This window comes from Sorex fumeus, unplaced genomic scaffold (assembly GCF_029834395.1).
Source record: "Sorex fumeus unplaced genomic scaffold, SorFum_2.1 ptg000001l, whole genome shotgun sequence".
Classification (NCBI taxonomy): domain Eukaryota; kingdom Metazoa; phylum Chordata; class Mammalia; order Eulipotyphla; family Soricidae; genus Sorex; species Sorex fumeus.
In genome coordinates, this window is record NW_026606058.1 from 2,854,746 (window position 1) to 3,133,540 (window position 278,795).

The 278,795-nt window shown below is 52.7% G+C and overlaps 10 protein-coding genes, 1 non-coding gene and 2 pseudogenes across 18 annotated transcripts; 4 read left to right on the plus strand and 9 right to left on the minus strand.

The window, feature by feature from the left end:
• The first annotated feature begins 302 nt into the window (after window positions 1-302).
• On the plus strand, window positions 303-77,926 carry SNX27 (sorting nexin 27). 3 transcript variants are annotated; one of them, XM_056117768.1, is made up of 12 exons: window positions 303-628; window positions 31,662-31,893; window positions 53,171-53,363; window positions 56,725-56,789; window positions 57,545-57,649; window positions 60,358-60,436; window positions 64,154-64,317; window positions 71,417-71,506; window positions 75,639-75,788; window positions 75,985-76,113; window positions 76,437-76,496; window positions 77,199-77,925. In XM_056117768.1, exons 1-12 carry the CDS (start codon window positions 321-323, stop codon window positions 77,244-77,246), a joined length of 1,623 nt encoding a protein of 540 aa, XP_055973743.1. In that variant the 5' UTR covers window positions 303-320; the 3' UTR covers window positions 77,247-77,925. The 3 variants fall into 3 exon arrangements, with proteins under 3 accessions (XP_055973743.1, XP_055973806.1, XP_055973880.1); XM_056117905.1 differs by having other exon boundaries at window positions 419-557; XM_056117831.1 differs by lacking the exon at window positions 31,662-31,893 and having other exon boundaries at window positions 303-557; window positions 77,199-77,926.
• LOC130035567 (U6atac minor spliceosomal RNA) lies at window positions 29,618-29,734 on the minus strand. The gene has a single exon (XR_008794247.1). It is a non-coding gene; the product is annotated as a U6atac minor spliceosomal RNA (small nuclear RNA).
• An 11,621-nt stretch (window positions 77,927-89,547) lies between the features above and the next one.
• CELF3 (CUGBP Elav-like family member 3) lies at window positions 89,548-101,770 on the minus strand. 5 transcript variants are annotated; one of them, XM_056118376.1, is made up of 13 exons: window positions 101,672-101,770; window positions 100,883-101,021; window positions 99,941-100,023; window positions 94,074-94,122; window positions 93,607-93,735; window positions 93,436-93,515; window positions 92,788-92,931; window positions 91,630-91,771; window positions 91,281-91,430; window positions 91,038-91,103; window positions 90,829-90,939; window positions 90,482-90,625; window positions 89,548-89,675 (listed from the first exon to the last, which is right to left on the minus strand). In XM_056118376.1, exons 4-13 carry the CDS (start codon window positions 94,120-94,122, stop codon window positions 89,548-89,550), a joined length of 1,143 nt encoding a protein of 380 aa, XP_055974351.1. In that variant the 5' UTR covers window positions 99,941-100,023; window positions 100,883-101,021; window positions 101,672-101,770. The 5 variants fall into 5 exon arrangements, with proteins under 5 accessions (XP_055974351.1, XP_055974418.1, XP_055974183.1 ...); XM_056118443.1 differs by having other exon boundaries at window positions 100,883-100,988; window positions 101,672-101,719; XM_056118208.1 differs by lacking the exon at window positions 101,672-101,770 and having other exon boundaries at window positions 93,607-93,732; window positions 100,883-101,027.
• An 8,168-nt stretch (window positions 101,771-109,938) lies between these two features.
• On the plus strand, window positions 109,939-118,972 carry RIIAD1 (regulatory subunit of type II PKA R-subunit domain containing 1). The gene is made up of 4 exons (XM_056118765.1): window positions 109,939-110,033; window positions 110,404-110,480; window positions 118,149-118,195; window positions 118,857-118,972. Exons 1-4 carry the CDS (start codon window positions 109,968-109,970, stop codon window positions 118,925-118,927), a joined length of 261 nt encoding a protein of 86 aa, XP_055974740.1. The 5' UTR covers window positions 109,939-109,967; the 3' UTR covers window positions 118,928-118,972.
• An 11,627-nt stretch (window positions 118,973-130,599) lies between these two features.
• MRPL9 (mitochondrial ribosomal protein L9) lies at window positions 130,600-137,327 on the minus strand. Its single transcript, XM_056118714.1, has 7 exons — window positions 137,193-137,327; window positions 136,953-137,109; window positions 136,528-136,652; window positions 135,598-135,648; window positions 133,139-133,240; window positions 131,302-131,385; window positions 130,600-131,087 (listed from the first exon to the last, which is right to left on the minus strand). Exons 1-7 carry the CDS (start codon window positions 137,310-137,312, stop codon window positions 130,953-130,955), a joined length of 774 nt encoding a protein of 257 aa, XP_055974689.1. The 5' UTR covers window positions 137,313-137,327; the 3' UTR covers window positions 130,600-130,952.
• Window positions 137,311-144,969, plus strand: OAZ3 (ornithine decarboxylase antizyme 3). The gene is given in 6 exon segments (XM_056113569.1): window positions 137,311-137,765; window positions 142,587-142,647; window positions 142,649-142,723; window positions 143,428-143,603; window positions 144,242-144,327; window positions 144,698-144,969. Coding segments are annotated over 6 exon segments (996 nt in total). The 3' UTR covers window positions 144,841-144,969.
• A 2,065-nt stretch (window positions 144,970-147,034) lies between these two features.
• TDRKH (tudor and KH domain containing) lies at window positions 147,035-155,904 on the minus strand. The gene is made up of 13 exons (XM_056119253.1): window positions 155,735-155,904; window positions 154,512-154,618; window positions 153,540-153,729; window positions 152,337-152,476; window positions 151,930-152,236; window positions 149,471-149,631; window positions 149,117-149,289; window positions 148,839-148,903; window positions 148,117-148,268; window positions 147,827-147,919; window positions 147,470-147,566; window positions 147,201-147,283; window positions 147,035-147,053 (listed from the first exon to the last, which is right to left on the minus strand). The coding sequence occupies exons 1-12, from the start codon at window positions 155,856-155,858 to the stop codon at window positions 147,234-147,236; spliced, it is 1,659 nt and encodes a 552-aa protein (XP_055975228.1). The 5' UTR covers window positions 155,859-155,904; the 3' UTR covers window positions 147,035-147,053; window positions 147,201-147,233.
• LOC130035360 (uncharacterized) lies at window positions 150,570-150,670 on the minus strand (annotated as a pseudogene).
• Window positions 155,905-184,441: 28,537 nt separating the features above from the next.
• LINGO4 (leucine rich repeat and Ig domain containing 4) lies at window positions 184,442-188,520 on the minus strand. The gene is made up of 2 exons (XM_056112231.1): window positions 188,366-188,520; window positions 184,442-186,273 (listed from the first exon to the last, which is right to left on the minus strand). Exon 2 carries the CDS (start codon window positions 186,258-186,260, stop codon window positions 184,485-184,487), a length of 1,776 nt encoding a protein of 591 aa, XP_055968206.1. The 5' UTR covers window positions 186,261-186,273; window positions 188,366-188,520; the 3' UTR covers window positions 184,442-184,484.
• A 586-nt stretch (window positions 188,521-189,106) lies between these two features.
• Window positions 189,107-211,929, minus strand: RORC (RAR related orphan receptor C). 2 transcript variants are annotated; one of them, XM_056113217.1, is made up of 11 exons: window positions 211,843-211,929; window positions 209,767-209,796; window positions 200,326-200,411; window positions 199,912-200,053; window positions 198,782-199,231; window positions 198,536-198,657; window positions 197,045-197,177; window positions 196,838-196,945; window positions 196,594-196,704; window positions 194,206-194,315; window positions 189,107-190,825 (listed from the first exon to the last, which is right to left on the minus strand). In XM_056113217.1, exons 1-11 carry the CDS (start codon window positions 211,880-211,882, stop codon window positions 190,664-190,666), a joined length of 1,494 nt encoding a protein of 497 aa, XP_055969192.1. In that variant the 5' UTR covers window positions 211,883-211,929; the 3' UTR covers window positions 189,107-190,663. The 2 variants fall into 2 exon arrangements, with proteins under 2 accessions (XP_055969192.1, XP_055969680.1); XM_056113705.1 differs by lacking the exon at window positions 209,767-209,796 and having other exon boundaries at window positions 211,843-211,916.
• Window positions 211,930-219,773: 7,844 nt separating this feature from the next.
• C2CD4D (C2 calcium dependent domain containing 4D) lies at window positions 219,774-220,721 on the minus strand. Its single transcript, XM_056113601.1, has one exon. It carries the CDS (start codon window positions 220,719-220,721, stop codon window positions 219,774-219,776), a length of 948 nt encoding a protein of 315 aa, XP_055969576.1.
• A 15,495-nt stretch (window positions 220,722-236,216) lies between these two features.
• THEM5 (thioesterase superfamily member 5) lies at window positions 236,217-246,574 on the minus strand. Its single transcript, XM_056114695.1, has 6 exons — window positions 246,452-246,574; window positions 243,232-243,439; window positions 240,911-241,049; window positions 237,103-237,213; window positions 236,724-236,848; window positions 236,217-236,451 (listed from the first exon to the last, which is right to left on the minus strand). Exons 1-6 carry the CDS (start codon window positions 246,572-246,574, stop codon window positions 236,417-236,419), a joined length of 741 nt encoding a protein of 246 aa, XP_055970670.1. The 3' UTR covers window positions 236,217-236,416.
• A 3,673-nt stretch (window positions 246,575-250,247) lies between these two features.
• On the plus strand, window positions 250,248-250,588 carry LOC130022935 (uncharacterized; annotated as a pseudogene).
• The last annotated feature ends 28,207 nt before the right edge of the window (window positions 250,589-278,795 follow it).

The window sequence follows — 278,795 nt, forward strand, 5'->3', positions numbered from 1 at the left end:
GCCCCGGCAGCCCGAGAGCCCCGCTCAGCGCGCGCGGACCAGACAAACTACAACTCCCAGGAGACCTCGGGGCCCGGGCCCGGCCGCCCGCCCCGCCCCCCCGCCGGGACTACAACTCCCAGAAGGCCGCGCGCGCGCGGACTACAACTCCCAGCGGCCCCCGCGCGCCGGCCGCTCGCGGGCCCCGGGCTCCGCGGCGGGCGGCGCGGGAGCGCGCGCGGGGGGTCGCGCGGCGGCGGCGGCGGCGGCGGCGGCGGCGCGCGCGCGGGGTGGGCGTGGAGGCGTCAGGGGGCGGGGGGGACGGCTCGTTTGCTCGCAAGATGGCGGACGAGGACGGGGAAGGGCTTCACCCCGCGGCCCCGCACCGGAACGGCGGCGGCGGGGGGGGCTCCGCGCTGCACTGCGCCGGCAACGGCGGCGGCGGCGGCGGGGGCGGCCCGCGGGTCGTGCGCATCGTCAAGTCCGAGTCCGGCTACGGCTTCAACGTGCGGGGCCAAGTGAGCGAGGGCGGGCAGCTGCGGAGCATCAACGGGGAGCTGTACGCGCCGCTGCAGCATGTGAGCGCCGTGCTGCCCGGGGGGGCGGCCGATCGGGCCGGGGTGCGCAAGGGGGACCGCATTCTGGAGGTGTGAGTATCGGGGCTGCCCCCCGCCCTTCCCCTCCCCGCCCCCACCCCCACCCGGCCCGGCGTCGGCGCCGCGCCCCTGTCGGCTCCCGCGCGCGGCCCGCGCCGCCCCCACCCACCCCCGGCCGGACCCCGGGCCCCCCCCCCGGGGCGGGGGGTGGTCCGCGACCGCCGGGCTTCCGCGCTGCTGCACCCCGACCCCTCGCTGCTGCACCCCGGCCCCGCGCTGTTGCACCCCAACCCCGCGCTGTTGCACCCCAGCCCCGCGCTGCTGCACCCCGACCCCGCGCTGCTGCACCCCGACCCCGCGCTGCTGCACCCCGGCCCCGCGTTGCTGCACCCCAACCCCGCGCTGTTGCACCCCGACCCCGCGCTGCTGCACCCCGGCCCCGCGCTGCTGCACCCCGGCCCCGCGCTGCTGCACCCCGGCCCCGCGCTGCTGCACCCCGGCCCCGCGCTGCTGCACCCCGACCCCGCGCTGCTGCACCCCGACCCCGCGCTGCTGCACCCCGACCCCGCGCTGCTGCACCCCGGCCCCGCGCTGCTGCACCCCGACCCCGCGCTGCTGCACCCCGACCCCGCGCTGCTGCACCCCGACCCCGCGCTGCTGCACCCCGACCCCGCGCTGCTGCACCCCGACCCCGCGCTGCTGCACCCCGGCCCCGCGCTGCTGCACCCCGGCCCCGCGCTGCTGCACCCCGACCCCGCGCTGCTGCACCCCGACCCCGCGCTGCTGCACCCCGACCCCGCGCTGCTGCACCCCGACCCCGCGCTGCTGCACCCCGGCCCCGCGCTGCTGCACCCCGACCCCGCGCTGCTGCACCCCGACCCCGCGCTGCTGCACCCCGGCCCCGCGCTGTTGCACCCCAGCCCCGCGCTGCTGCACCCCGACCCCGCGCTGCTGCACCCCAACCCCGCGCTGCTGCACCCCGACCCCGCGCTGCTGCACCCCGACCCCGCGCTGCTGCACCCCAACCCCGCGCGTACCCCGGCCCCGCGCTGCGCTCTGACCCCGCATCGTGCCCCGGCCCCCCGGCGCGCCCTCACTCTGTTACTCCGCGCGGATGCCCTGTCCCCGCGAAGTCACCTTCCCTCCCCCCTGCTAGCCCACCCCACTCGGACCCCGTGCCCCACGTTGTTTCTCCGGTCCCCCCCTTATTCCCCGCTCCCCCGTGCGCCCCCCATCCCCCGCGCCCCGGTCCCCTGGGCACGTTGCCGTCCCCCTCCGCTGCCCGGTCCAGTTTCAGCCCCTCCCGGGAAGCGTTTGTTGTCCGACCCGCGTGTCCCGCCGCGTTGGTTCTCCCCGGAATCCGGAGCCTGCGCCCCCCACCCCACCCCCAGTCGCCTGCAGCTCCACGCCCGGCCTCTCGGGGTCCCCCCAGACCGAGGGGCAGGGGCTGTGCGCGCGGCCTCGGGGAGCCCCACGCTGCACCCCCGCACCCCCACACCCGGCTCCCTTCCCTGTGTCCATCCCTGCCGCCTGCCCCCAGCCTGCATCCCGAGGCTCGCCCTCGCCCGCCCCCCACCCCGGGACAGCCCCCTTAGGGCCGGTTCCCCGGGTCCAGCCTTCCCCGGTGGCCGCACTCCGCCAGGCGTCCGTGCGCCCCTGTCCCTGCGCGCGGTGATTGCCCCGCATCCTGGCATCCTGCATCCCTGCCGCATTGCTTCTGCCCGGTTCGTTCCCCACCTGGCCCTCCTCCCGCGGCTTTGGCCTGGGCACCTTGACCCTAGCGAAGTCCTCTTGAGGCTTCTGTTCTAAATGCTGCCCTCCTCGGAACGGCTTGGCCAGGGTTTCCCGTGGTTCGCCCCTGCTGAGCGCCTGGCACCTCTGCCCCTTGCTCCTTACGCTTCTCCCACTCAGGCCCCTGAAACTCTGCCTTTGCTCTCTCGACCCCCGAAGCGTTAACCTTTCCCCGTTCCTGCCCTGATTGGTTTCATGCTCTCTTCTGGGATTCTCATTCTTTCGGGCGACTGTTCAGATTTAGAATGCATGCAAGACCTGAGCACCCCGTTTCCATTCCCGTTTAACTCAAAATTTGTTCCTTTTCATATAGAAGCCCTTGGAATTGTCATTTTCTTCTTGGAAAGTTAACTATGAATCCAGATTTTTTTTTTTTTTGGTGGGGATCACACCCGGCAATGCACAGGGATCACCCCTGGCTCTGCACTCAGGAATTACTCCTGGCGGTGCTTAGGGGGGCCCATGTGGGATTCTGGGGATCGAACCCGGGTTGGCCGCCTGCGAGGCAAACGGCCTACCGGCTCCAGCCCCCAGCAGTTTTTTTTTTTTTTAATCCTTGTAAATCTACACGTTTACTTAAATTATAAATTACACTTCCCAATCACTTGGCTATAGCTGCTTTGTGCTACTGTTTCTCATCTGCAAACCCACAGATGTGTGATATATCAGCTAAAATATAGCTGATGTTTAAAACAATTTTAAAATTTTGTGGTCAAGCCTAACTGTAAACCAGGTGCCATCAGGGAGGCCTCAGGTGACCCCCTAGAGCAGGCTGAAGGATTTACTTGAGGCCTGGAGTCTAGTCTAGGCCCGTTCCTCCTAGAATACCTTTGCCTTTTGACTTGTCTTTAGGAAGTGAAGTGATGATTTTGTATCCTTTAGCGGCAGAGTTTGGAAAGACCAGTCTTTGCTTGGGGAATTTTTCTCTGCAGACTCTTCAGACTCCTTGGCATTGGTTTCTTACCTTCTGACTGTATTTTGATGTTCAGAACCTCTGAAGCTTTGCTAGGATGGAGGAACTAGGGGTCACTGGGTGGAGATCAGAGCCGGGCAATAGTTCCCGGGACCTTAGCGCTACCCTCCTCTCCTTCCTTTCTTCCGAAGGCTGCGTCCTCTCTTCGGGAGATCAGTCATCAGCTATGATTCTGGATCAAGGATAGCCGTGACACTGGTTTGGATCTTTTTTAGATTGAGCCTAATTTCCCTAAAATACTCTTCAGGCATTGAGCTTTGGAGCTTCCCTCTGTCTCTCATCCAAATTCTCTGAAAGTTTTTTTTTTGTTGTTGTTGCTTTGCATGTTTATGAAGTGTCCGGGGGCGCCTGCGGTCAGGCATAGGTAGGCAATTACTGTCTGTTTAGATACAGTTTGTATCAGGTCATAGGGGGCTGTCCTGGCCTGGAGACTTGTTATATTTATTCAATACCTTCCCATTTTTAGACTCTTCCTGTCTGTACAGAAATTATTTTATTCAAACGGGGAGGCTGGGCGCACGAAAAGTGCCTTAAGCCCTGTGCTATCTCTCTGGCCTCTTCCTCCAATTTTTCATATTGTAATTGGTTAAGCAACCAAGACGTACAAAGAATGAAGTAACTTCCCCAGCAATGCCGGGGTGTCTCTCCTGGGAGTACTCAGGGTGCCATGTGGTGCCGAATGGTGTGGAGGACCAAACCAGGACCTCTCTGCCTGAAAAGCAGGTGTCCCAACCATTGAGCTCTCTCTCTGGCCCAGAAACTTGGAGGTATAAGGGAATGCAAGCTCGGCCCCATAACAGAGCACTGATTTATTTGTGTTTCTTTTTTTTTTTTTCTTTATGGGTCACACCTGGCGATGCACTGGGGTTCCTCCTGGCTCTGCACTGAGGAGTTACTCCTGGCGGTGCTCAGGGGGCCATATGGGATGCTGGGAATCGAACCCAGGTCAGCTGCGTTTAAGGCAAACGCCCTACCCGCTGTGCTGTCTCTCCAGCCCCTAGTTGTGTTTCTTTTGAAGTCTGTTTACCAAAGTCCTGTCCTCAATCTCGGGATTGCCGTTAACAGCAGAGAGATGGTACAGGGCTTAAGGCATCAGCCTGTGTGTGTGGCTGGCCCGGGTGTGATTTCTGGCACTTCGTGAACCTCTGAGCACTGCTGGGAGTCGCCTATAAGCGTTGCGGGGTGGGGTGTGGCATGAAAAAATGAGTTCGGTTGGTTCAGTTTCTTTCTCCCTTCAAAAGGGACTAGTTTATAACTGGTTTGGGGAAATAATCATGTTACAGGCTTGGCACAGGCCTAGACTAGTAAGTTTTACAGCACGTGGAAAGTTTTCTTGACTAGCAGTTATTAGACCTCTCAGCTTACGAGTTTTCCCAGAGTTCCATAATTCTATCTTCTCTCTGTTGTGCATATGTACACACCAGGACGCCGTGGAGGGAAGGATGTTTCCAGCATAGGACCAACATCAGTACACTTTTGGATATGTCGTACGTGACATTCAAGTACTTTGCTTTTGTCTTGATTTTGGGGCCACCCCTGGCAGTGCTCAGAGGTCACTCCTAGCATTGCGTGTGCCCGGCCAGCACCTTTCTCTGCTGCACTGTCTCCCGGCCCCTGTATTAATACTTTGAGAGACAACCCTAGGATATATATAGTAGTATTTGTGTCTCTGTGGTATTGGCTTGTCTGTTGGCTGGTTTGTTCTCTTTGTGATGCGGGTGGTGTGGTTTTTGCTGGGGCTTGAACTCACGGCCTGATGAACGCTGATCTACATCCCTGGCCCAGGCATGGTCTTCAATAACTATAACCCCCAAGGTGGTCTGCAGGCATTGGAAACCGTGACATCCAGGCGAGGCCAAGAGTGTCGCTGCCCCTCGTGGGTAGACTCAAGGCTGCAGACCCATGAACTTTGTCTCGTTAAAGTTAAAACAGGTAAAATCGAAGTTTTTTTTATGAGCATCTCACGGTGGTTTTCGTCTGTTGCTCAGCCACACCTGGCAGTGCTCAGTGCTTACTCTGCAGTCAGGAATCACTCCGGGTGGGCCCTGGAGGCCCTCTGGCGTACTGGGGATCAAACTTGGGTCTGCCACATGCCAGGCACGCACCTTCCCCGCCGTGCTTTCTCTCCAGCCCCTCAGAGTTTTGTTGTTTTGCTTTTGGGCGACACTTAGCGGTGCTCAGGTGTTACTCTGGCTTTGCATTCGGCAATCACTTCTTCCCTGCTGGTGGGCTTAGGGGACCCTGTGGGATGCAGGGGCTTGAACCCAGCCCAGCTGTGTGTAACGCAAGTTCCTTACTCATTGTACTATCCCTCTGCCTGCCGACCCCTCCTCCCGCCCCTCCCCAGGTATTTTTTCTTTGGTTTTATTTTACGTGAAAGTTTTTTTTTTTTCCTTTTTGGGTCACACCCGGCGATGCTCAGGGGTTCCTCCTGGCTCTGCACTCAGGAATCACTCCTGGCGGTGCTCGGGGGACCATATGGCATGCTGGGAATCGAACCTGGGTCGGCCATGTGCAAGGCAAACGCCTTCCCCGCTGTGCTATTGCTCCAGCCCCTACGTGAAAGTTTAAAAGTCATTGATGGGGGGGAAAGAGGTTTGAATTGAGGGCATCATGTAACACTGTCTGCTTGATGCCTTTTAAGAACTGCATTCTCAGTTGGAGCTGAACTCTACTTGGCTTACATTTTCCTGATCGATACAGGAAGTGGTATTTGAAATGGTTCTGTTTGGGCAGAGTAAAGTTTTAGGGTGGTGACCCTCACACTTAGAGTGGGCATGGTACTCACTGTGTGTGTGTCTGAATCAGAGATGCTTTGGGCTGAGTGATGGTACAGTAGGCAGGGCACTTGCCTTGCATGCCACTGGTCCAGGTTCCGTCCCCAGCCCTGATAGGGTCTCTGGAGCACCTCCAGGAGTGTGACGTTTGAGTACAGGGCCAGGAGTGAGCTCTGAGTCCAACAAACAGAACCGAAGCCAAGCTGCTTGAGCTCAGCCAGTAAGCACCGAGCCCTTGCTTGGGCCTCTGTTTTTGAATTTTCCTGCCCTTTGTGGGAATCCTGTTGTGAACCCATCCACATCTGGAGTGAAATTTCAGATCCGGACCCTGGATTCTCGGGTCATTGTTGTCTTCATCATTGTAAGACAGAAGCTAAAACTATAAATAACGCTTTGTTGGGCTCCTGAATTCTAGGCCACTAGAGAGGCAGTTCGGTAGATCGTGAACCATGAGTATTTCTATTTACCGAGTCTTGTTTCAATGAAGGTGAACGGTTAAGAGGCAGACTAATCGATGACAATAGTGATGATGTGAGTACTTTATAAATTTCGGAGCGTGTTGCGGTCTGTAGGGTTTGGACCTTGACTCTTCACAGCTGCCTTGCGGGATAGGCAAGTAGCTGCTTGAGAACAGGGGCGGCATCTAGTTTACCCCCGTTAAAACATCTTGGGGCACATAGACGGTCTCATTCAATCATTTTAAATAAATAATTGCTAGGATAAGAACACTTGCTGAGTGAACGTGTGCATAGCCTCCCTATTTTGTAAGAGAGGAGGCTGAGCTTACGCTTTTTTGGTTCGATTTTGTTTGGGGGCCACACCTGGTAATACTCCAGGATACTCCCCTGGCTCTGCGGTCAGGGCTTATTCCTTGTGGTGCTTGGGGACCGTATGAGATGCGGGGATCGAACCCGGGTCAGCTGCATGCAAGGCAAGTGTTCTACCTGCTCTGCTGTTTCTCCAGTTCCAATATTCCACTGTAGCACTGTCCTCCTGTTGTTCATCGATGTTCATCGATTTGCTCGAGCGGGCCCAGTAACGTCTCCATCGTGAGACTTGTTGTTACTGTGTCTGGCATATCGAGTACGCCACAGGGAGCTTGCCAGGCTCTGCCGTGCGGGTGAGATACTCTCGGTAGCTTGCCGGGCTCTCTGAGAGGGGAGGAGGAATCGAACCCGGCTCGGCCAGGCCGACCGCCCACAAGGCACACGCCCTACCGCTGAGCTATCGCTCCAGTATTACACAATTGGAGTAATCAAATCCAATTCTTTGGATTCTAAATTCAGTGGGTTTACCATTCCTTTGTTTTCTCAATTGCTGTTGATAGTATCACTGTCATTGTCACTGTCCTCCTGTTGTTCATCGATTTGCTCGAGCGGGCCCAGTAACGTCTCCATTGTGAGACTTGTTGTTACTGTGTTTGGCATATCGAATACGTCACTGGGAGCTTGCCAGGCATTGCCGTGCGGGTGAGATACTCGCGGTAGCTTGTCGGGCTCTCTGAGAGGGGCGGAGGAATCGAACTCGGGTCGGCTTCGTGCAAGGCAAACGCCCTACCCTCTGTGCTATCGCTGCTATACGTAGTCATGCAAAATGCGTAAATGCACTCAAAGCTCTATCAACTTGGATAACAGTTGAGCTTTGGTCCTGTTATTGCCAGATGTAATTGTCTTGTTCACTGTGCTTTTGTTAAATTGGGTAGGAAACAGGACCACAGCAGACATTCATTGTCTTTATTGTTTTTATTCTGTTGGATATCAGTAACAATCATAATTTTACTTTATTTGATTTGGTTTGGGGGCCACACCCGGGGGTGCGCAGAGCTTACTCTTGTCTCTGTGCTCAGGGATTACTTCCTGAAGGCTTAGGGGATAATCTGGGATGCAGGGGGTGGGTCTGGGGGCTCAAACTGACGTTAAAGCTGGGCCAGCCGCATGCAAGCCAAACACCCTCCCCATTGTACTGGTACTCTAGCCCATAATTACAATTTTAATCCCAAGAAATACTTTGTTTCGTTGGTGGATGAGATAGCTAACAAAAATTTGAAAATAACATCACTTCCCTTCAGAAATCACTTCTACCACGTTGCTGTGACCAGGAAAAGGTCTTTGTTTTTTTTTTTTTTGGCTTTTTGGGTCACACCCAGCTATGCTCAGGGATTATTCCTGGCTCTGTACTCAGGAATTACTCCTGGTGGTGCTTGGGGGACCATATGGGATGCCGGGGATCGAACCCAGGTCGGCCGCGTGCAAGGCCAATGCCCTACCCTCTGGCCCCCAGGAAAAGGTCTTTGTTAACGTGGATTTTTCGGGGTCAAACCAGTTATTATGATATGGTAACATTAACTGCAGTGGTTTGTTTCAGGCTAGCATTTATTACCATGCTCTGGAGGATAAGTCCACTCGAGACTTACTGTTTAAGATAGTCTTCCCTTTGGGAATAATCCTTCTGCTCTGGTAGATAAAGCAGTGAGACTCAATTTGACTAGCGGGATCTGTGTTTACTTCATTTGTTAGATTGTAAAGAATATTGTGGGGGCTGAGAATCTGCAAGAGCCCTTCTGTTCTTTGGCTATCTGTGTTGACGGTTTTTGATGTTGCTAGCCCTAGAGGTGCTTGGCCATGTGGTACCAGGGATTTGCCCCAGGGCTTCACATGCGAAGCACGTGATCGCCGGGCTCTGGCCACGACCCTGATCTTGGAGATGTCTTTTGTGCTTCACTGAGGAAGTCCAGTAGACTCTGTGTTTGAGTGGTACAATCCTCGTCCAGCATTTAGAGACTAATATTCAGGTCATCGTCAAATAGGTTTTATTGCAATTAAAAAATGTATTGGGGCTGGAGCGATAGCACAGCGGGTAGGGCGTTTGCCTTGCACGCGGCCGACCCGGGTTCGATTCCCAGCATCCCATATGGTCCCCCGAGCACCGCCAGGAGTGATTCCTGAGTGCAGAGCCAGGAGTGACCCCTGTGCATCGCTGGGTGTGACCCAAAAAGCAAAAATAAATAAATAAAAATTAAAAATGTATTACCCACCCCAAATAAATTTCAACTGAAAGAGAAGCGTTTTATATTCTAGCCCAGTATAAACGCAAAACAACAACAAAAACTTAAAACAGTTTTCCAAAATTGCGTTTGCTAGAATCCCGCACTGTGGTATTTTTTTTAATGTCGGTTTTATTTTGTTTTGGCTTGATTTTTTTTTTTGGGGGGGGGGGTCTCACCTGGCAGTACTGGGAGACTTGTACTGGGGATCAAACCTGGACCTCTTTCTGCTTGCTTTGAACTAATTCTTTGGCCCTTGCTTTGTTTTTTGGTTTTTGTTCTGCTTTTGGCCCACACCCAGCTGTGCTCAGGGCTTACTCCTTCCTGGCTCTGCACCCAGGAATCCCTCCTGACAGTCCCTCCTTAGGGGACTTGTCACTTCGGTGCCAGGATCAAACCAGGCTGATTGTGTGCAAGGCAAGAGCCTTACCTGCTGTGTTCTCAGACTCCCTCATGTGGCGTTTTGAATGCCGATGAGGGTATGCCACATCATTTTCATGACTTGACTCTTTGATTCATTAGGTCATGATCTGCTCTTTGAAAAACGATGATTTAGGGCTGCTTTTTTGACCTTAGTCTGGTTCCATAAGGAAACACAGACGATGGCTGTATCCTCAGGTGAGTCAGAACCCCTTTAGTTCTGCCCTTCAGAAGTTTATACTGAATGGGGAAAGGTAACTATTGACTCTGTGTAAAGCAAAAGGAGACGGTGGCCAGCAAATGAAAAACACAGTGATCCTTTGGGGGTCAGGTAAGTAGGCATGAGGGTTTTGTGGCTTAGGAAGTCAGAAGGCCTTAAACGGGGAGGAAGGCTCTGCCGGTAGAGAAGAGGGAAGGAGTTTATCGGCTAAGGAACCAGCAGCCGTGGATGGAGGAAGAAGTGGAAAGTTCTGGGAAGAACTGGAAAGTAACACCAGTCTGTTAGACACTTGCTTGAAGTTAGCTTGAGGAAGGCTGTGAGTGCCGTGCTCAGAAATTTAGGTCTTGGGGCTGGGGAGGTGCGAGCCCTGCACACGCCAGCCCAGGTCTGATCCTGGGCCCCTCCCTGTGTGGCCCCCTGCATCCCACCGGGAGTGACCCTGAGTGCAGAGCCACTGAACACTGCCAGGTGTAGCCCCCAAACAGTCAAGTTTGGATTTGTGGGCTGGAGAGAAAGTACATGGGAGGATGCTGGCTCTGCACATGGCTGAACCACGTTTGATCCCTGGGTTCAGTCCCTGGCATCCCGCGTGGTCCCCAAGCACCACCAGGACTGATTCCTGAGTGCAGAGCCAGGAGTGACCCCTCAGCATCTCTGGGTGTGGACTCCCTCCCGCAAAACAAAAATTCAAGAGTTTAGATTTCGTTGTTTTCGAGATCGGTATAGTTGTATGTGCACTATGTGCGCTAGACCAGAATGTCCTGTGAAATGAGCTTTTAATTATCCAAAGAGACTGAATAACTTTTCCAGGGCCAAAAAGGAAAATAACTATTAATTGGTACTAGAAGACCTTTAGACTCTCCAGCCTCTCAGGCAGTTTTGCACTTTGCAAAGAAGGAAACTTAGAACAGCTGAACTCTAGCATTGCAGACAGCCTTAAGTTTGTATGTATTTTCACCTCCAAGTATTTTTATCTTTGAGTCCAATTCAACCTCTCAAAAATTTGTTTCTTGGGGCTGGAGCTATAGCACAGCGGGTAGGGCATTTGCCTTGTACGCGGCCAACCTGGGTTCGATTCCCAGCATCCCATATGGTCCCCTGAGCACCGCCAGGAGTAGTTCCTGAGTGCAGAGCCAGGAGTAACCCCTGGGCATCGCCGGGTGTGACCAAAAAAATTGTTTCTTTTTTTTTTCTTTTATGTTTTGAATGACCACAGTCACTATTTACGTTGATGTCTTAGTTGTCTAGGCCGGGTGTGCGTCTCCTGCAGTGGCGTTCTGGTAGGGTTGCTTTGGTCTGGGGCCGTGCCCAGCCCTGTTCAGGCCTTGCTCCTGGCTCAGCACTCTGGGATCAGTCCTGGAGGTGCTCAGGGCGACTGGTAATCAGCCTTGTTCTTCGCCTGCGGAGCTTCTCCTGGAGTGGCTGAGGATGCCTGGGGCTCCCAAGACTTCTAGGAGGGCACCTCCCCGCAGGACACAGGCCCCCTTTCCTCGCTGAGCCAGGAGCTCTGCATGGGCGTCTTGTGAGGGTCTTTCCGATAGAGTGACAGAGGTGGTAATACAGCAGTTAGGTTCTTCCCTGACCTCGCAGTCACCCCGTTCGAGTCCCTGGCACCACAGATGGCCCACTGAGCACCACTAGGGGGTCATTTCTGAGCACAGAGCCAGGAGTGATCCCCGAGCACTGTCCAGTATGGTCTAGAAACAAGAAAGGGAAAAAAAAAGAAATGAAAAGGGGCCCCCCAAAAGCTTAATTCTTTGTGGTAACCACAAAGTGAATCTTGGCTTTCACTGATCAGGGTGCCACTTAGGTTTCTGTTCTGTGATCCTGGCTTGGTCATGTGATAGGTGGTATGTGTGGTTTTTTAAAAATATTTCCTTTTAAGTGCTTTCCGCTAAGTAAACGTCTCCTAAAAAAAACAATATACTCATCTCCAAGGTAGTAAAGTTGCAGAGTAAGGAATTTTAGAGTGCATCCTTAGAAATAAATACTCTTACGTGTATTTCCCCCAGTGAATTTCTGTTATGAGAACATTATTTAAAAATGACTCATTTTGTTCAGCTCTGTAAAGGATTGTGTCAGGTCACAGGGCAAGATGAGGGAGACACCTCCTGCTTGTCTTTGGGCAAGTCACTCATTTCCGTCCCTGGGCAAGTCCAGGGCTGCTGGCAGAGTTGCTGCTTGGGGGTGGTTCTCCACCTGCTGGGTGTCCCGCAGAGAGAGGGAGGAAGGCGTTGTTCTCCTCACCTGAGTGATGCGGAGCTTTCGGGCCTCGATGACTGATGAGTTTTTAGTTCTGTTTATTCAGCATCTTGTAAAAAATCGAGTGATCAAATTATCATTTGACCTGACGTATCTGAAAGTTTCAGAAATGTCCACCTTTGTAGATCAATTTACTCGTGAATAAAGTTTATAATTTATAAAATAGGTCTTTGGAATATACTGCTATGCAGTTGCCTTTTTACCCAGCTCAGGAACCAAGGGAGGACTTGCTGTGTGGGAGGGAGGCATCCCCTTGCCCTCACTAGTGAGCTGGGATGGGCACAGGGCAGCCTGCCAGTGGTCTGGGGGGCCATGCCTGGGGGGTGGGGTGTGGCTAATCCAGCCCTCACACACAGTAGGCTTGTTTTCTTCCTTTGTTTTGGAACCACTCCCACTGGTGCTGCGTGCTTACTCCTCACTCTGCACTCAGGAATTGCTCTTGGTGGGCTTGGAGGACCATATGGTATGCCGAGGTTCTGCTGACCCGGGTTGGCCGCACGCAAGGCAGATGCCCTCCCCACTATATTGTTGCTCCAGTCCCACGATTCTTTCGTCTCTATTGTGACCACTGTTCTTAAATTTTTTTTTAATTTAATTAATTTATTTTTGCTTTTTGGGTCACACCGGCAATGCACAAGGGTTACTCCTGGCTCATGCACTCAGGAATTACTCCTGGCGGTGCCCGGGGGACCATATGGGATGCTGGGAATCGAACCCAGGTCAGCCGCGTGCAAGGCAAACGCCCTACCCGCTGTGCTATCGCTCCAGCCCCTGTTCTTAAATTTTTCCATACCAAGTGTAATGTATTCCATTTTTATTAAGATGAAATTAATATAATAGATTATTTTCAGAATTCAAATGAAATAAAAACATTTTTTCTTCTTTTTGGGTCACACTCAGTGATGCACATGGATTACTCCTGGCTTTGCACTCAGGAATAGCTCCTGGCGGTGCTCCGGGGACCATACGGGATGCTGGGAATCGAACCCGGGTCGGCCACATGCAAGGCAAATGCCCTACCCGCTGTGCTATCGCTCTAGCCCCATAAAAACTTTTAAATGTTTAACATGTTACTGTTATTTCTCCTTTTTGTTTTGTTGTTATTGAGGTTAATGTTTAGTCTTTTTTGTGCGTGTGAGGTGGGAGGACCACACTTGGTAGTGCGCAGGGCTTACTCTGGCACAGCGCACAGGAGTGACTCCTAGCAGGCAGACTGGGGGTGGGGAAGTTGTGCATAGCAAGCGCCCACCCTCTGGAGTAGCCCTCTGGCCCCCGGGAGTCTTTTTATTATTATTATTATTATTAGTGAAACACCATGAGGTACAGTTGTAGACTTACAAATTTTGTGCTTGGGTTTCAGTTATACAATGATCGAATACCCATCCCTCCACCAGTGCCCGTTTTCCACCACCACGGGTCCCAGTATCCCTCCCACCCCCCATTCCCCCATCCCACCCTGCCTCTGTGGCAGGGCATTCCCTTTTGTTCTCTCTCTCCTCTTGGGTGCTGTGGTTTGCAAATGAGGCATTGAGTGGCAATCATGTTCGGTCTATACTCTACTTTCAGCATGCATCTCTCGTCCGGGGAGGGTCCTCCCACCACCCTTTACTTGGTGCTCGCCTCTCTGTCTGAGCTGCCTTCTCCCCCAGCATGTGCCTCTGACCTCCAAGCCGGTGGAGTGAACCTCCTGGTACTTATCTCCGCCATTCTTGGGTGTTAGTCTCCCAATTTGTTACTCTGTATCCCCCAGATGAATGCAGTCTTTCTATGTCTGTCCCTCTCTTTCTGATTCATTTCACCCAGCATGGTACTTTCCATGTTGTACCACTTGTATGTAAATTTCATGACTTCCTCTTTTCTAACAGCTGCATAGTGCTCCATTGTGTAGATGTACCAGTTTCTTTAACCAGACATCTGTACTCGGGCACTCGGGTTTTTCCCAGATTTTGGCTACTGTGAATAGTGCAGCAGTGAACACAGAAGTGCAAATGTCATTTCGACTATGCTTTTTTGCCCCATAGAGTCTTACTTTTACATTGCATATAATTGAATTGCATATTTTCTTTTTTCCTTTTGAGGTTTTTTTTTTTTTTTTTGCCACACCTGGCGGTGCTCAGACCTTACTCCTGGCTCTGCATTCCACCTCATATGTTTCCCCAAGCCCACCAGGAGTGACCCTTGAGTACAGAGGCAAGAGAAGGCCTCAAGAACCCCTGGGTGTAGTCCTAAAATTAAAAAAATAAGTTTTCCCCAACCCATAGAATGGATAGCACCATTCATTAACCCTAAAGTCATCTATGAGTCTGGGAGGCTCTGGGAGTCTGAGACGATAGATTTATCGATGATAATAAATGAATAATATTTTTGGGTAAAGTATAAGGTTTAAGCTTTTATTATTTAAAAATAAATAAAATTAAGGCCAGAATGATAGTACAGTGAGCAGGGTGCTTGCCTTGCAGGTGGTCAACAAGGTACCCCTAAACCTACCTGAAGTGATTCCTGAGCACAGAGCCAGGAGTAAGCCCTGAGCACCACAGGGTGTGATCCCCACCCCACCCTGCTAAAAAATAACCAAGCTCTGTAGAAGAATAGTCTAACAATTATCTGTAAGGCCCGAAGTAGCCATTGGCCTCCACAAATAAAAGTAAATGGGCTGGAGAGATAGCACAGTGGATAGGGAGATTGCCTTGCACACAGACAACTGGGGTTCAATTCCCAGCATCCTGTATGGTCCCCAAACATTACTACCAAAAGTAATTCTTGGGAGCAGAGCCAGGAGTAGCCCCTGAGCACTGCCAGCTGTGGCCCACCCACAAAATAAAGTTTATTTCCCTCTGATTAGAATACAAAATTGCAGTCTTCGTTTTAAAAGCCTCCTGTGTTAAAAGTGTGAAAGCTATAAACCAGTGTTTCAGGTCACTAGAACATACTGCTTATACTAGTTGCCCTGGCATAATTACTGGGAACTCTTCACTTTGAACTCTGTGGTACTTACAGTTTTGTTGCGTTTTGTGTCTGAGATTCCTGTGAAGATGCTGAAAGTTGGGGCCACAGTGGGTAGAGCCTTTGCCTTACATGCGGCTGACCTCTGTTCAATCCTTGGCATCCCCCAAGCACCGTGAAGAGTAAATCCTGAGCCAAGAGTAAATTGTGAGCACAGAACCAAGGAGTAAGCCCTGGGCATCACTGGGTGTGGCCCCAAAACAACCCTCTACCCCCAGAACACGCTCAAAGTCTCCTGCATTTACGAGTGTGCATAGCTGAGGTCAGAAGAGGCAGAGCTGGAAGAACTGGGATTGGAAGACCCCACTAAGGGCAGTGGATCTGACTGGGGAGGGCGACACAGCTCAGTCCCGGACACGGTCCCCCAAGGACAGCTGGGAGCATCGGCCTCCCCAGCCTGGAGGGCCGCGAGCAGGCTCGGTGGCACAGCACTTGCCGCCCTGTGTGAGCTCCAGGCTTGGTGCCCGCGGTTTCTGCTCCTGCCTCCCTGCCCTCTTCACTTGTTTCATCCTATCCCTGGGCTTCCTTCAGGATCGAAATGATCTGGCAATCTGCTGAATTTCTCACCAGGTAAATTTTTCAAAGGGAAAGGACAAAGGGTCACTCAGTTTTCTATCCCCAGACTCCAATCCCATGTTTGTCACACGCGAGCACCCATTAAAATTTTCCCTGAATGTGAAAAACATTAAGGCGAACCCATAAAATGATTTTCCTCCATAATTTCACTCCTTTCCAGCCATCCCCAAGGTGCTCAGGGGGTACTCCTGGTCCCTGTGCCCCCGTAGGGCTTGGGGTACCACGGAGAGCCAGAGATCGAACCTAGACTTGCACACGCAAAGCACATAATCATCCTTGTGGGTTATCCCTCAGACTCTCATTCCTTATTTGTTATTTCTACACTAGTTTCATTATTTAAGAGGAAGTACTAAAGTATTATGCAAGTTCTGCATGTGTCAGACCAGTATTAACGGTGATTTTGCTTTCTGTTAGGGGAGGCAGTAGGTTTAAAACTTAAGAAAAGATGTAGTTCGGGGCTAGAGGGATAGTAGAGTGGAGAGGTAAGACGGTGTGTAATGGGTTTGCCTTGCACACGGCCAACCCGGGTTTGATTCCCAGCACTGCATATGGTCCCCCGAACCATACCAACTCCCCGAGCGCCCGGCTCACTGTACTGTTACTCTGGCCTTAATTGTATTCCTTTCGAAATAATAAAACCTTCAACCTTATGCTTCACCCCAAAATGATATGATCCGTTTATTATCATTGGCAAACCTACCATCGCACCAAACCTGTGTCAGCTTCTTGCATTACAGGCGCCCTACCTGCTGGACTCTCATTCCAATCCTGGACACACTTTGATTTGATTCGTTTTGGGGTCACACCCACCGGTGCTCAGGACTTACTCCTAGCTCTGTGCTCAGAGGTCACTCTTGGTGGGGCTTGGGGGACCCCGTAGAGGATTCCAGGAACCAACCTAGGTTGGCTGTGTGCAAGGCCAGGCCAGTGCCCTCCCTGTTGTACTATTGCTCCAGCCCTTGGACACTTTCTTTTTTTTTTCTTTTTGCATTTTGGGTCTCACCCTGCAATGCTCAGGGGTTTCTCCTGGCTCTGCACTCAGAAATCACTCCTGTCGGTGCTCGGGGGACCATATGGGATGCTGGGAATCGAACCCGGGTCGGCCGTGTGCAGGGCAAACGCCCTACCCGCTGTGCTATTGTTCCAGCCCCTGGACACATTTTTTTGTGACTTGTGTTTGCCTTTGTAGTATCCAGAGTTTTCACTGATAGAGTTGAAATATTACTGATTTCCCCTTTTTTTGTATATGGGGAGGAGGTGCTCCCAAGCAGTGCTCGGGAAGCCTGCCCGGGGGCCCCACCGGCAGTTCTCAGCCAGCCAGCCTGTGGCTGAGTGCAGTGGCCTGAGGATGCAGTGCTCTTGCCCAACAGTGCAGCCCCCTGGGGGTGCCGGCCTGCAGGCTGCACTCCACTGCACTGCTGGACGAGCCTGGCACAGGGGCATGCGGGGCTCCTCCCAGATTCCGCTGGCTCCTGGCCCCGGGCTTCTCTCACCCTGTCACGGCATTTACGCTTCTCTCTGTGACTTTATAGCTTGTGTCTTTGTAGTGCTGAGTAATATTCCACCCTCTGGGTCTGACACAGTGTATTTATTCCTCTACCGAAGAGCAGCTCGTTCGCTTCCCCGGCTTGGCAGTTACGAGCAGAAACTGCTTTGAACATCTGCATCCTGGTTTTTGTGCGAACAGTTTTTACTTCTTGACTGAACACGCAGGAACACAACTGCCACATTAGGTGGTAAGAAACACGTTCTCTTTGTTTGCCATGTCTCACAGCCCGTCGGCAAGAGCTCCTGTTCCCCTCCCCCATTGTCCGCTTCTGGGCTCGTCAGTGTTCTGGGTCTTGAACGATTTTAGTTAAGTTCACAGTGGTACGAAATACTTTGCACTTACAAAATACAAATTTTGTAGAGGTGCAATCAGTACCTCTGTATACCTTAAGCATAAGAGTTTTGTGTGTGTGTGTGTGTGTGTGTGTGTGTGTTAAAATGTGGAGACTGGGGCCGGAGCGATAGCACAGCAGGTAGGGCGTTTGCCTTGCACGCGGCCGACCCGGGTTCGATCCCCGGCATCCCGTATGGTCCCCCCAAGCACCGCCAGGCGTAATTCCTGAGTGCAGAGCCAGGAGCGACCCCTGAGCATTGCTGGGTGTGACCCAAAAGGCGAAAAAAAAAATAAAATAAAAAAATAAAAATAAAATGTGGAGACTAAGGTAAAGGAACAGAATTCACCCATTATCTTCTCATCCTAACATAACTACTTAGAGGGTGTTGCCTGTCTTTATTTTGGGCTGTACCCAGAGGTGCTCAGACTGCCCAGGGATCCTTCCTGGAGGCGTTAGGGGACCAACCTGGTGAGTGGCCTGCTAGGCAAGTGCCTTATCCGCTAGACTCTCTTTCTGGGCCATATTTGTACATTTTTTGAAGTTGAAATTATCCTACTGTTTATACAGTTTATAATCAATTTTTTTTTGGTTTATTTGGGGGCTTTGTTTTGTGTCTTCAGGGGCTCCCCTTGGCTCTGTGCTGGGGGCATTCCTGGTACCGTGCTGAGGGCAGCCTAGTGAAACCAGATGGAGTGCTGGGGATTGAGTCTGGGTGGGCTGCGTGCAAGGCGAGTGGTCTAATGGGTGTTCCACCTCTCCCGCCCCCAGAAGATCCCTTTAGTCTTCATCCATTCCACTCCATCACCTTTCTTCTGTAGTTAGAATCTAAAGGATATACTTAGATTGGACATTTGCTCTGTTCCTTTATATACCTTGTATAAGAGAGTTCATCCAGTAGTTTTGTCTGTTAAATTTTTTTTTTTCAGGCCCCATTCCCCCATTGAATCATTCAAATTAAATTTTTTTCATTTTTATTGAGGACAGGCAGTGAATTTTGTACTTTTAATTAAGATTGTTTACCAGATCTCCTTTCACTCGAAAAAGCTCAAGCAACTTTCAGCTGCTTGCTTTCTCGTGTCCTTTTTCCTTTCCCCCACCGACTTTCGGGGGAACTCTGCAGACCCAGGGTCTCTTCCCATGGTTCTCTGCAGCCAGATGCTGCAGCCCAGCTGAGCGTGCTCAGGGGGCCATGCAGTGACCAGGGTCAAGCCTGGGTTTTGGACATGCCTGACATGAGCTCCAGCTGCTTGAGACCGAGATTGTCCGCATCTTACTCAGACAGTGAATTAGATTGGTGGGGCTGGGGAGGTCCTGCAGCACAGTTGAACCAAGTTTGATCCCCAGCAACCAGTGAGGTCCCCCAGGCTTTCCAAGAGCTGTTCCTGAGTGCAGAGCCAGGAGTCAACCCTGAGCACTGCTCCATGTGGTCCCAAAACAATAAATATTCACATAAATAAGTTAGCTGATGTGCCAGGATGCGCCATATAAAAGATACCTTATTTCTGAAACAAAATCCCCCCAGAGTTTTGATAGTAGTCAAGAGTAGTGATTTTGTGCAGACATGTCCAAGCTTCATTTCCTTATTGCTTCTAAACTGGATCTCATATCTCAGGAGGCCAAAGTCCAGCAGATTGCTAAAACATTTAGTCAATAAGAGTAATCACTGACTTGATTGTTTGCTCTAAGATTAGCAAGAAGGCAGAGCTGGATGAAAAGAGGCCAGCTAGTCTGAGTTGACGGCAGAGTTAGCAGGGACAAGTGTGGTGTGATTTTTTTTTCTACACCCTGTTAGTGTCTAGTATCGCTGGACCAGCACCAGGCCATAAGCTGGTGACACTGGAAGCAGCTCTGCTGATACCCAGGGGTCTGTGTTTCTCCGACTGTGACCCGTCACCCAGTGTCTAAGAAGTTAGATTGTGGACATGGCAGGGAGTTGGTTAGAAAGCTCTGTGGAACACATACAATGACTCTGCCGCTCTTAGAAATATCTAGTATCTGAATTCAGCTGGCTTTGTGCCTTTTTCTTTTTAAATTTTTTTGGGTAACACCCGGCGATGCACAGGGGTTCCTCCTGGCTCTGCACTCAGGAGTTACTCCAGCGGTGCTCAGGGGACCATTTGGGATGCTGGGAATTGAACCCGGGTTGGCCGCGTGCAAGGCAAACGTCCTACCCGCTGTGCTATTGCTCCAGCCCCTGTGTCCTTTTTTATGGGCAAAGATATCTCTAATCTTTCTTAAAACACATTGTGTTTGTTTCTTTGTCTCATGCATCTTTCTTTCTGTGTATCTTCCCTCTATAATCATGACAGTCTTTTCAGTAGGGGCCATACCCACTAGTGCTGGGCCGCCCCCAGTGGTGGTCGGGGTGCTTGGAGGCCAGGCAGAGCTGGGAATGAGACTTTTCCTACTCGCCCTGCTCTGTCTCTGCCTCAGCGCTCTGACAACGCTTTTGTATTTTTGTTGTTTTGGGTTACACCGGCTGTAGCTCATGGCTCTCGCCAGGCAGGCGTGGGTGACCATAGAGGTGCCAGGGATCAAGCCCCGGTCAGCTGTGTGCAAAGCAGGCAAGTACCTTATCCACGGTACTACCCCATGGCCCAAATGTTCTTGTATTTTAAGTGCAAAATTCCTCAAAACATCAAAATTTGTCTTTGCGGTTTATACTCTATATAATATAAAGCTTTTCTTTTTTTTGCCTATAGTCTGTATAGACAAAAAATTTTTTATTGTTATTTTTTTGGGTCAGACCTTGTGGTGTTGAGGGCCTATTCCTGGCTTGACACTCATGGTGGTGCTCCAGGGGATGGAACCCAGGTCAGCCACGTGCAAGGGAAGTGCCCTACCTGCTGCACAATTGCTCCAGACTCATTTGCATCTTTATTTTAAAAATATTGGTTATGGGGCTGGAGAGATAGCACAGCGGGTAGGGCGTTTGCCTTGCACGCGGCCGACCCGGGTTCGATTCCCAGCATCCCATATGGTCCCCTGAGCACCGCCAGGAGAAACTCCTGAGTGCAGAGCCAGGAGTAACCCCTGTGCATCGCCAGGTGTGACACAAAAAGGGAAAAAAATAAAAATATTGGTTAGATGCCATGAAGTAGGTGGCACTGTCTTAACCATAATGTGTGTTGCAGGCTGTGCTCAGGGCTTACTCCTGGCTCTGTGCTCAGAGATCACGTCTGGTGTGGTTCAGGGGACCATACGGGATGCCAGGAATCGCATCTAGGAGACGAGCGCCTTACCTGTTGTTCTGTCTTTTCAGTCCCATAATTCAACATCACGGATATTTAATTTTTATACAGTCAAACGCACACTTTTAAGAAATAGGGTCCCACCCTGTAGGGTGGGGTCTGGGGTGTGGTTTCTCCTTATATGCTTAGTCAGGTGGTATCTGACTGGTGCTACACCAGTGATGCTTAGTTGTGCTTAAGGCTTCATCAGTGAATTGCCCCAGTTCCCCCTCCCAGAGAAGCTCACAGTGCTCTTAGGAGCACCCCTAACCCCCAGAGTTTATCTTTAACCTTTTCTTTGTGCTGTCTAGAAAGCATAAAAGCATGGTCTTGCTGTCAGCTGTTCCGACTGAAGGGACAGGACCCCCGTGGGGAAGGACAAGCTGAAGTGGCCTGAGGACTTAGTCTGGGATTCGCAGTAAAAGGTTTGCTTGCCCTTGGAGCCCAAAGAACTAAGTTTTGGAATCTGTCTCCCTTACTGTGTTTATCAAAATATTTGATAATAACACTTATCAGAAGTGTTAATAGGAAGTAAACGTAATTGTTTCATATGTGCAGCTGAAGGGAAAGAGAAGAACATTATAGATGTCCCTGGGAGACAGCATCTCCTTGAGTTAAACTCCCAGAGAATTTCCTCCACCAAAACACTTTACCTCTGTAAGTGATCAGTCACACCAGCATGTTGTCCTAGACCTCAGGTCCACTCAGACGTTCTGTAAGTATGCTGACAGCCCTGCGTTAAACCGGCCAGTTTGACCACCAGTCTGTGGTCCCCAGTCTCTTTGTTCCTCTGATGGGGGGTTCTGGGGTGGCTGATCTCAGCCACCAAGCACACATCGAGCACCCACCCCTGAACTCACAAGTGCTCAGGGATCACCAGGGTCACCCAGGGCCCCTTGGAGGGCACTCGTGGTGCTGTGGGTGGAACTCGGGGCCTTGAATGCTCTTGCCATGTGCTCTGCCGCCAGAACTATCTCCCTGGAACAAAACACACATTCTAAGTGTAAAGTTGTGACAGAAGTGTAGACCCATTGAATCGCCACCTCAAATCAACTTGTAGAATAATATTCTTATCGTTTAAGAAAGCTATCAGCCCTGGTGCCATAGTACAGCGAGTAGGGAGGGCGTTTGTTTGTACCTGGGTGACCAGATGACCCAGCTTTGATTCCGGCCCTGCCAAGGGTGATCCCTGAACACTGCTGGGGGTGACCTAAGAACGAAAAATTTCAAAAAAGAAAGCTCCCATGTGTTCTTGGTGCTCACATCCCGGTGGACAACTACTGATCTGGTTTCTACCGTTTCAGAACAGCTTCCCCCCTCATCTAGGTCTTCCTGTAAATGGAATCAAATCACCTTTCTGTGTGACTTCTTTCTCCGATGCATTTTTGAGATTCATCTGTGTTGTTATGGGTTCCCCATCTCCACCCACCCCCCTGCCTTCACTGGAGTACTTCATTGCATCCGTGTACCATAATTTATCTACCCACCACTTAACAGATATTGGGGTTCTTTGTACCAGTGAAATACTTTGGACTATGAAATAAAAACTTGAATGATCAGGGGCTGGAGCGATAGCACAGCAGGTAGGACGTTTGCCTTGCACGCGGCTGACCCGGGTTCAATTCCCAGCATCCCATATGGTCCTCTGAGCACTGCCAGGAGTGATTCCTGAGTGCATGAGCCAGGAGCAACCCCTGTGCATCGCCGGGTGTGACCCAAAAAGAAAAAAAAAAAAACCAAAACTTCAGTGATCATCCAGCCCCATTTGTTTGTGTGACTGTGTTTTCATTTCTCGTGGAAGTAGATCGCTGGATCTTGTGAGTGTGTAACACTGGGAAGTGCAGTCAGATTTGTTGTCCTTTGGCTTTTACCCGCTTTCAGATGAGAGTGCTAGTTCTCTCGCATTCTTGGTAACTTGGCTTTTGGCTTTAGCCCTCATTTTAATTTGGACCATCCTGATGAACAGTGTAATATCAGCCCTTGCCTTTTCTTCCTATTGGGACCAGACCTAGTGGCACTGGGAGGCGGGGCGGGGGCGGGGGAGCCCATCTATCGTCAGGAGATCCCAGGGGGAGTCAGGGGTTGAACTCTGGCCCCCTCGTGTGCGAAGATTGTACCTTACCCTTGAGCCGTTTCCCTGACCCCTCTGTATTTTCATCTAAAGAATTGAAGAGTATGTTTTATTGCTCGTTGTCCTAGGAGTTTCCTATCCAAAACGGTACAAAACGTGCAGGCTGTGATTGCTTTCTTGCATGTTACAGGGGCTCAAAGTAATATTCTGCTTACTAGATTGAATGACTACTAGATTGATTGAATTTGTTTGTTTGGGGTTTTAGGCTACACCCAGCAGTGTTGGGGGTCCTCCTGGTAGTCCTCAGGAGACCCTGAGGTGCTCAGGACAGACCCCGGGGCTCTAGCATGCAGAGCATGGACTCTGGCTTTTGCAGTTAACAGCTTGGATTAAAAGTCTTACTTAAATCTGTGGTACCGGAGCCATAGCAAGTGACTTGCACCCAGCATCCCCTGTGTTCCCTGGAGCCCTGCCAGGAGAGATCCCTGAGCACAGAGCCAGGAGTAAGTCCTGAACCCTGCTGAGTATGACCCAAAAACAAACAATAAAAAGTGAAACTGATTAAAATGATCAAGTATATCTTTACATTGATTAGAGCACAAAAAAGATTAGGCGACTTAACTAAGAGAACAAAATTGGTCTGGGTAGGGTTTGGAGTTTTGGGGTGGACTTTCTCCCCTTATTTTATTCTGAAAAAAGCGTACAGAAAGTTGAAAGAATTTTACATGGAGTGCCCACCTACCAACAGCCTAGCGCTGTAACTAATGTTTTCCTGAATTAGTTGAATTGTCACCTGAAAAAACATGGGCTGTCGCTGTTCCTATGACGCGGGCGTGGCAGCTCCAGGAGGTTCCCTCGGGTCTCTGTCGCCATTCTTGGAATGCAGTCATTCACTTTCAGGGAAGTCCAGGTGGTTATGTTGCGAAACAGGAAAAAGGCAAGGGAGAGTGGTGGCAGAAAGGAGGCCTGGCCACCAGCCTGCTGTCCCACCCGATGGAACTGTCGCAGGAGCCCGCTTAACTGAGTGCTCGCCCCCTTCCAGAGTCCCATCTCAAGCTCTGGAAAGTAGAGCCAGGATTAATCCCTTTCTGTTTTTGTATCAGGAATTGAGGGGTAGTGAGATTACCTGTAATCCCATCAGCGGCCAAGACTCAGAGACTATAAAAACCAGCTCCCGGAACCGCGTGGCCGCATTCGTGGCCGCGCAACAACTTATTATAACATCTTATTATCTCATTCCTACTTTGGACAACCTGGCAGGCTACCGAATGCAGCCTGCCCACAGGGCAGAGTCTGGCAAACTCCCCGTGGCGTCCCCAATATGCCAAATACCAGTAACAATGATGGGTCTCATTCTCCTAAAGAGCCTTGAATATCATCTCAGGGCTAGGATGAAGGAGACGTTACTGGGGCCTGCTCGAGGCAATCGACGAATAACAGGATGATTTGTGATTGTGATTTGTGAGATTACCTGATGACCAAGGTCGCATCTGTTACATGGTGTAGACAGTATTCAGACCCTGCCATCTGACTCCAAAGGCCACTCGTTGTAGAGGAAGTGTGTTCTGGTGGAATTTCTCTTGTAGATTTTATGTTTGCATTTACTTGTCTGTATATAAACATTTTCTTTCTGGTTTTGTTTTTTTTTTAGGGGGGGTGGGGGACCACACCCAGTGGTGGTGGTACTCAGAAGCTATTCCAGGGACCGGCCATATATGGTGCCAGGGATTCAGAGTGCCATCAGCAGGTTGAAGGCGAGCGCCTTACGCCCCCTGCATCTCGCTGGTCCCCATAGTAATGTTCTGTGGGGAAAGAGATATGCCGTAGAGATTCCAATCGGAGGCCTCTGGATTTTTTTCTTGCCGGAAATCAAACCAGGAACTTGCACATAAGTGCCTGTGCTCTGATGTCCCACCCGATGGAACTATCTCCATCACCCCCGCCCCAGCCCCGCCCCAATTCTTTTGGAGGGAAGCCCTGCTTGTTTGTTTATTTAGGTTTCTGGGCCACACCTGGCAATGCTCGGGGCTCTACACTCAGGAATTAACCCTTGGCAGTGCTTAGGGGACCATTGGGATGCCAGGGATCAAGCCTGGGTCAGCCATGTGCAAGGCGAGCGCCCTCCTTCCTATGCTCTCTCTCCAACCCCTGGGAAGCCTCTCATAAAGCCGAGCTTTCTGAGGCTTTATTCCACTCATTTAATTTGGGGAAAAAATGAAGGAATACACAGTTTTGTATGAAATTACGGATGTGTAGTATTTCTTCTACAAGAGGCAAGTAAAGACTAGCAAGTTGGTTTAGCAAGTAAAGACTAGCAAGTCTTTCCCGTTTTTTTTTTTTTTGTTGTTGTTGTTTGTTTGTTTTTCAGAAAGGTGTTTTGGGTGGTAGCCAGCTTGCAGGTGGGTCTCAGCAGTGAGGAGGAGGTCAGTCAGGCTCCCCGCCCCGCCACTGCTGCCCCCTAAGGGTCTCTGGACATTGTTAGGGCATATTTCTGAGGATAACTTACGAAGAGTTTATTCTAACTTGGTTTTTTGTTTTTTTTGTTTGTTTTGTTTTTGCTTTTCGGGTCACACCCGGCGACACACAGGAGTTACTCCTGGTTCATGCACTCAGGAATTACTCCTGGCGGTGCTCCGGGGGTCCATATGGGATGCTGGGAATCGAACCTGGGTCGGCTGCGTTCAAGGCAAACGCCCTCCCCGCTGTGCTCCAGCCCCGTTTATTCTAACTTGGAAACTGAAGGGATGAAGGTAGTTCTTGACTTTCCTCGTAACTCATTCCCCTTTTTTTTTTAAAACCAGTGACCTGGTGGGACTTCTTCCTTGGGCGACGGGGATTGGAGAAAGCCTGTGCCCAGAGCAGCAGTTTTCCATGCGAGTTCTCTGTATAGTCACTGACCCCCGAGCCTTAGGAACAGAGTGCCGCAGGTCAAAAATCCTTTCAGGGGGGGCTGGAGCAATAGCACAGCGGGTAGGGCATTTGCCTTGCACGCGGCCAACCCGGGTTCAATTCCCAGCATCCCATATGGCTCCCCGAGCACCGCCAGGGGTAATTCCTGAGTGCAGAGCCAAGGAGGAACCCCTGTGCATTGCTGGGTGTGACCCAAAAAAAAGCAAAAAAAAAAAATCCTTTAAGGGAAAACATCAGAGTGCTGAAAAGTTAGATTTGCACAGCATTTCTTTTTTATTGTGTATTTATTTTGGACCTGACATCTGGTGGTACCCAGGCAATGCCCAGTGTGGTACTTGGGGGTGCCAGTGCTGTTGCTGGGGCAGCATATGGGCTGGGAATCTCCACCGGGTTCCTACGTGGCAGGGCACACCGAGCATCATTCTCAAACTCTTCCACAGATGCACAGTTCGTGGAATGGGTAGCAGTAACGTAAAAGGGATGTTTCATATCCAATATTCCCCCCCCCCCCCCAGTTTCCAAAGGAGGCTTTGTTTGCCCCGCTTGTTTAAAAAGAAGTGGAGTTCATGCCCAATCCAATCAGCTAATCAGTGGCTGAATAAATAGCAGTACTCCTAATTTAATAAATAAATAAATAAAAAGAAGAAGTTAGCAAGACATTCCTAGAGGTGTACAGAAAAAAAATTTTTTGTTTTGCTTTGGGGGTACACCCAGTGATGCTCAGGGGTTACTCCTGGCCCTGCATTAAGGAATCACTCCTGAAAGTGCTGGGGAGTTCATGTAGGATGCTGGGAATTGAACCCAGGTTTGCTGCTTGCAAGGTGAGTGCCCTGCCTTCTGTACCATTGCACTGGCCTGGACGTACAAAAAAATTTTTTTTTATTAAAAAATTTTTTAATAGACATCATGAAGTACAGTTGCAGACTTACACATTTTTGTGCTTGGGTTTCAATTATACAATGATCAAATACCCATCCCTTCACCGGTGCCCATTTCCCACCACCACGGATCCCAGTATCCCTCCCACCCCCCATCCCCCCTATCCCACCCTGCCTCTGTGGCAGGGCATTCCCTTTTGTTCTCTCTCTCTCCTTCTGGGTGTTGTGGTTTGCAAAAGAGGCAATGGGTGACAATCATGTTTGGTCTATTGTCTGCTTTCAGCATGCTTCTCCCATCCTGGGAGGATCCTCCCAACACCTTTATTTGGTGTTCCCTTCTCTATCTGAGCTCCCTTTTCCCCTAGTATGTGTGGTTGGCCTCCAAGCCATGGAGTAAAATTCCTGGTACTAATCTCGGCCATTCTTGGGTGTTGGTCTCCTATTTTGTTATTTTATGTTCCCCAGATGAATGCACTCTTTCTATGTCTGTTCCTCTCTTTCTGACTCATTTCACTTAACATGATACTTTCCATGTAGTACCACTTGTATATAAATTTTATGACTTCATCTTTTCTAATAGCTACATAGTACTCCATTGTGTACATGTACCAAAGCTTCTTTAACCAGTCATCTGTTCTCGGGCACTCAGGTTTTTTCCAGATTCTGGCTATTGTAAAGAGTGCTTCAATGAACAAACAAGTGCAGATGTCACTTCAACTATACTTTTTTGCCTCTCTGGGATATATTCCCAGGAGTGGTATTGCTGGGTCAAATGGGAGCTCAATTTCTAATTTTTTGAGATTCGTCCATACTGTTTTCCAGAAGGGCTGAACCAGTGGACATTCCCACCAACAGTGAAGGAGGGTCCCTTTCTCGCCACATCCACGCCAGCACCGGTTGCTTTTGTTCTTGTGGATATGGGCCAGTCTCTGTGGTGTGAAATGATATCTCATTGTGGTTTTGATCTGCATCTCCCTGATGATTAATGATGTAGAGCATTTTCTCATGTGCTTTTTAGCCATTCGGATTTCTTCTTTGTGAAAGTTTCTATTCATTTCATCTCCCCATTTTTTGATGGGGTTGAATGTTTTTTTTTTGTGGAGTTCAACCAGTACTTTGTATATCCTTGAAATTAACCCCTTATCAGATGTGTAGTTGGCGAATATCCTTTCCCATTCTGTATACTGTCTTTGTATTTTGGTCACTGTTTCTTTTGCGGTGCAGAACCTTCTTAGTTTAAGGTAGTCCCATTTGTCTATCTCTGTTTTCACTTGCTTGGCCAGCGGCGTGACATCTTTGAAGATACCATTAGCTTCTATGTCATGGAGGGTTTTGCCAACCTTGTCTTAAGTGTACCTTATGGATTCCGGTCTGATGTTGAGGTCTTTAATCCATTTTGATCTTACTTTTGTACATGGAGTTAGGCAGAGATCTGAGCCCATTTTTTTGCATGTAGCCGTCCAGTTTTGCCAGCATAATTTGTTAAAGAGGATTTCCCTGCTACACTTCACTTTTCTTGCCCCCTTATCGAAGATTAGATGCTCGTATGCTTGGGGGGAGATGTCAGTATATTCAACCCTGTTCCATTGGTCTGCCGCTCTGCCTTTGTTCCAGTACCATGCTGTTTTAATTATTACTGCTTTGTAGTAGAGCTTGAAGTTAGGGATGTTGATTCCTCCCATTTTCTTTTTCCCAATAATTGCTTTAGCTATTCGTGGGGGCTTATTGTTCCATATGAATTTCAGGAGTGTTTGCTTCACTTCTTTGAAGAATGTCATGGATATCCTAATAGGGATTGCATTGAATTTATACAGTGCTTTGGGAAGTATTGCCATTCTGACAATGTTAATTCTCCCGATCCATGAACAGGGGATATTTTTCCATTTCCTCGTATCCTCTTTTATTTCCTGAACTAGCGTTTTGTAGTTTTCTTTGTAGACGTACAAAAATTTTTATGTTCATTTTGAACCTTCGCTTTTTCAATTGTATCTCTTTTACTATCTAAGTATCAGAACTACTAATCTGACCATAAATTTAGATGAATTCTTTTGCCAACCCCCAGCTCTAGATTTTCAGTTTTTCCTCTAAAATCTTTTCATAGGGGCCAGAGCCATAGCACAATGGGTAAGGCGCTCGCCTTGCATTCCTGCCGACCCTGGTTCAATCCCTGGCACCCTCTATGGTCTCCCGAGCATCGCCAGGAGTAAGCTGTGAGCACAGCAGTGTGGCCTTAAAACAAAACAAAAAATAAAATAAAAAATTCTTCATAGCCACAGGTACATAGTTTGTTTGTTTTTTAATGCTCCTGATCCAAGTGTTCAGGCATTGTTCTGAGCGATCACTTGGATCCTCAGAAGCGCCTGCAAGCTCTCATTCCTGTTCCTGCTTTACAGATGTTGGAAGCAAGACTTGAGAAAGCCTGCTGACTTGATCAAAATCACTTCTAGTTCTAATAGTGCCAGGATTTTAAGTCATGTAGATCTACCCCTGGTGCCCATTTTCTCTATGGTGCTTTGCTCTATGACCAACTTATCATTTTAAAAGTAAAGTAAGTAAAATAAAGGCCCTCCCGTTGATCATCGATTTGCTCGAGCGGGCCCAGTAACGTCTCCATTGGAGACTGTGTTGTTACTGTGTTTGGCATATCGAATACGTCACAGGGAGCTTGACTTTTTGGTCACACCCAGCAGTGCTCAAGGGTAACCTTACTCCTGGCTCTGCACTAAAGAATTAGTCCTGGCGGTGCTTGGGGGACCATATGGTATGCCGGGAATTGAACCCCGGTCGGCCGTCTGCAAGGCAAACGCCCTGCTTGCTGCACTATTGCTCTGGTCCTCCCTAAATTCTTTATTATTTATATTACTCCTAGCTCTATGCTGAAGAATCACTCCTGGCAGGGTTCGGGAGACCATATTGAGATGCCAGGGATTGAACCTGGGTCAGCCACCTGCAAGGCAAGCACCCTGTCTGTTGTACTATTGCTCCAGCCTCATCAGCATCTTTAAAAAGAACGTTGGTTAGATGCCACGAAGTCGATGGTGATGCCTCAACCACATGCTTGTTGCCAGACCCCCTTCCATCTGTCAGGGGGAGTGCAAACCCTCTCTCCTTTCTTGCAACTTTTTTTTTTTTAATCACTAGTCTGACCTGATCCAGATTTTTTTTTTAATCAGTGCAAGAGGCTCTTGATTTTCTTCCATAACTAGTAAATTATGAAATTATTGAAAAATGTTGATATATGAACTAGATGTGGGGTAGTGAAGTATCAATCTGCCGACTTTCCTGGCCGGATGACTAGACTCAGAGTAAGGAGCCGAGCCGGGTGATCTGCCTGCTGTTTACATGAATGGATGTTTCAGATGCCAGACTCTGACGAAGACAGTGCCAGTGACTCAAGCTTGTGGAGGGCGTGTTACTAAACTTAGCCTCGTTTTTAGGAAATGAAAAAAAAAAAAAAAACAGTGGTTTGGAACAGTACCGAAGCAGTTTAACTCTAGAAGGTGGATCAGCTTTTCTCAAACTGACTAAAGGCCAGGTGTGAACTTCCTACACCCTTCGGGCTGGCCCTGGAGGGGACCCCCAGGCCGCTGTTTGCCGGAGTTTTGCTGACACAGTCACTGGTCAGCATTCTGGGAAAGGAGTTGGGTTTGCTAAGTGAATTTCCTGAGAATCAGCATCTTTCTTGACAGGACTTTTGTTCTTTCTAACCTTTTTTCAGTTACAGCCTTTTTATACCCAGTGAAACAAAAAAGGAGAATGAGGAGACTGACTCATTCTGTAACCTTAGATGTATATAATTGGTTAGTAAATATATGTATTTACTATATTTACAACACATGTGTGTGTGTGTGTGTGTGTGTGTGTGTGTGTGTGTTTACTGGAATGGAGGACCATATGTGGTGCCAAATGAACACTGTGATCAGCTGCATTGCACTTTCTCTCTGGATCAATAAATATCATATAACATATATTATACACGCACACACACATATTGGTTTGTACTGGAGATCAAGTCCAGATCCTCACACATGCCAGGCATATGCTCATCCCTCACCCCAAAAGCACCTGTATTTTTTTTAGTTTGAACTAATTACACAAGGATATGAGAGAGAGAGAAAGAGAGAGAGAGAGAGAGAGAGAGCGAGAGAGAGAGAGCACAGAGCAGAAAAGAAGTAGATAGAACCCTGGGAGGTGAATGAAAGTGATTGGGAGAACAGAGGAAGTGGGGTCTCCTTCAGGGATCTTGATAGTAGAGTTTTGGAGAAGTGATTTCCTTTCCTTTAAAAAGATGGTGTGAAATCTATGTGAAGATAAGTACCATTTAACTGACAAAACTTGATAGAAAAGGAAGTTCGACTAATCATGGGTCTCAGGTGAAGTCAGATATGAAAGTAAAGTTAGGGGGCCTGAGCGATAGCACAGCGGGTAGGGCGCTTGCCTTGCACACGGCCGTCCTGGGTTCGATCCCCGGCATCCCATATGGTCCCCCGAGCACCGCCAGGAGTAATTCCTGAGTGCAGAGCCAGCAAGAACCCTTGAGCATCACTTGGTGTGACCCAAAAAGCAGAAAAAAAAAAAAAGAAAGTAAAGTTAAAGCGATTGCCATTTTTCCTCTTGGAGTCTTGTCCGGGAAAGCCTTCTTTAAGGGAATCCCGGCTGGGTGCGGTCCTCAGGCTGGGTGGTCCCGACCCTCGGTTCTGCTGGACGCCTGCTTGCTGCTCTGGCTTCCTCGGACGATCAGCTCTTTGCTTTCAAAGCTTGTTTCCTCCTCGGCTTTACTCTTCCCCCAGAGCTTTCCCCGAGGCCGTGTGTTCGAGCCCAGTGTTCCGCTCCGGGGACCCCTCGCCTGTTTCCATGTCTCCCCCCCCCCCACCGGGTCCTGAGGTCGGTCCCCGCTCTATGATCTGCGAGGACATCAGTAGCCTTTCTGGAACCAACCGGCATTTTCTGGTTCCCGCGATGTGATACCAGATGGGGGCAGGGGGGTGGACAGGAGGGCGTTGGACCCACCGGTTTATGAGATCGTCTTTTTTTTTCCCTTTCCCGCAGGAACGGCGTGAATGTGGAGGGGGCCACCCACAAGCAGGTGGTCGACCTGATCCGCGCAGGCGAGAAGGAACTGATCTTGACGGTGTTATCGGTGCCCCCTCACGAGGCAGATAACCTAGATCCCGGCGACGACTCCCTGGGACAGTCATTCTACGACTACACAGAAAAGCAGGCAGTGCCCATCTCGGTCCCCACGTACAAACACGTGGAGCAGAATGGTGAGAAGTTCGTGGTGAGTGTCAGCCCCACTTGGCCCTCGGACCCTTAGTCCCTGTTCTTCTGGCTGCATCATGGATGTGCCTTCCTAGAGCCCGAGAGGAAGTGGCTGGTTTGAAGTTGCTGGTCTCCCCCAGAAGACGCTGCACCTTGATTTACTGCCCGGGGTGAACTATCAAAATGAAACGGAGCCCCCTATTTTGCCCGTTTTTAATGTCAAATGAATACAGTCATGTGTATTACTTTAAGTGTGACATCGTTTACTTAGTATAGTTCTTCGAGGTGTCCTCACCCTTCAGGCCCTCTCCTACCCCAGGCTTCTCCATTTTCACACATATCTGTGAACTCTCTGCCCAAAAAAGGACTAATTATATTAAGAATGAATTTCAGAGAAACTTCTTTGGACATTTCTAATCTGTTGCTATTTTGGATATTCAGGAAAGCCTGCCTTGAGGTCTGGGTGATGCACACCCAAAGGCCTTTGTTAGTTCTTCAAAACCTAATTGTCACTGATAGCTCGATCTCTCGAATTTTTCTCTTGGTCACAGTATTATCTTATTTGCCTTTCATTGTTTTGGGCGTATTGGGGCATATGAGAAATGTTTGTTATTTGTAAAAAATGCAAAGTAGATTCTGTAGCTACTGGCGGAGAGCCCACGCGTCTTCAGAGCTGCCTGCTGATTCAAGTTGCAGTTCCTGAGACTGGGACTGCCCCAGTAAGGAACCAGCCACTGGACATTTATAGTAAATTTTTTAGTGGAGAGTTTTTTTGTGAGGGTTTTTTTTTTGTTGTTGTTGTTGTTTTTTGGGTCTCACCCGGCAATGCTCAGGAGTTACCCCTGGCTCTGCACTCAGGAATTACTCCTGGCGGTGCTCGGGGGACCATATGGGATGCTGGGGATCGAACCCGGGTTGGCCGCGTGCAAGGCAAACGCCCTCCCCGCTGTGCTATTGCTCCAGCCCCAGCGGAGAGTTTTTTAACAGCCAACAAAGAAGCCAGAAAACTTCCAGAAGGATCCAGTGTTTTAAGGCCAGTGTAACGCAGCTGGAGATAGCACGTAGACTTGTTGGGGGGGTGGTCATTGCAGATTCAGAGCATCTACAGTCTAGAGTTCCGTTTTATTTTATTTTGTTTATTTAGTTTGTCAATTTTATTTTTATAAAGCCGTTCACTTCATGGGGCTGGAGCGATAGCACAGCAGTAGGGCGTTTGCCTTGCGCATGGCCGGCCCTGCCGAGCCGGGTTCGATTCCTCCGCCCCTCTCGGAGAGCCCAGCAAGCTATCGAGAGTATCTCGCCCGAACAGCAAATCCTGGCAAGCTACCTGTGTTGTATTCGATATGTCAAACACAGTTACAAGAAGTCTCACAATGGAGACGTTACTGGGCCCGCTCAAGCAAATTGATGAACAGTGGGAGGACAGTGACAGTGACAGTGATCGATTATATTCAGTATTTCAGCACCAGTCCCACTGCCAGTACACCTTCCCTCCACCATTATTTCAAATTCCCCCACCCCCCCCACCCCCAAAGCTTGCCCCACAGGCAGATGCTGAATAATTTATTTTATACTGCTTGTTACGAATAGTATAGGTTGTTGCGTGACTGGATGGGCGGGGAAATGGGGAGGGACAGCCCATACTGTCTCCATGTGGCCTGGAGTTTTCAGTCACTGGTCCCGTGTTCTGGGTTTTTCTTCTGGAGGTTTGTGGCCGCCGGGGTGAGAGTTCTGTATCTTAATGTGCTGTCGACTTTGAGACTTCAGGCATTTAGTCTTAGCATGGAAGTAGAGAGCAGGTCCTGGAAGGAAGTAGGGCAGATTGTATGTTGAGACCTTTCGGGAATTATCCAAGACCTTGGGGAACCTCTGTAAGACTTGAGAAAAGAAATTAAACTACTTTGAAAAAATACGAACTTTGGGGCTGGAGCAGTAATACAGTAGGCAAGGCACTTGCCTCGCACACGGCCCCCCCAGGTTCCATCCCTAGCATCCCACCTGGTCCTCTGAGCACTGCCAGGAATAAGCCCTGAGCACTGCTGAGTGTGACCCAAAAAAACAAAACAACCAAACTTTATTCTCATGATTTACCTCCATTAACATTTACCCATATTAAATGTTCATTTCCACGAGTTTTGATAAACGTACATAGCTTTGTAATCAACTACCACCACAGTCAAGGAATAGAATCATCTTTTTCCTTCTTTTTGCAGTTTTTGGGCCACACCTGGCAGTACTCCGGGCATATTCCTGGCTCTGCTCCCAGCCGTCATTCCTAGCTGGGCTCAGGGATCCTCATATGTTGTACCAGGGATTAAATCTGGGTCTTACATATCGTCCTTACATACAATTCTTTACTTACAAGTGTCCTACATACGGTTCTAGCTCTCCTACCCCTAGAACATTTTCTTCATTCCAGAAAGTTTTTGGGAATCATCCTTTCCCCTGTCAACTATAGGTTGTCTGTCCTATTTTTGCCCTTTTTTTTTTTTTTTTTTTTTTTTTTTGCTTTTTGGGTCACGCCCAGCGATGCTCCAGGGTTACTCCTGGCTCTGCACTCAGGAATGACTCCTGGCGGTGCTCAGGGGACCATATGGGATGCTGGGAATCGAACCCAGGCCGACCGCGTGCAAGGCAAGCGCCCTACCCGCTGTGCAATCTCTCCAGCCCCTATTTTGCCCGTTTTTAACGTCAAATGAATACAGTCATGTGTATTACTTTAAGTGTGACATCGTTTACTTAGTGTAGTTCTTCGAGGTGTCACACATTTTATTGCATAATCCCTAACTTGTTTTTAATTACTGATAGTCTTCTTTTAGATGGTTTTACTACCAGTTTGGTTTTTTATCCATTCTTCGTTGTATATTTGAAGTCTTTTTTTTGTTTGTTTGCTTTGGGGCCACACTGGTGGTACTCAGGGCTTACTCCTGGCTCTGCACTCAGGGATGACTCTTGGCAGGCTCGGAGACTGACCATATGGGGCGCCAGAGATTGAATCCCAGTCATCCACGTGCAAGGCGGACGTCCTACCTCCTGTACTGTGGCTCCGGCCCTAGAGTCATTTTTCTTTTCTGGTTTAAAATAATGGGTTATATTTTCTTGTTATTTTGTGGCAGAAGTTCTTTATGGATTCTGAACACAAGTCTCTAATCAGATAGTTGTTCCTTGCACGTATTCTCTTCCTTGCTCCTGTTGGTGTCTTGGTTGCGTTTCCTGGAGAAGCCCGTCTTTCTGGAACACGTGCTCCATCTCTTTCCCTGTCCCCACATCTTTCTGAGTTTCAGTAAACTATCTTGCTTCTCTCACACACACATTTTGTAAAGTTTTGTTTTTTTGCTGCCTTTTCATCTTATTTTTATTTTGGGGAGTTTCGAGTCACCCCCTGTAGTCCCAGCATAGCACAGGGTGAGGGGGGTTTGGCTTCCTGGTGTGCAGGGGCCCCATCGGGTATCAGAGCGAGCCTGGGCTCCAGCCTGCAATGCACGCGCCCCAGGTATCGATCTTATTTTATTTACTGGTTTTTGGATCATACCTGGCTATGCTCAGGGCTTGCTCCTGGCTCTGTACTGGGTGTGTGTGGGGGGACCATTTTGGGCTGTGAACGCAAGAGTGGGTGCACAACGCAACGCCTTCGGGTGGCTGAGTACCACCTCCCCAGGGCAAGCTCCCTGTAGCGTATTCGATATGCCAAACACAGTAACAACAAGTCTCACGATGGAGACGTTACTGGGCCCACTCGAGCAAATCGATGAACACTGGGAGGACAGTGCTGCAGTTCTCTTTCCCTAGCTACTAGTAAATATAAAACAATTAAATTTACTTCTTATTAATACTTGCAGTTATTTGGATAAACACAGTAACAGATACAGACTCCGAAACGTAGTTCTCTGGGCTCCGGGGAAGCCTGCAGGGCTTGCCCGAAGTCCAAGGCTAGGTCCTCAGGCTGGCTCAGCGTGTCCTTCCCCACGGGGGTAGGGGGATCCTGTCCCTTAAATCATAGTGGCTTGCATCAAAACTGTGCTTTTATGCTTTCTGGGCTGTCCCATTTTGACACCGGGGCAGCTTTGCCACTCGCCCAGGGTCCGTCCAGGTCCCACGGCGGGACGTCCCTTGTGGGGTGTTGGGAACTACAGCAACTGAAGCCCGAGCCCAGTAATTATGACGGATGCCCAGGAGTAGATATATTCGAGTCAGTCAACTCCCAAATATTAGGCACAGAACATCAACAGTCTTCTCTGTGTTTAAACAAAGAACATTTTTCTATAGTAAAATTTGAAAAGTTACCGGGGAAGTAGAAAAGCAAGAAATTCACTTCAGATACAAAGTCCAGAGTCACTGAGTAACCAAGCCTCTCTTGGGGAATTGTAAAGCACGAAGGAAAGGTTAAAGCTAAACTCAAGGGATTCGGAGTGCTTGTAAGAGCGCTGGGAGCTTCTCGGGGCAGGAGAAGGGGCAGTTCACTGGTGAATCCTAAAACGCTTAGGGTGAATAGCCAGCGGGTGCCCAGGATCAAACCTGGTGTGGCCCTGTACCCTTACCTGCAAGCTCCCTGCCTGTTGTACCATCTCCTGGCCCCTCTTACAGCTTTTTTTAGGTTTCTTTTTGGGTCACACCGAGGCTCTGCTCTCAGCAGTTACTCCCTGCCCTGAGTGCTTATGGGATGTCAAGGGTTGAACGGGGCTTGGCCATGTGCAAGGCAGACGCTCTGCTGTTCACTCTGATCCCTGTTTTTGCTTTTTTGGCTATTATAAGTAATGCTATAATAAACAGGCTTTTATGTGGAGATCTGTTTCTGTTTCCTGGATATGTATTTAGAAGTAGAAAAACTGTGTCAGAAGGTAACCCACATTTAACTGTTGGAGAAAATGCCAATTTTTTTTTTTATACGGACTGCAGCATAAGTTTTACTCTTCCATTTAAGCGTACGGTTTATTTTGAGTGGATTTTTATGTATTGTATGATACAAAGTCATGATCCTTTTTCCCCCACATGACTGTTAGTGGTTTCAACTTTGTTCCAAAAGAATGGCCTTGTTCCCCATTGAAATATCATGGCATCAGTGTGGAAAATCACCTGAAGGTACATTTGTGGTTCTATTTCTGTATTCTGTTCTGTTCCACTAATTATATATGCGTGAACATTTCAGTATTTACATCATTTTGTGGTTGGACTCTGGTTAGTGTATTTTCCTGGAGGGAGGAAGGGTTAGATCCTCTTGGATCTTTGTACATTGAGTATTTTTTTTTAATTGTATTCTTGATTTTTGTTGTGTATTTGTTTGTTTTGTTTGATTCTGGGGGGGCTGGAGCGATAGCACAGCGGGTAAGGCGTTTACCTTGCGCGCAGCCAGCCTGGCCAAGCCGGGTTCGATTCCTCTGTCCTTCTCAGAGAGCCTGGCAAGCTACCAAGAGTATCTCGCCCGCAGGGAAAATCCTGGCAAGCTACCCGTGCCGTATTCGATATGCCAAACACAGTAACAGGTCTCAAAATGGAGACGTTACTGGGCCCCGTCAAGCAAATCGATGAATAACGGGAGGACAGTACAGTATAGTTTGATTCTGGGGCCACAGGGCTTAGTCCCAGCTCTGCACGTGTGTGGTGCTGGGGTCCAACTTGGCTTGGCTGCAGTGCAGACTCTGGGCTTTATGATTCCCCACTGAGGAGTGCAGGGAATTACTGTAGGCTGACCTTGGTCTGGACTCCCCTGAGGAAGAGTCCAGCCTGGGGTGCACACCAGGGGTCAGGCCTGTTCCTCTCCATCTTCTGCCCTGCAGGATTCTTCCTTCCGTCCGGTGGCTCCCGTGGCTGGCCACGTTCTCTCCCTTCCTCCAGCCGGGAAGGACTCAGGGTCTCACTGGCCCCGACGGAAACCTCCGTCTCCCCTCCCTGTGCTGCCCTCTCTGCGGCTGCCGAATGCACACGTTCCCCGAGATGCCCAGCAGGGCGTGTGCCAGCCCCAGTGCTCCCAACACTGCCCTCAGGCCGGGCTGCATGCTTCCATCCTCGGGCCTCGCGCTGGACTGCTCCTGGGCCCCCGCAGTGCCAGGGGCTCGGGACCGGGTGGGATCTGGTCAGTGTGGACACACGGCGTGCTGGCCCATGTGTTCCGGCCCACCCAGCTCTCCCCGCAGCCCCACACAGGCCTGTGTGGCCGAGGTGCTTGTCGGGGGGCCACCCCCTCTGTCCTGGTGTTTGTAGGGCTCGGGTTCACCACGGCTGCAGGGGCCAGGCCGAAGGGGGGCCGGGCTCCGCCGGCAGCGTGGCCGGGGCTGTTGCAGTCGCTGTGACCTGTGGCTCTGCTGTTGTCTCTGCTCTGAACAACTACAGAGATTAGAAATGAGGGGAGTGAGGAGCCAGAGCCGTGACAGCACAGGGCTGAGCTCTGGCCTTGCTGTGGCCAGCCCAGCCCAGCCCCCGAGCACTGCTAGGACTGATCCCTGAGTACTGCCAGGTGTGGCTCACCCTTTCGCCATTCCTCAAAAAAAAAAAAAAAAAAGCATTCTTTTGTATTTTGTCTTTTTTTTTTTACTATACAGATTGTTGTCTTTATTTTTTTTTTTTAATTTTTATTAGTGAGACACCATGAGGTACAGTTGTAGACTTAGAAATTTTTGTGCTTGGGTTTCAGTTATACAGTGATCGAGTACCCATCCCTCCACCAGTGCCCATTTCCCACCACCATGGATCCCAGTATCCCTCCCACCCCCCATCCCCCCCATCCCACCCTGCCTCTGTGGTAGGGCATTCCCTTTTGTTCTCTCTCTCTTATTGGGTGTTGTGGTTTGCAGAAGAGGCATTGAGAGGCAATCATGTTTGGTCTATAGTCTACTTTCAGCTTGCTTCTCCCACCCTGGGAGGATCCTCCCAACACCCTTTATTTGGTGCTCCCTTCTCTATCTGAGCTCCCTTTTCCCCTAGCATGTGTGTCTGGCCTCCAAGCCATGGAGCAAAATTCCTGAAATTTATATACACAAGTGGTCCTACATGGAAAGTATCATGTGAAGTGAAATGACTCAGAAAGAGAGGGACAGACATAGAAAGATCGCATTCATCTGGAGAACATAAAGTATTTTATCATTTTTGGTGCTCTTAATCACTGTGGAAACTGTTCCCATCCAGTGTCTCTTGTGCCTTCTGCCTGAAGAACTTCTGTTAATGTGTGTGTGTGTGTGTGTGTGTGTGTGTGTGTGTGTGTGTATAAAAGCAGCCAGAGGATTCGCTTAGTGTTTGCTGGTCTTGAGTGTGTGTGTGTGTGTGTGTGTGTGTGTGTGTGTGTGTGTGTGTGTGTATTATATTACCCTATGTTGGAAGATTTTGGGGTGGGGGTTGTGATACAAAGATCCCGGTTGAAAGCCAGGGAAATAGTATAGAGAGGAATTTGCCTGACTTACAACTGACCCAGTTTGATCCCCGGTGCCACATGTGGTCCTTAGAGCACTACCAAGAGTGAGTGACCCCTGAGCACTGCCAGGACTGTCCCTAAACCCCCCTCCCCGCAAGAAAATTCCGAGTCGGTATGTTTTTTTCCTTCATTTTTACGAAGATATCATTCCAGGCATAGTAAAAGCAGCCTGCTTAATTTAATTTGTGGTTCTGTATGATATTTATATCATACTTCAGAGCTCTTGGTCTTTTTTTTTTTTAAATTTTTGTTTATTTGTTTTGGGGCCATATTGTCTGTGCTCCGTGCTTCCTCCTGACTCGGCACTCAGGGATCACTCCAGGGGGAGATGGGAGGACCATGTGGCGTGTTGGGATTGAACCTGGGCCAGCCAAGTGTGAAGCAAGGAGCAATAGCACAGCGGTAGGGCGTTTGCCTTGCACGCAGCCAGCATGGCCAATTCGAGTTCGATTCCTCCGCCCCTCTCGGAGAGCCCGGCAAGCTACCGAGAGTATCTCGCCCGCACGGCAGAGCCTGGCAAGCTCCCCGTGACGTATTCGATATGCCAGACACAGTAACAGCAAAGTCTCCAATGGAGACGTTACTGGGCCCCCTCGAGCAAATCCATGATCAACGGGAGGGCCTTTACTTTACTTACTGACTTTCTTTCTGTGTTCCTATTCATCGTTTTTTCCATGAGCTCTTTCATTAGGGTAATCTGTTGTCGGGGCCCTTTAGCAATGCTGGAGGGGCTCATCCAGGCGGAAGCTTCCCGTGCAGTGCTCTGGGGGCTCGGCCCACTCCTGCAGGGGCTTCGCCCTGCTGTGTCGGCTGCAGTGGGGTTCAGGTCCTGTGTGGAGGGGAGTATAGGGGTTCCAGGGCTGAGGCTGGCGATGCTTGGGGGACCGTTCAGTGCGCAGCCGTGTGCTTCAGGCCTTGGGATTCTCTCTCCTGCGCTTCTGTTTGGTCTGGGGCCACGCCCAGCAGTGCTCAGGGCTCCCTCCAGGCTCTGTGCTCAGGGCCTGTCCTGGTGGGGCTCTGGGAACTGTGTGGAGGGACGCAGAGGAGCCCGGATGGGCCGCCTGCAGGATCCCCGCCCGCTGTGCTGTCTTCCCAGCCTCGTTTTTGCGTGGTTTTTCTCTTTGCCTGCTCTGCCTTATCTACGGGCCTTGGGAAAGTCTCTTGTCCCTCCTCAGCTGTGTCCCGTCCACTTGGGACCCTGCCTCTAGGAGTGGTTTTTCTTCATTCTCCCCCCGGGCTCTGCTCAGGCCTCTCTGAGTGGAAGAGAAGGGGCTAGGTCAGCGGCCTGGCGTGGCGTGGCGTGTCCCCTTGCAGGGCCTCAGCTGCCCCTCCCCTGCTGTGTGTCCAGGCCGGGGAGGCTCCCGGGTCCACGTCACTCTGTCCCAGCAGGTCCTAGGCCGAGCGGGAGCAGGGGCAGCCGCGGACTCCTCCGTGCCTTTGTTTCCAATGGGCTGATTCCCCGGCTATAGTTCACATTCCCACTCTGCTTTTCATGGCTAATAAGTTTTGGCTGGCTAGTGTGCGTGTTAGTTGGGAATTGTATTCTATATTTTCACAGGCTTCCTGACATTAAGTTACAGATCGATCGCCTTGCTACCTTTTTCTCCTGCTCCTTTGCTGTTGAGAGGCTGGGAGTCACCCGGGCTGTGGGGCTCCCAGAGATGATCGCTCCAGGCCACCCTTTCCTGTGCGTGTGTCCCCGGGGCTGACGCTCCTTCCTTGTGGTGCTGTCACACGTCCTGGGTGTAGTGCTCACGGATTCCTGGCCGTGGTGCACTGACACGTCCCACATAGTTTTGCCTGTAGGTCGCCCAAATATCAGAGCTGTTGGAGCTGGGACCGTTACAAGAGGGAGACTCGGAGCCTCACTTCGCAAGGCAGGTGGTGGGTTTCTTGTTTGTTTTTGTTGTTTTCTCGGATTTTTGCGGCTTGTTTTGAAGCTCCCCTGGCGTGGAATGTCCTTTCCTCTAGAATTAAGCCAGCCCCACCCCTAAGGCCTAGCTGCTTGGAATTCTCGCTGAGTGGCCTTTCACAGAGTCTCCTGATCAGACAGGGGTCAGTGGTTCCAAACCCTGTGTGGGGGTTGTTTGTTTCAGTGGAAAATGGTCCATTTCAGCCGAAGTTTAAGGGATTCCAGATAGATTTCTGGTGCTCTTTCTGTTTCCATCTCCCTCTGCTTTCTGTGCGGTCCTGCAAATCTTAGCTGCTTTGGCCTCGCTGAACTCCTGACTTCGGTAGGATCCAGGCACAGAGTTAGCCGGGCCGGCTTGTAGCCACTTGCTCTGCCTTGACCTCTCACCTCCGCGTGGGGCCCCCAAAGGATTCCTGAATCCTGTCTGGCTCCCTCTGTGAGGCAGGTCAGGAGGTGCTTGTGGAGGAGACCAGGGCCGATGGGGGAATCTTGGACTTTCCCACACTCAGGGGACACAGTGTTCAGTGCATTTTGGTCCAGTAGCTGAAATACTTGCTTATATGATATTTTGTCCAGTTTCCTACGTGTTCACGGTGGGGAATAGTATGCCCAGATTACCCTCTAAAAACTATTATTTTTTTATTAAGAATAATTCAATTACAACTTGATTTTTAAGTATTCGCTTTTAGCGCGCGCGCACGTGTGTGTGTGTGTGTGGGGGGGGGGGGGTGTCTTTGAGCCACACCCAGCAGTGCTCACAGCTCTGCACTCAGGGATCACTCCTGGCAATGCTCAGGGGACCATCTGAGATGCCGTGAATTGAGTCCAGTCAGCTCTATGCAAGGGAATTGTCCTACCCACTGTACTATCTCTCTGGCCCCAATTTTAAGTATTAACTTTAAATATATACATATATATATATATATCAGTGGTACTTTATATCTGTAGAAAAATTATTCCATATGGAGTATGGACTTAAATGACAAAATATAATTCAAAGTTTGTAAATTCAAGTGAGTGATTTTTTTTTTTTTTTTGGTCCTAGGGGTAGAAAATGTTTTAAGGCATAGCATTGGTTATAAAGAGGTTGATTAAATATTTATTTATTTATTTTTTGCTTTTTGGGTCACACCCGGCGATGCACAAGGGTTACTCCTGGCTCTGCACTCAGGAATCACTCCTGGCAGTGCTCAGGGGACCATATGGGATGCTGGGAATCAGACCCGGGTTGGCCGTGTGCAAGGCAAACGCCCTACCCGCTGTGCTATTGCTCCAGCCCCTGTGGACTTAAAAGTTTTTTCTTAAATCAAGATGTTTTGGATAAATAGACAAATTTAGTAGAAGATATTTATATCCTGTAAAGGAAAGAAATTATGTCTGTATGTCTCAAAAATACATAGGACCAGGGGTGAGCCTTGCATGTGCAAGGCCTGGATTTAATCCCTGGCACCGTATTTTTTTTTTATTTTAATTTTATTTTCTTTTTTAATTTTTATTTGTGAAACACCATGAGGTACAGTTCTAGACTTACAAATTTTTGTGCTTGGGTTTCAGTTATACAATGATCCAGTACCCATCCCTCCACCAGTGCCCATTCTCCATCATTAAAAATTTTTTTTTTTAATTTTTGTTAGTGAAACACCATGAGGTACAGTTGTAGGTTTACAAACTTTTGTGCTTGGGCTTCAGTGATCAAACACCCATCCCTCCACCAGCCTGGCACCGTATTTTCCGCCTTCTAGGTTTCTGGGTACCCTGCTGCCAGCCTCTCCCAGCAGTAATAACAAAATAATATTAGAACATAAAATAAGTGATTTAAGATTGCAATGCTTTTGCGATTTTATCTCCACAAACTAGTTCAAGAAGGCACAAATTCAGTGGGCAAAATAGTCGCATGACTGTTTCACAGATGAGGGCACTTGCAGGCCCACGTCTGGTACACACAAGGCATGCCCCCTCACCCAGGCCCCTGGTGCTGATAGTTTGGCCTTTCTCTCAAGGTTGAATATTCACATGCCTTATATAGTTCACTCAGGTTCGTACCCAGGGCAGTCAACATGCATGTACAACAGGAAACAAGTATACAGTTAGTCATAGGGTTTTGTACAGTTTTTAAATCCCAGAAGCAGTTCAAATGCCCGTCAACTGGAGGACAAATTTTTGGTTTGGAGACCAGACCCAGTCATGCTTAGGGCTTAATTTGGCTCTGTGCTCAGAGACCACACCTGGCAGTGCTGGGCTACCATATGTGGTATCAGGTATCCAACCCAGGCTGGCTGCGTGCAGGGCAAGTGCCTTACCTGGTATACTACCTTTCAAGTCCCAAAGAGACTTTTTGCATGATTGGGGGCAGTTGTGTCAGGGAGATTCACCCAGTGGTGCTTAGGGCTTACTCCTGACTCTGTGCTCGGGGACTACTCCTGGTGGTGTTCAGGGGACTGTTTGTGATGCCAGGGATCGAACCTGGGTTTGCCGCAGACAAGGCACGTGCCCTTCCTGCTGAAATATATATTTGGTTTCAGATAACAGACTTTTATAAATATCACTGTCACTGTGCTCCCGTTGTTCATCGATTTGTTCCAGTGGGCCCAGTAACGTCTCCATTGTGACACTTGTTACTGTGTTTGGCATATCGAATACGTCACGGGGAGCTTGCCAGGCTTTGCCGTGCGGGCGAGATACTCTCGGTAGCTTGCCAGGCTCTCCGAGAGGGGCAGAGGAATCGAACTCAGGTTAGCTATGTTGGCTGCTTGCAAGGCAAATGCCCTACCCGCTGTGCTATCACTCCAGCCCTTTAAAAATATAACAGTATTTTATATATAACAGTATATACCATATAAAAAAAAGTTCATCACTGTAGATTAGATAGACAAGGGGAGAAATGAGTCCCAAAAGGTCTTGGATGACGGAGGTAGTTCAAAGGGTTAGAGTGCATGCTTTGCATGTGGGAGTTCCAGACTTAATCCCTGCCACCATGTGGTCCCCTGAGCACTAAGTTGGGAGTGGCCCGTGAACACTAGCAGATGTAGCCCAACATTTTTTTTTTCCTGAAAAAAATTTAATTTATTAAAAAATTTTTTTTCAGGGTGGGAGGGATATTATCCATGGTGGTGGAAAATGGGCACTGGTGGAGGGATGGGTATTTGATCATTGTATAATCGAAACCCAAGCACAAAAAAATTGTAAATCTACAACTGTACCTCATGGTGTTTCACTAAAAATAATTAAAAAAATAAAAAAATAAATTTTTTTTCAAAAGGTTTTCTGTGAAGATCAGGCACCCTATTACATTCCACCCTATAATTAGATCCCTAAAAAGAGGTAATAGAAGAGGTGGGATGATCCAATAAGAACTAATAGAAGAGGTGGGATGGTAGTGGTATATTACTATAATGGAATCATCTTTCCTTTTTTCTTTTCTTTTTTTTTTAAATGTAGAAGTACTACTGTTTATTCAATCACTGATTAAGCTTGAGAATTGGGCATGAACTCCATGTTACTTTTTCTTTTTTTTTTTACTTTTTGGGTCACACCCAGCTATGCTCAGGGGTTACTCCTGGCTCTGCACTCAGGAATCACTCCTGGCAGTGCTCGGGGGACCATATGGGATGCTGGGAACCGAACCTGGGTTAGCGCGTGCAAGGCAAATGCCCTCCCCGCTGTGCTATCCCTTTAGCCCCCTCTACATTACTTTAAAAAAATTTTTTTAATTGAATATCTGTGAGATAGTCCATTATAAAGCTGGCCATAATTGGGTTTCAGTCATACAATGATCTAGCACCCATCCCTCCACCAGCGTACATTTCCCACCAATATCCCCCGTTTCCCTACCATCACCCCCCCCCCAGACCCCAGTTCCCCAATCCCCAGCCTTCCTCTATGGGAGGCACTTTCCTTCTGGCTCTCTCTCTCCTTCTCCTTTCATGCAGTACGTTTTGCAATACAGATGCTAAGAGGTCATGGTGTTTGTTCAGGGCGTTTGGTATTTTTATCGGGACGGTAAGGCTGGAGAAGCTTTTCAGTTGGGTGGCCGCTTTGGGGTGTGGATGTGACTGCCGGGGCTTCCAGAAGTACAGGGAGGTGGGGGGAGGTAGCCCATCCCGACCCCAAGAAAGCCTGGAGATTTCAGTCACAAAACCCGCACACGAGAATTTGCAGCAGATTATCTCGTGAGATCTGTCCTGAGACGGTGGAGTCAGGCCAAGGGCATGGTGGTGATTTTGGAAGCCAGTGGCTGCTGGGGGCTTTGCTTGGGCAAATCCCCCCCCTCCCCCATTTACCCTGTCTGTTCATCTGTTCAGCCGTGTGTGGGTCCCAAGATTAACTGCGGCTTTTTTTTTTTATCTCTTTTGAGATTGAGGGGTCTCTGAAGCAAGGCTGATACATGAGTTAGTAGAGCTGAGGCGGAGGTGGTTTGTGGGCATGACTCCCACACACCTAATTTTTGGCCATTTAATTTCTTGGGAAACTTGGCCCCAAGTAGTTGGGGTCCGGACGAGGCACAGCGGCAATTTTGGGGTATCAGTCTGAAGGCACCATCAGGCTGCTGATGCACTTGCCCTGCAATTACAGGTTGACCTGCTGGTGGCACCATACCCCCATCCCAACATTTTTTAAAAAGAAGAATGTTTAATGTATTCAATGGTCTCTAATTTTTTAGGGGCCATCTCCTTTGGTGTAAATTATCCCTTGAGCCACAAACCTGCCCCGAAGCATAACTTTATTGTAAAACTAAAAGTCTCTTTAAATCGTTAAAATAGGGCCTGGAGCGATAGCACAGCAGATAGGGCATTTGCCTTGCACACGGCCAACCCGGGTTCGATTCCCAGCATCCCATATGGTCCCCCGAGCACCGCCAGGGGTGACTCCTGAGTGCAAAGCCAGGAGTAACCTCTGAGCATCGCTGGGTGTGACCCAAAAAGCAAAAAAAAAAAAAAAAAAAAGTTAAAATAAAATAAAAATCTCAACCTAACAATTTCATATAAATAATAATTTTTAAAAAAAAGCTAGAGAAAACCATGGGAATGGAGAGTATGGTTGAAAATGATCAGGAAACAGGGAGATGAAACTCTGAAAAAAAATTGCCAAGGTTTTAGCTTTTGGTTCATTTTTATAAGATTTTAAATCAATTAAATGTTCAAATAAAGAACATACCATTATGAGACTGTTAGGAATCAAGGATTATGATTAATTCAGTTCTCTATACCTGAGATATTAACAGAAAAAGTAATTGAGATCATTTATGATCCACTTTAAGGAAAAAAACACAGACACACAATAAACCCAAGTTATTTATTTATTTATTATTTTTTTAAATGTAGGAGTACTGCTGTTTTTTCAGCCACTTATTAAGCTGACTGAAGCAGGCATAAATTCCACATTACCTTTTTTAAATTTTTAAAATTTTACTTTCATAAAGTTGTTCACAATAATTATTTATATTCAACATCTCAACACCAACCCCACCACATTACACCTTCCGACCACTGTTATTTCGAATTTTCCCACACCCAAGCCTGCCCCATAGGCTGATACTAAATAATTTATTCTGCATTGCTTGTTCTGAGTAGTATGAGATGTGCGGCTGTGAAAGCCGCTGAGCTCTCCTGGAATTCTAAAAATTTTTAAATACCTGGGGTCCAGAGGCATCTCTGTGGCATACTGCTCTGAGTCATGGCCATTAATGCCTTTAAATGGCACCCAGAGGTGATTCTTGGGCGTGACTGCCAGGGAACTGGAAAGAAGGGGACTTGGGGGGGAGGTCACCCATCCCGGACTCTCTGAGGCCTGGAATTTTCAGTCACTGATCCCACATACCCGGGGTTTTCAGCAGATTCGTTCTCGTGGGGGGGACTCAGGACAAGCCTGTGAAGGTCGGCCATGAGCGTGGAGGTGATTGGGTTCTGGAGTTTTGCAGCTTCTGGGGTTCGTTTGGGGCAGGAGGAGGGGGACCTGTCCCCTTCTCAGGTGCCCTGGTGAGCTCATCTGGTGCGGAGTGGGGAGACATGTCTGTGGCATGCTGCTGTCCTCCAAGATTCATTTATGATGTCTCGAATCATGGCTATTAATGCCCTTAAGTGGCCTGATTTTGATCTCTATCAAGATTTATTTCTGGGTCTCTGAAGCAAGGCTGATAAAGGAGCTTGTGTAGCTGAGTGGGAGGTGGCTTGCGGGCGTGGCTCCCGCGTACCTAACTTTGGGCCGTTTGATTTTTCGGAAATTTGGTCCCAAGATGTTGGGGTTCAACCAGAGGCACGGCAGCAATTTTGGGGTAGCAGGAAGCCTGAAGGCACCATCAGGCTGCTGATGCACTCGCCTCAGAGGTACAGGCTGACCTGCTGGGCGGCACCGTACCCCTAGCCCAAGTTATTTAAGGGTATGCGGTTGTCTTTGTTACTGTGTCTGGCATATCGAATACGTCACGAGGAGCTTGCCAGGCTTTACTTTTATGGTTGTCTTTAGCCAGCCTGCCTTCCTTGCTTCTTTTCCTCCCTCCATCCATCCTTCCCTTTCTCTCCTTCCTTCCTTCCTTCCCTTTCTCTCCTTCCTTCCTTCCTTCCATCCATCTTTCTTTCCTTCCTTCCTTTTTGGTTTTTGGGCCACACCTGGCAGTGCTCACGGCTCACTCCCGGTTCTGTGCTTAGGGATCACTCCTGGTGGTTCTCATGGCATCATATAGGATGCTGGGAATGGAACCCAGATTGGCCACTTGCAAGGCAACCACCCTACCCATAGCTGTACTATCACTCTGGTCCCTCTTTTTAAGTTTGTTTTTGTTTTAGGACTGCATCCAGCTGTGCTCAGGGCTTACCCCTGACTCTGTACTCAGGGATCACTGCTGGCCATGCTCGGGGACCATATGGGGTGTCAGGGATTGCACCCAAGAGGGCCGTGTGCAAAGCAAACACCATACCCCACTATACTGTCTCTCCAGCCCCTAGGCTTTTTTTTCTTTCTTCTTAGATAAAAATAAAGCATATCACTGTAACTGTCACTGTCCTCCCGATGTTCATCAATTTGCTCGAGCGGGCCCAGTAACATCTCCATTGGAGACTTTGTTGTTACTGTGCTTGGCATATCGAATACATCACAGGTAGCTTGCCAGGCCCTGCCGTGCAGGCGAGATACTCTCGGTAGCTTGCCGGGTTCTCCGAGAGGGGCGGAGGAATCGAACTCGGGTCGGTCATGTTGGCTGCGTGCAAGGCAAACACCCTACCGCTGTGCTATCGCTCCAGCTATCGCTCAAGAAAGAGCATAAGTACTTTAGTTTTTGGATAGAGCGATCAGCTGAGAATGCCCTGTCTCCTTTCGCAGCTTGTGAACAGCAAATAATGGATCTGTTTAAAGAGTAAGTTTTAGGGACACAGAGGTATCACGGGGTGAGATACTTTTCTTGCCCAGTTCAGCACAAAGGTGGGTGCGCCCCAAATCCTCATTGCCCCCCCAAAAGCGATTTTTAACTAAATATTGTAATTGAGTGTACTGCGAAACAATTTTGGGGGTTATAATCTACACTGAAGAACAATCCAGGTTGGTGCCATGAACCTCGTCAGTGCAAAGCATTCAGGAGACATACTTAGAGGCCACTGCTATGGCCAAGAGATCCTGTTGCTGACTTAAAATGTCTTTGCACTAAGCAAAATTTTCAGCTTTTGTTTCTGGGCCACACCCAGTGGTGTTCGGTCGCCCTTCCTGGCTCTGGGCTCAGGAGTGACCCCTGGTGGTGCTGGGGCATGTCGGGCCGTGGCCTCTGCGGCCTGTGCAGCCTTTTCCTCGCAAGAAAAAGTTCTCTCAGGAGAAGTTCCTTTATGTGTCTGTAGCCCAGTTCCCGTCGATGACTGGAGAGTTGAGAAAATGAGAATCTTAATATTTAGAGTATATACAGAATGAGGTATTACCATTTAAAACCTTAAGAGTGGCCCGGAGAGAGTACAGTGGGCAGGGCACTTACCCTGCGCTCGGCTGACACAGGCTCGATCCCTGACACCACAAACGGTTTCTAAGCATCGCCAGCAGTGATCCCTGAGTGCAGAGCCAGGAGGAAGGCCTGAGCAGTCAGGCATAGCCCCAAAAAAGAACAATAAACACTCCGGAAAGTCCGGGCACGTAGCTCAGTGGTAGAGAACTTGCCACTGGGTTTGATCTCTAGGACTCCGAATAAAAAGCTTTCAGAATCTTGGGGGCTGGAGCAATAGCACAGCTGCGGAGCACGCAGCTGACCCGGGTTCGATTCCCAGCATCCCATATGGTCTCCTGAGCACTGCCAGGAGTGATTCCTGAGTGCAAAGCCAGGAGTAACCCCTGAGCACCGCCGGGTGTGACCCGAAAAGCCAAAAAAAAAAAAAAAGCTTTCAGAATCTGTAGGTGGTGGGCACGGAAGATAGTACACTGGGTAGGGCACGCCCCTTGCATGTGACTAAGCCAGGTTTAACCCTCAGCAACCCACATGGTCCCCGAGCCCTGCCAGGAGTGATCCTGAGTGCTGAGCCAGAAGGAAACCCTGAGCACCGCCAGGCTTGTGGCCCCAATCCCCCCCCCCCCACACACACACACATCATCTAAAGAAATTTGTGGTAGAGATTATAAAGAACAAAAAAAAATCAAAAATAACTGTTATTTGGGATTTTCCATTTTTACAATCGAATCCAGAGCCCCAAGTAATACTGGAATTGCTTTGCTTAACAGTGGTTAACTCACTGTCAGAATTTATCAATTATTTTCTGGCCGTCATTCCATAGAGTTTAGGTCATGAAACCAGAGAAAAAAGTGACTTGTCATGGATTTTCAGTATATTGAGAAATTTAGAAGTTACTGGAGGGGAATTTTGTTTCTTTTCTTTTTTTCTTTTTTTTTTTTTTTTTTTTTGGTTTGGGGTCCACTCTTGGCGGTGCTCAGGGCTTGTTCCTGGCTCTGCACTCAGAAATCCTTGCGGTGCTCAGAGGAGCACTGGAAAGTGCCAGGGATTGAACCACGTGCAAGGCAAGGGCCTTCCTTGCCCATCTATTGCTCTCACTGAAGGTGAATTTCAAAACTTTACCTTAAAGAACTCAGAGCTACAAAATTAGACCGTCGATCAGATCAGTATTACTCTTTCCCCATCCATAATTCATCCCTTCTCCTTCATCGTCTAACTCCCTGAAGAGTACGCTAAGTCGAAGAGCAAACCAGTAATCAAGTTCTGCTTGGTTGTTGCATACTGAACTAGTCCATTACAATTTCATACATGAGCTGGCCAGTCTGCGAGGTAAGTGGTCAGCTCACTGCCTGCCTGCCTGCCCGTAGTTCGTACTAGATCGTCTTCCTTTTCAAGTTCAGAGAATGCATTTTCTATGGTCATATTTAAAAACTTGAAATTAATCGAGGTGCTGTGAGTTGCGTTACTGTTAACCTGCTAATGTAGTTTTCCCACGCGTCTAACTCTAAGCCCACTCTCTCACCGGTGTACCAGGACCCTCCCTCTCATCCCCGCACCCGAACTCAGCTGTGTGGCTCTGTGCTACCGTGGTGTCGTCTCTGTTGCTCTCTCTTGTGTGTCTCTCTGAGTCCCACACGTGAGAGCTCATTCTGCGTCTGTCCCTGTCCTCCTGGCTGACGGCACTCTGACACCCTCTGGTTCCACCCACCTCATCCTGTAACATGACATGATTTTGTTCTTTCTTAGAGCTACAGAGAATCCTGTTATCCACAGTCGGGTGATCCATTCATCCATCTTGGGTATTGGGGTCACGTTCATATCTTGTGCCGTGATGAACAGAGGTGTGCATGGATCCTTCTAGATAATGGTTGCGGTTGGGGGATAGATGCCAGTGAGTGTAGTATCACTAGGTCCTTGAGGGACTTCTGTCCCTGTCCTCTTCCTCCCCTCCCTCCTCCCTCCCTCGCTCCCACTCCTGTAGAGTAAATGATGTGCACTCAGCCGCTGAGCCCAGCCCCGAAAGAGTTTCTGTAACAATTCTTGGCTAATAAAAGGCCTACGATATCGGGGCTGGAGCAGTAGCACAGCGGGGAGGGCATTTTCCTTGCATGCAGCCGACCCGGGTTCGATTCCCAGCATCCCATATGGTCCCCCGAGCACCGCCAGGAGTGATTCCTGAATGCAAAGCGAGGAGTAAACCCTGAGCATCGCCAGGTGTGACCCAAAAAGCAAAAAAATCAATCAGTCAATCAATAAAAGTCCTACTATATCTGGGGTCATGTTGATTGACTCATTCATTGATTCAGTGATGATTGAGTTGCCGGGAGTGGACTTGTACCTGTAAATGGTGCACTCTGCCACCCATTCAGCTACGTTCCTAGCCCTAAGTCATTTTTAGCTCTTTTCTTCGGAAGTGACTTAGTTTTCCTTTCGGAAGCATACCTGGTGGCGCTTGGACCTACTTCCGGCTCTTGGCTGTGGCCACCAGCGCGTTGTCTCCAGACGCTGTTGCGCTGACCAGGAAGGCTCATTAGTTCCTTAGTTGGAACTGCCTGTCTGCGGGTAGACCGAGATCAGAGAAAGCGGCTTTAGAGCCACCTGCAAGTAGCAGTCGCATCTTTCCATAATCACCCCTAGATGTTTACAGACTTCTCTAAATTTGCCCGCTTCAATGTATATGCCACATTGACTGAATGAATGACAGCCTCAGTTTCTGAAGATTCAGTGTACCCTGAAGAGCTGATCATCGTGGGCTGGAGTGATAGCACAGTCGGAAGGACGTTTGCCCTGCACGTGGCCAACCTGGGTTCGAGTCCTAGCACCCCATGTGGTCCCAGGAGTAACCACTGTGCATCACCAGGCGTGACCCAAAAAGAAAAAAAAAAAGGCAGATCATTGCCGAAGCCCGAGCAGTAATGCGGCAGGTAGAGTGTGGATGAAGCAGGCATGCCACGAAAGATCGAGAAGAGAGACAACTAAGAGAGAAAAAGCAGGGCCAGAGGGCTTGAGCCTCGTGGATGAGCCTGACTGCCCTCAAGCACAGCCTTTGTTGCTTTAAGCCAGTGATCATCAGGAGATGAACATTCTTTGGTCAGATGCCTGACCATCTTCAGCTATCTGGGCTAACATGTTATAGTTTATCAGGACAAACATCTTTGTAATGGGTTTTCTGGAGGGGAGATTCTTCGAGGAGAAAGAGCAGTTACAGGACCCGGCCAGGTCGCGTTCGCCTTGGCGCCAGGGTTCTGGGTTGAAAAGCCCCACAAGCCCCCCATCCAGCCCCTCTCCTTTATCTAATAGCCCTTAGCTACCAGCAGACCTGGGTTCAGTCCCTGGAATGGGCCCCCATGCCCCGCCAGGAGTGATCCCTGAGCACCACCAGGCGTGACCCCAGAACAAAGCAAAACAACCCTGATAATTGGCTTTAAAAGTATTTCAAACTACATTATGAGTAATTTTATATTTTTAACTGACTTTATTTTTTTTTATAAATGATAACTTTTATTACAGTTTGGGTAAGATGATCACAATGATGTTAATGTTTCTGATTTGGGTGTACAAAGCTTCTTCCACTGCAAGTGTGGCCAAGACCCTTCCCCACTGTCCCCGGCACCTCCAGTCCACCTCGACATCCCTCTTTCTTCAACCAACCGTGCTTGGTCATCTGAGTTTCATAATCAAAGGCCCAAAAAAGACTCATTTCAATAACAAAAATAATATCATTAGCCCCTTGAAAGAGTGACCCGGGCTGGAGTGCTAGCACAGAGGGTAGGGCTTTTGCCTTGCACGTGGCCGGTCCAGGTTCGATTCTCAGCATCCTATATGGTCCGTCAAGCACCGCCAGGAGTAACCTCTGTGTATCGCCGGGTGTGACCCAAAAAGCGAAAGAAAGAAAGAATGTTTTCACATGTAGATTCTGGCAGGTCTTTGCATGCGTGAGCCAGACCGGATTCTCCGCTAAGCGTCAAGTGGAATACAACTCAGCCACCGTGTCAAACTGAGTCTGCTTGGTTTGAGATGGTCATATGATTAAATTTGCAGTAATCAGGCATTTTCTCCTCCTCCAGGTGTACAACGTTTACATGGCAGGCAGGCAGCTGTGTTCTAAGCGGTACCGGGAGTTTGCCATCCTACACCAGAACCTGAAGAGAGAGTTTGCCAACTTTACATTTCCCCGGCTGCCAGGGAAGTGGCCGTTCTCTCTGTCAGAACAGCAGTTGGATGCCCGACGTCGGGGGTTGGAAGAATATCTAGAAAAAGGTAAGCTGGCCTGTTAAGTTTTCCTGACCTCGGTAGGCATAGGTCTGTAGGTGTTCTTTGTCACTCTGGCACTGCGTAAGACGGCTTCCTGTTCTCAAGAGTGGAACGTTAATCAAGCCTCTGCCTACCGGTGTTGAATGCTCCGAGTTTTGAAGCCAGCTCTGAAATGTTCGGTACAGCAATTAGTGGCCTAGTTCATTGGCTTGCTGAGCACTTAATAGCAGCAGCAAATGCATTCCTGGTTTTTGGTGCGTTGGGATCTTTGTGTCTAGGTTGTGTGTTTTGCCAGCAAACACTTACAGACATCAACATGCTGACTTGACTTGGGAGCCAAAAGGGCAGTTTTAAAGACATTTTTAATTAAAACGGCTCTCAGCTCTGACTCAGGAGATGGCTCGGTGGCCTGGAGTAGGTGCTTTGTATGCAGGAGCCCCTGGGGATCCCCTGTATCTCCTCCCCCCCAACCTCTCCTGAAGCAGGGGAAGGGACTGGGAGGGGCAGGGGAGACTAGACTCAGTGACTGCTGGGTGTGACCCAAAGACAGAACTGAAAAATAACTTGAAGGAACATTAAAATAAAATGTATTTTAGCACGCTTACATGTGTTTCTAGAAATTGTTCATTTCAGTTAGTTATGCCTTCATTACTTTCTGAAAATGTTTTCCATGAAAACTTCTTTAAACAAATAGAACATGTTTGTTCACCAAGTACGAGAACAGGATTTCAATCATTCATATTAATTAAAAAGCATTCCGTAAATGAAAAAAAAAAATCAGATCCTGCATGAAAACTTACTTCTTTGGGGCTGAAGTGATAATACAGTGGCTAGGGCATTTGGTTTGCACGTGACCGGCCCAGATTGGATTCCCAGCATTTCTTGGGTGTGACCTCCCTCCCCCCCATTAAAGGAAAAAAAAAAAATAAACTCTTTTACAGAACTCGAGGGGCTTGCTTAGTTCCAGTTGATTTGTAGTTAACTTTTTTTTTTTTTGGCTTTTTGGGGTCACACCCAGCAATGCTCAGGGATTACGCCTGGCTCTGCACTCAGGAATAAGTCCTGGTGGTACACGGGGAGACCATGGATCGAACCCAGGTTGGCTGCATGCATGCAAGGCAAACACCCAACCCATATTACTATCAGGCCCCAGTTAACTTATTCTAAACGAGTTAGAAGCATTGTTGAAATTCACTTGTTATCTCAGAAATTGGGTTGGAGCGATAGCACAGCGGGGTAGGGCGTTGCCTTGCAGCAGCCGACCTGGCTGACCCAGGTTCGATTCCCCGACCCCTCTCGGAGAACCCGGCAAGTTACCGAGAGTATCTCACCCGCACCGCAAAGCCTGGCAAGCTACCATGACGTATTCGATTTGCCAAACACAGTAACAAGAAGTCTCACAATGGAGACGTTACTGGGCCCCCTTAAGCAAATCGAAATCTCAGAAATGACAAATTGTTTATTTTGTGTCTCAGAGCAGATACCCGGCTTTACTACCACTGTGTGATCTTTTTACGTGGCTAGTTTAATAAAATGAGGTTCTTACATGGTATTCGGTAATTCTGTGTTCTTCTACCAGAACTGAGTGACCTGGGACTAAGGACCTGGAGCTGAGTCCGTGTTTTGCATGTGGAGGCCCAGAGTTCATCCCAGGGACCGAGCTCTTGGGTCACCAGAAGAAGCACCAGAGTCACACCCCTACCCCAGCACAGAGCGGGGTATAATCCCTGGCTCCGCTGGGTGTCACCCCAAACAGCACAGAACAAACTTACTGGTCTAGTTTTCAGGGGTTTGGTAAATAAAAAGCCTTCTCTCTGAAGAGAAAAATGTTAAATAAATAAATAAATAAATAAAATAAAGAGAAGATGTTTCTCCCGAAGAAGGTAGTGTAACTTCCGCATTTGTGACCTCCACACGTAGCCCTTGGGAAATGAGGAAGGATATCATTTTTTATAATGAAGTAAAATAAAATCGTCGGTGTAATTTACCATTCTCGTGAGAGTGCCAGGAATTGAACTGTCTTAGACTTAGGCAGTCAGCTACCTAACCTTTTTTTCTTTCTTTGGTTGTTGTTTTGAAGCCAAAATCACTGACTTCAAAAACAAAACAGAACTGAACAACAACTCTGTGCTCAGCTTAATACTTAATTACCTACTCATTTCTTATGAAGTGACTTGTAATGATTTGGGTATTTCTCGGAATAGCCTTCTTAAGCTATTAGCTATTAGGCTTTTGTAGCCTAATTTGGCAATTCCTAGGCCAGGTAGATATTTCTCCCTTCTGTATTTTGCTTCTGTATTTGTTTTTTTGGTTTTTTTTTTGTTTTTTAGATGGCCTACTCTTGCTCTTTTGTTCAGATTATTAACACTTTACCTCAGAAAGTTAGATTTACTTTTATTTCTTGGTTTTTTATTATTTTTTTTTATTTAGGGGGAAGTTGTGTTACTTGTTTTGGTTTGAGGCTCGCACCCAGCCGTGCTCAGGTGTCCCTCCTGGCAGTGCCGGGCATCCAACCCGCGACCCAGGCCCGTGAGAGGAAGGCAGGCGCCCTCCCCACTGTACTGTCTCTCATTTTGGCTGGGTTTTCTTTTTCTTCTTTTGTTGGCTTTTTGTTTTGAGGCCAGGGACCCTGTGGGTTGCCAGGGGTCAAACCCGGGTCTGCCGTGTGCATGGTCACTTAGCCCCTGTGTCTTTCTTTTTTCCTCTCCTCCCTCCTGTGCTGTCTTATTTCTCTTTGGGGGGTGACTTTCTTCGGCTATTTGTTATTATTTCAGGGGGGAGAGAGTGTTTCCCAAGAGACACTTGGAGATGAGGGTGCCCACTGACGATTCTTGCAGTTGGGCTTGTGGATCAGTGCAGGGGTGTGAGGGTTCAGTGCTGGGCGACCCGGGCTACCCCCCCCATGGTCAGAGGACCTTGAGAGACTGGACTGGTCAGTCACATGACCACTGTCGTATCTCCTGGTCCCTGTTTATTTTTTCACAAACTATATTTTTCACTCTTCTCTCCTGGGCCATTTTTATTGCATATTGCTTGTCGTGCCTCAAATATTACAAGTAATACAGGGCTGGAGACGTCATCCAGGGGCTGGGGCACTTCCCTTACCTGTAGCAGATCCCTGTGTCCTCCGCGTGCTCGGTCCCTGGCACTGCATGTTGTTCCTGAGTGCGGAGCCAGGAGTCAGCCCTGCGCACAGCCAGGTCTGTTCCCAGCCTCCCCGCCACCCCCTGCAACGTGCCACGTCAGACGTGGCAAACTCCTCCGAGTCGCCTGCTGCTGCTTCAATGCTTCGACCAGGGTGTGTATTCTTCCCTTTGGATTCTCGATTCCAGATCTCATTCCAGGTTTTCTTTTTTGTTCTCCGCAGTGTGTTCAATCCGCGTTATTGGTGAGAGCGACATCATGCAGGAATTCCTGTCGGAATCAGACGAGGTGGGTGGAGGTCCCCATAATGCCCCTTGGCTCCTCCTGAGGGAAAGTAGAGTCAAGGTAGCCGGTGGGAATTGAATTATAATGAGAGAATTCATTATGAATTGAATTCCCGTAACGTCCCTTTTTGAGGGGGGGAAGGGGGCCACACCCGGCGATGCTCAGGGCTTACTCCTCGCTCTGTACTCAGGAATCACTCCTGACGGTGCTCAGGGGACCATATGGGGTGCTGGGAATCGAACCTGCATCAGTCATGTTGGCTGCGTACAAGGCAAACACCCTACCCGCTGTGCTATCACTCCAGCCCCCCCTACTTATTTTTTTGGGGGGGCAGGTGGGGCTGCCAGTGAGGCTCCAGAGGACCAGGGCCCCCACATCAGCTCTCACCAGTTGGCTCTTGGTCCAGTGCTCAGGGATGCAGTGCTGCTGTGGCCCACGTGGCCAGGACCCCCAGGCTGCCCTAGTCGTGTTGCTGCCACCAGGGCTGCGCCTGGCAGTGTTCAGGGGACAATATGGAGGGCCAGGGAGAGATGCTGGGGATCGAACATGGGTCGTCACATGCCCGGCAAATGCCCCATCCTCTCTGGCCTGCGGAGTGCCAGTGTCGAACCCGCATGGCCCCGTGCTGTTTGCTTTGAAGGTGTCTTCCCCTGTTCGTGTGAGCTTGCTTTCTGTCACTGCAGGTTGCTGTGCAGCTAGTTCATAGTGATAAGGATAAGGGTACCTTGGATCCTAACTTCTTCCTGTCTTTCTCCCAGAACTACAATGGAGTGTCGGACGTTGAGCTGAGAGTAGCATTACCAGACGGAACGACAGTTACAGTCCGGGTTAAAAAGAACAGTACTACAGACCAAGTTTATCAGGTAAATCAAGCAGGAAAAAATAGACTGACATTAAGTGGCTTAAGGCTGTGGGTGATAGGTTGAATTAAAATACTTCAAGTATCTGGCACACCGCAAAGTTACTAGATGTGCACTGCAATTATTGGTGATGTTAATGTGAAAGTACTTTGTCCTTGAAAGAAAGATGGTCTGGATTGTAATGGCCGTGATCAACGTACTCCCCTCTTTTAATTGTGGGAACATTTTTTATTTGATTCGTTGTCGGTGAATCTGTTACCGTGACCAGAGCTGCGCTTGTGCCTGGTCTTGGTGCTTGATCGTTTTTCATCACGGTGCTTGCCAGGGGTCACACGTCAGCTTGTGGTGCTTGTACACTTGGCCGCAGTGCTCTAAGCCCTGTGCTCGCTCACGTGCCCAGCAGGGTCAGGCTCTGCGTGCAGAACACGGACCTGGGTCTGCTGTGTAGAGGCCACAGCCTCTTTGTGGTGCTGTTGTGTACCTGGCTGTGATGTGCCCAGAAGTCACTTGTGGCACTGGGAATCGTAGCTGGCAACGGCCAGGATGGCACTTGATGCATGTGGGGTCTTGGGGATTTGAACCTCCCACCATACACGTAGAAGGCAGGTGCTGAAAGCACCACGTGTTCTCCCAGGCCCGGAAAGAACTTTCCAGTGTCTGCGAGAACAAGAGTACAGTGTCTCCATCTACCCGACTAACGTAGTTAGTAGGTGACAGCATTGTCATTTTATGCAAAATTCTCATTTTCTTTCCCTTTGTTGAAATCGTGTATGTTTATTGATCGATTTTTGTTTAATTTTTTTAAATGTAGGAGTACTGCTGTTTATTCAGCCACTGATTAGGCTGATTGAATTGGGCATGCGCTCCACTTGTTTGAATATTTTTTAAAATTACTCCTGGGCTTACTCCTGGCTCTGTGCTCAGGGATCACTCCTGGCAGGCTCAGGGGACTCTGTGCAGTGCTGGAGATCAAACCCAGGTTGGCTGTGTGAAAAGCAAATGCCCTGCACTGTCCTGTGGCTCTGGCCCCTAGGATTTTTATTAGATTCCAGTTCATATTTGGATAAGAATAAATCGTAATCGGTGCTCTGTTCTTCATATTGCCTCTCATCAGGAGGTGCACAGCGTAAGGCCATCTGCCGTCAGTGGCAGAAGATGGGTCAGTGAGTGCGAATGCTGATGACCTGATCTTCCCGGTGGGAGATTCCCCGTTGATCTTATATCGAATGAGCATATCATCAATGTTTGCTACTTGAGCCAGCGATTTTCTGATTCTTTCAATATTTTGCTTAACTGCAATAAAGAACTTGTCCTTACCAATGAAATATGGGTAAGGTAAAGGTAAAGGCCCTCCCGTTGATCGTCGATTTGCTCGAGCGGGCCCAGTAACGTCTCCATTGGAGACTTTGTTGTTACTGTGTCTGGCATATCCAATACTCTCGGTAGCTTGCCGGGCTCTCCGAGAGGGGTGGTTATCCCGAAATACAGTCTGTCGGAAAGGAAAGATAAATTTTTAGTTTTTTTTCCCTTATTTTCAATTTCAGAGTAACGGTTAGTATGTTAGTACAATCTAATGATAGTCAATGAGATCATTGTTTTGTATTTTATCCCGGGGTGTTTAGGTATTCAGTAACAGTGTAGCTTTGTCCTCCTGTTGTCCATCAGTTTGCTCGAGTGGGCACCAGTAACGTCTCCATTTTGTGGGACTTGTTGTTACTGTGTTTGGCATATCGAATATGCCACGGGGAGCTTGCCGGGCTCTGCTGTGCGGGTGGGACACTCTTGGTAGCTTGCCAGGTGCTCCGAGAAGGACACAGGAATCGAACCTGAGTCTGGTGCGTGTGAGGCGAATGCCCTACCCGCTGTACTATCGCTCCAGACCTAGGTATTCGGTATGATTTATAATAGTAGATATTGCCTCTGGGGGTTCAAATAGTCTATCTTTGACCAGTGGAATTTCCTGTTCTATCTTCTATATCTTTTGATATGACCCATTTGTTTACGATAACATCCTTGCTCTCTTGGTGTTTTCATTTGTTTGGGGGCCACACCTGAACGTGCTCAGGGCTTACCCCTGGCTCTGTACTCAGGGACCACTCTTGGAAGGGGTCAGGAAACCAGACGTGGGGCGAGGGATGAGCCCCAGGTTGGCATGCAAGGCAAGCACCTTCCCAGCTGTACCACCTCTCTGGCTGGCTGCCAGCACATTTAAAAGTAACGTTTCAAAACATCCTAGTGTGACGAAACCGTTTCAGAGAGGAAAGCTGGTATTCAGGAAAAACCATTTTCTCCCAAACTTGAAGGGGAGAAAGTTCTGTTTAGAGATAATATTTGAACCAAATTTAGATGTAGTCCTTTTACCTAATACAGTCAAGGCCCTCCCGTTGATCGTCGATTTGCTCGAGCGGGCCCAGTACTAATACAGAAGCAACCATAGGTGCATATCTGTGTAAAGAGTAGCTTGAACGGTAAATAGTTTCTGTGACACCAGGCTGGCAAAATCGGAATCTTCTCAATTGAAAACAAATATTTTGGGCACTCAGGATTGAACTCTGGGCTTCCATTGGAACGGGGGAGGCTGTGCCGGGTGGGGGGGCCGCATTCCCACCCCCAGGCTCTGCCTCCCTCCCCTTCCGCGTGTGTGCGCGTGTTTTTGTCTTTTCCCTTAGTGTTGTTTGACTTAAAATTAATCTGCCCTGCTCATGCCTTAGGCCATCGCAGCAAAGGTCGGCATGGACAGTACAACGGTGAATTATTTCGCCTTATTCGAAGTGATTAATCATTCCTTTGGTAAGTAACTAACATCACACGCAGTAGCTAATGTTGTGTTGTCTGTTGGACCTTTCATCTTTCATCCTTTTTTTTTTTGCTTTTTGGGTCACACCCGGCGGTGCACAGGGGTTACTCCTGGCTCTGTGCTCAGGAATTATCCCCGGCGGTGCTCAGGGGACCATATGGGATGCTGGGAATCGAACCCGGGTCGGCCGCGTGCAAGGCAAATGCCCTACCTGCTGTGCTATTGCTCCAGCCCCTCATCCTTTTTTTTACAGTGCCAGGGGCCCAGTCCAGGGCGTCAAGCGTGCATCTGCTCTCCACTGAGCTCCTTCCCTGGGCCCCTGGGTATTTTATTTTAATGCTTTCCAACTAAGCCCTCCGAAGCTGTCAGATTGAAAACATTTACCTAGAGAAGAAGTTTCCGACAAGGGCAAGTCCATTTATTAAAACTGTCTCCAACAAGCAGCCTTAAGAGACCCCACGAGACTCACGTCAGGAGTGAATCTAACCGCCGGTTGACTCTGTCTCTCCTTTGCAAATCAGTTAACTGAAGCCTACCACTGAGGCAGCTGCTTTATTAGGTTGTTCTTAATCAAAGGTTTAAAGTCGCATATTTCAGTGGAATGGCCTGAAGAGAACAGCTGTTCCCTTTAGCCGTCACTGATTTCAGACAACTTGGTCTTCTGTAGCTTTTTTTAAAATTCTGTTTTAGTGAAGGGAATATGTTTACTGTGGCACTGACACGTATGCTCTTGGGGTCTGGTCTCTCCTAAACACCGCGAACAAAGTGGTTCGTGATTATTTGTTGCAGGCATGCAATATTTCAGTGCCTGTCCCACAGACCTTGTCCCCTTCCCCCCACCACGATCTCCGTTTTCCCAACCACTCCTCAAGCCTGCCCCCACAGCAGTTTGTTTTATACTGCTTATTGCCACTAAATGGCTAATGTATGTATCAAGGATAAGAAAGGACTTCAATAAAAGAACATTTGTGACAATTGTTGTGTTTGAGCAAGGACATCCTATTATGACATCTTATCATCTCATTCCTACTTTGGACAAACTGGCAGGCTACCGAATGTAGCCTGCCCACACGGCAGAGTCTGGCAAACTCCCCGTGGCGCACCCAATATGCCAAATACCAGGAACAATGATGGGTCTCGTTCTCCTAAAGAGCCTTGAATATCATCTCAGGGCTAGGACGAAGGAGACGTTACTGGGGCCTGCTCAAGGCAATCGACGAATAACAGGATGATTTGTGTGTGTGTGATTGTGTTGTGTTTGAAGGTTTACTAAGCTGTTGTTGCAAGTTGGGCCTTCTGTGTTGATGTTTTTGTTAACCAAGCTTCATTGGCCTCCGTGTTACATTCCCATTCAGTCTAGTGAGCGCCTCTTGGGAAGTTAGAATCGTAGAGTTTGGAGGTGTCGTTCCAGAAAATCCAGAATGTCTAACAGGGCTTTGATCTTACATAATGGAAGGCGGCAGTGGTGGGGCGTGGGTGTGGGGGGCTGCTGGGCTTCTGGAAGTCGGGGGGGGCAGGGGAGGGGCCCACCTCCCACTATGAAAAGGCTCAGAGTTTTCAGCAGAGGAAAAAAAAAAAAACTAATGTACCTGAAATTTTTGGCAGTTTGGCGTCTCTGCAGGGCTCAGTTGTGGGACAGGGGAGTCCAGCCGTAGGCATGATGAACCCTTTCTGTAGATTTTTAAGAATAGCTTTTCCCGAGGCCTGGAGCAGTCGTACAGAAGGCAAGGCTTTCCTTGACGCATCTGGCCTGGGTTCGATCCCCAGCATCCCACATGGACCCCCAAGCCCTGCCAGGAGTGATTCCTGAGCTTAGAACCAGAAATAAGACCTGAACACTGCCCAGAGTGGCCACAATACAAAAAAATAATAATAAATAACTTTCTGTTTTTAGGAGTTAGAAATGATCTAAAATTTTGCTTTAATAATACATAGGTAAGTGTGTATATGCGCACACACACACACACACACACACACAAATGTTTATGAACAGATTACTTCTCGGAAGGTTTATTGCATGATCACGATCACGACCATCCTGTTGTTCGTCGATTGCCTCGAGGAAGCCCCAGTAACGTCTCCTTCGTCCTAGCCCTGAGATTTTTTTTAAAAAGTGCCATATTCAAGGCTCTTTCAGGGTTAGGAGAATGGAACCCTTCATTGTTACTGGTATTTGGCATATTGGGGACACCACGGGGAGTTTGCCAGACTCTGCCGTGTGGGCAGGTTGCATTCGGTCGCCTGCCAGTTTGTCCAAAGTAGGAATGAGACTCTGCATGATAGCAGTAAATAAAAAGTAAATACCTATTTTATTTCATAAAAGCTAAAGATGAGGAACACAGTGGTTGTATTAGGACCACAAAGCGGCTGGAAGTGTGCTCACCGGTAGAACATCCCTAAGGTGTGCCAGGCCTGTTAGTCCAGAGCCTGCCACCTCATATGCCCTCCCCACTCAGAATGTCAGGACGCAAGAGGCAGAAAAGACACCGGCTTCCCCAGAGGGGGGACGGCAGAGGAGGAGAAAAGAAGGATCCTCCCTTCTCGTAAGAGAGAGAACACAGAGAGTCTCCCAAATTCCTTCTCTTTCTGAAAGGAGGAAGGGCCAGTCAGCTAAGGCCAAGGTGAGAGTTCACTTGATTCGTCCTTCCTCGTTCCAGAGGGAAGAACCCAGTAGAACGGTCAGTTTGCTCTCCCAGATCAACACAGACAGCGTCTGATTCTCCCTGAAGCAGCCATTCCCCTCTTCTTTTTCTTCTCAGATTCCTACAGCTTCAGCTGAGGCATAAGAAAGACAGTTTACGGGGCTGGAGCGATAGCACAGCGGGTAGGGCGTTTGCCTTGCACACGGCCGACCCGGGTTCGGTTCCCAGCATCCCATATGGTCCCCTGAGCACTGCCAGGGGTAATTCCTGAGCGCAGAGCCAGGAGGAACCCCTGTACATTGCCAGGTGTGACGCAAAAAGAAAGGAGGGAGGGAGGGAGGGAGGGAGGGGGGGAGGAAGGAAGGAAGGAAGGAAGGAAGGAAGGAAGGAAGGAAGGAAGGAAGGAAGGAAGACAACTTCCAAAGAACTGCAAGGGAGCCAGTACACTGGAACTCAAGTCTCGTCCATTTCTAAGCTGTAGTTTATAATGACAGGGCAAAGAGTAAACTTGTGTTTTTGCAGGATTAAAGGCTCAAGAGAAGGAAACCGAGCTTTCTAGAGAAGTTAGATATCATAAACGCTTTGTCTGCCTTGTGCATTGTTCAGAAGAGGAAACACTGTTACTCAAACGATATTTTTCACGTTGATTAACTTCCTAGGATTGCAGTCATGGAGTGGGGAGAACCATGCAGCTCTGAACAAAACAGAAACAAAAAAAAAAATCCCAATTCATTGAGAATCGGAATAGGAACCACCCAATGCACTGTAACTGAATAAAAAGAGAGACTTCCTCTAAATCTATTCAGTGACATTGCTGGAACTTACGAGGCAACGCGTGGGATGTTTTCATTAAGCTTGAAGTAGGTGCTCTCTGCCAAGTCGGCATGTTAGTCAGACTGTGGCGGTCAGTCAGCTTCAGGCTCAGCTGCCCATGGCGTCATAGAGTTGGTGGCCCCGAGGCGGGGCTCTTTGAGAGATCAGGCGTCATTTGCAGCTCGCTCCTGATTGTCCGATGCAGTCTGTGCTCGACTCATTCTTATGTCTCCTTTCTGTGTTTTGCCCTTTCAGTACGGAAGCTGGCACCCAACGAATTTCCTCATAAACTCTACGTCCAGAATTACACGTCAGCCGTGCCAGGCACCTGCCTGACCATTCGAAAATGGCTTTTTACAACAGAAGAAGAAATCCTCTTAAACGACAATGACCTGGCAGTTACCTATTTCTTTCATCAGGTGAATGAAATGTCTTTCTCCAAAGGCCTCGTTTCTTCTCTGTTATATCTGATGGGTGGTGGGTTCTTTGGAACGTTGGTCTCCTGCTCCAAGTTAAATTGCAAAGTGTTCTATCCCGTTTCACGGAGAACTCTACATTCAAAAAACGAGATATCCTGGAGTTTTAGATATAATTACTATCATTTTAAGCAGAAATGAGCCTAATTAATGACTGTGGTTTCAAAGGTTTTTTTTTTCTTTATCAAAATTACATCAAGAGTTTAAAGCACCAAACTGTTCTAGATGTTGTTATAAAAAAATTCTGTAGTCAGTCTCTACCTGTGACCACTTCTTTCAGCTTGTTTTTGTTGTCAGTTTGTTTCATATTTCTATGTTTCTAGTATATCATAGTCATTCTATTTGCTATGTTAATATGTTGTGTGTGTGTGTGTGTGTGTGTGTGTGTGTGTGTGTGTGTGTGTGTGTGCCCTTTTGGGTCATACCCAGCATTGCTCAGGGGTTCCTCCTGTCTCTGCACTCAGAAATTATTCCTGGTGGTGCTGGGGGTAACCTATGGGATGCCAGGGATTGAACTCGCTTCAGTCACATGCAAGGCAGATGCTCTACCCACTGTTCTGTCGCAAGGTTATATATTTTACAACTTGGTTATATTGCTCTGAATTTATTTTACAGACTCAAGTAGTATCTTAATTTCCCTTTCTTTCTAAGAAGACTGCGATGTGTTAATCCGGTCCGTCCTCCACTCCGACTATATGCCGATCTGTATTTTCGATCTCTCTGTCCTTAATGTAGTTAGATTATTATCATCTTTTCAGATTATATATATTTTTATGATTATGAATTACAACAGTCATACCATGAATATTAACTCTTCTTTTCCTCTAGCATTTTACAGTATGTCATAAAGTGTCCTATGATCATTCTAGCTGGATTTTTGTTAAAGCTGTCAGGGTCTTTATTTGGTGTTGCTTGGGATCAGCACCCAGCAGCTCAGAGGCTGTCCTGGGCCATGCCTGGGGCCTGTGCTGGGGACTGAACGTGGATCTCTTGCATGTGAAGTGTGCACTGAGCCCAGTGAGCGGTTGCTCCGGCTCTAAATTTATAATGTAACTGAAGAAAAATCATCATTTTTATTAAATATGGTAGTAAAGTAAGTAAGTAAGTATGGTATTCCCAGTGAATTTTTTTCATTGTATTCGTCTCATCCGTAGATTAGTTCTGCAATTTAGTTTGACATGTTACATCCTTACATCCCAGGTAGTGTCTGCTATCTTTATGCGAGGATTGTTTTTTGTTTTGTGAAATGGAAGTCACTAACCCCAGGTCAGAGTATCTGGTTCAAGTTCAGCTCTGCATTGGGTGAAAACTTAGAATTTTTTGCTGAGGTCACTTTTCTGACCTGTCATAGAATAATAGTCATGCTCTTCCCTCCTTTTTTTTTTTTTTTAAATGCGTACTAACTTTTTTGTTGCGGGTGGGCCACACCTGGCAGTACTCTGAGCTCTGTGCTCAGAGGTCATCCTGGCACTTCTCAGGATGTCACGTGCCGCGACTCACACTGGGGGTCGGTCACGTGGCAAGGCAGATGCCTCACCCTGCCCCCTCCCTCCAGCACCCCCTGAGAAGTGGCTCACTAAGAAGTGCCTTCGTGTTCGTGTGCAGCTGATTGCCACAGAGATTTCCATCGTTCAAAACTCACACTCTGTATCCACTAAAGATGCTCATTTTCAGAGGCTCATTCTCAGAGAGTAACACGGCAGGTAGAGCACTTTCCTTGCACACAGCCGACCCAGGTTTGATTCTCAGCATTTCACATGGTCTCCCAACACCGCCAGGAGTAACCCACCAGCTCAGGCCCCCAAACAAAACAAAACACCAAGCGAACAAACAACAAACCATGATTTTCCCCCTCCTCACAGCCCCTGCCAGGCACCATTCACCCTTCCAAGGGACTGACTGTCTTAAATAGCTTATCTAGGCAAAATCGTACAGGATTTCTTCGGTTTGACTTATTTCATTTAGCATCTGTCTGTCCCCAAGGTTCATCCATATTATAGTATATGACAGAATTCCCTTCCTTTTTAAGGCAGAAAAATAATAATTGTGTTGTCTATTTAATCACTTCACTTAATCACTTAATCCCCGTTATTCATTGATTTGCTCGAGCGGGTGCCAGTAACGTCTCCATTCATCCTGGTTGCGTGCTAGCGTAGCCCAATGGCATCTGTTCATTCTAGGAACATGCAGAGCCTCAAACCGATCATTCAGGGTCTTGACGAAGAAGTCTGACCATCTTATAGGTGGGCGTCCACGTGATCTTTTGATGTCCCGTGGAATCCAATCAGTAATGGCTCTAGTCCAGCGGTTGTCTGTAAACCTCATTACGTGTCCAGCCCATCTGATTTTTGATGTCTTGGCAAATGAGACAGCGTCCCTGATTCTTGAGCGTTGACGAAGATCAGAACTCCGGATTCTATCTCTCATTTGAGTGAAGCGTGTTACTCCAAGCATAGCTCTTTCGATTCCTCTTTGAGAGACCCGAATAGTGTTCTCATCCTGTTTTCGTAGGGTCCGGGTCTCTGAGGCATATGTTAATGCAGGAAGAATAGTGGAATCAAAGAGATGTGCTCGTAGCTGGAGGTTCTTTGTCCTTTTAGTTATTTCTTCAATGCTCTTGAAGGCATTCCAAGCCGCTCTTTTCCCAGTTGTCTATTTATATCTTATTTTTTTATTCACCTGTGGATGGACTGCTCGATTGCCTTAACTCATGGCTATTATGATGCTATAGACATGGGTGTGCAAAATATTCCTTTAATATGCTGGTTGTGTGGTTTTTTGTTTGTTTTCCTTTGGGTGGTTGGAATGGAGCGTTTGAGCCAGACGCGGCTTACTCAGGGCTTACTCCGGACTCTCCGCTCAGGGAACACTCAAGGATCAGGAACCGTTTGTGGTGCCAGGGATCGAAACTAGTCAGGTGCATGCAAGGCAGGCCCGTTTTTTCCATTTTTGAATTTGATCGTAGTTTTGCTCATGTTTGCAGGAGTTAATGGTGTGGGGGTAGTTACCACTCCTCTCCCGCCTAAGTGCCTAGAACCTGGCTAGTGTCCTTGTTCCAGTCCACCTCTTCATTTAACACCCTCCTACTGGGACTAGTGGATGCAGCAGTGGCTCTAGTCTGATTTTTCTGAGTACCCACCATGCTGGCGTCCATGGAGGGGCAGCATTCTTACATTCCCAGCAGTGTACACAGACAGATAATTTTTGGGGTGGGGATGGGAGAGGGTTCTTTGGGTCACATTCGGCAATGCTCAGGGGTTCCTCCTGGCTTTGCACTCAGGAATTACTTCTGGTGGTGCTCGGGGGACCATATGGGGTGACGGGGATCGAACCTGGGTCGGCCTCGTGCAAGGCAAACACCCTCCCTGCTCTACTGTCATGCTGGCCCCTGATTTTTCTACTAACTAGGGAACTAATGCCTTTAAGAACTAACACTTAAGATAGTATTTTATATACGGCAAAGGAAGAGGGAAAAAGCTGCCATCTAAGCGGACACATCATTGATTGTCTAGTTCCAGATGTGATCAGATGTGGAAAAGGTGTTCCTTAGACTCGATGGAGTATTAGGTAATGGAAATGAACTATTTCCTTTAAAAACAAGTATGACTGGGCCGGAGTGATAGTACCGTGGGTAGGACGTTTACCTTGCCTTTCTATCCGGGTTTGATTCCCAGCATCCCAAATGGTTTCCCAAGCACCACCAGGAATAATTCCTGAGTGCAGAGCTGGGTTTAACCCCTGAGCATCGCCAAGTGTAACCCAAAAAGCCTGTGTGTGTGTGTGTGTGTGTGTGTGTGTGTATCAGTAAATTTGAGGACTCGGGAGGTCATTTCAACAGTGGGGTTCACATTTAGCATGTGTGAGCCCTGAGTTGGAACTCCTACACCAAGTGTCACCCCTGGGGAATAGCCCTGAAAAATCAGGCTAGAATGCATCATGGGAGGCTGGACGGATAGTACAGTGGGTAGGGCATTTGCCTTGCTGTCACTAGCCTGGATTTGATTCCCGGCACTCCGATGTGGCCCCCGAAGCCTGCCAGGAGTGATCCCTGAGCACAGAGCCAGTAGGCCCTGAGCAACGCGGGGTGTGGCCCCAACCAACCCAGATGGTAGGGCTATTAAATGTAGACTGAGCCTGACATACTGAGCACAGATTCAAGCTGTTCCTCCCTGAAAGCCCTGTAAATAGAAGCACAGGATTGGGGTTTGGGCAGGGGCCTCGATTGTCGCTTTAAATTGTTCTTGGAACGGGGCTGGAGCCATAGCACAGCAGGTAGGGCATTTGCCTTGCATGCAGCTGACCTGGGTTCGATTCCCAGCGTCCCATATGGTCCCCTGAGCACCGCCAGGAGTAGTTCCTGAGTGCAGAGCCAGGAGGAACCCCTGAGCATTGCCGGGCGTGACCCCAAAAGCAAATAAATAAATAAATTGTTCTTGGAGCAGCTGAGTCTTTCCGTGACAAATAAACGGTTTGGATTGTCCTGGAGGGTGCGTGGTCGACTCTCCCGAATCTCTCTCCGTGATTGTCTTACCCTGTGCCTTTGAGAGCTCTGGCTGTCTGCCTGGGACTATAAACTCTTCTTACGCAGATGGCCCGCAAGGTGTTAATAACCAAACTGTGTGGGGTTCTTAGAGGAACCGAACAGCTAAAGAATGCTAATAGCAATGATGTAAATAATAATTGTTATACACTTTATGAAATTTAACACCTGCTGTCTCTTTGTTGTATTCCTAGGAGAGCAGTTTTCTTTCTGTTTCACACGTTTTGAGAGTGATTTTGTTTGTTTTGTTTCTTTGGTGGCTATACCTGGTAGTGCTCAAGACTCACTCCCGGCTGTGTGCTCAGGGATCACTCCTGGGGGGACTCAGGGGACCCCCTATGGTCCCCAGTACTGAGCCTAGGTCAGCCCCTACTTGAGGATAATTTAAGACAGTAACACCGCCCCCCTGCCCTTCTACCTACCCCCCCTACACACACACACACACACACACACACACACACACACACACACACACACTGATAGGTGACAGAGAAAGGTGACAGAGCTGACCTTGTCTCTTCAATCCCAAACTCATTCGGTTCTACAAATATTTTCCCTTAAAAGAGTGAGAGGCTGGAGCAATAGCACAGCAGGTAAGGCATTTGCCTTGCACGCAGCCAACATGACCGACACAGGTTCGATTCCCAGCACCCCATATGGTCCCCTGAGCACCGCCAGGAGCAATTCCTGAGTGCATGAGCCAGGAGTAACCCCTGAGCATCGCCCGGTGTGACCCAAAAGCAACAACAACAAAAAAAAAAGACAGAGGGAATGGTAGAACCCGAATTTGTGATTCAGTGTTTGACCTGCACTGGGTCCCCACCCTCACAAAACAAACCCAAAAAAAGACAGATCATTTGTACCTTAAGATAAAGGTTTAGGTGGGCCCCTCCGTACTGACTGCATAGAATTAGCCCTGGCAGTGCTGAGGGTTGTTCCCAGTGATGCTGGCAGGCCCATGTGATGCTGGGGAACAAACCCTGGTTTCCCAAGAAATGGCGCGCCAGCCCTGTGAGCTCTTCCGGCCCGCCTCCCCGTCTTCGCTGCATGAAGGCGCCGACCCTTAGCATCTTAACTGACAGAATTACAGAAAGGCTGAATTTCCACAATTGCTTAATTTTTTTCATCGTTTAGATAACATGGGTACACTAGTGTTAACATTCCAGCACTTTCACCCCACTGGAGTGCCCAGCCCTGCCCACTGCCCCTGCGTCCGCCCCTCCCTCCTGCTCACTGCCCTGCTGCTGGTGGTCTCAGGTTTGTGATCGAGAGCCAGCGGTTTGTTATTGTTACCAAATAACTGGTCCTTTATTTTCTAGAAACATCTACCACGTGTAAGTGATAGGATCTGGTGTTTGTCCTTTCCCCTTAGTATGGGCCAGCAAGTTGTAGCAAATTATAAGAATGCACCTTTTCTGACAGTTCCCTTGTATTCTGTTTGGGTTATTTTTTTCTTTTTAAATATCATTTTAAATATCAATATCATAAATATCATAACTATCATAACTTCTTGGGGCTGGAGCGATAGCACAGCGGGAAGGGCATTTGCCTTGCACGCAGCCGACCCGGGTTCAATTCCCAACATCCCATATGGTCCCCTGAGCACTGCCAGGAGTAATTCCTGAGTGCAGAGCCAGAACTAACCCCTGTGCATCGCTGGGTGTGACCCAAAAAGCAAAAAAAAATAAAAAATAAATATCATAACTTCTTTGCCATTTGTTAAATTTTCTTTTCTTCCTTTCTGATTTTGTTTTTTGTTTTTAAGGGGGGCCCAGACTCAGCCATGCTCTGGGGTTACTCCTGGCTCTGCACTTGGGAATTCCTCCTAATGGTGCTTGAGGGACCATAGGGGGTGTCGGGATCAAATCTGGTCCACCATGTGCAAAGTAAATGCCCTCCCCACTGTGTTCTCTGGCCCCCATTTCCATCTCTGCGTGCTTTTGAGGGTTCATCATAGTCTCGTTTCCTCCTCATTCAGCGCTGTCTCTCATTTCAGCCAGACACATCCGTGACCTGAGTAGGAACTCGGGTTCACTCTTTCCAGACTTCAGCTTCTAGTTTTTCTCTTTAGCCTATCTCAGAATCCCACCAAGGTTTCCCCAAAAACTACACCTGACGACGAGGTGTGTGGAAAACTAGAAAGCTACACCAGCAATTCCGAGGGCTGCTTGGTACTTTTCTGTTGCCCCTTAGTTCATGTTTGTATGTATCTGTCGGCGCCCTCTGATTGTTTCACATGAATAAATTAATCCGGAATTCAGATCTCTCTAACTCCAGCGCCCATATATGGCTCAAGGAGTCATTGAGCTTATGACAAGGCACTTTTAAAACGCTGCTGACTCGGCAAAGACGCCTGTTGAGGCAGAGTTTAGTGGTGGTGATGGTGGTCCAAGTGGATAAGTCATTCTGAAAATGAATCTGTGTCTTTTTTGTTTTTTTCTAGAATGTATCTTGATAATGATTTTGACGTAACTCTCTTCCCCGCCTTTGTTTTGGTGACAGGCTGTTGATGATGTGAAAAAAGGTTACATCAAAGCTGAGGAAAAATCCTACCAACTACAGAAACTGTATGAACAAAGGAAGATGGTCATGGTAGGTCATGTCTTCATCAGCTATTCATGAAACGTCCCTTTTTACCTCGTAAGCGTATTATTCCATCCGTCCACTTTGGGGCAGCCTGGTCAGTGATTTCTTTTAAGAACATAATATTGGGGGCTGGAGCGATAGCACAGCAGGTAGGGCGTTTGCCTTGCACACGGCCGACCTGGGTTCGATCCCCGGCATCCCATATGGTCCCCCAAGCACCGCCAGGAGTAATTCCTGAGTGCAGAGCCAGGAATAACCTGAGCATCGCTGGGTGTGACCCAAAAATTAAGGAAAAAAAAAAAGAGCATAATATTGAAGGGATATAAACCATAAACCTTAATACTAATCATATTCTGCCATCTAGCAAATGAGATTTTTATAGAACTTTCGTTGCTAAGAGTTCTATAACTTCATTATATAGCTTACAAATATAAAACTTTATTATTAATAATGACCAGGTGGTATTAAACCTGATAAAAAATATTTTGTGTGTGTTTGGTTTTGGGGCATACCTGGTGGTGGTCAGGGGTTACTCTTGGCTCTGTGCTCAGGGATCACTCGCGGAACCATATGGGATGAACTCGGGAACACATGGGATGCTGGGGGCTGAAATCACGTTGGTCGCATGCAAGGCAAGAGCCCTCCCCACTGCACTGTCACTGCCGCCCTCGGAGTTTAAACTTTATACAAGATTAGTTTTGTTTATTCGAGCACCTCACTGCAGTGAAGCTGCCCCTTCAGAAGGAGCCCCTAGAAGCCATTACCTGTCCCCCTCACATGGTGGGGAGGCGAAGGTGAGATCCAGTCACTCCGCTTAGACGCCCTCAAGCAGACACGACCACTTCTCTCTTGATTTCTCAGGAGGGTGCTCAGTTCTGCACCAGGTACTGTCTACAAAATCCCCCCCGGTTCCTACCAGGTTGATAAACTTCCTGTAGATTTCCTTGATATTCACTTCAGGGTAGCTCATATTTTGGCCACAGTTCGCAATCAAAATCAGTGTTTGTATTTAAGCATTGTGATTAAAACATGGTTTTATTTTCAACTCATTGTTGAGGGAGGGCATTTTTTTTTCCCCTCTGTCTTTTGGGAGTACCTTGCTGACAGGCTCACTCCTGCTTGTCGGGGATCCAACCAGGGGTCGCTGCATAGAACACAAGCGCCTTAGTTGGGGTCTGGACAGTGATAGAGCAGGTGGAGAGCATGTCTTGCATATGGCTGCCCAGGGCTGGATCCCTGGCACCCTGTATGGCCCCTGAGCCCACCAGGAGTGAGCACTGCCAGGTGTGGACCCAAAAACAAACATTAAGGAAACAGTAGTTGGCGCCAGGGATGTGGCTGAGCCCTAGAGCCCTCAGTGCTCCTGCCCGAGGCCCTCGTTTCAGTTCCCAGCCTTGGTGGGGGAGAAGTGGGGATAGTTCGGGAGTCCTGGGAATGACCCTGAAGGCCAACACGTGTGTTTGAGAGCAGGTTTGATCCCTGGCACCATGTGAAGGGAAGGCAAACATGAGCACCACTGGGTATGACTCAAAACCCAAAATAAATCAATAAAATTACAAATAGCAGCGTCTCTCCCAAAGGATGCCATGTTGCCTGTCAGCATCTCCGGTTGAAGGGCGCAGGCAGAGCGAGGCCCAGCCCCCACCCCCCACCCCCCAACGCTAGAGGCACTGTTTTTTCCTTGTAACATTTTATTGTAGAAAAAATTAAACGTTTAAAGAAATTTTTTAACTAGTACATGCAGCCAACCTGTCCTGTGCGCCCCCCACCCCCCCGGCCCCTTCAGCCATCTGCCCTGGCGGTGCTTTTCCAAAAAGAGGATTTGACATCTGTAACTCCATAGGTATTTTCTGTGTGTCTTTGGGGTCGCGGGGATTGTGGGGGGGGGGTGGGTAATACCTGACAGTGCTCAGTGGCTGCTCGGAGCTCTGTGCTCAGGGCTCGCTTCCGGTGGGGCCCTGGGGACCATGAAGGGATTGGATCTCCAGAAGAAAATGTTCTGTATCGCCTCCTGCCAGTCATGCTGGCCAGGGTCTAGCGGGCGGTGTTGTTGCGGATGACGGGGCTGAACGGGACCCTGACTCACCTTCCACCCTAGAAAGGATGATGGTGAAGGAAGGAGGAAGTGATGCGAAGCCGTACTTGCTTCTCTGTGTGATTTCTTAAAAATGGCTTTTGGGGGCTGGAGCAATAGCACAGCGGGTAGGGCGTTTGCCTTGCACGCGGCCAACCCGGGTTCGATTCCCGGCATCCCATATGGTCCCCTGAGCACAGAGCTAGGAGTAACCCCTGGGCATTGCCAGGTGTGACCCAAAAAGCAAAAAAAAAATATGTATATATATATATTGCTTTTGGGGTCACATCCAACAGTGCTCAGGGCTTACTCCTGGCTCTACTCTCAGAAATTACTCCCGGCGGGCTCGGGGAGCCGTTGATGGGAGCCTGGGGATCAGCCAAGGCCTCCCTGCTGTCCCCTCCCTCTGACCCCTGTGTGTGGGTTTTTCAGCTATAAGGTTGCTGCTGTTTCACTCGAGCAGACGAGTGGCGTGATGCTCCTGCAGTGGTCCAGAGCCCCGCAGGCCCCGGAGGCAGCAGCGAGGTCTGGGGTGCGGCAGTCATTGGTCCCAGCACAATTGGTTGGCCGCAGAGCTGGCACAGAGTGTTCAACTCACGATTTTCTGCCCATGTGTGGCCCCGAGCGCCGTGAGCACTGAGCCCCGAGCAGAGTCAGCAGCGGCCCCGGGTGCGACCTTCCTCCCCTCGGAGGCCGCCTCGTGACCGTCTGTGCGGGCCTGCCTTCCCCTTCTCGGGCAGGCTGGGTCACTTGAGGGCACGCTGGTCTCCGAAGTCTTCTTGGGTTCTTTCCCTCTGATTTCTTCCCTTTTCCTCGTGTGCTCCGCCCACCGGCATGCATCCTGATGGATGAGCAGTTCAGACTCTCTGGCTTGGTTGAGTTTTGTGTGGGGTTGGGTTTTTGTTCCTTCCTTCTGGCTCTGTGTTCAGGGATAACTCAGGGGACCATAAGCGGGCTGATGATAGAACTCTCTGGATTGGTCTTGTAGCATTGGACATGTGAGGGTCATATATGTCATTTGATTTTGGTCAGGTGCTTGTTGTGGTTTGTGGGGGGGCGGGACACCGGTGAGATCCGTGGGTGCCCAAGTGCAACTCGGAAACTCCGGACTCCGGCCTCCACACCTTCCAGCCCGGTCCAGATGCTTTCCAAAACAATTTCCCCAAGATTTGGGAGAATACAGCAGGTGGGCATTTGCTTTGCGTGTGGCCAACCTGGGTTCGATCCTCGGCATCCCATTTTGCCCCAAGCACCGCTAGGAGAAATTCCTGAGCACGGAGCCAGGAGTAAGCCCTGAGCATTGCTGGGTGTGGTCCCTCCTCCAACCTTTTGTTGTTAGTTTTTCTTGGCTGCTTGTCTTGCATGCAGCCGACCTGGGTTCAGTCCTGAGCACCACATATGGTCCCCTGAGTCCACCAGGGATGATCCCTGAGTACAGAGCCTGAAGTAAGCTCCAAACACTGCCAGTCGTGCCCACCTCCATCCAGAAAAAAAAAAAAGTGTCTTGTAGGGGCTGGAAAGCAGGTGTAGGACGCTTGCCTTGCAGGTGACCAGCCTAGATTTGATCCCTGGCATCCCGTTGGTCCCCCAAGCGCTGCCAGGAGTGATTCCTGAATACAGAGCCAGGCTACCCCTGAGCGTCACTGGCTGTGACCCAGAAACGGAAGCCAAAAAAAGTGTCTTACAGTATGAATATTTTACGACTACGAGATACGGAGTAGCTTAATTCTCATCCTTGAGATCTTTGTAACTTGATTGAACAAGAGCTAGGGAAGATCTGAGCTGCCTTTGCTTCTTTAGTCCAGCTGAGCTGTGGTGAGAGTGCGGGGCAGGCTTGGTGGCAGGGGCTTCCCTTTGAGTCCTGCTGCTGCTGGCCTTGCTCCCAGAACGCGAACGGGGCAGCGGACGGGCCAAGTGGGGAGTCTGGAAGCCGGAGTCGGGCGTCGGCTTCGGCGCCAAGAGGGGCTTCTTTCTCCCTGGTCCTCAGTCCGTGCCGCCCCAGCAGCGGTTCCCTGCAGCTGGGCCCCGCAGTGACTCTGCCGTCCCCGTTCTTGGACTTTCTAGTACCTCAACATGCTGCGGACTTGTGAGGGCTACAACGAGATCACCTTCCCGCACTGCGCCTGCGACTCCAGGCGGAAGGGCCATGTGGTCACTGCCATCAGCATCATGCACTTTAAGCTTCATGCGTGCACGGAGGAGGGCCAGCTGGAGGTGAGCGCAGGCCGGGCGGGGACCGGGGAGTGGCAGTGCCTCTGGGAGGGAGAGGGAGGGTGTCACGAGCCAGTGCAGAGCCTTGGCTACACCCAGGGCGCCCTGTCACACCCTGGAGTGTCTCTGCCCTGGGTGGGGGCAGCTCTCCCCTCCTCTCCCGCGTGGCCCGGCTGCTCACGCCGGCGCCCTTGTGTAGAACCAGGTCATCGCGTTCGCCTGGGACGAGATGCAGCGGTGGGACACCGACGAGGAGGGAATGGCCTTCTGCTTCGAGTACGCGCGCGGAGAGAAGAAGCCTCGATGGGTGAAGATCTTCACACCCTATGTGAGTTGTGGACCCGTGCAAGTCGATTGACTGGACCCGCAGGGAGCCCTTGGGTTGTCTGGGAGCCTCTGAACCCCGGGGCTGCCTGGGATCGGGAACTGCACGTCCTGCTGCATCAAGTCGCCGCCAGGAGAAGCCAGAGAAGAGCCAGTGAGCGGCTTCCAGCCCAGAGGCCTGCGCTGGTGCTTTCTGGGCGGGAGATCCCCCGGCTGGGCTGGGCTGGGCTGGGCTGGGCTGGGATGGGCTGGAAGGTGGGGGGCTGCAGCCGGCGCTCCAGGGCTGGGTCTGGAGAAATCAGGGCGCGCCTCTGTTGTGTTTTTCAGTTCAATTACATGCACGAGTGCTTCGAGAGGGTATTCTGCGAGCTCAAGTGGAGAAAAGAGGTAATTTTCCTAAACAGCGTCGGACGAACGAACGTTTGTCGCCGTGGTGTGTTTCAGATGGCCCCAGCCCCATCTCTCGGGGCACATCAGCTTGGAGCTGGGCGCCAGGGCGTTTTGTTCTGTCTTTGTTTGGGTGCCACTCCCAGTGGTGCTCGGGGCTCCTTCCTGGCTCAGTGCTCAGGAATCCCCGGCAGCGCTCGGAGAGCCGTTCAGGGGGAGGGCAAGCCCCCTCCCTGCCGGACCACTCGCCAGCGCCGACCCGGGACATTCTCCCCGAGAGGCCGTTGGCCTCGGGCTGCGCCTTCTGCGGGAAGGTTTGCCACTGCTGTACCGCTGGTGACTGTCGTCCACACCTGCCCGAGCAGAGCATGCGTGGGTCAGAGGAGCGGTCATGGGCCTCTTTCTCCTGGTGTCCCAGGAGGAACTTTGGGGCTTTGGGGGCGGGCTGTGGATTCTCTCTCCTCTTTACATCTCCTGGTGGCTGGGACAAACCTCAGCTTTTGTGTCTGTGCCCAGGAAGGCTGGAGAGCCCCTGCTGTCCCTGCAGGACCCACAGGGCCCCGCCGTGCCGGGAGGCAGCCGGAACAGTGTTCCTGCCCGGAGCCCTCCTGAGGAGAGCCGAGCAGACTGACTGAACGCCCCCTCGCCGTCCGAGGGGGCCCAGAGACGCCCCCAGTGACCTTCTTTCTTTCCTCCTTTCAGAACATCTTCCAGATGGCGCGGTCACAGCAGCGGGACGTGGCCACCTAGCCTCTTTCCCTCCCTCCTCGTCACCTTCATCCTCCCACCCGCGTCTCCCATGTCAGACAGAGTAACCATTAACATAAAAGAAGAGAAAAAGGAAAAAAAAAAAAGCAAGGCATTTTATTCAAAAAGTCCTAAACTAAATATTATTAATAGTCCCTCTGAATATCATGTCGCTGGAATCGAGCTGGTAGAGAACGAGATTGGTCAGCACCTGGAGCCAACTGAGTCACGACAGGCAAAGGAAAAGCCCACCGCCTCGCCAGAGGTAGCTGCCCGCCGGGGCCTCGTACCGACAGACTCTCCTTGTACTATATTTTTAAAACTGGAACTATGAACTCCATCCATTTGCACTGTTGAGACATATATATGTATGTATGTAAAAATTATATATACACAAATTAGCTGCACGTATATACATATATATATTTCTTTTTAAATTTCATATTGATGGCAGTACCTTTTTTAGCTTGTGTTTTTACACACCTTTCACTAGAATTCATGACTTCTCTCTTGCTCTCTTTATTTTGAAACAAACTTTAAAAAGGAAAAAAAAATATTTTACAGGGAAAATACCTCTCCTCATGAAGGACTCGAAAAGTTTACAACCTGATCAGTTTTTTTTTTTTCCCTTCCTTTTTGTATTGAGCACAGATTATGGCTCACGGGTTGCCACAGAGTCTGAGGAGGGAGAAGCTTGTTCCTTGACCTCCCGAGAGGCCTCTGGGCGGGAGGAAGCGTTTCGGTGGGCGGTGAGAGTCTGCGCGCCCGGTGCGGCCCTGTGGTTCCAGACCGTTTTCTCGTCCATCTCTCCCTTCCAGCCACGGCGCTGGCTCGCCCCCTCACCTTCAGCTCCTGACGGCCCCTGGAGTCTGCCCCTTGCTTGGCCTGGACCGAAGGGAGGGTGGGCCAGGGTGCGTTGCCATGGCAACTCGGATGCACCTCACAGTCGTCCTGTCCCGCTTCCCTGTCTGTGGAAGCAGGGATGGCGCCCTTGGGACCAGAGCGGAGGTGGGGGCCTTTCAGGCTCAAGGGGGGCCCTGACAGGGGAGAGAGAAACCGTCTGCGTGTGTAAGCCTTTCCCTGCTCCATCCTGACCTGTTGCAGTCTCTGCGGCTTCCTTGAACAGTGTTGGAGAGAGAGAGAGCGGACGGTGTCCCCAGGCCTCAGGAAATCTTGGCACGGGCCAGGGTCTGTACCAGCCACAGTGGCTACAAAACTTGACCCACCCAAGCTGGCCAAGGACCCAGGAGAGGAGCGCAGTGGGAGTGTGATGGATTTGGGCTGGGTCTCACTCTGAGATACACGGATCCTAGGGTGAATCTTCGGCTCTTCAAAGAATTTCTCATCTGGCCTTGCAGTTCGGCCTGGTGGGACCCAAGAGCTGCTCCCTGGGCTCTGTCCACGCGGCCCCGCTGTCTCATGCCAGGTTCTGATGCAGCTGAAACACAGCCTGAGCCTTTGCTTCTTTGTCTCGCCTGCTTTGTGGCCTGGCAGGTCGGTGTCTGCCACTGATCAGCAGGGGTGGTTCAGAGTTTCCTCTTCCGTAGCTTGTTCTTGTGGATCCTTACAAGGCCATATATCCTCTCTCTCTCCCTCTCCCTCTCTCTCTCGCTCTCACTCTCTCCTTCTCGCTTGCTCCCCCCACCCCTCTCTCTCTCTCTCGCCTGCTTGCCGGACCTCTGGAAGGCCGTCCTTTCTCCCTCCCTCTCTTGGAAGCCAGGAGAAGTCCACGAGCCAGACGCAGGTTGCAGAGGACATCACCGTCGGGCAATAATTCCTGATGTGAAGCTTTGACACAGCTTTTTGGCTTAAATGAACTTGATCATGAGTCAAAGGCCCCTAGAAAGGAGACGATGTGTCGATGTGCCACTCCACTATGCAAGAGGCCTTTGGTGGCAGCTTTTGAAGTGGGCAGGTGGCTACCGTCTGCCCCCACCTCCTAGAGAGTGTGAACAAGTCCTGGAGTACCTGCGGCTGGCCAGGCGCCGACCCTCAAGGGCCGTTCAGGGGAGTGGCCCCGGGAGGCAGCTGTTCGGTTCCTCTCCGAATAGCCCTTGCTTGGTGCCCGGGCATGGCCTCGGCCTGCGCAGGACCAGCCTCTGCTCCAAGTGGGGCCGCAGGGGCAGGAGCGGGCCCGGAGGCCCCGAGACCGACTCCTCCCCGCCAGGGCCTGGGGCTTCGTGGGCTCCGTGGGGTTCTGTGGGTTCAAACTTTTCTTTGCATGAAGCCGTGTTCGTGTTTGGCTCCTTCCTGCTCGCTGCATCTCCTTCCTCCAGCCCCCGCCCCCCCCCCCCCCCTCAGTCCTAGGTTCTGCCCAGGGAGGCTGCCACCCAGTCGTCTCTGGCAGTTTGTCTCTGGGAAATGGGCAGCACAGCCAGCCAGTTCCCAGTTCTTGCCACCCCAGCCGCCCCACCAGTTCTGTCCTGGTCGAAGCTCGAGTTCCCGTGACCCAGGAGGAAGCACTGCCCCATGGGTGCCGGCTCCTGGCAGCGGGGAGGGCCGGCCCCGGCCTCTGCTCTTCCCTTTGTGTTCTGACTTTCTCCTTCCTGCCCTCCCGGGGCCCTGCCCCGTCCAGCACATGGGGCGTGTTCACGCAGGCCTGAGCTCTTGGAGAAGTCTGGGAAATGTCAGCGATGCCCCTGCTGGCCTTCCAGTGACCCAGGCCAGCAGCCGTGGCAGGACGCAGGCAGGCAGTGACCTGTTCTCTCGCGTGCAGCGTCTGCACTTAGGAGCCTGGCTCTTGTGGGCCCTTTCAAAGGGGTCTCCAGCCCTGGGGGACACGGCCCTCTTTTTCCGACACCAACACAGTGCCAGGTTCCTCCTCCAGCCCCTGTGTGTCCTCTTGGCTTCCTCTGCAAAAGCTGGACAGGACTGGAGGACGCTCAGGGCTGAGGCGTGGCTGTGCAGCTCTGGGCCCCCCTCAGCCAACTCCGCCCCCTGCTCTCCTCTCTAAGCCCTGGGCACAGCCCCCCAGGCCTGCCCCGACACCCCGGCTGGGGAGAGCAGAACCCAGGAGGGGAGGGAGCTGGCCAGACGCAGAGACGTGGACATTCCTTTCATCCCATGACCCTGTTTCCGACAGTGAGCTGGGCTTCAGTTTTCCCCAGGCCATGCATACTTTTAATTTATTTGAGAGAAACTCGACTTGTATTTTCACTGCAGTATCTTGTATTTTTTATTTGTGATTTAAGAAATGTGAAGAGAAAATACACAGACACATGATGGCTAACAGTGTTTCTTTTATTCTTGTTCTAGAGCTAACCACTCTAAATTGTTTGGTAATGTCACTTAGTGTAATTAATTGTAACATATTCTTTTAAATAAATTGATTTATTGATGAAACTATTCCTAGGTTCCCTGGATTACAGATCCTTTGGGTTGAGTGGGGGGAAGCAGAGAGGGACCTCTTAAGATTTGCATTCCAGTGGTCAGTCTGGGCTGGCTGGACAGCAAGAGGGCACTTGGCCCTGCATGCGGCCAGCCTGGATTTGATCCCCAGCACCACAGAGTCTCGCGATCTCCACCAGGACTGGCCCGAGCGCTGAGCCAGAAGCAAGCCCAGAGCAGCTGGTGTGACCCAAGAACAAAAACTGGATCAATCTGAAAACGGAAAGGAATGTCTAACAGGACTTTTCGGTAGAGCGAGGCGAGGAGACGGAGATGAGTGGGAGAGAGAAGCCTCTGGCTGGAGGTCTGTCCCCAGCGACCCTCGGAACGCCGCCTTCTCCCCCGACCCTCATGGCACCAGCCTGCCCAGGCCCGCGTGAGACCCACAGGGCTCCCCTGCACATGACGCCAAGTGCCGTGGGACAGGACACTGCAGCAGTCACAGCAGCATGGACTTTCTTTTAAAAAAAAATTATGTATGTGTATATTCAGGCGCACACCCTAGGCTAGTGGCAATCGCCCCAGTGGTCCTGGGGGACCCTGTGAGACTGGGACTGAGCCTGGGCCCCCTGCAGACTCTGGCCCTGCTTCCTCAAGCCTCACGCCACTCAGGAGGGTCTCTGGAATCCCGTCTGAGGTCCGTCTTAGCCACACTGACCCCAGCTCTCTGGCAGTGTGTTCCACTCCTGCTCGTCCCTCAATGCCGGTCTGAGCTGTACTCCTCCTGGACCAGTATTCTAAGAGTACGGACTCAGGATATTTAGTTTGGCATTTTTCAGAAAGATAGTTTGGGGTTTTATACTCAGCCATTAGTATTAAACATTTGGCATCTTACAGAAAAAAAAACTTTTGCTAAAAGTCCATAGAGAAATAGAAAGAATTACAGAGTTAAGAAATCAACATTTCGGAGCTGGAGAGATAGCACAGCGGGTAGGGCTTTTGCCTTGCACGCGGCCGACCTGGGTTCAATTCCCAGCGTCCCATATGGTCATATGGTCCCACTGCCAGGAGTAATTCCTGAGTGCAGAGCCAGGAGTAACCCCTTAGCATCACCGGGTATGACCCAAAAGGGGAAAAAAAAAATTAACATTTCTAGGGGCCGAAGCAATAGTACAGCGGGAAGGCGTTTGCCTTGCAAGTGGCCGATCCAGGTTCGAGCCCCGGCATCCCATATTGTCCCCTGAGCACTGCCAGGAGTGATCGCTGAGTGCAGACCTAGAGCCAGCCCTAAGCATCCCCAGGTGTGACCCAAAAAGAACAACAGAAAAAAAAAAATCAGTCTTTCTTGAATATCTATCTGCTCTGCAGACATTGTTAGATACTGCAACAGATAGAAAAGCAAAGAAAGTTCTAACTTCCAACCTCAGAAAGGAGAGCGGTACAGATGGCCGGCACACAGCACTGGGAGGCGTATCTGCCACAAAACATTGAAAAAAAGTGAGAAAGAGCAGTCGGATGGGGGGAAAAAAGCTTCACGAGGAAAATGGTGTTAAAGAAGAAAAAGGTGTTTAAGAATGAATAGGGTTCCGGCAGACTTGGCTGAGCCAAGATGATTGAGGTACTGGGACTGAGGATTTGAGAGTGAAAAGTCTTGGGGGTAGGGACAGAGTGAGACCTGTCCGATGATCGAGGAATTCTCAAATCTAATTAAACTTACGTGAGGAATAAAACAGAAGAAAAGAGGTGGTTTGCCCCTTTGCCTGGCCCCTTGGAGCCCCTGCTGCCTTGGTAACAGTATGGTGCCCTTCCTGCCACTGCCAGAATCAAGAACGGAGCTTTAGGGGCCAGAAAGAGTAAAGCGAAGCGGTCCCTTGCCTTGTGTGCGACTCACCTGGATTCGATTCCCAGCATCCCATATGGTTCCCTGAGCATCACTAGGTGTGGCCCCAAAACCAATGACGTGCTCTGTATTATATGTGTGTGTGTGTGTGTGTGTGTGTGTGTGTGTGTGTGTGTGTGTGTATGGAGTGATAGCATAGCGGGTAGGGCGTTTGTCTTGCACGCGGCCGACCCGGGTTTGATTCCCAGCATCCCATATGGTCCCTCGGGTACCGCCAGGGGTAATTCCTGAGTGCGTGAGCCAGGAGTAAGCCCTGTGCATTGCTGGGTGTGACCCAAAAAGCAAAAAATAAAATATATATGTTTGTTTTTCAATTAGTTTGAATTTAGATAAAGTTGAGGATCATTTTAAGAAGACTCCCCTGCATAGTTACTAAGTGGATGCAAGATCACTGATCGGAGGGAAGTAGAATTTTGGGATTTGGTAACAATTTATGAGAGGAATGAAAGTCTCCCAAAGTTCCATGAACAGAAATATTTTTAAAAGTTAAAACTGGCCTCTTCGTCCCCAATGCTGTGCTGGTCTTCTTCCCCACCCAGTCATTTAGGACCTCTGCCTTAATATAACATAATATGGTTTTCAATATTTCAAATGCAGACTTTGGAATTGCAAATTTTAAAAAAATCTCTAGTAAGATCTTAAAAAAAAAAAAGTTGAAACTGGAGGAGAAAATACTTCACTTGGGTCTAAAGAATTTAGGCAAGGACCAGAGAGGGAGTACAGTGCATAGGGCTGGCCTTGCACATTGCCAGACGGGGTTTAATCCTCAGCACTGCATATAGTTCACTGAACCCCACCAGGAGTGACTCCTGAGCACCACCAGTGGTGGCCCAAACCTCCCCCACCACCAAAAAAAAAAAGAACTTGGGCAGAGCTTTGAAATAGATGCTCAGCAATTGCTTCTTAACTGTTTGTGGAGCTTGTTCGGGTTACTGTTTAAAAGGATGGGGTTTGGGGCCGGGGCAATAGCACAGCGGGTCGGGCATTTGCCTTGCAAGCGGCCGACCCGGGTTCGATCCCCGGCATCCCATATGGTCCCCCAAGCACCGCCAGGAGTAATTCCTGAGTGCATGAGCCAGGGGTAACCCCTGTGCATCGCCAGGTGTGACCCAAAAGGGCAAAAAATAAAATAAAATAAATAAAAATAAAAGGATGGGGTTCTAGAGGACCGGAGAGCTAGTCAGGGGTGAAGACATTTGCCTTGCATGCAGCCAGTTCCATCCCCAGCACCTTTGGTGGTGTTGAGTCCCCTGAGCACCGCCAGGAGTGATCCCTGAATACAGAACCAGGAGTAAGTCTTGAGCACGGCCAGGTGTGGCCCAAAAAGAAAAAAAAAAACAATGCTATACATCAAAAGGAAACCGTATCGATGGGGAGCAAGAGATAGCTGAGTATTTGGAAATAAACTACAGTCCGAGTTTGGGGTGGACCACTCAGATCTTGGAAAGAGCCTGAGCCTTGGCCCTAAGTGGAGATTCCTGTCCGAGCTCGGAAAAGCTTCGAAGCAGAAGTGACAAAGGAGAAAAGTGATGCCCAACTCCCATCACGGCTGACCCGAGGGCAGTGGTGCCAGCTTGTGCTCCTCCCGTCAGTGCCCCCACTAGCCAGGTGGAGACAGGCTCACCCACGCCTGCCCCGTCCTCTGGGCCTTCTCCCCCTGTGGCGCCCTGAACTCAGGCTGAGTTTCCAGAACGTGTTTCCATTCCTGTTAACGGGAGCCGCCTTAGGACCTCTCCTCTGTCCTCCTGCCTTGAGGAGTGTCGTGTCTGTCTCCTCTTTATGGGGCCACTGGCGCGTGAATGGCTCTTCGTCTGGCCTGATCCCATTAGGGACTCGTCATCCCCTGGCCCATGTTTTCATCTGAGGCCGCTTCTGCGCCAAAGAGCTGCCTTGTGGATCCCAGGACCTGATGACGAGGCCTGGAAAATGCTTGTAAGGATGAAACTCCATTTTGCTTTCGCAGTCAAAGGGTTTGGAGAACCTGCCCCAAAGTTTCCTTTCTCCCGGCAGAGATGCACAGGCAGTGTCGGAAGATGCCGCGGGCCTTGGGACCTCCCGATAAGACGCCCACTGCTGTCCAGCCCACTTTCTGTCTTCCTGGGTCCATCTGGAAATTCCTGAAGGCACAGTCAGGGGCCCAGGGGGAAGGCATCACCCCAAACTCAGGCACCGGCTCCCATGCTGCCCGCCCCACCCCCACCCGTCTCTGCCGAACCGAGACTCCTGACTGGATGCTCTTCCCTGGTCTCTGCAGTGCTCCACGGGTCACTGTTCTTCGTGGGGGCGGGAGGAGACCAGCCGGGAGCCTGGGGCAGGCTGAGAGGCGACTTGGGGATTTGCCCAGAGCCGCCCTGGCCTGAGCCTGAGGTGAAGAAACCTTTCTGAGATCTTGAGGGTCTGCTTTGGAGAACAGGCACCTTCGCCAGGCACGAGCAGCGCGGACCTGAGCCCTGACCCTGCACCCTCTCCCGGACGTTGTGTCCCGCGGGGGGCATGCCCACCAGCACCCCGTTTCCCAGTGCCTTCCTCATGGGGTTACCGGGATTCCATGAGGGGAGGCACATTAGGGCCCAGAGGAGACTCAAACCCATCAAGTGGTGGTGGGAGAGGCGGGTGGGGCCCCTCACTGGGCGGGGAGGGGGCCAGGGAGCCGGGCATCTGCAGGACTGAGTCCCAGCCCCGGGGAGCAGGGCGGGGTGCAGAGGGAGGCCTGCTAACCTTTATTCCCTCTGTGCTCGGTTTTACAGAACATTCTAGAATTCGGCCCAGAATTCAGTCCAGGGCAAAAGTAGACATTCCTAAGCTGTGATCAGCCTGGACCTGCTCCCAAGAATCTTCCAGAATTCCCCCTCCCGAAGCTCCTCCTCCTTTCACACTGCCTCCCCTCCATCCCTCTTCTTTCCACCTTCAAGACGCTTATCTGGCGCTCTTAGACCATTTTTTTCCCCTTTATTTAGACAGAAAAGACCGACTCTTTAAAAGTAAATTGCAACAAATAAATAAGTTCAGCTTAGAGAAGTGTCTGAAACTGACCCGTCTCCCCTCATCACTACCCCACCCCTTCTTTGCACTAAAATCTCTTCCTAAAGAAAATGATCCGATAAGAAATCCCGTTCGCCCTCCCGCCCCCCCTCCTCCCCGTGTACCCAATGACACCCCAAAGCGTAGGGAGAACTTGAGAGAGAAAAATCTGAGGAAACATTGTCTAACTCCCAGAGAGAGATGGCAGCGTCCAGCGGGCCGGCGGATAACGCACTGGCGGTACTGGTGGTATTTACAGGGAGGGGCCGGCAGAGACTGTAAACATTCTTAGGGGTCCAGGGAGGTCACTTCCTCAGAGGAGGAGGGTCTCTGGAGGCAGCCCTCGGGCTCCCCCACACCCTCAGCAGAGGGGGCCCTTGTGGGAGGCAGTGAGTGTTCGGGGTTCGGGGAAATCCCTCGAGCTGCGGGTGTAGGGAGCTGGGCCGGCTTCGGAGAAGCTTCAAGGAGGGGAGAGGCTGGTGGGAGTCTGGGGGGGCCCCATAGGCAGACTCACTCCCTGCAGGGCCGGGGGCAGTGCGGGGCAGGTGCCAAGCACCGAGGCCCCCCTAGAGCCTGCAGAAGGCAGCACCCGCACCCCCAGGCCAACTTCCTGCGCCCTCGAGAAGGCCAGAAGGCGCCTGGGAGAAAACGGGCCGTTCCGAGTGGTGGCGTGGCCGGGGTCCGAGCCCCCCGGGCTGCGAGCAGCTTTGGCCCTGGAGCCCCAGCAGGGCCCAGGCGGATGTGCAGAGAGGCCGGGGCCAGCCGCGGGGAGCAGAGGGAGGCGCCCCTGTCTCTGGTGTCTCCACACCTGCAAAGGAAGATGTGGGGGTCAGGTGAGGCCGGGGGCGGGGGGAGGTTCAGGGGCCCCACAAGCTCCTGCTACCTGAGGAAGGCGGGCGGTCAGGGGGGTCGGCCAGCCGGGCCCCGTCGGGGCGGGGTGACTGGGGAACGGGAGCGGGGCCGGACTGTCCGGGGGACAGACTCGAACATCCTCCCTGAGGGGGCAGGTGGGGATGGGGGGGGATACATGAGTGATGGGGCAGGAGGGTGTGTGGGCAGGCACGGGGCGTCGGGGCACACAGGGGTCCCCCCCGGATGCCACGGATGGGCGGGCTGGGCCAGGCGGGGGCCACCCACCCAGGAGTGCGCCCCTGCCTCTGGGAGAAGGCACGGAGAGAGCGAGAGAGACACACAGGACACAGCAGGTCACCAACCACTGCAGACCACGCACATCCCGCCAGCTGCCCGGCCGTGACCCGGGCGGGTCACACCCCACAGCCCCCTCCCCAAGGAACAAACAACCGGCTCCAAAGACAACACGCTCGTTCCATGCAACTTACAGGGGCCCGGAGCAGGGGTCCGGGGATGGGGGCTTCGGCCGACAATGGACACGGGCCCTGGGCTGGGGGGACCCCCAGGGTGGGGGGAGTTTAGCAGCCAGGATTGGGGGGAGAGGGGGAGAAATAGAAAATGTGGGTATTGTTCTTGGGTTGTTTTCTTTCTTTTTTTTTTTCAGGGGTTTGGTCCGAGGGGAATGAAACAACACAAAAGCCATCCAAGCTCGGAGTTCTGGGAGATGAGGGCAAGGGGGCAGCAGTGGGGTGCAGGGGACCTGTTCGGTGACGGGCACAGGCAGACCGACCTTCCAGCGGCCTCTGCCTGAACCAGCGCTGCTCCCCAGAGGCCTGGGACCCTCATCTGTGCTGCACCCCACCGCTGCTGCGGCCCAGCGTCACCTGGAGTCCAGGGCGGAGAACCCGACGGCTCCACATCTCAGAGCCAGGGACGTGCCGTCGTCTGTCCCCTGGCACCCTAGGCCAGTCCCCCCTTCCCCAAACCCTACGCCCCTCATCTCCTCCAACCCAAAGGAAAACCAGAAGAGACACACGCAGACACACGGACCAGACAGACAGAGCAGGAAGGAGGGAAATCTGGGAGCGGACACAATCTGGCGAGGCTCTGTGTGTATGAGTGTGTGTGTGTGTGTGTGTGTGTGTGTGTGTGTGTGTGTGTGTGTGTGTATCTAAAAGTGTATGTGTGTGAGAGTATGTGTCTGAGAGTGTGTAGTTGAGAGAGAGAGAGTGTGTGTGTGTGTGTGTGAGAGAGAGAGAGAGAGAGAGAGTATAAGAGGACACAGCAGGGCCTGGAGCAGTAGCACAGCGGGTAGGATGTTTGCCTTGCACGCGGCCGACCCGGGTTCGATTCCCAGCATCCCACATGGTCCCCCGAGCACTGCCAGGAGTGATTCCTGAGTGCAGAGCCAGGAGGAGGCACCCCTGAGCATCGCCGGGTGTGACCCAAAAAGCAAAAAAAAAAAAAAAAGAGGACACAGCAGTGAGTCCTAGACAGCACCAGAGATCCCTCCAGGCTCCATTCCAGCCAATCTCACCGGGGCACCCGGGAGGGAGCAAGTGCGCTCTCCCTGCCTACTCCAGATGGAATCCCAGAGGCCAAGAGCTTCCACAAGCAAGGCCCAGGGATGCGGGTTCCAGGACTGAATCTCCAGGCCACCTGGTGGCAGAGGCTCCCCGCCCTCTCAGTGACCTGGCTGTCATCCTCACAAGCTTCCGCCGGGTGCCATCTTGGCGCACCAACAGCCCTGGCCCAGAGACTCTCAACTGAATCCCAAAATGAATTAGCGCCCTACAGAGATGTCTCTGGAACACGACCATTTACAATGTAAGGTTCCAGAAGCACGCGGCCGCAAAGCGGCCGTATGAACTCATGATATTCAAAATGAGCAATGGAAAATAAATTATCTCACGTCTGCCCCTGGCAGGCAGGTTTGAATGGTGGTGGGAAAATTCGGGCCAAACATAATGCCCAAAAAGTAGAGAGTATGGGGGAAATCGTCTGCTGTAGAGGCAGGGTGGGGACTGGGATGGGGGGCGGGAGGATACTGGGGACGTTGGTGGTGGAGAATGTGCACTGGTGGAGGGATGGGTGTTCGATCATTGTATGACTGAAGCTCAAACATGAAAGCTTTTTAACTGCACCTCATGGTGATTCAATTAAAAGAAAGAAAAAGAAAAGAGGGGCTGGAGCAATAGCACAGCGGGTTGGGCGTTTGCCTTGCACGCGGCCGACCCAGGTTCGATTCCCAGCATCCCATATGGTCCCCCTGAGCGCCGCCAGGAGTGATTCCTGAGTGCAGAGCCAGGAGTAACCCCTGTGCATCGCTGGGTGTGACCCAAAAAGTGAAAGAAAAAAAAAAAGAAAAGAAAGTATAAGAGAAAGTATGTGAGTGTTTGAATATGTAAGAGAAGTGTATGTGAGGTGTGTGAGAGAAAGTGTGTGAGGATGTGTGAATATGTGAGCGAAAACGTGTGTGAGAGAGTATGTGTGAGGAGAGAAAATATGTGTGTGTCAGAGAAAGTGTGTGAGAGAAAGTGTGTGAGAATGTGTGAATATGTGAGAGAAAATGTGTGTGAGAGTATGTGTGAGGAGAGAAAATATATGTGAGTGTGTCAGAGGACGTGTGTGAGAGAAAGTATGTGAGAATGTGTGAATATGTGAGAGAAAATGTGTGTGAGAGAGTATATGTGAGGAGAGAAAATATGTGTGAGTGTGTCAGAGAAAGCGTGTGAGAGAAAGTATGTGAGAATGTGTGAATATGTGAGAGAAAATGTGTGTGAGAGAGTATGTGTGAGGAGAGAAAATGTGTGAGTGTGTCAGAGAACGTGTGTGAGAGAAAGTATGTGAGAATGTGTGAATATGTGAGAGAAAATGTGTGTGAGAGAGTATGTGTGAGGAGAGAAAATATGTGAGTGTGTCAGAGAACGTGTGTGAGAGAAAATGTGTGTGTGATATAGTGCGAGTGTATGAGCCTAAATGTGAGTATGTGAGAGAAAATGTGTACATCTGAGAGAGTGTGTGTGAGACAGTGTCTAAGTGACAGAAAGAGAGAGTGTGTGAGTGTGTGTATGTGAGGGGGAGTTGGCTGGGAGCAGCTGAGGGGCTGGTCAGGGAGAGGAGGGCTGAAGGCTGTCCAGGGGAGGCCCTGACTACAGAAGGGGGTGGAATTCACAAGGCGGGAGTCGGACCCACCTGGAGGCCTCAGTAGGGTCTGTTGGCATCCTTCGGCCGTTTTAGCTGGACTTTGAGGCGTTTCATGCCAATCTGAAAACCGTTCATGGCCTGGATAGCAGCCTGGGCACTGGCCGGATTGTCGAAACTCACAAAGCCTGAGGTGAGACGAGCATGAGGCTGGGCCCGGCCCCCCCTCATCCCCTGTGCCTGCTCTTGGGCTTCTGACATCACCCAACTTCCTCCCGGCACTCCGTGGGCCTCCCAGACTTTCGTCCTGAATGGTGGCTGGGAAATGGGGCCACCAACCCCAGTCCAGCCTCTCTCACAGTCTAAGTCAGCATTTCTAGCATTTCCGAAGGGCAGCTGTGGCTTCCGTCAGGACATCTGGGAACACGCCCTTTGAAAATGCCACTTGGAGGGATTGGAGTCGTAGTCCAGCGGGGAGGGCATCTGCCTTGCAAGCAACCAACCTGGGTTCAATGCCCAGCACCCGCTACGGCCCCCAAGCTCAGCCAGGAGTGATTCCCGAGTGCAGAACCAGGATTAACACCTGAGCATTTCCAGGTGTGGCCCCCCAAAAAAATAAATAAAACAAAAAGAAAAGGAAAATGCCACTCTGAATCCTGAATACATTTTTTCCAAGGCAGGGAGAATCCGAACATCCGCTGTGACCCTGAAGCGGCTTTTGAAGACTCAACAGCAACTAAAACCCGTTCCCCTGAGTCTTCTAAGCCTCTCGTGCCTGGGGCACGGACGTGCACAGCCACTGAGGTGCAGAATCGAGGCTGTGGGGCTTGCGGGGAGGCCTGGCCCCAGCAGCGACCGGCTGTGCTAGACTCTGCTTCTCTCGGACCCTCGACAATGCAGACAGCAGACAGGGTCCACGCAGGGCGCATTTCCTGCCCCCTTGTCTCTCACTGGGAATCCATCTGGGGGCTAACGGGCTCAATCGTGGCCTTACCAAAACACTTGCTCTGATTGGTGGCCCGATCCACAAAGACTTTGGCTGAGATGACGTGGCCGAACGGAACAAACATCTGTAGGATCTCAGAGTCCGTGAACTCCTGGGGCAGGTGGTAGATGAAGATGTTGCAGCCATCAGGGCCTGGGGGTGGGGGTTGTGGGGAACAGGAGGAAGAGCTCAGAGGTCAGAAGCGCTGCTGCGGGGTGCAGACCCTGGGAGGACCCGGGCCCCCTCCCTGGGCTAGGCTGCCTCCATCCGCATGCAGGGTGGGGGGGAGGGGAGACCCCCCCCTCTGGGCTAGGCTGCCCCCATCCACATGCGGGGGGCCGGGGGGTGGGAGACACCTTCCCGCTGCTGCTGCTGCTGCTGCTGGGCCGGGGGCGGAGGCTGGTGGGCCACCAGGGCTGGTGGTTGCGGGAAGGCGGGAGCCACCAGGCTGTAGGCCGGGTAGGCCGCTGTCAGGAGGGCGGAGGAGAGAGCAGCTCTGGGTCCTGCTGGCCGGCCGAGGGTGGGCACGGCTGCCCCGCACCCGTGCCCGCGGCCCCGCCCTCACCTGTGTAGTGCTGCACGCCCGCATAGGCCTGCTGCAGGGGGTCCATGGGTGCGGCGGGGCTCTGGGCTGGGGAGAGCAGTGGAGGGGCGTGGGCAGTGAGCGCCGGCGAGGCCGAGCGGGCGGGAGCCGGGACAGGCTCCGGAGCACTGGGCTCCGGCCCGGTGCCGTCCTGGACAAGCGGGGCCCCCCGCCCGGCTCCCCAGGCTGCCGCAGGACGCAGGGCGAGAGGGTCAGGAGCCCCACCTGGGTAGGGGTGAACCCCGTTGGGGTACAGGGCGTCAGGGGCGGGCTGCCCAGCGGGCTGGGCGGGCACCGGGCTGTAGCCGTTGATGCCCAGGGCAGCGGGAATGGCAGAGACAGGCGTGGCGGCGATGGCAGGAGGGGTGCTGGTTCCTGGGCAAAGAAAGCGACAACACGGCCAAGCAGAGACACCCACATGTACACGGACACACACATGCACGCACCCACGCACACGTGTGCACACACACGCAGGGAAGCGGTCAGCGGAGCGAGGGCACAGGCAGGAGGCCGGACCCCTCCAGAGCCACCCGGGTCCTTGTGCACCCCACCTGCCACTCCCCCGGCCGCTCACCTGAGGACGGGGTGATGGGGGTGGCAATGAGGCCGTTGGCGTTGATGGCAGCCATGTGCTGCATCTGCACGGCGGCCATGGCTGCCATGGGGCTGAGGTAGGCACTGTGGGCTGCGACCAGGGCCGCCTGCTGCTGCATCAGCTGCGGGGAGAGCGCAGCGGGGGCGGGCGCTCGGCATGGGGAGCGGGTGGGCTTGGGGTGCGGGCCGGGCACAGGAGGGGGGCTGGGCATGGGGGTGGCCTGGCATGGGGGAGGAGCGGGCCGGGCATGGGGTGACTGGGCATGGGGGTGGCGGGCATCAGGGAGTGGCTGGGCATGGGGGTGGCTGGGCATGGGGGTGGCTGGGCACAGAGGAGCAGGCCGGGCAAAGGTAGCTGGGCATGGGGGTGGCTGGGCATAGGGGAGCGGGCCAGGCACGGGGTGGCTGGGCATGGGGGTGGCCGGGCACAGAGGAGCAGGCCGGGCAAAGGTAGCTGGGCATGGGGGTGGCTGGGCATGGGGGTGGCCGGGCATCAGGGAGTGGGCTGGGCATGGGGTAGCTGGGCATGGGGGTGGCCGGGCACAGAGGAGCAGGCCGGGCAAAGGTAGCTGGGCATGGGGGTGGCTGGGCATGGGGGTGGCCGGGCATCAGGGAGTGGGCTGGGCATGGGGTAGCTGGGCATGGGGGTGGCCTGACACAGGGGAGCGGGCCGGGCACGGGGGTGGCCGGGCATCAGGGAATGGGCCGGGCACGGGGTGGCTGGGCATGGGGGTGGCCGGGCATCAGGGAGTGGGCTGGGCATGGGGTAGCTGGGCATGGGGGTGGCCGGGCACAGAGGAGCAGGCCGGGCACGGGGTGGCTGGGCATCAGGGAGTGGGCTGGGCATGGGGTAGCTGGGCATGGGGGTGGCCTGGCACAGGGGAGCGGGCCGGGCACGGGGGTGGCCGGGCATAGGGGAGCAGGCCGGGCACGGGGTGGCTGGGCATGGGGGTGGCCTGGCACAGGGGAGCGGGCCGGGCATGGGGTGGCTGGGCATGGGGGTGGCGGGCACAGGGGAGCGGGCCGGGCACGGGGTGGCTGATGGGGATGGCCGGGCATCGGGGAGCGGGCCGGGCACGGGCGGGTGGGCCGGGCACGGGCTGGCGGGCAGGGCAGACGCATGCAGGACGGTGCTCACAGCCTGGGTATAGGCGCTGTAGGCTCCGAAGTGGAGGGCGATGGGGCTGAACATGCCCAGCTGAGTGGCCACCTGCTGCATCCGCCTCAGACCTCGCTCCTTCTCCGTGTCGGCAAACTTCACCACCAGGCTGGACGAGGCCCCCTGGGAACAGGCCCCGAAGAGGGCCAGGGCACCTTCCAGCCGGTGACCCGGCCCTGCCTTATGGCTTGTCTTCGGGGGCATGCACGGGACTATGCCGGGAGTCAAGAGGGGATTTCTGTCCCTCCCACTCCCCCAGGGCCAGGAGGTGCTGGGGCCACGGGGGGCAGGGGCGGGCCCCGCAGAGGGGGGATCTGGGGTGGCCGGAGAGTTCCACCTCGGGCTGGGCTCCCGGGTCGCTGTCCCACCCCCAGCCCGAGCCCAAGCCCAACTGAGCGCCAGCCTGGGCTGAGCCGGGGCCAAAGCGGAGACGCTCTTGGGTGGGTCCAGGGGCCCGAGTGTGGAGTGCAGCTCTCCTTGGACCCTTCCAGAACCCCTGGTCACAGTCGGGGGAGCCCTCGCCCTCCACGAGGGTCCCGCTCCAGCAGATCCACTGGGGGCCGGGGTCCAGGAAGGGGCGGGAGAGGGGTCTCTGGGAGCGCCTGGCTGGCGGGTGGGCGGGCTCACCGGCAGGGTCCGGCTGCTGTGGAGGGTGCGAATGGCTGCCTGGGCCTCGGCGTGGGTCTGGAACTTGACGAAGGCGCAACCTGGGTTCGAGGGAGCCAGGGTGAGCGGCCGCCCACCCCCGGGGAGGCTTAGCAGGAGGCCCGGGCGGCGGGCAGGGCAGGGCGGGGCTACCTTTACTGGTACCGTCGGGGCCCCGAAGCACAGTGCACTCGTCTATGGTCCCGAAAGGCTCGAACATCTTCCGCACGTCCTCATCTGTCTGCTGCTTCCCGAGCATGCCCACAAAGAGCTTTCGATCTTCTGGGGGAGCAGGGGCAAGGGCCTGCTCAGGGCACCCTGCCACCCTCGCTCCCTTCCCTACCACGCTCCTGGGGGCAGGGGGGCACACAGTCCCGTTTCCCCGGAGACCAGGGGTTCCTCGGGGTGGGGCACAGGTAACCAAACATTCCAAGGACTGAGCATTTTCAGGCATCATCTCCTCCCCCTTCTGCCATCTCTAGGAAAGGTGGTGCCCAGCCCCAGGGCCACCTCCTTCAGGGAGCCCTCTGGGGTTGCAGACATCCCTCCACCAGAGGCTGCTGTCGCTTGGGACTCCCCAGGTCGGGGTCAGGGACAGAGCCCACAGGTGCAGGACCTACCTCCTCGGCTCTCGCTGTCGGCTGGCTTGACCTGGATTGGCCTGTTCATCTACGGGAGAGAAGAGAAGGCGGCTGTGGGGCCCTCTAAGCCCCAGGAGGGGGCAGGGGTCGAGCCCCCTCCAGTGCTGGTTCCTTGGGGGGCCCTGACTTCCTGCCTGGAGTCTCTTGGGGGGTGGGGGCGCTGGAGGTGAGGGGGTGCTCATGTCCCGCTGGGGCCAGGCTGGGGGCACCCAGACCCGTGGCCAGGGGCAGGTCCTGCTCTCCTTAAGGGGGAAAGGGGGCGGGCGGTCCCCAGGCCGATGCTTTCATGCCACAACTGGGGGCAGCAGGGGCAGACACCCAGAGCAGACCCCAGAAGGGTCCTAGGCTGGAGGCGACCCCGCCGAGGCCTCGGCTTCCTGCTGACCCCTGGACGCGTGTCTGCCTCTCCTCCTGCCCCCTGCACCCCTTGACCCCGGGGAGGATGCACTCTGGAGCACAAAGGGAGCAGATGCCCAGTCTCCGTGGCAACGGGAGAATGCGCTCCATGGCAACCGCCCACTCAGCCCGATTTAGCCGGCCCCGTCGCCCTGGCGACCGCGGTGACGTCACCGCAGCTCCGAGCCCGGCGGGAGGGGTGTGGGAACGGGATGGGGGGGGGGCGGGGGGCGCCCCGCTGGGCTGGGGGAGGGGCCGGCCGGCCGGCGGTCCCCCGCCCCTGCAGCCCCTGCAGCCCTGCAGCCGGCCTCGAACCCGGAGTGCCCCCACCAGGCCGCTCCGGAGGGGGTTCCCGGGTCGCGCGGCCCCTCCCCAGGCTCCGGCCGCCTGCGGGGCTCCTTTGTTCCCTCCCGTGCAAAGGCCACTCCTGCAGGTCGGTTTCCTTAACAGCTGCGGGGTGGGGGTGCCCCGCTATTGTGTCCCAAGCACTTTCCTATTGCTAGGATTTGGACTCCTGGGGTGACATTCCGGGTCCCCGGCTCCTGGGCCCTGCGTAGGGGGGTGCAGCCCTAGATCCAGTGTCTGAAATACCAAAAAAACCAGTGTGTGTGTGTGTGTGTGTGTGTGTGTGTGTGTGTGCACTGTTAGGGTGGGCAGGTGGCCTGGGGGGAGACCTGGCAGGGCTGCCCTGCCCACACTGTGGCCTTGCACAAATCACCTCTCCTGGACCGACCTCTTTTTCGGTGTCTGTGAAATGGGTGCAAAAGGCTGTCCCCAAGCAGGTAGAGGGGGTCTGGGGGGCACAGGAGGAGAAGTTGGTGGAGGCTGAGTGCTTGTGTGGAAGCTTCTGGTAACTGTGTCATGATCAGATGCCCAGGCCTCATGGCACCCCTCCCCTCTTTGCAGCCCCTCAGAACTCCGCACCCTCAATCAAAGCTTAAGGGGCACGGTGGGGAGGGGGCTGGCCTTGCCCGCAGCCCACCCTAGCTGGATCTCTGACATACCAGATGGTCCCCCAAGCCCACCACGGGCGATTCCTGAGCAGAGCCAGGAGTTACCCACCCCCCACTCCCCCAGCATCACTGGGTGTGGCCCAAAAACAAAAAGGAAAAAAATCCAAATAAAAGCTAAATTCTGCTGGTCCCCAGGGAATCTTCCCCTCCTCCTCCTCCTCCTCGCCTCTCTCCCTGTGTGTGTCTCCCTGTCTCTGTCTCTTTCTGTCCTTGTCTCTGTTTCTCTCTCTTCCACCCCCCACCCCACGCCCCCCCCCCAGCCACTCTGGGCCCCAGAGCAGCTGGCGGGAGGGACACACTCACAAATCCCGCAACTAACCCTGCCATCCAGTTGACCAGCCCCCAATCTGGGATTATCCCCTCCGAGTATCTGTCTCCGGGGCTGGGGGCGGGGGCTGGGAGTGTGTGAGCGCATGTGTGAGTGACGTGAGTGTGTTGTGGATGGATGTGAGTCTGTGAGAATATGTGTATGTGTGAGAAGGTGTGTCTGTGTGTGCGAGTCTGGGTGTGTGTGAGTGTGTGTTACGAGTGTGGGGCATGTATGAATGTGTGGGCGTGTGCTATGAGAGAGCATACGATTGCGTGGTACTTGAGCGTAGGGACAGGCATGAATATGTGACTGAGAGTGTGTGTGGGCGTGTGTGAGAGTAAGGGTGTGTGTGTCTCTGTGGGGGGATGGGAGGCTATGAGCGTGTATGTGGCCGGGAGAGCACGCAGTCTGAGTGTGTGTTTGTGAATGTGTGCGACTGCGTGTATGTGACTGTGTGTGTGTGTGTGCGTTTGGCTGGGCGTGTATGTGACTGAGAGAGTGTGTGGATGTATGTTGTGTGTGTGTGTGTGTGTGACTGGGTGTATGTGTGTAGGTATGTGTGTGCAACCGTCAGTGCGTATGTGACTGTGTGCGTGCCCGAGAATGTGAGTGCGAGTGTGAGTGAGAGAAGGTGTGGGTGTGTTTCTCAGGGCCGTGGCCTTTCACCCTCCTTGCTTGTAGTACAACCTGAGCATTCCGGGGGTCCCTGGGGCCCCACAGCCGGCCCCACCTGCTCAGCGGTGATGACAACCGGGTGTGATGTCAGGGAATTCTCCCCAAGCAGGCCTCTGTGGAGTTGCTGTTCGAGCTGGGACAGGGAAGCCAGGACTTGGGGACAGCAGCCCGCCCCTTCCCATCCCGCTCCAGGCCCCCAATTGCCCGTGAGGAAATGCCACAGCCATAGTGGACGAGCCCCTGTGCCTGCATGTCCCCTCACAGAGCCTCCCTGGAGGCCCAGCACCCCCCCAGCCCCCCACCCAGCGGCTCCTCAGCCTGGCACTTCCTGTGGGAAGATCGTCTTTGTTAGCTGAGCCTGGCACACCTGCCCCCTCCCCTGGGTGCAGCCGGGCCTTGTTTACCTGGCAACCACTCCTGGCGCCTGTCCCCTGGCTACTAGCCGCCAGGTGATAAGCCTTCCCCAGGGCCGCCCGAAGAAGAAGGGGCTATTTATACTAAAGTAAACTACAACCAAGTATTAGCACCACCCTGCATCACAGTCACTGGAAGGCCCTGGCCTTGGGCAGGAGCAAAGGCCCCACTGCCCACAAGAGCTCCTCCGTCCCACCAAATCTCACCTCGAGAGGGGACTTGGTGGCAAGACTGGCTCTCATGGGGCCAGAGCGGGGAGGACGTTTGCCTCGCATGTGGCTGACCTGGGTTCGATCCCCGGCATCCCATATGGTCCCCCAAGCACCACCAGGAGTAATTCCTGAGTGCAGAGCCAGGAGTGACCCCTGAGCATCACTGGGTGTGATCCAAAGGGCCAAAAAATTAAAGAAGAAAATAAAGAACAAGACTTGGTCTCATGTCCCAGACCACACATAGGTCCTGCCCAGGGACCAGAGCTCATGAGGTCACAGGGCCACAGCCCCTCTGACAGGCCACGCCCTGCCCTGCTCATGGAGGGCCCAGAACTCGGGAGAGGAAGGACTGCACGATCAGAGGCCAGCAGCCCGCTTTCTCTCCGTCACCTCAGCTCTGCCTGGTGGCACAGCCCCCCAGCGCCGAGGGGAGGACGGGGGAGAGCGAAGAGGGTGAAACACCCCCACTGAAAACGAGCCTCCATGGGCCAGAGGAGTAGTAGTGGGTGGTAGTGGTCGTGGTCATTTGCCTTGCACGCGACTGACCCAGGTTCGATCCCCGGCACCCCATATGGCTCCCTGAGCCCCACTCGGAGTGACCCCTGAGTGCAGAGGCAGAAAGGAGCTGCAATCACCACCAGGGTGGCCCTAAAACAGACAAAAGAGATCCAAAACTCAGCCTCCAGGAGGAAGGCCTGGGGAGGACTTGCAGGAGAAGGTGTCACTCCAAGATTGTATGTGTGACAAGTCACACGTGCCCACGGACCCACATGCACACATGACTGTGGACTAGAACACTGCCAGGGGGAGGGAGGGGCAGGCCACGCTCCCCTCTGTGCCCTGGTCTGCTCCCTCGAGCTCTCCCTCAGTCCCCCCCCCCCCCCGCCCCCGGGTCCTCCAGGAGCCGACAGAACTCCTGGTTTCCTGCCGGGCCCCCTCTGGGGTGTCCCCTGGGACAACAGCCAAAGCAAAGGGGTGGAGCAGGGTCAGACAGTCATTAACTGGGTGTCTTCTCTCTCATCTCCCATCCTGGGCCTTACTTCCTACAAGTCGGGGGCAGTTCCTGAATTTTTTTTTTTTTTTTTGCTTTTTGGGTCACACCTGGCGATGCTCAGGGATTCCTCCTGGCTCTGCACTCAGGAATGACCCCTGGCGGTGCTTGGGGGACCATATGGGATGCAGGGAATCGACCCCGGATCGACCACGTGCAAGGCAAATGCCCTCCCCGCTGTGCTATCGTTCCAGCCCAGTCCCCGAATTCTGAGCACCCCTAGTTCCTAGGCAGCTAGAGAGAGACAGGCGGGAAAGACAGGCGCCAGCTCAAGGGACCGTCTCTCCAAGCCCTGTCCCTTTCCGTTCTCCTGCCCTCTCCTCGTTCCCCTTGCTCCCAACCCCACGCCAGCAAAGAGAAGGCAGGGGTGGGCTAGGGTTTTTTTTTCTTTTTGGGTCACACCCTGCAATGCTCAGGGGTTACTCCTGGCTCTGCACTCAGGAATCACTCCTGGCGGTGCTCAGGGGACCATATGGGATGCTGGGAGTCGAACCCGGGTTGGCCGCGTGCAAGGCAAACGCCCTACCCGCTGTGCTATCGCTCCAGCTCCAGGGGTGGGCTCGGGAGAGAGAGAGCTGGTGTGCAGAAAGGGAGAAAGTGGATGCAGTGAGGACGCGTCAGGGTGAACTTTGGCCGGCTCGGACACATGTGCACTGTACTGGGGGGTCTCCCACCCTCTGCGCCCAGACTGAGGTGCAAGGGGTGTCCAGCAGCTGGGTTTGACTTCCTGCTGGCACTCGGGGTGCAGAGCAATGGGGGATCTATTTATGGAGGATGTGAAGTTGGGGGGTGGTTGAAGCAGTTCTAGTCTCCCTGTCCCCCATCTCTTTTTCAGTTTTGGTTTTGGGGCCACAGTGATGCTCAGGGCCTACTCCTGGCTCTGTGTTCTGGTATCACTCCTGGTGGGTCTTGGGGGACCCTGTGGGGTGCCGGGGATCAAACCCGGGTCAGCTGCCTGTAAAGCAAGTGACCTCCCGGCTGGGCTGTAATTTCTGCCCTCCGACTCTTTCTCTAGGTTTTGTCTCTTCCGTTTCCCAGGAGGCAGAGGGGCAACAGCTCTGTCCAGGGGTGTCCCGGCGCCCAGCTGCTCAGTTTGTGGGAGCCTGAAGGAGCAGCCCTCAGGAGAGCCTTCCAGGGCTCTCGTAGGGAGCAGCAGGGATGCGGGGGAGGCATGTGCTCCCCCCGCTGTGGGGCTGAGCGGCAGGCTGAGACCGTCTCCTGCCCTTCCTCACCAGCCTGGGGTCTGGGACACTGATGAGAAGAGACAAAGGGCCCTGACCTGCGGGAGAGATGGACGGTTGGTGGGCGAGATGCTGAAGTGGCCCGTCCTGGCCCCTGCCCCAGGCCCTGCACCCCGGAGGCCCCCTGGCCTGGCCAGTTTCCCAGGAGACACGAGGCCAGCCTGTTTTGAAGCAGCCCCCACTGCACTGACAGCCCAGGGGCACCTCGCAGCCCACGCCCTCCCCACCCCCACCCGCGCTGTCCCACAGAGGGTCCACAGTTGTCTCTCCGCCTCCTAGTCCAGACTTGGTCAGCAGTGCTGCCCTGTGGCCGGGAGAAAGCGGGAGAAGCCAGCTGCTTGCAAAGATCATGGTCACGCTCTACTCCCTGTCACCCTTTTCTCTAGGGGAGAGAAAAAGCAGGCATGGACCGTCCAACAGGCAGGAAGGGAGCTAGGTAGAGAGAGGGACTTCCTGGGGAGGAGAGGGCTGGAAATCGGTGTGGGCTGTCTGGAGGAGGTGGCCAGCCCGGGCCCCGCCCACCTGGGAACTCACCCCTGGAAGTGTCTTCTGCTCGTGCAGGGCACTCTGGGCCTTCAGGGCTGAATCGCGGGCACAGTATGTCAGGAAGGCACATCCTGAGGGGCCAGGGCAGAGAGACCAGGGGGCTGAGTCCTGGGCTCACCTCCTTGAGAGAAACCCCAGCATGGGATGGGGCAGGGTGGTAGCTTGCCGCTGCCTGGAGGAGGTGGCCCCCAGCGCCAGGAGCCAGAGGAAGCAGGCGGGACGGGAGAGCAGACAGCCTGCGTTCCTGCTCTGCCTCTACCTTGGCCGTCAGCCCCTCTCCACTCACCCGTTTGCTCCGTTCCTGCTCCTCTCCCCACAGCGCCCAGCAGAGGGAAGGAAAGGCCGGGCCAAGCAGGAGTCCCAGGGCCAGTGCCAGGAGCAGGGCCGTGCCCGGTGCTGGCCTGGCGCTGAGGGGCTGCCCAGCCTCGCCACAGCCCCCAGACAGCCTGAGGAGGCAACTTCCTGCACTTCCAGGCCTCTCACTGATCCCACCCTGATTCTGGGGGCCCCACCTGCCTGCCCCGTGTCGCTGCCACTCTGCTCAGGGTTAGCCCCGAGCTCTGTCCCAACTCTTACCTCTTGTCCCCATGGCAGCCATGGCCTGGGATGCTTAAACGCGCACACACACACACACACACACACACGCACGCATGCACCTGCCTGGCCCCTTATCTCCCTGCCCGGCCATCTGGAGCCTCAGCCCCTGCTGGCCTCAGCCCACCGCGTCACCTCCCCTCATCCCCCCTCATCCCGGGGTCCAGCTCTCTGCACCTGCACTGACCACTTCCCCCTCCGAGGCCCTCCTTCTCCCTCCGCCTGGAGCACTCTGGCCAGCCGGGCTGAGTCCTCCAGCTCCCCCGGCGACTCCCCAGCCCCAAGCCAGCCCCCCGCCCCCCCCAGGTGGGTCTCTGGTCCTGGCTGGCCCCTTACCCTTGTGCAGCCCTGTGTACTTGTCCTTAATGACAGTCAGCTCGAAGATCCGGCCGAACTGTTCGAAGATGGGCTTCAGGTCCTTTTCGTCCAGATGCCGGGGGATCTGTCCCACAAACAGCTTGATGGCATCTGGCTCCTTCATTGGGGCGGCCCGGGAGGAGGGGCCGAGAGGGGGGCCGGGGAGGGGCCGGGGGCTTTCCCTGTGGCCCCCAACCCCAGGACTTGGCAGAGGAGTGGTTCAGCACACAAAGGAGGAGGGGGCTGGGGGAGCCAGGGGTGGGGGTCAGGGATCTAGGCAGACTCGGCCATGCCACCAGGGGGCATCGCCCAAACAACAGTCACCCTCCAGGAGGATTGGCAGGTCGCCCGGCCGGGGGGCCAGTGCGGTCGCCCCCCAGACTGGGGGTTGGGGGGGGGGGTCGCCGGGGCCCTGGGGAGGCGAGGCGGGCCAGGAGGGAGAGGGAGGCAGGTGGGAGCGGAGAGGGTGCAGGCGGAGGGGGTCGGCCTGCCGGGGGCCGGGGGTGCCACCGCGTGGGGGGCACGCCGGGCAGGTGGCACGGCGCTGGCCTCCCCGAGAGCACCGCCCCGGGGGCTGGTCCTTCTGCCGGGCGCGGAGATCCCGATGCTCGCTCGCTCGCTCGCTCTCGGAGGGCGGCGGGGCTCCAGGGGGACCCCTGCCCGCTGCCCCCTCCGGGCCCCCCTCGGCCCCCTCCCCCCGCCCCGGTCCCCCGGGCCTGGGCTGCCGCCGGCTGCTCCCGCCGCGGCTCTGCCCGCTGTCCCGGTCACCTGGGTCCCGGAGCTCTGCTCCCCGGCCGCGCTCTCCCCAACAAAAACCTCCCCCCTGCACGCCCCCGGCCCCGCGCCCACGCCGCTCCCCTGACAGCGCTGATGTCAGTCCCAGGGGCGGAGGGCAAATTCCCCACCCCGGCGAGGGACGCACAGCCGGCCCGCCCCGCCCCGCCCGCCGCCCCTCCGGAGCGGGGCGCCGAGGCGCGGAATTTAGCGACGAGCCCTAAGGCGGGGCCCATTGTTCGGGGGCCGGAGCTGTCCCTGGTGCTGGAGGCGCGGGCCGGGAGCGGCGGGGCCGGGGCGCCCCGGGCTGGGGGGCGGGAAACTCTCCCCGGGAGGCCGGGGGTCGCGCGGCCCAGCGGAGGCTCTGCCGCGGGGGGCTCCCCGGACCCCGACCCCTCGCATCCCGGGGCTCGGGGGTCGCGCCCGGCACAGACGCTCCAGCGAGTCCAGCCCGGAGCCCGGCAGGTTCCGCTGCCCTCGAGGCCAGGGGGACCCCAGTCCCGCTCCCGACGGCTCTGGGACCTGGAAGAAGCGCCCCCCACCCAGGCTTGGGGGGCGCCCTCCCCTCCCTCCTCCACCCTGCCCGGCCCCACAATGCAGGGGGCAGCTCCACCTCCTCCGGGTGCTCCCTGCAGGGTGCCAACCTTTGGGGGGGGGGACTGTCCTCCTTCCTGGTGCCCCTGCCCTCGGGGGCTGGCTGGCTGATGGCCCCACTACAGTGTCACTGAATAGGTCCCCACCAATCCCAGCACCCCCCGGCCTCAGCTCCTCTCCTGGACCTGATCACAGCAACAGGCACCTTGGCACCTCCTGTCCCCCAAGCACGGCTCCCACAGGCCGGCTCGTGTTTAAGTGAGGGATGTCAGACTCGGGATGATGCAGATCCTCTCCTCAGAGCGGAAAGAGATGAGGAAACTAAGGCCCAGAGCGAGTGACTACACCAGCTGCCTGGGCACACATGGCAGGAGTGTCTCTCTGGGCATGATGCAAGCCCGGCTGCTGTGTGCAGACTCAGGTCCCACAGCAAACGCTCATCCCCTGGGGAGGGAGAGTGGTAATCCTTTCCTACACTTCTGTTTCCTTCCTTTTTTTCTCTTTTGGCCACACCTGGCAGAGCTCAGGGCTTACGCCTGGCTCTGGGCTTAGGAATCATTCCCGGGCAGCGGCGTGGACAATCGATCCTATGGGGTGCCTTGCCAGGCAAGTGCCTTAGCCATTGTCCTAATCTCCGTGGCCCTCCTGTGGCTTCCTTTGAGCCTCGGTAGAGAGATGTCCTCCTCCTACTGCTTGGCTCTGGACTGAAGAGACAGGAGAACAGTTCTGGCCTTGCACACAGCCGACCTGGGTTCGATCCCCAGCACCCCAGATATCTCCGAGTCCTGCCAGGCGTGAGCCCTGGGCACCGCTGGCTATGGTGGTGCCAAACCTAAACCAGACTGCTGCTTGCTCTTCCGTGGTCACCTTCCGTCCTGACTTAGCCCGAGGGGTCTAGGGCCAGCAGACAGGTTGTAGTAGATATATGTGTTTGTGACTCCATGGGGGATCCGCGGGGTCCCAGAGGCCTGGTGGAAGGGGAGAGAGCTCATGATTGTGTGGGAGAGGCAGTAGGGCATGCGCTGGCAGTGCCAAGGAATGAAGGGCACAGCACATCTGGAGAGTAACTTTCCACTCCCGCCCTGCCCCCTAGGGTGACTGATTCTCACTTCTAATCTGATCTCGATATTTATGGAGATGTTAAGCAGATCACGCCCCTGCGAGGGTGCCTGAAGACCCCAGGCTGGTGATCTCATTACTCCTTCTCTGTCAGCAGAACTGCCGCCCTGCGTGGGCCTAATCATATTAATTGAAATATTAAACATTCGCAAAAATGAATGCTAAAATGAGCCTCCCTGGCGCCTCCCCCCAGCCAGCAGTTGGGGAGCCAGCTGCAGGGAGCAGAACTCTCTAATCCCGGGACTAGTCTGGGGCCCCACATGCAAGTCTCCAGGCCTGCAGAAGGCAGAGGGGGAGCCCGAGGGGAAAGGGACACACAATCAGGAATGTCTGTTCTCCAAGCTGCCCGCAGATGAGGTCTCCAGAGGGAAGATCGGAAAACACCCTGCTACTCTGAGGCCCATTCTGGGGAGCTGCTGCCAGGGAGCAAATGGGATTTCTATGCCCTAGTTCCTCCAGGGCTCTACCCCTACCCTCTCCCCAGTTTTCTTCTCCCTTGTGGTGCTAGGGTGGTGTCATGCCAAGGACACTTGACAGAGGCACTGAATTCCAGGCCTCAGCTAACATATATAGAGAGTGGGGAGAGAGAGAGTGGCCCAAGATACCACAGCAGGCACTTACCTTTCATGCAATCAACCAGGTGGGACCCTGGCACCCCATAGGGCCCCTGAGCCTCTGAGCAGAGCCAGAAGCAAGCTCTGAGCACTGCTGGGTGTGGCCCAAATGCTTCCTCTCCCACCCCCTCGCCAAAAACAAACAAACAAAACCCCAAATACCCCAAATGTTCTTGGGGTGGACCACACTCCACAGAGCTGGGCGGACCAGGCAGTGCCAGAGAGGGAACCCAGGGCTTCCACGGGTAGAGTGGGGCAGCCTGACCCCAGTTCAATTCCAGCACCCCGTGTGAGTCCCTGCGCCCTGTGCCCTGCCAGCACTTGGCCCAACCCCCATGAGAAGATGACTCACTTTAGAGACTAGCTCTGGAGTCTTCAGAAATGAGAATTGCTGAAAACTGGGGATGTTTTTCAGAAAGGGCAAAATGTATGTGGGGGCAGCAGACTCACCAAAGGAAAACAATGTGAAGGCATCTGTGGCAGAATTTCTGAGCGTGACAAGGAATCGATTACATAACTTCCTTCCCTCCCGTGGCTTCTCTCTCAAGTGGTAAAGTGAGGCAGGCCTGCAGGAGGGAGCATGGGACCTTCTTATGGAAACGGAAGTAGGCAGCCAGGGAGATGGCCTCAAGGATGGGGTGTCGGTGTCTGGAGCCACAGGGAGCACAAGCAGGTAGGCACCAGCCCCCTGAAACCAGGGGCTGGAGAGACGCTACATTGGTTAGGCACTGGTTCAATCCCCAGCACCCCATAAAACGCTCCGTGGGTTGACTCCGCTGGGTTCCTCGCCTGAGCAAAACCGGGTATACAGCCTCTGAGCACTGCCAGTATAGCCCCTCAAATAAAAACAGAATTAAATAAAAGCAAAAAAAAATTTTGGGGGGGTCACACCCGGCAATGCTCAGGGGTTACTCCTGGCTCTGCACTCAGGAATTACTCCTGGCGGTGCTCAGGGGAACCATCTGGGATGCTGGGAATCGAACCTGGGTTGGCCACGTGCAAGGCCAACGCCCTCCCCGCTGTGCTATCGCTCCAGCCCCAAAGCAAAAAAATTTTAAAGAAAAACAAAGGAAAAAAGCAGGTGGGAATGAGGCCGAGGGGGAGAGCACGTGCTTCACACCACTTCCTGGGTTTGAGTCCAAAGCACCACATACACTAACTGTCACTGTCACTGCCCTCCCGTTGTTCATCGATTTGCTCGAGCGGGCCCAGTAACATTGTGAGACTTTACTGTGTTTGCATATATATCGAATACATCACCGGTAGCTTGCCAGGCTCTGCTGTGAGGGCGAGATACTCTCGGTAGCTTGCCGGGCTCTCCGAGAGGGGTGGAGGAATCGAACTCGGGTTGGCCAGGCTGGCTGCGTGCAAGGCAAACGCCCTACCGCTGTGCTATCGCTCCAGCCCACATACACTAACACATAAAATACAATTAAAAAATCTCTCACAATCACAATCACAAATCATCCTGTTATTCGTCGATTGCCTCGAGCAGACCCCAGTAACGTCTCCTTCATCCTGGCCCTGAGGTTATATTCAAGGCTCTTTAGGAGAATGAGACCCATCGTTGTTACTGGTATTTGGCATATTGGGGACGCCACGGGGAGTTTGCCAGACTCTGCCGTGTGGGCAGGCTACATTCGGTAGCCTGCCAGTTTGTCAAAGTAGGAATGAGATGTCATAATAAGATGTCGCGCGGCCGCATTTGCTGGTTCCGGGAGCTGGATTTTATAGTCTCTGAGTCTTGGCTGCTGATGGGATTACACAGCGCCAGGGGGCCAGTTGGTGGGTGTGACCCCCGCCTACTGGAATTTGGAGGATCTGGGTGGAGGATGCTCGACTCCAATCCGAGTAGGCTTGGAGATCTCTGCCCCGGAACCCGCGTGGCTTTGTCCCTCTGCCGGTACCTTCAGGTGTGCGGAGAGTGGTCTCAGCATGGTGGTGGCTGGTCCTGGAGGTCTTCGGCTGCCGGAGCCCTGGTCGGGGTGGGGAGGAAAGCTCAACCCGCTCCCCTCCAAGGGTCCCGGCGAGGAATAGCCAGGCACGGGGGCAGGAGACTGCGCTCTTCTCCTCCGGGAGCTGGTTTTTATAGTCTCAGAGTCTTGGCTGCTGATGGGATTACAAAAATCTCTAAGACATAAAAAAAAAAAAAGGCGGGGAGGATAAATCTCTGCTGGTGATATTCAAGGTCTACTACTGACTCTGTGCTCCATTTCTCTCCTGGCAGTGCTCAGGGGACCATGTGCTGTCAGGGATTGAACCAGAGTCAGCTGCATGCAAGGCAAGTGCCTTAACCTTTGCACTAGCTCTATGGCCCTTTTTTTTCCTTGGTGGGGCCACACTCAGTGGTGCTGGGGTGATGGGGCTGCTTCCAGTTTGTTTTCTGGAAGACAGGCAGTGCTGGGGGACCATGTGGTGCCAGGGATGGATCCTGGAACTCCTGTGTGCAAAACCTGAGCTCAGGCCACTAAGCTGTCTTGGGCCTCCTACAGAATTATCTTTAACTATAAATGTATTAAATGAACATATTCAAAATATTATGCAGTGTGCTTACTTCATGATCTATCTGAAATAGTCAACAAGGAGTCCAGATAAAGAATATCAGTGAGGGGCTGGAGCAATAGCACAGCGGGTAGGGCGTTTGCTTTGCACGCGGCCGACCCGGGTTCGATTCCCAGCATCCCATATGGTCCCCTGAGCACTGCCAGGGGTAATTCCTGAGCGCAGAGCCAGGAGTGACCCCTGTGCATTGCCGGGTGTGACCCAAAAAGCAAAAAAAAAAAAAAAGAATATCAGTGATGGGGGCTGGAGAGAGAGTACAACAGGGAGGGTGCTTGCCTTACGCATGGCTGACCAGGGCTTGATCCTTGGCACACAATATGGTGCATGACCCCCACCAAGTGAGCTCTGTGGACAGAACCAGTAGTGAGCCCCGAGCACTGCCAGGTGGCTTAAAAATTAAAATAAATACATAAAAGAATATCAATGAGATTTTTAAAAATTGTTTTGGGGCCACATACACCTGAAAATGCTTAGGGCTTTAATGTGATGTTTTGCATTATAATATATATATATATATATATATATATATATATTTTTTTGCTTTTTGGGTCACACCCGGCAGTGCACAGGGGTTACTCCTGGCTCTGTACTCAGGAGGGTGGTGCTCAGGGAACCATATGGGATGCTGGGAATCGAACCCGGGTTGGCCGCGTGCAAGGCAAATGCCCTACCCACTGTGCTATCTCTCCAGCCCCTGCATTATAATTTTCATACTGAATTTTTAAATCCAGAGTGGATAGGATAATAAATATAAGTTTATAAGTCCACAGGGCACATCTGACAGAACTCTTGTCCCATGGCTCATGTCTGTGGTACTCACAGGACCAGCTCTGGGGCTGGGCTCTGGGCTGAGCAGGAAGTGACAGATCTTGGCCAACAGGAACTATCAATTCCAATTAACCTCTGCTCCTGGATGAAAAAAAAAAAAAAAAACTTCTGACAGATGGCTTTCTATCTCTCTCCTCTCTCCATCTCTCCCCTCCCTTCCCTCCCCCTCCTCTCTCTCCACCATCCACACCACCCAGCAATCGCACCACAAGCAAATGGACTTCCCAGTATCCCTACAAAGGGAAAGGGTGCAGGTTAAGAAAAAAAACTAGGGGGGAAGAAACCAAATGGTTCCCACCCGGTATGGGAACCCTGTTCATGGCCTTTAGCTCTTAACCTACCCAGACTTTTTCCTGGCGCAGGAACTGCCAGCAGTTTTATTTCTTTTCTGTCTTTACTGAGGGCTGGAGCGATAGCACAGCGGGTAGGGCGTTCGCCTTACAAGCGGCCAACATGGCCGACCCGAGTTCGATTCCTCCGCCCCTCTCGGAGAGCCCGGCAAGCTACCGAGAGTATTCGATATGCCAGACACAGTAACAACAAAGTCTCCAATGGAGACGTTACTGGGCCCGCTCGAGCAAATCGACGATCAACGGGAGGGCCTTTACCTTTACCTTTACTGAGGACAGAGGAGACCAGTGAGGTTCCTGCAAGATCAGGCCTGTCTTGGGGTGGGGGCCTTTCTTCAGAATCCTCTGCGATCCCCACCCTGTGCTGTCGGTGGTGCCCGCGTGTCTGCGTGCCAGCCTCTTGCCTCTTCCAGGCCTCTCTCTTCAGTGCTCAGCATTCTGGGTCACTCCTCTTTCTTCACTAGATCCTGGAAGAATTCTTCCCCTCTCTGGTCCCGTTGGAATCGGAAGAAACGACTGAAAGTTGGGGCCATAGCACAGCCAGCAAGGCACTTCGAGGGCAGCCTGCCCAAGTTTGATCCCCAGCACCCCAGAGGATTCCTGGAGCAATAGAAGTGATGCCCGAGGGCAGAGTCAGGGTTTCTCCCGAGCATCCCTGGATGTGGCCCCCCAAACCAACACCCCCTCCCCACAAAGGAAACTTTATAAGGAGCCAGTCAGTCTAATCCATGAGAAGGACACTTGCAGGGACACTCCGCAGCCTACCCCAGGTCCTTTGCAGCACCCAGTTCACATCTGAAGACCCCCAAGCCGGACCTGATGGAAGGGCAGAGACGGTGCTCGCCTTGTACGCGGTGGACCCGGTTCTCCGAGCCCCGCCTGGAGTGGCGAACCCTGAGTGCAGAGCCAGAAGTCAAGGCCCAAGCACCGCCGGGAGTGGCCCCAAGACCCGGGTGGGGGTTGTTCGCAGGGCTGGAGGCCTGTCTTGCAAGCGGGGGCCCCTTTCCATTCCCAGGCACCCCAACGTGGGCCCTGGAGTACACGGGAACTGCCCGGGGGTGCACATCCCGTTCCTTCCTCCCCCGCCCTCGCACCCCTAACACCCCTAACACCTGAGACTTCTACGTTAGAACCTAGAAAAGACCGGACTCCCCACTCGGAGCAGCCCCAGTCACTCCTCTAGGCCCCGCCCCTCGAGCCGAGGTGGGGCCGGGGCGGGGCCTGGCTGGAGGACGGGGCGGGGCCTGGCTGGGGGCGGGGCGGGGCCTGGCTGGGGGCGGGGCCTGGCTGGAGGACGGGGCGGGGCCTGGCTGGGGGCGGGGCGGGGCCTGGCTGAAGGACGGGGCGGGGCCTGACTGGAGGACGGGGAGGGTCCTGGCTGGGGGCGGGTCCTGGCTGGAGGACGGGGCGGGGCCTGGCTGGAGGACGGGGCGGGGCCTGGCTGGGGGCGGGGCGGGGCCTGGCTGGAGAACGGGGCGGGGCCTGGCTGGAGGACGGGGCGGGACCTGGCTGGGGGCGGGGCCTGGCTGGGGGCGGGGCGGGGCCTGACTGGAGGACGGGGCGGGGCCTGGCTGGAGGACGGGGCGGGGCCTGGCTGGGGGCGGGGCGGGGCCTGGCTGAAGGACGGGGCGGGGCCTGGCTGGAGGACGGGGCGGGACCTGGCTGGGGGCGGGGCCTGGCTGGAGGACGGGGTGGGACCTGGCTGGAGAACGGAGCGGGACCTGGCAGGGGGCGGGGCGGGGCCTGGCTGGAGGACCGGGAGGGTGCTGGCTGGAAGACGGTGCGGGTCCTGGCTGGAGGCAGGGCGGGTCCTGGCTGGAGGACGGGGCGGGGCCTGACTGGAGGACGGGGCGGGGCCTGGCTGGAGGCGGGGCGGGGCCTGGCTGGAGGCAGGGCGGGGCCTGGCTGGGGACGGAGCGGGGCCTGACTGGGGGAGGGGCGGGGCCTGGCTGGAGGACGGGGCGGGGCCGGTCGGGGGCGGGGCCTGGGCGGGGCGGGGCCTGGCTGGGGACGGAGCAGGGCCTGGCTGGAGGCAGGACGGGGCCTGGTTGGAGGACGGGGCGGGACCTGGCGGGGGGCAGGGCGGGGCCTGGCTGGGGGCGGGGCGGGGCCTGTTGGGAGGACGGGGCGGGGCCTGTCGGGGGCGGGGCGGGGCCGGGGCGGGGCGGGGCCGGAAGCCGGGCCGGGCCGGCGGCGCGCCCGTCGCCTTGACGACGCGGCGGGATGGCGCGGAGGCCCGGCGCCCTGCCTCTGAGCCCCCTGCAGCTGGAGGAGCTGCGCCGTTGCAAGGTGTGCGCGCCCCGTCCCCGCTCCCGGAGCGCCGGGTCCCGAGAGCGAGGCGAGCCCGAGGCCGGAGGGACGCGGACACACTCGGAGGCCGCACCCAGCCCCGCGGGCTCCCGAAGTGCGGGGGGCGCGGCGCGGGCCGGGGCCGGGGCCGGGGCCGGGGGCGCGGCTGGCGGGCGCCCGAACCCGGACCGGGGCCTCCCCATTCGGGGTCCCGCCTGGCGAGCCGGGAAGGGGGTCCAGCCGCCCGCGCCGGAGCCAGGCGGGTCCCCGCCCCTTCACGCCCCCTTCCCGCCCCCGCGGTTGGTCCCCGGAGTTCTTTTCTCTGCTCCCGCAGCCTGACCCTGTGCCTGACCTTGGCTCTTGCCCCCAGATTCAGACCCGGATCGCTAACGAAAAGTACCTGAGGACCCACAGAGAAGTGGAGTTGCTCGTCAGTGGTTTCTTCAGGTAGGTCATTTTCCAGACCGGTCTTAAGCAAACAGTGGAGATTATCATTATTTCATTTAGTTATTTATTTTGCGTCACACCCGGCGATGCACAGGGGTCACTCCTGGCTCTGCACTCGGGAATCACCCCTGGCGGTGCTCAGGGGACCATATGGGATGCTGGGATTCGAACCCGGGTCGGCCGCCTGCAAGGCAAACGCCCTCCCCGCTGTGCTATCGCTCCAGCCCCCAAATCATTATTTTTTTTTAATTAAAATCTTTTCTAAGATTGTGTTGGGGTCAGTGTGAGAGTCACAAAAGCAAGACCTAAGATGTGGCTCAGCAAGAAAGCACCTGCCCTGCATGCATGAGACCTGGGTTCAAACCCGGATCCCACTGCAGAGCCGGGGCCAGAGTCCTCGCACAGTGCGTAGGCCCCTTGCGTTGTGCGCTGCAGAGTCCCAGCAACTCCTGTCGTACCCTGAGCTTGCCAGTGTGGCCCAGATGCTCCCCTCCTCCCACCACTGTCACCGTCACTGTCCACTGCCCTCCCGTTGTTCATCGATTTGCTGGAGCGGGCCCAGTCACATTGTGAGACTTGGTACTGTGTTTGGCATGTCGAATTCGTCATGGGGAGCTTGCCAGGCTTTGCCCTGTGGGCGAGACACCCTCGGTTGCTTGCTGGGCTCTCCGAGAGGGCCGGAGGAATCGAACTCATGTCACCATGTCAGCCATGTGCAGGGCAAACGCCCTACCCACTGTGCTATCGCTCCAGCAAAAACAAACAAAAAAACCCTCCTCCTCCTCCTCCTCCTCCTCCTCCTCCTCCTCCTCCTCCTCCTCCTCCTCCTCCTCCCTCTCCCCTCCCCCCAGCAAGCACTCTACTGCAAACCAAACATTAAAAAAAAAAACAAACCAAAAACACCAAAACTTTTTGGATCTTTTTTCCTCCTCCTCCTCCTCCTCCTCCTCCTCCTCCTCCTCCTCCTCATCTTTTTTCCTCCTCCTCCTCCTCCTCCTCCTCCTCATCTTTTTTCCTCCTCCTCCTCCTCCTCCTCCTCCTCCTCATCTTTTTTCCTCCTCCTCCTCCTCCTCCTCCTCATCTTTTTTCCTCCTCCTCCTCCTCCTCCTCATCTTTTTTCCTCCTCCTCCTCCTCCTCCTCCTCCTCCATCTTTTTTCCTCCTCCTCCTCCTCCTTCTCCTCCTCCCTCCTCCTCCTCCTCCTCATCTTTTTTCCTCCTCCTCCTCCTCATCTTTTTTCCTCCTCCTCCTCCTCCTCTTTTTTCCTCCTCCTCCTCCTCCTCCTCCTCCTCCTCTTTTTTCCTCCTCCTCCTCCTCCTCCTCCTCATCTTTTTTCCTCCTCCTCCTCCTCCTCCTCCTCCTCCTCCTCCTCCCCTCCTCCTCCTCCTCCTCCTCCTCCTCCTCCTCCTCCCTCCCCTCCCCCCAGCTGTGCTCAGGGCTTACTCCTGCTTCTGTGCTCAGTGATAACTCCTGGTGGAGCTTAGCTTGGCCGGGGATTCAACACGGGCCAGCCACATGTAAGGCAAGTGCCTTAATCCTTTTTTTTATTTTCACAGCCCCATCCTGTCTGCTGCTTCTAGGGTCTGAGAGTAAGAAAATATCCTGGGATGTACATGTTTCCCAACTCTGGGATTTGTCGCATCGAGAGTTTCCTTCTGCTGCCTCTGGAGATTTCCTGGTTATTCTTTCAGTTCTCAAAAATATTAAAAGTCATTCACTTTAGCCGTAATGGAATCTTATGATACTTGGAAGAGGGAATTAGGCCTGGAGAAACTCAGCAGGCTCTCCTTGGGTGAAGAATGCTTTTCCCAACAGAGCTTGATAAGATAATTAAGGGGCCGGAGCACAGTACAGCAGGGAGGGCCCTTGGCTTGCACACGGTCAGCTGACTCAGGGTCCATCCCCAGCATCCCATATGGTCCCTGATCCCGATCAGAAGTGATTCCTGAGTGCAGAGCCAGGAGTAAGCCCGGAGCACCACTGGGTGTGACCCTCAAACCAAAATAAAGAAATAAATACTAGCCCCAAACATGCCCAGCCCTGGGGCTGGAGCAATAGCACGGCGGGTAGGGCGTTTGCCTTGCACGCGGCCGACCTGGGTTCGAATCCCAGCATCCCATATGGTCCCCTGAGCGCTGCCAGGAGTAATTCCTGAGCGCAGAGCCAGGAGTAACCCCTGTGCATTGCCGGGTGTGACCCAAAAAGCCAAAAAAAAAAAAAAAAAAACCACATGCCCGGCCCTTCCCTACCCAAAGAACATTGAAGAAATTCCAGCAGCTGGAAGTTTGTTCCAGAGTCCATGCACCTTTTCTTTCAGCCCTCCACCCCTACACACACACACACACACACACACACACACACACACACACTTTCAGCATGGCGGTTTGCTCGAATGGAAAACCCTCCAACCGGAGGGAAGGCCCGTCTGGAGGAAGAACAGCCAAGATGGCACTGATGAGAAGAGTCCATCTCCAAGAGTCCATCTCCAATGCTTTTTGCAGTGCAGAGGCAGGGCTGGACCCTAGTGGGGGCTTCTGTTTCCAGGCGCTGCCTAGTCTCTAGCCCGGCCCATACCACAGTCCTCTGTGCATCGTCCATCTTCTTGCTCCCTGGCCCGCTCTGGATCAAAGCTCGTAGCTGGCAGGGCCCCTGTGAGGGTTTAGTCCCGTTTTCTTAAGCTCCATCCCCCGGCCGAGCCCCTCTCTTGCTTGCTGCACCTGGATCCAGCCCTGCGGGGCCCTGATTGCCTGCTGTGTTATGTTGGAAGAACACAGAAGCTGGGGGTCAGGGCCACGCCCCTCTGCTTAAAGCTGACCCCGTTGAGTAAATTCCACCACTCCCACCTCGGGTGTTTGGGGTCCCCCCAACCCCGGGGTCTCACTATTCCTTATTGACTTAAATGAATTCATTTATATTGGTTTTTGGCCCACACCTGGTGATGTTCAGGGCTCTGTGTTCAGGAGTTACTTCTGGTGGGGCTCAGAAGACCACTTGGGATGCCAGGGATTGAGCCTTGAGTCAGCCGCGTGCAAGGCACGTGCTCAGCCCTGTTATTCCTGATTTTATTTTTATTTTTACTATTTCTTTTTTTATCTTTTCTTTTCGGGTCACACCTGGCGATGCTAAAGGGTTACTCCTGGCTGTGCACTCAGGAATCACTCCTGGCAGTGCTCAGGGGACCATATGGGATGCTGGGAATTGAACCCGGGTCGGCCGCATGCGAGGCAGACGCCCTACCCGATGTGCTATCGCTCCAGCCCCTTATTCCTCATTTTGGCCACTTACCCAGCCTGCAGCCTCAGAGAGAGGTTTGGTGGGGGAGTAAGGAGGGGGAACAGGGAATCACTCTGTGAAGTTTGGTTTTATTGGGCTAGTGATCTGGCTTGGACCAAGGGTCGTTTTGGGGTCCTCTGTCCATGTCCGTGCTGGGACATCGCTTAAAGCACGTTTTCCTCCCAGAGGAGCAAAAGGGATGAAAGTGCCTCTCCTGGGGAGCTGGCTACCCACGTGAAGAGGGAGTGAAGAGGGACTCAGCGGGGAGGCCCCAGCACCCCATTCCTTCCTGCCTTGCCCCCAAGCCCGGCAGGAGCTCAGGCTCTCCCTTTTGCTCTCGTTGGAGCTGCCCCCACGAAATCCCCCTGGCCCTTCTCCTGGGGCGGGTGAGAGCGGGGAGGCAGGGTGGACGTCCACAGTTCGGGGTCTCGCCAGCACCACCCCGTTTCCACCCAAGAAAGCTCGGGCAGGTGCTGCCACAGACACCTGGATTCGGGACGCAGTTGATTTTTGAATCGGTGTTGGTCATCGAAAGAAACCTTTTTACTGTTGCCAGTTTTTTTCTTGACCAATGTCCTGAGTTTTGCAATCCCCCCCGTTGGGGTGTGATCCACGATTGAAGATGCCAGAGCCTGGGGTGCGAAGCTCTTCCTTCCTGCGCTTGTTCTTCCCTGGTTCAGGAACGGGCCCGAAGCCCTTTGCCGACACCCCCACATGACACAGAGCCCTGGGAACGCAGCCCCCCTCCCCACCCCCCGGGAGACTCCAGGGTTTCAGCGCTTAGAGGCCTCCCTCTTCGGTGCCCAGTTCCTTCCTCTGATAGCAAGCACTTCTTGGGATGAGTTAGCCTTGCAGGCATTTGGCGATTCTGTCCTTTCTTTGAGTTACGGTTACCTGTTCTGACTTGGTTTTTGAGTCACACCCGGTGATGGTCAGGGCTTACTCCTGCTCTGCACTCAGGGATCACTCCTGGCAGTGCTCGGGGGACCTTATGGGATGCCGGGAATCGAACCTGGGTTGTAGTGTACAAGGCAAGCACCCTATAGGCCGCACTGTCTCTCCAGCCCCTAGGGGTGTGTGTGGGTGTGTGTGTGTGTGTGTGTGTGTGTGTGTGTGTGTGTGTGTGTGTTTTCAAAAATCAATCCCTCCTCTCTGGCATGGTAGGTAGGGTAGGTATAATCTGTGCTTAATCATTAGCGAATCAAACCGACGGCAAGGGGAGCAGAATTCCTGGTGTTTGGTGCACACCCTCCTGGATGGAGTGCCCGGAGGCTGGAGCGAGAGCGCAGGCCTCAGAATCCCAGACCGGGGCCTCATTCCAGTATTGATCCATTTTATGACCTTGCACAAATGATTAACTTCTGGAGACCCGGTTTCCCCGACGGAAGCCTTTTTCCTCGTGCACAGCCGCGCTCCGCGGCGCTGACAACGAGGGGTGTTTGTGAATGGACTTTATGAACCATAAAACTCCAGGTGCTCTGGGGAGTTTCCATGTCGCCAGGGCCTTGAGGACTGTGGGGGCGATTGGGGGTCTGTCCCTGGACTGTAGGTCCCGCAGCCTTCAAAGTCTTTCCCGCCTGGTTTTGGGGGTTCTCCTCACCCCGCCACAGGGGAATCGGGGCTGAACTTCCTCCGAGATTGTGGCAGCTTCTCCTCCTACTCGGAGCTGACTGCAGTGTCGGTGGTGGGGTTGTGGGGGGGTTTTTCCGGGTGAAGGCCCCAGGCCTGCTCCTGGGGACATGCCAGCCTGCCAGGGCCCACTCACTGCCTGCTGGCCCCAGAAAGTGTTCGTCGGTCTGTCTGCCTCTCTCTTTTATTAGCTGAACTTTTTTTTATTGCAGGGAGCAAGGTTCAGGGGTCACTCCTGGCTCTGCACTCAGGAATCACCCCTGATAGTGCTCAGGGGACCATATGGGATGCCGGGAATCAAACACAGGTCGGGGGTGGGCACGGCAAGCACCCTCCCCACTGTACTCTCTCTCCAGCCCCAACTGAACTATTTTTTGACAATTCCACTTACCATTTTGTCTTAACAAGCAACTTAAACCATTTTGAGCCTGCTGAGGAGGCCGGCTGGGACAATGGTGGGCTCTGAAGCACGTGAGCTGGAAGGCCCCTCGGAGCTTCCTGCCACACACCAAGTGCTCGCACTGCCAGTCCCCAAAAAGGCGAATGGAAAAAATCTTTAAGGGGCATCTGGGGGTTCCCCGACGGCTCTTCCCCTAGCCGCCTGCGATTCGAGGTGGGCCCGGGCCGCTCCCCCACCCGGGGCGGCCTGGGCCATGGGGCAGATGGTCGAGGAAATGAGGACCAAGCTGGTTGATTGGTCAGTTGCCGTTAATTCCACTCTCCCCACGCGCCTGCCCCAATCTCTCTGAGCCCCCCATCCTGGTCTCCCACTGCCCCTCATTCCCGTCTCCTCCCGGCTCTCCCGCTCGTCTCTCCACGCTCCGTCTCGCAGCCTGGGCTCTCTCTGTCCACCGCCTGCTCCTGTTTTCTTCTTCTACATTCTCCCTCTGTCCCTCTTGCTAGTCTCTCCGGGGTCCATCTTCTGCCCTGCTCTCTCTCCTCTCCACCTCTCTGGCCTCCCCAACTCCCTTATCTCTCCAGGCAGGTAGCCAAGTGAACGTTAAGAAAGCCCTTCCTGAGGGCCACCGAGTTCAAAGGAACACCACCTAGGATAAATATTCCAAAGCCCTTCCTGACCGCCCAAGGGAAAAATACCCCTTAAATGTGTTTCTCTTTTCCTCAGTCCAATAACTCTATCAACATCTCAATATTATTTATTTTTGTATGGACACAGTAAGAGATAACATTGAGGCTTGTAGGGCAGCTCTCCTGGGAACATCTTGCCTCAGACTCAGACTACAGTGCTCAGGACAGATTAATCTTTCCTTAACCCTAGCAGGGTCCAAATCTAGTTATTGCTTTTGGATCATGACCGCATTTGTCCATGACCAAGCTCTTAACTTATAGTTAAGCATTATGGCGCTTTGGCCAGGCCCATCATGATGCCAGGGTAGCACCTAGCTTACCGCTAGCCCCGGTTCCATCCAGTCCCTCGTCGGGACCCTGCTTTTGGGGGCGCTAGGAAGTAAAGGCAGCTGAGGCTTAGGTGAGAGAACAGATGCCCAGGAGGGAAATTTCACTGAGTGTCACATTACAAAAGCATGTCTTCTTGTGTCCATACCAAAAGAACATTGCTCTGAATAAACTACTCAAAGGACTTAGGGAGAAGTGAAAAACAATATTTACAAGTCAACAGAGCACAAAGAAAGTTACAGATAAACACAGGAATGGGAGCACTGTGATGGGAGCAACCCAATAAACCTAAACGACCTGAGGCTACGCAGGAAGGACAAAACAGTATTATCCTACAGGTGAAAAGGTTTCTCCCCTACAGGACTTTCTGACCCCTCAGCCCTGGTTAGCCTCATCTGCCCCAGGACAACAGCAGTTCCCGGGCTGGACAAGGTCACACTGCTGGTGTTTTTTTTTTTTATTTTGTTTTGTTTCTGTTTTTTTTTGTCACACCCAGTGATGCTCGGGGTCACTCCTGACTCTGCACTCAGGTATCACTTCTGGAACGGAACCCGGTCAGGCATGTGCGAGGCAGGGCCCTGGTGGTAAGGTTGGTGCTGGAACATTAAATGCCCAAAACAACTGTACTGGGGCCAGAGCAGTGGGACAGTAGCCAGGGCGTAGCCTTTCATGCACCCGATACTACGGGATGCTGGGGATCCATCCAGTCCGGGTTGGCTGAGTGCGAGGCTGGCACCCTACTTGCTGTACTATCGCTCCAGCCATGCCTTATTTATTTATTTTTTATTTTTCCTTTTTGGGTCACACCTGCTGATGCAGAGGGGGTCGTTACTCCTGGCTCTGCACTCAGGAGTTATTCCTGGCAGTGCTCGGGGGACCCTATGGGATGCTGGGAATTGAACCCGGGTCAGCCGCATGCAAGGCAAACGCCCTACCCGCTGTGCTATCGCTTCAGTCCCAACTTATTTATTTATTTATATTTTTTTTATTAGTGAAACACCATGAGGTACAGTTGTAGACTTACAAGTTGTTGTGCTTGGGTTTCAGTTAAACTTATTTATTTTTAACTGATGAAATAGATTTTAAGAATAGATTTTAAGAGGGCACAGTTATTCAAAGGAATTTTTCAACTTATTTTTAACTGATGAAAAGTTCCTTTGAATAACTGTGCCCTCTTAAAATCTATTCTTACAATAAATGGTCAGAGTAATTATAATAATGGTAATTACAGATTTCATGTCCGTATAAACACCCTTGAACTCCCATGATCTTGTGAACACAAGTCCTCTGGGTCTGCGATCCTAGAAGACCAGAAAGACTCTCTTACCTGTCCTGGTTTCTTGCTGTCCTCCAGGGAAATCCTGTTGCAAAGACCAGACAACATCCTTGATTTTGCTACCGGTGAGTCCAGTTCCCGCTCGCCCCGGCGTCTCCCGGACTCGGGCCTCCTCGCCTGACGCCCCCCTCCCACTGTGGGGCTTCTGGCCCCGGGACCTGTGAGTGGAGCAGATGGGCAGTGAGGCAGAGTTCCCTCAAGGCGGTGAAGGCTGTGGGCAGGTTCTCCACCCTGCTGCCCGTTAATGGCTGGAGGCCAGTGGCTGGGAGGGCAGGCTGGTGGGAAGGAAGGTTCTGGGGCTTCTGGCTGCAACCATTTCCTACCCGGGTCAGTGCGTCTGGGGCCTCTTCTCTCCAGGGCAGAGGCCCTCAGGACACTGTCGCCCGCCCAGTGCCCCGCTCCTCCCGAGGGACTGTCCAGAAGGCTGAATGGCCCCGCATGGGTCTGGACAGCAGGGTGGACACAAGAGCGTCACTTGGCATTAATTTGGGCTCCAGGATGGACCTGAAGTCAGCAGGAGGGGCCGTTCCGTCCAGCGTGTTCCCAGCCAGAGGCTCTTACAGGGTGTGCTCGTCCCTGGGTCCCCAGGGAGGGGACGTGTATCTCGGGCTGAGCACGCCCTGGCCGTCCCCGCAGCCCTCCCGCCCTCCCCCCTTCTCTCCAGTCACCTTCCTCCCGCTCTCACCCTGGGGTTAACTGGCCCCTGCTTTCTGATTCTTATCCCAGAATATTTCGTGGATCCAGCACTTCCCGACAAGATTCACATGCAGCTCACTAAGGAGAAGAAAACGGCTTAATTAGCAGAATCCTGATGTTCAGCTGTTGAGGGCCTGCAGCCGGCCGGCCTCATCTGGGGCGGGTGGGCCTCCCCCCGGCCGGGCCTGTACTCGGTAAGAGGGAATCGGGCTTCTGGGCTGTGAACCGAGCCAGACTGGGGAGCTGGACAAGTTCTGTGCAAGTGTTTTGCTCCCTTGACACTGTGTTGGGGACCTGGGGGCGCGGAGAGGCCCAGTATCTGTCAGGTGCGTCTTTCAAGAGAACTCTGCAGAGACGCCTGGGCGCACGGCCGTATGGGGGCGGGGGCGGCAGTGGGGTCCTCGAGTGGGTGAGGCGCCCGACAGGGTCCCTGAGCCCCCCAGGAGAGCGCAGAGTCAGGAGTCAGCCCTGAGCACTGTCGAGTGTGACTCCAAAACCAATAAGTAAGACCTCAGTGGCCCGAACTCCGATGGCCTTTCCCCGTCTTCTGGGGTGGGGGTGAGGGGGCGGCCCCACTGCCTGTGAGAGGGCGGGTGTCCCGGGCTGCTGTGGGTCTGGCCCTCGTGCTTGTCGGTGGGAGTTCTGGGGGACTGAATGTTGGGTGGCTTTTCCCTGGGGAGGGACACATTCCTGATTTCATAAAACTGTTTCTGTTTCGCAGGGTCACCTGGGAGCAGGCGAGCCTGTGGCCACCAGCTCGACTCTGCACGCCGCCCTGGACACTGGGCTGGGGCTGGGCTTTCAGAGCTGCTCATTAAAGACCTTCCTGATTGCTGTGGGCTCTTTGCTGGACCCCCCCGACCCCCGGCCCAGCAGGCCTGGCTCCCCGTGTGTGTGTGTGTGTGTGTGTGTGTGTGTGTGTGTGTGTGTGTTAGGCGGGGTCACTCTCCCAGAGGAACGGGGCAGTGGTGCCATAGCAACCAGAGCCCAGGGACTGTGTGGTTCCAGTCACTATGCACAGTGCATGGGTGGCCGTCCACTTAGTCCCCAGAAGCAGTCGTAAGAGGAAGAGGCCGGAAGGAGAGAGGATAAGCCCTGAGCTCCCACTGGCCAACTCAGGGCTCTTGTGGGGGGGGAGAGGTGGGGGTTCAGGCCACACTCAGTGGTGCTGTGGGCTTGGGGGGTGTCGGCCACATGCAGGGCAAGTGCCTCTCCCTCAGCCCCTCCGAGGCTGTCAGGAACAGACTACCCATCCTTTAGCTTCTTTTTTTTTCTTTTTGGGTCACACCTGGCGACACACAGGGGTTCCTCCTGGCTCTGCACTCAGGAGTTACTCCTGGCGGTGCTCAGGGGACCATATGGGATGCTGGGAATTGAACCCGGGTCGGCCCTGTGCAAGGCAAACGCCCTCCCCGCTGTGCTATTGCTCCAGCCCCCCCCATCCTTTAGCTTCTCCACTCAGGTGGGGAGCGGCCCGTTGGCTGCAGGAAGTCCTTCAGGCCTAGGAGGAGGGGGTGGCCTGTTGCTGTCCCTTCCCTTCCTTCTTGGAGGACCTCATCTGTGTGTGACTGTCCCCCCAGGGCAGGGCCGTGTCTCTCCATTCCTGTCTCACTGTCTCCCTCCCAGCAGCACCTTGTGTTGTAGTAGGAAGGGCAGCCCCCCAGGCATGGGAGCACCATTAAGATGTCACTTAATAGCAGTTATTTTTGGTGCTCTCAGAATTCACACCTCAGCAGCCAAGACCCTGACAAGGAGGCCTTCCCTGTTTAGAAAATCCAGATGAGATCTGCAGAAATCCACCTCTCCTGAGGGCTCTGCTGGGGGTCAGGGTTGGCACGGGGAGGGGAAGGCCTGCGACAAGGCAGGCGGCGAGAGACCAGCAGAGGACAGTGACAGGACAGTGACTCGCTGTGACTCACCAGGGGTGTCCCTGGAGGAAACGCCTGGGCAGCGTCTGGACTGTGAGTGACCCCACAGCAGTGACCGGCCAGGGACTGCGACATGGTCCTGGGGGAGGAGCCTGCTGACTCCGGCCTGCCTGCCTGGGCCCTTTGGACTCCCAGATTTACTTCCGGGCCCGTTTCTTGAGAGCAAATAGGGGATTCAGAGGCAAACAGGGCCGGAGCAATAGCACAGCAGGGGAGGCACTGTCCGTGCACGCAGCCGACCCGGGTTCGATCCCCCCAGCATCCCATATGGTCCCCCAGGCACTGCCAGGAGTGATTCCTGAGAGCAGGGCCAGGAGTAAGCCCTGAGCACTGCTGGGTCTGAGCCTGAAACCAAACAAAAGAGGCAAATAAATGAGGCCAGAGTGATCGTACAGTGGGTCAGACACTTCCCTTGCATTCAGCTGACCGATGGTCTCAAGCGATCCCCGAGTGCAGGGCCAGGAATCATTCCTCTGTGTGGCCAAGCGTGGCCAAAAATTAAAAAAAATTTTTTTTAAAAATGTCATCTAAAAGGCCAGGGGACAGTGCAGCTGCAGAGCCCCACCTTGCAGGCTCGAGGCAGGCGTGGGGCCGGGGCGCTGCCCGCAGCTGCTGTGCGTGGTCCCGCAGCATTGGTGTCCCGCCTCCCGGCGCAGAGTTGGCTTGGAGGAGGGCCACGCAGGAATTGACCCAGCGCACAGTGCGAGCACCCACATCGTGCCAGTGAAGAAGGAAAGGAAAGGAATGAATTGGCTGACTGTGTTTCAGAGCTTTCCTGTCTGCAGGAAGCACCAGCACAGGGCCTCCTCCTCCTCACGGGGGGGGGGGGGGGGGGGGGGGGGGAGACAGGGCTGAGCCCTGGGGTGACTGAGGTCCCCCTGCAGTCGGGTGCTGGCCTGCTTTCCCCTTGCATCCCAGCTCTGAGCAGCTCATCTGCGACACTGGATGTTCCAGGGCAGGAAGCAGACCTCAGCAGGCGGCAGTGAACTTGTCTGTGCTCGAGTTTCCAATGAGCACAGCCAGGGCAGGTCTGGAGCAAATTCTCAGCATTTGGGGAGCACTTGCGTGAGCAGCTGTGGGCTTCACAGCTGGAGATGAGCAGTGCAGTGCAGAGGGCTCTGGCCCTGCATGCGGCGGACCCGTGTCTGGTCCCCAGCACCATACAGGTTCCCCTGAGCACCGTCGGGTGTGGCCTCCGCCTACAGACAGACAGTGTGGTCCTGGAGATCAATGTCGCACATGTCCAGGAGGAGCTGAGGAAGGAGCCCGAGATCAGCCTGTGCGGGGGAGGGCCTCATAGGAACAGGGGGGAGGTGGGCAGTCGGGCGCTGAGCAGGATGGTGGCACGGAATCCCACCAAGCGGGCAGCGTCCCTTGAATCAAAGGTTTGATAATGCCAGAGGGCCCTCAGTGGGCTGTCTCCACACCCTGCTGACTGTAGCCTGTGGACTCTGCATGTTCTCCAGGCCAGGAGAGGGGGGTGCCATGCCCACTGCCCCCCATTTCTGAGAGCTCGCTTCAAGATCTAAGCCTGCTGCTGGAACCTTGGATGCGGGAACCCCTATTAAGAGTGTTAGACATCGTGGGGTCTTACCAAAACAACCTTGGCTCCCACCTCCTCCCCTGGCCTGCAGACCTGGCAGCTGAAAAGAGGGTCAGTGGAAGCCAGAGATGGGCACCGGAGCCTAGAGGCCCCTGGGTCCTAGCTACAGGGGCCGGGACTGGAGTGTGTGTGAGCTAAGCATGCGGAAGTGGGGGCCGCTGCTGTTGACTTCCTCTCAGGGAGAAGGGGAAGCAGCATCACGGTCGGGGTGGGTGGGGGTGGGGGGTGTCTGCCCCCCTACTTCCATCTATCACTGGCATCTGTTTCTCGTTGAGGCGAGCGACATTAGGGGCTTCTTGGAAATATTTAGATCGGGCCAAATGTCCAGGCGTGGGGGCCAGGGCCCTCGGACAGCCCTTTCATCCTCCTCCTCATCCTCACACTTGACTGCCCCCTGAACCCCAAGGCGGGCAGTGGCTAGAGCCAGGCCCTCTCAGCCCCGCTGGACGGGCCTCTGCTGCCCCCTCGAGGCAAGGCTGCAGCATGCAGTCACCCAGGAGAGCCACTGGAGCTGTCTAGAGAGCCGTGGAAAGGGAAACCGGTCACAGGCCGGGATTCCCTCTAAGAGGGATCCGAGCCAGAGCACAGCAGGGAGGGCGTGTCCCCTGCACACGCGGCAGAATTGGGTTCAAGCCTCAGTATCCCACATTGTCTCCTGAGCGCCGCCAGGAGTGATTCCTGAGTGCAGAGCCAGGAGGAACCCCTGAGCATCTCCAGGTGTGACCCAGAAAGCAAAAAAGGAAAAGAAAAAAATATCTGTTGTTCTCCTGGAGTTACAGAATCCAGGACCTGAGCGTAAGCATCTTCTGTTTCCTCCTCTTCTTTTGTTTTTTTTTTGGGCCACACTCAGCAGTGCTCAGAGGTTACTGCTGGCTCCGTGCTCAGGAATCACTTCTGGTGGGCCCCGGGGACCATGTGGGTGCTGGGATCAAACCCAGATTGGCCGTGTGCAAGGGAAATGCCCTCCCCGCTGTGCTATGGCTCTGGCCTCTCTGTGCTTCCTTCCTAACAATGCCTGAAGAGGCTGCACAGACAGTGCATTTTTTTTTAAATTTTTTTCTTTTCATTAGTGAAACACCATGAGGTACAGTTGTAGATTTACAATTTTTTGTGCTTGGGTTTCGATTATACAATGATCAGATACCCATCCCTCCACCAGTGCCCATTTTCCACCACCATGGATAATATCCCCCCCACCCCCATCCCCCCATCCCCCCCTGCCTCTGTGGCAGGGCGATCCCTTGTGTTCTCTCTCTCCTTTTGGGTGTTGTGGTCTGCAAAAGAGGCTTTGAGTGGCAAACATGCTCAGTCCATAGTCTACTTTCGACATGCATCTCCCCTCCTGGGAGGATCCTCCAAACATCCTTTATTTGGTGCTCCCTTTTCTATCTGAGCTGCCCTTTCCCCTAGAATGCCCGGCTGGCCACTAAGCTATGGAGTAATCCTCCTGGTGCTGATCTCAGCTATTCTTGGGTATTAATCTCATACTTTGTTACTTTATATCCCCCAGATGAATGCAATCTTTCTATGTCTATCCCTCTCTTTCTGACTCATTTCGCTTAGCATGATACTTTCCATGTAGTACCACTTGTATGTAAAGTTCATGACTTCATCTTTTCTAAGAGCCACATAGTACTCCATTGTGTAGATGTACCAAAGTTTCTTTAACCAGTCATCTGTTCTTGGGCATTCAGGTTTCTTCCAGTTTCTGGCTATTGTAAAGAGTGCTGCAATGAACAAACAAGTGCAGATGTCACTTCGGCTATACTTTTTTGCCTCTCTGGGATATATTCCCAGGAGTGGTATCGCTGGGTCAAATGGGAGCTCAATTTCTAATTTTTTGAGAATCGTCCATACTGTTTTCCAGAAGGGCTGAACCAGTCGGCATTCCCACCAACAGTGAAGGAGTGTCCCTTTCTCGCCACATCTGCGCCAAGACAGTGCATTTCTTTACTGCAAACCCACCTTGGTTTATCCCTGTCTGCATTCGGTCTCCGAGCATCCCTGAGTGTGACTCCAAAACAAAAAGTAACCAAACTGAAAAAAAAAAACCCTGCAGGGTTGGGTTGATCATTTATTCACTCATTTTTTTAAATAGATATTATATCACACACACACACACACACACACACACACACACACACACACACACACAGAGGTCGCTAAGTTTTGGAAATAAGACACTCCCTCCCAGGAGGCTGGTATACTAGTATAGTGGATAGGGTGCTGGCCTTGGACACAGCCAACCTGGGTTCTATCCCTGGGCACCACATAGTTCAAGTCCTGCCAGGAGTGATCTCTGAGTGCAGAGTCAGGAGTAAGCCCTGAGCACAGCCAGGTGTGACCCAAAAACCAAACCAACAGATCAGAAACAAAACAAAACAAAACATGTTTTTTTCCTCAAGGAACTCACAATCTAGTGAAGACAGACACAAGAACTGTAATCGCTTCTCATAAGTGAAAGGTAGAAATGCAGCCCAGAGGAGAGAGAGCCACCAACCAGCACTGTGGTGACAGGGACAGGAAGCTTGAGCAGGAAGGGACCAGAAAGTGTTTCTCCACTGTGGTTTCAGATAGGTGGAAATTGTAGGTACAGAGTTACCAGTAGATCGAATCCCACCTCTCCCTGTTATAAAATATGAAAGGACATTTTTTTTGGTGGGGGTGAGGGCACACCCAGGATGCTCAGAATTTACTCCTGGCACAGTGGGTAGGGCGTCTGCCTTGCATGCAGCCACCATGGCCGACCCGAGTTCGATTCCTCCGCCCCTCTCGGAGAGCCCGGCAAGCTACCGAGAGTATTCGATATGCCAGACACAGTAACAACAAAGTCTCCAATGGAGACGTTACTGGGCCCGCTCGAGCAAATCGACGATCAACGGGAGGGCCTTTACCTTTTACCTTTACCTGCTCTCAGGAATGACTCATGGAGCTCTCAGGGGACCATCTGTGGTGCTGAGGATCAAACCTGGATTGGCCGCATGCAACCAGCGACAGGCTGTTGTCCTATTGCTCCAGCCCCCGTAAGGACATTCTTGTATCTGCCTGGAAATTCTCGCTCTCATCTCCGCACTGTAAGGGAATGTGGACTCTGAGAGCTGGAATGTTCTGGTATCACCTCTGCCCTGTGGAGGAGTCTGAGGCACAGATGTGGCCTGGCTGGGAAACATCTGCTTGGGAGCCGCTGGCTTACACACACACACACACACACACACACACACACACACACACACGGGAGCTGCTTCCAAACACACACACATACACACTCTCATGGGAGCCGCTTCCAAACACACACACACACACACACACACACACACACACACACACACACACACTCATGCACAGAAGGTGTTCAGCACCCAGGGAAACAGTCCCAAAGAAACAAATGCACTTTGCATGCCTGCAGTGAAAGAACCTCCTCTCAGTGTTGAGGCTGTGGTTGGTTCCCAGGGTCTGTGTCGTCTGTGCTCTGGGGACGGACATGGTAGGGATGGCCTCTGGGGGCTGGGAAGTGAAAAACCAACCAACCGAACTGTATGGGCAGCTAACTGTTCCGTTAAGATGGACCTGTGAACTAAATCGGAGGGAAAGTGACTAAAGGCATTACTGCATTTGGTTTCACAACTCTTCCTGGCCAGGGAAATGAAAGCTGGGGGTCAGAGGGGAACTGCCTCAGGGAGCAACAGGTTCAATCTTACTGCAGAGCTGAAGAAACCTCCCTCCAGGCAAAATAAGCAGAGGGGGCAGGTGCTCTGCAGACTTCCAATCCAATGTGATTCCAGAACTTCGTGCAAAGCGAAAACACCCAGAATTCTCTAGCCTGGAGAGCTGACAGTTCAGGGACATGACAGTACACCGCAGGAAGGTGACTGGGTAAAGACGAAATCCACTCACTGCACATGTGAGTGCCAGGCCTGCTGCACCAGCCACCCGATAACTCTGTTCTGCACATGATTTTGAAGTAGATGGTCAGGAACATCAATGAGAGCGGGCAGAAAGCAAATCCACCCAGAAAAGCGAAGGCAGGACGAGCACCGTGTTTTACATCATGTTCACCGACAGCCCATAGGAAGTTCTGGGTTCATCTGTAACGAAATCCAAATTCAATGCTCACTGGGCTCTAGAAAACACAACTTTGGTTCTACGGTAATTTTGGTGGCTGACAGTTGTCCACTGAGAGCCACTAGGAAGTTTTCTCCTCCAGGGCGAGGAGGCACGTGTGGTAAATGTGAGGGTTAGGCGCTAAGGCTGGTGCCAGCACTCTCCACCCTGCCGGCGCCTTCGCCTTCACCGGGCTGTGGTCCTGACGCATGTCCCAATGCTTCTGTGGTTCTGACAGCACATCCCAACACACTTCCGTGGCTCTGAGAGCATATCCCACTCTTCTGGTTTTTTTTTTCTTTTTGGGTCACACCCGGCAATGCACAGGGGTTATTCCTGGCTCTGCACTCAGGAGTTACTCCTGGCGGTGCTCAGGGAACCATATGGGATGCTGGGAATCGAACCCGGGTCGGCCGCGTGCAAGGCGAACGCCCGACCCGCTGTGCTATCGCTCAAGCCCCATATCCCACACTTCTTTGTTCCAATCTCCTTTTCAGAATGTTTCCCAGGGGACCCACCCTGGGAGCACTCGGTGCTAAGAGACCTGAGGAAGCACATTTGAAAATGGGATTGGAAGTGGGATTATCTGCTGGACAGCTGGCAGTGAGGACGGTCTGCAGCAGAGAGCGACTGGGGCACCGTCTCGGGGCGGGCCTTAGGACTTTCCTCCACTGGGCGGAGGTGGAAGGAGGTAGGTGTTCATGGGGGACCTCTATCAGAGACACAGATGACTGCGGGCTGAATCAGCTCTGGTGCTTCAGAAAAAGAGAAGGAAAAAAAAAACTGGAGCAACAGGACAGCAGGGAGGGCATTTTTTTGCACGCGGTTGACCCAGGTTGGATCCCCAACATCCCATAGGGTTCTCAGAGTAATCCCTGAGTGCAGAGACGGGGAAACCTCTGAGCATGCTGGATGTGGCCAATCCTCACCCCCTCTCCCTGCCCCCCCCAAAAAAAGGCAAGAAGAGGCTAGGGGGTCCCAGTTCTAGCCTGATGACCTTTTGCTTTGTTTTGGGGGTCACACCCAGTCGTGATCAGGGCTTACTCCTGGCCTCTGTGCTCAGGGATCACTCCTGGTGGGGCTGGGGAGACCACGCGGGGTGCTGGGACTTGAACCTGGGTTGGTCGTGTAAGTGCCCTACCCGCTGTTCTATCTCTCCAGGGATATACACAGAGCCAAACATAAGCTCAAGTGTGGCCCCAGACAAAAACCAAAACAATCAAAAACAAAATAAAAAAAAATTTGGCCACTCCTGGTGGGGCTCAAGGGATCAAATAGGATGTCGGGGATTAAACCCTTGTTGGCTGCATGCAAGGCAATCGCCCTACCTGCTGTACTCTGCCCTGAGTGCTTGAAAAAAAAAAATATATATATATATATTCCCTTTATGGGTCACACTCGGCAATACCCAGGGGTTATTCCTGGCTCTGCACTCAGTAATTACTTCTGGCGGTGCTCCGGGGACCATATGAGATGCTGGGGATCAAACATGCATGGCAAATGCCTTACCCACTGCACGATCACCTTCAGCCCCGAAAAATAAATCTTTATTGAATTAAACTACCTATGAAATATAGGTGCTTCAGGACAGGGAAGCTGTTCAAAAACTGCTTGTGGGGCTGGAGCGATAGTATATGGGGAGGGCGTTTGCCTTGCACACGGCCAACCCGGGTTTAATCCCCAGCATCCCATGTGGTTTTCCGAGCACCACCAGGAGTAATTTCCTGAGTGCAGAGCCAGGAGTAACCCCTGAGCATCGCTGGGTGTGACCCAAAAAGCAAAAAAAGCAAAAAAAAAAAAAAAGCCTGCCTTGAATGTGTGACTCTGGCTTTGATCCCTGACATTGCAAATAAGTGAACAAGATTTTCCAGTATGTGCAATTGACTAAAAAACACAACATTGTATTCGTCACCCCACAATACCTTGGGCGGGATGCAGGGAACAGTGAGACCCAACTGTTAGCTCCACCTGTTCCCCAGTGGGTCAGTGATGTCACACAGGTGATATGAGATTAATGGTCAGTATCACACAGTACGCTGTAGCAGTCTCTTGCTGCAGACCAGGAGTCCTGTCCAGTGAAAGCTGGCTACTAAGCATTCACTAGTTATCCTATCGCTCTGGTCCCAGAAAAAAAAATTTTTCATTTATTTTGTGGCAGTCTCCTGCCCCTGCGCCTGACTGTCCTCGCCGCTGGGGCCCCTTGGAGGGGAGCGGGTTGAGCTTTCCTCCCCGCCCCGACCAGGGCTCCAGCAGCCGAAGACCTCCAGGACCAGCCACCACCATGCTGAGACCACTCTCCGCACACATGAAGGTACTGGCAGAGGGACAAAGTCACGCGGGTCCCGGGGCCGAGATCTCCAAGCCTACTCGGATTTGGGCCAAGCATCCTCCACCCAGATCCTCCAAATTCCAGTAGGCGGGGGTCACACCCACCAACTGGCCCCCTGGTGCCGCGTAATCCCATCAACGGCCAAGACTCAGAGACTATACAAACCAGCTCCCGGAACCGCGGGGCTGCAACATCCTATTATGACATCTTATTATCTCATCCCTACTTTGGACAAACTGGCAGGCTATCGAATGTAGCCTGCCCACACGGCAGAGTCTGGCAAACTTCCCGTGGCGCACCCAATATGCCAAATACCAGTAACAATGATGGGTCTCATTCTCCTAAAGAGCCTTGGATATAATCTCAGGACTAGGATGAAGGAGACGTTACTGGGGCCTGCTCGAGGCAATCGACAATTAACAGGATGATTTGTGATTTGTGTGATTTTGTGGAAGGAATTGTGTAGAATTGGTATACATTTATCTTTAAAACATTTGGGTTTTTGGGCACTGGGGGGTTTTAAGTTAGGAATTCATGTTCCTAGTGTGGATATTCATGTGATCCATTTCATTTTAGTAGTTTTATTTTGGGGGAGGTTACTTGGAAATGTTCAGGGGTTACTTCTGGCACTGCTCTTAAGAACTACTGCCGGCAATGCTCAGGGGTGCTGGGGGTTGAACCCAGGATGGCTGCCTGCAAATCTAGGGCCTTCCCCACTGTATTACCTCTCAGGCACTAATTTCTTAGTTCAATGTACTTAAAGATTCCCTTAATACTTCACTGATCTATAAATTACAAGTGTGTGCGTTACTTAAGTTTTTTAGAAATTTGTGGCCTCTGAATTGCTCCGTGCTGGTTGGGAAATAATTCTGGTCAGCTCAAGGGTAGAATCATCAGGGCAGCGGCTGCTGTGGAACTCTCAGTAGTTCCAAGGGTCTTGTGTGCATCCAAGTGCTGAAGTTGGCTGTATGTGACCTCAGACAGAGTAATAGGAACCAGTGGAGAGGAGTGGGCTTGGAGTGACTTTTAGTACACTGGGTAAAGGGCTTGGCTCGCACGCAACTCAGGTTCAATCCCCAGCCCCCTCTATGGTCCAGAACCCCACTAGAAGTAATCCCTGAGCGCAGACTCAGGAGTAAATCGTGGGCACTGCCAGGTGTGGCCCAAAAATCAAAACAGATTTTTTTTTTAAAAAAAGCTGAATGTCTTGGGCAGGTTTTACCTTCCCTAAACCACAGCTGTTGCAGTTACATGCGCAGAGCTACTTCATTCATCGCCTACTGGGACATCTTATTCCACACCCACCCAACAACAAGCCCCAGATCCTAACTCTGATAGAGAGACTGAGCTTCTCGGCCAAAATTTCAGGAGGTAGTTTACAAATAATCTGAAGTCCCCAGGCAGGCTCCTTTTATTTTAGCTTTGTTTTCTCCAACATTCACCCTGGGGTCTATTTGGATTTCTGTAAGGGGCCCATTGTGCTTATTCATGCTGACGTACAGCTAATGGAAATTCAATTTTAAGAGCAGACATAGATTGTTGAGTAATAACGCCCACAGCAATTACGAGCTACAGCATGCACGTGCGTGCGTACGTGTGTGTGTGTGTGTGTGTGTGTGTATGTGTGTGTTCGGCTTCGTTCCTTGTTTCTGGGCCCCGTCTGGAAGTGCTCAGGGACCATAGCAGTGTTGGGGATGGGATTGCCTACTTGCAAGGCAAGTGCCCTGCCTGCTGGACTTTAGCAGCCAAAACCTCAGTGGTGCAGTGGACACCCCATCTGTCCTGTACCCTAACAAAGAGAAAAACACCATCTCAGAGCACAATCTCTTTATTTCTGAGATAGAAATCCGACACGGGCCAGTTCTTTCTGTGTCCCAGTGAATTCCAACAAAGGAAGAGGCTGACCAGGCTCGAGACTGCCCTGGTCTACCGACCCCCAGCTTCTTCTCTTGATCTTCATGAAGACCAGAGCCTGGAATTTATGCTGCAACACAGGCCCCATCAGCCCGACCGTGGGAAGAAGCCAACAGCAGCGACGGCGAACGCGGACACTTGAGCAAGGGCACGTGTGCTGTCAGCAGGGCGCCCGAGAGCTCATGGCAAGCCGGATCGGGGTGTCAGCCTGTCTCTGCTCCTTGGCTGTCACTGCCCCGTGGGGGAGCAGCTCAAGTCCCCTGGGAGCTGCTGGGGGCTCTTCCCTGGGCACTCTGCTGGGCTAGCCAGTGCTTGTATCTTTTCGTCTTGGGCCTTTCAAAGTTCACCACCGACATCGGAACCCTCACAGTGTCAAGTCCGTTTACCTGCACACGCGGAACAACAAAATCCTGAGATACAGCCGGAGCAGTGTGAACAGCCCAGTCGCACCTGCTTGCATACCAGAGACGTCCAGTTCAATCCCAGGACTGCTGGGCCTGTGCAGCACTGGGCTGAGTGTGGCCAGGAGTGACCCCAGACATCCCAAGCAAACCTTGCCTAGGGGCTGCCCACCACACACACAGAAGGGAGAACACTCACCGTCACCTCACACCAGTACTCGCCCCTCCGTGTGATGGGCTCTTCCGGGAGCTTCAATGCGTGCGGGGAGACCACAACACCAAGCTGCAAAGAACAGGCAAGAGGAGCTCTGCATGCCTGGCACCACAACCGGCGGCCTCAGAGGGAGGGTTCTAGAATCTCCCCCCCCCTTTTTTTTTTTTGCTTTTTGGGTCACACCTGGCAATGCACAGGGGTTCCTCCTGGCTCTGCACTCAGGAACCACTCCTGGCGGTGCTCAGGGGACCATATGGGATGCTGAGAATCGAACCCGGGTCGGCCGCGTGCCAGGCAAATGCCCTACCCGCTGTGCTATCGCTCCAGCCCAACGTTCAACTTTCTTTTTTTAAAATTTTTTTTTTTTAATTTTTGGGTCACACCCGGCGATGCACAGGGATTCCTCCTGGCTCTGCGCTCAGGAGTTACCCCTGGCGGTGCTCAGGGGACCATATGGGATGCTGGGAATCGAACCCGGGTCGGCCCCATGCAAGGCAAACGCCCTGCCCACTGTGCTATTGCTCCAGCCCCGAATCTCCTTTTTGTGCCACACCCGACGGGGCTCAGGGATCACTCCTGGTGGGGTTTGGGGAACCACGTGGGGTGCCAGGGAAGGAACCTGGGTCGGCCATTCGCAAGGAAAGCGTTCTACTACATCTGTACTTCTGCTCTGGCCCCCAGGCTAGGTTGTCTTGAACAGGGATGAATAAAATGGGGGGGCTTTGCTGGGGGCTCACTCCACAGGCCGGCAAGAGCTCCAGAACTGGTGGCAGAGAAACTCAGTCCTGATTTCCCCGCAGGAAGGGAAAGGGATTCACAAAGGCAGATATGTCCTGAAGCCAAAATACATTAGCCACAGAAATAAAACTCTACAGCCAAACACAGTTCCTAACTAGAGAATGAATAAGTAAAACCACCAACTTTTCCCTGTTGGTTTTCAAATTTATGTTCCCAATATGAAAAAGTGCTCCTCGTCACTCATGATCAGGGAAATGCCTATCAAAAACAATGAAAAACATCTCAAAACAGGACTAGCCTTTCATTGAACCAGCAACACCATGTCTTGGCATCTTTCTCCAAAACATGTTAATTTCAAAAGATCTCTGCAAACCAATGTTTATCACCGCATTTAGTACAATAGCCAAGATACGACACAACCCCAAAGCCCAACTCTGGGTGAATGAATAAAAAAAGTTGTGGTATCTATACATAATGGAATACTATGCAGCTCTGATAAAGAACAAAAATCATGCAGATTTCCTTGAAATGGATGAGTCTGAGGATATCATGCTGAGTGAAATCAGTCAGAAGGAAAATGACTGACACAGAATGGTCTCTCACATGTGAGACTTGTAAGATGCACGGCAAAGAAGTAACAAAGCACCAGAGTCAACACAATGGGAGAACTGATCCATATAAGTGAGCTGGGGGGTGGCAGGTTGAAAGGGAGGGAGTTGGGGGTCTAGGGGAAGGGAGGAGGGTACACTGGTGATGGGTGTGATGTTGGATTATGTACACTTCACACTATTATAAATCACAGTAACTTAATCAATAGGGGGAAAATTGCTCTTCCCTAGGGTTGCTTCATTAATAATAATAAAAGCTAAAATTTACACACACGTTCACTGCAAAAACCGGATTTTTTAGAAAGCAAAAACATAACGAAATACTAAGAACCAAAATCTCCCAAATTTGCGTGCTCACTCCTGATCCTCAGCCTGAGCCCCTTCACGCCCACAACCTGCTCAAACCAACCAACCAACCAACCAACCAAGGGGCCAGTCCTGGCCACCAAGGGTTTAGCGGCTCTGGGGATACTCACGTTTCTGAGGAAGTGACGGGCAACTATTTCAGGGCTTAGTTCCCATTTGACGTTATTCTTCATCCCTACTTCCAGGTGGCAATTTTTTAGGAATTTCACTGTCTGAGAGAAATATACAGGGGAGAGGTGAGAACTGGTTCCCAGGAGAAAAAAAAAAAAAAACGAGAAAAGCGAGGCAAAGGCAGGAGGAGTGATTCCTGTCTGCAAGTGGCCAGACGAGAGGAGGAAAGGGCAAGATGGACAGGCTGAACTGACCAGGCCCCACCGTCTCCCGCGAAGCACCGGTGTTCTCTGTTTTGGGATGAGGATGGTGTGGGCCCCACCTGGCAGTGCTCAGAAGCTGCTCCCTGCTCTCGGTGATCGTGGTGCTGGGGACTGAACCGGGCACTAACCCCTGTACTATCTTCTCCTGCCCCAGAATGATTGCCAGAAACTATTTCGTCAGTATTTCTGGACTTCCCATCCTACCCCTACACCAGTAATGACTCCCAATTACAAGGGGAAGAAGGAATTAATAATCTGAGGAATCAAGACCCTTTTTTGGGGGGGGCCAGACCTGGCAGTGCTCAGGGCTTACTGCAGGGTTTGAGACCAGATTTGGTGCCGGGGTTGAACTGGGTGGGCCGTGTGGAAGGCAGGAGCCCCAGACCCTGCACTCTCCACCCCCAAGTCATTTTTATTTTTTTGCTCTTTTTTGGGGTCACACCTGGCAATTCACAGGGGCTACTCCTGGCTCTGCACTCAGGAATTACTCCTGGCCGTGCTCAGGGGACCATATGGGATGCTGGGAGTCGAACCCGGGTCGGCCGCGTGCAAGGCAAACGCCCGACCTGCTGTGCTATTGCTCCAGCCCCCCCAAGACATTTTCTAAATCTTGTCACATCCCTTTCTACCTCTACTAACACACTATGTAGGTCGTCCAGCTACACTGGTCTGCTTTTGGTTCTGGGCCACACAGGGCAGTGCTCAGGAATTACTCCTGGTCTGCAGGGGACCATACAGGATGCAGGGGACTGAACCCGGGCCGGCTTCATGCAAGGTAAGTGTCTGACCCGCTGTGCTACTGCTTTAACTCCTAGACTGCCCATGTGTCAATATATACTTTAAACATATTCACACTTTTTCTCCTTTAACTCCGGCAAGCTACCGAGAGTATTCGATATGCCAGACACAGTAACAACAAAGTCTCCAATGGAGACGTTACTGGGCCCGCTCGAGCAAATCGACGATCAACGGGAGGGCCTTTCTCCTTTAAAAAAACACCTTTCCCTGGAGCTAGAGAGATGGTCCAGGGATAAGGTGCTTGTCTTACATAGGCCAACACTGGTTCGCTCCCTGAGCACAGACAGAGAAGCACATCCAGAGCATGGGCTTCCCCCACCCCCAACACAAGAAGGAACAGCTCCCCCTCACCCCCCCGAAAAAAAAAAAAAACCCACACAAAAAAATGCAAAGAGAAACCTAAAACAAAATGTTCCCAATCCTTCTGGCCAAAAAGCCCTCTCCAATCACCCTAGTCCATTTCTGTCTGTGTCACCTTTTTTTTTTTTTGCTTTTGGGGTCACACCTGGTGATGCACAGGGGTTACTCCTGGCTCTGCACTCAGGAATGACTCCTGGCGGTGCTCAGGGGACCACATGGGATGCTGGGAATCGAACCCGGGTCAGCCACGTGCAAGGCAGACACCCGACCCGCTGTGCTATTGCTCCAGCCCTGCAGATGTCATTTCTACTGTATTTTTTTGGCTTTTTTGGGTCACACCCGGCTTTGCACAGGGGTTACTCCTGGCTCATGCACTCAGGAATTACTCCTGGCGGTGCTCAGGGGACCATATGGGATGCTGGGGATCGAACCCTGGTCGGCCGCTTGCAAGGCAAACGCCCGACCCCTGTACTATAGTTCCAGTCCTCTGTCATTAAATTTTATTTTATTTTTTTGCTTTTTGGGTCACACCCAGCGATGCTCAGGGGTCACTCCTGGCTCATGCACTCAGGAATGACTCCTGGCGGTGCTCAGGGGACCAAATGGGATGCTGGGAATCGAACCCGGGTCGGCCGCGTGCAAGGCAAACGCCCGACCCGCTGTGCTCTCGCTCCAGCCCCTCTACTGTACTTTTTGGCCTCTCCAGGATATATTCCCAGAAGTGCCGCTGCTCATTCTGACTTTCTGGCCTGTATCCTCAAGCACCAGTTAATAACTAACCAATCACTTTCTCATGTGTCTGTATTCCCTCCCACAAGCCTGTCAACACTTCTGCAGCCCCGGCTCTTCCTTTCGCTTCAGCTGGGCTCCCTGGTATCCAGGCTGGGGTCTCCCAGGAGGTCTCCATACCTCTGACGGCTGTCACAAGACTTCCTGCCCTCCCCGCTGGGTCCACCACTGGAGGCTTAACTCAAAGGTCTCTCAGGAAGCAGCCCGGGACTCCTGTAGATTTCCAATAAATATTACGTTCTACTCACCGCCTCCCCTGCCTTGGTTTGGATTTTCTCCAATTTTCCTTTCTGTCTCATCTAAAAAAAGAAATAATGGAAGAAAATGTTTAAATACTCGTGGTATATATGCACAAATGCCTTTTTTTTTTCACTTTTGCTTTTTTGGGTCACACCTGGCGAAGAACAGGGGTTACTCCTGGCTCTGCACTCAGGAATTACTCCTGGCGGTGCTCGGGGGGCCATATGGGATGCTAGGAATCGAACCCGGGTCGGCCACGTGCAAGGAAAACACCCTTTCTTATGCTTGGCACAGGCTGTTGTGAAATCTCATTTTTTTTTTTTCTTTCTGGGTCACACTTGGCGACGCTCAGGGGTTACTCCTGGCTCATGTACTCGGGAATGACTCCTGGCGGTGCTTGGGGGACCATATGGGATGCTGGGACTCGAACCCGGGTTGGCTGCGTGCAAGGCAAACGCCCTACCCGCTGTGCTATCGCTCCAGCCCCCGAAATCTCATTTTCTACCACACCTCCGTACTTATCAAAGGAAAGGAGGTGCCAGTAGAAGTCTTCAGGGTATTTTGTTCTGGAGTGAATAGTGCATCGGCCAGGGCATTTGCCTTGCAAGCTGCACACCCAGATGTGATCCTGGAACCCCATATGGTTCCCTGAGGCTGCTGGGACAGATTCCTTAGCACTGCTGAGTATGGCTCAAAAAACCCAAAACCAAAACCAAAATAAATTAAAAAATCTTCAATTGTTTTTTTTTTTTTTGGGGGGGGGGGGCTACACCCAGCCCTGCAAGGCTCTGTGCTCAGTGATCACTGTGATCAGTGCTAGTGGTGCTGGGGGACTGACCTCGCCCTGGCCGCACACCCAAAGGGCCTGAACTCAGTACTCCCTCCTCTGGGCAGTGACCTTCAGTGCTCTTCCTCCTTCAAGTCCCTTTTGAGCTCACCAATCTCTCCTCTTCAAACAGCTGCTTGTTTTCAGGGGACGCGTATACGGCCAGTCCTTGGGGCAGCAGCCGGTTCCGGCCCAGCGATTTCTTCACGGACACCAGGTCGCCCCGGACTCCTAGTTCTGCAGAGGAGATCCTGGATCAGAACCGGGCAGGAGGGGTGGACCGACCCGAGGGCTGATGCTTCCGAGAACCTTACTGCTTGTAACGGCATTGACAATCACTGTGTTTTTTTGGAGGGAGGCACACTCCGGGGGTGCTCAGGGCCTGGGGAACCGCATGGGGTGCCGGGATCGAGCCCCCCAGCTGCGGGGCGCCAGGCCCCGTGCACTGCGGCTTCTCCCGGCTGCGGGGAAGGTGACGTTCCCCTGCCCCGAGGTCCCGATCGGGCGCAGTGTCCGAGCACCCTCGGCCGCTCCTACCGTCCACGGACCGCGTGAGGATGAGGTCCAGGGTGCCCTGCGGCCGGTGCTTCGTGTCCTCCACCAGCCGGTACACGCGATGCCGCCGGTGCAGCCGCGGCGTCCGCCCCTCTCCGGCCAGCGGCACCTTCCACCAGCGCTCCACGATCACTGTGTCCTGGGGGAGGGCGCGGGGGCCAGCGCGTGAGTGCGGGGCTGGGGGGCGGGGGGGGAGCGCGGGGCACCCGGCCCGGCCCTTACCCGGCTCTGGGAGAGGCCGAAGTCGCGCGCCAGGCCCGGGCTGGCCGCTCCCGGCCGCGGCCCGAGCAGCTGCCTCCCGGCGCCCGCCCGCAGCAGAGCGCGGACCACGGCCGCCGCCATGTCCCCCGGCGCGCAAGGACCCCGCGGCTGCCCGCGCCGCGCCCGAGCGCCGAGCCGAGTCGGGACGAGCCGAGTCGGGACGAGCCGAGCCGAGACGAGCCGAGTCGGGACGAGCCGAGCCGAGACGAGCCGGGACGAGCCGAGCCGAGACGAGCCGAGTCGGGACGAGCCGAGCCGAGACGAGCCGAGTCGGGACGAGCCGAGCCGAGACGAGCCGAGTCGGGACGAGCCGGGACGAGCCGAGCCGAGCCGAGTGGGGACGAGCCGAGTCGGGACGAGCCGAGTCGGGACGAGTCGAGCCGAGACGAGCCGGGACGAGCCGAGTCGGGACGAGACGAGCCGAGCCGAGCCGGGACGAGCCGAGTCGAGCCGGGAGGAGCCGAGTCGGGACGAGCCGAGCCGAGCCGAGTGGGGACGAGCCGGGACGAGCCGAGCCGGGACGAGCCGAGAAGAGTAGGGACGAGCCGAGCCGAGCCGGGACGAGCCGAGTCGGGACGAGCCGAGCCGAGTGGGGACGAGCCGAGCCGAGCCGAGTGGGGACGAGCCGAGTCGGGACGAGCCGGGACGAGCCGAGCCGAGTCGGGACGAGCCGAGTCGAGCCGGGACGAGCCGAGCCGAGCCGAGCCGAGCCGAATGTCGGGTTGGCCGAGCCCAGGCAGCCGAGCGCCGGGAGGCTGGTCGCCGTTGCTGGTTCCGTGGTCCATGCACTTCCTTTAGCCCGCTCGGTGGCCGGGCCGGGCCCAGAGAGCCACAGAGCGTGCAATGAGCGCCAGTTGGGCCGACACCAGGAACGACACGGCTGACCTCTGTGCTGGCTTCATTCCGACTTTATTTTTGCTTTTTTTTTTTTTTTTAAATTTTTGGGTCGCACCCGGTGATGCACAGGGGGTCGTTACTCCTGGCTCTGCACTCAGGAGCTACTCCTGGCGGTGCTCGGGGGACCCTATGGGATGCTGGGAATCGAACCCGGGTCGGCGGCGCGTGCAAGGCAGACGCCCTCCCCGCTGTGCTAGCGCTCCAGCCCCTCATTCCGTCTTTGGCAGGAAGGTGTCAGGGGCCCGGGCTCCCCCCGCGGTCCCCCCAACTCCAGCACTGACAGCTGTCGCTCCACTCTGGGCCACTGTCAAGTGCTGCAGGTGGATTCCCACCCACTCCGGCGCGTTTGAGCCAACAGGCAACGAGGACTGGGAATCACAAGGGCCAACGCCCTCGAGGGGAAGTGGGGAAGCAGGCGGGGTCCGAGAACACGGGTTGGGGCCAGAACGATCCTCGATACTCTATGCTCTGAGCATCTCGACCTCGCTCCAAATCACACTTCCTTGCGCCTGGAGAACTTCAGTTTCAGTTCAGTTTTTTTTTTTTTTTTTGGTTGTTGCTTGTTTTGGGGCCACATCGAGCGGTGCTCTGGAGTTACTCCTGGCAATCACTTTTTTTTGGGGTGGGGAGGTGGGTGTGGGTGGGCCGGGCAACATGGGATGAGAGCTATAGAGTCCGGTGACCTCCATTAAAAAGGATTTTTTTTTTTTTTTTGCCTTTTGGGTCACATCTGGCATTGCACAGGGATTATTCCTGGCTCATGCATTCAGGAATTACTCCTGGCGGTGCCCAGGGGACCATATGGGATGCAGGGAATCGAACCCGGGTTGGCCGCGTGCAAGGCAAACGCCCTACCCGCTGTGCTCCAGCCCGAAAATGTTTTTAATTGCGGTAACATGGTTTGCAGTGGTAGCAAGTTAGGCTTTAGCTTCACAATGCTACTGCAGTACACACTGATCAACGGAAGTGCCAATTCCCCTCCCAATTAGGGTGCTTCTCCTCTGCCCTATTCGCTCTCTCACCCTCTCCCCCATTGATAAACAACTTAGTTGTCAGATTTATTCATCTCCTCACTCCCCTTCCTCCTACCCCCTTTCTCCCACCTCTCCTGGAAAATTCAGAGCTCATCTTCCAAATAATCTGAGCCCCCGAACTGCCCCAACTGCAGTCTATTCTATTTAGGTTGATGAGAACTCTATTCTTTTGGGGACCAGATCTATAGGACAGTAAGTAGGGTCTTTGTCTAAAAAAAATCTCCTATTCTCCAGCTGAAAGTGCTCCAATCTACATGGCCTCTTGGCTGTCTCTTGAAAAACATCTTCTGACATGTTACGTTATATATCTAAATTATATATGTGTATACACACAAAATCTCCTGCCCTGTGCCAGCCAGGCTGTCTTCACTGGGGCCCCTCGGAGGTGGGGGGGTGGGTTGAGTCTCCCTCCCCACCCCAAGCAGAAACCCGGCAGCCGAAAACCTCCAGAACCCAAACACAGCCATGCTCAAGCCACTCTCCACATGCTTGGACGAGCCTCACACATGAAGGAACTGGCAGAGGAACCCAGGTATGCAGGACCTGTGGCTGAGATCTCCAGGCTTGCTCGGATCGGGATTGCTCCCCCTTCACCCAGATCCCCAGTTTTCCAGCAGCTTGGCAGTCACACCTATAAACTGCCCCTGGCGCCATGTAATCTCATCAACGGCCAAGATGCAGAGGCTATAAAACAAAGCTCCCAGAAGAGGGCGATGCAGTTTCTCCCTCTCACTACTCAGAGTATCCCGCCCACACGATGGAGCCTGGCAAGTTACCTGTGACGTTTTTGATATGCCAAAAACAGTAACAATAACGGGTCTCATTCCCATGACCCTGGAAGAGCCCCCAATATGCCACAGGGCTACACTAGCACGGGGCAGGGAGAAATGGAGATGTTACTGGCACCCGCTCAAGCAAATCCATGAACAATGGGACAAGTGATACAAGTGATACACACACACACACACACACACACACACACACACACATCTCCCCACCCAATGGACCCAGCCCCAGCACCACTGCCCAACCACCACCACGCTCCAGGATGCTTTCTGGACTGCGTGGCTGCAAAGCGGCTGCGTGACACAGTGTAAGACACTTCCTACCCATTTATGCCTCCCGGAGAGCCTGGCAAGCTACCGAGAGTATCCTGCCTGTGTGGGCAGAGCCTGGCAAGCTTCCTGTGGTGTATTTGATATGCCAATACAGTAATGAAAATAGGTCTCATTCCCTTGACCCTGAAAGTGCCACCAATCTTTGGGAAAAGATGAGTAAGAGGCTGCTGAAATCTCAGGGCTGGAAGAGAGATATTACTGGCACCTGCTCAAGTAAGTCAATGATCAATGGGATAACAGTGATAGTGATATATATATATATATATATATATATATATATATACATACATATATCACTGTCCTCCCGTTGTTCATCGATTTGCTTGAGTGGGTCCAGTAACATTGTGAAACTTTACTGTGTTTGGCATATTGAATATGTCACGGGGAGCTTGCCAGGCTTTGCCATGTGGATGAGATACTCTTGGTAGTTTGCCGGGTTCTCTGAGAGGGGCAGAGGAATCGAACTTGGGTCAGCCATGTTGGCTGCATGCAAGGCAACCGCCCTACCCACTGTGCTACCTCTCCAGCCCATATATATACATATACATATGTATATATATATATATATTTGGTTTTAGGGCCACAGTCAGGAATGCTCAGGGATCACTCCTGGCAGGGCACATTTTGGGGTACCAGGGATCAAACTGTGTACAAGCCAACTGCCCTCCCAGCTGTATTGCTCAATATTTTTGTTAAGATCCAACGTTTCCTTAAAACTTGGGCGAAACTTAACCACAAACTTGTCTTTCTATATCGGGAAAAATTATATGATCCAGTCCAGTGAATTTTCACGTGGCAATGGGACAGAGATGGTCGTGTTTTTTAGATCGGGCGTGAGCTATTTTGCTATGACTCCATCCAGCAGCCCCTGGATAATGAATTTCCATTAACTTTGCAAAGGCAATGCTCCTATCCTATGAGTCAAGAAAATGTTTCTCAATGGGTATCACCCCTAGGTTATTAAAGGCAGGGATGATGGTAAAATCACAGAGTAGGAATCAGGAACAGCAGGTCAGATGCCGAATCTGGCCCTTAACGAACGTCTCCTCTCATTAGAGAGCAACCAGCCCTGTAAATCGCTTAATTTTAGGGGAAGCTGCTGTGTGTGTGCCACAGGGTGTAGTTTGGGTATTCAGGCATGAGAGGTATCAACTGACACACATGCTGAATACTTGTGAAGGAAGGGGTCTGTAGTTATACAGGCGCCTTGGTTAAGGGGGCAGAGTGGGGCAGGGCCGCCCTTGGTCTGTGTCACAATACCAAGCTAGGTCACAATGTCACCAGTTTGCCTGAATTCGTGCCACCCACCTCTGAACTTCACTTTGCCAAAGGGAGGCACTGCACTGAGAAACTGCCTTGTTATGGGCAGGAAGCAGAAACCCAAGAACTTGGCCAAATGCTGGAGCTGGGCCTTGAACGCCTCCTGACCTTCCCAGACAGCAAGCAGGCCTTTGCATTACCGAGTTTTAGGGGAGGCGGTGTGTGTGTGTGAAGGCACCCGAGGTCTAGGTCGGGTGGGTGCAAAATGTTCAGGCGCGGATATTTACCGACCAGCACAGAAGCTATCCCTGCCCCTGGCAGAACCCTAAAGTGAGCAGCAGTTCAACTACTTGGTGGAGGGGGTTCGGCAGGGTGGGGCCGGGTGGGACTGGGTGACACAGGGCTGGCCGTGGTCTGTGTCACAGTGCCAGACTAGGTCACAATTGCACCAGATTGCCTAAATTCCTGCCACCAGCCTCAGTGTCACTTTGCCGCAGGGAGGCACTGAACTGAGAAACTGCCTTGTTCCAGGTCCCCCTCCACCTACACCCTTTCTTATATCAAGAGGGGAAAAACACGGAACTATCTCTACCCACTGTGGTCACCGTTTGCCTATTATCTCTACTGCTACAAATACCGGGTCACCCTCCGGGAAAAGATGCTACCTTGTTGGCCTTGTTGTAAAAGGTAACTTTTATCTCTTTATAACAACAAAAGCTTCAGGGAAAAGAAAACTTGAAAATATCCCAAGAGGGAAAAGAGAAGAGCAAAACAGGGTGAAAAGCTGGCATGGATCGTTTCCTGTTTCTTTTTTCTGCTGACCTGGGAAAATGAAAACGGACTGATCCATCAAGAGACAGCATAAAGTCAGAACTTGGGCCTATGCTGTAAATTATTTTGAATTTTATTATATCAAAATATATTTTAAAATGTTGAATATATATTTTATGCATAACAATTAAGTCTTATTTAAATTAACCTGAAATCATAAGCCTTGATCGTCAGGCTCAGAAACGAATTTTTGTACTTTTTCTCCCCCTAACCAGCATCACTTATAAGGAAGAGGAAGACTTGACACTCCGGCCCCGTTGCTGCCTTCAGTGCTCCTGAGTCCCTAGCGGGACTCCGGGCGGGTGGAAACACTGAGCAGGGTGACCAGGATCAACTTAAGGAATTGTATTCAGTAAGTGGACCGGGAGGCAGCACTGGAACCAGACAAAGATGATGAGACTTGGAGCTCGGGTGTAAAAGGAACTTGGAAATGTTCTTGGTGGTAGCGCACTTTCCTTGAATGTGAAAGGTTTCTGGGTTCAGTCCCTGGAGCCGCTGAAAAACGAACTTTGCTTTTATAGACAAGGATGCTGGTCCAGCATTTTAAATCAAGGTCAGAAGAGCTGATGGTCAAAGGAAGAAAAGGAAACGGGCAGGCTGCTGGGACAGAGTGCTGTTTAGACGCCAGCTGGGGCTGGAACCCAGACCAAAACTTCACCTTGCACCGTATTATAAAAAACAACCCGCCCACCCCCCAAAGAAAACACAAAAACCCCAAACCTACCTATGTACAAACCTTGGCATTTTAAATGATAAGTAGAATAACTTAGAGAAAATAATGAAGGGAAAATGGGAGAGTGGATCAGTGTGGTGGTAAAAATAGATGATGCAATGTGTCTAAAAGTTCTGATAGAATTGTCACGTTCTGAAAGGTTTTCACACCTGTGTGCTGAGGTTATCAGGCAGAAACCCTGCCCAGCTATTGGGAACTGCAGTGTAGACATGGAGTTATAATTGCGGAACACATGACACCTTGGTTCAAGACGCCCAAGTTAATCTGTTCTGAGGACCAAAGGAGCATGGAAGCAGATTATTGTATTTCCACTTCTTTTCCAGGCTGGGAACCTGACGGTGCTAGCTTCTGATCCCCTGCTCCACAAACACCCGGTGCAGTTAGACTTCCACTTCCGCCTCACCTCCAAGACCTCTGCCCATTGGCACGGCCTTCTCTGTGACCATCGACTCTTCCTGGATATCCCTTATAGGGCCTTGGATCAAGGCAACAGGGAAAGGTGTGCTGGGAGAGAGAACAGGCAGAGGAAGAGGTCCCACTCCTTTATTATGTCATAATAAGGCAGTGGGGCTGGAGCGATAGCACAGCAGTAGGGCGTTTGCCTTGTGCGTAGCCGGCCCTGCAGAGCCGGGTTCGATTCCTCTGCCCCCCTCGGAGAGCCTGGCAAGCTACCGAGAATATCTGGCCTGCAAGGCAAAGCCTGGCAAGCTCCCCGTGACGTATTCGATATGCCAAACATAGTAACAAGAAGTCTCACAATGGAGACGTTACTGGGCCCGCTCGAGCAAATCAAAAAACAACGGGAGGACAGTGCGACAGTGCTACAATAAGGCGGTGGGTATGTGACCACCGGGGGTTGATTCCAGAGCTGGCCATCAAGCCTCTGTTGAACTTGCACTCAAATTCACAAATACTGAAGTGGGGACACACAAATAATGGGTGGACAGGAAGTGCTTTCCAGCTGTTTTATGAAGGAGCCCCTTCTCCGCAGGCCCATTTCATGGCATGCTCCACTCTTGGCTTCAGAGAAAAGTGTCAAAACTAGGTAGCGGATTTCCAGGAAATACTGACCCGTATGTAGATCTTTCTAGATCTTGAGAAAATATTTCACTAACGGTTTTCCTCTCTAACCCCTAGTTTGACCGCGACCTTAGAATATGTGGAGGAGAAGACCAGTGTGGACTCCGTGTTTGTAAACTTCCAAAACAACCGGAAGGACAGAGGTAGAGATTGTCCTGACCTTTAGTGCGGAAGCAAGTTGACGGCACCTTTCCCTTAAGATACCCCCTCCTGACTCTTTAAATGCCTCTGAGCATTTCAGGGATGTCAAATCCCTAACCCCACTCTACACCATCAAGTAGTTTAATCGTCTTAGTTTCAAGTTTAAAATAAAGTTCAGATGGGATGACTCATCATAAAGCTAAGCGCTAGAGCCTAGGGTGGTTAGAACTTTATACTCCAAAGCACATTCTCCTAACACTGTGCTCCTTTCTCCGCAGGCAGCCGTTTCTTAGTGGAATAAGCGGAATTACCAGGGGGAACTAAAAGCCTGACCCTGCAGCACTGTTCTAATTGGTTCTTTTCCTTCCACAGGCGCCCTGCTAAGAGCCTTCAGCTACATGGGCTTTGAAGTTGTTAGACCAGGTCATCCAGCTCTCCCTCCCTGGAACAATGCCATCTTTATGGTATATCCACTTGAAAGGGACCATGGCCACCTGCCCAGTGAGCCTCCCTGAACGTGCTGATTCGGGCTTGGCACCTTGAATAACTGGGAACAAAGGCCCAGGGATATGATTCAGAACACCTTCCATCCTAGGGATTAAAGGGTAGTGCAATCCTTCACTGTGTTTTTTTTTTTCCTTTGGGGGATGGGAGGGGGGGAAGAGAATGAAGATTATCTGAGTAGAAAAATGAGCCTTATGAAGAGAAATTCACTGAATAATAAATATTTCAGAACTGAAAAGATCTGAGGGGCCTGAACTTGAGGAATTAGGGACTCAAGGATTTTGGGTTCCTATTATCTTCCATCTTATGCCACAGTCTTTTTTGGGGTGGGTGCTTTTGAGTCACACCTGTAGGTGCTCAGTTTACTCCTAGACACCACTTAGGGTGATCAAACCAGGGCTGGCAACACGCAAGGCAAGCACCTGAACCCTGTACTGTCTGGCCCTCAGAAAGACTTAAGTCTTACTGGGAAAGCTGTTATCTATATTATGTGGTTTCAATCTGAGACAAGTGCTAATATCCTTGGAAAGGGGGATGACTCCTAGGACCACCACCAAAGAACACACTGGGGGAGCAGCAGAAGAGTTGGGGGTTGTGCTTCAATAAGGAACCCAACAGAATGGGATGTACACTGCTGAGATGGACCTAATGGCCACATAAAGGAACATGTGTTTATTTTCTTTTCGGGTCACACATGGCGATGCTCAAAGGTTACTACTGGCTTTGCACTCAGGAATCATTCCTGGCAGTGCTCAGGGGACCATATGGGATACTGGGACTCAAACCCGGGTCGGCCGCATGTAAGGCAAACAAACGCCCTACCCGCTGTGCTATTGCTCCCGCCCCAGGAACATGTATTTATACAGTCATAAACTGCAGGTAGGAACGCATCACCAACTCTGCAGTGCAGGAATTCCTGAGTGATTTCTCGGGGATTCTCTCTAAGAGCAGACGCACCGAGGAACTGACAAAACTGAGAACTGGCCTGGCACTGTGACCCAGGTGTAGAACAGCCCCACTTCTAGACCATATTTTTTTCGGCGAGTGGACTGGTGAACCATGGTAGCTAGGATGACCAAGGGCAGTGCTTGATTCTGATGACTCAGTTCAAAAAAATGAGTTTGCTGTGCTCATTACGGTTTCATTTATCCTTAAGCAACTCATTTGCCATTCTGCCACCCACATTACTAGACACTGACAAAGTTGTCACTGTGTTCTCACAAGGTGGTCCCACAGACTTTGTAAGGAAACAGGCAAAATAACTATGGAACTCTTCTTGAAACCAAGGTTCATAGACTCCGAGTCCAGGAGTCCTTTCTTCCAAATATTTCGGGTGATATTATTTACACAGATTAATCCAAAGCTGGTTCTGGTTCTTAGTTATACACATACATGCATGTGTGTGAAGGTTCTTGAGTCACACCCAGCAGCACCTAGGGGTGGTAGTGAAGGATCACTCCTGCTGATGTTCGGGGGACCAAAAGTAGTGTTTACCCATGTAAGGCAAGTGTCTGACTCCTGCACTATCTGTCTTGCTCTGCAATCTTTGCCAGCTTAGAAGATACCCAATATACTTGCTTCTACTCATCCAACTGCTGAGTTTGAGATAATTTTGAGAACTTTATTCAGCAAAGGTTCCACCCAAGTAACTGAAAGTAACATGTTCTCATTTTCTTAAGTGTATATACATACATATTAGAAGTATTAGACCATTTCCTGAGCCACCTCTCTCCTTATACTTTAATCTAAGCTTCCAGGGAAACAGCTGGAGCCACTATTTTCAAAAACATCTCCAATAACACCAGCAGCTGAGGCTGGGAGACAGGAATCTCGTCTCACTCTTGGAGGTGGCTTCATATAATTACGCAGAACTTGTGCCTTTACTCAACGATCGTCACCACTCAAAAACTGCCCTTACCCAGTCACCTGAAGAGGCTAAAGTCTGCAAATCACTTCTAGTGACCTAGAGTCCAGCAGTGGTAGGCCCTGAGACCTGGCAGAGAGAACCAGCCTGGGAAGAATGCAACAGTGCTCAAACACTGGAGGAGGGGGCGGGAGCAGAGCAGGAGCCCAGGTGGTTTCCTGTGCCCCACTCACACTTTCTGGAAGTCCACTGGAAAGAGAAAATATTCCGTTCACACAATCCCAGTCTGGCAATAATAGAAGGACTGAGCAGATAATAGAAGGACTGAGACCCCAGGCTCCTTTCCGTAGGCACCAAATCCTGCCAAAGACAAAACAAAGACACCAGACGATGTGAGAAGGTGCAGAGCGCCAGTTTCGACAAGCAGTCGGGGAGGTGTAAGGCATGGCCCGTTACCACCCACGGCCCTGCCTTTCCTGTGCACACAGAGATGACAGCTCTACTCACAGCAAAGCAGATGGCTGAGGTGTGGAGTCCACTTCAGACTAAGTCGTCTTCAGGATTATCATCACCAGACATAGAGGCAGCTTCTGCTTAGCAGAAATAAGGAGGTTACACAGTGCTCCGTTCCAGTAGGCACTGCCGCTGCATTTGGGGGAAACGGCTTCTTGGTGCTTAGTGAGCACTTTAAGGGCTGGATCCGTCTAGCTTCTAGACACCTACTGAGAGCCAGCAAATATATATCCACAGACTCTGGCGGGAAATGCGGTCTGTACCTGAGAGGCTGAGGCAGGACAGGGCCTTCGGGATCTCTTCAGGGCCCTTCTTGGTCTCTGCAAGCAAGCTGCCAAGAGACGCATCTGCTTCTCTGGTCTGAGGGAATGAAAATGAGAAGGAAAGTGCTGGCTGGTGGGAAGGAGAGGTCAACATATCACTGTGTTCACAGGACCTGGCTGAGCCAGCTAAGGTCGGCTGTGGAGAGAAATACATCTCCTTTTATGATCCGGTGGAGCCATTCATGGTCCTCAGCAAAGCTCTGCAAAGTGTTAGGTATGCCCAGAAGTCCTGATGGGTCCTCCAGGTACCCAACTTGCCTCAAGAAGGCCCCTCGTGGATGACAATGCCTCACTCACCATTTCCTGCGACAATGCTCTGTTTTCTTCTGTGTCTTCAGGAAGTTCAACTGCATATCCTTTACGAACTAATTCCAGCCCAATATCAATTTTCTGAGAAATAAAATGAAAAAGGAAGGACTTTCAGTGAGAAAGGGCAAATCTGAGGAAACAGTGGAAGAGCAAAGATTCCTTTGGGGGTAAGTGAATAGGAGATGATAAGACAGTAATATCAGATAGGGGTTTCTGCGAGGAGCAAGCTAAAGGAGGCTGTAACTAGACCAAGGAGAGTGACCCACACACAGTCTTACCTTCTCACTACTAGTATCATATAAGTAGATCTTGGGCCAAGTTGACGCTCCAGTTTGGACGTAGCTAGAGATCTTGGCAACCAAAGGCTTCCAGTCAGCACAGTGAGTAAGTCTGTCAAACTCATCTAAGGCTGCTTCTTCCCACTGTTCACCTGGCAAAGATTGTAGGAGAGCCGAAGATGGGGTTGGTACTGTCAGGGCGGGGTTATACCCAAAGGGTAACTGAAATGACTGTTTTTATTTGTTTTGGGGCCACAGCAGGCAGTATTCAGAGGCTACTTCTGACTCAGTGTCTGAGAGGGAACCACGGAGCTCTGGGGATTGAACCCAGACTTCTGCGTGCAAAGCATGCACTCAGTCCCTTGAGCTCTCTCACCAGAACTACCTCTTTCCACTACAGAGGGGACTGATACCAGAAAAAATTTCTGGCTCTTTTTCAGGGCTGATGAGGAAAAGGTAACCCAAACCCCCAGAACTGAAAAAGCCCGTGAATATGGGAATCCCGTCTGTGGGCTCTACAGAGGTTTCTGTATTCAGAAGTAAGACCACTGAGGTTTTTTCATTTGTTTGGTTATTTTGGCCACACCCAACCCTGGTGGGGCTCAGGGGTCTCTATGGGGTACTGGGGATCAAACCTGGGTTGGCCGTGTGCAAGGCAAGCGCCCTACCCAATGTACTCTCTCTGGTCCCAGCAAGGCCAATAAATGGTGTGCCCAATTTACCTTTGGGGGCGATCCGAGCCAGGCTACACTCTATTGCTTGAAATGGAAGGCTTAGGAAGTCACTCCTAAAGTGAAAGAAATTGAAATTATAATCCTCGTGTGAGAACGGTATTTAAAAATTTCTTGCTTCTAGGTAGCCCCAACCAGCCCTGATGAAGAATATGACCACTGGCTCCCTGGACATAGGACCCCTTTCAAATCCCCCTGCTGATGAGTACGAAAAGGCCGAGTGGGCAGCTGGGACTCTAGCTGGACTCCTCCCTGGCCTCCCTACACACCTGAGTTCCCTGAGGTCCCCCAGCGGGCAATCTCCATTATCTCCAAAGTCAACAAAGTAGAGGTCCATATTTCCATTTCCCAAGGTACCAAGGACCCGGGCTCGATACCAGGAACCATTTGTAGGTAAAGGTGCAGCTACGATATCACCTACGTTCACAATCAAGTCTTCAGGCTACACATGGGGATGAGAAGTCAGGAAGGAGGAGAGTTAGGAAAGGGTACGCTAAAAGACAAACCAACCAAAAACAAGCAGTGAATACCAGAAGGAAGAGAGCCGCACCACAGAAAGAGAATATGATACAATAGAAAGGATAAGCCCACATAACCCCAACCCTCGCTCTAGGGCAACTTACCGGACTATGATTATAGTGCTGGGTCATCTCACTGACCAGCTTATCCAACTGCAGGCTTCGGGAGCCGATGATTTGGATCCAGAAGTGGTTAGGATGTTCAGAGGCAGAGACATAGACTTCCAGGAACTCATCAGCATGGAAACTGAAGTCAGGACTGGGAACTTAACCACAGAGAAAGTGCAGAATCATCACCGTTTGATATAGGGGTCCAACCACCTCTAGTAAGAATGGTAGGCCACACCTTGGGGGTGAGAGGCACCCAGTCTGAGTCGCTATTACTATTTTAAAATGGCTGCAGGGGCTGGAGCAGTATAATAGTACAACTGATGGCACATTTACCTGCATGTGGCCACCCTGGGTTCGATCCACTGCATCTCATATGGTCCCCCCAAGCACCACCAGGAGTGACTCCTGAGTACAAAGCCAGGAGTAACCCCTAAGCATTGTAGGGTGTGACCCCCAAAAGCCAAAACAAAGCAACAATAACAACAAAAACAGCTGCAGGAGCTGGAGTAATCGTACACCTGGTAAGGCATTTGCGTGGCATGCAGCCGCCACCGGTTCGATCCCTGCCATCCCATATAGTTCCCAGAGCCGGCCAGGAGTAATCGCTGAACACAGAGCCTGGAGTAACTCCTGAGCACCACCAGGTGTCGCCCCAACTGCTCTGCACTCAGCAATCATTCCTTGTGGGGCTTGGAGGACCATCTGGGGTGCTAGGGATTAAACCCAGGTTTGCTGCACTTAAGGCAAGTGACCTATCCACTATACTCTCTTTCCAGCCTTTGTTCTGTATAGCTGGATGTAACTGAGAAATAAGGGAGTTTACAGTCCTAAGTTATTTGCTATATAGACAAATCAGCCACCATATGCTAGCTGCAGCCTGGAGCAGTGACACAGACAGACGGGCCCAGTCCAGACCCCATTCTACCATAGACTCTGGTGACCCTAGGTAAAGGTAAAGGTCCTCCCGTTGATCGTCGATTTGCTTGAACGGGCCCAGTAACGTCTCCATTGGAGACTTTGTTGTTACTGTGTCTGGCATATCTGAACTAGTCTAAATTCTTTGCCCCCCCACCCAGTATTTATTTTTTATTTAAAATATACAGAATGCTTCAGGAATTTCCATGTCATCCTTGTGCAGGGCCCATGCTAATCTTCTTTGTATCATTTTATCTTAAGTATATAATATGAGCTATCAAAGTGAGCACTAAACTAAGTCTGAATTCTTAGGGGTCCTCCTTTGCCGTGCCCATCAGGACACATGCACAGATCTTTTTTCTTTAAAAAGGGTAACTATATATTATCCCGCACGGCAGAGCCTGGCAAGCTCCCGGTGACGTATTCGATATGCCAGACACAGTAACAACAAAGTCTCCAATGGAGACGTTACTGGGCCCGCTCGAGCAAATTGACGAACAACGGGAGGGCCTTTACCTTTTTACCTTATATATTATATTTAGTTCGCTGTTATTTTAAAATTTTATGCGTATATATCTAAAAATTTAATGCCTTTTCATTGAACAAGTTAACTAATGTGCTAGCAAGTGTTCTGCCGTTCATGACATGCACAGATTTTTAAAAGTGGTAATGGATAGGAAAAAAACCATGCAGATCATATTTGAGGGCTAGTGAGATAGCACAGCAGATAGGAAACTCGCCTTGCAGATAGGAAACAACCTGGGTTGGATCCCTGGCATCCCATATGGTCCTCTGAACACCACTAGAAGTGACTCCTGAGTGCTGAGCAGGAATAACCTGAGCACCACCGGGTGTGACCCGTCCCCCCGAAAAAGGTAGTTAAGTATGTTTGATGAAATACGCATTCAAGTATTGATATATTATGCAAAGACCTGTGAACTAGCGTACTTCTTTATTTCGGGGTTACACCTGGCAGTGCTCAGAGCCTATTCCTAGCTCTGTGCTCAGGTGACCATATGGGATGCTAGGGGTTGAACCTGGGTCAGCCACGCGCAAGACAAACTCCATACCTGTTATACTATTGTTCTGGCCCTAGCATATCATTTCCACCCCCATTTATTTATTTATTTTTAAAACCATTCTCCAACATTAGCTGTTTTTCATTCTTTTTTTAAATAATATTTTTAAAATTTTTGAGCCACACCCAGTGATACTCAGGGGTTATTCCTAGCTTTGAGCTCAGGAACTACTCCCGGCAGTGCTTGGGGGACCATATGGGATGTGGAGGATCAAAACTGGGCCACCTGCATGCAAAGCAAATGCCCTTACCTGCTGTACTACTGCTCTGGCCCATTTTCATTTTTTCTGAAAATTATTACTTATGCTTACTCCTACTCTAAGTAAAAGATTGCCATAAAGATTCGCCTAAGGTATAAAACTTACAACTATAGGCAAGGAAATAGGAATTAGCCGCTTTGGGTTACCTAACCCAGTATTTCCATCTCCCATTAGGCTAACAGGTTCCCTCTGCTACCTACTTTCAAACATGGGCATCTCTGGACTGACATCGCCAGACTTTTGAAAGCTGTCATCACTGGGTTTCTCCCAGGGCCCTTCTTCTGGCCCGACACCAACCACGTCACTGACGCCGGAGTGAGGAGGCCGGGCTGGTGCGGACGCCGGCTCCACGGCTTTCCAAGAAGCAGGCTCTCCAGCCCCACCAGCCTCTGGTGCTTCCTCCCGCCTTACACTGATAGGCTGCTTGCGTGGGACTCTGGTTTCCGCAGAATGAGCAATTCTTTTCCGGAGTTCTTCATCTTCTGAAACCTTCTCCAGTATCAGATGCTACGGGAAATAAAAGAAATGCCACTCCGGTGCCCGGGTATTTGGCCCCAGGAGTTAAGAAGTCCTCTCACTCTTAGATACTATCAAGTCTGTCACTTGCCTTGGCTGCTGCCACCTCCTTCTGCGTGCCTGAGATTTTGATGAGTCTTGACAGTAGTAACGTTCCCTCTGATTCTTTGTCACACGTGATTTTTGCTCCAGAGGCCTTACAGATGGAACGAATTGTCTCACCACCTCTCCCTGCATGGAACAGTAACATCAAAGTCTGGACTTTCCTCCTGGCTCACCATTATTTTGTAGAGCTGGAGAGAAGAGTCAGTTCTCATTAGCGAACGGAATAGATGGAAGCCAGGAAAATAGGAACGACTGAGGTCCTTTCTGTAAGAATACTGCATTATTCGCCCTGCTCATTTTAAGCTTGACATAACAGCTCGGTTAACTTCTGCCTGCCCTTTCTCTTGCCGACCCCTCAGCACACTCCATCTCCTTCCAGGTGTGTGGGACACCTCCTGAGGAAGGGCTCTGCGGGAGCTCCTGCAGCAGCAGACGTGCTCGAGGGGCGAGTCTAAGAGCTTCTCTCTCTGGAGTCATGTTCTTCAACACTTTTCTGTCCGTGGCCCCTTTGCCCTTCCTTCCTTCCTATGACTTGCTCCCAGACCTTCCTTCTAGTTGACCCCCAAGTCTCTTGCTGCGGTCCTCCCTTTACATGATTCTTAACCTGTGGCCCCTTGGAATATGCAGGGGAGGGCCCCACTGTGACCCACATGTCTCCTGGTTGAGATACGCTCTACAGCACTATCTCAGAACAGGAGAGCTTTTTTTTCTTGAAACATGCCGAGCTTCCCTTAAAATCTCTAGCATGAGGTAAAAATGTTTACCTGAAGCCCTCGGTTGAACTATATGTAAGGTTCAGATCACACAACTTTTTATTTATTTGCTTTTTTGGGTCACCGGCGGTGCTCAGGGGTTCCTCCTGGCTTTGCCCTCAGGAGTTACTCCTGGTGCTGCTCCGGGGACTATATGAGATGCTGGGAACCGAACCCGGGTTGGCCGCGTGCAAGGCAAATGCCCTCCCTGCTGTACTATGCTCTAGCCCCCAGATCAAACAACTTTTTATAGTGAACGGTTTTGCTCTATCAGAGGTTCTGAAAAAAAAAAAGAAAAAGTAAAGTTCTGGTTTCAGTGTGTCTCTCTTCTCTTTATCTCGGCGAGGGAAAGGAGGCCAGGAAAATCCTTGGAAGGGTATGCAAGAAAGGAAAGGGTCAGCAGAGAGGAAAAAGAGGAGGAAGCCGTGCAGCGATACCTATGATCCTGCCCACAGATCTCTGGGGAACCGAGAGCTGTTCAGACACTGGGGTGTTTTCTGTCAGGATCTGATGGATGGCTGCTTTGGCCTTGCACACCTGAACAGGAAAGCCACTGATAAGCAGCACCCGCTCATCACCCACATCTTCCGTATCGACATCAATCCGAGCACCTGTCTGCTTCCGCAGCTGCAGAGAAAGGGACACAGGGTCATCTGCTCTGCAAGAGTTTCCACTTGAGTCCGCTAAGAACATTCTACACCTAATCCTGGAAGCAGATGGGATTAGATGCAGTTACTGGCTAACTCAGGGTGTTCTTGTATTTACACCACTCATTACTTGTATTTAGGGAGATTTGTGACAGGGTAACTCCAAACAGTAACCAACACACACGCAAAAAACCCCACTGTGTTTAGAACCGTTTTCCCCCTTAATTTTATTTGTAGAACAAAATGAAAATACACCATTTTACTGATTTTCCAACCGTAGATGAATATTGAGAGCAATATGACAGTCATTGCTTGTTGATGAGCGCTCAATAATACCAAAGCAGAAAAAAAGTGATTCAAACTCTAAGCCAAGAATCACCTAATAAAAGATGCCAATTCAAGCGAAGTTGCCCATTCTTCAGGAAGTAGTACTCACCTCTAGCAGGAAAATAGCCCGGGCAGAGAGAAAGCTGCTATATGGATGTGTATATGCACATACACAATGTGGGTGGGTGTTTTTTTGCGTGTGTGTGTGCAGGAGTAGTTTCTGCACTTGGGAATTTCTCCTGGAGGTGCTCGGGGGACCATACGGGGTACCGGAGATCAAAGCCATCTTGGCCACGTGCAAGGCAAATTATAGCACCTGCTGCACTATGATAGCTCAGACCCCAGTACGGGTGGGTTTTATACAATGGGGCAGAGGAAGGAAACAAGAAGTCATCAGTAGAATCAATACCTGGAAGTTCCAAGTTGCACTCTTACCTGTTTAATGTTGGCTCCTTGCCTGCCAATGATTAGTTTCACCGCTTCCTGGGGCACTCGCATCTCTATCTCAATGTCGTCTTCCCCGACAAACGTCAAACGCTCTTCTGCACAGTTCATGGTTCATCAGATCAGACTCACACAATCCCCAAAGCTACTTACTAGCCCTCCCTGGAATCTGCCAAAGAAACACTGACCCAAGAGATGATGGAGGGTCTCAACCAGAATGAAAAGTGGAATTGAGGTTCGGTGGGGGCGGGGGGGAAAGGGGATTCTCGCTGGGGGACTGCTTCAGATGCCAAAATGGAGGAGGGGCCAGAGGGATAGCACAGCGGGGAAGGCACTTGTCTTACATGTGGCTGACCTGGGTTCGATCCCTGGCATCCTATATGGTCCCCTGAGGCCTGCTAGGAGTGATTCCCGAACACAGAGCCAGGAGTAACCCCGGAGTATTACTGGGTGTAGCCCCACCCATGGAAGTAAACAATAAAATGGAAAAAGCATTTGACTCTACAAAGGCAGGGTTCTGGACTATGGGAAAATGATAACTCTAAGACTTGACTCGCAGAAAAAAGGAAGATTAAAAGTGGCCTGAGGAGACCATTAGGCCGCTCACAACTTCTTTCTTCTGAATAATTTCCTAAGGTCCTATTTGCAGCGTCCAGACTATGGGGAAATTTGACCCCATTGTGAATGCCCTAACAACTAAAAGGAGTGTCAGATAAAAAGATAATGGGTGGAGCTGGAGAGAGAGCCCAATGGGTAGAGTGCTTGACTTGCATGCAGCTGATCCAGGTTTGATCCCCCAGCGTCCCATATGGTCCCCTGAGCCCCGTCAGGAGTAATTCCTGAGTACAGAGCCAGGAGTGACCCCTAAGCACTGCTGGGTGTGGCCCCAAAACAAAAAAGATAACAGGTACAGAAACTGGATAAAATTTAAAAAAAAGGAAGAGACAGCTGCAGCACTGATGGTGCTGAAGGAAAGTGAAAAATTATAAAATAAATTCATTTCACGAAGTAACCACACGTTAAAACTATAGAAAAGAAGAAATCAGTTTCAAAACTCCCTCAGTGAAAGCCAATTATCCCCCAGGCACGTGCATGCAATGCCGCACTACCGCCCACCACCCCGCCCCCCTCTGTCAACCCCCAAGGAAAGTTTTTAAGACAGCTGGAATATAGCCTAGATATTCTGACAGAGATAAGTCATGGAGTTCACATACCTCTGCTTTCTCTGTATCTGCGGTACAAGATATAGGCAACTGTTGCACTGGCGGGAATTCCAAGGCCAAGTGCTATTTTCTGAATAGTGGACAAACTTGTCCAAGAAGTCCGTTGAGAGGACATTTTCTGCTTTACTCTGACTTACATCCTGAAATAAGCAAATAAAAGAGACTTACACTCGGCACCATTATGTCTGGCAGAGAGAAATGGAACATACTGTAATGTTATTAAAAAGACCATTTCTGTCTGCTACCCCCTTTTGAGGACTGTCAAAATCTATTTTGTGTAAAAGATTTCAGTAAATTTTTTTGGTGTGTGTGGGGGGGCACACCTGGAGATGCTCAGGGGTAACTCCTGGCGCTGTACTCAGGAATTACACCTGGTGGGGCTTGAAGGATCATATGGGATGCCAGTGATCAAACCAGGGTCGGCCGTGTACAAGGCAAATGCTCTACCTGCTGTACTGTTACTCCAGTCCCTCAGTAATTTTTTTTCCTTTTTGGGTCACACCTGGCGATGCTCAGGGGTTACTTCTGGCTCATGCACTCAGGAATTACTCCTGGCAGTGCTCGGGGGACCATATGGGATGCTGGGAATCGAACTCAGGTCGGCCATGCTGGCTGCGTGCAAGGCAAACGCTCTACCTGCTGTGCTATTGCTCCAGCCCCCCCCCAAGTAATTTTTAAGTTAGATAATGGACACATATCCTACAACTAAATAAAAGTGCTACTTCAACGCACATACATACCAGCAAGAGCTACACATTGATCACAATTTTGAAAACAATAGAAAATAGTATTAAACATTTTTTAAAAAAATGTTTAGTTAAAAATATTTAGTTAAGGGGCTAGAGCAATAGCACAGTGGGTAGGGCGTTTGCCCTGGACCCGGCTTCGATTCCTCCAACCCTCTGGGAGAGCCCGGCAAGCTACTGAGAGTACCACGCCCACACGGCAGAGTCTGGCAAGCTACCGGTGCATATTCGATATGCCAAAAACAGTAACAAGTCTCATAACGGAGATGTTACTGGTGCCCGCTCAAGCAAAGTTGATGAACAACGGGAGGACAGTGCTACAGTTTAGTTAAGAACTTGGTTCTTAAATAAATTCCTCCCAGGTTGGGGAGTATTTTTCCCTTTCTCTTCTACTTTCTAATTGTAGGATCCCGATCACGACCATCCTGTTATTCGTCGACTGCCTCGAGCAGGCCCCAGTAATTGTAGGATAACATTGGTTTATCCTTCTCCCCTGCCACAAGGAGCTTAGGCTTATTGGGTTACACCCATCACAGTGCTCCTGAGTCACTCCCATTCCTTTGTGTGCTTATCTGTAACTTCTCTGTGCTCTCTTCCCCAACCTGTCTATCACCTTTTCCACTAATCAGACTTTGTTAACTTGTAAGGTCAGATCCTTCTAAGGACACGGAACTTGCATGTAAGTTATATACTGCCTTTCCCCTCTCCTTATGTCTTTTGCATAATTTACTTTAAAGCAATGTCCTTTTTGTATAGACACAGGAAGACAGTTAATATTATGTTTTTGTAACTTGGGAGTTAACTGACTCTGAGGAAGGCATCGACTTCCTCGACTTAAGCCACAGTTGTCCTTAGTTCCTAGCAGCTTCAAAGCAGGGTCCTGATGAGGGATTGGATGGACCTAGGGCAAGCTGTGTGCTACCCTGGCTTTGAAATGGGCCAGACCAAAGCGTCACGATACTTACCTATAAGAGCTTGGTCACAAATGCTGTCATGATCCAAAAAGTAACAACAAGATTAGGACCCTGCTAGGGTTAGGGAAGACTAACCTAGCCTGAGTACTGTAGTCTGAGATCGAGATGGCCCCAGGAGAACAATTCTATAAGCTTAATGTATCTTTTACTGTGTCCATACAAAATGACAAATATTATAAATGCTTATATGTTTGTTGGAAAAGGAGAGGAGAAACACACCTATGGGATTCTGCTCTTGGGGGGTGGGTGGGGTCGTCCTGCTGAATGAGAATCTGTCCTAGAAGAAACTTCCCCTGAGGGAAGACTTTACCCCTATTGTGACCACACCTATGTGTAAGTCCCAATTCCTCATGCTTTTGGGATTTAACTAAGACTGTAAGAGTGGGCTGGGGGAGCCAGAAGGAAAATGAAGTAGGAGCCAGAAAGAGAATGAAGTAGCATGGTGGAGGAAGAAGCAGGAGGAGAATCAGAGGAGAACGGAAAGGAGATTGGAATAAACTGCAACTGATACCAACCAGCCTGGCCCTCTTTCCTTCCTTGCCTGTCCATCACCATCGGCCTCCCCGGGGTGGGGGAAGCAGCGGAGACCACCGAACATGGGCGGTGCCAGAGATAGAGATCCGTGGTCCTTTAGTAAATACACACTAATAAAATTATCCCCTAGCCCCAAAGTTCCTTATCTGTGCCCTTGTAGGCCTTGAGGCCTTTCCAAAAGCTGCTCTCTTTTACATGGTTTCCTGATCTAGTTTGAGGCTTTGCTACTTCTACTTTTCTTCCTCAGAAATACAATCTTTTAACTGTCTCTACTCCAAATGTAAGTAGATATTATAATACAAATACAATATGACTTAACAATATTTGTTTTAACATGAAGGAGAAAACAATTTATGCTGTACTTTGCCTCAAGGTAGAAAAAGTTAACCTAAATTATTTGTTTTAGAGTTGCATCTGGCTGTGCTCAGGGCTTACTCCTCACTCTGCACTCAGGATTCACACCTGATTAAAAGTTTTTTCACCTTGGGGATGGTGAGACAGTATAGTAGTCAGGCATCGCATACACTCCCTGGAGCACCACCAGGAATTATTTCTGAATGCAGACCCTGGAGTAAGCCCTGAGCATCGCTGGGTGTGGCTCAAAAATCTTAAAAAAAAAAAAAAGGCTGGATAGGGCCAGAGATAAAGTATAGCAGGTAAAGGCTTGTTTTGCAATGCAGCGGAACTGGGGTTCAATCCCTGCTGTCCCATATGGTTCCCTGAACACCTCCAGGGTTCCTCTGCACGGATCCAGGAATAAGACCTGCATCACCTCAACAAAAATCAAACAAATGTCTGGAAAGATAGTGCAGGAGGAAGGACATGCAGCCAACCCTGGCTAGAGTCCCTGATGTCACTTGCGTCCCCCAAACACTATTAGGGGTCACTTCTGAGCAATAGGCTCTGCATATGTTTAGTGTAACCAACCCCTTTCCCCCAAACAAAAAACCCTTTTTTTTTGGGCAGTGCTCAAGGCTCACCCTTGCTTCTGCACTCAGGGTTCACTTCTGGTGGGGTTCAGAGTCCCAATATGCAATGCCAGGGATAAAACCCAGGTTGGCTGCATGCAAGTGCTTTACCCACTTAAATTTCAACTCCCAAAACCTGGCGTCTAAGTGTGCTTTTTCTGAAAGCTTTTCAGAAGAGTGGTTAGGACAGATAATTGAGCACAGAAATCTCATCCCAAGAATCCCATAAAAATGACTTAAGTGTCGGGTGGGCCCAGAGATAGGCACTTTGAAGCCTGCATATGCAGTTCCACCACTCCCCAGGGATGTCTCATCTTCATCTCCAGAATCCCAGGAACCCAAACAAAAGACTTTGGTGCTAGCTAAGCAAACCCCGTCTGAGGCCTCCTTTACTTCAACGTGAATCCTCCTTTAAACACAGGTGGGCGGGCTTATGCCCATTAGCTTCTCCAGGGACTTGTGCGATCCACCCTGGAGCACAATTTCCAATAAGCCCTATTTCAGCATAATTCTCCTTTCGGAATCCATTTCTTCCTTTCCAAAATCCTGTCCCAGACCTTTCAATAAGGACACTGTGGATGTCTTTCTTACTACCTGGGGACCAAATTTTGCATCTGGCCTCAAAGAATTTTATTGACCTGGAACTTTAGAGCCAAAAACTGCTCAGTGGCAGAGAACATGTCTTGCATGCCTGAGACCACAATTCTGATCCCAAGCCCCACAAAAACAAAAGTGCTTTAGAGAACTATCATAAGTCTGCCAAGTCTCATTTTCTTCTAGCCAACAGTTTCAAACAAACGGGATCCACTCCTTTTGCCCAGACTCATGGCCTGAGAAGCTGAAAACAAAATTTCCATTAGGTATCTTGGTGATTTGAATTCCTCTTTCAAATGTTTTGTTCTTCCAGGCAATTACTTCCATGCAGGACAGGTCATGTTTGGGGTCCATCACCTTAGGGCATGTGCCTCCCTCTGCCCGTCAACCCCCATTCTACTCAGTTGAAGAAAACAGATGATTCTGTGGTAGAATTAAATGCTGGATTAAACTGGTTTGAGTTACAACATGCTCAGGACCCATGCCTTGCTCTCTGTTGAGGATGAAACTGAGTCCATGAACAAGTCCAAGTGCCTTCACTCTGTGTTATCCCCCCCCCCCCCGCCCCGTCTCTCTCTCAAATAGGGGCTCCCTGCAGCATCAGCAGTGCACTCTGCCACTTGTGCTCTCGAGCAGAACTTTTCCCAAACTGCAAATAAACTCTATCACCATTCTGAAAGTTTGGGTGTTAATAACATAAATATCTTTATTCAGGGGCTGGAGAAAGTGTACAGTGGTAGGGTCTTGCACGAGGTCAAACCAAGTATGAGCCCCACAAAGAGTAATTCCTGAGTATAGAGAGCCAGGAGGAACCCCTAAACATCACGGGGGGGGTGCAAAACATCCTAAAATATATAAATCTCAAATTACATTCCTTATCAAAAGTTTATTCTGGGTGGCTAGAAAATACTTCACTCTGGGACCGTAGTGATAGTATTACAGGTCAACCCCTTGCACAAGGCTGGTATCTGGCATCCCTTATGAGCCTACCAGCAGTAATTCTTGAGCACAGAGCCAGAAGTAACCCCTGAGCACTGCCAGATGTGGCAGGTAGGGCACTTACTTGCCTTGTATGTGGCCAGCCTAGGTTGGGTCATTGGCATCCCGGAACACTGCCAGGGGTAATTTCTGAGTGTAGAGCCTGGAGTAACCCCTGCACATCACTGTGCATGACCCCAAAACAACAACAACAAAACACACACACAAAATCAATCTAAGCAAACACACCCCAAGACTGAAACCTAGTATCATAGGAAAGAGAAACCCCCAAACAATTACATATAACAATGCAATATAAATTTTTGGTGACTACAACAACTGGCCATGTTGGCTGTATGCAAGGCAAACGCCCGGAGCGATAGCACAGCGGTAGGGCATTTGCCTCGCACGCAGCCAACATGGCCGACCCGAGTTCGATTCCTCCACCCCTCTTGGAGAGCCTGGCAAGCTACCGAGAGTATCTCGCACGCACGGCAGAGCCTGGCAAGCTCCCCGTGACGTATTCGATATGCCAGACACAGTAACAAGTCTCCAATGGAGACGTTACTGGGCCTGCTTGAGCAAATCAATGAACAACGGGAGGACAGTGACAGTGACAACAACTGGAAGAAGCTAGGATATAAAAGACTTCTTAAATGTAGCAGAGCTGAAAACCAGCTCATGATGATATAAAATCACAGGGTCAGGTGATAACTCAAAAGATTGGGCCACATGCACGTAGGAAACCCAGGTTCAATTCCCAGCACTGCAAGGTCTCCCAAGAACTGCCAACGGTAAGCACTGAGCCAGGAATAGCCCTTGAGCACCACTGGGTGTAGCGTCAACCCCCAATAAGTAAAATTCAAATCACTTATGAACTCAGTGCAATAAACTGATTATTGAATGTGTGGGTGGTCTGCGGTTACCACAGCTCAAAGACTTCGCAGTGAGCTTCCTATCTGTCAGAAGGACTTGACATTTGCTAGAAATGTCTTTAAGCTTGAAAAGATTTGGGGAATTGAATCTAGTTGTGAACAACAGTAGTAACTCGATCCATAATGTTCTGCTGTCCACTTTTAACATAAATTATGCTTAAGGAACAAAGAAATATAGAACTACAAGTTTTAGGCTTGCTCTTCAAGCCCATATTCTCCCTTCAACATGTACCTCACTTGCTTGTCTATCCACACTTTGGAGAAGCCTGTGTTCACTCTTGAACACACACTTCTCTGTTCCTCTCCACCACATCTTTCTAAGTTTCAATAAAAATTATTTTGTTCCATCCCCCCTCCGCCACACAAACACAAATGGAAGTTTTAGAACCCAGAGACAACCTGATTCCACTAACAATGCTGCCGACTGGAACAGTGAGACTTAAAGGAGATAGGGATTGCCGTAAAATTGCACAGCCTGCCACTTCCATACAATGCAATATGCACTGTGGCTTTTTTGGGGGTTGGGGGGTGCACAACCCTGGTGATGCTCAGGGGTAACTCCTGGCTTTGCACTCAGGAATCACTTCTGGCAAGCTCAGAGGATCATACTGGATGCTGGGGATCAAACCTGGGTCAGCTGCGTACAAGGCAAGCAACCTAACTGCTGTACTATCTTTCTGGCCCCTCACTATCCCTTTTTTCCTGGAGAAATGAACACAGGCCAGTATTTATAGAATCACCCTGGATTCACTACATGTTTTATTTTGAATTAAATTTTTGGTGATTCCTTTTATTGCTGCCAAACTTTTCCTCCTTCACCCACGTTTAAGCAGCTTTGGTTTAAAGAACAATTCACCTTGGTAATCTTTTTTTTTTTTTTTTTTTTTTTTTTTTAATGATTGGTAGGAGTGGGGAGATTTTTCAGAGTGGACTTAACTGTGGTTCCACTTTTTTTTTTTCTTTTTGGGTCACACCTGGCGATGCACAGGGGTTACTCCTGGCTTATGCACTCAGGAATCACTCCTGGCGGTGTTCAGCGGACCATATGGGATGCTGGGAATCGAACCCGGGTTGGCTGCGTGCAAGGCAAATGCCCTACCCACTGTGCTATTGCTCCAGCCCCCACCTTGGTAATCTTTAAGGAGACTGGTAAACTAAAATTTTTTCTTAAACTATCCCACAATCAAGGCAAAAGGATATCTGATATTTCTGTCTCTTGGCCAGTTCTCCCACCCCGATCCTGACCCTTCGTATTAGACTTTCACTGCTATAGGTTTTAGCAGTCCTCCTAAACTTCCTTTGACACCTCATGTATTCCTTATAATTCCTGATTAGGGGTGTGTCTGTAGTGAGAATGAATTGTAGACAGTAAGAGTAGATGCGGGAAGACCAGTCCAGGTGCTGATGATGGAGATGGAGAGGGGCAGACGGAGCCAAGAGTTTTACTTATTCATTCTTGGCTTTTGGGCCACACCCAGCTGTGCTCAGGGAACCATATGCAGTGCTAGGGCTCTAAGCTGAGCTGGCCAGGCAAATGCCTTACCCCCTGTCCTGCACCAGCCCTTCAGCCCAGTTCCCAGAGTTTTAATAGGTAGAAGACACAAACCCAAAGAGCTGCTTTAGGAAACTGAGATCAGAAAGCAAGCCAAGGAGCTGGCTATAGGTTTCTTGTTTGAGCACCGGTGGATGGGGTTTAAGCAAGGGAACACTGATAATTTCGTTGGAAGTGATTATGCGTATGTGGCAGTGTGATGGATAAGGACAAACTTATTTAGTCTGTTATAGGAGTCACGAGCTTAATTTCACTAGTAAGTAAGTAAGTAAAGTAAGTAAAGGCCCTCCCGTTGATCATCGATTTGCTCGAGCGGGCCCAGTAACATCTCCATTGGAGACTTTGTTGTTACTGTGTCCTAAGATATCAGAAACAAAACTTGGGGGCTGAAGCTACAGTACAGCAGGGAGGGCGTTTGGTTTGCAGGTGACTGACCCGGGTTCAACCCCCATCTCATATAGTCCCCTGAGCAATGCCTGAGTGCAGAGCCAAGAGTAACTTCTGAGCATCGCCAGGTGGTTCCCCTCTTCAAAAATAAATAAGCAAATGGAATCTATAACTGACATTTATCGAAGATACTCAGTGATCAAAATACGAATCTTTACTTATTCAGCAGTTTGGTTTACAATTTACCTATTTACAAATAACACCTTTTGAGAAAGTGAGAATACACAACCTCACTTTTTGGAGCCAAGAAGAAATGTTAAGCAGCACCCCGGGATCATTCTGGGTCTCCCAAGAATAAAAGTATCAGAATAGAACATGGCCGAGTAGGGAGGGCGGGAGGCTGAGGGCCAGATTCCTCGGCCCCTTCCTCGCCCTTCGCCAGGCAGCTGCTCCCGCGCCTCTGGACAGCGGCTGAGAATCTTTCACGGGGCCCAGCCCTAGAGAGGCCCTGCAGACTCCGCTCAGACCACTGATGAGACACTGAATCAGTTTCTCCTTCCCTGTCTCTCCAGGGGCCCAGGGGTGAGGAGCACCTTCTGTTTCAGGGTCATGGCCCGTGGCACGTGCCACAAGTTGCCCCCAGTGCTATTCTTGGTGCATTAAGTTCTCACACACAGGCAGCTCTTCCCCTCCCTTGTCTTCCCCTTTTCTCTTGCCTGAGCATAAGGCCTCAAACAGTCCCCTGACAGTGCTCACCCACACCAGGGCCAACCCAAGACTTTTCTCAGAAGCCAGTCACACCCCATTCCCACCTTATCTTTTAATCAATTTATGGTGGAAGAGGGAAACAAACAAACAAAAAAAAGCAATTCCCAAGTGTGGGCAACTCATCTGTTCCTGGTAGAGATGGGGGAGGAGTCCAACATGAGCACAGGAATCAAAGGGAGAATACACTCAAACAGCTGCCCCCACAATCTACCAGCCATTGCAGGGTGGGGGTGGGGATGCCGCATGCCTACAGCCCTCCTGAGATGAGCTGCTGTTCGCAGGGGCTTGTCCTGAGATCCTCTGGAGGCTGGGGAAGGAAGCTTCTAGAAGCCTACCTTCCCTCGCTCAGAGCCAAGACCTGAGGCGCTGGCAACCTCGAAGGGAAGCTCGATTGTGCTCAGCGCCCCCAAGCATCAGGGCCAATCACTGCAGTAAAAAATGTGAGTCAATTTTTTTTTTGGAGGAGGGGATAGCAGCATAAGTGATTGCCCCATTTGTGTGTGACTTGTTGATCTCCCACTGCAGTTTCCATTTTTTAAAATAAGAATTTCCAACCCCCCGTCCTTGTCTAATGTCTGTCTAATCTGTCCGAGCCCGTTTCTGTTTTAAAATGTATGCATGTTAAGATGACTCTCGACCCATGGGGAAAAAAATGAAACTCAAAAGCTTTGTGTAAAAAAAAAAAAAAAAAGGAAAGGAAAATGAGAATATAGGGCCCGAGTGATGGTACAGTGGGTAGGGCATTTGCCTTGCACAGGGTTGAACAGGTTCAGAATGCGACTTCCCATCTGGTTCCCCCAGCACTGACAGGAGTGTTCCCTGAGGGAAAGGCAGGAGTAAGCCCTGGCCCACCAGGTGTGACCCAAACACAAAAAAAGAGAAAGAGGAAAAAATAAAAGTGGGAAATAACAAGGAAACAGGCATAACTATGGATGCTGAATGCTAGCTCACTTTAGCTGTTCCTTCCGACTGAACGCAAAGAGAGGATCAGACCTGAAGACCTAGGGAAGACGGGTGAACCGTGAAATGTGGATCACTCTAACGTGGGATGTCACTAGATAATCATCTTCAGTTGTCAGCAACTGTGTGATAAGACCGAAAAGCTTCACTTTTATGTTCTTTCAACCATGAGCAGTCAGGTCACAGGTTCAAGGTTCTCTCCAGTTATGTCCTACTAGGCAGAACCTACGCCCAAAGCTTGCTGGATTGGCATTCAACTTTCTTTTTGGGTCACGTCCCGCGATGCTCAGGGGTTACTCCTGGCGGTGCTCGGGGGTCCATATGGGATGCTGGGAATCGAACCCAGGTCGGCTGCGTGCAAGGCAAATGCCCTACCCGCTGTGCGATCGCTCCAGCCCAACATTCAACTTTCTTTTTATCCTTTTTTATTTTTGGGTCACACCTGGAGATGCTCCTGGCTCTGCCCTCAGGAGTTTCTCCTGGCTCTGCCCTCAGGAGTTACTCCTGGCGGTGCTCAGGGGACCATATGGGATGCTGGAAATCGAACCCAGGTCGGTTGCGTGCAAGGCAAACGCCCTACCTGCTGTGCGATCGCTCCAGCCCAATGTTCAACTTTCTTCTTTTTTTAATTTTTTTAATTTTTGGGTCACACCTGGCGATGCACCTGGGTTACTCCTGGCTCTGCCCTCAGGAGTTTCTCCTGGTGGTGCTCGGGGGACCATATGGGATGCTAGGAATTGAACCCAGGTCGGCTGCGTGCGATCGCTCCAGCCCAACGTTCAACTTTCTTTTTTTTTAAATTTTTTTAATTTTTGGGTCACACCTGGCGATGCACCTGGGTTACTCCTGGCTCTGCCCTCAGGAGTTACTCCTGGCGGTGCTCAGGGGACCATATGGGATGCTGGGAATCGAACCCAGGTTGGCTGCGTGCAAGGCAAACGCCCTACCCGCTGTGCAATCGCTCCAGCCCAACGTTCAACTTTCTTTTTTTAAAATTTTTTTTATTTTTGGGTCACACCTGGCGATGCACCTGGGTTACTCCTGGCTCTGCCCTCAGGAGTTTCTCCTGGCGGTGCTCGGGGGACCATATGGGATGCTGGGAATCGAACCCAGGTCGGCTGCGTGCAAGGCAAATGCCCTACCTGCTGTGCGATCGCTCCAGCCCAATGTTCAATTTTCTTTTTTTAAAATTTTTTTAATTTTTGGGTTACACCCGGCAATGCACAGGGGTTACTCCTGGCTCTGCCCTCAGGAGTTACTCCTGGCGGTGCTCAGGGGACCATATGGGATGCTGGGAATCGAACCCAGGTTGGCTGCGTGCAAGGCAAACGCCCTACCCGCTGTGCAATCGCTCCAGCCCAACATTCAACTTTCTTTATTTTTAATTTTTTTTCTTTTTGGGTCACACCCGGCGATGCACCTGGGTTACTCCTGGCTCTGCCCTCAGGAGTTACTCCTGGCGGTGCTCAGGGGACCATATGGGATGCTGGGAATCGAACCCAGGTTGGCTGCGTGCAAGGCAAACGCCCTACCCGTTGTGCTCTCTCTCCAGCCCCAACATTCAACTTTCTTGACCTCATTACATTAGGAGAGGGATGTCTGACAGAACCGGGGGCTCTTGCGTGTCCAGTCACGTTCCAGTCCCCCCTACATTTACTTATACTTCCACCTGAGGGAAAAAAAAAACCTTCAACCAGTTTCTCTCAGCTGAGAGGCTTTGCCACGGGAGCGAGTCTTCTGCCAAACCGAGGACCCCGTGAGGTAAGGAGAGAGAGAGAAGGAGGACCCCAAACTTCACAGTCTGTAGAGAGTCATCCTATGAGATATCCAGAAAAAAAAAAAAGTCATAAAGGGGCCGGAGTGAGAGTGTGGCAGGAAGGGCGCTTGTCTCGCACGCTGAGACTATCTGAGGCTCGATCCCCGGGATCCACTCGGTCCCCGAGCCCTCAGGAGTGAGTCCTGAGAAGAGGGGCTGAAGTGATCCCTGAGCATCCCCTGAGTGAGACTCTAAAAAGGAAAAAAAATCAGAGAGAAAAGGAAAAAAAACTGAAAAAAAAAAAAAAACTGAGAGAGAAAGAGGAAATAAAAGGAAACCTGATCAATGAGTGGCGCTTGCGAGGATCAGGAACGCCAGGAAAGCGCAAACGGGCTCGGGCACAGCCTCTGGCCGGGTCCGGGGGCGGCTCAGCGCGTGGCCTCAGAATACGGTTAGCGGCCGCGGGGCGGGCGACGCGCCTCCTCACAGCGCCCGCCCGCGGCCCCTCAGCCCCCTCAGGCCTCACAGCCGCCTCAGAGCGGCCCCTGCTGCCCGGGATGCCCGTGCCCGGCTGCCCCCGCTCCCCACACCCCCGCTGCCCGCCTTTACCGCTCTGAGGAGCGTCCGTCGTCGCACGCGCCGCCACCTTGCACCTCGCACCTCGCACCTCGCCCCTCCCTGCTGCCGCCGCCTCCGCCGCCTCCGCGCCTCCGGCCCGCTCACCCGCCTGCCGCACTTCAGCGGGCCCCGGGCCCACCCCCGCGGCCACCCGCGCCAATCAGCGCCCGACTTCCAGCCTTAACCAATCGCCTTCAGCCTATCAGACATCCCCGCCGAATCCTTCCGCGGCCCGCCCCCTGAGCGACTGGTCTCCAGCCGCGCGGCTCTGCCAATTACCCGGATGGAATTCAAAGCCGTCCCACCCCCCGCAGCCAATGGGAACGCGAGGAGAGCAAGCGGGTCTCCCGCAGCCAATGGGAACGCGAGGAGAGCAAGCGGGTCTCCCGCAGCCAATGGGAACGCGAGGAGAGCAAGCGGGTCCCCCGCAGCCAATGGGAACGCGAGGAGAGCAAGCGGGTCTCCCGCAGCCAATGGGAACGCGAGGAGAGCAAGCGGGTCCCCCGCAGCCAATGGGAACGCGAGGAGAGCAAGCGGGTCCCCCGCAGCCAATGGGAACGCGAGGAGAGCAAGCGGGTCTCCCGCAGCCAATGGGAACGCGAGGCGGCACCTGCTGGGAATTAAACAGCCAATCAGCGGCCTCACGGCGCCCTCCGCGCCCGCGGCTCGGCCAATCAGCTCGAGCGCTTCCAGCTCCTTCCCCGGGTGTGTGTGTGTGTGGGGGGGGGGGGGAGGATCTGCGTCTGATGCTGGCGCAGGGTGCGAGGGCTCGTGTCGTTCCCGAGGCCGCCGCCGCCGCCGCCAGTGCGTGGTGGAGCCCCAGAATTGGGTTCTGTGCCCCTCTCCCATCCGAGACCCCTCCCCCCATCCCAGGGCCTCTCTTTGGGGGCGCTCTTGCCACGTGGGGCTGCCCGGTCCAGCACTCACCTCAGCCTGAGTGCTGGACCCCTGGGAGCACTTTTTTTTTCTTTTTGTGTCACACCTGGCGATGCACAGGGGTTACTCCTGGCTCTGCACTCAGGAATTACTCCTGGTGGTGCTCGGGGGGGGGACCATATGGGATGCTGGGAATCGAACCCGGGTCGGCCGCGTGCAAGGCAAACGCCCTATCCACTGTGCTATCACTCCAGCCCCCAGCCCTGAGCATTTCTGGGTGTGACCCAAGCCAATCGCCTTCCCCTGACCACCTACACACACACACACACACACACACACACACACACACACACACACACACACTGAGCAGGGAGAGCACTCTAAAGACTAATGTCCATGCTTTTTTTTTTTACTATTTTTTGGATCACACCTGGCAATGCACAGGGGTTACGGCTGGCTCATGCACTCAGGAGCTACTCCTGGCAGTGCTCAGGGGACCATATGGGATGCTTGGAATCGAACCCGGGTCGGCCGCGTGCAAGGCAAAAGCCCTACCCGCTGTGCTATCTCTCCAGCCCCCAGTTTTCTGGACTCTTTTTGAAGCTCAACACTAGAACCAAAGGAATTAAAGCCTACCACAGCGAGAGCGTATTTAGTCTCTTTTCTCTCAGAAACTACCAGATTCTTATGAGTTCTCTATAATAAACGTGCATCTTTTCAAGTTCATAACAACTTGAGGTTTTGCAGGATTTTTTTTTTTTTTGCTTTTTGGGTCACACCCAGCAATGCTCAGGGGTTCCTCCTGGCTCTGCACTCAGGAACTGCTCTTAGCGGTGCTGGGGGGACCATATGGGATACCGGGAATCGAACCTGGGTCGGCTGCGTGCAAGGCAAACGCCCTACCCGCTGTGCTATCGCTCTGACCGCCTACGGTTTTGCAGTTTCTTTTCCTGCAGTCAGTATCTTCATGGCTGCTGTTCTTACCTCATCTCCTCATCTCCTGGCAGCTTTCATTGTACACTGGTCCTGGTTCTTTTTTGCTTGGTGTGTGGGGCAGTGCTCAGGGCTCACTCCTCGCTCTACATTCAGGGACCTTTTTTTTTTTTTTTTTCAGGGACCATTTTTGTCAGGCTCAGGGGACAAAATGGGATTCCCCAGAATAGTACCTGGGTCATCACCCGCTGTAAGGAAAATGTTTTACCCCTGGTACTATCACCCCAGGCCGTTATTGTATACTAGAGGGATATAATAAATTCTATTCAATCAGTCCTTTATCCAGCGCGTTCAGGGTGGTATGGTGATAGCACAGCGGTAGGGCGTTTGCCTTGCACACGGCCAACTTGGCCGACCTGAGTTCGATTCCTTTGCCCCTCTCGCAGAGCCCGGCAAGCTGCCAAGAGTACCTCGCCCGCATGGCAAAGTCTGGCAATATCATATTCAATATGCCAAACACAGTAGCAACAAGTCTCACAACGGAGACGTTACTGGGCCCGCTCGAGCAAATCGATGAATAACCGGAGGACAGTGCCACAGTGCAGTGCAGCCCTTTATATTGCATCTTAAGTGTATTTCATTTGGCTTTTTTGTTTCTTTTTTTATGGGGTAACACTTGGCTGTGCTCAGTTTACTCCTGGGGGAGGGTCAGGGGGCCACATAGAGTGGCAGGGGGGCATCAAACCAGGAACAGACACGTGCAAGGCAAACACCCTACTACCCTACTGGCTGTACTATGTTCTGGCCCTCATTTGGTTTTTGGATAGCTGTACAATAGATACCGAGGAAGGCTAATAATAGATTTGAGAAGTTTGGCATGGCTTGTTTTTAAATTTTTTTTTTTTTGGCTTTTTGGGGTCACACGGGCGATGCACAGGGGTTACTCCTGGCTCATGCACTCAGGAATTACCCCTGGCGGTGCTCGGGGGACCATATGGGATGCTGGGAATTGAACCCGGGTCGGCCACGTGTAAGGCAAACGCCCTACCCGCTGTGCTATCACTCCAGCCCCTGTTTTAAATTTTGGATACGTAACATTTTTTTAAGTTTTTAACTTACTAAGTCATCTGTTTACAGACATTCAATATTCCAACACTAATCCCACCACCATTATTTCCAATTATTTCAATCATTCCTTAAGCTTTGTTCCCATAGCAGGCCCTAAATAATTTCCTCTTATAAATAGTTTTCTGAAAGGATGATCAAAAAATGTTCCCTTAGAAGAAAGTTAGTGAAGATTGTTGTATTTCACCTTGGAGCTATTAAGTCCTTGTATAAGAGATTACTAAGATGGTGTAGGTTAAGACTTCTGTGGTTATATTTTGTTAATTGAGATTGATTGCCTTCCCGTTACATCCCATCCAATCTGGCATACTATTTCTTTTCTTTTCTTTTCTTTTTTGCTTTTTGGGTCACACCCGGCAATGCACAGGGGTTACTCCTGGCTCTGGGCTCAGGAACTACCCCTGGTAGTGCTCAGGGGACCATATGGGATGCTGGGAATTGAACCCCGGTCGACCGCGTGCAAGGCAAACGCCCTACCCGCTGTGCTATTGCTCCAGCCCCTGGCATACCGTTTCTGCTTATCTGTGGTGCAGAGTTTGAGATGCTGAAAATCCAAAAAAAAATTTAATAGGGTAATACGGTTGGGAGTTAAATTTTAAAGTGGGTGGCAGCTTTGGGGCCTGTGTGTGACAGCCAGGGCTTCCAGAAAGAAGTACTGGGAGATGGGGGAAGAAGCCCATCCCCAATTTTGTGAAAGCCTGGAGATTTCGGTCACAAAATGTGCAAATCTGAGTTTTTCAACAGATTTATTTCTGGATGAGGCTTGTCTGAGCAGCAGAGTCTGGCCGGTTTTCATCTGCAGAAGTTCTGTGGGTGCAGGGCTCACCTGTTTTCTTCCAAGATGTCCCGGATGACCCAGCCTCAACCCTGGTCCGGGAGAAATTCTGTCACTTGTTGATCTCTTTTAAGATTTATTTATGAGTCTCTGGATCGCGGCTGGGGAATGAGCTTATTTGGAACCAGATAGATTCAATTCTGCAAATACTCTTTCTCCTATAAAGATTTCTATCATTATAATTCCACTAGCAATGTTTGATATGAATTTTGGTAAGCACAGTGTAATATTGCCTTATTGACTGCAGCCAAAGTTTCTAGCCAGCACTGTGAAAAGGACTTGTTTGACAGTCATTGTCAAACTATGATTTTTGACAATCTAGAATCTTATAAATAAGGTTGCGCATCTTTAATACTTAACTGGCAGTTATTTGTAAATTTTCTACTTATTCACACTTTTTTTTTAATTCTATTTTTATTCTTAGAATAGAAAGAGCTATGCTTGGAATATCACGTTTCACTCAAATGAGAGAAAGAATCTGGAGTTCTGACATCCGTCGACGATCAAGAATCAGGGACACTGTCTCATTTGCCAAGGTGTTGAAAATCAGATGGGCTGGTCACGTAATGAGATTTAAAGACGACCGCTGGACTAGAGCTGTTACTGATTGGATTCCACGGGATGTCAAGAGACCGCGTGGCCGCCCACCTACCAGATGGTCAGACTTCTTCGTCAAGATCATGAACGATCGGTTTGAGGCCCTTCATGTTCCCGGAGCGAACAGATGCCATTGGGCTACACTAGCACGCGACAGGGACAAATGGAGATGTTACTGGCGCCCGCTCGAGCAAATCGACGACTAACGGGAAGTTAAGTGATTAAGTGATTAAGTGATTCACACTTTTTATTGGTTATTAATTCTTATTATTTATTTTGTTCCTATAGAAGTTAAACCTATCTTTTTTTCTTTCTTCCTTCCTTCCTTGCTTGCTTGCTTGCTATCCTGGAGGTGCTCCGGTCTTACTCCTGGCTCTGCACTCAGGAATATACTCTCGGCGATGCTCAGGGGGACCATATGGGATGCCAGGTATTGAACCTGGGCAGACTGTGTGCAAGGCAAGTGCCCTATCCGCTGTGCTGTTGCTCCTGCCCATAAACCTACTTTTTCTTTCCCAATTTGTCCTGTCTTCCTTGCTTTGCTTTTCATGACTTTTTTGCAATGTAAACGTTTCTTATTTATTTATTTATTTATTTATTTATTTTTATTTTTGCTTTTTGGGTCACACCCCACGATGCACAGGGGTTACTCCTGGCTCATGCATTCAGGAATTACTCCTGGCGGTGCTCGGGGGACCATATGGGATGCTGGGAATTGAACCTGGGTCGGCCGTGTGCAAGGCAAATGCCCTACCCGCTGTGCTATCGCTCCAGCCCCACGTTTCTTATTTTTATGTCGCAAACTTGAATTTGTGAATTTGTCAACATTCTCTTTGATAACATGTGGGTTTCATGTCATTTATGAAGGCCTTCTACTAGATAATATTATTAAAAATTCTGTGTTTTCTTTAAATATTGTTATGGTGTTCTTAAATATGTAAATATCATATGTACCAGGAGTTTAACTTTGTGTAAAGGTGTGAATTAAGGAGTTAAGTTTATTTTGTTTTATTCAACTCTACTTGTTGAATTACTCCCATTTCTTTGGGTTTTTTTTTTTTTTTTTTGGTTTTGGGTCCATGCCTTATGATGCTCAAACTTACTCCTGCTGGCTCAGAGCTCAAGGAATAGCATGCTGGAAATCTTAACCTGCTATGTTTTCTTTCCAGGCCTTCACATTTCTTTGTTATTTGTTTTGTTTTGCTTTTGGGTCATACTCAGCAATGCTCAGGGGTTACTTGTGGCTCCGCAGTCAGGAATTACTTCTGGTGGTGGCTGGAGGACCTTATGGCATGCTGGAAACTGAACCTTGGTTGGCTGCATGCAAGGCAAACTTGTGTTTGCCTTGTGTGTACTATAGTACACACTCCACTGTGTGCTATAGTTCTAACCCCAACATTTCTCTGTTTTTGACTACATGTTTTTGGGCCACACCCAGCTGTGCACATAGGGCATGGTTCTGAGCTCAGGGATTACATCTGATGATCAAGGAGTCATTTTAGTGATGGGGATTTAAGCCAGGTTGGCTGAGTGTACCGAATGTAGCCTGCCCACACAGCAGAGCCTGGCAAACTCCCTGTGTCGTACCCAATATGCCAAATACCAGTAACAATGATGGGTCTCATTCTCCTAAAGAGCCTTGAATATAATCTCAGGGCTAGGATGAAGGAGACGTTACTGGGGCCTGCTCAAGGCAATCGACGATTAACAGGATGATTTGTGATTTGTGATTGTGGCTGAGTGTAAGACAAGTGCTTTACCCACTAGTACTATTTCTTTGTCCGTTTTTTGGTTTTGTTTTGTTTTTATCTTTGGCCCACACCTGGTGATGCTCAGGGATTATTCCTGGCTCTCTACTCAGGAATCACTTCTGGTGGTGCTCGGAAGACTGCATGGGATGCTGAGAATCGAACCCTGGTCAGCCACTGCAAAGCAAATGCCCTACCTGCTGTGCTATCACTATCCCCCAAGCACGGCCAAGAGTGATTCTTGAGTGCAGGGCCAGGAGTAACCCCTGAGCATTGCGGGGTATGGCCCCAAAACAAAACAAAGCCCCTTAAATTGATATATAATATACAGAAAAATGCACAGGTGAAAAGTTTATCTTAATGAATTAAGGACATAGAGTCCATTTTTGTACCAACTCCCAGATTCTGAAGTGCCTTCATATCACTGCTTACCTTCAGGGTAAATTTTTTCACTCCTAATAGTAGATACTAGTTTGATTTGTTTTTTATTTGTTTGGGTTTTTTTTTGGGGGGGTGGGGGTGGCCCACACCTGGCGGTGCTCAGGCCTTACTTCTGGCTTTGTGCTCAAGGGTCACTCCTGGCAGCCACAAGGGCTGTTGGGGATTAAACTCAGGTTTGCTGTGTGCAAGGCCAGTGCCCTATCTGCTGTACACTCACTCTTGATTTGTTTATTTAAAGAGAATTATACAGGGGCTAGAGAGATAGTACAGTAGGTAGAACACTTGCCTTGTGACCTTGTGAAAGAGGAAGCCTCAGTTTCCCCTCACCAGCAGTTCCTTTTGTACCCACACTCCTCATCCCTAAGTCCTGTCTTTACATTTTAAATATTCCTAGAACTCCCCAAGACCATAAATTCTGCCCCCGAGCTTAGGCTCACTAGTGACTAAGATAAAAGGCCAATGCCTAAAGTAATTTGTATCCCATATAGTTCCCCGACTCCTCTCCCCAGCCCGACCAGGAGTGATTCCTGAGTACAGAGCTTGGAGTAATCTCTGAGCATCTTCAGATTGTGGCCCAGAAAACAACAACCAAAAAGAAATGCAAAGAGGCAAAGAACCTAATTTCCATTTAAAAGGACCCTGCCCTCCCGGTGGGTATTTGATCATTGTATAATTGAAACCCAAGCACAAAAATGTGTAAGTCTGCAACTATACCTCATGATGTCTCACTATTAAAACAATTTTTAATAAAAAATAAATAAATAGGTAAAGGCCCTCCTGTTGATCGTTGATTTGCTCGAGCGGGCCCAGTAACGTCTCCATTGGAGACTTTGTTGTTACTGTGTTTGGCATATCGAATACTCTCGGTAGCTTGCCGGGCTCTCCGAGAGGGGCGGAGGAATCGAACTTGGGTTGGCCATGTTGGCCGCTTGTAAGGCGAACGCCCTACTGCTGTGCTATCGCTCCAGGACCCTCCCCCCACACACCACTTCCTTGCATTAAATGCCAAGAGCCCAATTTTCATTTTTTTTTATTTTAATGTAGGAGTATTGCTAATTATTTAGCCGTTGACTAGGCTGATTGAATTGGGTATGAACTCCACCTTAATGTTTTTTTTTTATAAATTTATTTATTGAATCACCATGAGAGCAGTTACAAAGCTTTCAGGTTTAAGTCTCAGTCATACAATGATGAAACACCTGTCCCTTCACCAGTGCCCATTTTCCACCACCAAAAACCCCAGTATACTCCCCATCCCACACCCTCTCCCTACCTGTGGGGCAGATGATTTTCACATTACTCTCTCTCTACTTTGATTACATTCAATATTTCGACACCAGACCCACCATTATTATTTGGGATTTTACCCCAACACTCAGAAAAGGCAACCGTAGGCAACTTGTTTCCTGTTGCTGGTTATGAATAACATGATATCATGCAGCCGCAGTAGTGGCCGCATGATTTTGGAATTCCGAAATTTTAACAAATCTGGAGGGATTTCTGCCAAAACCTCTGCAAGGCCTCTGGAGAATGGCAGCCACCGAGCCACCAAGGGGGAGCAGGTGGAGGGACAGCACCCTTTCCCCCCTGAGGTGGCCTGGTGCTCGTAACCTACTGCAGGGACTGGACATATTTCTGCCAAAAGCCCCTGGGTTCCAAGATTTGTTTCTGAGTTTCTGGAGTCATGGCTGTTGTTAAGCCAGAGATCAGGAGCCAGAGAGGCCATTCATGGGCGGTGACTCGGGGTCTTGTTGGGGCGGGGAGGAAAGGGCTGGCTCCACACCCATCCTGTGAGGCCCTGCATGTCTCATCACTGTGGGCCCAAACCTGACTGTCCAGTGGCCTCTGGAGGATGACCGCCACTGAGCCGCCAGGGGGAACAGGCCAAGGCATGAACCTATTCCCACCTGGGGTGGCCTGGCACCGGTAACCTACTGCGGGAACTGGACGCATTTCTGCCAAAAGCTGCTGGGTTCCAAGATTTGTCTCTGAGTCTCTGGGATCATGGCCATTAAGCAGTTCAATCAGGAACCAGAGAGGCCTTGCCTCCACTTATATAGCTAGGCCAGAGGTGGTTTGTGGGTGTGTCTCCCACATACCTAACTTTTGGCTGTTTATTTTCTTGGTAGACTTGGCCCCAAGTTGTTGGGGTCTGGCCAAAGGCACAGCAGCAATTTTGGGGTATCTAGAAGTCTGAAGGAACCATCAGGCTGCAGATGCACTTGCCTCACAGGTACAGATTGACCTGCTGGCGGCCCCATACCCCACCAATTTTCATTTATAAGGCCACAAAACCCTTTAGCTTTAACTTAGTCCAATAATGAGTTTCTCCCCACATAGGGAGTTCCTTTTCCTTTCTCTTCTATTTTCCAATAAACTTTTCCACTTTCTAACTCAGTATCTGTATGTGTCTCTATGTGAATATGGATAGTTAGCATTTACCAACATGTATCTGTCTACTTTCTCTTGTTTAAAAAAAGAAAAAAAATTTTTTTAAAAATGGGGTTATATAAGGTCAGCAAAAGGGTGGGTTTGAGATATTTGGGTGGGTTAAGTGGGCATTTTGACAACATGGCTTCTCCTTCAGCATGTTTAATTGTGATGTTTAATGGACATCCTTGCAGTTTAGGGTGACACTTTTAAAATAAAATTCTCTCCTAAAAAAAAAAAAAGTCTGGGAGCCATGGCCGAACCTGGAGATCCCCTGTCATCAGTTATGCATAAGTGGGGTGGAGATATCATCGTCCAGCTCCAGTGGGAGATTGTGGACAAAAGAGAATAACTGAAGTAGAAGTCCAAAAAGGAATTGAAAATTCAAAGTTAAAGCATAGAGGGAAGTTCTTAATCAAAAAAGTTTGGTGTGATTACTTTTCCTGATAATCTTTTGGAAGAAGTTCTTTCTGACAGGCTTGGTCAGGGAGATTGGCAAGTGGATAGGATAACTTTCCTTTTATTTTTCTGGTTTCTGGGGCACACTCAGCAGTGCCTTGGTTTACTCATGATTCTGCACTCAGGAATCTCTCCTGGTAGGGCTGAGGTCGGGGGTCACTCCTGGCGAGACTCAAAGTGAAAGAATCCATATTAGGGCATCAAATTTTTGTGTGCTTCAGCTACCTTGCAACATTGCTTTCTGTAAAACTGCTTGGCTGCTTTGCACCTGGGGAAGAGGGGACTTGGAAAGTGAACAGGGCATAACTTCTTTCTAAACCAAGTGTGACAGGATTCAGGTGTATTTACTGTTCCTGGAATGTATTGTCTCAGTAAAGCACCCTGCAGACTTGGGTAAAGGATAACTCAGGATGTGGTGGTTGGGGGAAATTGTCCTTTCCTGGAGTGTATTGTCTCACTAAAGCACCCTGCAGACTTGGGTAACTCAAAACGAGGATGGTCAAGGGAGATTACCTAAGGCTTAATGATTCCGGCTATAACCTTGCTTGTGCTGACAATCAATGTACGTAAATGCTGATCTTTGAATCTATAGGCTAAGGAGTGAGGTAATTTTAAATGGATTGGTTAAGAAGGGATATGTTGTTACAAATCTATTGGCTATGAAATGCGCGGGCTTTGCTGTAACGGCCAGTGAAGGCCTATATAAGATCCCCTTTGAAGAAGTTCAGGGCTCTCAGCCACTGCCCATTTTTGGGGTATGCTGCGGAGCCCCAGCATGCTGGTCTAAATAAACCCTGTTTTTACTCCTGCAGGAATTGTGTCTATCTGGTCTCTCCGTGCCTCCCAGGGCTAGGGAACTCCCGATCCCAACAAAAGGACCATACGTGGGCCAAATTCTGGACAGCCGTGTGTGAGGCAACTGCCCTCCCTGCTGAACTGTCACTCCGGCCTCAAAAGGGATGACTTTCCATTGAGATGATTCCAAATTCACTTTCAACTTATGTATAATTGGGATTTTTCCTCTTACCCCCTCTCTAAGACTCCAAGTTGGGATTGAAAATTATGAAGAGGTAGGGTTTGGGAAATCCTAATTTCTTGATTCCCCTTTTCCATGTAAAGAATTCATTCTCTTTCCTTGGAGTGCTTACTGAACAGGGCTCAGCATAGCTGACACTGACTAGCCCACCTAAGGTCCCGAGTGCCTGGGCAGTTGAGTACCCAGAGCAGGGAAGGACATTTAATAGACAGAGAGGGCTTCTCTACCTCTGAGCTGGGTCTGCATGCAGGACCCATTTCTGGACAGCATGCAGACAGTGCATTCAAACACTGTTCGGCTGGAAAACACTCATTTCTTTTCTTTTTTCTGGGCTACACCCAGCAGTGCTCAGGGATTACTCCTGGCTCTGTGCTAAGGGATCATTCCTGACCGACTCAGTGGACCATATGGGATGCCAGGGATTGAACCTGGGTCAACCTTGTGCAAGGCAAACACCCTATCTGCTGTACCACGGCTTTGCCCCCCAAAATACTTGTTTCTTACTTTGCCTGTTACAGGTGCTTCTCGTTCCTCCCCAACGCTTGTCTCATCAGCAGGAACCAGTGAACTGGGCCAGGTGCTTGTCTGTGAGGCTGGTATTACTCTTCACAGTCCGTGCATGCGTGTGTGCGTGTGTGTGTGTGTGTGTGTGTGTGTGTGTGTGTGTGTGTGAATGCATGTGGTTCTGGGGAGCAAACCCAGGGCCTCCCGTGTGTAAGACAAGTGGTCTTTGCTCAGCCCTGCAGCTCAGCCATGGGTGAGTCGGGTGGATGGCGACCCAGGAGATTCTCCCGAGCCTCTCCAGCCGCCCTAGACAGTTGTTTGGATGAAGATGACTTGGGCACTGACTGCTTCGAAGAAGCGTCTCCCACTTTCCCCCCTCTCCCGGAGAGCTGGATGCTGTGGAAAGCAGGGCCAGGGGCAGTGAGAGTGTGTCTTCTCCCGGAGTCTGACATCTCCTTCATACCGGCATTCCCTCCTCTCAGCCATTCGTTGGTTTCTAATGACACCAGCGGGGCACATGCCAACCTTGGCTTCCGTTGTCTCCCTCACCACCTGAGGCTCTTCATGGCAGAGGAGTTTGTTTTGACTGGGAGCCACAGCTGGTGGTGCTCAGGGTTTATCTGAACTCAGAGATCACTCCTGGCCACGCTTGGGGAGGAGGCCATATGAGGTGCTGGGGATTGAACCCAGATTGGCCACATGCAAAGCAAATGCCTTACTTGCTGCAGCCCCCAAGAGATCTTTGCCCTCATTCTGTGAAGCCTGAGGGTTGCTGGATGACTATGCATAGTTTTTATTATTATTATTATTATTTTAATTTTTGGGTCACACCCAGCAATGCACAGGAGTTACTCCTGGTTCATGCACTCAGAAATTACTCCTGGAGGTGCTCGGGAGACCCTATGGGATGCTGGGAATCGAACCTAGGTCGGCTGCGTGCAAGGCAAATGCCCTACCCGCTGTGCTATTGCTCCAGCCCCCTGACTATGCATCGTTTTTGAACTTCCTAACTTCATGGATCACACCAAGAGTTCCCAGGTCTGAGACTCAATAAAATAAAATTACGAGGATCATTGCCCTGCAGGACTCTCCTCTCTCCCTTTAATCAGTGTCCTAGGACAGCAAAGGAAATAGAGAAACTAGCAAGAGAATATCGTCCAGATCAGAAGGGGGACATGTTGCTGACATGTTGCTCAAGTATCATTGGTCCCAAGCGCCTGTGAGCTGGATTCTCAGCAGGTCTGTGCTGGAAGAGTGGACCTGCGGGCTGGGCTGGCTGAAGGGGACAGAGTCCAGATTTCCTCCAAGCAAATTATTCTGTTGATCCTGAAATCCCCCTGCTGCCTCTGTCGCCAGGGAGGTTGTGATGTGGAGGACCCACAAACGTGGAGCCTCCATTATTAATTCTGAGAGACTGTTCCTGGTAGCCAAAATTCCCTTCTCTCCCTCTGATACCTGGAATTTCCCTTCCTTTCTGCAGGCTCTGAAAGGCAGAGAAAAACTAGGAAGGGAGGACAGAGGGGTTGAAGACTGGAAATCAACCAGCCTCTGGTAGCTCTCGAATCAGGGACATTAGATTGATGGAGAGGAGCGAGAGGCAACTGCTGTGCCCCTGGGTCCTGGGAAGAGTTGTTCCGAGTGGCTTGGGCAGAGGATCACCCTGTGACCTTTCCCAGAGACCAGGGGTGGGGGCGGTCATAGAGCATCAGTGTCAAGGCTTTTTGGCATATGAAGCCTCAGCATAGACGAGAGCCTCAAGAAATATATTGTCCTTTTCCCGCTAGAGTTTCACTCGGGGCATCACCTCCATCAGATTGGTCCCCGTTCTGTGAGGACCATAACATCCCCCATGTATGTGCACACTGCACCTGCCTGTGTCCTTGACAGCACACGACGCATGCACACCTGAGCTAAGACTTCCTTCCTATACTTGGATGAGCCACGGGCTCATTCCAATAATATTGATATAATAGGCTTGTCCCCTAAATATTATTCCGCAAAATTTGTGAGCAGGGGCTGGAGCCATAGCACAGCAGGTAGGGCGTTTGCCTTGCACGCGGCTGACCCGGGTTAGATTCCCAGCATCCCATATGGTTCCCTGAGCACCGCCAGGAGTAATTCCTGAGTGCAGAGCCAGGAGTAACCCCTGTGCATTGCCAGATGTGACCCAAAAAGAAAAAAAAATGTGTGCAATGGGGAAGGCCTTGCATGCTAGGGTTTCATCCGTAGCACCACATGTGGGTGGTTCCCTCCCCCACCGTCAGCCCTTCCAGGAGTGATTCCTGAGCCCAGAGCCAGGAGTAAATCCTGAATCCCCCAGAAGTGGCCCCAAAACAGAAACAAGAAGGGAATGAGTGAGGCAAAGTGGAGTGACTGTGCAGGCATCCCCCCTATGTTGAAGAAGCTTCTCGGTGCTTGTCCCTCTTCTGCCCAGGAAACCCCAGCCCAAGGGAGTAATGATGGAAGCTTTGCCTTCCTGTATTTGTCTTCTGAACACTTGCAAGGAGGCTTGTGCCACCAGGGATGAACCTTTTGCTTTTGTGGGGGCCACACCTCGCAGTGCTCCAGTGATCATGTGCAATTCTGGGATTTGAGCAAGCGTTCCAAGTGTTTTGCTTTTGGGGCCATGCCCAGTAGTGCTTTGTGCTCACTCCTGGCTCTGCCCTCAGCAGTCACCCCTAGCAGGCTCAAATGACTATATCGGGAGCCAGGGGTCATACATGGGTTGGCTGCATGCACTGGTGTGCTGTGTCCCTGGCCCCTGGACATATATCCTAACCTTTGTGCTATCTCTGGCTCATAGGAATGAAACTTCCCTCCAGGAAGGGAAAGTAATTCTAAGTTTAAATGTTAAAGCATCCCTTGACTTCATCATTCATTCATTCATCATCCTGTTATTCGTCGATTGCCTCGAGCAGGCCCCAGTAACGTCTCCATTCATCCTAGCCCTGAGGTTATATTCAAGGCTCTTTAGGAGAATGAGACCCATCATTGTTACTGGTATTTGGCATATGTGGTGTGCCACGGGGAGTTTGCCAGACTCTGCCCTGTGGGCAGGCTATATTCGATAGCCTGCAAGTTTGTCCAAAGTAGGAATGAGATAATAAGATATCATAAAAAGATGTCCTGATAAGATGTGAACGACATCTTATCAGGACATCCCTTGACTTAGTTATTGGAAAACACTTAATGTTTTTTACTAGGTGATAAGTAAATCTCCTCCTTCAGCAGGGAATTTACTGAAATCTAAACACAAACGACATTTTCTGGTGAAAATTTTGTGATCAAATTCACATGTGCTGGGGCTGGAGCAGGTAGGGCGTTTGCCTTGTATGTGGCTAACCCGGGTTCAATTCCCAGCATCCCATATGGTCACCTGAGCACTGCCAGGAGTAATTCCTGAATGCATAAACCAGGAGTAAGCCCCCTGTGCATCGCCGGGTGTGACCCAAAAAAAAAAATTCACATGCACTGTGGGTATAAACTCCATTGGATTAAAAAAGACCCTGTAGGGCCGGAGCGATTATACAGTGGGGAGGGTGCTTGCCTTGCATGCAGGGGACATGGGTTCGATCCCTGGCATCCCATATGGTCCCCCGAGCATCACCAGGAATAATTCCTGAGTGCAGAGACAGGGATAACCCCTGAACATCGCCGGGTGTAACCCAAAAAGCAACAAACAAACAAAAACAAAAAACATGAAAAAGACACTGTGAACCATCTTGCTACCGATTTTTATATTGATATGAAAATAATAGATGAAGTTCATTGACTGAAATAAAAGTGTTAATATTCACTGTATTGGTTTCACTTTGCCTTTTCTTTTCCTGGTACTGGCCGGGGAACCCGGGGTCTCACATCCGAGAGGCCTGTCCCCCCCCCCCCCCCAACCCCACCAGCACCCATCCCTGGCTCTCTTTGTGCCATCCTCTTGCCATGCTGTCAGTGTGCACCTGGGCATGTGCTTTGCGCTGCGTCTGTTGGACAGCGAGTGTCACTGGAGACGGAGCTCAAAGGCGCCATCTGTTCGCTGCCTGGGGGGCTTGGTGGAAGTTTCCGCAACACAGCAGCTCCGCCCGGCCCCTTTCTGCATTGCAGAGCCCACAATTGGGGTGACGACCTCTAGCACCTGACCCCCAAATCCCAACCAAATAAACTGCTGGCTAAAGACTTCGGAGAGGGGGGTGGTCTCGAAACCCTTCTGGGGGGGGGCTGTAAGCAGGGGGGGGGGAGTTCCTGGGATTCTCCAACCTCTCCTCCAAGTTGCTGGGTGCACCTTCACCCTTTGCTGCCCCTCTCCCTCCCGCCCCTCAGCCTGCCTGCCCTGCAGTCTGACTGCCCTCACTGGACGCTTCCAATGAATGGAGTCCCCTCAGAGCAAGGGCAGCAGCAGCAGCAGCAGCAAGTGGGGGAGGGGGGTTTGGAGATACTCTAGTGAAGGAGAGATGAGGAGGATGGGGATTCTCCGTTCTGCATCCCCTCTCTTTGATGCATCAGCACCTCCTCCCTCTCCGCTGGGGGTCTCTGTCAGACCGTGCCCTCTACTGGGGTGTGGCTGGCCTCAGAACGAGGAGGCAGGAAGAGGAGTGGAAATTCTCTAGGCAGCCTGCCTGCCTGCCTGCGCCTCCTTCCTGCAAGCATGCCACTGCCAGCCTGGGTCTCCGGCCTGAGGGGCTGCATGCAGGCTGCGGCTCCTGTTGGCTCCATTCCTGGGAGTTTCCTTCTTTGCTTTCCCTCTGGGGCACGGAGGCTGTGCAAGGCAGGAATGAATAGCGGGGAGAGGCCATCAAGAATGGTGGGCACCTGCCTGGGCACAACTGACCAGGGTTCAGATCCCCCGGGGGCAGGTCCCTGGCATCTCATATGATCCCGCAAGCACTGCCAGGAGTAATGCCTGAGCATGCTGATCAGGTGTGGCCTCCTAAGTAAAGTAAAGTAAAGGCCCTCCCGTTGATCATCGATTTGCTCGAGCGGGCCCAGTAACGTCTCCATTGGAGACTTTGCTGTTACTGTGTCTGGCATATCGAGCACATCACGGATAGCTTGCGAGGCTCTGCCGTGCGGGCGAGATACTCTCGGTAGCTTGCCGGGTTCTCCCAACCTAAGCAAATAAATAGAGAAAGGCAAGGGTCTGTGGCCTTCAGGTTGGATTCTTGTAGAGGCCCTTTCTTCCCATCCCAGATGAAGAAGAACAAGATTGACACTGCAAAGGTTTGGTACCCAGACAGGGCCTAACGTGCTCCCCTTGTCTGTGGCCATCCTCGTTTGATCTGTGGCACCACAAAGTCTCCGAGTATCTCTGGGTGTGACCCTGGAGACCCCCAGAACATTATCAGGTGCCCTGGGTTATTCCTAGCGCTGCAGGAATGTCTGAGCATTGAGACACTAGGAGGAGATCCCTGGGGAGCACCCTCACCCCCAAACAAAACCAAGGAGGCTCGTGTCCTGCACTCGCTAGGCCACCTCCCCGCCTTATTTTATCAGGCAAAGCTTCCTATGTCCAGGGAGCTGACAGCTGAAGCCAAGAAGGTCCAGAAATCCCATTTTGTTATAGGTATTTCTGCCACAGATTTAATGATGTGACATCAGGCAGACAGTGGGGCTCATGCACATAAGAGTATATCCTGTCCCCTCCCCCCATTCCTCCTCTGAACCTGCGGTTCTGGGGCCGAGCAGGATGCTGGCTGGCGAGTGGTGGCGCCCCACATCTGAGGTCCCCTGGGAGCTGGGGCTGTCAGCGACGGGTCACTGGTTCTGTCTGCAGCCTCGCAGGCAGGGCAGACTCTGGAGCTCCTGGGCCTGCAGAGAAGAGACACAGTGCCACTCTTGTGGGTGGCCCGAGCACAGGCTGGACCGGCCACGCTGGTGGGCATGAAGCAGGAGTCCCAGAGCTTTGCGTGGCCTGGCAAGCTTCTGCTCCCGGCACTCGCTTCTCATGCCCTGAGATCTGAAGCTGGTCCGGCCGGGTTCTGAGCATGGAAGGAAGGTCAGAAGAGCTTGGCAGTGACCCGATTGCTCCCAGCATTTTTATCCCCGGAGGGCCGAGGTGCCACAAAATCGAAGGTCACGTGATGTTTGACCCGGCCTTTGCCCTTGCTCCAGAGGGCGATGAGGCCAAAGCAGAGGGTGACAGAGGTGAGGAAGGGCAGGAAGCCAACAGCCAGCACCATGGCTACACCCCTGCCATCCAGGAAGAAGGGTCCCGGGATCCCCGGCATAGTGATGTTGGGGTCCAGGAGTGTGCCGTTGGCTGGCTCGACAGGGATGACCTCCAGCCAGGTCTTCAGAGAGTCATTGCCAGCGATGTTGCTTACAACGCAGACATAGGCCCCCTGGTCCCGCAGCTGCACAGAGCGGATCTCCAGCGTGCCGTCCTCCAGGACCCTCACTCTCCCGGCCTGCCCCAGCCAGGCCCCCTGTGGTCGCCGCCAGGACACCGTGGGAGCCGGGTCTCCGTCGCCCGAGCAGGAGAAGATGGCCTGGCTACCCTCCTCGGCCGCCACCCACCGCGGCCCTGACTTTCGGATCAGGGCCGGTTGGCAGGTGAAGTGGCCTGGGGGCAGGATGTCGGAAAAGTCCCTCAGGCTCTTGCCCTGGACGTGCTGCGGCCCCGCACAGGCAGGGGGGGACTTGCCGAAGTCCAGGCGCCGGCGCAGCCGGAGTAGCCAGAGAAGGCGACAGTCACAGGTCAGGGGGTTTCCAGACAGCCTGAGCGTGACGAGCTTGTCCGGAGACGGGAAGGCCGTTTCCTCCAGGGTCTGCAAGGCGTTGTCCGCCACGTCCAGCAGGTGGAAGGCCGTGAGGCCGTGGAAAGCGTGCGCGGCGATGGACGTGAGGCTGGCGCCAGACAGGCGCAGCTCCTGGAGGCGCACCAGGGGACTGAGGCTGTGGGCGGGGATGGCCGAGATGGGGTTCTGGGACAGGTCCAGCACTCGGAGGAAGCTGAGGTGGTGCAGGGCCTGGACGGGCACAGTGGTCAGATTGCAGCGGGTGATGGCCAGGATGCTGAGGTTCAAGCCCATCAGGCTGCCCGGCTCCAGAACCTCCAGAGACGGCCAGTGGTGGATCTCCAGTTCCTCTAGCTGGCCCAGTCCCCGGAGGGCGCCCGCTGGCAGCCTCCAGATGTCCAGCTCCCGCAGCCGGAGGGCCACCAGCTCAGGCAGCCGCGCCAGGGCCAGGCCAGGGACCGAGCTGAGGTTACACCGCTCTAGGGTCAGGCTGCTGAGTCTGGTCAGGCCTGCAAAGGCTCCCGGGGCCACAAACACCAGGTGGTTGTCGCCCACCTCCAGCTGCTGGAGGCTGCCCAGCTCCCGGAACGCCCCGTCCAGGAAGAGGACGATCTGGTTGAGGCGTAGATCCAGCAGCGTGAGGGCGGACAGTCCAGCGAAGACCCCGGGGGCCATGATGCGCAGCCGGTTGCCCTGCAGCTTGAGGCTGAGTAGGCTCTGCAGGCCGTGGAAGGCCCCGGGCTCGAGAGTGGACAGCTGGTTGTAGCTGAGGTCCAGTTCTTGGAGCAGGCCCAGGCGAGACAGCATGCCCCGCTGCAGGCCCCACAGGCGGTTCCCGCTGAGGTCCAGGAGCTGAGTGTCCAGAGGGAGGCCCCCTGGGACGGCCTCCAGGCGCCGATGGGCACAGAGCACCGCCCGGGGCTGGGAGCTGCAGTCACAGAGCGCCGGGCAGCCGCCACTGCCGGGCGCCCCCAGGAGGAGCAGAAGCAGCGGCCACGGGGGCCAGGCCAGCCTCAGGGCCGCGACGGCTGCCATCCCTTCTTGCGTCCTGGAAATACACGGGGACAGGTCCTTTAGGGAAAATGGCTTCACAGGGTGATGACCCCAGGGTCCCTCTGGACCAGACCGGGACGGGCCGAGCCGGCACTGTCCAGCTGGAATTCTGGCATTCCGGGATTCTTCCTGCGCCCTTCGGGGGATCCTTCTTGGGTAACTTTTACTCTCCTCCCCAACCCAAGCCTGGAGAACAGGCCACGTACGTGCCGGGCACGGCCTGACCTGACTTCTGAGGGGAGTTTTGGGGGAACAAGGCAGGAGGCAGGGGGAAGTGGCTTCAGCCTCTCTGGTAGGTGCTTCCCCCTGTGTCATCGGTGAGATCAGGTGGCTCTCCCTGGTAGCTGCTGTCCCCGTATCATCTACAGATGGCTCTGCATCACATCCTGGGGTCACCCAGGGCTGGGTCACTTGCACTGCTCAGCTCTGTCCCTCCGTCCCTTCAGCCTCCCAGAGCCAGCGCGGATGGCAGCCAGGCCGCGTCCAGCCAGTGCCTGTGGGCAGGGGACACCAGGGGCACTTGAATATCCTTCACAGGAGCCCCCAGTGTTGTTGTGGAGTGGGAGAGGGACACCTTAACGGCCGAGTTCTTGGCTCTGGCGCTGGGGTCTGGCTGCTCCCCTCTCCTTCCTTGAGGGACTTGTCATCCAGCCCGGGGGGAGTCTGAGGGACAGCTTGACCCCCTAGGGTACAGCTACCTGCACCCCGGCACAGGCAGAGTGTGAGGCAGGAGACCCCCCCGGGGGAGGCAGGGAGGCCTCAGCCTGACGCAGGCGGTGAGCACGGCCTGTCAACCTGAAGTGGACTTCTGGTTTGTGGGCAACGCTAGAGAGCACGAGCCCTGCTGACCACTGCAGACCTTCAAGGTGGCGGGGGTGCGGGGTCTACTCAAGGGTGTGCCCAGGGACTCCCAGGGAAGCCAGGGGTGCCTGGAGAGAAGACACAGCTGTGCCCTGAGAGCAGGTGGCCAGTGACTGCCGGGGACTCGGACTTTAGACCATCTCTATGTGCGCCTCTGCGTGGGGTGCATCAGAGAGGCTGGGAGGCGCAGGGGGCTTCTCCCTTCCTCCTTCCTACTCTGCACCTTCTAGAAGGGCAGAGCTGGCGCGATGCTGCCACTACGGAAGAGAGAAGCTAGCGCAGAGGCCAGAAGAGGAATGGCCCCACCGAACAGGGACACAGCAAGCTGAGAGCGATCCAGGGACTGGCTGGGCATCCCAGTGTCCCTCACTCTCTGGCTGTCTTTTCCACGAAGTCTACCTGACAGTCCACTCCCTCTGCTGCAGTCTCGGCTGGCCCTTCTGGCTTCGCGTCCGGCAAAAGCTCAGTAAAGCCTGTCACCCTGCTGCCCCCGTCACCCAGCCCCCTTGGCACCCTGCTGCCCTGTCACCCAGCCCGCATCACCCAGCCCCCCAACAGCAGCCCCCGTTACCTGGCCCCCGGTCACTCGACTGCCCCGTCACCCAGTAGCTCCCATTGCCCAGTGGCCTCACCACCCAGTGGCCTCCTTTCCACTCCTGGGAGTTCTAGTCCCTAGCACTTGCTGGGGCTGGGGATTGGGGCTGGGGGATGTGATTTGGGAGTCCCAGGGGTGGGCGCGCACAGCTGTTCTCCCGCGGAGAAAGGCAGCTCATGCAATTACCAACTTCCCTTGCCACTCCCCAGTGTCCTCGCCACAGGGCTGGCCACCGGCCACTTCGCAGGAAGCCCAGGGGTCGGAACCACTTCTTCCTGCCTCTAGTGGGTGGGCAAGGGTGTGGGGTCCGGCTGCCCCGCTCCCCTCCCCCCTGCAAGTCAGAGGGACTGTTCCCTCCCGCGCGCGCGCGCGTGCCCTGGCGATGCTGCGTCCAGCGGGCCCTGCAGAGCGCCAGTCCGAGAAGCGGGGAGGTGGGGAGGGGGCTCGCGGGGCCGGTTCTGGAACGTCCACCCTGCCGCCCAGGAGGAGGCCCTCCCTCCCCAGAGGCGGGGGGGGGATTGCGGGGCCCGGAGCTGGGGGTCTCCCGCGGGGACGCCCGCCCGGGACGGCTCAGTTTCCCTTCCACGTCCTGCGGGGCCCGGGCTGGGGGCGCGGCGCGGGGGACACTTACCCGAGGGGCCGGAGGGCGGCATCCAGCGGGGCGCTGCGCGGGTGCGGGTGCGGGCCGGGGCCCCTGTCCCATTCCCGCGGCCCCGGGGGCCCCCGCGCCTCGCCCGGAGCCTCACGCCCCGCCGCTGCCCACCCGCGCGCCCGGGCCGCTGCCGCTGCGGCCACGGCCACGGCCACGGCTGCCCAGACCGCGGGAGAGCCCGGCGCCCGGGAGCATGTCTCCGGCGCTCCCTTTCCTCCTCTCTGGCTTTTTAAACCGGGCGAGAATGAGTCTGCAGCAACCCAGTTGGTGCAAAATAAATAAATAAAGGCGCCGGGAGGCTGCAGCAGACGCGGCCCCGGGACGGCGGGCGGCGGCGCGTGGTGGGGGGAGGCCGGCGGGGAGGGCACCCCGGGGTGGTCCCCTGCAGCCTCCCGCCGGCCTGTGCCCCCGGGGGCCGCCCGTGGGCAAAGTTCTCCCTGCAGGCGCCCCGGGAGCGGAGTTGGCGGCTCCCGACGCCTGGGTGGGGAGGAGGAGGGTTGGGGCGCTGCGGCGCGCGCCCGCTGCTGCGGAGGGGCTGGGCGCTGGGCGGGAGATCTGGGTCTCCTGGATCCAGGCGGCAGCCCGCAGCGCCCTAGTTAAGGCTCCCGCCCACCCAAGGGACCCCCTCCCCGCCCCCCAACACACACACACACACACACACACACACACACACAAATGCACAGTGCTCGCCTTGGAAATGATTTTATAAAGAGTGGCAGGAGTTGGGGGGCTTAGATCTACCCAGCTAGACCTGGGTCCCCCACCTGGTCGCGGCTGGCTGTCAATTCTGGGAAGGGGGGTCACAGCGATTTGTAAGCCGAGAGAGGTGGGCAGGCTTTGCTGCACAAGTCCAGCCACCTCTGTCCCCCCTGGGGGTCCCCTGGCTGGAACTGCAGGCAAGGGAATAGGGCCAGGACCCCCACCTGGTGAGAGACTGGTGGATGGAGACCCTAGACTGTTCCTTCGGGAGTCCCCAAGGATGCTGTGAACCGTGACTTCCACGAAGACACGACTGTTGTGACAGATCCACCTCCACGGGTGCTGTCTGCCCTGCGTGGATGTGTCTGTGTGTCTGACCGGGTCTGGGCTGGGTAACTCTTCAAGTCCATCTTTGTTTTGTTTTGTTGGTCACACCAGCAGTGCCCAGGTCTTACTCCTGGCTCTGTGCTCAGGGGTCATTTCTTTTCTTTCTTTCTTTCTTTCTTTCTTTCTTTCTTTCTTCTTTTTTGGGTCACATCCAGCGATGCTCAGGGGTTACTCCTGATTCTGCACTCAGGAATGACTCCTGGTGATAGAGCTTGGGGGAACCATATGGGATGCCAAGGATTGAACCCGGGTCTGCGGCGTGCAAGGCAAAGGCCCTACCCGCTGTACTATCGCTCCTACCCTAGCTCAGGGGTCATTTCTGGAGGGGCTCAGGAGACTATATGGGAGGCTGGGGATTGAACCTGGGTTGGCCATGTGCAAGGCAAGAGCCCTTCCTGCTGTATTATGGCTCTAGCCCCTTGAATCCATCTTTAAAGTGCACATAAGAGGTCTGAGTTTTTCCTCTGTCCAGTGTGTCTGTGGCCGTCACTTAATCCTTTTATTATAGCCCCTATTTTGTTAAAAACATGATCCCCAGCCCCTCACCTCACCCCTCCTTAACCTCCTTTTCTGAGTTTTTTTTTTTTCCTTTTTGGCTATAAGACGCTGGGAAATGGGCCAGGTGCCCAGTCACCTCCTTGCTGAGCTCAGAGGAGGGGAAGGCAGATGCAGTGAACCAGATTCCCAGTATTCTAGATCTTTCTGGGTGCCAGACTCTGAGGCCAGACTCTGAGCTTCATTCGTCCCCCGCCCCGCCCCCGCCACCAAATCTTTGCAGGGAAATTCAATGAGGTATTTCAAAGGCCAGTTCTGAGCTTCAGAGTTGAGAATGCAGAATCCAGAGCTGAGTTCTGTTCCTTGGGGCTTCCCTGGACCCCCTCCTGAGGGTCACTTGGTCCGCCTCAGTCCCCCCTTGCTCCCGCTGCAGCTGTGGGGACAGAAGGGGGACAGCCCTGAGGCAGCAGCTGGAGCTCCACACCACGCTCTGGCTCTGGGCCCTGCCCGGCCCAGCTGTGGGCAGGAAGCGAGGCCTGGCCTTGGCTCACTCTCAGTGGGCAGGGACCTCTGCAGGGTGTCCAGGGGAGGAAGGAGCAGGCAGGGTGTGGTGAGGTGGGCAGGGCTGAGGCGGTTCGGGGAGGTGGGCCAGCAGGCTGGCGGGAAGGGGACAGAGGCCCCGTCCGGGTCACCCAGTCACTCGGCCAGTCCGTCCGAGGCGTCGCTTTCAGTGCTGAAGAGCTCCTTGTAGAGCGGGGGAAAAGCCGCCTGGACCACGATGGGGTGAAGATGCTGGAAGGTTTGCAGCTTCTCCATGTGCTGGCTGCACAGGCTTCGGAGCCTCCCCTTGGGTGGCAGCTGGAGGTGGTGGGCAGGAGGGGGCGGTCAGGAGGCACCTCCACGCTCTTCCCACCCTCCTGTCCTGGCTGGGCATGCGTGGCCACCGCCCAGCTCCCAACGTGCCTGGCTCCCCTGCAGGGCCAGGGAAGCCAGGCATGGGAGTTGCTGCAGACAATCCTTCCCCAGCCACGTCTCTGCGGCTCTCGGGTGCACCCGCACGTACCCCAAGAGCTCCGGTGATGCGAGTCTATACTGGAGCCCATCACCGGGCGTCTGAGCTGCTGCTCTGCCTCTCACCCCTGCACCTTTGCAGGTGGTATTTGCTTCCTGATTCTGACTTCCCTGTAGTGTCACCTCCTCTGGGAATTTCTTTTGGGTGTGTGTGTTGGGCGGGGGGAGGTACTCATACCCAATGGTTCTCAAGTTGCTCAAGGGTTATTCCTAGCTCTGCACTCAGAACTTACTCCTGGCGGTGCTTGGGGGACCCATATGGGATGATGGAGATCAAAGCCAGGTCAAGTAGATGCAAGGCAAACGCCTTACCCACTGTACTATCACTCTAGCCTCTCCTCCTCCTCTGGGAATATTTATTTAACTCCTTCCTCCCCGAAGGGGCTTCCCTTGTTGAAGCACTTAAATTCCATTTTTGGAAACATTCCCAATTCAGTTGCTTTACCTCCCTAGTTTCTCTCTCTCGCTCCTCCTCCCCACGCCCCACCATAATACTTGGCACCCGGCAAATGTTCAACTACACAGTTTCAAACTTCAGTATCTGCCACTGCAAGTAAACCCACCCCACCTTCTCTCTGTCAAGCAAGAATGGAAAAAATGCGGAGAGATCCAAAGGAGACAGGCAGGCCCACCTCACACGAGAAAACCTATAGAACTGTTCATTCTCTTCTTGGCATTTCTGGTCTAGCCAAGAAAACTCCTTTAGAAGGACCAGCCCTGAACTGGAAAGATAGCACAGTGGGTAGGGCGCTGACCTTGCATTCGGCCGACCCCAGTTCAATCCACATCACCCCATATGGTTCCTTAAGCCTGTCAAGAGTGATCCCTGAGCACAGAGTAAACTCCGTGATCCCAGGAGTAAACTCTGAGTACTTCTGGATGAGGTGCAAAAAACAAGCCAATGAATGAAAGGACCAGCCACCACTGAACTTCTCCTGGACTAGGGCAAGGGGTCACCAGGGAGGAGTGGGCAGCATTGGGTCGATCCTTGGTATCACCAATCTTATCCAATGGTAAGATGGCACATCTTGAATGTGTCTTCTTACCATTCCTCATGCATTACTGGAAATTGGGGCTACTGTCTCGCATTCATTTATTCATTCAGTTCTGCATTTATTCCATAAATATCTACGATTTGGCGAGCCCCTGTGATAGACTCTGTTGAAGAAGATCAAGTCTCTACATTGAATACATTGCCAATCTAGTGAGGAGTCAGGAAAGAAAACGGATTCTATCAGAGAAAGTTTTTTTCTTTTTCTTTTTGGGTCACACGCGGCGATGCACAGGGGTTACTCCTGGCTCTGCACTCAGGAGTTACTCCTGGCGGTGCTCAGGGGACCATATGGGATGCTGGGAATCGAACCCGGGTCAGCCGCGTGCAAGGCAAACGCCCGACCCGCTGTGCTATCTCTCCAGCCCGAAAGTTTTAAAAAATATCAATCAAGGTGAGGGATCGAGAGGTCGGGGTATTTTGTTTGTTTTTTTTCTTTTGCCTCTGGGTGGTCAGGAAAACCCACTCCAGAATGAAGAGCCAGTGCGACAAATGAGAAGAACTTTCCAGAGAGCTGCAACAGAAGGTACCAAAGAGGGCAGAAGTGCCAGCCCATGTGGCTGAGAGCTTGGAAGGAGAGGAGGGAGAAGGAGGTGGGGGTAGGGGGAGGGCATCAAGACCGAGGTCCACACCCCAGGTCTGACTGCACAGACAAGCCGGGCCGGAGTGGGAGGCTCTCCACGAGTCCAGGTGAGGACTGCCCGCTAGGGTAGGAGAGGTATTGTGAGACCTGTCCATCCAGCCACGTTGGCTGGCTAGCTGCTCTCCCAAGTCAATCCTAGGGTCTCGCCAGGCCTGCAGCTCTTTGTGGTGGAGACGGAGGTTTAAGTAGTTTCTCTATCCTGAACACCTAGCAAGAACCCACTGCTTGAACGATTACATAAAAGGTTCCTTTACCCTGCTACCAAATTTAATTGCCTCGTGTAATAGCTCTTATGATATCACTCCTTGGGCCTTTGGGGCTTGTCGTTGCTTAAAAATAAAGCCTTAACTCTTTAATATGACATTGAAATTCCTCTCTAGTTTGCTGCCTGACCTCATTTCCAAGCTTGTCCTGGGCTTTTCCTCGGCGCCCTCGAGCTCACCCTGCTGCTGGCTAACGCTGCGGCCCAGCGGCCCCTTCGCTCTGCTCCACATTTTCACCACTTCAGCCCTGCGCTCTGTTCCTCAGCCCCGAACGCCCGCCTCACCCCAGGTCACTGCTAGGAACCTGGCATGGGCCACAGCTTCCAAGGCCACATTTAGGAAATGTTTGCGATCCACTTCTCTTACCTCCGAATTATTCTTAAAACCCGCCCTATGTGCTCGTCATATTTCCCCAATATCTGTAATCAGAGTTAGATACATATGTGGGTGCTGAGATAACGATGTCTTCGTTAGGTCCACTAAGATGTGTCACATGTTTGTATATTATATATTCTGGGCACAGGTATACGGTGCAACTATGATTAAATCTTGCATTTATTATTACGCCAGGATCACATCAACTTGGACAAGGCATTTAAGTTACTTTGCAGTTACAGGGACATGATGTCTGTCCTGCTCATGGGTCGCCCTGAAGATCAGAGCCTGTTTATGAAGACCCCTTGTTTGTTAGCTTGGGGGACCCTGTCCTACTGGAGAGTGAACTCAGGACTCCCTCACGCAGAGTCCGTGCTCCAGCCCTTTGTGCCAGCTCCCGGGCCCCGAGAGCACTTTGCTAATTGCATTAATATTAGATCGCATGACACAGCCCACTCTGTAATAGAGTTATTGGAACACAAGTCTCTCATTCCTACCAGATTCAAACAAGACAAAACAAAACTTGGTGTGGGCAAGGACTGCATCTCTGTATCTTTCCATTCCCACAGTCGGTGCTAGCAGGTGCCTGGTAAGCGTTGGCTATATTAAACTGAATCGCTCCCTGGAGGTTCTGCCCAATTCCAGGCTCCCTCGATTTCCATCTCCATGCACATGGAAATGACTGATTGTTCCCTCACTTCCCACTGCTGTTGCAAGCTGGCCGGCACGGTCTACAAAGTCTTCCTCGGGCACCCTCAGACCCCAGACGGCACAAGCCCTGGGTTCCCAGATCTGGCAGGGAACCTGATCTCTCCCACCCTGCCACTGGACCTACCTTTGCCAGGATCCCCTGACGATGCGTCTTGCAGAGATGATGGTGAAAGGCCAGCTCCAGGTTGTACTGTAGCTGTTCCACTTTGCTCTTCTCCTGGAGCCCTGGGCGGTCTGGGATCATTTTGAAATGAGAAAGAACGACAGGGGCCAAAGAGATGAGACAGGGGTTAAGGCCCTTGCCTTGCACACAGCAAGATCTTGGTTCTATCCCTGGCACCACATATGGTCTTCTAAGCATTCCCAGGAGTGATCCCTGGGCACAGAAGCCAGGAGTAAGCCCTGAGCACTACAGGGTGTGGCCCCCAAACCAAGAGAGAAACAGAGGAAGGAAGGAAGGAAGGAAGGAAGGAAGGAAGGAAGGAAGGAAGGAAAGAAGGAAGGAAAGAAGGAAGGAAGGAAGAAAGGAAAGAAGGAAGGAAGGAAGGAAGGAAGGAAGGAAGAAAGGAAAGAAGGAAGGAAGGAAGGAAAGAAGGAAGGAAGGAAGAAAGGAAAGAAGGAAGGAAGAAAAGAAGGAAGGAAGGAAGAAAAGAAGGAAGGAAGGAAGGCAAGAAGAAGGAAGGAAAGAAGGAAGGAAGAAAAGAAGGAAGGAAGAAAGGAAAGAAGGAAGGAAAGAAGGAAGGAAGGAAGGAAAGAAGAAGGAAGGAAAGAACGAAGGAAGGAAAGAAGGAAGGAAGAAAAGAAGGAAGGAAGAAGAGAAGGAAGGAAGAAAAGAAGGAAGGAAGAAAGGAAAGAAGGAAGGAAGGAAGGAAAGAAGAAGGAAGGAAGGAAGGAAGGAAAGAAGAAGGAAGGAAAGAAGGAAGGAAGAAGAGAAGGAAGGAAGAAAAGAAGGAAGGAAGAAAGGAAAGAAGGAAGGAAGGAAGGAAAGAAGAAGGAAGGAAGGAAGGAAGGAAAGAAGAAGGAAGGAAAGAAGGAAGGAAGAAAAGAAGGAAGGAAGGAAAGAAGGAAGGAAGAAAAGAAGGAAGGAAGGAAGGAAAGAAGAAGGAAGGAAAGAAGGAAGGAAGGAAAGAAGGAAGGAAGAAAAGAAGGAAGGAAGGAAAGAAGGAAGGAAGAAAAGAAGGAAGGAAGGAAGGAAGGAAGGAAGGAAGGAAGGAAAGGAAGAGGACATTAACTTTTGCCAAAAGCGTGTGTGTGTGTGAGTGTGTGTGTGTGTGTGTGTGTGTGTGTGTGTGTGTGTATCTTGGTTTGGTGGCAGCAGATTCTTGGGAATCTTGAAGTTGATTGACTGTACACAAAGTAGGGAAGGAGGAAAAGGCTCATCCCTTCCAATCCCTCAAGTCCATCCTGCCCTCTCCCTGGTACCTTGGTATTTTGCACAGCCTATTCAGGTCTAGACACGAGGAATCCTTCCCAAAGGAGAAGACTGGGAAAAGAATCAGGTGTCCCTGGCAGCGCAGGGGAACCTCCAGGAGTGGCCTCAGGGAGGTGTCCGAATACAGCCCCAGGGCTCTCTGCAGCTGAGGACACCAACACAGAGACTACCACGTGTCAGGCCCCCTGGATTTGCCTGAAGTCACTTTTGATTGTTCAAGGGACATGTTTAGGCTTCTGCTCAGACAGAGCCAGAGGACAGTCCCCAGGACCTGCAGATTCAGACTCTGTCCGGGACTTGCAGCTGGGACAGGGGTGCTAAGGACCAGCTTTGGACCTTATAATTTGTGTGTTTGCTTTTGGGCCGCGCTGGGTGGTGCTCCAGCTTAGTCCTGTCTCTGCACTCAGATCACTCCTCGAGGCGCTCAGGGGGCAGTATGGCGTGTCCGGGATGGAACTGGTTTTGAGCGCATGCAGTGTCTTAACTAGCGTGCTGTCGCTTGGACCCTCTCTGGATCTTCTCATGGGCTGCGGCGGTGCCCACTCGGCCGGGACAGCCTGTGCAGCCGCCTGCAAAGGGCTCAGGAGGGTGACGTCTGAGTGGGCGCAGGGCCCGGCTGACGAGCTTAGGGAACGCTTCCGACGTGCACCCTGTGTCATATTCTCAATCCCAAGCTGCAGGTCCCCTTCCCACCCCCCACCCCCAAACACACACAGCGTCCACACATCCTTTTCCCTTCCTCGGGGGTTCCTGGACCTCTGTTTAGTTCCATCTTAGAGCAGTATTGGTTGTGTGGCGTGTGTCTGGGGTTCATTGTGCTCTCCTGGGTATGTGCGCTAGGAGGCCACGCCCAGTGGTGCTCAGGGCTTACTCCTGGCTCTGTGCTCAGGGATCAGTCCCGGAGGGCTTCTTGGGCCGTGTACGGGGTGGAAGCGATCGGATCTGGGTTGGCTGTTTATAAGACAAATGCCTTGTCCCCGCATTACCTCTCTGGGCCTTCTTCAAAGTAATCTCTCAAGCTGCTGCTCCCGATTCCCCAGCTCCTCCCTGGCTCCCCGTGGCCTTCCCCCGGGCACTCACTGGCATTGATGAGAACCAGCGCGGTGTAGAGGGCGATCTCATCCTCGGAGAAGTGGATGGCGCTCAGGGACTGCGAGAAGTCAAATATGGAGCTGACCAGCTCGCAGCAGCCTGACGGAGTAGGAAGGGGCTGAGTGGCGGCAGGGGGCCGACACCCACCCTCCGACTCAGTCTGGGGATGCTCCGCTTGGACAGAGGGTGCTTGGGAGGGGCTCACGCCTCCTCTCTCACCCCCAGCCCTCACCCAAGGCTCGAAACAGCTCCATGCCACCGTATTTGCCTTCAAAAAAGACCGTGTGGTTGTCGGCGTTGTAGGCGCGGCTCATTCTCACCAGCACCACTTCCATGGCTCCTGGGGAGGGGAAAGGAGGTGGCCAGTGGGGTCCTGGGGTCTGCCAGCTCCCCCCTGTGGCTCAGCCCTGCCCCGTTCACCCTCCGGCCCACCAGGCACCTGCTTTGAGCAGCACGATCTGGTCGTTCTGGCAGAGCTCCATGAAGCCCGCGAGCCTCTTGGCAAACTCCACCACGTACTGGATGGCCTCCGTGAGCCGGTGGGCACAACGTTCCCACATCTCCCACATGGACTGCGGGAGCAAGCGCGGGGCTGAGCTTCAGGGCAAAGCCGGATGCCAGGCAGACTGGGGCCTGGGCCTGTGTTTGTTTTGGTGGTTTTGGGGTCCCACCTGGAGATGCCCAGGAATCACCCCCGGCTCTGTACTCAGGAATTACTCCCCAGCACTCGGGAGACCATATGGGACCCCAGGGATCAAACCCGAGTTGGGTGCACTTAAGGCAAGCTTACTCCCACGCCAGTGCTCAGTGATCACTCCTAGCAGTGCTCGAGGGACTAGAGTACCAGGAATTGAACCTGGGCCTGGGCCTTGACATGCAAAACATGTTCTCTCTCTCTCTCTCTCTCTCTCTCTCTCTCTCTCTCTCTCTCTCTCATCAGATTTTAGTGCAAATGCACAGTCAACTTCAGCTCCTGACATCTGCTCGTACCTAACTGAGCACTCACCAGTGGCTGGTGCTAAGTGAGCTGTTTGGTATGTGGGGGCAGAGTGCTGGAGAATGAAACTCATCTGAGGGTCACTCTGTCCTCAAAATGTTTGCATCTGGGGCCAGAGACACAGGACAGCAGGTAGGACGTTTGCCTTGCACATGGTCCATCCAGGTTCCATCCCATATGATCCCCTGAGCCCTGCCAGGAGTGATCCTTGAGCACAGAGCCAGGAGCAAACCCTGAGCACAGCCCGGTGTGGTAAAAAAAAAAAAAAAGTTTGTGCTTCGGTGAAGTGCTTTCCACCAGTCCCCCATCCTTGCCAAGAAGTCTCCCCAGCCTACAGGTGGAAAGGGTCAAAGCCAAGCGTGCCTTTGTGGGAGCACGTCGGGCCAAAAGACAGACGCCGGGAGCCCGTGGACCACCCAGCTCCGTGTTTCTGCTCAGGAGAATTAGAAGCAATCAGGGCACTTGTCCTAAGGGTGAAGGATGATTGAAGTAAAACATTCAGCACAATTTAGCACAGCGCCTGGAGGAAGGGGAAGAGGAGCTGAAGGAGGAGGGGGAAGAGGAGAAGGGGGAGGAGGTGAGGGAAGAAGAGGCAGGAGGAGAAGAAGGGAAGGTAGGTAGGGAAAGCTGAATGAGGAAGGTCGAGGGGAGGAATAGGAGGAGGACGGGAGCAGGAGGAGGAGCGGAGAAGTAGAAGGGAGGAGGGGAGGGGAGAAGGAGATGGAGGAGGACACGGGTTGGGGAGGAGGGACAGGAGGAGGAGGAGGACTCCGGAACAAGGGTTGGGGGAGGCGGAGGATGCTCCTATGCCCCTCTAGGACCAAGTCGCCCCCCAGTCTGGACTCCGAAGTGGCCGCGGACCCTGCCTCCCTGCGTCCCTGCTCCTGCCCGCCTGGGGGCGCAGCTGGTCCTCCTGGGCCCCCTCTCCCTCACCTGCCTCTGGTACCCGGCCACCTCCTCCCTGGAGAAGAGGTTGGGCCGCTGGCGCAGCAGGTCCTCCAGGCGCAGCTGGCATGTGTCCCGGTAGGACTTGCAGACGTTCTGCACCAGGTGCTCTGCGCGGGGGACGGACAGCAGGGCAAGGTCCCGCGAGGCCACCCGCCCCTGTGGCCCCCGCCACGCACCTGTCCACCCCATGGGCTCGGCCGGCCCCGGCCCCTCCGCGCGCCCCCCACTCACCGATCTCGGTCAGCGACGCGTAGGGCGCCTCTGGGCCACTGCAGCAGGTCTCGGGGGCGCGGCCGGGCTGCCCGGGCACCTCGAAGGGCAGCTGGCCGGCCGCCCCGTACGGGCCCTCCCTGGCCTCGGCCTTGCCACGCTCCGGGCTGGACTCCAGCTGGAAGGGGACTCCGCCCAGCCCCGCCTTGACCAGGCAGTGCGTGTAGGGGGCTCCGGGGCCTGGTGCTCGCAGGAGGCCCGGGGGACAGGCAGAGGCCTCGGGCAGGTCAGGGGAGCAGCCCAGGCGTGGCTGGCCGTGGGGGGCGCCCTCCAGGGCGCAGGGCACCACTGGGGCGTCCCCCTGGCCAGGGGTGGCCGGCGCTTTGGTCACTTGCTGCTGCTGGAGCTGCTTCTGCACCTCGGCGTGTAGACTGTCCCTTTGCTTCTTGGACATGCGGCCGAACTTGACGGCTGCCAGAGGGGTAGGGGACACGGGGCAGGCAGGGGGGACAGTGAGTCATCAGCCCTGCCCCCAGGGACCCAGGGGGACCTTGGCTGCAGACCCCTCCCCTTTCTCATTCTCGTACCCCCAGCAAAGCCTCCGTGCACAGAGGGAACCAGCCGGGGCGGGGTTGGGCTGGTAGGGAGCCCCCAGAGGTATTGGGGTCACCTGGGCTGCCTGGGACGGCCGGAGGAAGAGGGACGCGGAGCACATGGGCTCCCTGTGGTCAGGCCTGCTGGCTCCCTGGTGACCTAGATACTCACCACAGCCCAGCCCTGCTCCACCACGGCCCTGAACATCCTCTTCTGCTCTTTCCTGCCTTTTCCCTCCCCGCCCCACCCCCCCCAGGTGTGGGGGCACAGCCCCTGCGTGTTTCCTTTCACTCTGTTATTTTTGGGCACTGAAAAGTGCTGACGGGCCATTCCGGCTCCCCTCATGCCTTCCCAGTGCCGCCCCCCCTGTGGTGGGGAGGGGGGTCACGGAGTGAGCGTGGGGGCAGGGGAGGCCGCGAGTCTCCCCATCCTCCAGGGCCAGCCTCGCTCCGCAGGGGTCACAGGGAGAGACAGGCGGGCAGAGTCCAGAGAGCCCACCCCCACCCCGCGAGCGAGGCTGTCAGAGCGAGTAGCTGCATGGCCTGGCGTGGCCTCACCGTCCCGGGACATGCCCAGCGCCAGGCATTTCTGCAGGCGGCAGTGCTGGCAGCGGTTGCGGCTGGTGCGGTCGATCGGGCAGTTCTGCTGGCGCGTGCAGGCGTAGGCCACGTTGCAGTGCTGGCTCCGGCGGAAGAAGCCCTGGGGGCAGGGACACTCACTGCCCCGAGCCAGGCTGAGGCCCCTCCACCTGCCCCTTGGCCAGCCTTGTCAGAGCTCCTGGTTTCACCATGATGTGATAGCAACCACGCCCAGCAACGCACACACTCAGCAACACACACACACACACACACACACACACACACACACACACACACACACCACATGGGTTCGAGGCCTTCAGAGCCCAGACCGTGGCAGCCCCGACTTCACACGTGTGTGCATGTGGGTGCATCCATCCACACAGAGCGTACCTTGCACCCTTCACAGGTGATAACCCCGTAGTGGATCCCAGACGACTTGTCTCCGCAGATTTTGCACGGAATCACTTCGATTTGGGCTGGAAGACAGCAGGAGCAGGAGTCAGGTCTGTGGCTCGGGGCCCTGCCCGGTGCCCCCGGTGTGCAGGTGCAGGACACGCCCTGCCCTGTTGCTGGTTCTGTCTCTCACGGTGAGAGGTGGCAAGTGCCCAGTGTGGCTCGGCTAAGGGGGCGTGGGGGCCATTTCCTTGAGGGGTTGGGGGGAGGGGGCGCGACTGCCCAGGCAGCTGCAGGAACCCACCTGCTCAGTCCTTCAACTTGAAAAGCTGCAGTCTCGGGGAGCCCCTTTCTTCACACACCTGCTTCCCGCTGGGCTTCCTCTGCCCCTCCCCCACCCTCCACTGACTTCGGGGGCCCAGTGGGAAGCTGTGGACCCCCAGCAGGTGGCCATGGGGAGGGCCGGAAGCAGAGACCAGGGCCCGGGGCAGGGTGTAGAGAGACCGGGCAGGAGCCGGGACAGGGCTGGGGAGTGGGGTGCCAGGGAGCTGCCAGCTGCCAGAGAGGGGGTCTGTGTGACGCAGTGGTGTGGGTGGTGGGTGCGTGCCAGTGTGGGTGTGGGTGACCACAAGCCCAGCCCCGGGTGCCAACGCTAGGGACCAGCGCCTCACGCTGGCGCCTGAACGGGAGCCCCAGAGCTGATGTTAGTGGGTTCCTTTCAGGTTCCCTCCCCGGGAACCTGTCCCCGTTTTCCCGATTCTGGAGGCCCAAGGCCGTCTCTGGCTTCTGTCAGGATGTGTAGCCATCTCGTCTCTGCCCCTCTGAGGCTCTGAGTGGCTTCAGTAGGAGAGGAGGCCCCCGACCCCCCTCCCCGCTCCCCGTGCCAGAGAAAGCAGCAGCGGCCTGTGTGGGCAGGTCTCTCTCCTGCAAGCCGCCCTCAGCCCCGGGCTCGAACCCTGGTCTCACAGGGGTTCTGCATAGCCTTCCTTGCCCACTGCTCCCTCAGTTCTCTGTCTTGAAACCGTCACCCCTCAGGCTGCCTGGGTTCCTTCCGAGCTGATTAGCCGCTCCCCGGAAGCCCCCGTCAGACTCTGTCCTACCGGCCTGCAGGATGGACTCCCAGAGCTTCTCAGAGTCTGCTTGTAAATGGGGAAGAAAGGAAGAGAAGAAAGTCTGGCAGGGAAGCAAAAACCCAGGGTCTCTGGGCTCCAGGGGAGGGACAGAGCGTGCTGGGAGGGACACCCTGCGCCATCTCAGCCTTTGTATCTTTTGATTTGGGGGCACACCTGGGGGTGCCCATGACTTCCTCCCGACTCTGCACTCAGGGATCACGTCTCGTGGGCTCGGGAGACCATATGGGGCGCCTGGAACTGGGCCTGTGTCGGGCGTGTGGGAGCAAGACCCTCCCTGCTGTGCTGTGGGTCTGGTCCCGTGCTCTTCAGGCCTCTGTGTTCTTGCCAGTGGCGTCGGGGGCGTGAAGGCAGCGTGGCCTGTCCACAGCGATGCTTGCCCAGGAGCATCCTGGCCTGTGTCCGCCTGGGGCGGGAGGGGTGAGGCCACTCACTCCTCGCTGCCCGGGAACGTCAGTGGGAGCGCTGGGACTCTTCGGACTCTCTCTCCCTCCTTCTCCCCCTCCAGCCCTGGGTGGCCTCTCTTCCCGTGGAACAGAGAAGGGAGAAACCAACCTGGGTCACCCCCCAGGAAAGAAGCCAGGGAAGGGAGACTAGGCCAAGCCACAGCGGGAACCCAGACTCCGGCCAGCAGCAACCACAGGCTCCTCCCGCCTCTTCCCATCTCGGAGGGCCACATCCGCGTGCGTGCACACGTCCACACACCGGCCCAACCCCTCCCTCCTGACTCGGGGCCCCCGTGGTGGCCTCCGCAAGGGCCTGACATCGGTGCACTGGACCCAGGCCTCGGCCCACGCCTCCCTGGCCCCTGAAGCCAGAGAAGCATCAGGAGACAGTGCCCTCGGGCCATCCGGGGGCTGCAGGCTGGAGGCCAGAGCGTTCAACCTCCGGGTTTATGCTCTGCCTGGGTTCGGGGGTCACACCCGGTATGCTCTGGGCTTACCCCTAACGACACACCTGGCTGGCTCAGGGCGTCGCAAGGGGTGTTGGGGATTGAACCCAGCTTCTGAGTCAGCGGAACCAAGAGGGCTGAGGACCAGGAGAAAACAGACAGGTGTCACCCGGCAGCCAAGGATATTCTCGGCAACAGGTCCCTTCCTGGCCTGGCCACAGGTCGCACCTAGCTGTGTCGGGACCTTCAAACCCTCCTGTCCTCCCCTGCCATCTGTACCTCCTTCTCTGCCCTCTACCCAGAACCTCAAAGAGAAAGTTCTGGCAAGCTGGCTCACGACTTGGGGCGGGGGGAGGGGCGGGGCAGGGAACGGGAAGGGTGAGGTGGCGGCAGCAGCTGAAAGCGCGGTGGTGGCCGGGCCGAGGGAGGCAGTCTTCCGCTTAGAAGGCTCCTGGGACCTGGAGGCAGTGGCTGGTGGGAACCGGGGTGGGGAGGAGGAGCTGAGTAATCGCAGGATTACTCAAATGTGGCCCTGGAGTCGGGCCTGCCAGGAACCCAGCAGCCTCGGGCCTGCGGTGCCAGGAACTCGCACCAAGCAAATGTCAGGAAGCCCTGGGCGAGACAGCCTCTGGGGCTCCCACCCTCACCTCACCTGCTGGGGACAGAGACAGCCTTGCTCTCGCTCTTGTGACTGTCCCTCCCAGCCCTGGGGTGGCTGGAGGAGACTCTGGTCCCAGCTGCTTCCTCAAGGAGAGAGGACAGCCTGGAGCACGGAGCACGGCCGTCTCTCGAAACGGCCAAGACCAGGTTGGCTCTGCCCCCGGTCCTCGCAGCCAGGCCCTCTTGGGATCTCCCCCGTGAGGGACATCAGAGCAGGCCCAGGGGCACTTCCAGGAGTGCCTGTTGCTCCTCCTGGGGGCTGGAGGGGCCTCCACACTCCCCTGCTCATCCTTCTCTCTGCCCGGCATGCCAGGAAGGCATGCCAGGAAGGCTTTCCTATGTGGGGAAATGCGGTAGAGAGGAGTGTGTGTGTGTGTGTGTGTGTGTGTGTGTGTGTGTGTGTGTGTGTGTGCGCACGTGGGGTCCTGTGGCATGCTGCAGCTGTGAGATTCATTGATAGTGTTCTGTGAATGCCTCCAGGCTTGGCCCCGGGCCACCTTAGGAAGGCAGCCCTGGGCCCCGTCCAGGTGCCCTATGCCACAGAGCGGAAGTGGTAGAGCAACTCCGGGGGGGTGGGGGTGTGTGTCTCTTCACCCCCCTGCACCAGTGAGGTGGGTTCCTGACAGAGGAGCCCTCACTTCCCCTCAGCTCCACCTCGCCTTCTTCCTGCCCTCTCTCCAGGGCGCTCCTAGGGGCTCGGAGTTCTCTCCCCAGAGTTGGCTCCATTCGGAGCCTCGAGAGGAAGTGCTCTCTGAGCGTGGCCGGCATGTGGCAGGGGAGCTGACAGAGCCAGGCAGGACAAGCAGTGTGGTGACCAAGGTTACTCGGCCAGGGCTACCCGCCTGCCCCTGGAACAACCGTCTCCAGAGCCCGAGGGCCGATGCCCTTCCTTCTCTGCTGAGTTCGGCCCCTGTATGGCAGAGCTGTCCAAATGCAGCTGCAGGGGCTGGAGCGATAGCACAGCGGGTAGGGCGTTTGTCTTGCACGCGGCCGACCCGGGTTCAATTCCCATATGGTCCCGTATGGTCCCCTGAGCACCGCCAGGGGTAATTCCTGAGCGCAGAGCCAGGAGGAACCCCTGTGCATTGCCGGGTGTGACCCAAAAAAAAAAAAAAAAACAAAACAAAAACCCAAATGCAGCTGCAAGGAGAGTCTGGGGGCCTGGGGCAGTGGGAGGACACTGGCCTGGCATGTGACTGACCGGAGCTCTTCCTGTGTGGTCCCTGAGCCCTCCAGAAGTGATCCCTGAGCACAGAGCCAGGAGTCAGCCCTCAGCACTGCCAGGTGCAGCTCCTGAACGTAACAAAACAGATGCATGGCAGAGAGTGGAGGCAGGAACAGAGAAACATAAAGTGGGGGGCCCTTTCCTAGGGAGGGGATTCGGGGGCACCCTGGAATCACGCAGGCCGAGTGCAGAGATGGGAGAGGCGGTCCCTGGGGACCCACCTCTGGAGTCAGCATCAGGTTTCTAAGGTCCCCGGGAAGGGACCAGGCCATCCTGGGGCCACAGCCTGGTCCCCAGGAGGGGAGGGAGGCAGCGAGACATGTGTCTCTTTTCTTAGCTCGGGGCCCCTCACCACAGCTCCAAGTCTCAGTCCTTCCCCCCACAGAGACCACAGCCTGGCCGGGGGTCCCGGTGTCCCTGCCTGTCCCCCGCCTCCCTCCTTCCTCAGCTCCTGTTCCCGCAGCTTCTGCAAACCTGGAGACCACAGTGGGCTGCCCGCCCAGGGCAGCGGGCAGGGACCTGAGGGCCGGGGAGAAGCCCTGTCGGCCTGGGGGCCCCCCTTCCAGAGCGGGCCGCTGTTTTTTGCTGAGACACTCAGAGCCCAGGGCTGAGAAAAAGAGGAGTTAAACTCAGGTGGGCGCGGGAGGCTTGGGCTTGAAAGGCACCCAAGAAAGCCAGTCACCTACACTGCCCGACGCTCCCGCCACCCCCGCAGTCTGGGGCTTCAGAGGGAAGGGAACAACAAAATTGGGTGAAAACAGCCCAGAAGGGACAGGAGATGAATCATGGGAGGAGGCGTGAGGGGTGAACCCCTGAAAGTCAGAGACTCAGCCTGCCAGCTGCGGCTTGCGGCTTGCAGCGGGCGTCTGTTCCCCGGGCCAGTCTGGCCCTGGGTCCCCCCCAGCCCTCTGTCCCCCTCAGGTCTCGGAAGCAGACCCCTCTCCTTTCCGAGTTCATCATGCCCACGCGAATCCTGGAGGTCCGCACTCAGAAAAGGGGCACTGCCAGGGCCCCCGTGCCCAGGAGGGTGTTCAGAGGGGCAAGTCTGGGCTCCCCGTTTGGGCCAGGGCACAGCTCAGGGGAGGGGACCAGAGAGGGGTGCTTCGAATGGCACAAGGAGGGGGTGTTGGGGGTCCCCCTGGGGGAGGAGAGGTGCAGGGGAGGGGCGAGGAGGAACGGGGTGGGAGGAAGTGCGGGCCCTGGTACAACCCCGATGTCTGTGCCCTCCGCCCCCCGCCTCCCTGTCCAGTGCCATGCCAGCCCCGGTGCCCAGCGGCCCTGCCCTGGCCTTCTTTGCTGGCAGCTGCTGAGTCAGCCTGGCAGTGGGAGCTTCTGTCGCTCGAGCACCCCAAGGTGGGGAGCTATGCCCACCTTCCAAACCTCCATCGCCGTGAGCCCCTGCCGAGCCCTCCCGTCTGCCTCCCTGCGCCCCCTCTCTGCACCCCGGTTCTGCTGGGGGCCTTCACAGTGCTCTGGGCCTGAGTTGGCCTCCGCCCCCCACATTCCTCTCGCTCTCTCTCCTCCTGCCCTTGCCAGGGCGCGGCTCCCGGGCTGTGCCTGTGAGTGGGCCTTGGTTTCTGGGGCTGGTTCCCAGGGACTCTGGGTGACCCCAGCCTTGGGCAGGGGGTTTGCCATGTTGTGTCCTCACCGGGAGGCAGAGCAGCAGGATGCAGCAAACAACGTGGGCCCATGCCCATAGGCTGCCCTGGCATCTCTGCTGGCCAGGAAGAATCGTGGCTGGGGGTGGACGTTCGGCTGGAGCCCTCGGTGTCCCCTGGGCTGGCAGCAGGCCTCCACTCTGTCGCCAGGCTCTGCCACACCCACAGTTACGGCCTCCCCGGCCCGTTGGCTGTTTCTAGAAGGCCTGTCGGCCAGAAGCCCCGGGAGGGAGGTCGGGAGAGGCAGCTGAGGCCTTGAGGGCTGGCGGCCTTGAGCTCTGGGCTCCTCCAGCCCCGTCCAGACCTGCCGTGGATGGACCGTCCAGATCTGTCCCCCGGGCGAGCTGAGCTTCCTTGCCTGTCGGGGACCCTGGCAGGAACTGGGGTTCCCTCCTGGGTCCTGGACTCATGGAATCGGGAGCCTTTAGAGCTGGTTTTCACTTTCAATTCGCCTGTGGTTCTGCAGGGCAAGGGACCCAACTCTGATGGGGTCCCGGAGGCGATAGTGACCGGGTGACCAGAACCTGGTGGGTCTTTCCAGGGCCCTCTATGGCCTCCTTTCTGTGGCCTGTGGGAAGGCCCCAGGCTGGGGCTGGGACACCTCAGGCCACAGGGGCCTGCAGCTTCCCTTTTCCTCTTCAGCCCAAGATCCTCTGGCTTCCCTCGCAGACGCCCAGGGGTGCTCTGGCCGCTCGCTGGGCTCAGGTGCGGGGACCCCAGACACCTGCCCACCAGCTGTTGGCTGAACCGAGGGGGGACTGATGCTAGAGGTTCCCTGTCCCCTTCTTTGGTGCCTGACTTCCCTCATGGAATGGGTGAGGGGACAGGGGAATCACTACACACACACACACACACACACACACACACACACACACACACACACACACGCACACACGTGGCATCCCATGGATTCCACTGGTCTCTGCCTTTGCCAGGAAGCATGGAGGCCAAGTGCTGGGTTCTGTCCCCTCTGCCTGGTGGGCCAAGCCAGTCTCCGTGTCCTTCTGCTTCCGGGCCCGGCAGCTCCCCTGGCCTCTCCCAGCCCCCGTCTGGCAGGGCGGAGGCAGGAGGCAGGCGACTCCCGAGGGCTGAGGGCCACTGGCCCGGGAGGCTGCATTCAGTCCATCCCCAGCCTCAGCCTCTCTCTGTGGACTGGGGAGGCGAGAGGGTCCCGGGGCCCGCACCCGCTCAGAGCCCAGGACAGGAAGCTCCCTCGCTAGCTCGCTGATCCCAAGGCTGATCCCAAGCGGGGGTGGGACCCCGCGGCCCCCTGGCTGACCTTCCCTTTGACCCGGAAGGGCTCTCATCTTCGCTCCCTCGGTCCCGAGACCTCCTGCCTCTCCACGGGGCCCGGGGCCACCAGGCCCCCAGCTGCCCGTCACTTACTTCTCATGACTGAGCCAGGCTCGGCTGCTCCCTGTCCTTGTCAACGGCGGCTGGTCCAGGGATGGGTGCGGGTGGCAGTGGCCGTGGGCAGGCTGAGCCTCTCTGTGGCGTCCCAGTCCCCAGCGTGCACCTTGCGCTCCCCAGTCCTCTGGGCAGGGGGTTTAAGTGCTGCCCTCCACAGGTGTCCCAGTGACACCCCCCAACTCCACCCCCTGGGGTGCAGCGACAGGATGACAGGCGCCCCAAGTGGCCAATCGTGGCTTGGGCAGAGGGTGAGGGGCTGGGCCGCTCGTCACAGGGGGGCGTTGGAAAATTCCAAAACCACATGTGACAGCACAGGCCTTCGAAGCTGTTTGCACCCGCCAGGGGAGTTCTGGCTGGGGCGCAGGAGTGGCCTTCGCGGGAGCCTGGGGCGGCTCCTCCCTCCCTTGTCACCCGGACTCTAGCACGGGCCTCGGCGGGCCAGAGCCCAGATGTTTCCAGAGAGGATCGTGGGGTGCGTTCCCAGGACTGCCAGGCCCACGGGTGCCAACGGGCCACAGGCCCCCTGCACCCACGTCCCACAAACACAGCCCGAGTCCTGGGCGTGAGCTCGCATCAGACACAGCAGGACCCACCCAGGAAGTGCCCCAGGACTGCGAACGGCCAATATGACATGAGTGGCCATCACACCGCTACACGTTAAAATGGCCTTAGTGTATTCTGATGCCCACGAAGCACTGCTGGGTAAGGACTGTTCCTCGCTGCGTCTCAGAGGGGGCAAGCGAGGCACAGAGAGGTTCAGGAACTTGCCCCAGGGCCACACAGCTGGAGTAAGGCTGAAGCGGGACGCCAGCCGGGGCACTTTGGCCCCCCAGATCTCACGTGAGGGCTGGGGGGGGGTCTTCTGGGATTCGAGTCTGCTCAGCCAGCCCAGGAGTTTCTTCCTAGAGCTCCTTTGTTTGGTTTGGTTTTGGTTTTGGTTTTGGTTTTTTGGGAGGGGGCACGCCAGAATGCTCAGGGCTCACTCCTGGCTCTGCACTCCGGATCACTGCCGGTGGGGCTCGGACCCGGTGCCGGATGCGAGCGAGGCAAGCACCTCAGTACCTGTCCTCTCTCTCCCTCCGGCCCCTCTCTAGAGCTCCTTGGCTGTGCCGGGGGTGCTGCTGAGGGCAGTCCATTTCAGGCCACCCTGCCCCGGAGGGCTCCCTGGGCTGCCCCAAAAGTCCCCCTGCTCCCCCCACCCACAGGAGGTCCCAGGGTCCCTCCCACTGCACCTCGCTCCCTGACCCGCTTTTCTCCAGGGCCGCGCTCAGCATTTCCGCGGGGCCTGTGGCTGGGGGGGAGGTCAGAGAGACAACAGGCAGGATTGTGCTGAGCACAGCACCCCACCCCGGGGGCTGCGGCCTCTCGGCTGGCCCCCTGCCCGGAAGGAGGGGGCTCTGCTTCTGCCCTTCTTGCTCCTGGGGTGGTGGGCCCAAGCTGAAACTCAGCGTGGAGGACTCGAGCCAGGCATGCTGCGGACCCTGCCAGCCCTGAGCACCCCAGGAGTGATTCCCGAGCAGAGCAAGGAGGCAGCCTGGCACAGTGCCAGGCGTGACCCCCAAACAAGCAAGCAAAGACCAAAAAAAAAAAAAAGAACAGAGGCATCTGCGTGGCCATTTGGGGCCCTCTCTCCAGAGTGGCCAGCCGGGCGGCCGGTGGGTTGTTGGTGCGGACAGCCAGGAAGGAACAGCTAGGAACAGCTTGGCTTCTGTTTCTGGGGATCGGCTCCCTCACAGTTGAACTGCACGGGGGCGAGTGGCTTCCCTAAGCCCCTGGGAAGCCCTTTCAGAGCTCTGGCCTCTTTTCCTCAAGGCCGCAGCTCTCCTGGGGGTGCGGGGGCAGCGCCTAGCACTCTGGCCAGCGCACGTCCCCGTGAGTGGAGACCCCTGCTCAGACAGGGCTCCGCTCTCCCGGTCCAGCTGGCCACAGGGCTGTTCACACCTCGGGCTGCGTCAACCACACAGAAGAACCACAAAGCCTGGGCCAGGCTCCCTGAGGCCACCCCACCCCCTCCCTCCCCCGTGCCCAGCAGTCTGCGGGCTTTCCCTCCGCGCTGCTCTCTCCACCCCTGCCTCCCACCCTCACTGACCCTCTGGTTCACGTCTCTGGCTTCTCTAGGGGGTGCTGCGCTCATCCTCCGTCTCTCTCCGCATTCCTCCACTCTGGGGTTTCCTTGCCCTTCTCCCCCACCACTCTTTTTTTTTTTGTTGCTGTGTGTTGGGTACACTCAGAGATGCTCAGGGCTTACCCCGGCTCTGCTCGGGGATCGGTCCTGGTGGGCTCGGGGGACCACATGGGATGACAGGGCTTGAACCTGGGTCGGCTGTGTGCGAGGCAAAACCCCTCCCCGCCGTCTTCTCTCTCCGGCCCGCCCCTTTCTTCCTGTTCTCCCCCAGGGGCTGCTCTGCCCCTCTGAGCTTTCCCCTGTGCGCCCACCCTCGTCCCCCCACACTCCCGACTCACAGGTGTGGGTCTTCTTTGCGGCCAGCAGCTCTGTAGAGAAGAGAAGGTCAGGGCCAAGGGCTGCCCTGCCAGCCAGGAGCACCCGAGTGGCAGCCCACCCCTCCCCAGCAGAGCCTGGAGGTGGGGGCGGGGGGAGAGGCGGCCCCAGCCACTGACCCCCATCCCCATGCCCATGGCGTGCAGCCTCTGCTCTGCCCAGCGCCCAGCCACCATGCCTGTGATTCCCAACTGGCGTGAGTCACTGTGTCACTGTCTGGGGAGCAGCAGCGCTTTCTGTGAACTGTGCCCTGCAGGGACCCAGCCTGACCTGCTGTTCCCGGGAACTTCTGCAGTCTCAGGCTCCAGAGAGCTCTGCGTGTGCGTGCGTGCGTGTGTGTGCGTGCATGTGTGTGTGTATGTATGTGTGTGGGGTATGTGTGTACATGTGCACGTGTGTGTGAGTGTGTGTGGGGGGAGGTCGGCAGGGGACATCTAAGGAAGAGGAGGGGGCGCAGCTGCACAGAGACACCCCCACCCTGCAGGGAGCCCGCAGAGAGGGGAGAGCTGTGCCGAGCAGGTGGGCAGGCATGGGGCAGGGCCCACGCGCACACACACACACACACACACACACACACATCCACACACTCATCCACACACCGGCACATTCACATTCACAATCACATTCACTCACACCCACCCACACAACCACACACATCCAACCTACACACTCACACCCACTCACATACTCACACCCACCCACACCATCATAACCACACGCCTGCAACTTGGCACTTACGCAATCACATCATACACCCCCACACACTCACAGCCACTCACATACACCTGCACACTCACACACACACACACCCATACACAATCACACACTCCCATACAACCACACTCTCACACCCAGACGCTCACAGCCCCACAAACTTATACTCACACACATTCAAACACATCAACACACTCTCAAACGCGGACACACTCTCATACACTCCTCAACAATCACACTCACACTAAGACACACCCATACTCATATGGTCTTCCCCACACTCTTACGTGCACCTATGTACGCACTCGTACACACACTCACACTCATACACACACACTTTCCCACACTATTAAACATACCCATACATACACACACACACACACACCTCCACAAACACACACTCATACACTCCTTTACTCTCCCACACTCATAAGCACACTTTTCCACACTCACACATACACATCCGCACACTCCCACACATCCATGCTCACTCCCACACACAAACACACACTCCCACATCCTTTCATTCTCGTACATACACTCACTCGGACACACACACACACACACACACACTCTCACTTTCACACTCACTCAGACACACACTCAGACACACCCACAGTCACATAGTCTGACTCACACATATGCACACACATGCACTCTCCCCTTGCGCTGTGTGTGTGTGTGTGGGGGGTGTCACTGCCCAGAGTGGCCTCCCCTGGCCCCTCCACTTACACCCCCACCCCGCCCCTCCACACCCAGTGGCCCTCTCTGCTGTGCTGCCTCTCAGGCCATGGGCTCTGCACCTGGAGGCCGGCCTGGGTGCTGCCCTGCGGACTGGCCAGAAGGTGGCATTCCCTGTGCCAGGGGCCCAGAGTGGGCGACTCTCACTCACTGGGCTCCTGCTCCCTTGGCCTCACAATTGGAGGGTCTGGGCCCAGCCCACCCCTGCTACCGCCCCCTGCCCCCGGGCCAGGTGCCCAGGCCCCACTCTGCAGAAAGAGGGCCCTTCCAGAGGAACCGTCAGGCTCCTCCGTTCTGAGGGATGGCCACAGAGCCCTGCAGCAGCGTCCAGCAGAGGCAAGCGACTGTCCCCTCCTCCAGGCGCAGTCCGCTCCGCCCCTTCTTGCCCGCCTCTCCTGCCAGCTCTTCCCTCTGACAAGGTTCCTTCCCCGCTTCTGGCAGCTCCCCTGGCTTCTCCTCTAGCAAGACTTGTCCTCCCAGTCCTCTCCGAGCCAGCTGGCTCCCTCCCCCTGCCTTCCTCCTGTCCTCCTGTCCTCGGGAGCTCCCGCCACCCTGTCCCCTGCCTGCGGGGCTGGAGCTCTTACCCTGCGAGGCTCGGCGCTGCCTCTGAGGGGCCCTGTCCATGGGCAGCTCCCTGGGTGCCGTCCTGGCTGCCCCGGCGGCCCGGGAGGGCAGGGAGCAGGGCCCTGGGGAGGAGGAGGGACGGAGCACCTGGCCACCAGCAGGCAGGGGAAAGGAGTGGCTGTCAGAGCTTGCTGGCACTAGGAGGGGACAAGGGCAAGGGCAGAAGGGAGGAGATGGGAGTCTTGAGGGCACAGGACTGGAGCGGGGAGGCCCTTCCCTGCGGTAGCCGGGCCAGTGCCAGAAACCTCCCGGCTGTCTGTCTGTCCGGGACTGACTCGTTGATGCTGTGCAGTGCCGGGACCCAACTCCAGGCCTTCCGGGGCAAGGCAGGTCTTTCGCTGCTAAGCCACTGCCCACGCGGCCCTCTGGGTCTGTGATTGTATTCACTCCCCGGCCTCTGCCTTGTGACAGATGTGATGCTTCCAGATTTACCCGTCAGCTGCTCAGACATATGCAGGCCCAGCTGCAGGGCCGGCCATCGGGCAGCAGAAGGGGAGCCTAGCGCTCCTGGGCCCTCAGTGCAGGGGTCCGCGGACAGGACAGGAGGGGCAGGGGAGAGGCCTTCGTGCCTCCTCTTCTCCAGCACCAGGTCGACTCCTGGCAGCCCGGCCCCGGCTGTTTCTCAGGCCCCTCTGCTTCCTGCTGCTGACTTGCTCCTCCTGGCCGGGCCTCAGCAGGCGGCCCTGAGGCAGGGCGAGGTGGGCCCTGCACTGGAGGACGAGGAGGAGCCCCTGAATGAGGCTGTGCTCTGCACAGGACCCCGATGCCAGCTCTCCCGGCTTCCGTCTGCACAGCCCGAGCCCAGAGTTTGATTAGCTGGGCCTGACACTCTGCTTGCTCGAGAGGCCAGCTGGCCGGGGCCCAGGCAGCAGTGGTGCTGGCCCCTCCTCCGCTCTCACTCCCAGCTGGTAAACAGCAGGCAGGAGTCAGCCACACCACAGCCTCGTGACTCCCCCAGTGCCCCCAGCTGACACACATGGCACCTGGCGTGGACAGGCAGCAGTAATCCCTCCCTCGCTCACCCCTGCCTCGACTCCTTTCTCCTGGGTCGGGTGGAGTGGAAGTTCTTTTTGTTTGTTTGTTTGGACCACACGCAGGGGTGCTCAGAGCTTACTCCTGGCTCTGCGCTCAGGGATCACTCCTGGCGGGCTCGGGGGACCATATGCAGTGCCACGAATCAAGCCTGGGTCCACCGTGTGCAAGGCAAGAGCCCTCCCAACTGTACTATGGCTCTGTGCCAGAGCAGACCCTCTGGGGCAACCCCAGTGCCCAGGCTGAGTGTGTGTCTATGGTTCCCATGGTCTGTGGCCGGGGCCCCTCCTCCTGGGTCCTCCTTAGGGGAATGTTCCAGCCTCCCCGCCTTCCGAAGGCTGCAGCCTGGCCCCTTCTGGGGATCCATCCCCAGCAGAGGGTGGCATTCCTCCTCGCTGTGCTGGCCGCCCTAGCTGGGGAGAGGCCAGCAGGCATAAGGATGGAGAGGGCTCCTCTGTGCGCGACGCCCAAGCCCTCACCAGGCCTGGGAACCACCTTGCAGGGGGAGAGGACGGAGGTGGTGGCTCTGGGGACTTCTCTTTCTCTTCCTTCCCACCCCCAAACCACAGAAACCACTTAAGGCTCTTTGCAAGCCCTGGGGCCAGGGGGCTTGGTGGAAAGTATGTGGGCCTGGCCAGCCGCCTTTGGATGCTAACCCCAAACTTAGGGTCCACCTTTGAGTCCCAGCAGGAAACTTCAAGCCCAGGTGTTACTCTCAGAGAACCAGAACCCCCACCCCTCTGGAAGAATGGGCAGCACCGCCCTGCTCTCTAAACACCTGCATCCTGGCCTCCCAGCGGTGGGTGGAGGGACAGGCCGAGAATTTGGCCCCAGGTCCCCACCCTGGTCTCTCAGTAGCTCTGGTTCTCCTGCAAGGCTGTGCCCACAGCGGCTTCTTGGAGTCCCGCCGGGTGAGTGAGAAAGTGGCCTGGTTTGCTGTGGTCCCCAACGGGGGCACAGACAGGGGCTGCCCAGCGCCTGCACACAGGATGCGTCTCTCAACCACCTACTGCCCACGCCAAGGAGCCTGGGCTCCCGCCAAAGCCCTGCAGAGCAAGCCAGGTTGCTGCTTCGGGAATATTGTGTCTCTGTCTCCAGGCACAGTTCTGGCTGGAGTGACAGCACAGCGGGTAAGGCGTTTGCCTTGCACGCGGCCGATATGGCCGACCCGGGTTCGATTCCTCCGCCCCTCTCAGAGAGCCCGGCAAGCTGCCGAGAGTATCTCACCCGCACGGCAGAGCCTGGCAAGCTCCCCGTGATGTATTCGATATGCTAAAAACAGTAGCAACAACTCTCACAATCTGTTGTGAGATGTTACTGGCGCCCGCTCGAGCAAATCGATGAACAATGGGGAGGACAGTGCTCCAGTGCTCCAGGCATAGCTGAGCGCTGTATACTGGACAGTCTCCTCTGATGGGCGACTTGAGTCCCCAGTCTTAACCCTTATCTGCAGCCCCTCAAAATTCCCCAAGGGGTCCCTTACGTCTGAGACACGGGAGCACTGTTCCCATCTTCCTCAAAGGCTGTGATGGTAACTGACCACCCCGGGGAAGCACAGGGCCTGGTAAGAACTGAGGCCGAGAGGGGGAAGGGGCCGCCCGGCACCTGCACACAGGACGGGTCTCAGCCTCCTGCTTACCCCATGCCAAGGGCCTTGCCCGTGGTCGACCGGATTCAACCCAGAGCACCATAAAAGCTCCCCCGAGGATCACCAGGAGTGACCCCGGAGTGCAGAGGCAGAGTAAGCTCTGAGCACAGTCAGGTGTGGTCTAAAAACAAAAATTGAGACAGAGGTTTTGGCCTTTCCTACCCTCTCCCACTCCCAGGAGCCCCCTCTTTCTCTACGCCTCCCTGTCCTCTATTCTTCTCTGGAATGTAACTGTCACTGTCACTGTCCTCCCGTTGTTCATCGATTTTCTCGAGCGGGCCCAGTAACGTCTCCATCGTGAGACTTTGTTGTTACTGTGTTTGGCATATCAAATCCGTCACGGCGAGCTTGCCAGGTTTTGCCATGCGGGCGAGATACTCTCGGTAGCCTGAATGTTAACAGTAACTTTTTTTTTTTCTTCATGTTTTTGTGGAGAATAGTGAGTCGGGTTGCTCCCTTGGTCTCATTCGTTCAGTGGCCGAGCTACTTCCCAGGCCTCCCTGGTGGGAAGACAACGAGGGACTGCCCGGCACCTGCACACAGGATGGGTCTCAACCTTTTGCTGCCCAATGAGGACCATGGACTTGGTGGTCAATGGACATTTAGTTCAGAGCTAAATAGCATACTTATAGAACATTTGAGGGGGTCTGAGGTTCAGGACTACACATAGGTGTGATGGTTCATTTACCAGAGGTAAAGCCTTTTGATGGAGGCCCTTCTTTTGGGGGATTAACTCAAGGAGGTGCTTTGTCTGAGACTATACTGAGAAGTTCGCCAAGAAGTAACAAGCATCTATATTCGTTTTCTCTTTCCCTAACTGCTTGTACATATTGTATGTATTAGACAATTTAGTTTACTTCTTATTAATATTTAAAGTTACTTGGATTAAACACAGTAAGAAATATAGATTCCAAAACTTAGTTCTCTGGTCTCTGGGGGTTAGGTTAAAAGCCTGCTGTTTAAAAGGTTAAAAGTTTAGCTTTTCCTACCCCATGGGTCCCAGTCTCTCAGGTCTTTACAGCTTCTATCAAGATTGTGCTTTACGATTTCTAGCCTGTCCCATATATATTTTTTTCTTTTTGGGTCACACCTGGCGATGCACAGGGGTTACTCCTGGCTCTGCACTCAGGAGTTACTCCTGACGGTGCCCAGGGGACCATATGGAATGCTGGGAATCGAACCCCGGGTCGGCCGCGTGCAAGGCAAACGCCCTACCCGCTGTGCTATCTTCTCCAGCCCTAGTCTGTCCCATATAGAAGACAGGGTAGCCTTACTGCTTGTCCCAGGTCCATCCAGAGATCCTTCAGTGGGATTCAAGTCTTTGGGGTGTCAGGAACTATGGTGACTGAAGCCTGAGTCAAGCAATTATGACGGATGGCCAGGAGGAAACATCTTTCAGAGTCAGTTACCTCCCAGATACTAGGAGCATAACATTAACGGTCTTTCTGTGTTCAAGAGCCTACCTGGATTGGAGTCGAGCATCCTCCACCCAGATCCTCCAAATCCCAGTAGGCGGGGGTCACACCCACCAACTGGCCTCCTGGCGCCGTGTAATCCCATCAGCGGCCAAGACTCAGAGACTATAAAAACCAGCTCCCGGAGGGAGAACAGTGCAGTCTCCTGCCCCCGCGCCTGGCTATTCCTCGCCGGGGCCCCTTGGAGGGGAGCGGGTTGAGCTTTCCTCCCCGCCCTGACCAGGGCCCCGGCAGCCGAAGACCTCCAGAACCAGCCACCACCATGCTGAGACCACTCTCCGCACACCTGAAGGTACCAGCAGAGGGACAAAGCCACGTGGGTTCCGGGGCCGAGATCTCCAAGCCTACTCGGATTGGAGTCGAGCATCCTCCACCCAGATCCTCCAAATTCCAGTAGGCGGGGGTCACACCCACCAACTGGCCCCCTGGCGCCGTGTAATCCCATCAGCGGCCAAGACTCAAGAGACTATAAAACCCAGCTCCCGGAACCGCGCGGCCGCAAATCTTATTATGACATCTCATTCCTACTTTGACAAACTGGCAGGCTACCGAATGTAGCTTGCCCACACGGCAGAGTCTGGCAAGCTCCCCGTGGTGTACCCAATATGCCAAATACCAGTAACAACGATGGGTCTCATTCTCCTAAAGAGCCTTGAATATAATCTCAGGGCCAGGATGAAGGAGACGTTACTGGGCCCTGCTCGAGGCAATCGACGAATAACAGGATGATCTGTGATCTGTGATCTGTGTTCAAGCAAAGAACATTGCTTGACAGTCAAATATAGGGGTTATAGGGAAAGAGAAAAGCAGGTCATTCACTACAGACACGTAATCCAGAGTCGTCAGAAGGTTTGACTTTACGAGTAACCAAACCTGACTTGGGGAATTTAGTAGCTAACAGAATGAGAGATAAAACACAAAGGCTAGAGATAAACCCATTAGGGATTAGGAGTGCTCCTAAGAGCACTGTAAGCTTCTCTGGGGAGAGGAAAAGGGCGACTCACTGGTGAAGCCTCAAACACTTGGGGTTAATATTCAAAACGTTTCTTCTGGGGCTGGAGCAATAGCACAGCGGGGAGGGCGTTTGCCTTGCACGCGGTCGACCCGGATTTGGTTCCCAGCATCCCATATGGTCCCCTGAGCACCGCCAGGGGTGATTCCTGAATGCAGAGCCAGGAATAACCCCTGTGCATCGCTGGGTGTGACCCAAAAAGTGGAAAAAAAACACAAAAACGTTTCTTCTTCATTTGGTAAACATCTGTTTTGAGGACAGCCATATGCAGTGCCCAGTATTTCAGGGCAATGGCTGCAGGGCTGAGCCCAGGCTCTGCATGGGGAGGCCTAGGTTCAGATTCTTGAGTGGGAAGCAGTCCACGAACACCCCCAGCTAGGGTCCAGGCTCCACTCCCTCCAGCCTTCAAGCAAGCCAGTCTGTCACCATGCAGTCCCTACACCCCCATTAAGGACTGCAGGAAGGCAGGGTAGACGCCCTCTGAGTTTCCTTCCAGCTATTTGAAGATCGGCTTCAGGCTTAGCTGCTTCCGAGTGTTCCAGGAGAGTCTGGGGCTGAAGCTTTTGGGATAGACTGGCTGACCCTCACAGACCGATCAGAGGTGGGAAGAGGACGCCTGCAGTCCCCTGGCTGGGACGTGGCAGCTTAGAGATATCATAGTGAGAAAGTTAAGAACCTGCGGACCAAGGAGCAGAGCGATACGATAATAGGTAAGGTGTTGGCCTTGCACACAGCTGACCTGGGTTTGACCCCTGGCACCCTATATGGTCCCCTGAGCCCTGCCGGGAGTGAGCCCTGAGCTCTGGGCCAGGAGCAAGCCCTAAGCACCTCTGGGTGTGGCCCACCAAATCAAAAGAGAAATAAAAAGAGTCCCTTGTCTGGAGCCAGGCGCTCCGCCTCAGAATCCTGTTTATATTCTTCACTACAGGAGTAAAACCCGAGGGCACGCTGGACAACAACCGGCAAGTACCTCCAGGAGTCTGGACGGAGGCCAGTACCCGGGAGTGCCCCGCAGGGCTTACTGCTCAGTTTCCTTTGGGTCAATGTTGCCACCTGGTGGACACCAGGGGCAAGCGTCCCGCTTTCAGGGCCCAGAGCACCGCACAAACCACGCGGGTCTTCCTCCCAGCTCCCAAGGCTGATGCCCAAGGACTGTTGAACATGCACCCCCCACCCAGCCTAATCAGAAGGGAGGCGATACAGAGGAGCCGTTTGAATGGAGGTAGGTGTGTGTGTGTGTGTGTGTGTGTGTGTGTGTGTGTGTATGCGTGTGCGGGTCCTGGCGGTCCCGAGCTTTCTCCCGTACCACGGAAAATGAGGAAGGGCTGAAAGTGGGGAGAAAGAAGCCAGTGGGCCGGATGCCACCTCCTCTCTCTTATCCCTCCCCCTTTCTTCATTCCAAGCCAGGCCCGAGCGAGCCAAGAGAAACCAGTTGCCAGGAAGGTGGAGGGAGGAAGAAGGTCATTGCTGACGTCAGACGCATTCAGGTAGGAGGTGAGCCTGACCTATATTTATCCATCTTCCGCCCCCTCCCCCACTCCTTGGGGTGACCTTCCCTGATCTTTCGGAGGGCAGCCTTACACTTGGTGATGCCCCCCCTGGACCCCCAGGCCCCACTCTGGAAGTCACTAGTCTTCTGTCCCGAGTGCTCCTCTGGCTGACTCTGACCCCCAGGATGTGGGCGGGCTGGGCAGGAGAGACACCTAAAGCCGCTGCCCAGGGCTGACAATCTCAACTGACTCCCAACTTGCAGACTCCCTCTCCCAGGGAAGAAGTGGTTGCTGAGCAGGTGTTACTGGGAGGAGCACTGGGGAGGAGGACTCTGAGTTTCCCGGCTGGGCCCCAAGGCAGAGGGAAGCTGGTGGCACATGCCAGTCTGTGTCTCAGCTTTTCCAGTGACTGCTAGTCCCCCTTAAGGGGGTGGGCTTTGTTTCACAGGGACCCCAGGTCCTGCCCAGCCCAGCCCTGCTAAAGCACCACGTCCTGTACCCAGCTCTAGAATTCTGAGTATTGGCCAAGCCCAGCAAGGACTCCTGGTGGTTCTGATGGTCATTCAGGTTTGAGAACTTACGGTCCGAGCTTTAGGGGCCCCTCCAACTCAGATGACCTGTTCTTTTTCGTTTCTGCGTTCTGCTTTCAGGGTGACACCAGGGGCCTGCTTGGTGCTGGTGCTGGGAAGTGGGGGTGGGGTGTTATGGGGCAAACACAGAGCAGCCCATCCCTTCCTGTCCCTAGTTGGACTGAATGAGCTCCCCCATCCCTGGTCTGATCAGGGCAAAGGGTACCGGACATCAGAGACAGATGGCACCGAGCATGCAGGGCGCGCCAGTCACGCTGCAGATGGAGGCCTCGGCCGACAGCTAGACAGAGGGACACTTTATTAACAAAAATAAATACAAGCCGGGTGCAGCGGTAGTACAGCAGGGAGGGAATTGGTCTTGCGCACGGTCGACCTGGGTTCCGTCCAGGCCCTGCCAGGGGTGCTCCCTTGGTGGGGAGTCAGGAACAACCCCTGAGCATCGCCGGGTGTGGTCCCCCGAAACGAACAAATAAATACGCGGCAGCGGCGGGAAAGAGCGAAGCCTTGGTGTCCAGTGGAGGGAAGGGGCCTCGGCGTCCAGCGGCGGGAAGGGGCCTCGGCGGCGTCCAGTGGCGCGCGGCGTCTGGTCGGTTGGTCGGTCGGTCTGTCGGTCTGTCGGTCGGTCGGTCGCGACCCTCCGTCGCCTAGGGGCTGAGGTGGGCGGGCGCCAGGGAGGCCCCCGGGCCCAGCCCCGCGCCGGGGGGCGGCAGCAGGGCCAGCAGCGGCGCCTCGCACTCGCCCAGCAGCACGTCCCGGCGGAGGCCCGCGCCGCGGTCCAGCACCTTGGCGCGGAGGCTGCGGGCGGCCAGGTCGGGCGGGCCGAGGCCGTCGAAGAAGAAGTCCTCGTTGAAGATGGGGTTGGCGCTGCACCTGACCACGCGGCTGCGCTGGCCCCGCGGCCGCACACGCGGCCGCAGCCTCAGCACCACGCAGCAGCCGCCGCCGCCGCGCCCGGGCCCGGGGCGCGGCGCGGGCAGGCGCTCGGCGCTGACCAGCCGCAGCCGCAGGCGCCGGGCCGCCGCCTGGTACTCGGCGGACACCCGCAGCTGCCCGCCGCGCGGCCCGAGGCGCAGGACACTGTCGCGCGCGGGCCGCAGCTGCCCGCGCAGCACGTCCAGGTGGAAGAGCGGCGGCGGCGGCGGCGGCGGGGCGGCCGGGCCGGGACCCTCCGGGGCGGGCAGCGAGAGCGGCCGGGCCCGGGTCCGGGTCCGGGTCCGGGTCCGGGGGGGCGGCGGCGAGTCGGCGGACGAGTGGCCGTGGCCGGCGGGCGCGCGGCAGAGGCAGCGGCGCAGGTCCGGGGTGGACGCGTGCAGGCGCGCGGCGGGCGGGCCGGGCGGCGGCGCGTGGAACAGGGACTCGCGGCGGCGCGTGTGCGGGCTCTCGGGCAGGAAGGCGCATCCCGCACGGCCCGCCAGGTGCGGGAGCGAGCAGGCTGCGGGGAGGTGGCCGCGGCGGCCGGCCGGGCTGTCCGCGCCGGGCAGGCGCGGCGGGATGCAGAACTGCGGGATGCGGTCCGGGGTGAGCACGTTGGGGCAGGCGCGGGGCGCCTCGGCCGCGGCCCCCCGGTGGCCGGTCCTCTCCAGGAGCCACATGCGGCGCGGCGCGGGGCTCCGGGTGCGGCGTCGGGGCGTCGGGGCGTCGGGGCGGCGGCCGGTGGGTGCGGAGCGCGGGCGGTGGCCGCGCGCGCGCGCGCGCTCCTTCCCGGGTCCCCGGGGCGACGCGCGCTCCTAGGCCCGGGGCCGGTCACCTGGCAGCCGCGGGCTTGGGGCCGCCGGGAGCACGGCAGACACCCCTGCCCTCGCCCCCCGGCATCAGGGACGCCCACCGGAGTCGCAGAGGGAAGAGGAGGTGGACGGGGCAGCGCCCCCGCGATGCAGAGAGTCAAGATCCCGAGGCTCACGGACCCCCGTCTCCTTCCATCCTGGCAGCCCCCCACCGCACCCGCTTGCCGCTCGCGCTTTCTGCAGACCGGACTTCTCCCTTGGGTGCCCTCTGGGGCTCTCCTTCGACCCTTGCCCCCCTCCCCCGCTGCCCGCTCCGGCTCCTCCCTCGTCCGCCCAGCTCCGAAGCGAACTCGCCGCGCGTCAGGTGCGGGCGCTGCGGGCACCCGGGCCTGTCCGCGGACACGCACCTTTCGGGGACGCGGTGTCGCGCCCGCTCTTGGCGGCGCCTCTGGGCCCTACCTGGCTGGGCCCGCGTGCAGGACCGAGCCGGTCTGCCAGGTCGCCCCTCCCACCGAGGACAAAGGCAGTATTGATTCCCCGCTGCCTCCAGCGGGGTGCCCAGACCCGTGCCACCGCAGCGCCAGGTCCCCGCCGCCAGCAAGCATGGGGTTCGGCGGGGTGGCCCCGGGCGAACAGGCCTCCGCTGGACCTACCAGGCCGCTGCTGGACCCCGGCTCAGCCCGGAGGCCGCTGAGACCCGGAGGGAGCAGCGTCCTCCCCCACCGCTTCCCTAGGCCAGGGCTTTGGGGAGGAGCTGGCAGGGGCCTGCCTACATCCGACCTCTTTTTCCTGGATAAACACCGCTCTGTCTCGGGGCCACCCAGAGCCCCGGCTATTAATTCCTTCCTCCAGCCCGAGCCAGGTTTCCAGCCGCAGGCTGGCCCTGGGCTGCCTGGGAACGGGGCGGATCAGCGAAGAGGAGCTGACCACGCGAGGGCAGTGGCCACCTTTGTCCATGCACACCAGACTCACCTCAGATCCCCTGGGAGAAGTCCTTCGGCATGAACACCCTAATCGTGATTTTGCAAAAACCCTCTGCCTCTGCCTCCAGCTTCCTCAGTAGTACCCAGAGTGGTTTGCAGTTCTCTGAATACCCTCAGAAATCTGGAGAGAAAGTGACCAGGCCCAGTAATCACTGATGCAGAGACGTGGAGGCAGACGCTATGTAGCGGTGACCCTGGAGATGTCATCCTCTCTCCTCATGGCAGGGTCTAGCAAGCACAGACCACCCCTCGCTGGGCAAAGCTCATCCCCTGACAGATGCCTGGTGGCTATTGCCTCTCCTCTGCCTTCATCCTTCCTAGCTGGAGGCCCTCACTCATATCCTGTCCCTCAAGGCCAGGCCCCATTTTCTCTGTCACTGTGAACTTCACAAGGACAGAGCTGAGCGCAAGGCACGTGCTCAGTCAACAATGAACAGGCCGATTATGAAATGTAGAAAGCAAATGAAGGGCTGGAGAGATAGTACAGTGGGTAGGGCACTTGCCTTGCACGTGCCTGACCTGGATTCCCTGGCACTGCATATGGTCCCCCAAGCCTGCCAGAAACAACGTCCCCATAAACCACATCCCAATACCAAAACAAACAACAAGATATTTGGAGGGTTGGTTTTGTTTTCATTTGGGTTTACTTCTGGCTCTGTGCTCAGGGATCACTCCTGGTGTGGTTCTGGGGACCCTATGGGGATTGAACCCTTGTCAGGCGTATGCAAAGCAAGTGCCTTAACCCTTGTACTGTCTCATACTGTTTTCCAAAAGGGCTGAACCAGTTGGCATTCCCACCAGCAGTGAAGGAGGGTCCCTTTCTCCCCACATCCGCGCCAACACCGGTTGCTTTAGTTCTTTTGGATGTGGGCCAGTCTCTGTGGTGTGAGATGATGTCTCATTGTTGTTTTGATCTGCATCTCCCTGATGATTAGAGCATATTTTTTTTATGTGTCTTTTGGCCATTCGGATTTCTTCTTTGAGAAAGTTTCTGTTCATTCCATCGTCCCAGTTTCTGATGGGGTTGGATGTTTTCTTCTTGTGGAGGTGCCTTGTAAATCCTTGATATCAAGCCCGTATCAGATGGGTATGCGGTGACTATTCTTTCCCATTCTGTAGACTGTCTTTGTATTCTGGTCACTGTATCTTTTGAGGTGCAGAAGCTTCTCAGTTTAAGGTAGTCCCATTTTAAACTTCTTTTTGTGTCATCCTCCACTCCCGGGGCTTGTGACTCAATCTTTGTGGATATTGTGCTTAGGTTGGGCTAGCGTGGTCTCTATGGAGGGTTGTGGTCAAAACCCTCTGGTCTGGCATCAAACGTCTGCCAGGTAACTCAGTCTTCTGGGGTTTGCTTGCCCAGGTAGAGGGTAGAAAAGAATATGTCCAGGTCTCAGTGGGTTAAGTGAGATAAAAGATGGAAGGGAAAGCTGTGATGAGATGTAGAGAGAGGAAAAGGATCCAGACACGGAATCCCAAGTGCCCATCTCTTCCAGGGGGACCTTCAGGAAGAGGAGCCAGCCTTGCTGTCGCCGTAGTGAGGTCCTGCTGGTGACCACTGAGATTGGCCCTTGGACTTAGCACTGCAAAGTCATTGGTGGCTTGACTTGGACAGGAGCGGGTTTGACTGAGTGATGGAGGCCAAAAGCCAGAGCGGAGTTTTCTGGAGAGAGATCGGGGGAGGAAAGGGCAGAGGCAGCAAAGGCAAGCCTCTTCAAGAGTTTGCTAGACGAGTCGGGAGGGGCAGGGCAGAGGGGGGAGTGGAGTCAAGAAAGATTTTTTTTTTTAAATGACAGACATAATGGAATATTTAAAGGCTGAAGGGAAAGATGCACTAGAAAGGTAAACACTGGGGCCAGAGTGATAGTACACTTGCCCTGAGTGGAGCCGACCCAGGTTGGATCCCTGGTAGCCCACATAGTCAAGTAAGCCTTCCAGGAGTGATCCCTGAGCTGAGAGCCAGGGGTATGCCCTGAGAACTACTGGGTTTGCTTCCAAACTCAAAATAAAAAATTAATAAATTTATAGAAAATTGGCATATTCAATATAAACTGTAAATATAGTGGGTCTCATTCCCCTGACCCTGAAAGAGCCTCCAATATGGCAGCATTAAGAAGGATGAGGAAGGAGAGACTGATAAAATCTCAAGGCTGAACTAGGCTGCCAAAATAAAGAAAGACAAAATGACTGTCTGTACTTTCAATGCACTTATGCTGGCATCGGATGCATCCATCAAGGAGCGGGTGGTGGAAGGCGAAATATCAAGTACGACATCATTGGTCTGACCGAGACGAGAAGGCATCAACCACATCACGCCATTTTCAACACTGGAGAAGAACTGTTCCTCGGAACATGCAACAAAAGAGGCGTCTGTGGTGTGGTGTCAACACGAACTTGGCCATGAGCATTGTTTCATTCGAATGCCTAACAACCCGAATGGAATGATTACACTTGAATAGACGTGGCTGGCTCACTGCTGGAAGTTTCGGAAGTTTCTATCTTCGTTGTCTACGCACCAACATCCAATTATGATGAAGAAGAAATTGAGAAGTTCTACATGCAGTTGGAGAAGTTCTATAAAGAAGACCGCACCTTCTACAAGATCATTGTTGGTGTTTTTAATGCCAAGATAGGACTGAGAAGATCGGCCGAAGAACTCCACATCAGGACCCATGGCCTAGAATGGAATGAACAGGGTGAGAGACTGTCTGTGTGCATCATGTCAACCAGACCATCCATGGTAACTCACAGTTCCAGAAGGCCGAATCTAAACGTTGGACATGGGAGTCTCCCGGTGGATGGTTCCACAACGAAATTGACCACATCATATTCAATTGATGGTTTTGCCTGACCGATGTTGCTGTTGTCCCAAAATTCCGAACGGGATCGGACCACCATCTCCTTAGTGCAAAATTCTACTTCACAGAGCGGGGAGAAAGGGCTGCAAAGCTTAAAAAGAGAACTCCCAGAAAGACCACCAACTGGGAGCTCTTTGGCACTATTGCGGCAACATGGGAAGATGCCATTGTTGACAACATTGACGAGGAATATGATCGACTGGTTCAGCACTTCCATGATTGTGCAAGGAATGCGAGAGAGATAGCCACAAAAAGTTGCCTGTCTTTGAAAACTCTCGAGCTCATTCGCCAATGGCGTGAGCCTCAGGCAACTGCAAGCGAACATCCGAGCTTGCAAATCAGTGCAGAGAAGCGATAAAGAAAGACCTCAAAGAGAGAAGAGTAGCAGTGCTGGCTGATGCAGCAGAAGCCAGGAAAAGCATTCGCAATGCCCGCCTGTCCTTCGCCATCTACAAGACCAAGATGACTGCCCTCTGACATCTGATGGATATATCACATCGTCCAGAAGGGCAATGGAGAAGATTATCCATGACTTCTACTCGGATCTCTTCAATAGCCACATCCACCTGCCCACATACCAAATTCCACAGCATGGATATGTTGTTCCCAACGTTCTCCCTTCCAAAATTTGGCGCGCTATTTCGTCGGTAAAGAAGCGAACAGCACCCAGTCCAGACAAGATCAGACCCGAACACCTGAAGAACCTGCCATCAGTACTCATCAATACACTGGCTCAGCTCTTCACACGCTACCTGTATGAATGCAAGGTTCCATCCCAATGGAAAACCAGCAGGACTGTTCTACTGTACAAGAAGGGAGACATCCAAGACATTGGCAACTATCGCCCAATCTGCCTGTTGTCTGTCATCTACAAGCTGTTCACTCAAGTCATCCTGAATAGGATTGGCAGAACACTACATGAAGGACAACCATGTGAGCAAGCCGGGTTCCGAAAAGGATTCAGCAAGATCGACCATATCCACAGAGTAACCAAGCTCATTGAGGTTTCTTGGGAGTTCAAGATGTCGTTCTGTCTAATGTTTATTGATTTAAAGAAGGCCTTTGATTCTGTTGAGACTGAAGCTGTCATCGAAGCCCTAGCCAAATAGGGTGTTCAAACTCAATACATCAGGATCCTCCATGAGCTGTATTGTGGATTCACTACTAGGATCTCACCTAGTATCACTTCTACAAGGAAGTGATCATTGACGCCAAGAGAGGGGTTCAGCAGGGTGATACCATTTCACCGAAACTCTTCAGTGCCACCCTTGAGAATGTCATGTGACGACTGGAATGGGAAGGAATGGGAGTGAAGATAGACGGTTGGCAACTACATCACCTCCGCTTCACTGATGACGTTATTCTAATAACACCAAACATTAGCCAAGCGGCACAAATGCTGGCCGACTTCGACCATGAGTGTGGAAAGGTTGGACTGCAGCCGAACCTTATGAAGACAATGTTTATGAGAAACGAATTTGTTCCTGATGTTCCATTCTCTCTCAATGGAACGAACATCTTCAAATGCAACAGGTCAAGAAGTCAATATGACGAATGACCTGGCACCTGAGTTGCGCAGGAGAAGATAGCGGTTTGGAATGCCTTCAAGAGCGTTGAAGAAATAGCTAAGAGGACGAAGAACCTCTGGATCCGGGCATATCTCTTTGATTCCACCATTCTTTCTGCGTTAATATATGCCTCAGAGACCTGTGCCCTACGCAAACAGGATGAGAATGCTATTTGGGTCTCCCAAAGAAGAATCAAAAGAGCTATGTTTGGAGTATCAAACTTCACTCAAGTGAGAGAAGGAATCTGGAGTTCCGACCTCCATTGACGATGAAGACTCAGGGACGCTATTCTCATTTGCCAAGTCGTCGAAAATCAGATGGGCAGGACACGTAATGATATTTGTGTCAACTGCTGGACTAGAGCCATTACCAACTGGATTCCACGGGACATCAAAAGATCGCGTGGCCGCCCACCTAACGAGATGGTCAGACTTCTTTGTCAAGACCCTGAACGATCGGCTTGAGGCTCTTCATGTTCCTAGAGCAAGCAGATGCCATTGGGCTACACTAGCATGTGACAGGGATGAATGGAGACATTACTGGTGCCCACTCAAGCAAATCGATGAGTAACGGGATGTCAAGTGATCAAGTGATAGAAAAAGAAAAAAAATGGATGCAGAATAGAGAAAGGAGGATTGTTGCAGGAATATTCTTCAGGAGACAAATTGAAACATTACACACCACTGCAGATTCTGGGATGTCTTTTGCCAGCTCTGTAGTGAGGACACTGAGTTGCTGAGAGATGGTGGAATAGGGGGGAGGAGGGAATGTGAAGGGATCAGGGCTGGGAGCCCCTAGGATGCTTCTCATTTCTCAGTGAAAACCAAGGGCAGGACTGAGGGGTGGGGAAGTGGTACCATGGGCTGTTGGATGATCCGGAGTGGAATGGGAGCAGGCAGTACTCCAGGCATCCCCGAGGACAGTGCTCGTGAACTCCAAGAAGATGCTGTGTGCCTTCTCCAGCGTGCTCCGGCTGCGTGCTGTGCAGAGGGCCAATGGGCAGAAGCTTGTATTTTGCCGGGTCTTGCCCCGTCATTACCTGTTCTTTCTGCTCTCCATTTGCTTCTGGTGGCTGTTAAGTCAGGGTGCACCCCACTCACCCAGCTCTCACAGCAGTTGGATTGAAAACGGACTGAGATGAACCACAGCAAAATAACAGATAAAACGGGCTCGGCCGCTTGATAGAGCGCATTTAGCATAAGGAACTTGTTATGAAGGTGTTAGAAGCACTACAAAGGCAAATGGTGTGTGTGTCTGTTTGTGTGTGTGTGTGTGTGTGTGTGTGTGTGTAAAGAGAGAGAGAGAGAGACAGAGAGAGAGAATATACAGGTATACAGGGGTTAAGGGGCTTTCCTTGCCTGTGACCAACCTTGGTTCAATCCACAGCACTGAGTGTGGTCCCCTCATTCTACTAGGAGTGAGGCCTGAGCACTGCCAGGTATGACCCCCAACCGAAAAACAAAACCAAGCCAAAATGAAACAAAACAAGGTTAACTGGGAGGGCGAAGGGGGCGCATTCCAGCATCCAGTGCTGGTAGACATGGCCCTGGAATTGGCCCCTGGAACAAAGCAAAGGGAAGAAAGACGTTCGCTTCTCCCGACTTCCTAGCTTCCATCTTCCCCAGAGCCTTCCAAAGCCAGGGAGCAGAGGACACCAGGAATGTGGTTCAAAGGCACTGCCTGAGGAAGGGATCATCCGCAAAAGACGGGCACACGGGGTGGCCAAGCATGGACTAAGGACAACAGGTATTAGAACTGGAAGGAATTTGCAGTCTGTCTCATCTACCTTCCATTTTTCACTGAGCAGGAAACAGCACCCCTCATCCCCCACCCAAATGGTGTGCCAAACAGTTGCAGAGTTGACTAAGTTCTCAGACAGTGACTTGAGTGAGTAGGATAACAGTGATCACAAACTGACTTTTATTGGCATAAGTTTTGGTAATTCCATTTGCCTTTGAATTATTCGTCGATTGCCTCGAGCAGGCCCCAGTAACGTCTCTTTCATCCTAGCCCTGAGATTATATTCACGGCTCTTTAGGAGAATGAGACCCATCATTGTTACTGGTATTTGGCATATTGGGTATGCCACGGGGAGTTTGCCAGACTCTGCCCTGTGGGCAGGCTACATTCAATAGCCTGCAAGTTTGTCCAAAGTAGGAATGAGATAATAAGATGTCATAATAAGATGTTCTGGTAAGATGTTGTGCGGCCGCAAATGCGGCCGCGCGGTTCCGGGAGCTGGATTTTATAGTCTCTGAGTCTTGGCTGTTGATGGGATTACACAGCGCCAGGGGGCCAGGTGGTGGGTGCCTTTGAGTAATAGGAAGTAAATTTGTGCTGCTAAGGGGGCAGGCTTGGGGGCAGGGTGGGAAACGATGGTGGAGGGACGGTCACACGGGTGGTGGGATTCGTGTTAGAACATTGAATGCCTGAAGCAACTGTATATGAACAGCTTGATCAATCATGGTGTTATATATAAAAAATAAAGACAGCAGAGTTGAGATGGGAACTTATTTTTTTTTGGGGGGGGAGGCAATACCCTGCAATGCTTACTCCTGGCTCTGCACTCAAGAATCACTCCTGAGGTGCTCAGGGGACCATATGGGATGTTGGAGATTGAACTGGGGTCAGCCATGTGCAAAGCAAATGCCCTAGCTGCTGTCCTATTGCTCCGACCCCCCAGATTTTTGAGGGTTGCTCTGGAAGTGCTTGGGGGTATATAGCGATGACTGACCTTGGGTGGTACATGCCTTTCCACATGGGTTACCTCCCAGACCCTAACTTCAGGGTTTGGTCTCAAAGCCACGTTGGTCCCAATACCTCAGACGTCTTGCACATGCAGTTCCCTCGACGTCTTGCACATGCAGTTCCCTGGACGTCTTGCACATGCAGTTCCCTGGACGTCTTGCACATGCAGTTCCCTTAGAAGCTCCTACTCCCCTCCCCCAGCACCTGGCTGCCACAGCCTAGAAAGTTCACAGGAGACAGGAGGTTCCCTTTTTCTTTCTGACAGAGGATTGGGGGGCCAGCCACTCGCCTGTGTTCAGAAGGGGAGGAGGCGCACACAGGTGGACACCCTCAGGGATGCAGTTACTCTCAGATGCCTAAACTTGGGTGAATGCTCAGCCCTGCATTTCTCATGGTGTCTCAGGTAAGGCACTTGGCTCTGGAAGCTCCCGGAGGCACGGGTGAGGGCTGGGGCTGGGGCTGTCCAGGGAATATGGAAATGCAGCGGCTCCTCTCCCAGGACCGGGGATGGACGTATAGTTCCAGTTCCAGAAAGGCCTGAGGGGCCTTGAAAAATGCTGCTGCTCACTCTTTACAATAGCCAGAAACTGGAAGAAACCTGAGTGCCCAAGAACAGATGACTGGTTAAAGAAACTTTGGTACATCTACACAATGGAGTACTATGCAGCTGTTAGAAAGGATGAGGTCATGAAATTTACATACAAGTGGTACAACATGGAAAGTATCATGCTAAGCGAAATGAGTCAGAAAGAGAGGGATAGACATAGAAAGATTGCATTCATCTGGGGAACATAAAGCAACAAAATATGAGATTAATACCCAAGAATAGCTGAGATCAGCACCAGGAGGATTACTCCATAACTTAGAGGCCAGCCGGGCATTCTAGAGGAAAGGGCAGTTCAGATAGAGAAGGGAGCACCAAATGAAGGATGTTTGGAGGATCCTCCCAGGAGGGGAGATGCATGTCGAAAGTAGACTATGGACTGAACATGTTTGCCACTCAATGCCTCTTTTGCAGACCACAACACCCAAAAGGTGAGAGAGAACACAGGGGATTGCCCTGCCACAGAGACAGGGGGGATGGGGGGATGGGAGGGATATTATCCATGGTGGTGGAAAATGGGCACTGGTGGAGGGATGGGTATCTGATCATTGTGTAATCAAACCCAAGCACAAAAAATTGTAGATCTACAACTGTACCTCATGGTGTTTCACTAATTAAAAAATAATGCTGCTGCTGGGGTCCTGGCCTTCTGGGTTTGCTTTGCCCTGCGCTGGCCTTGACCCCTTGCGTGTTCTTGGTGCTTGATGCAGACTCCCGGCAAGCACGAGCCCTCTGCCATCAGCCCATGTCCCTATCCCTGTCCCGTCCTGCCGCGGCCATCTGTGAATCCCACATCGATGGTGCATGCAAGCAGGGAGGCAGCACATGTCCCTGGTTCCTGTGGAGAAAATGTGCCTGTCAAGGTTTCCCAGGAGACAGTGGGTCTCTCGCAGGCTCTTGGAATGAGAGAGTGTTCTAGAAGCAGGTGACCTTATCTCCCTCACCGGGATCCCCTGAGGCCTGCGCTTGACACACAGTGGACATTCCCAGACTCTGGGTGGGCACTGCTGGGCCACCTTGCCCAAGTCTGTGCATTTCCATCCTGGGCCTTGCTTGCTAGAAACTCAACCCAAAGGGGGGTGCCAGGATGCATTTCTTTCATTTTATTGGTTTTGTGTTTTGGGGCAATACCCAGCAGTGCTTGGGGGCTACACCACCTTTGTGTTTGGGTTTTGCTTCTTGTGGTGCTGGGGCAACCGTAGGCAGTTCAGGGGATTGAAATCAGGGCATGTGTTCTTCCCGCTGAACTATCTCCCCACCCTCTTTATTTTATTTTATTAATTAATTGGTTTTAGCTTTGCCACTTTGTCCCTGGAGGATCTTGGAACTTTATCTTCCTAATCTTGTTTGGTTTGGTTTTGGGGCCATATTCGAGTGTGTTCAACAGTAATTCTGGGCTCTGCCCTCAGGAATTACTCCTGGTGGGCTCAGGGGACCATATAAGATGTCAGGGATAAAACCTGGGTCAGCTCTATCCGCTGTACTATCTCAGCTCCTAGTTTTTAGTTTTTGGACCATGCTGGGCAGTGCTCAGGGCTTACTCTTGGCTCTGCACTCAGAAGTCATTCTTGGTGGACTTGGGGGACTATATGGGATGCCAAGGATTGAACCTGGGTCAACTGCATGCAAGGCAAGTGCCCTACTTATGGTACTATCGCTCTGGTCCTGATTTGCAACATTATTAAGGATGGCTTCTCAAGTACATAATTCTAGCATCACGCCCATCACCAGGTGCCCGTCTCCCTCTCTAAGGCTTCCATTGCCTCCATTTCAAGTTCTCCCTCTCTCCAAAACTCAGTGTTGTGGATCAGATTTCCCATGGTGTTGTCTTTGTTGCTACCTTTAAGTCCTACATATGAGAGAGATCAATCAGTGTCCGCTCCTTTCCTTCTGACTTCACTCAACACAATATCTTCTAGTTCCATGTATGTCACAGCAAATTGCATGATTTGGTTCTTCTTTAGAGCTGCATAGTATTCCATTGTGTATATAGACCACAGCTTTTTGAGCATTTATCCATAGTTGGGCATTTAGACTGTCTCCATATCTTATCTGTTGCACTAAGTGCAGCGATGAATATGGTTGTATGTATATCCTATTGAATGAATGTTTTGTGTTTGGGGGGTAGATACCTAGAAGTGGTATCACTGGGTCAGATAGGAGTTCTATTCTTATGGTTTTGGTTATTGCTTTCCATAGAGATTGAGCCAGACAACATTCTCACCTTTGATTTATTTCAATCTGAAAACTCAAGTACAATTATCTATTCTCTCCTCCTTTTCTTGACCGCCTATGAAGGAGGGGGTATATATTTTTTTTCTCGGGATGGTTGAAATAAAGATATGACTCTTCTTCACCATGAATAAGGGACAATCAAATTTTGGGTCTAGGATGATTTAGATGAGCATTTCCAAAGTGGACAATAGCCCCTCCTGGGGGGGGGGGGGGAGCGAGGGTGTGCTGGAATGGACCAGGGGGAGAATAGTCACTTCGGGTGCAATTGTGGGGAGCTTTCTGTGTGTCATCTAAAGAATGTCTATTTTCAGGGGTGTTGATGCTGTTCTGGGTGATTTTGTTTTGAATAGGGGGCAGTCGCCAAGTGTCTGGGAAGCTCTGATTCAGACCGTGGGTTTAATAATCAAGGACAACGATGAAAGCACCACAGGAGAAGGGAGTGGTTTTTGTAGTAAAAACCACTTTTATTTGGAAGTTTAGAGCAAGGGGAGAGGGAGGGAGGGAGAGAGAGGGGAGAGAGAGAGAAAGAGAGAGAGAGGGAGAGAATATATTGCAAAATAGAACACAGGTAGCTTCTCAAAGTGGAGAGAGAGCTCAGTATATACTTCAGCATTCAAGTATGAAGGTACAACTAAGAGGGGAGAAGTGGGTACCACATGCGTTTGGGCACCACGTGTGCTCAGCAGAAACATGTGATGGGCACAGGCAGCACATGACTTGGGCAGCGTATGTGCTGGGGGTGGTTTTGGTTTGGGGGCCTATTCCAGGTATGAAGTCATAGAGGTGTTCAGGGAACCATGTGGTACCAGAGATTGAACATGAGCCTCTTATAACCTGGCCTAGAGGAGAAAGGTTTTGGTGTGTGTGTGTGTGTGTGTGTGTGTGTGTGTGTGTGTTTGTGTGTATGTGTGTGTGGGGAGGGTTGTGTTGGATGACAAATCTGTCTGAGATGTTCAGTATATTCTGTGTTCCTGTTTTTGCAGGACCTGGGGTCAAGATGCCTCAAGTCCTTTGTCCATTTCTCCAGAATGATGGCTTAGGCGCAGGGCAGAGCCTGGCAAGCTACCCGTGGCATATTTCATCCACCAAAAGCAGCAACAATAATGGGTCTCTTTCCTGTGACCCTGAAAGAGCCTCCAATCTGGCAGCATTGGGGAGGACGAGTAAGGAGAGGCTGCTAAAATCTCAGGGCTGGGACGAACGCAGACGTTACTGGTGCCCGCTCAAGTAAATCGATGAACAACAGGATGACAGTGATACAGTGATGGCTTAGGATGTGTGCGGAGTAGCTACTAGTGCGTAGAATTGGATCCATCTGCCATGCGCCCTTGCTGAGTTTGTGCATCACTCACCAATCCTGTTTCTTTCCAGAAAGAGCTTGATTCTTGCTGGTTCCCTAAATCCCCAGCACCAGCCCAGACCCCAGAACTCATCCTTCACTTCTGGGTGGAACAGCAGGAATCCTCACAGGCAGACACAGTGCAGGCTGCTCTCTCCAAGCCATCTCCCTGTCACCTACAGCCTGTGCTTAGAAAGTCTTTCTAACAGCTCCCTGTGGCACGGGGGCGGGGGCTTGGGGCTGAGTTCTCCCCCACAGAATCAATCTGAAGCCCAAACACCTCCCTTGTGATTTCTGTCTGGCAAGTGGATGGGAATATCCACATTAGCTTTAGTTTTAAATTAAAATTTTTTTTTAAATTTTGGGCCACATCCAGGGATCACTCCTGGTGGGACTTGGGGGACCATATGTGGTGCTGGAGATTGAACCCAGGGTAGTCATGTGCAAGATAAGCTCCTCATATGCTATTATAAGAGCTCCCCCTGCTCAAACACACACACACACACACACACACATGCACACACACGCATGCACACACTTTGGAAGCCCCATGTTGAAGATGCAGAGCTTTTGTCAGCGAGTCCTAGAATGATTCTAGAAGCCAACAGTTGGCCTTCATGGGAGTGAGAAGTGCATTCAGTTTCAGCACAGTAGTAGAGATGTCAGACAACCCCTGTGTTCCAGCATGTGGCTGTCTCAGCCTTAATATGCAAACCTTTCATGCTGTCTCTTGAAGTGTTTTTTCTTTGGGGAGGGCTGGAGCGATAGCACAGTGGTAGGGTGTTTGCCTTGCGTGCAGCCAGCCCGGCCGAGCCAGGTTCGATTCCTCTGCCCCTCTCGGAGAGCCCGGCAAGCTACCAAGAGTATCTCGCCCACATGGCAAAGCCTGGCAAGCTACCTGTGATGTATTCAATATGCCAAACACAGTAACACGTCTCAAAATGGAGACGTTACTGGGCCCGCTTGAGGAAATCAATGAACAACGGGAACACAGTGTTTGTTTTCTTTGGGGAAGATCCCTCTGATCTTTGGCTTCTTCCTAAGCATCCCTTCCACCTGCCAGTCGTGATGGGATCCTGTTTTCAGGGAAGCTTCCTCCCTTCTTGGCTTCTATCTTCTGTGCTTCCTTAGTCTGCGCTTTGTTGCCTCATGACAATAATTTATTTATTTATTTATTTATTATCTTTTTGGGTCACACCCAGCAGTGCTCAGGGGTTACTCCTGGTTCTGCACTTAGGCACTCAGGAGATTACTCCTGATCAGGCTCAGGAAACCATATGGGATACTGAGGATCGAACCAGGGTCGGCTGTGTGCAAGGCCAACACCCTTCGTGCTGTGCTGTCCTTCTGACCCCAGGACAGGCCTTTCTTCCCTGGAAACGGGCACCAGCCCCGTTGCTTCTCCTTTTGCCATGAGCCTCCCCTGAGTCATTGGCCCTGCCCCTGGGTTTGACAGTTGAGGCTCACCTTCCTTCCGTCCTAGGTCACTACCTCTCTCCCCCACCCTCACCCCTACCCCCACCCGTCGCCCACTGCAGAGGGCTTTCAGCAGGCCTCATCCATGTAGGTTTGTTTCCCTAAGCCAAACCCATGCTCTTCCTCTCTCCACCGATGACTCGTCTAGTCACTGAGAAAGTCACAGGTCCAACGTGCACTCCTCCAGAGCCCATCTGTGCCCTGGCCGTGCCACCTGGCCACCTCTGTTCCCATGGAGCCTGGGTGCTGTCCCGGCCCTGGTGTCAACTCAGGGGCTCTTCTCTCTCCTGCAATTCTAACCTCTCTGCTGACCCTCAAAAACAGTTTATAAATATTCTCGAAGCTCCTGTTTATTTTTTGGCGGTGGTGGTTGAGACCGTGGCATAGAGGCGACTGTCCCCGGGCACCCCCATGTGGAGCACGTGCTTCAGCCCCTTCATCCGCTCCCTCACCCGCAATGGCATTCCTCAAAAAGCCACAACATTCCTCAACACCCCCAAGTCTCCGTTCTCATCACTGATGCCCACCTGTCACCCGGGGCCATTGGGTTTTGCGGTCAGCAAATGGGCCTCTTCCTTGTCTTCTCAGAACTGGACACTGCTGGGTGCATCCTCCTGAGATTTCCCTCCTGGGGTTTTGCTCCTCTGGCCCCACTTAACGTCCTAGAGTCACCAAGGGTTCTGTCTCTGGACCCTCCCCCTGTCCTTCCTTCCTTTCTCCTCCATCCGCCCCGGTTGCCAATCCCCTCTTCCTTCCACTCTGCCTCACCCCGCTCTGCTCGCACTGATGATTTACAAACAGAGGCAGCAACTCATCCATCTTCAGCTCTGATTGCAGTACCCAGGTCCCTGCTGTGCTCACTGCATGTCAGAACTTCCACAGCAGGCCTGGCGGGTAAGCTGCTCACTCACTGCCACCCTGCACGCCTCTGCTCCCTGCGAGGATGGCTGGAGCCCCAAGACAGAACTCAGACTTATCCTCTGTTCCGGTGCCCTGTGCTCCGCCCACTCTCCTCTTGGCTCTCTCTTTACTGCTGTGACCAGTGCGGACCCTTCAGTGGCCTCCTGACTCGAGCTCTCATCTTCTGTCTCTCTGGAGTCTCACCCTCCTACAGTCTGTCCAAACATCAGCTTCCCATTGCCCTGAACACAAGCCCGGGGTCCTGGCAGGGTCCCAGCCCCACACACCTCCGGCCCATCTGCTTCCCCTTCTGGAATGCCTGTCCACTCAGCACAGGCTCTTCTCTGCCCAGCAGACCCTGGCCTCTTGGTGCCCTGCACTGACTCTCCCTGTGACCCTAGGCCCCTTTCCTTCCTGCGGGGGTGGCCTGTGACCATCTGCTTTATGCCTGATGCCTGAGCAAGCCTCTCTTGAGTGCCTCCACCAAGACAGTCTGTGTCTGCAGAGCCTGGGAGTGACGGGTCTCTGCACCACTGCCCAGACCTGCACACTCTGTGCCCTGGGGCTCTGCCATCTCTGCAGAGAAGGACCTGGGAATGTGTGTACGTGCGTGCGTGCGTGTGCCCGTGTGTGTGTATGTATGTATATGTTGAGTGTACACATGCTCGATTCTGTGTGTGACAGAGACAGACACACGGAACCTTGAACAATTTTGAACCCCAGTTGCAGTGAGGCCTTGAACTGAGCATGGAGCTGAGATTGTTTATTCAGGGCGAGTGCCCTCACTCTCTGGGGTCCCTCCCCGGTCTGTGCAGGCCCCAGTATGTTCCTGAAGGTGGAGACATGTTCCCGGGGCTACTCCTCTTCCAGCGGAAGCCGAAGAAAGACACCTGCATGAGAAGGTGTTGGTTTGGCGCTGAGCCCTTGGCCCCGGGTACGCGCTTGGCAGTTCTGCCCCGGGGCACAGGCCAGGCCACTCACACAGAGAAAAGTCCCCACCTGGGCTCTGCTCCATGCAGCCCTCACTGGCAGGCCGTGTCTGCCTCCTGTCCTACTCTGCCACCCTGAGCACCAGCTTGGCTGAATGCTGCAACCCTGCCTCCCGCCCGCCTGGCCTGGCTGGGCTGGGGAAACCCACGGGCCCCAGCTGAGCCCTTTTTACCTGAGCACTTGGCGTAGACCGTCTGCTCGTCCCTGCTCTGGGCGATGCAGGACAGATGCACCTTCTGCTCCTCAGTCTTGGCCACATCGACGTTCAGCACGATCAGAGAGCCCACGGGGATGAGGCTGGTACAGAGGCCACTCGGTGTGTGCTCCCTGGAGCCCTTATGCCCCACCCACCTCCTCTTCCTTTTGCCCTGTCTTGAGGATGCCAGTGGCTCTGGGCCCCAGTGACAGAGGTTGTGTCCTGGCCCGGGAGCAGAGGGACAGCTTGGCAGCGAGGTGGGGAGGGTGAGTGACCTTGTATCCCAGCTGCCCAGGTTGGCCATCCTCTGTGCTAAGAGTCTGACACCCGCCAGCACCCCAAGCCCTGCACTTACTTTTTGAACCTGATGTTCAGGTTCACCGTGAAGAGCCCCTCAGCGGCCAGGTAGGCGGTCTTGGAGAAGGTCTCGTCGATCATGGCGGTCAGCGAGCCTCCGTGGGCGTACCTGAGGGTGTGAGGGCAGGGCTGGGGCTGGTGGGCACACCCCTGCATCTCTCCCAGCTCCCAGGCCCAAGTGCAACATCCCCCTCCCTGCCTTCTCCAAACACAGCCCCTCAGTCTCCAGATGCTGAACCAGAAAGGCAGCAGAGCCGCTGCCCTCTGATCATGCCCCAACTCCGCCAGCTGTGTCACAGGTGGCTTCAGCATGTGTTCATGACAACTGATGCGATGGTGATGGTGATGGTGGTGGTGATGATGGTGATGATGGTGATGGTGATGATGGTGATGGCGATGATGGTGATGGTGATGATGATTGGGATGATGGTGATGATGGTGATGATGGTGATGGCAATGATGGTGATGGTGATAGTGATTGGGATGATGGTGATGGTGATGGTGGTGATGGTGATGGTGATGATGGTGATGGTGATGATGATGATTATGTGATGGGGATGATGGTGATGGTGATGATGGTGGTGATGGTGATGATGATGATGGTGGTGATGGTGATGATGGTGATGGTGATTGGGATGATGGTGATGGTGATGATGATTGGGATGATGGTGATGGTGATGATGGTGATGATGGTGATGGTGATGGTGATAGTGATTGGGATGATGGTGATGGTGATGGTGGTGATGGTGATGATGGTGATGGTGATGATGATGATTATGTGATGGGGATGATGGTGATGGTGATGATGATGATTATGTGATGGTGATGATGGTGATGGTGATGATGGTGATGGCGATGATGGTGATGGTGATAGTGATTGGGATGATGGTGATGATGGTGATGATGGTGATGGTGATGATGGTGGTGATGGTGATGATGGTGATGGTGATTGGGATGATGGTGATGGAGTTGATGATTATTATGATGGTGATGGTGATGATGGTGATGATGGTGATGGCGATGGTGACGGTGATAGTGATTGGGATGATGGTGATGGTGATGGTGGTGATGGTGATGGTGATGATGGTGATGGAGTTGATGATGATTATGTGATGGGGATGATGGTGATGGTGATGATGGTGGTGATGGTGATGGTGATAGTGATTGGGATGATGGTGATGATGGTGATGATGGTGATGGTGATCACGGTGGTGATGGTGATGATGGTGATGGTGATTGGGATGATGGTGATGGTGATGATGATTGGGATGATGGTGATGATGGTGATGATGGTGATGGCAATGATGGTGATGGTGATAGTGATTGGGATGATGGTGATGGTGATGGTGGTGATGGTGATGGTGATGATGGTGATGGTGATGATGATGATTATGTGATGGGGATGATGGTGATGGTGATGATGGTGGTGATGGTGATGGTGATAGTGATTGGGATGATGGTGATGGTGGTGGTGATGGTGATGATGGTGATGGTGATGGTGATTGGGATGATGGTGATGGTGATGATTGGGATGGTGATGATGATCATGACTTGGCTTTTGGGCCACACCTGGTGATGCTCAGGGGTTATCCTGGCTCAACACTCAGGAATTACTCCTGGCAGTGCTCGGAGGTCCATATGGGATCCTCAGGATTGAACTGCGGTCAGCTACATGCAAGGCCAATGTCCCACCCACTGCCCTATTGCTCCAGCTCCTTGATGTGATTATTTCATTCCACCTGGAATCCTTTTCTGTTTCTGGTTGAGTCCATGGGAAAATGTTTATCTCTTCTATCACCAAGTAGCTGGTAGCAGCACCATCAGCTGGAGGTGAACAAGGTTCTGAGCTACTGATTTGGTCTGAGGGCCAAGGCCTGGGCCCTGTCACTGCCTGACTGTCACTGGTGTGTGCAGGGCCTGCATCTGGAGTGAGCCAGGTAAGCATGGAAGGACACTGGTGTCTGTGGTGTGCTGACAGGTGGGGTCCTGACAGCCGAGACTTCATACATTCACTCTGTTAAAGGTGTCGGTTTTATTCTCAGTGTGTGAGCCAACTCTGCGTCAAAGCCCTGCACAGCAGGCAGAGCTGGGGGGCGCAGAGGGGCTTCTCCACTGCAGGACGCAGGGAACACGGGACAGGTGCTGACCAGCCCAAATCAGCTCTGCGTCTCCACGGACCCAGACAATTATCCTTGATGCCCCTGTATACTAGCTTCTGGCATCAACAGCTTCTCTGCCCTTTGGGAGAAAAAACTGGGGTGACCCTGGAACCACCCTCACCTCTTGGTTCCTTCCACCACTAATCACTACTGGTCCATCTTGAATATGTTGCTAGACCTTCCTGAGCTCTAGTCTTTCCACTAAAAAAATGGTGAATAAAAGTAACTCCCCGTGACATCAGAGTAGTTGCGGAGAGGTTGACGGAATCTCAGGCAGGTTTGCTGTGACCCCTACATTGACCAAAAGAGGGAGAAAGAAGTTGTTGTCTGGCCATAGAGAGAGGCTTGGGGGCTGAGCACAGGCTTTGCTTGTGGGCAGGCCAGGTTTCATCCCCAGCACTGCATGGTCCCCTGAACACCTCCAAGAATGACCTCTGAACACGGAGACTGGCGTAACCACAGAGCACCATCAGGGGTATCCCCAATTCCTCCACTGTGCCCCCGTCCCCACCAAAGTTGGAAGTTGGTGTCAAAGAACTCCCAGTATGCTCCGGTCCTTACCACCCATCAGGGGACTCACAGGTACCCGCAGGGACTCTTCAGGGCTCTTATCCCATCAGCACCTCCCCACAGCTGAACAGGGACTAACCTCCTCCTGACTCCCCGACCCCACATGCCTCTGTGCTGATGGTCCCCTCTGCCCTGCCTTTAGGAGTTCTGAGTGAAAGGCCCGTGCCGGTAGGGGTTTCTCTCAGCGGGCTGGTGGACCTTCCTGACACAGGTCCATATGTGCAAATCAGTGTCCTTGTAGTACCCTGGGGTAGCCCTTGTGACACAGCTGCAGTCTGAGCTCTCAATACAGAGGTACAAGCCCCCAAGAAGCCCCTGGATTCCCCTGAACTGCAGTGGACTCCATCTCCGGTGCTCTCTCTCTGGAACGCAAGTATGCCAGCAGCCTTCTGTGGCTAAAGCAAAGACAGAAAGGGAAGTGAAGGCCCAAGGCCTGCATGATTCCCCCTTGGGGGTGTTTCTGTCTGGTGTCAGTTCTGTCCTGGGTCACTCTCCAAGTGTGGAGGCAGCTGAGGACAATGACCGTGGAAACCCCCCCCCTCACCACCACCACACACACACACCAGGCCAGGAGCCCAGGTCTGACCTTGGACACATCCCCACTGAGGCTCAGCCTGGCGGGGAAAGCCAGTGTGTGTCCGCCTTGTGCCATGGTGTGTGAGCTTGTCATGCGTGTGGGCCAAGGGAGTCTGTCCCCAGTGCCTCTCACCTGTGAGCATTATGGCATCTGGTTGGTTTGGGGGCAGGAGACAAAAGGCCACACAGAAAATGGTTTGCTCTGGGCTCCAAGGCGAGGAGTAGCCACGGAGCAAGGCTGGGAGCCTGATGGGCTCCCTAACTCCCATCTCATCCTTGCTGAAGTTTCCTCCTCAACGAGGTAGCCTCAGAGACCCCTGGTGACCCGGAGCCCCTGAAGGAGGTGCCCCTCTGTCCAGACATCAGTGATGGGACCAGATGGTTTGGGAGGGACTTTCAGAGCTGAGATTGGGCACCCAGGGCCCCAGCCCCCAGCAAGCCTCTTAGCATGGTCAGAGGTAGCCAGGAATATGCCCCACCCCCGCTTGCCTGTGGCCTTACCCAGGGGCCCCCTCTAGGTTCGGGCCTGGTTGGAAAAGGCAGACAGACTTCTTCTTGGATGGGTGGAAAAAGATGACATACTCGAAGCCTTGCCCCTCCTGTGGGATGCAGCGGGTAGCGATGCGCCAGTCACTGTTGTCTGGGGAGAGAGGTAGGGTTGGTGCTTGGAGGAGGGTGACCGAGGGGAGGGGGGTGGGCCCAGGGTGAAGGGCATGGGCTGGCCCAGCACCACAGACCGAGTCCTGCCACCCACAAAGGGGATCCAGCCTGCATCCCCGCAGCCTTAGTCTGAAGACAAGGCCACTGCACTTCTCTGGAGGACCCTTACTGGGGTCTGAAGGCAAGTTCCCAGGTGGAGGGTGAAGGCAGGCCTAGAACCATGTGAAAACCATGAATGGATTGTAAACATCAAAATTCAACACGAAAACTCCCAGGGCTGGAGTGATAGTATAGCACTTGCCCTGCACAGGGTTGAATTGGATTCGATCCCAGCATCCCTTATGGTACCCTGAGCCCACCAAGAGTGATGCCTGAGTGCAGAACCAGGCGTAAGCCCTGAGTACCTCTGGGTGTAGCGCCCAAATCAAAACACACACACACACACACACACACACACACACACACGCAAAATAAAATAAAAAACTCCTGACTGACTCTTCAAGCCCGTGTTCTTCTCACTTGCCTGTCTCATCGACTCTTTGCATGCTTACTTGTTCTTTCAAATGTATGTTCTCTCTTCAACCATATTCTTTTTTTTCCTTTCTTTATCTTTTTTTTTTTTTTTTGCTTTTTGGGTCACACCCAGCAATGCTCAGGGGTTCCTCTCAGGGGTTCCTTCTGGCTCTGCACTCAGAAATTCCTCCTGGCGGTGCTCGGGGGACTATATGGGATGCTGGGAGTCGAACCCGGGTCAGCCGCGTGCAAGGCAAACGCCTTCCCCGCTATGCTGTCGCTCCAGCCCCACTTCAACTGTATTATTTCCTTCACCCCCACTCTTGCACATTTCTAAATAAGTTTCATTCATAAAAACTCTCTTGCTTCAAAAATAAAACGTCCAGGTCACGGAGAGAGCTCCAAGGACTGGAGTGTAGATTTTGCATACAGAAGACCCAGGTTCGATCCCTGGCACAATGGGGTCCCCTGAGCACTAAAGTTGGAGTAGCTGTGAGCGCATTGGGTACAGCCCCCAAACAAATGAAAGCCACTTGTTATACACATGTCATAACATGTGGGATGCAGCAGATAGCGATGCAATTAGACTATAAGGCAGCTAGGGGAAAGTCCTCCAAAATCCCGAATTCTGTCCCCAAGAAGTAGAGCTGGCTGCATTCATTTTGGGTGGACACCAGATTCTTTCAAAATATAATTTTGGGGCAAAATAGACGATATAGCATGCAGAGCATTTGCCTTGCAAGGAGCCAACATGGGTTAGACCCCTGGCACTCCAAAGGGTCTCCTGAACCCTGCCAGGAGTGATCACTGAGTGCAGAGCCAGGAGAAAGCCCTGAGCACTCCTGGGTGTGGCCTTTAAAGGAAACCAAACAAACAAACTCATTATTTTTGTGCCTTTTTTTTTCTTTGGGGGAGGAGGGCAGGGGTTACCTCTCAAGCAGTGTTCGGGGGACCTGCGGGTCACCCTAGGAGAGAGTTGGCTCAGCTGTGCTGGGGGCCCCCATAGTAGGGATTTCCATAAATGCCAGGCCTTGAACTTGGAGCAGCTCCTGCCCTTTGTACCATCTCTGAGACCCACTCCAGCTGTTTGTGTGGTCTGGCTTCTATCACACCTGTTTAGAGCCGGAAGCCTGTGTGGATGAACCCACGAGAGAGCCAAGAAAACACATACACACACACACACACAAACACATACATACATACTCACACAGAGCACCAAGAGGTAAGGAAAGGGCCTCAGTGTGATCTAATGGGGGTCCAGGATTGCTGCTGGGCTGGGCTGGGATGGGTGTGTGGAGGCCCGCAGCAGGCAAGAGGAGTCGGAGACCTTCTTGGGATGCAGGTGAGGACAGGGATAGGAAGATCAGCGTTGGGGAGGAACTCAGTATGGGGGGGAGCGAAAGATCAGAAGATCAGCCATGGGGGAAGGAAGGTCAGCCCGGGGAGAGAAATGACAGGGAGCAGAGCCGATGCTTCTCTAACAGTGTCTCTCACCATTTCTGGGGTAGGAGCAGAGGTAGTTGGCAAGGATTGGATCTTTCTAAAAGAACCTGGCAGACCCGTTAGGTGGAGTCTGGGGTCACAGGGTTGGGCCAGAGCGGACATGTGGTTATGAAGGAGGAAGATGCTCCCCCAAGGTTGGGCCTTACCTGAGGGATCGTCACACCCCAACCCCGAGGGAAGCTTGAGCCCCTTCACGTGATCCCGGTTGGACTTGAAGGAGGGCAGTTTGACCCAGCCGCCAGTCTTGGTTTTCTCCAGGAACTCTTGGTACAGGCTCAGCATGTCCGGGCACCAGCTGGCATTGGGCAGGGCATAGTCCCTCACATCTGGCTTCTCCACACAGAACCTCGCCACCTGAGCAGAAACAGTGCCCAGGGTGATGGGATGGGTGAGGTGGCTGGTTTCTCTCTCAGAGCAGAGGAGGCTGCCACACGTGGAAGCCTGCAGCTCTGGACAGGACAGGGTGACTGTCCTCGTAAGCCTGTGAGCACTTTTTTTTTTTTTTAAATTGTTTCGGCCACATTCAGCAGTACTCAGGGATTACTCCTGGCAGGGCACAGGGAGACCCTATGGGATGCTGGCGTCAAATCTGGGGGCCAAACTGCATGTCCAGCAAGCACCCTCCCAGATGTGCTATCTCTTCAGCCGGGAGGGTGCTTGCAGCTTGCACTCTTTTTTTTTTTTACTATTAATAATTAAATTTATTTTTTTATAAACCTAAAAGGGATTTAAAATAGTTTTACTATTTTTATATTTAATAGTTATTTAATAGGCCGGAGCAATAGCATAGTGGGCAGGGCATTTGCCCTGCACGTGGTCAACCTGGGTTCAATTCTTCTGCCCCTCTCTCGGAGAGTCCGGCAGGCTACCGAGAGCTTTCCACCCGCACAGCAAAGCCTGGCAAGCTACCCATAACATTTTCTTTTTTTTGGTTTTGCTTTTTGGGTCACACCTGGCGATGCACAGGGGTTACTCCTGGCTCTGCGCTCAGGAATCACCCCTGGCAGTGCTCAGGGGACCATATGGGATGCTGGGAATTGAACCCGGGTCGGCCGCGTGGAAGGCAAACGCCCTACCCGCTGTGCTATTGCTCCACCCCCCCCCATAACATTTTCGATATGCCAAAAACAGTAACAACAAGTCTCACAATGGAGACGTTACAGGTGCCCGCTCGAGAAAATCGATGATCAATGAGAGGACAGTGCTACGGTGCTACAGTCATTTAATCACTAACACTATCACCCCGTTTTTCATCAATTTGCTTGAGCGCTTGTGCTCTTTCTTAAAAAAAATTTTTTTTTAAATGGAATCACTGTGAGATGACAGTTGCAAAGTTATTCATGATTGGGTTTCAGTCATACAATGTTCCAACACGGGTCCCTTCACCAGTGTCCATTTCCCACCACCAATGTCCCCAGGTTCTCTCCTGCCACCCTCATCCCACCTCCCCAGCCCGCCGCTGTGGCACATTTTTTCTTCTGTCTGTCTGTCTGTCTGTCTGTCTGTCTCATTTTTCTTCTAGGCATTGCAGTTTGCACTACGGTTACTGAAAGGGTCTCATGCATATCACTTTACGTGCTTTCAGACGTGGAAGCTAAAGGATGAACCTTGATAAAGCTTTAAGGATGAAACATCACTGACCAAGGACCAAGCAAGCAGAAGCAAAGACAAACAAAAGCGATCACATTAAACCAAGAAGCTTCTGCACTTCAAAGGAAATGATGACCAGAGCACATAGACAGCCCACAGAATGGGAAAAATGATTTACTCAATGTTCATCTGATAAGTGGTTAATATCTAAGACATACAAGGCACTGGCAGAACTTTACAAGAAAAAAATAAATCCCTATAAAAAGATGGGGAGGGGGCTGGAGCGATAGCAGAGCAGGTAGGGCGTTTGCCTTGCACGCAGCCAACATGACCGACACAGGTTCGATTCCCAGCACCCCATATGGTCCCCTGAGCACCGCCAGGAGCAGTTCCTGAGTGCATGAGCCAGGAGTAACCCCTGAGCGTCGCCGGGTGTGACCAAAAAGCAAAAAAAAAAAAAAAAAAGATGGGGAGAAGACATGAAACTTCCTCAAAGAAGAAATACAAATGGCCCAAAGGAACATGAAAAAAAGTACTCTGCATCAGTAATCATCAGGAAAATGCAAATCAACAAAATAATGAGATATCGTCATCTCAGACCACAGAGACTGGCACACATCAAAAAGAACAGCCACTGCTGGTGAGCAGTTTTCTGAGGCGACACGGGCCCCTTAGTCCAGCTGGCCCTGGGCGTATGGCTGAGACTGGTGGCTGTGAGCGGGAGAGAGGGTGGCCATGCTCGAGTCTGCTCCGAGACACGTCTCAGCTGGCTCTGGTGTGGGGGAGCTCCCCGCGTCCCTCCGTCAGGAACAAGTCCTGCCCTGTGTGGGAGGCCTGCCCTGGCAGGGTGGGGCCTCTGCATCTGCCAGGGGCTCCCCAGAAGCTTGGCGGCCTCAGCTGGGTGAGGACTTTGAGGTCTGTGAGGGCGCTGTGGGCCAAGTCCGCACACAGGACCCTCCATAAATGGACCCCCGGCCCCTCTCTGGGAAGACAGCCAGGGGAACCATGTAGTCAGATCAGGGCACAGTGTCCTAAGGGTGTCAGAGAGATAGTAGGGCAGGCAGGACACCGGCCTTGCAGGTTCCGGACCCAGGTTTGACCCCTGAGCACCACCAAGAGTGGTCTCTAAGCACTGAGCTGAGCCGGGGTGGCCCCCAAACAGTTTATTTTATTTATTTATTTATTTTTTTGGGTCACACCCAGCAATGCTCAGGGGTTACTCCTGGCTTTGCACTCAGGAATTACTCCCGGCGGTGCTTGGGGGACCATATGGAATGCCGGGGATCGAACCCAGGTCGGCCGCGTGCAAGGCAAACACGCTACCTGCTGTGCTATCGCTCTGGCCCGTGGCCCCCAAACAAACAAAAAATTAAAACAAAGCCAAAGTGTCCTGAGGGGATCAGTTTGGGACCTAATTTCCCTGGCGTCCTGGGCCACCTTCCTTCTAACCATCAGCTCCCTCCACATCTGGGAAGAGGAGGCTTGGCGTGATGGAATTTAACTTTGGGGGGGCTGACTCCCAAGTGATGTTCACGGGGCCAAGGCTGCCCTCCCAGCAAGTCTCAGCCACAGGGCTGGTGTCTCAGTGCCAGGGCCAGGCTGAGGATGTGGTGTGGTTTGAGTGCTCTAGTGCCCAGGGCTGCACCCCGTGATGCTCAGAGGATACTTTCGGCCTGGGACGCCAGCGTGGAGACCAGCTCTCCCTCACGCCTAGCATGTGCTCAGCCCTTTCAGCTGAGGGGGGTTGTGGGGGGCTGCGGGATGGAGCTCACTCACCAGGGCGTCGGAGGAGGATCCGAAGGCTGCGGCAGGGCTGACTCTGGGTAGGATGCTGGGCAGGCCAGGGAGGGCCTGGGGACGGGCGAGTCTTGCTGCCACCTGGAAGCCTGTCCTTATCATGGCTAAGCGGGGCTGCCAGACCTCTGCTGAAGACAAGGGGCCAGCCGGGAAACGCTTTGTCGCTCTTCCGAAGCCCCTGGTACACTCTAGGCCCAGAGGCCTTTTTGCTTTCAACTGTGCAGATTTCTGCAGGGAGGACAGAGACCAGCCCAGCTGGTTTGAAAGTGGCTGGGGCTTTTCTACCCGGGCCGGCCCCACCCGGTGCTTGGGGGAGGAGCGGGAACTGCCTGAGCAGGAAAGAAGAGCCCAGCTGGCCCAAGTATCAGGAGTTGGGCAAGGCAGACAGTACAGCGGGGAGGGCGCTTACATCGCGTGAGGCCCATCTGGGTTAGATCCCCGACATCACAGGAGTGACCCCTGGTCACAGAGCCAGGAGTAAGCCCAGAGCTACAAGTGTGACCCATCCCTGTCTCCCACCCACCAAAGGCAAAGCTTGTACAGAAAGGGCCAGGGAGAGGACGAAGGGCTGAACTTTGCATGCTGCGGGTCCGGGTTTGAGCTCCAGGACTTGTCGGGGTGGCCCTTGAGTACAGAGCCAGGAGCAGCCTTTGAATGATGCTGGGTGTGGCCCCCTCCCCCCAAAACAGTACATAAAGAGGGGCCAGAGTGAGAGTACAGTGAGTAGGATGCTTGTCTTTTTAAAAAATTTTTATTAGTGAAACACCATGAGGTACAGTTGTGGACTTACAGGTTTTTGTGCTTGGGTTTCAGTTATACAATGATCGAGTACCCGTCCCTCCACCAGTGCCCATTCTCCACCACCGATGATCCCAGTAGCCCTTCCACCCCAAGGATGCTCGTCTTGAATGCAGCTGACCCGGGTTCAATCCCCGGCATCCCGCATGCTTCCCTGAGCCAGCCAGGAGTGACCCCTGAACACAGAGCCGGGAGTAAGCCCTGAGTACAGGCGGGTGTGGTCCCAAAACAAATAAGCAAAAGAAACAGTCTGAGGAGCATGGAGCCCACTCTGAGCTCGCTCTGGAGGGAGAGCCCCCCACACGAGTGCGGCACAGAGGCAGGCCGGCCCCAACTGGACAGTACTGGGCACTGTGGTGTGAGCCAGGCAGCAGGCGGGAAGGCCTCAGAGGGGTGCACAGAAAGTTCTAGGATGAAAGAGCTGTGCTCTGGGACCGGAAGAGGATGAGGCTGACTGGCGGGGGTTGAGGGAACAGGCATGGTGTCAGGTTGTGGGCATTGTTTTTTTTTTTTTTTCTGTTTGAGGGCCACACCCAGGGGTGCTCAGGGCTTACTCCTGGCTCTGCACTCAGGATCACTCCTGGTGGGCCCAAGGGGACCTTATGAGGTGCCAGGGATCAAATTTGGGTCAGCCGCATGCAAGGCAAATACTCTCCCCACTGTGCGATCACTCTGGCCCAGCATCTTGGGTTCTAATGTGGTACTGGGGGGCCTTCTGAGATGACTCCTGGGTGGATACTGGTCGCTGGAGAGAGAGAGCAAGAAAAACTGAAATAGAGAATTGCAAGTCTCCGGCCTCCAGGAAGGAAAGATGCTGGAATTGGAGTTCCTACTCCATCAGGCTGATGGGAGGAGCCGGTTCCCAAGTCCCAGCGTGCTGGGCTTGGAGAGCTGCCAGACAGACGCACCCCATCGCCACGGAGAGAAGCGTCTGTGCTCTCTGCCTCTCCTGCCTCTTTATCTGATGGTTCACCTGCATCCTTGATCATAGCCTTCTTGATGTAATCACCAGATTTGTGTCACCCTGAGTTCTGGGAGGGTTCTGAGGCCCAAGGAAGGGGTGTGGGAAGCTCTAGTGTAGGGACCTTCTACTTTACACAAACATCTGGAAGTGGGAGGCAGTGTGGTAGGTCTGAGGTCTTCATCTGTGAGTCTGCCCAAAATCTGGTTAGTGTCGAAATTGAAGTGTCAGAATGCAGGCAGTGATGTAGAGAATTTGCAGGTATGGGGGAGACCCACCCCTCGGGGTCAGCAGTGTGTCTAGGAGAAACGGGACATGAGAGAGAGCACAGGGATTAAGGATCTTGCTTTGTGTGAGACCGATCAGAGTTCTATCACCAGCACCACAGATGGTTCCCCAGCCCTGTCAGGGCTCACTCTGGAGCACAGAGCTGGAAATGGCCCCTGAGCATCATCCGGTGTGACCCAACTCTCCCTTCCCCACACCCCAAAGAAAGAAAAGAGAAATGTGGACACTGAGCTGAACTCATTGTCTTAGAATTTTTGGTTAAATTCACTTCCAAATTCATTCCAAAATTCATAGCATCATGTAAAGGTAAAGGTAAAGGCCCTCCCGTTGATCGTCGATTTGCTCGAGCGGGCCCAGTAACGTCTCCATTGGAGACTTTGTTGTTACTGTGTCTGGCATATCGAATACTCTCGGTGGCTTGCCGGGCTCTCCGAGAGGGGCGGAGGAATCGAACTCGGGTCGGCCATGCTGGCCGCTTGTAAGGCGAACGCCCTACCCGCTGTGCTATCCCATGATTCTATACATTTTTGTTCTCCGTTTTGCCAATAACTATGTGTAGGTTTCCTTTCTTGTACAACAGCTATTCTTCTTGTGTTGGTAATTCCAGTGTTTATTGAGTGTCCAGGAGAGTGTCAGGGAACCAAGAGCTAATCAGAGGTTGAGATGGTCAATCATCACCTTCTAAAAAGATGGAAATAAACGTTTCTATTGATTTAATAAAGCCCCCTGAATAGACAGCCCCGAGTGGAGAGAAGAGCCCGAAGAAAGGGACGGGAGAGCTGTCGGTGACATCTCAGGGCAGACAAGGGAGTGAAGAATGTGCCAGTCAGAGGCAGAAAGACGTTATCTGAGAGGAGCATCTCCAGGATGGTGAAACTGTGGGCACAGTCCCGAAGTTTCTGGAACAGAGTAGGGGGAGTTTTTGAAAGTCATCTAAGTGCCACACATGAAGTCTTTTATAAAACTTGTATAAAACCAGGAGGCACGATGGCGCTGATGCTGGTTGAACCCCTCGCACTCTCCCCATCCCGGCTCACCATCTCGCTCTGGGTGACGCACAGCTCGGCGCACTGGCGTGGAGTTCCACGTGTGATCCCTGCTGGGGCTCTGCGCGTGGTTCCTGCTGGACATCACGGGCTGCTTTGCGGGATTGGGGCAGAATGGTGTGAACGGGGTGAGGAAAGACCGAGGCAGCGGCCACAGCATCACCGCCTCCCCCAGCTGGACTGAGTCACTGCTCGGCGACTTGTCCACTGTGGGATGCTGTCCACCAACCACCGAGAGACTCGGAACTCGGTGCAGGTGTTTGACTTGGCACAGACCCTATGCGATGGGATCTTGCTCTGCCCTGCTCACCAGCCTCTGGGCTCGCACCATCCACCTCAAGGAGATCAACCTGAGGCTGCAGATGCCCCAGGCGCTGCCTGGAGATGCTGGCAGGTGCTCGTTTTCAGAGTACAAACTGTTACAAGAGACCAGCTAGGAGCTGACATTCAATAGACTGGGAATACCTGCAGGGATGATTAGAGATCGCCCCCAAAGCCTCCATCTTCTCCCCAGGGAGCCTGACGAGCTACCGAGGGTATCCAACCTGCACGGCAGAGCCTGGCAAGCCACCCGTGGTGTACCAAAGATGCCAACCACAGTAGCTAAAATGGGCCTCATTTCCTTAATCCTGAAGGAGTCTCCAGCTGAGTTGGGAAGAACAAGAGGGCTTGTACTAAGCAGATGCCACACAAGTCAACGGGTGGGAAGGCCACCAAGGCGCACCACAAGAGCACGCCAGCCATGGGTGGTGTGAAGAAGCCACACCCTACCGGCCCGACACCGTGGCACTACTTGAGATCCACCAGCTGCCATTCCAGCGGCTAGTGCATGAGATAGTGTAGGTCTTCAAGACTGACCTGTGCTCCCAGAGCTCGGGCGTCATGGCGCTGCAGGAGGCGTGCGAGGCCTACCTGGTGGGGCTCTTCGAGGACACCAACCTCTGTGCATTCCCCGCCAAGCGCGTCACCATCATGCCCAAGGACATACAGCTGGTGTGCTGCATCCACGGCGAGAGAGCATAAAGTTTACAATGCTAAAATCTCAGGGCTGGGACAGATGGAGACGCTACTGGAGCCCACTCGATTAATCGATGATTAATGGGATGACAGTGACAGATAAAACTTTAATTGAGGTTCCATGATTCACAATGTTGTTTTTTTCAAAAAATTTTTTATTTATATATTTATAATTGATAATTGATATTTATAATTGATATTTATAATTTGTTACAGGCTGGAGTGATAGCACAGCGGTAGGGCGTTTGCCTTGCATGCAGCCAACATGGCCGACCCGAGTTCGATTCCTCCGCCCCCTCGGAGAGCCCGGCAAGCTACCGAGAGTATCTCGCCCGCACGGCAGAGCCTGGCAAGCTCCCCGTGACGTATTCGACATGCCAGACACAGTAACAACAAAGTCTCCAATGGAGACGTTACTGGGCCCGCTCGAGCAAATCGATGATCAATGGGAGGGCCTTTACTTTACTTTATTTATAATTGAATCACCATGAGATAACACAGTTACAAAGTTGTTCACGATTGGGTTTCAGTCATACAATGTTCCAACACCTGTCCCTTCACAAGTGTACATTTCCCAACACCGGTGTCCCCAGTTTTTTCCTCCTGTCCACCTTCCTTATTACCACCCCCCCCAGCCTGTCTCTATGGCAGACACTTAAATTCTCTCTCCCTCATTTTCCTTTTAAGCACTGTTACAGAGGGTATCGTGCATAACACTACCTCCTTTCAGCACTGGGTTCTTGTCCAGGGTGGTCGTTTCCAAGTCTCACTGTCATAATGGTCCCTTCTCTGTTCTAGCTGCACTCTCCCTCCTCATCCGTGGCAAGCTTCCCACCACGGACTAGCCCTTGTATCTACTATCCTTAGGTATTATTCATATACTATGTTTTTTAAAACATTTATATCCCACAAATGAGCACAACCATTGTTCGTCCCTGTTCCTCTAATTTCACTCAGCGTGATACTCTCCCCCTAGACAGCCAAAGACCTCCAGGACCAGCCACCACCATGCTGAAACCACTCTCCGCACACATGAAGGTACTGGCAGAGGGACAAAGTCATGCGGGTTCCGGGGCCGAGATCTCCAAGCCTACTCGGATTTGGGCTGAGCATCCTCCACCCAGATCCTCCAAATTCCAGTAGGCGGGGGTCACACCCACCACCTGGCCCCCTGGCGCTGTGTAATCCCATCAACGGCCAAGACTCAGAGACTATAAAAACCAGCTCCTGGAAGCGCGTGGCCGCATTTGTGGCTGCGCGACATCCTATTATGACATCTTATTATCTCATTCCTACTTTGGACAAACTGGCAGGCTATCGAATGTAGCCTGCCCACAGGGCAGAGTCTGGCAAACTCCCCGTGGCGCACCCAATATGCCAAATACCAGTAACAATGATGGGTCTCATTCTCCTAAAGAGCCTTGAATATAATCTCAGGTCTAGGATGAAGGAGACATTACTGGGGCCTGCTCGAGGCAATCGATGATTAACAGGATGATTTGTGATTTGTGATTTTGTGATACTCTCCATGTCCAACTATGTACAAGAAAATTTCATGACTTCAGTTTTCCTAATGGCTGTGTAGTATTCCATTATGTAGATATACCATAGTTTTTTTAGCCACTCCTCTGTTCTGGGGCACTCCGGTTGTTTCCAGATTCTGGCTATTGTGAATAGTGTTGAAATGAACAAAGAAATGCAGATGGCTTTTGTGCATTGACACCACAACTTCTTGATCCATTTATCTGCAGTTGGGCATTGGGTTTGTGTGCATATCTTGATTATTGTACTGAATGTGGCAATGAACATAAGGGTGTGTATATCCTTTTGAAAGAATATTTTTTTTGTGTTTGGGGATATTTCTGGGTCGCTGGTTTTGCTGGGTTGTAAGGGAGTTCTATTCCTAGTTTTTAATTTTGAGTATTGCTTTCCATCGAGGTTGAATCAGATGTCACTCCACCAACAGTGGATGAGATTCCTTTCTCATTACAACCCTGCCAACACTGGCTGTTTCCCATGATTTGTTTTAATTTTTTTGGGCAACATCTAACAGTGCTCAGGGATCACTCCTGGCAGTCTCAGGGACCATCTGGAATCCTGCGAATTGAACCTAGGTTGGAAGTACCCTACCCACTGTACTCTCTCTGGATCTATTTCCGGAGCTTCTGATATGTGCCATTCTCATTGGCATATATCTCAATGCTGTTTTGATTTGCATTTCCCTAATTACAAGTGATGATGAGCACTTTTTAATGAGCCTACTGTCTATTCATTATTCATATGTCTTCTTTGAGAAAGTGTTTGTTCATCTCCCCCTGCATTTGTGGATGGAGTTGTTGAATTTTCTTTCTTTCTTTCTTTCTTTCTTTCTTTCTTTCTTTCTATCTTTCTTTGCTTTTTGGGTCACACCCGGCGATGTACAGGGATTACTCCTGACTCTGCACTTAGGAATTACTCTTAGCGATACTCAGGGGACTATATGGGATGCTGAGAATTGAACCCGGGTCAGTCGCATGCAAGGCAAATGCTCTACTGGCTCTGCTATCGCTCCAGTCCCCTGGGGTTGTTGAATTTCTTTCTTTTTTTTTTTTTTTTGCGTTTTGGGTCACACCCGCGATGCACAGGGGTTACTCCTGGCTTTGCACTCAGGAATTGCTTCTGGCGGTGCTCGGGGGACCATATGGGATGCTGAGAATTGAACCCCGGTTGGCCGCATGCAAGGCAAACGCCCTACCCACTATATTATCGCTCCAGCCCCTGTTGAATTTCTTGTTAAGTCTTGTGAGTGCTTTGTAGATTTTGAATACTAGCTCTTTATCTGATATATTCTATTTTCTTCCACTTAATATTGTGTCTTTTTTTAAATGTAGGAGTATCACTCTATCTCTGTCATCCCATTGTTCCTCGATTTACTCGAGCGGGCGCCAGTAATATCTCTATTCCTCCTAGGCCTGAGATTTTTTTTTTTTTTTGCTTTTTGGGTCACACCTGGTGATGCACAGGGGTTACTCCTGGCTCTGCACTCAGGAATTACCCCTGGTGGTGCTCAGGGGACCATATGGGATGCTGGGAATTGAACCCGGGTCAGCGGTGTGCAAGGCAAATGCCCTACCCGCTGTGCTATTGCTCCAGCCCCCTAGCCCTGAGATTTTAGCAGCCTCTTCTCACTCGTCTTTTTCCAAAGACTGGAGGCTCTTTCAGGGTCAGGGGAATGAGACCTGTTGTTATTACTGGTTTTGGCGTATTGAATATGCCATGGGAAGCTTGCCAGGCTCTGCCCGTGCAGGCAGGATACTCTTGATAGCTTGTCGGGCTCTCCAACAGGCATATATTTATCTCTATAAAGACTCAGAGACTATAAAAACCAGCTCCCGGAACTGCGGGGTCGCATTTGCGGCTGCACGACATTTTATTATGACATCTTATTATCTCATTCCTACTTTGGACAAACTGGCAGGCTACCGAATGTAGCTTGCCCACACGGCAGAGTCTGGCAAACTCCCCGTGGCGTACCCAATATGCCAAATGCCAGTGACAATGATGGGTCTCATTCTCCTAAAGAGCCTTGAATATAATCTCAGGGCTAGGATGAAGGAGACATTACTGGGGCCTGCTCGAGGCAATCGACGAATCTCTATGATTCGTTGCCTACTGTCTGAACCCCATCAAATATGGTGTGGCAATTATGGAAAATGAGTATAAAGTGTCCTATAATGTGTCCAGAAAGCATCCTGGAGTGTGGCGGCATGTAAATGTAGGAGTACTGCTATTTATTCAGCCATTGATTAAGCTGATTGAATTGGGAAGGAAGGAACTCTACATTACTTTAATTTTTTAAAAAATTTAATATCCATGAGATAGACCGTTACAAAGCTGTTCATAATTGGGTTTCAGTCATACAATGATCCCATCCCTCCACCAGCGTACATTTCCCACCACTGATGTCCCGTTTCCCTACCCCCCCCCAAGACCCCGATTCCCCAACCCCCAGCCTCCCTCTATGGGAGGCACTTTCTTCTCGCTCTCTCTCCTTCTCCTTTCATGCAGTACGTTTTGCAATGCAGATGCTAAGAGGTCATGGTGTGTGTTCAGGGCATTTGGTATTTTTATTGGAACGGTAAGGCTGGAGTAGCTTTTCAATTGGGCGGCAGCCTTGGCGGTGTCTGTTCAGCCATGCATGGTCTGAGATTAGCTGTGGCTTTTGATCTCTTTTGAGATTTACTTATGGGTCTCTGAAGCAAGGTTGGTATTGAGTTTACATGGTGGCGGTGGAGTTGGTTCGTGGGGGTGACTGCCTAGACTTCCAGAAGTATGGGGAGGTGGGGGGAAGTAGCCCACCCCGACCCTGAGAAAGCCTGGAGACTTCAGTCACAAAACCCACATACCCGCATTTTCAGCAGATTATATCTTGGTGACGTTTGCCCTGAGACGGTGGAGTCAGGCCAGGGGTATGGTGGCAATTTTGGACTATGGAAGCAAGGGGCTGCCAGGGGCTCTGCTTGGGCGGGCACCAGGCCAACCCACCACCCCCCTTCCGACTTACCCCATTCTGTTCAGTCATGCTCGGGTCCAAGTTTAACTGCGGCCTTTAATCTCGTTCAAGATTTATCTATGGGTCTCTGAAATAAGGCCAATAAATGAGCTTGTATAGTTGGGCCGAAGGTGGTTTGTGGGCATGGCTACGACATACCTAACTTTTGGCCGTTTAATTTCTTGGTAAACTTGGACCCAAGTTGTTGGGGTCTGCCAAAGGCACAGCGACAATTTTGGGGTATCAGAAAACCTGAAGTCACCATCAGGCTGCTGATGCACTAACCCTGCAGGTATAGTTGACCTACTGTCGGCACCATACCCCTGGTCTTTTTTTTGGGGGGGGGTCACACCCGGCGATGCACAGGAATTACTCCTGGTGGTGCTTGGGGACCATATGGAATGCTGGGAATCGAACCCGGGTCGGACACGTGCAAGGCAAACGCCTTACCAGCTATACTATCGCTCCAGCCCCTACCCCTGATCTTTTTATTAAAAAATCGCCTATCTTCGAAAACTTTTGAGCTAATTCGCCAGCGTGGTTTGGCGCATGCCTCAGGCAACCGCAAGCTAACGTCCGAGCTCGCAAAGCAGTGCAGAGATGCGATCAAGGAAGACCTCAAAGAGAGAAGAGCAGAAGTACTGGTAGATGCGGCAGAAACCGGGAAAAGTATTCGTAACGCCCGCCTGTCCTTCGCCAACTACAAGACCAAGATGACTGTCCTCCGACGTCCTGATGGATCCATCACATCCTCCAGAACGGCAATGGAGAAGATTATCCATGACTTCTACTCAAATCTCTTCGATAGCCATGTCCACTTGCCGACATACCAAATTCCACAGGATGGATATGTCGTTCCCAACGTTCTCCCTTCCGAAATCCGACACGCCATTTCGTCGGTAAAGAAACAAACAGCACCCGGCCCAGACAAGGTCAGACCTGAACACCTGAAGAACCTGCCATCAGTACTCATCAATACACTGGCTCGGCTCTTCACTCGCTACCTGTCTGAATGCAAGGTTCCTTCCCAATGGAAAACCAGCAGGACCGTACTACTGTTCAAGAAGGGAGACATCCATGACATTGGCAACTATCGCCCGATCTGCCTATTGTCTGTCATCTACAAGCTGTTCACTCGAGTCATCCTAAATAGGATTGGCAGAACACTAGATGAAGGACAACCATGCGAGCAAGCCGGGTTCCGCAAAGGATTCAGCACCATCGACCATATCCACACGGTAACCAAGCTCATTGAGGTTTCTCGGGAGTTCAAGATGCCGCTCTGCTTAACGTTCATTGATTTAAAGAAGGCCTTTGATTCTGTTGAGACGGAAGCGGTCATTGAAGCCCTAGCCAATCAGGGCATTCAAGCCCAATACATCAGGATCCTCCGTGAGCTGTATTGCGGATTCACTACCAGGATCTCACCATTCTACAAAGAAGTGATCGTTGATGTCAAGAGAGGGGTGCGGCAGGGTGATACCATTTCACCAAAACTCTTCAGTGCTACCCTCGAGAACATCATGCGACGACTGGAACGGGAAGGAATGGGAGTGAAGATAGATGGTCGGCAACTACACCACCTCCGCTTTGCTGATGACATTGTTTTAATAACACCAAACATCAGCCAAGCGGCACAAATGCTGGCCGACTTTGACCGTGAGTGTGGAAAGGTAGGACTACAGCTGAATCTTACGAAGACAATGTTTATGAGAAACAGCCTCGTTCCTGACGCCCCATTCGCTCTCAACGGAATGACCATCTCCGAATGCAACAGCTATGTGTACCTAGGTCGAGAGGTCAACATGACAAATGACCTGACACCCGAGCTGCACAGGAGGAAGAGAGCGGCTTGGAACGCCTTCAAGAACGTCGAAGAAATAGCTAAGAGGACGAAGAAACTCCGGCTCCGGGCACATCATTTTGATTCCACTGTTCTTCCTGCATTAACATATGCCTCAGAGACCTGGGCCCTACGCAAACAAGATGAGAACGCTATTCAGGTCTCCCAAAGAAGAATAGAAAGAGCTATGCTTGGAATATCACGTTTCACTCAAATGAGAGAACGAATCCGGAGTTCTGACATCCGTCGACGATCAAGGATCAGGGACGCTGTCGCATTTGCCAAGGTGTCGAAAATCAGATGGGCTGGTCACGTAATGAGATTTAAAGACGACCGCTGGACTAGAGCTGTTACTGACTGGATTCCACGGGATGTCAAAAGACCGCGTGGCCGCCCACCTACCAGATGGTCAGACTTCTTCGTCAAGATCATGAACGATCGGTTTGAGGCCCTTCATGTTCCCAGAGCGAACAGATGCCATTGGGCTACACTAGCACGCGACAGGGACAAATGGAGAGGTTACTGGCGCCCGCTCGAGCAAATCGACGACTAACGGGAAGTTAAGTGATTAAGTGATTATGTAGGAGTACTGCTATTTATTCAGCCATTGATTAAGCTGATTGAATTGGGAAGGAAGGAACTCTATGTTACTTTATTTTTTAAAAAATTTAATATCCATGAGATAGACCGTTACAAAGCTGTTCATAATTGGGTTTCAGTCATACAATGATCCCATCCCTCCACCAGCGTACATTTCCCACCACTGATGTCCCGTTTCCCTAGCCCCCCCCCCAAGACCCCGATTCCCCAACCCCCAGCCTCCCTCTATGGGAGGCACTTTCTTCTCGCTCTCTCTCCTTCTCCTTTCATGCAGTACGTTTTGCAATGCAGATGCTAAGAGGTCATGGTGTGTGTTCAGGGCATTTGGTATTTTTATTGGAACGGTAAGGCTGGAGTAGCTTTTCAATTGGGCGGCAGCCTTGGCGGTGTCTGTTCAGCCATGCATGGTCTGAGATTAGCTGTGGCTTTTGATCTCTTTTGAGATTTACTTATGGGTCTCTGAAGCAAGGTTGGTATTGAGTTTACATGGTGGCGGTGGAGTTGGTTCGTGGGGGTGACTGCTTAGACTTCCAGAAGTATGGGGAGGTGGGGGGAAGTAGCCCACCCCGACCCTGAGAAAGCCTGGAGACTTCAGTCACAAAACCCACATACCCGCATTTTCAGCAGATTATATCTTGGTGACGTTTGCCCTGAGACGGTGGAGTCAGGCCAGGGGTATGGTGGCAATTTTGGACTGTGGAAGCAAGGGGCTGCCAGGGGCTCTGCTTGGGCGGGCACCAGGCCAACCCACCACCCCCCTTCCGACTTACCCCATTCTGTTCAGTCATGCTCGGGTCCAAGTTTAACTGCGGCCTTTAATCTCGTTCAAGATTTATCTATGGGTCTCTGAAATAAGGCCAATAAATGAGCTTGTATAGTTGGGCCGAAGGTGGTTTGTGGGCATGGCTACGACATACCTAACTTTTGGCCGTTTAATTTCTTGGTAAACTTGGACCCAAGTTGTTGGGGTCTGCCAAAGGCACAGCGGCAATTTTGGGGTATCAGAAAGCCTGAAGTCACCATCAGGCTGCTGATGCACTAACCCCGCAGGTATAGTTGACCTACTGTTGGCACCATACCCCTGGTCTTTTTTTTTGGGGGGGGTCACACCTGGCGATGCACAGGAATTACTCCTGGTGGTGCTCGGGGGACCATATGGAATGCTGGGAATCGAACCCGGGTCAGACACGTGCAGTGCAAACGCCCTACCAGCTGTACTATCACTCCAGCCCCTACCCCGATCTTTTTATTAAAACTTCATGAAAGTTAAGTCTGCACAATCCATTGATCCCTTAATCATTATATAATGTTCCTTTTTTTTTTATCTTTTATTATCTTTAGTTTGAAGCTTTTTGTTTTAAACCCAGTATCCACTTTTCCTCCTATCTTCCATTAGCCTGTGTTTATCATGATAAGGAAAATCCCTATGAACACAAAGAAAAATATCTTTTTTTTAAAGTCTATTTTTATTTATTTTTTATTTTTTAAATTTTTTTGCTTTTTGGGTCACACCCGGCGATGCTCAGGGGTTACTCCTGGCTCATGCACTCAGGAATTGCTCCTGGCGGTGCTCGGCGGACCATATGGGATGCTGGGGATCGAACCTGTGTCGGCCATGTTGGCTGCGTGCAAGACAAACGCCCTACCCGCTGTGCTATGGCTCCAGCTCCAAGGAAAACATCTTTGGAGGCTGGAGATATACTACAAGGGTTAGCTCTTGCTTGCATCCTATTGACCAAGGTTCAAATTCTGGGACCACAGATAGTCCCCTACCAGGGGTCACCACTGAGCTCAGAGCCAGGAAGAGCCCCTGGACAGTACAATCTGTGACCTCCAAAGGGGTGGCATGAGAGTAAAGGACAGAGAAGGGTTAAATGGATTAAAAATAATCCAGGGGTCCCTCTGGTCCAGAGTTGTGAGTTCTCATGTCCAGTCTCTCTCAGAATCTGGCAGAGAGGCAGGGGAAGCCCCACCTGCCCTAGGGAGGGACCTCCATGGGCCCAGAGCCCTAGGACAGTCGAGCTTGTGCCTTGCACAAGCCGACCCGGGTTCTTTGTTTCTCATCCCATATGGTCCCCAAGCCTGCCAGGAGTGACCCTGGGCACTGCCAGGCGTGGGCCATCCTCCCCCACCCGCCCCATCCTCTCCTCATCAAGTCTCCTCCCCTGTGCCAAACAAAACAAATAAAGAGGGACCTTGCACACAAGCAGGTTGGTGTGATGGAGAGTCACGCCGCGTGCAGCTGCTGAGATAGCTTGGCTGGTCTCCTGACGACTGGCTTTGGGCCATTCCTGGGGGGTTTGGAGAGGTTTGAAGAGGGGTGGGGAAGGGGGGGGCATAGTGGCTCAGTCTGGGACTCCCCCGTGGAAGAACAGGGTTGGAGCAAAGTCGGGAAGTCCGGCTCTTGCTTTCTCTCCCTGCCCCTAGGAGCGCTCTGAGCTGCCTCTGCAGCAGCAGAGAGCACTGTGCAGCCGAGCTGTTGTTATTAAGTTTCCCTCCAGGCTCCTTTCCACGTGTGTATGTGGACAAACAGCCTCTTCACGGACGCGAGCCACAGCCTCCCTGAGCTTGTCTTCCTTGTGACACGCATCTGATTTCGGGGCAACATATCTGAAGGCACAGCAGGTAGTGAGTGGCCTTCAAGGATGGTCACTCTCTAGGGTCCAGGGAGGCTGATGTTGCCCTGAGCAAGTGGGAGTTAAGTGAGGATAGAGGAGGCTGGTAAATACTCCAAGGCATAGTTAATAGTTGAATCTCTGCTGCTGGCTATACCCCAAAGGCCCTGGGCAATGTTGTGATACTTGCATATTACACACAGCTCCAACAGCAGAATCCCACCATGAGGTTAGCTTGGAAGGACCCCTGAGGCATGGTGTTCATGTGTTTCCTGTATATGATCCAGGAAATTTTAACTTTTCAAAGGTAAGGTAAAGGTAAAGGCCCTCCCGTTGATCATCGATTTGCTCGAGCGGGCCCAGTAACGTCTCCATCGGAGACTTTGTTGTTACTGTGTCTGGCATATCGAATACATCACGGGGAGCTTGCCAGGCTCTGCCATGCGGGCGAGATACTCTCGGTAGCTTGCCGGGCTCTCCGAGAGGGGCAGAGAAATCAAACTCGGGTTGGCCATGTTGGCCGCTTGTAAGGCGAACGCCCTACCCGCTGTGCTATCGCTCCAGCCCTTTTCAAATGCTTGGATTTACTTGGTTGTAATGAACAGTGTGTCCTAAGTGTCTGCTGTGTATCCTCCAGTCCAAGCTGTTAGCAAATTTCTTTGCACAGGCTACTACTGTGTTGGATATTAACCCCAAATGTTTCAGGTTTCATCAGAGATTGATGAACTTGATGAAACCCCATCCTCCCACCTCCGCCCAGACAAGCTTATATTACTTTTAGGAGCACTCCTAATCCCGAATTTATCTTCAGCCTTTCCTTTGTGCTTGACCTCTTATTTTGTTACGGGCTGGAGTGATAGCACAGCGGGTAGAGCATTTGCCTTGCACGCAGCCAACATGTCCGACCCAGGTTCAATTCCTCCGCCCCTCTCGGAGAGCCCGGCAAGCTACCGAGAGTATCTCGCCCGCACGGCAGAGCCTGGCAAGCTCCCCGTGACGTATTCGATATGCCAGACACAGTAACAACAAAGTCTCCGATGGAGACGCTACTGGGCCTGCTCGAACAAATCGACGATCAACGGGAGGGCCTTTACCTTACCTTACCTTACTATAGAACAATGTTCTTTGCTTAAACACAGAAAGACTGTTAATGCTATGCTCCTAATATTAGGGAATTGTCTCTGAAATACACATATTTCTAGGCATCCATCATAACCACTTGACTCAGGCTTTAGTCACTGTAGTTCCTAACACCCCAAAGAGTTGAATCCCACTGAGGGATCTCTGGATGGACCTGGGGCAAGCAGCAAAGCTACCCTGTCTTTGATTTGGGACAGGCTAGAAATCATAATCACTTAATCACTTAATCACTTAACTTCCCGTTAGTCGTCGATTTGCTCGAGCGGGTGCCAGTAACGTCTCTATTTGTCCCTGTTGCGTGCTAGTGTAGCCAGTAACTACAACTACAACTACAACTGGTCTCATTCACCTGAGATATCATAAAGGACAGTCTTTTTTTTTCAAAGCGAAAGATTTATTATTAATTTTTTAAATTTTTATTTATTTATTTTTTATGTAGGAGTACTGCTATTTATTCAGCCACTGATTAGCTGATTGAATTGTGCATGAACTCCACCTTACTTTTTTTTTCATTTTTTATAATTTTATTTATTGAATCTTCGTGAGAGCAGTTACAAAGTTTTTGGGTCTAAGTCTTGGTCATACAATGAAACACCCGTACCTTCACCAGTGCCCATTCTCCACCCCCAAAAACCCCAGTATCCCCCCATCCCACACCCTCCCCCTACCTGTGGGGCAGATGATTTCCACATTACTTTCTCTCTACTTTGATCACATTCAATATTTCGACACCAGACCCACCATTATTATTTGAGATTTTACCCCAACACTCAGATCTGCTGAAAAGGCAACAGTAGACAATTTGTGTTCTATTGCTGGTTATGAATAACATATGATGTCACGTGGCTGCAGTAGTGGCCGCGTGATTTTAAAATTTCGAAATTTTAAGGCTGGAGCGATAGCACAGCGGGTAGGGCGTTCGCCTTACAAGCGGCCAACATGGCCGACCCGAGTTCGATTCCTCCGCCCCTCTCGGAGAGCCCGGCAAGCTACCGAGAGTATTCGATATGCCAGACACAGTAACAACAAAGTCTCCAATGGAGACGTTACTGGGCCCGCTCGAGCAAATCGACGATCAACGGGAGGGCCTTTACCTTTACCTTTACCTAACACTTAAATCTGGAGGGATTTCTGCCAAAACCTGCTGGGTTCCAAGATTTGCTCCTGAGTCTCTGAGATCATGGCCGTTAAGCAGCTTGATCAGGAGCCAGAAAGGCCATTGTGGGCGATGACTTGGGGTCTCATTGGTGTGGGGAGGACAGGACCGGCTCCACCCCCATCCCATTAGGCCCAAAATGTCTCGCCACTGCGGGCCCAAACCTGACTGTCCAATGGCCTTTGGAGGATGATGGCCACTGAGCCGCCAGGGGGAAGCAGGCAGAGGGACAATACTATTTCCCCCTGGGGTGACCTGGTAACCTACTGCGGGGTCTGGACACATTTCTGCCAAAAGCTTCTGGGTTTCGAGATTTGTTTCTGAGTCTCTGGGATCATGGCCGCTAAGCAGCTTGATCAGGTGCCAGAGAGGCCTTTCGTGGGCGATGACTTGGGGTCTTGTTGGGACGGGGAGGACAGGACCGGCTCCACCCCCATCCCTTGAGGCCCAACAAGTCTTGTCACTGCGGGTCCAAGCTTGACTGTCCAATGGCCTCTGGAAGATGACGGCCACTGAGCCACCAGGGGGAAGCAGGCAGAGTGACAACACCCTTTTCCCCCTGGGGTGGCCCGGCGACAGTAACCTACTGCAAGGTCTGGGCACATTTCTGCCAAAAGCCACTGGGTTTCGAGATTTGTTTCTGAGTCTCTGGGATCATGGCCATTAAGCAGGTCAATCAGGAATCAGAGAGGCCATGCCTCCAATTCTATAGCTGAGCCGGAGGTGGTTTGTGGGTGTGTCTCCCACATACCTAACTTTTGGCCGTTTACTTTCTTGGTAAACTTTGCCTCAAGTTTTTGGGGTCTAGCCAAAGGCACAGCAGCAATTTTGGGGTATCTGAAAGTCTAACAGTGCCACCAGGTTGCTGATGCACTTGCCTCACTGGTACAGATTGACCTGCTTGATGTTGAGGTTTTTAATCCATTTTGATCTGACTTTTGTGCATGGTGTTAGCTAGAGGTCTGAGCCCATATTTTTTTGCATGTAGGTCTGAGCCCATTTTTTTTTGTATGTCCAGTTTTGCCAGCACCATTTATTAAAGAGGCTTTCCTTGCTCCACTTCACATTTCTTGCTCCCTTATCAAAGATTAAATGATTATATATTTGAGGGTGCATAAAGCACGGACTTAATCTGGGATTTATGGTAACGGCCCAGCTGGCTTAGTCCCGAGAACCCAGAGAACTAAGTTTTGGAATTTTTGTTGCTGTGTTGATCAAAATAACTGAAAATATTAATAAGGAATAAACTTAATTTTTTAATATGTACTAGCAACAGGGGAAAGAAAAAAGCAATATAGATGCTTGTCGCCCTTGAGTGAATTTCTCATATAGTCCTAGACAGAGTGTCTCTTTGAGCTAATCCCCCAAAAAACTACCTCTACCTCTGTTGAAATGCTTTACTTCTGTAAATGATCAATCATTCCTACATGCAGTGTTAGTACCTTGAGCCCCCTTAGATTCTTTGTAAATATGCTATTAGGTTCTGAATTAAATTGCCAATTGTCCATTGACTAATCTGTGGTCCCCATCTCTTTGTTCCTCTGCTAGGGAGGCCTGGGAGGGGGCTCTCAGCCACTGAATGCATTGTGCCAAAGGACCCCCTGACTCACTTTATTCACACCCGGTGTACCTGGGTGGGCACAGTTTCTTCACACTAGTGGATTAGTTTATTTTGGGGAAGCAGGAGCTATTGCTTTGTTGTTCAAAGTGTTTTGTATCAAAATTATTTTAAGGACAGCAGCACCCTGTGGCTAAAGATTGAAGAAGACATCATCCATCACTGTTGGGTCCAGAGTCCGTAGGGGCCTCTGTTGACTGATGTGAGCTTGCCCTGAGCTGGGCTCTGTGCTGGCTGTGGAGCTGATGGCCAACATCTGTGCTGGTGATGGTTGGGAGGTTGCTGCTCTGATCCTGAGTGGGGTTAAGGATCATTTGCTTCCATGTAAACTGTATTTTGCTCTCCCTTTTCATGTATGCTATCGTTGATCTGACAACAGTTTAACTGATACTTTGGAATATACTTTGGAGTGTAAATATACAACTGTTGGGGCCAGACTGAGCCGTCAGGGTGAGCCCATGTAGACTGCACTGCACATGGGCAGGAACAAGGGTCCCATGAAAATGGGCAAATTTCTCGTGTGTCCTGACTGGTTTGGATGAGGTTGAACATCTTTTTCTGTAAGCTGCCTTCAGTAAATAACATAAATTTTAGTATTCCAAATTGTCGGTCTTGATCTTCTTACAGATTCCAGGTGCTTGCCTAGCCTGTTTGTAATATACTGATCTTAAGTGCCAGCTCAACCTGGTCTTTGACATGTAGATCCTAGGTGCTAGCCCAGCCTAGTCTTTGGGATGTAGATCCAAATGCTTGCTCAGCTTGTCTTTGGGATGCAAACCCAAAATGCTTGTAGCCCAAGAAAGCTTTTGGTTTCAGTTTTGTATTTCTTTTCAAGGCTGAGACCCACTGACTTGCAGACACAAGGAAACAATGCACACCTTACTGCTTCAATGTTCTTTCTGTAACTTCTTTTGATGACGTCACTGTATTGAGCCCTTACGAGGGATGCACAGTAGGATGGTAATAAAAGGAGATCTAAGGATGCTCTACCGTTGTCACAGGATCTGAATGAGTCCCGTGATCCTCCATGCAGTATAATTTCTCTCACGTTCCTTGTCTCAGTGTCTCTGACTGAACAAATATTCACGCAACATACAACCTCAGTTTTACTTTATTTGGATTTGTTTGTTTTTGGGCCACACTCGGCAAAGCTCAGGGGTTACATATGGCCCTGCACTCATGTATTTCTCCTAATGGTGCTTGGGAACCATGCAGGATGCCAGGGATTGAACCTGGGTCAGCCGTGTACAAGGCAACAGTCCTATTCCCTGTATGATTATTCTGGCCTGCAACCTCAGTTTGTCCTGATTGGTTTGGATGAGGCTGAACATCTTTTTCTGTAAGCTGCCTTCAGTAAATAACATAAATTTTAGTATTCCGAATGGTCAGCCTTCTTCTTCTCACAGAAGAAGAATTTTGTCAAATGGATGAGTCCCATGACCCATCGTGGTCCCAGGGCCCATCGTGATGAAACGAACTTGTCCTCCCACTTCTGTGTCTCAGCTTCTCACTGAGTTATGATGAACTCGAGTCTAAAAGGAGGGGCCTCTCCTGCCTGGGAGAGCCCACACCTACAGGGTCTCCTCTCCAGGAGGTGCTCCCTGGGGGGACCCATATACATATATTTTAAGAACAGAAAGGTGTTTTTGGAGGAATTAATAGCGCCAGTGCTGTCTCCTCAGTTATATTGATTTCATTTGTACTCCCATCTTAGCAAATATACATTCAGCTAAGAGACAATTATCTACAACTCTGAAACTTCTGTCTCTAGTTCTTTATACTTTTGCTTTCTTATAATTTCAATTACTCATTTCTAGTTCTGATCCTAAAGTGGACACTAATGGTATAAACCAATATTACATTTCTCATGTAAAAACTTTATCAATTTTTTTGTTTTTTTGAACCATACTCAGCTCAATGTGCTGGGAGTCAACCTGGATTCCTGCATACCAAGCATGTGCTATAGTCTGTCCTTTCTCCTGACCCCTAATTTCTTCTCCTTTAGGGGGAGAAGAGGTTGGGCCACAATCGGTGAGCTCAGGGGTTACTCCTGGCTCTACACTCCTGGCAGTGCTCGAGGGAACATATGGGATGCTGGGGATCAAACCCAAGTTGGCATCCTGCAAGGCAAATGCCCTCCCTATTGGACTATTGCTCTGGCCTCTGCCCCAATTTCTTGCTTTATAGAATGTACAGTTTTCAAAATCTGAGTTTGGAAAGTCTAGCTTTAAGTCAGGACTTGGACTTGGGACTTGGGCTGGAGCGATAGCACAGCGGGTAGGGCGTTCGCCTTACACGCGGCCAACATGGCCGACCCGAGTTCGATTCCTCCGCCCCTCTCGGAGAGCCCGGCAAGCTACCGAGAGTATTCGATATGCCAGACACAGTAACAACAAAGTCTCCAATGGAGACGTTACTGGGCCCGCTCGAGCAAATCGATGATCAACGGGAGGGCCTTTACCTTTACCTTTACCTTAGCTTTAAGTCAGAGATAAGTGAAACTCTTCAAGCTTTCCCTCTTCAAGCCCTGGCCCTTCATGCTTGTCTGTATCTAGTTTGTAATCACAGGACAGCAGTAAATTCTGGTGCTGCAAGTCAGATCTGAAGCATCCTTACCTGTCAGATGAAATGAGCAGCACACCAACTTCCCCTGGTGGCAGTGTGATGTTGAAAAATATAATATCACACAATTTTCACATCTGTAAACTGGGTCACTGACAGGAAGGGGCTGTAGCTAGGGACTGAGTGCTTGCAGGGACTCTGTCACAGTGCAGACCACTGTGACAGAGCCCAGAGCCGAGCTGTGAGTAGCAGAGCAATGCTGGGTGTGACTCCCCACCCTCCAAAGAATTCAAGACTGTATGCTTATTTTTTTTTTATTGCTTCACCTCCTTTGAAGTTTATGCAATACATGAAAAATGGTAATTTGAAGCAATTCCTACTTTGAGCAATAGTTTTCACAAAACCTGTGCTGCAATAGGCTTGAAACTTCCTTGGGAAGACTTTGGGGCCACTTTACTTTATCTTTGTTTCACTTGGGAATGGACACAGTCCCTGTAGAGCACCTTCGGCCTTGCTTCTACCCAAGGCAGCTCTGCACACACCTTCCCAGCTGAATTCCGTGCCGTGTGCTCAGGAGAAGATCCTACACACGTAACCCCCGTGACTGCCAAGACCTCCCCACTGACTCCGACTGCTCCTATAGTTACATAGCCTTTTGGTTTTGGGAGCAGTGAGCGATGAGTGACACCACTGTTTGGGTTCTTTATTATTATTATTAAATTTTACTTTATTTAAATATCCTGATTTACAAAGTCGTTCATAACACAGGTGTTTCAGGCATTCAATGTTCCAATACCAATCGCACCATCAGTGTGATCTTTCCTCCACCATTGTCCTCAGTTTCGCACCTACCCCCAAGCCTGCCCCCTAGGCAGTCACAAAATTGCTTAGTTTTTATTGCTTTTACTATATGCAGTAAAAAAATTACTCATATTAATAATTCCCTTTGGCATAGGGGTTGTTGCTTAGATGTATCTGAAATCTGGCTCTCTGAGATTGCACAGGCATGCTGATATTACTTCAGTTTGTCTTAAAATTATTTGGATTCCATCCCTGTTCTCAGGAGGAGTTGGTAGCACCTGAAATTTCTTTTTTTTTTAACTTTTAAAATTTTTCATAAAATTGTTCACAGTAATTGTTTACAGCCAATATTTCAACACCAATCCCATCACCATAGCACCTTCCCACCGCCATTACTTTGAATCTTCCGACCACCACCCCAGTCTGCCCCTTAGGGAGACGCTAAATAGTTTATTAAGCTTGCGTAGCTGAGCTGGAGGTGGTTTGTGGGCATGACTCCCACATATCTAACTTTTGGCCATTTAATTCCTCAGGAAACTTGGTCCCAAGTTGCTGGGGTCCGGCCAGAGGCACAGCAGCAATTGTGGGGTATCAGGAAGCCTGAAGGCACCATCAGGCTGCTGATTCACTCGCTGTTTGGGTTTAATTATTGTTGTTTGAATTTTGGACTGCACTGATGGTACTCAGGATTTACTCCTTGCTCTGTGCTCAAGAATCACTCTTGGGGGACTATTTATGGTATCGGGGTTCAATCTTGCAAGGCAAGTTTATTATTTTTTAAAATTTTTTTTTTGCTTTTGGGGTCACACCCAGCGATACACAGGGGTTACTCCTGGCTCTGCGCTCAGGAATTACCCCTGGTGGTGCTCAGGGGACCACATGGGATGCTGGGAATCGAACCCGGGTTGGCTGTGAGTAAGGCAAAGGCCCTACCCGCTGTGCAATTGCTCCAGCCCCAGCAAGGCAAGTTTAACCCCTGTACTATCTCGCCAGCCTCCCCTCCATTGTGGATTTTATTTTTTTTTTAACTTATTCAGTTGCTGTTGTTGTTTTTTATTTGTTGGGAAGCCACATGCAGAGTGCTCAGGCGTTATCCCTAGCTCTGCAGTCAGGGATTACTCAGGAATTACTCCTGGTGGTGCTCGGGGGACCATATGGAATTCTGGGGAGCAAAATGCGGGTTGGCCACGTGCAAGGCCCTGTTCTATCACTCCGGGATCTTCACTGCATTTTGGAGGGCAGGGTCAGAGAGAAAGTTCCTCTCCCTGAGTGACAACCCCTTCTCCCCTTGCCCCCTTTATGATGGTACAGTATCCCCCCATTTCCACTTCTAGGCTGGCAGACTCAAGAACTGACAGGGGATGATTTTGGGGTTCAGTCACTTCCTGGCCCTGCCTTCCAAACTCCTTTATCTCCAACTTCTGCCTCCCTCCACTGCGTCTCCACTGGTGCCAAGGGGCTTCCTCAGATACAGTCAGGAGCCCAGTCAGGGCCGGAGCGACAGCACAGAAGGTAAGGTGCTTGTCTTGCATGTGACTAACCCCGACCCCTGGCACCATGTATGATCCCCAAGTACTACCAGGAAAGACCCCTAGGCCCTGAGCACCACTGGGAGTGGCCCCCCCAGCCAAACACTCAGAGCCAGAGAGATGGCTGCAGAGACAGCCCAGACACCAGGAGGCGTGAGGACCGACTTGATCCCGCACTCTGCTTGGCTGCAGGCCCTGTGAAAACATTTCAGAGAGGATTCTGTCTTAGAAAGGCCCCGGGATCCTTGGGGCTTCCTCCCACCTGCTGACTCCCAGCTCCGAATGGCAGGAATGATTAGAGGGCATGTGCACAGGGTGGGGCGGGAGGCCCCACTCCCTCTGTCTGCTCATCAGGATTCTGCTCCGTGAGACACAAGAGGCCCCATGTCAGACCCAGAGGGTCAATTCTCTTGGGAAAATGTTTTGCTGTATTAATTCATGGCCCTTCTCTGTCAACAAGATGATGAGCGCATCTCCTGTTGGTTTCGAAGTTCCGTGGCCGCTGCTCTGCTGTTTTAGTATTTAAGCTTCGGGTTCGTGGCACCTTGCTGTCTTGTGAGCTCGCGTGGGAGGATAGGGCTCCAGCTAGTGTGGGCAAAGTGAAGAATCTTTACAGCAAAGATGCATTTTCTGTACGTTCCCTTCATCCCTGTGACCACCCAGGAAGTAGGGACTAATGTCCCTTCCATGTCACAGACAAGGTCATGGCCTTCTGCTGCTGCAGTCTGTCAAGGCTCCATCCTGCTTCACAGTGGTCCTGTGACAGATCTCAGGCTGTTGGGCTCCTTTCCTCTTGGGCAGCTGAGAAAGATCCTATCACTAGCAGCTGGGCTGCGATTCATGGTTTAAACATCTTCTGAGATGAGTATGGAGCCCAGTGCTCGTCAACAGGTGCCAACCGTTAGCAAATTTTATCTTCTAGGTAAAGACAAAATCTTTGGGAGCGACCCATGAGCCTCTCTCCCTCCACCAGTACTGGTGACTGTGGCTTCCAAACAAAATTTTAACTTGTTTGATTTAAATAACTCCTTTTTGCTGTTTTTGTTGTTGTTGTTGTTGGGGGGGGGCAGGGAAGGAGTGGAGGACACTGATGGTGCTCAGGGACCTCTCCTAGTGTGCCGCATGTGGTCCTGGGATCAAATAGGGTCAGCCACTCGAAACAAGTACCTTAACCCCTGGGAGATCCCCAGCCCTATGAAAGTAATTCTTACACAGTTTAGCAGTTAAGCCTTGTGGAAGCATGGTTTGTGATTTTTTTTTTAATAGTGCATATTAAAAGACATGGCCGACCCGAGTTCGATTCCTTCGCCCCTCTCGGAGAGTCCGGCAAGCTACCGAGAGCCTGGCAAGCTACCCGTGACGTACTCAATATGCCAAACACAGTAACAACAAGTCTCACGATGGAGATGTTACTGGGCCCGCTCGAGCAAATCGATGAATAACGGGAGGACCGTGACCGTGATTAAAAGACAGAAGAGGGGCTGGAGCAATAGCACAGTCGGTAGGGCCTTTGCCTTGCACGCGGCCGACCCAGGTTCAATTCCCAGTATCCCATATGGTCTCCTGAGCACCACCAGGAGTGATTCTTGAGTGTAGAGCCATGAGCGACCCTTGTGTATCGCTGGTGTGACCCAAAAAAGAAAAAAAAAAGACAGAAGAGATAACACAGCAGGGTAAGCCACTTGCCTTGTATGTGACCCACCACATAAGGTCCCCAGAGTCCTGCCAGGAGGGATCCCTGAGCACGGCGCCAGGAGTTAGCCCAGAGCACCACAAGTTATTCTCCCTCCAATATATCTATACTAGCCCAGGTCTACACTAGAAAACAAAACCCCACTGCAGCAAGTGCCCCTGCTAGCCTGGTGACAGGGATGGTCAGGTCTGAAAGCCTAGACCAGTAATTTCCTTGCAGGTAAGAAGGAAGGAACAATCCTGACCACCTCTTCCTCTTTTTCTGTCAGCCCTCTTTCGCCAGACGGAGTGAGGAATGCTGGGGCTTGGCTGTCCTGGAGAAAGGGCTGTGGAACTGCTACTGAGTGTCTCCTTAGTTGATCTCGACGTCTCACTCATATGCCACATGGACCCAGCCACAATCAAGATGAGAATTAAAATGGTTCAAGTGGGCAGCAAGGGAGGAGCATACTTAATAAAAAGGAAACGTGCTCCTTTTTTTTTTTTTTGTGCCACACTCGGCAATACTCAGGCTTACTCCTTGTGGTGCTGGAGATACCATACGGAGTACTGGGGATTGAACCCAGTACCCCACATGGTATATGCCTGTACCATATGGGGTTGGTTGCATGCCTGAAAACTGGTCCTTTGACATTTTTTTCAGTTAGGGTCCTTTGGGGTCTCTTAGTCACTTTTCACCTTGTTTGTAAAAGATCAAATGGTTTAAGTTCCTTCACCATTTAAACGTTTTTAGCCAAATGAATCTGGACCACAGTGCTGGCTCATTCCTTCTGGGAGGTAAAACCTGGAAACAGATGAGTTTTGTATATTTTATTAGTGAGTCCCAAGGAAGCCTCAGTCCACAATGTAGGTGGGATCACAGAAATGGTGAGCATGTCTGATGATAGTTGGTTACCTCTCATCTGCATTCACACACACACACACACACACACACACACACACACACACACACACACACACACACACACCACACACGATGTTTCCTGCCTCGGGCAATAAACTCAAAGTTCAAAATGCATAATATCAAGTCAGAGCATAGTACAGTGGGTAGGATGTTGACCTTGCATGTGCCCACACAGGCTCAATCCCTTCTTATGAGAATCACTGCATGTGATCCAAAAAGCCAAACAAACAAAGAAGCATAAAAACCCAAAGTGCATTTTGATGTGTGTCATCTAGGGAGCTGGGAACAACTATGTGCCCAATAACAGACAAATACATGATTTTTTTTTATTACTTTAAATTAAAAAGAAATTCTCTCTATGGAGAATGACCGACCTGTCAAATTAGTATGTAAACCAGAGTTTACATTGAGTGGGGCGGAGATGCAACCAAATTCAACTCCAGGGAGCAATAAATATCTTCAGAAAAAAGTCTTCCTTCTATCCATTCAGCAGTGGAATCTTAGTGAATAGTTCTGGTGACTACAAAGGGTCCAGGAAGGTCCACCCAACCCCTAGGGTTACAGAGTCCGCAGCTTGGTACTGACCACCTTGCACTGTGAGGTATTTGAGTGTCTGAAGCTCTCAGTGGTGTGTCAGTGGGCCTCTGGACAAACCATCCAACTGCGAAGTGAGGTCTGGAACATTTTAATTTTTGAAGCGCTTATCTTTCTCTTTCTTTCTGCTTCAATAGGGGAAAATAAGCTCACCAATCACTTATCTTTCTCGTATATGTTTTTTATCTAATTGACACACAAGGCAACTGGGCCTCTAGCCAGCTTCCCAACAGCAGGGAGAGCTGAAAAATTCTTTCCAGCCTTGTGATATAAGGGGAATGATTGGAAGTCACAAAATGAAAGGATTTTCATTTTCTTCTCCTTGTATTATCACTGGCTGATGATGAAGACCAACAGGACAAATGCATGCTGATACACTATGACCCCATGGTTGAACGGGGATTTTTCCTGGTTGAAAGAAATTGGAGAGGTTTTCCCTCAATAAAAGAGGCTGAGAGAATCAGGCAGGACTGATGGGTGACATTAGCCATTGTTTTCCCTTTCCAAAAATATCAGAGATGTAAGCCAGACAAACTTTTTAAAAAATGAGGGCTTGTCTTTCTAATGCCATGCACAAAAGTCTGATCAAAATGGATTACAGACCTCAACATCAGACCTGAATCCATAAGATACACAGAGGAAATGTAGGCAGAACCCTCCGTGAGAGGAGGCAACAGTTTCCTCTCTCCAGATGTTCTATCTCTCCCCCATCAACCTGACATGCATTCCATCCCCAAGGTTCTTTCTGACTGAGCTTGCCTGGGCTTCCCGGGAACATAGATTTTCTGCCCTTGGAGTCTAGGCTGACACAGAAACCAAGATAATGGGCAATTATGCCTGGAGATTTGCTTCCCCTTGACAGTGAAGAAGGAATCCAGTTCCCTCTTACCACCTTTCTCCATAGACCTGGCACACATTTCATCCCTAAGTCCTGCCCCTGTATTGCTAGAGCTATCAAGGACCATAGAACTCCGGCTTGGAGCCTAGGCTGACAGGGAGACTAAGATAAGGGGCAAGAGTGCCCAGAGAGATTTAGAGGAACTAGGCATCCATGTGATTTCCTGATATCTTTGTAAACACTTGATAAGGAACCTTTACAAGGGTCTACACAAACTCCTTTTTAACTTAGTCCTATACTAAGTTCCTCCCCACGTGGGGAGCACCTTTTTATTTTTTATTTTTTATTTTTATTTTTATTTATTTATTTATTTATTTATTTATTTTTTGCTTTTTGGGTCACACCCGGCGATGCTCAGGGGTTACTCCTGGCTCATGCACTCAGGAATTGCTCCTGGCGGTGCTCGGGGGACCATATGGGATCTGGGAATGGAACTTGTGTCGGCCATGTTGGCTGCGTGCAAGGCAAACGCCCTACCCGCTGTGCTATTGCTCCAGCCCCCACCTTTTCTTTTTTCTTCTACTTTCCAGTAACTCTGAGTTTGAGCACCTTTATTATTCAATATTTTCATTCTTGCAAATACTGAAGAACCTGGGATTTGTGAATGAAAAGAGACCCATGCCGCTGAATCATCTATATCAACCCTGGAGGTGAAGGAATCTTCAAGGATGAAAAGCCATTCACCAAGCGCAAAAATATTAAATTGAGAAACTTCCACACTTCAAAGGAAACAATCACCAAGATACAGAGAGAGAGAGACCATGAACTGTTTCATTTGTGGCACCCTGGGGCAGGGGGGCATGGGTGAGTTCTTCTCCTCACCTCAAGGGACCCAGCCCCAGCAGCCGAAAATCTTCGGAACTCAACCGCAACCATGCCCACGGCCACTCTCCATACACTCAGGCCGAGCCTCACCCACGAGTGAATTCTCAGGAAACCCAGGTATATGGGACTTGTGACTGAAAACTCCAGGTTCAATGGAATAGGGAATGGGTGACCTTCCCTCATCTCCCCGTTTCCAGCAACTTGGCAGTCAGGCCCATAAGCCACCTCTGGCTGGTGCCATATAATCTCATCAACAGCCATGATTGGAGACTCATAGTCCTTTTCCCTCGGAAGAGAGCATAAAATGACTTGCCATAGCTATTCCACCAGATCCCGTGCCAGGCTGTTCCATTTGGGGCACCCCGGAGGGAGGCGGGTGAGGCCCCGCCCCACTCCAAGGGACCCAGCCCTGGCAGCCAAAAACTTCCAGAACTCAACCACCGCCATGCTCACGGCTGCTCTCCAGACACTCGGGCTGATTGCACAGCCTCATTTGCGGCTGCACGACATCTCATACCTCACAGCACTCATATTCCAAGAGTAGCAGCACCACATTTGAAGGGGCTTAAAGCAGAAGGCAAGCAATATTAGAAGGAAATATATTTTTACATCTACATATATATGTTATGGGCTGGAGTGACAGCACAGCGTCAGGGCATTTGCCTTGCGCATGGCTGGCTCGGCTGAGCTGGGTTCAATTCCTCCGCCCCTCTCGGAGAGCCTGGCAAGCTACCGAGAGTATTCGATATGCCAGACACAGTAACAACAAAGTCTCCAATGGAGACGTTACTGGGCCCGCTCGAGCAAATCGACGATCAACGGGAGGGCCTTTACCTTTACCTTTTACTATTAAAATTTATGGGTGTGATCCCTGAGTCACTGGAGACTGGGGGAAGCAGGCAGAGGATCTCTGTTCCAGGTCCAGTTGAGTCCAGAGTCCAAGGTCACAAAGTTCCGCATTATCTGGGTTCCGTGGGGCTTCATTCTTGCGTGAAGCTTGACCTGAGCATCCAGAAAGCAGCCTGGGGCATGGCAGTGGTTGGGCAGTGGAGGTCGGCTGCTGGGGCTGGGTCCGTTGGGTTGGGGAGGGCTGTCACCCACCCCACAGCCTGGCACGGAGTCTGGTGGCATGGTTCTGGGAGTCTCCTTTTATACTCCTGTCTGGGAGGAGCATCTGTGAGTTCTGGAGGGTGGGCGATGAGGAGATTATCTGGTGCCAGCAGGGTGTGGCTGTCTGTCTCTCTTCCTCTATGGGACCCCTCTAGCAGAACCCAACTGTCTCTCTGAAGCTACTGTCCAGCCCATTTTATTGGACATCCTTTCGAAGTTCCACTGCCAATAAAGTCCCCCTTTTCTATGGGCTGTTCCTGTGCTGTCTGGAACAACACCTGTTAAGAGATCCCCCCTTTCTCCCTCCTCACACTCAGACTCCTCCAGTGACAAGCTCCCAGAGTGATAGAGGGGAGGCCAGATGGGGCACACAAGACCAGAAGCTGAGGACAGAAATAAACAAAAAGGTACGAGCTGTCCCTTCATTCTGACTTGGAGCCTCTGCCAATGAGAACTGCCCAGTTGTTGGTGGAACCAGGAAATGAGAAGCCAACAGTCTTCAAGTTGCTTAGAGACCCACACACATCCAGGATGCAGGAAACTGACACGACCGGAAAAAAATTTCTTTAAAAAAATCTGTTGGCAGCACACGCTGATGGACCTTGTGCTAGGCTGTTTCGTTTGGGGTGCCCCTGACGGAAGCAGGTGAGACCCCCTCCCTGCCCCAAGGGACCCAGCCCCGGCAGCTGAAAACCTCTAGAACTCAACCGCCACCATGCTCACAGCCACTTTCCACATGATCAGGCCAAGCCTCATCCACGAGTGAATCTGCAGAAAACCCAGGTACACGGGACTTGTGACTGAAAACTCTGGGTTCAACGGAACCAGGAATGGGGATCCTGTACCCATATCCCCCTCCTTCCGGCAACTCAGCAGTCAGGCCCATAAGCCCAGAAGCTGGCGCCAGATAATTTCATCATCAGCCACCATCCAGGGTCGCACTGTCCTTTCTCCCGGAAGGGAGCATAACATGACACACGCCACAACCATGCCATCGGATCCTGCGCTAGGCTGTTTCATTCGAGGCGCCCTGGACGGGGGGGGGGGCAGGTGAGGCCCCTCCCCGCCCCAAGAGACCCAACTCCAGCAGCCGAAAACTTCCAGGACTCAACCGCTGCCATGCTCATGGCTGCTTTGCACAAACTCAGGCCAAGCCTCATCCAGAAGTGAATGTATTTCTGGGCCATGAGGCTGCATTCGCGGCCATGCGACAACTCATACCGCACACCACCCATATTCCAAGAGTACTGCACCATATTTGATGGGGTTTAAAGATACGGCGACCAATCTTAGAGGGAAATTATATATATATATATATATCATACTTTTGACATGTTAGTAATCTCTTATAGAAAGGCTTAATGCCCCTGGATGAACGACAACAATCTTCACACTCTTTCCTCTAAGAAAACTTTTTTGGATCATTTTCAGTGGTTTTTCATAACAAACAATGTGAAATAAATTATTTTGGTTCTGCTTTGGGGCAGGGGTTGTGGTTTGGGATGGAAATATCCAAAATATGGTGGTGGGAAGGTATAATGGTAGTGGGATTGGTGTTCAAATATAGGTAAAGGTAAAGGCCCTCCCGTTGATCGTCGATTTGCTCGAGCGGGCCCAGTAACGTCTCCATTGGAGACTTTGTTATTACTGTGTCTGGCATATCGAATACTCTCGGTAGCTTGCCGGGCTCTCCGAGAGGGGCGGAGGAATCGAACTCGTGTCGGCCATGTTGGCCGCGTGTAAGGCGAACGCCCTACCCGCTGTGCTAAATGTAATAAAATATTGTGAACTACATTATAAAATAAAAAATTAAAAAAAATCTGGTGGTAGGGTTGGAATAATAGTACAATGGGTAGGTCATTTGCCTTGCATGTGGCTGACGTGGGTTTGACCCCTGGCATCCAATATGGTCCCCTGAGCACCACCAGGAGTAATTCCTGAGTGCAGAGCCAGAAGTAACCCCTGAACATCATTGGTGTGACCCGAGAAGACAAAACAAACAAACAAACCCTGGTGGTGGGTTGGAGACATAGTACAATGGGAAGGGTGCTTGCCTTGCATGAGGCTGACCTGGGTTCAATCCCTGTCATCCCATAGGTACCACCAGTGATTCCTGAGTGCAGAGCCAGGAGTAAGTCTTGGACATTGCCAGGGACGGGAACTGCAATTTTACCACTACTGCTCTTTCCCCTGCATATCTATGCTTTTTAGTGTATTTATTAGAAGTTTGCCAAATAAGATGGTATTTTTTGGGGGGGAGGATAACTCCTGCTTGGGGGACCATATGGGATGCTGAGGATTGAACCCAGGTCAGCCGTGTGCAAGGAAAATGCCCTACCCACTGTACAATCACTCTGGCCAAAGACGGTAAAAGTCTTATTCAAGGAATTTAATGATAATGTTTCTGGGAAAAATTCCTATTAATTTAAATTTAGGAAAGATGCCATTTCTGAGTCACTTCTGGTAGGCCAGGTCTGCAGGCTGAGTTTTCTGGAGGCTTCTCCAGATGGGGTGGGCGGGTCCCTGCCCCAGTGGTGGTGGGGGGCCAGCACCCCATCCATACTCTGCTTCCTTTGGCATAAAACAGCCCAGCTCCACTAGTGATTGATGGAGATGCCACGCTCCCGTTTGTCCCAATTCTGGTCATATATCATCTCCAAATTTCTCATGCTGGAGGCCCAATGCAGGTTGGACAGGAGGGCTGTGTAGTGGCCACTGGGCTAAGTGAGTTCAATGATGACGTGGAGGACTCAGCTGGAGTCTGGAAGCTCAGTGAATCCTGAATGGTGACTCTCTTTGCAGCACTGTGAGGTGTACGTTGTAGCAGGCAACATGATGTGAATCGTGTCATGCCTGCTGTGGGGATGGGCTGGCAGGGTGGATGGCAGGCGGGGGACGCTGGTGGAGGGAGGGTTACACTGAAGGTGGGACTGGTTTTGGAGTGTTGAGTGCCTGAAGCGACTGTGTTGTGGATCACAGTGGTTAGGTTGGGTTTCAAACATTTAAAAAAAAATTTCATTTTAAAATGAATTGCAGTATGTAAAGATTCACAACTTTGTATATTTCAACAAAATACCAGTTTCCTCTTTCTGAATCCTGGAAGGACTCTGCATTTAAATAAGTAAATCAGACCTATAAAATGAACAGTTATATGAGTTAAGACTTCTTTCTTTGTTACTGTTTGGTTTTGGGGCCACGTCTGGTGGTGCTCCTGGCACTGTGCTCAGGAATCACTCTTGATGGGGTTCAGGGGGCCATACCAGGGTCAGTAACATGCAACCACTGTACAATACACTGTACACTGTATTTCTTCTGATGAATCAGGCCTTCCTAAGTGGGCATCCCGTCAGGAACTTACAGAGCCTTGTCAAGGCTTCCTGCAACCTTTCTCTCCCCTCCCTCCAAATTTAGACAGACTCCCTGGGGTTTGGGAAAACTAAAACAGATTATCCTGAGGCTTGAAGTTTGGACAGCGACAGCCTCTGTCTGGAAGCAGCAGCCCTATTGCATTCTATTGGCTCTGAATGGGCCAAAGCAGAAAATTTAGAGCACTTTTGTTGGATAAGGACCTCAGACCAATATTGGCCACTAGAGACTGCTCAATAAGCATTCTTTCTATCTTAAAAAAATATCATTTTATTTTGGGGGCTGGAGCAATAGCACAGCGGGTAGGGCATTTGCCTTGCACGTAGCCGACCTAGGTTCGATTCCTAGCATCCCATATGGTCCCCCGAGCACCGCCAGGAGCAATTCCTGAGTGCATGAACCAGGAGTAACTCCTGTGCATCGTCGAGT

Bases quoted from the DNA above. Each gene is read 5' to 3' on its own strand.
- SNX27 (XM_056117768.1), top strand. From the start codon at position 321: ATGGCGGACGAGGACGGGGAAGGGCTTCACCCCGCGGCCCCGCACCGG. The intron at 60,437-64,153 runs GTAAGTAACTAA...TTGCCCTTTCAG, and splicing joins AGTGATTAATCATTCCTTTG to TACGGAAGCTGGCACCCAAC. The intron at 75,789-75,984 runs GTGAGCGCAGGC...GCCCTTGTGTAG, and splicing joins CGGAGGAGGGCCAGCTGGAG to AACCAGGTCATCGCGTTCGC.
- CELF3 (XM_056118124.1), bottom strand. From the start codon at position 101,027: ATGAAGGAGCCAGATGCCATCAAGCTGTTTGTGGGACAGATCCCCCGG. The intron at 90,626-90,828 runs GTGTCTCCCACC...CCCCACCCCCAG, and splicing joins GCAGCAGCAGCAGCGGGAAG to GCCCTGATGGCTGCAACATC. The intron at 89,676-90,481 runs GTAAGGCCACGA...GTCTCACCTCAG, and splicing joins CAATCAGAGCAAGTGTTTTG to GCTTTGTGAGTTTCGACAAT.
- RIIAD1 (XM_056118765.1), top strand. From the start codon at position 109,968: ATGGCGCGGAGGCCCGGCGCCCTGCCTCTGAGCCCCCTGCAGCTGGAG. The intron at 110,034-110,403 runs GTGTGCGCGCCC...TCTTGCCCCCAG, and splicing joins AGGAGCTGCGCCGTTGCAAG to ATTCAGACCCGGATCGCTAA. The intron at 110,481-118,148 runs GTAGGTCATTTT...GCTGTCCTCCAG, and splicing joins CTCGTCAGTGGTTTCTTCAG to GGAAATCCTGTTGCAAAGAC.
- MRPL9 (XM_056118714.1), bottom strand. From the start codon at position 137,312: ATGGCGGCGGCCGTGGTCCGCGCTCTGCTGCGGGCGGGCGCCGGGAGG. The intron at 137,110-137,192 runs GTAAGGGCCGGG...GCCCTCCCCCAG, and splicing joins TCGGCCTCTCCCAGAGCCGG to GACACAGTGATCGTGGAGCG. The intron at 131,088-131,301 runs GTGAGTGTTCTC...CCGCGTGTGCAG, and splicing joins AGTACTGGTGTGAGGTGACG to GTAAACGGACTTGACACTGT.
- TDRKH (XM_056119253.1), bottom strand. From the start codon at position 155,858: ATGTCCTCTCAACGGACTTCTTGGACAAGTTTGTCCACTATTCAGAAA. The intron at 149,290-149,470 runs GTAAGTTGCCCT...CCCCATGTGTAG, and splicing joins AGCACTATAATCATAGTCCG to CCTGAAGACTTGATTGTGAA. The intron at 148,269-148,838 runs GTAAATTGGGCA...AATCTTTGCCAG, and splicing joins GGCTCGGATCGCCCCCAAAG to GTGAACAGTGGGAAGAAGCA.
- LINGO4 (XM_056112231.1), bottom strand. From the start codon at position 186,260: ATGGCAGCCGTCGCGGCCCTGAGGCTGGCCTGGCCCCCGTGGCCGCTG.
- RORC (XM_056113217.1), bottom strand. From the start codon at position 211,882: ATGGACAGGGCCCCTCAGAGGCAGCGCCGAGCCTCGCAGG. The intron at 200,054-200,325 runs GTACGCTCTGTG...CCCTGCCCCCAG, and splicing joins TCACCTGTGAAGGGTGCAAG to GGCTTCTTCCGCCGGAGCCA. The intron at 190,826-194,205 runs GTAGGTCCAGTG...CACCACCTCCAG, and splicing joins GTCAGGGGATCCTGGCAAAG to CTGCCACCCAAGGGGAGGCT.
- C2CD4D (XM_056113601.1), bottom strand. From the start codon at position 220,721: ATGTGGCTCCTGGAGAGGACCGGCCACCGGGGGGCCGCGGCCGAGGCG.
- THEM5 (XM_056114695.1), bottom strand. From the start codon at position 246,574: ATGATAAGGACAGGCTTCCAGGTGGCAGCAAGACTCGCCCGTCCCCAG. The intron at 243,440-246,451 runs GTGAGTGAGCTC...GTTTCTGCTCAG, and splicing joins GATCCTCCTCCGACGCCCTG to GTGGCGAGGTTCTGTGTGGA. The intron at 236,452-236,723 runs GTAAAAAGGGCT...CTTCTCATGCAG, and splicing joins GGTCTACGCCAAGTGCTCAG to GTGTCTTTCTTCGGCTTCCG.